The sequence below is a fragment of the Phyllopteryx taeniolatus genome, chromosome 11 (assembly GCF_024500385.1).
Source record: "Phyllopteryx taeniolatus isolate TA_2022b chromosome 11, UOR_Ptae_1.2, whole genome shotgun sequence".
NCBI classification, from domain to species: Eukaryota; Metazoa; Chordata; class Actinopteri; order Syngnathiformes; family Syngnathidae; genus Phyllopteryx; species Phyllopteryx taeniolatus.
Window position 1 is genome coordinate 27,577,880 of NC_084512.1, and position 234,823 is coordinate 27,812,702.

At 43.5% G+C, this 234,823-nt stretch overlaps 16 protein-coding genes and 2 long non-coding RNA genes across 48 annotated transcripts; 11 read left to right on the forward strand and 7 right to left on the reverse strand.

Annotated features, from left to right (window-relative positions):
- The first annotated feature begins 388 nt into the window (after nt 1-388).
- Nucleotides 389-10,482, forward strand: cdc5l (CDC5 cell division cycle 5-like (S. pombe)). Its single transcript, XM_061789341.1, has 19 exons — nt 389-578; nt 1,018-1,121; nt 1,237-1,398; nt 1,479-1,606; nt 2,347-2,446; nt 2,530-2,656; nt 2,994-3,085; nt 3,171-3,315; nt 3,656-3,847; nt 4,380-4,528; nt 4,623-4,794; nt 5,851-6,015; nt 6,204-6,284; nt 7,243-7,494; nt 8,580-8,687; nt 8,770-8,859; nt 9,761-9,892; nt 10,082-10,162; nt 10,240-10,482. Exons 1-19 carry the CDS (start codon nt 534-536, stop codon nt 10,351-10,353), a joined length of 2,439 nt encoding a protein of 812 aa, XP_061645325.1. The 5' UTR covers nt 389-533; the 3' UTR covers nt 10,354-10,482.
- On the reverse strand, nt 10,184-19,239 carry supt3h (SPT3 homolog, SAGA and STAGA complex component). 2 transcript variants are annotated; one of them, XM_061789343.1, is made up of 12 exons: nt 19,032-19,239; nt 15,685-15,800; nt 14,556-14,640; nt 13,624-13,710; nt 12,763-12,859; nt 12,546-12,694; nt 12,388-12,463; nt 11,212-11,324; nt 11,028-11,132; nt 10,845-10,967; nt 10,673-10,762; nt 10,184-10,603 (listed from the first exon to the last, which is right to left on the reverse strand). In XM_061789343.1, exons 2-12 carry the CDS (start codon nt 15,765-15,767, stop codon nt 10,562-10,564), a joined length of 1,050 nt encoding a protein of 349 aa, XP_061645327.1. In that variant the 5' UTR covers nt 15,768-15,800; nt 19,032-19,239; the 3' UTR covers nt 10,184-10,561. The 2 variants fall into 2 exon arrangements, with proteins under 2 accessions (XP_061645327.1, XP_061645326.1); XM_061789342.1 differs by lacking the exon at nt 19,032-19,239 and adding an exon at nt 16,308-16,398.
- LOC133485524 (runt-related transcription factor 3-like) lies at nt 14,685-19,754 on the forward strand. 2 transcript variants are annotated; one of them, XM_061789344.1, is made up of 7 exons: nt 14,685-14,932; nt 15,555-15,615; nt 17,304-17,497; nt 17,685-17,844; nt 18,014-18,118; nt 18,235-18,300; nt 19,099-19,754. In XM_061789344.1, exons 1-7 carry the CDS (start codon nt 14,849-14,851, stop codon nt 19,383-19,385), a joined length of 957 nt encoding a protein of 318 aa, XP_061645328.1. In that variant the 5' UTR covers nt 14,685-14,848; the 3' UTR covers nt 19,386-19,754. The 2 variants fall into 2 exon arrangements, with proteins under 2 accessions (XP_061645328.1, XP_061645329.1); XM_061789345.1 differs by having other exon boundaries at nt 14,688-14,932; nt 17,307-17,497.
- A 3,870-nt stretch (nt 19,755-23,624) lies between these two features.
- On the reverse strand, nt 23,625-38,252 carry LOC133485532 (uncharacterized). The gene is made up of 4 exons (XR_009790717.1): nt 38,130-38,252; nt 35,903-36,982; nt 31,314-31,652; nt 23,625-25,246 (listed from the first exon to the last, which is right to left on the reverse strand). It is a non-coding gene; the product is annotated as an uncharacterized LOC133485532 (long non-coding RNA).
- On the forward strand, nt 25,095-34,116 carry LOC133485529 (gap junction alpha-5 protein-like). Of its 2 annotated transcripts, none has more exons than XM_061789359.1 (7): nt 25,095-25,230; nt 28,287-28,396; nt 28,965-29,129; nt 30,219-30,473; nt 31,340-31,405; nt 31,510-31,658; nt 32,603-34,116. In XM_061789359.1, exons 2-7 carry the CDS (start codon nt 28,328-28,330, stop codon nt 33,003-33,005), a joined length of 1,107 nt encoding a protein of 368 aa, XP_061645343.1. In that variant the 5' UTR covers nt 25,095-25,230; nt 28,287-28,327; the 3' UTR covers nt 33,006-34,116. The 2 variants fall into 2 exon arrangements, with proteins under 2 accessions (XP_061645343.1, XP_061645344.1); XM_061789360.1 differs by having other exon boundaries at nt 25,106-25,237.
- On the forward strand, nt 37,842-43,012 carry setd4 (SET domain containing 4). 4 transcript variants are annotated; one of them, XM_061789356.1, is made up of 14 exons: nt 37,842-37,981; nt 38,728-38,776; nt 39,026-39,102; nt 39,193-39,288; nt 39,382-39,419; nt 39,508-39,596; nt 39,723-39,959; nt 40,030-40,089; nt 40,181-40,310; nt 40,375-40,549; nt 40,934-41,015; nt 41,121-41,201; nt 41,275-41,427; nt 41,861-43,012. In XM_061789356.1, the coding sequence occupies exons 2-14, from the start codon at nt 38,748-38,750 to the stop codon at nt 42,006-42,008; spliced, it is 1,395 nt and encodes a 464-aa protein (XP_061645340.1). In that variant the 5' UTR covers nt 37,842-37,981; nt 38,728-38,747; the 3' UTR covers nt 42,009-43,012. The 4 variants fall into 4 exon arrangements, with proteins under 4 accessions (XP_061645340.1, XP_061645339.1, XP_061645342.1 ...); XM_061789355.1 differs by having other exon boundaries at nt 37,880-38,776; XM_061789358.1 differs by having other exon boundaries at nt 37,881-38,776; nt 41,275-41,398.
- cryzl1 (crystallin, zeta (quinone reductase)-like 1) lies at nt 40,729-47,243 on the reverse strand. 6 transcript variants are annotated; one of them, XR_009790716.1, is made up of 14 exons: nt 47,045-47,242; nt 46,824-46,901; nt 46,616-46,688; nt 45,787-45,831; nt 45,649-45,717; nt 45,135-45,268; nt 44,944-45,055; nt 44,687-44,707; nt 43,728-43,826; nt 43,523-43,653; nt 43,161-43,266; nt 43,009-43,082; nt 42,349-42,477; nt 40,729-41,450 (listed from the first exon to the last, which is right to left on the reverse strand). XR_009790716.1 is itself a non-coding variant. In XM_061789363.1 (14 exons), exons 1-13 carry the CDS (start codon nt 47,102-47,104, stop codon nt 42,381-42,383), a joined length of 1,071 nt encoding a protein of 356 aa, XP_061645347.1. In that variant the 5' UTR covers nt 47,105-47,241; the 3' UTR covers nt 40,729-41,450; nt 42,349-42,380. The 6 variants fall into 6 exon arrangements, 5 of the variants coding, with proteins under 5 accessions (XP_061645347.1, XP_061645350.1, XP_061645345.1 ...); XM_061789363.1 differs by having other exon boundaries at nt 43,037-43,082; nt 47,045-47,241; XM_061789366.1 differs by lacking the exon at nt 40,729-41,450 and having other exon boundaries at nt 42,126-42,477; nt 43,037-43,082; nt 47,209-47,243.
- Nucleotides 47,244-48,457: 1,214 nt separating this feature from the next.
- itsn1 (intersectin 1 (SH3 domain protein)) lies at nt 48,458-87,573 on the forward strand. 6 transcript variants are annotated; one of them, XM_061789349.1, is made up of 47 exons: nt 48,458-48,652; nt 49,167-49,235; nt 49,466-49,520; nt 55,798-55,849; nt 56,026-56,118; nt 56,253-56,316; nt 57,337-57,497; nt 57,575-57,769; nt 58,599-58,674; nt 58,775-58,875; nt 58,964-59,027; nt 59,113-59,250; nt 60,364-60,458; nt 60,948-61,087; nt 61,170-61,292; nt 61,517-61,666; nt 61,800-61,940; nt 62,018-62,105; nt 62,719-62,858; nt 66,869-66,993; nt 67,239-67,513; nt 68,010-68,170; nt 68,472-68,486; nt 69,101-69,345; nt 69,850-70,111; nt 70,279-70,466; nt 71,553-71,632; nt 71,719-71,891; nt 71,995-72,040; nt 72,129-72,250; nt 72,622-72,745; nt 73,767-73,961; nt 79,340-79,461; nt 79,886-79,992; nt 80,121-80,222; nt 80,296-80,377; nt 81,184-81,282; nt 81,359-81,442; nt 82,076-82,159; nt 82,434-82,565; nt 82,650-82,730; nt 83,553-83,674; nt 83,764-83,846; nt 83,921-84,004; nt 84,081-84,145; nt 84,741-84,849; nt 85,644-87,573. In XM_061789349.1, exons 4-47 carry the CDS (start codon nt 55,822-55,824, stop codon nt 85,790-85,792), a joined length of 5,313 nt encoding a protein of 1,770 aa, XP_061645333.1. In that variant the 5' UTR covers nt 48,458-48,652; nt 49,167-49,235; nt 49,466-49,520; nt 55,798-55,821; the 3' UTR covers nt 85,793-87,573. The 6 variants fall into 6 exon arrangements, with proteins under 6 accessions (XP_061645333.1, XP_061645331.1, XP_061645336.1 ...); XM_061789347.1 differs by lacking the exon at nt 49,167-49,235; XM_061789352.1 differs by lacking the exons at nt 49,167-49,235; nt 49,466-49,520 and adding an exon at nt 64,353-64,436.
- A 1,527-nt stretch (nt 87,574-89,100) lies between these two features.
- Nucleotides 89,101-92,707, reverse strand: prmt7 (protein arginine methyltransferase 7). 2 transcript variants are annotated; one of them, XM_061789353.1, is made up of 3 exons: nt 92,094-92,707; nt 91,885-91,999; nt 89,101-91,606 (listed from the first exon to the last, which is right to left on the reverse strand). In XM_061789353.1, exon 3 carries the CDS (start codon nt 91,381-91,383, stop codon nt 89,341-89,343), a length of 2,043 nt encoding a protein of 680 aa, XP_061645337.1. In that variant the 5' UTR covers nt 91,384-91,606; nt 91,885-91,999; nt 92,094-92,707; the 3' UTR covers nt 89,101-89,340. The 2 variants fall into 2 exon arrangements, with proteins under 2 accessions (XP_061645337.1, XP_061645338.1); XM_061789354.1 differs by having other exon boundaries at nt 89,101-91,413; nt 91,502-91,606; nt 91,885-92,707.
- pdxkb (pyridoxal (pyridoxine, vitamin B6) kinase b) lies at nt 91,597-100,476 on the forward strand. Of its 2 annotated transcripts, XM_061789367.1 has the most exons (12): nt 91,598-91,739; nt 92,682-92,801; nt 95,361-95,415; nt 96,941-97,045; nt 97,124-97,207; nt 97,303-97,337; nt 97,414-97,499; nt 97,916-97,961; nt 98,039-98,150; nt 98,216-98,352; nt 98,651-98,717; nt 99,730-100,476. In XM_061789367.1, the coding sequence occupies exons 1-12, from the start codon at nt 91,671-91,673 to the stop codon at nt 99,843-99,845; spliced, it is 1,032 nt and encodes a 343-aa protein (XP_061645351.1). In that variant the 5' UTR covers nt 91,598-91,670; the 3' UTR covers nt 99,846-100,476. The 2 variants fall into 2 exon arrangements, with proteins under 2 accessions (XP_061645352.1, XP_061645351.1); XM_061789368.1 differs by lacking the exon at nt 96,941-97,045 and having other exon boundaries at nt 91,597-91,739.
- Nucleotides 100,477-117,103: 16,627 nt separating this feature from the next.
- Nucleotides 117,104-117,814, reverse strand: LOC133485758 (uncharacterized). The gene is made up of 3 exons (XR_009790797.1): nt 117,637-117,814; nt 117,391-117,555; nt 117,104-117,310 (listed from the first exon to the last, which is right to left on the reverse strand). It is a non-coding gene; the product is annotated as an uncharacterized LOC133485758 (long non-coding RNA).
- Nucleotides 117,815-119,548: 1,734 nt separating this feature from the next.
- LOC133485678 (beta-1,4-galactosyltransferase 3-like) lies at nt 119,549-122,611 on the reverse strand. Of its 2 annotated transcripts, none has more exons than XM_061789787.1 (7): nt 122,379-122,611; nt 121,331-121,532; nt 121,013-121,254; nt 120,578-120,768; nt 120,385-120,507; nt 119,801-119,905; nt 119,549-119,735 (listed from the first exon to the last, which is right to left on the reverse strand). In XM_061789787.1, exons 2-7 carry the CDS (start codon nt 121,524-121,526, stop codon nt 119,603-119,605), a joined length of 990 nt encoding a protein of 329 aa, XP_061645771.1. In that variant the 5' UTR covers nt 121,527-121,532; nt 122,379-122,611; the 3' UTR covers nt 119,549-119,602. The 2 variants fall into 2 exon arrangements, with proteins under 2 accessions (XP_061645771.1, XP_061645770.1); XM_061789786.1 differs by lacking the exon at nt 122,379-122,611 and adding an exon at nt 122,006-122,369.
- A 1,270-nt stretch (nt 122,612-123,881) lies between these two features.
- plekha3 (pleckstrin homology domain containing, family A (phosphoinositide binding specific) member 3) lies at nt 123,882-127,934 on the forward strand. Of its 2 annotated transcripts, none has more exons than XM_061788834.1 (8): nt 123,882-124,380; nt 125,016-125,153; nt 125,221-125,370; nt 125,703-125,824; nt 125,898-126,002; nt 126,093-126,136; nt 126,295-126,401; nt 127,098-127,934. In XM_061788834.1, the coding sequence occupies exons 1-8, from the start codon at nt 124,341-124,343 to the stop codon at nt 127,205-127,207; spliced, it is 816 nt and encodes a 271-aa protein (XP_061644818.1). In that variant the 5' UTR covers nt 123,882-124,340; the 3' UTR covers nt 127,208-127,934. The 2 variants fall into 2 exon arrangements, with proteins under 2 accessions (XP_061644818.1, XP_061644819.1); XM_061788835.1 differs by having other exon boundaries at nt 123,884-124,380; nt 125,037-125,153.
- Nucleotides 127,935-128,024: 90 nt separating this feature from the next.
- On the forward strand, nt 128,025-131,631 carry LOC133485332 (uncharacterized). Of its 3 annotated transcripts, XM_061788833.1 has the most exons (4): nt 128,044-128,413; nt 129,622-129,767; nt 129,847-129,890; nt 130,970-131,613. In XM_061788833.1, exons 1-4 carry the CDS (start codon nt 128,245-128,247, stop codon nt 131,220-131,222), a joined length of 612 nt encoding a protein of 203 aa, XP_061644817.1. In that variant the 5' UTR covers nt 128,044-128,244; the 3' UTR covers nt 131,223-131,613. The 3 variants fall into 3 exon arrangements, with proteins under 3 accessions (XP_061644815.1, XP_061644817.1, XP_061644816.1); XM_061788831.1 differs by having other exon boundaries at nt 128,025-128,413; nt 129,622-129,890; nt 130,970-131,631; XM_061788832.1 differs by lacking the exon at nt 128,044-128,413 and having other exon boundaries at nt 128,420-129,890; nt 130,970-131,630.
- A 660-nt stretch (nt 131,632-132,291) lies between these two features.
- On the forward strand, nt 132,292-141,273 carry LOC133485334 (protein phosphatase 1 regulatory subunit 1B-like). Of its 3 annotated transcripts, XM_061788839.1 has the most exons (6): nt 132,292-133,191; nt 134,441-134,492; nt 135,071-135,108; nt 135,166-135,220; nt 136,812-136,997; nt 139,719-141,273. In XM_061788839.1, exons 1-6 carry the CDS (start codon nt 133,000-133,002, stop codon nt 139,784-139,786), a joined length of 591 nt encoding a protein of 196 aa, XP_061644823.1. In that variant the 5' UTR covers nt 132,292-132,999; the 3' UTR covers nt 139,787-141,273. The 3 variants fall into 3 exon arrangements, with proteins under 3 accessions (XP_061644823.1, XP_061644820.1, XP_061644822.1); XM_061788836.1 differs by having other exon boundaries at nt 135,071-135,220; XM_061788838.1 differs by lacking the exon at nt 139,719-141,273 and adding an exon at nt 138,222-138,466 and having other exon boundaries at nt 135,071-135,220.
- On the reverse strand, nt 141,017-167,898 carry nckap1 (NCK-associated protein 1). 4 transcript variants are annotated; one of them, XM_061788828.1, is made up of 32 exons: nt 167,613-167,898; nt 161,771-161,788; nt 158,306-158,416; nt 157,141-157,227; nt 157,011-157,067; nt 156,790-156,932; nt 156,623-156,713; nt 155,381-155,518; nt 155,228-155,276; nt 154,994-155,150; nt 153,972-154,028; nt 153,477-153,573; nt 153,229-153,335; nt 153,004-153,136; nt 152,129-152,210; nt 151,744-151,802; nt 151,286-151,431; nt 150,796-150,928; nt 150,575-150,694; nt 148,986-149,125; nt 148,763-148,894; nt 148,123-148,341; nt 147,066-147,196; nt 146,885-146,982; nt 146,718-146,811; nt 146,113-146,195; nt 145,489-145,569; nt 145,315-145,408; nt 145,122-145,238; nt 143,467-143,576; nt 142,718-142,807; nt 141,017-142,486 (listed from the first exon to the last, which is right to left on the reverse strand). In XM_061788828.1, the coding sequence occupies exons 1-32, from the start codon at nt 167,718-167,720 to the stop codon at nt 142,370-142,372; spliced, it is 3,399 nt and encodes a 1,132-aa protein (XP_061644812.1). In that variant the 5' UTR covers nt 167,721-167,898; the 3' UTR covers nt 141,017-142,369. The 4 variants fall into 4 exon arrangements, with proteins under 4 accessions (XP_061644812.1, XP_061644810.1, XP_061644814.1 ...); XM_061788826.1 differs by having other exon boundaries at nt 157,141-157,233; XM_061788830.1 differs by lacking the exon at nt 161,771-161,788.
- Nucleotides 167,899-169,138: 1,240 nt separating this feature from the next.
- On the forward strand, nt 169,139-177,539 carry LOC133485335 (dual specificity protein phosphatase 19-like). Its single transcript, XM_061788840.1, has 5 exons — nt 169,139-169,306; nt 169,659-169,897; nt 172,072-172,118; nt 174,503-174,655; nt 176,767-177,539. The coding sequence occupies exons 2-5, from the start codon at nt 169,681-169,683 to the stop codon at nt 176,947-176,949; spliced, it is 600 nt and encodes a 199-aa protein (XP_061644824.1). The 5' UTR covers nt 169,139-169,306; nt 169,659-169,680; the 3' UTR covers nt 176,950-177,539.
- Nucleotides 177,540-183,195: 5,656 nt separating this feature from the next.
- Nucleotides 183,196-230,822, forward strand: LOC133485832 (uncharacterized). Of its 4 annotated transcripts, XM_061790141.1 has the most exons (7): nt 183,196-184,605; nt 187,402-187,475; nt 187,683-187,872; nt 219,817-219,921; nt 221,486-221,655; nt 224,145-224,266; nt 225,613-230,822. In XM_061790141.1, the coding sequence occupies exons 3-7, from the start codon at nt 187,756-187,758 to the stop codon at nt 229,281-229,283; spliced, it is 4,185 nt and encodes a 1,394-aa protein (XP_061646125.1). In that variant the 5' UTR covers nt 183,196-184,605; nt 187,402-187,475; nt 187,683-187,755; the 3' UTR covers nt 229,284-230,822. The 4 variants fall into 4 exon arrangements, with proteins under 4 accessions (XP_061646125.1, XP_061646122.1, XP_061646123.1 ...); XM_061790138.1 differs by lacking the exon at nt 183,196-184,605 and having other exon boundaries at nt 187,157-187,475; XM_061790139.1 differs by lacking the exon at nt 183,196-184,605 and having other exon boundaries at nt 187,157-187,475; nt 187,686-187,872.
- The last annotated feature ends 4,001 nt before the right edge of the window (nt 230,823-234,823 follow it).

Genomic DNA, 234,823 nt, shown 5'->3' on the forward strand with positions numbered 1-234,823 from the left:
TACAATTTTAAAAACACTACAAACATTTCAATATTTATTTTATTAAATTGTTTCATTATAATTATAAATAGTACCATTTAAAATTTTTATTTTTTACACAATTGTAATTATAAATAATCATTGTTTAATTATAATTATAGATAATACCATTTCAATTTCAAAATGTGATTGATTTTACAACAATTAGAAATAGTACAATTTAAAATGAGCGACAATCTGTTTATATTACTAAAGTACATAATTTTATAGTCACATTTTAACCCTTTTTTGTACCCCTTTTTTTTCCAAATCTAATGTGGACTCTTGATTTGTCCACCCCCTGCACTCACCTGTTGTTGTGTCATTTCACATTTGTCCTGCTGGAGGCAGTAGTGAGCGTCGAAGCGTTTTCTCAATCCGCTCTTACAAAACCGAAGAAGAAGCGTCTGCGTGGTTCGTCTTCCAGCTCAGCGTTTTATTTCCTGAGATTTTCTGTTCTTCTTACTTGTTTTGTTTCTCGTGGAAAAAGGGAATAACACAACAAAGTTGCCAAGATGCCGCGAATCATGATTAAAGGAGGCGTTTGGCGCAATACGGAGGTAGGTGTTGACACGGCTAGCGGGGTTAGCACCGTGCTAAACCCGCTAGCTCTAAAAGCACATAACAAATACACATAATAGCTTCATTTAGCTACAAAGTGAATGAAACTAATCCTTTATAAAACGATTGTATTACTTATGCCGGCGGCCTCTATCTTATGTAATATTTCATACTCATTTTAAGATGGTCCAAAAAAAATGGCATGAGCACAAGTTACTGGAGGTGATCCAAGTAACGACAACCTCTATTTAATAGAATGTAAGCTTAATGTTAGCAGGGATGGGCAAAATCTGCTTGTAAAATAGTTTACTTTAAAAAGTTAGTTATGTCAACAAAATAGTACATTGTAATAATTTGACTGAATCGTTCCATTTTTCATTTCATTGTGTAATTAATCAACCAGTTATTTATTAAAATGAAATAATGTGTGTATTCCAGGATGAAATCCTCAAAGCAGCGGTGATGAAATATGGGAAAAATCAGTGGTCTCGTATCGCCTCTTTGCTCCATCGCAAGTCGGCCAAGCAGTGCAAAGCCCGATGGTGAGATTGGCTTTCCTGCCATATTCGGGGGTTCTCCTGGCTCAAACCGAGGCAGAGGCGTTAAACACGCTATCGCTATATAGCTCGATCAAGAGCGTCTCCTGTTCGTCCTCAGGTACGAGTGGCTCGACCCCAGCATCAAGAAAACGGAGTGGTCCCGAGAGGAGGAGGAGAAGCTGCTTCATCTGGCCAAGCTGATGCCCACCCAGTGGAGAACCATCGCGCCCATCATAGGACGCACGGCCGCCCAGTGCCTGGAGCACTACGAATACCTGCTGTCAGTTCGCGCACGTCCACTACGCCGCATGACACCGGCGTGTCTCAAATCGACACTTTGGACTGTTTGTGTCATTTCAGTGACAAGGCGGCGCAGCGAGACAACGAGGAGGAAGTGGGAGAGGACCCCAGGAAGTTGAAGCCGGGAGAGATTGACCCCAACCCCGAGACCAAACCGGCCAGGCCCGACCCCGTGGACATGGATGAGGGTACAGGAGACCACTAGGAACAGTTTTGTCAGTAGTAGTTCCTGCATCCTCCATGTGATAAAACGGAAGTCAGTGCACTCCATGGCTTCTGTTTCACTTCTAAAAGAAAATAAATTCAATTTATACCTTAAACCAATCTTAAGAACCCAATTTTAAACCCTAGCCAAACTTAAAACTCTAGTTTAAAACCCTGACCATGCTTGAAGCCCTACTTTGAAACACTAACCATGGTTTTAAACCCTGACCCTATTTTGAAAACCTAAAACACGAATGTGTAACCCTAGCCCAGACTCGCAGCCATAATCTGAAACACTAACCGTGGCTTGGACCCCAAATTTGAATCCCTAACCCTTGTTTGAAAGCCTAACCTATTCTTAAATCGTGTTTTTGAACCCTCACACTTGTTTGAAACCTTACTTTGAAACGTTAACCCTGGCTTAAAACCCTACCCTGCCTTAAAAGCTGAATTTGAAACCCTAAACCTGTTTGGAATCCTAACTCCGAAACCATAACTGAGCTTTTATTTTCTTACACACACGCACAAAATAAACACACACATCTTATACATGTGTTCACACGTCAAAGATGCGCAAATATATTTTTCTGTGTCCATCCATCTATAATTTACAACGCAGGTACGCAGACCTTTTTTATAGGAGAAGATGAATAGTTGACGCCATTTTCTGAGGGCTGCTGTTTTCTTTGGTTGTCAGTAATGAACTTTTAAAAAATGTGTTCAGATGAGCTGGAGATGCTGTCTGAGGCCAGAGCTCGACTGGCCAACACGCAGGGCAAGAAGGCCAAGAGGAAGGCCCGAGAGAAGCAGCTGGAGGAAGCCAGGTCACATTGGCATCTTATCTATTTATCTTTTCATTTGGCCCGTTGATACTCACCGTGCAGGTTCCGTCCCTCTCCTTTTGCAGGCGTTTGGCGGCGCTGCAGAAGCGCAGAGAGCTGAGAGCCGCGGGCATCCACATTGGGAAGAAGCGGAAGAAGAAGCGAGGAGTGGACTACAATGCCGAAATCCCCTTTGAAAAGAAACCCGCCGCAGTAATTAGTCATCGGCTCAAATCCTGAATACGGCGAACCCTCACTACCACCAATGTAAATGGCAAAACAGGCACAAAGAACAGTCGATGTATCACTTTAACATACATCCTTGACACCGCTTACTACTTTTTGATTAGCCCGGGCTTTGGCACCATCTTGGGGCATTACAGAAATAGGCCAAAAATAGCTGAGGATAGGTTCCATCGGAGGGTGGGGGGGGGGGAACAAAACAAATAGATGAATTTGTGAATAGTGCATTGCAAATAGTTGGGGGTTCACTGTATTATGCGCATTGAAAAGAGCAGAATGTTCGAGCAGCCATTTTGTTTTCTTTCAGGGCTTCTATGACACCAGCATGGAGCTCTACGACCCCCTGGCGCCCAATTTCAAGCGTCTCCGGCAACAGCACTTGGACGGCGAGCTGCGCAAGTGAGTCATGTGGCGTGCTTTGGCACGTGTTAGCACATTAGCAGTCGCGCTAGGCTCACTCCTCACGTTTGCTGTCTTTTCGCAGCGAGCGCGAGGAGAGGGACCGCAAGAAGGACAAGCAGAAGATCAAGAAGAAGAAGGAGAGCGACCTGCCCTCCGCCATCCTGCAGACCAGCGGCGTGGCCGAGTTCACCAAGAAGCGCTCCAAACTGGTCCTGCCCGCACCGCAGGTAACAACGTGATGCTAACGGGTTAATTTTTAGGTTAAACCAGCAGTTTCACATGAAAGAATATTTTGAGGGACTGGAATAGAAGCAAATGAAAACAAAATATTTACAATACAACTCACCATTACACTGAATGTTGTAATCAGTGTGAGTCCTGTGTTTTTGTCTTCCAACGAGCCATCTGCGTACAGTTGGCAACACCTTGACAGGTCATTCATGTACATTGCAAAGAGTAGTGGACCTAAAATTGATCCCTGTGGGACTCCCAAGTCATTCAGACAAAGATTGGACTTCACCCATCATTTACCTTCACAAGTTTACACGTTATCATCTCCCCTGGCAGATCAGCGACGCTGAACTGGAGGAGGTGGTAAAGATGGGCGTGGCCAGCGAGGTTGCCCGTCAGGCGGCCGAGGAGAGCGAAAACGCAAACGGCGCCTCGTCAACGTTGCTGTCGGAGTACAGCATCACCAACACGATGAACACGGGACTGCGCACGCCACGTACGCCTGCGGCTCAGGACAGGATAATGCAGGTAACAACAACACCACCTACAACAATATGTACTTCAACTACAAGTAGGACTTGAAACCCCAACGCAAGCTTGAAGCCCTAACGTGAAACCTTTAGCCTTGTTTGAAACCCTAAATTAAAACTGGCTTGACTCACAAACCCTGGTTTAGAATCCTAAATTAAAACCCAAACACTTGTTTGATACCCTAAGTTAAAAGCCTAACCAATGTTGGAAACTCTAACCCAGGCTTGAAACCATATTTTGGAACTCTAACCCTGGCTTCAGACCCCATTTTGAAACCCTAAGCTAGCTTTGAAACCCTCATTTGAAACCTTAACTCAAATAAAACATGCTTGAAACCCGACTTGAAACCGTAACCCTGTAATTTGAGAAACTAACCCTGACTTACAACCTTAAATTGAAGCCCTAACCCTGGTTTATAACCCTAACCCATGTTTTAAACCCCTAAATTGAAACCCTCATACGTTTGAAAACCTCAACGACTTGAAACCCAAAAGTTGAAATATTTTTCTGTTGTTGCTGTTATTTCTAGGAAGCTCAGAATCTGATGGCGCTGACCAACATCGACACGCCGCTGAAAGGCGGCCTCAACACGCCGCTGCACGAGAGCGACTTCAGCGGCGTGACGCCCCAACGGCAGCAGGTGCAGACCCCCAACACCGTGCTCGGCACCCCCTTCAGGTGAGCGACGGCAAGCGCGCCCACACGGACGGACGCGTCGGCATGCCGCGTAGGGACGCGCTAACAAGAATGTTCGTCGTCTTATCGTCCGCAGAACTCCCGTGCAGGGCCAAGGGTCAGAGGGCATGACCCCGCAAGCGGGCGGAGAGTTGACCCCACGCGGGGCGGCCACGCCTGGGCTGACCCCCGCACGCACGCCACTTAGGGACAAACTGAACATCAACAGCGAGGAGCAGCTGGCAGACCCGTCGTACACCAAACACCAGGTGAGGGGGGGGGGGGGGAACGACATCTTTTCTTTTGTTTAAAAATCATCTTTTTGTGAAAAAAGTAATTTCTTTTACGTCAATTATTTTGTGAAGTCAGATTTATTTAATTGTATTTTCTGTGGGGTAAAAGTCGTTTTCATTTAAGAAGGGTGATATTTTGTATTGAAAAAAAAAAGATTTTAATCAATTTTTCATTTTACTGTTGAGTCAAAACAATAAAAGGTCAGATTCATGCTGTAATTCTGTTCAGATTTCTTTAAAGAAAATTCCCTACTTAGAAAAAGTATTTTTTTAAACTCAGTTTTACTTTTTAAGAGTCATACAAATGCATTTAAGAAGAAAAAAGTTAATTGTTTAAAATAAATCTTTTTATTAAAAAACACGGAATTGTTTTGTTTGTCATATCTTTTTTTAAGAAAGAAAATCAAATAATCTAAACTTTTTTGTTTAGTTTATTTTTGTTCTAAAAATGTGACTTAATCGTCATGTCTTGATTTTTATTTTTTTCCCCCTCCTCTTGAGTCAAATAAGAACTTTGATTGTAGTTTTTTCAGGGGGAAAAACTTTTAGATTTTTTTATTTTATTTTTTTTAAACAAGGGAACAGTTAAATTTTTTGTTGTAGTTCTAGTTTTTTTTTGTTCACTGATGAGGCCAAGGTTTCTTTTGTACAGGCCTTAATCACATAAATTACATTTACAATAACAAGCTCTATCGATTATCTATCAGTAAAATTAAAGTTACAGTTATCAATCAATCTTAAAAACGACTTCTAAAAATATCAAGCAAACAGTCGATAGTTTTTGAACAACTTTCTGTGGTTTAAACACCGCAAAAATAGTTTTTTTGGGCGAAACGTCAACTAACGAAGTCAATTTTTTTTTTAACAGGAATTTTTTTTTTACTTCGCCTTTTTTAGGGAAGGTCATAGTTTTTCAAGAAAAGAATTTACGGCAAAAGTCCTATTTTTAAAAAAAAATAATAATAATTGGTAACGGTTTATGGGCGCCGGTGACCGACTTAAACGTCAGAGACTCGTTGCTTTCGTCCGCAGCAACGAGAGAGCCTGCAGCAGCTCAGGCACGGCCTGATGTCGCTTCCTGTGCCCAAAAACGACTTTGAGATCGTCCTGCCCGAAAACGCCGAGAAGGAACTGGAAGAGACCGAGATGGAGGTCGGCCACGTGGAGGACGCCGCCGACGTGGCGGCGTGCAAGCAGGTAAACGCACGCCCACCGCGCTATTGGTGTAGGTACAGCAACGTAATTGCCTTAATTTGACATTTCGGATGCATCACAATTCACATCATAGACCAGTTTGTTCATGTTCGAAAAGCATCAATGTTTTTATGGCGCTGTCTGAGGCTCGTCACGCGAATGTGCACGTGTGTGCGCTTGTGCTTTTTCAGGCCCAACGTGACGCCGAGAGGGAGAAGGAGCTGAAGCTGCGACACACGGCGGTGCGGAGGGGCCTGCCCAGACCCACCGAGGTGACGCCCGCACAAGCGCGCAGCTCACGTTCAAATCTTACGAAATACCACACTTCATACTTCATTCTGTTTGGAGGAGAAAAGAAAAAAACTAATGCAAATGAAAATGTGTCGTTTCTTATTTTAAATTGTAAAGAAATAAAAAGCGACATGATTTTTAATTGTAACACAAGTCAAGTTACCACACTTTTTTTATTCAAAAAAATAAGTTTAATGAAAACCTTGCACATGATTTTTTTAAAGTTGAAATTAATTCATTAAATTCAAGATCAAACTTTATTTTCAATTTCTTTTACCATAATTTCTCATGTATAATGCGCATTCCCCCCCCAAAGGGTCAATGAAAATTTAACACATTTTTATAGAAAATTGCAAATACATTTGTAAATAAGGTTTTTCCAGTTGTACTTATTTAAAAAAAAACAGGTAAAAAATGCTTTAAATTTGTTTTTAAATAAAATAAATTGAATTTTATAAGATATCTTTTTCATTTTCAATTAATTTTACGTCAAAAAGTTGAATAAAAATCACATTTTTATTTTAAAATTGTAAGTACGTTTCAATGTACAAGTGATCACCGAAATTTTATAAGAAAAAAAAAGACTCCACACTGCTAATATACTATACTAATAACTTTTGCTTTGTCACCACTATCACCAAGCTGTTTTATTTCGTGAAGTATTTTTAACTTCACAGCATATATTGAATTGCAGTGTACTGAACTGTTATTAAATGTTTCATAAACAAAGGTTGATGAAACTTTTTCTTCCTTCTATTGTTCTGTATATTGTCCTCAGTGGAAAAAGTTTGGACATCGCTGTTTTAGGAAAATAGGTGTATTTATTTAAAAAAAAAAAAAAAAAAAAGCTTTACAAACTCAAAACATGCAACAGCATAAACTGAAAAATGCCTGAAATGCCATTTTATACACATCCATCTCATGTGTATGTGTTTGCAGGTGAACGAGTCGGTCCTTCGGCCGTCCTCCATGGAGCCGCTGTCCGACCTTCAGGTGGCCGAGGAGCTGATCAAGCAGGAGATGATCGCCATGATGCATCACGACTGTCTTCACCATCCGACGGCCGGCGCCGGCGGGCAGCCGCAGCGCGCCAAGGGCCGCGGGCCCGCATCCGCCTCCAACAACGCCCTGCACATCGCCTACCTGGACGCGCACGCGTACAACACCGTCAGCACGGACGACATGGACAAGGTCGCGCCGCTCGGCTTCTTAGAACGAAGCACTATGTGGAAAATTAACCATTTAACTTACACTTGATTCATCCCGGGTAGGAAATGAAGGACTGTCTTGTTACGGTTACCAAGACAAAAGTCCAAATGAACTAGTGCCTTCATTTGGCTCAATCAATCGACATCAATGTTCTGGTTTCTGTTTCTTTTAAAATCATGGAGTAAAAGTAAAGCTAATACAAATAAAATGAAGATAGCTGGGATAGGCTCCAGCACGCCCGCGACTCTAGTGAGGATAAGCGCAACGGAAGATGAATGAATGAATGTAAAGCTTAACCTCTAAAATGTATTAGCTTCAAAGTCAAGGTAAAATACATTCAACAGGAAAGCTCACAATAGGCAAAGTGACTTAGAAGTAATATCATGTGTAATGCTTTATTATGGAAAATTTCAAGCTACAGAAATGCTCTAAATTAAAGAAAAACAAGAAATTAAAAACACTAAGCTACTTAAAAGAAGCTAATAAAAGTTTAGAAGCTAGAGTAGCTTGAAAGTAAAGCTGAAAATGAAAAAGCCGTGAATCGGGATGAAGCTCAAAAGTTGAAGAAAACTTAAGTGAAGCTGCAAAAAAATACATTCACGTTAAGATAACAAAGGCAAAGTAACGCAGTCAAAAGCCATTCGAAAACGATTCTAAAGCCAAAAAAAATGAAGCGGAAAATAAATTAAAAAAAAAAAAAAGTCTACTCAAAACTAATGTTTAATGCTTTTTGTAGCTTTCAGAGCTACAAAAAGCAAAAGGTAATTGAAAGAGCACAAAAGCTCAAATGTAAGCTTAAAAAAATGCACCTCAACAGTTAAAACAATTCAAAAATATACCTTCAAAAAACTCCAAGCTAAAAGTAAAAATAATAATAAAGGTAAAAACAAAGCTAATAAGCTCAAATGACCTTTAAAACTAACTTTGAAAAGGCTTAAAAGTAAAGCAAAAGAAATTTTAAATAGCTCAAAAGTACAGCAAAAATGAATAGATGTGCTATAAAAAAATATGCAAAATGCTTACCAAGGTCTTGTCATGGAACCCGTTTGATAACGTGCGCTCCTCAGGCCAAAGCCATCCTGGCGGCCGAGATGGAGGTGGTGAAGGCGGGCATGGGTCACGGAGACCTCAGCATGGAGGCCTACTGCCAAGTGTGGGAGGAATGCTACAGCCAGGTGCCGACCGCGACGCCGCGTTCGCCTTCCGTCCTGTCTGGCTCGAGTTCGTTCAAAAACGTGTCTTTGTGCGCGTTTGCAGGTCTTGTACCTGCCGGGACAGAACAGGTACACCCGAGCCAACCTGGCGTCCAAGAAAGATCGGATCGAGAGCGTCGAGAAGAAACTCGAAGTAAGACCGCGTACGCGCACCCACATGGGCATGCACATTTTCTTGTCTTTTTTTTTGTCGTACTTTTCATTTCTCCTAATAATTTGGGAAAAGAAACATCCATCCATCCATTTTCTGAGCCGCTTCTCCTCACTAGGGTCGCGGGCGTGCTGGAGCCTATCCCAGCTGTCATCGGGCAGGAGGCGGGGTACACCCTGAACTGGTTGCCAGCCAATCGCAGGGCACATAGGAACAAACAACCATTCGCACTCACAGTCATGCCTACGGGCAATTTAGAGTCTCCAATTCATGCATGTTTTTGGGATGTGGGAGGAAACCGGAGTACCCGGAGAAAACCCACGCAGGCACGGGGAGAACATGCAAACTCCACACAGGCGGGGCCGGGGATTGAACCCGGGTCCTCAGAACTGTGAGGCTGACGCTCTAACCAGTCGGCCACCGTGCCGCCGAAAAGAAACATTTTCAAGTAATTTTCTTTTTTTCTTTCAGGCAAAACACGTTTTTCTAGATTTTTTTGTTTTACTTTCGTCACTTAGACGTATAGGTTTTTTTTTCCTTTTTTTGAACAAGAAAAAGTTTGGTTCTTCTGAGCAAAATTATTTTTTTAATGAGTCATATTATTTTCAGGCAAAAAGATTTCCCAATTTTTTTTATCTAGACAATTACTTATTCCAGAAAAGTATTTCTTTTTAAGAGAGTTTCTCTTTTTTAGAAAAAAAAACCATTCCAAAAATTTCTTATTTTTATGGAGAATTGTTTAATTTCTTTTTGTGTGGTGGGGGTATTTTTTCAAGAAAAACAAATGTATTTTTATTTTATGTACTTGTTTTTTTTTAATTTTTTTTTGGTTCTTTAAAAGTGCTGCATTTTTTGCATCTTGTCTTTTCCTGTTTGTGTCTAGGTGAACCGTGGTCACATGACGGCGGAGGCGCGTAAGGCGGCCAAACTGGAGAAGAAGCTGAAGATCCTTCTGGGGGGGTTCCAGTCCAGAGCGCTCGGTCTGCTCAAGCAGCACAATGAACTCTGGGAACAGGTCTCGGTCTTATCGACTACGATATAGTTGACAAAAAAGTCCGCTAAAAAAAAATTCCATTTGAAGCAATCGGGGAGAAAGGAATGAAAGCAACGTCCATTGCGTTCGCAATCATTCACCTCATTCTTTACTCCCTGAATCACTTTTGTGAGCTTTTCTTAAGAGCATTGTATTTAATTTGTGCACCAGGTGGAGCAAGCGGCCACGGAGCTGGAGACCTTCACTCAGCTGAAGAGACAAGAAGACACGGCCATTCCCAGAAGACTCGAGGTCACTCATTCATACGCAGAATCTTTTGGAAAAATATATTTTATTGTCATTTTAAGCACAATTTTGCATGTGTTTAGGCGTTGCGTGAGGACATGGAGCGCCAGATGGATCGAGAGCGGGAACTCCAGCAGCGATACGGAGAACTTGTGACGGAGCGAGAAGCCCTGGTCAACAGCGCTCAAAAATACTGAGCAACGTTGAACGCATCCTTTTTCCAACGTTTGAAATGCGATAAGCACCGTTCAAAGTGAGCGTGTGTCTTGCGCTCTCAGTGTCTGTTTATGTGTTAGTGACCAATAAAGTTTATTTGGGCAACGCCAGCTTTCGTACGAGTGATGTTTACTACACATACAAACAAAAGGTTTCTGACAGAAAAAAAGTGTTTTCCATGTGTTGTGATCAGCAGGCCAGGTATGACATCCCGCTCCTCCTGTAGGCGCTCTGATGGAAACAAAACACTTTTAGCACGAGTGAGGACACTGAAACGTGTGTGTGTGTGTGTATACGTACGGTGTGTCTGTAGTTGTATCTTCTGATGGCCTCTCGGATGTGACAAATCTGGATGGCTCCGCTGGAAGGTTCCACGGTGGCAGGACAGCTCTGAAGTACAACACACAACAAATGACCATGCTTGTTTTATTATTATTATTATTTTTTTTTTTTAATTTCTCTCTGTTGCAACCTTCTTGCGTTTCCTCTGCCGCGCGCGCCCGCCGTCCAAGCTTCCGTTGCCTTGGAGGAGGGGCTTGGAGGAGCCAGGAGTGGAGGGAGGCGTGGCCTCGGGGGAATCCGATTCCTTCTTGACCTGGCGGAGAACAACAAGAGTTTGCTTCTGGAAAACATGACTCGTAACGTGTGCGTGTACCTCAGCGCGCGTGTTGTAGTGGATGTGGCTGGCCGAGACGACGTGCGCGACGGCGTCCGTCTTTGCCACCACTTCCTGCTTCACCAGCAGGGACAAGTCCACGATCTGCAACCGGCCAACGGAAACCGAACAAAACGTGTCAAACGTACGGCTCGATGGACGGATGGATTGATGATGCGGTTACCTGGGCGACGGTCTCGTAGGCCAGGTAGGACAAGATCTCCATGGCGACGCCGTTGGGCTTGAGCTCCAGGCTGCTGCAGTCCAGCCAGTCGCGGAACTTGGACGCTTGCTTGGCTGTACGCGCGCACGTCACAAATGGATTTCATGTATTCATGCACGTAGAATAGTAGTACATGTATTTATGGGTGTCAAATATAATATGTGTTTACGGGAGAAATTTTTTTTTTATAGTTGAAATCATTGAAATATCTAGATGTAGAGAAGTATTTTTCAAGTGAATTTAGGAAAAACTATTTTGACAAGAAACAAGTCTCCGACGAATTTATAATAATATTTATTAATTATTATAATATTAGTATGTATAGTGGCAGCACGGTGACTGACTGGTTAGCGCACCTGCCCCGCACTTCTGAGGACGTGGGTTCAATCCCCGGCCCCGCCTGTGGGGCGTTTGCATGTTCTCCCTGTGCCTGCGTGGCTTTCCTCCGGGCACTCCGCTTTCCTCCCACATCCCAAAAACGACCGGTTCAAGGTGTACCCCGCCTCTCGCCCGAAGATAGCTGGGATAGGCGCGGGCACGCCCGCGACCCGCGTGAGGATCAAGCGGTATAGAAAATGGATGGATGGATAGTATGTATAGTATCTTGTTCAGTCATTGTTTCTACAGAATCTTATATTCTTTACATAAGAGACATTTCTTATATTTATTTTTTTTTTAGAAAGAAAAAAATATATATTTTTCTTTTTCTTACACGTATTAGTACATGTATTCACACAGTATACATGTACGCTATTAATATGTAAATAATTCATAAATTTAAGGATTTTTTTTCTTGTAAAGTCCCATTTTCAAAACAATTTTTTGTGAGAAAAGTATTTTCCTGAAAAACTCACTCCTCAATCATAAAAAAAATATTTAAGAAAAAAAGGCATTTTTTTTCTTTTGCAAGTCATTCCATTACTGAAAAAAAAGTAATATTCTAAGAACGAAGTACATGTATTTAGAACTGTAGAATATTATTACATGTATTTATGCACATATTATTATTAAGTATTAAGAAACTAGATATCAAGTCGTATTTCTAGTCTCAGTATTTTTTTCTATGCTTCTGAAACGTTTTAAGTCAAATTTTATTTGTTCTAATGAATAAAAAAATTTAAAAAAGTTACAAATTACCAAAGCTGAGCTGTCGACTCTCACAGAATTCGGCGTACTGCGTCTGGTCCATGGCTCTGCTGTGGCGCTCCATACGCTGGATTTCCACAAGAAGAAGAAGAAGAAGAATCCCAATCAGAATCCGAATCGCGACGTGCGGTCGTCGCCACGGCAACCACCTCCAGCCTCTCTCGCTTGACGGGGTCCATCTCCTGCCGCTCGGCCAGTGACAGGAGCTCGCCCGTGTGGTCCAACCACAGCAGGTAATCCTGGGCCAGGCGCTGACGCCGCTGGGCGCCCCCGGCGACCGCGCCCGACGGCCCCGCCCCTGCGAACACGCTTTCCTTATGATTATTTGCTTTGCGATTTCGGGGGGGAAAGAGGCGAGAGGCCGACCTTGTTCCTGCTGCGCGTCGTCGTCCTCCAGACTCTTCAGAAGCTTCGACTTGTAATCTCGGAACTGGAGGTACTTCAGCAGCCTCGACACCTTCCGCTGAACGTGTGTACACGCACGCGCACGCACACACACACACACTTGAAAATGGGCTAACGTCTTAATTACTTAATTTCTAAAAAATATTACTTTTCGAGAAAATGTGCAAATCAACTTAGAAAAAAGGTCATTTTGGAGTCTTGTTTTTATATATAAAAAAAAAGGATATCTCAAGAAAAAAAGTATTGTTATTTATTATATTTGTAAATAGTTGTTTTTTTCATGAATATTTTGATTACAGAGAAAGTTTTTTCCTGTAAGAATTATTTTTTTGGAGAGCGTGACAAAATCTTTTCCCTAAGAGAATTTTTTTCTACTGATTAAAAATTGGTTTTCCTGAGAATTTTTTTCCCCAACATTCCTTTTCCATACAAATTCTTTTTTCTGTGAAAATTTTTTCAAGGACTTTTTGCCCCCCGAAAATGTTGTTTTCTCCCAAGATCTTTCTCCTAATATTTGTCTTTGCACATGCAATTTTTGCAGAGATTTACTTTGTCCCCAATAAATATTTGCATCAACATTTTTCCTGTGAGAATTCCGAGAAAAAGAAATTCCCTCAGGAAAAAAAACGTTTTTAAATAAAATAATTCTACATATTTTAAGGAAAACAGATGTATATTCTCAAAATGGTTGTCGATTTATTTTTTTAAAAAGCCTTTTTTAAAAGAAAACTATGTTTTCTTGACCCAAGGGGAAAAAAAATATTTTTCCAAGAAAAGTGTGAATTTCTTTCGCCTTATACGTTGCGTGTTTAATGTGCCGACCTTGTCTCTGCGCATCAAGAACAGGATGTCGTCCACGGCGATGACCCTTGAACCACGAAGTGTGGCGCCCTCGCTGGCCTGATGGAGCTGATCAGGATGTCCAACACACACACACACACACACAACCACAAACACAAACACACACGTGCACACCGATGCTGTTACAGCAACTCATTAGTGTTTCAACATCTATTTCAGAAGGGTCTCGGTAGGTTGATTATTATTTTATTTCATTTTTTTTTTTTTGCTGGAAGACACCCACTTTCGGCGCGTTATGTATGGGCAGCCACCCAAGGCCGCATTCTGTGTGTGTGTGTGTGTTCGCAATCGATAGCCGTCGCACGGGCCGCCATTTGTTCCAGAACCACCTCTGGATGTGTGTGTGCGAAAAGTCAATCTCTTTCAAGAAAATGTTTTCTTGAAAAAGCAGAAAAAAAACTTTGTATTTTTTTTTTTTTTTTTTTTATAACCAAGTTATATTTTTTCAATTCAAACATTTTTTTTTAAAAGACAGGTTTTTTTTGGGGGGAGGGGGTCCGATTTTTCAGAAAAAGCAACATTTTGGGGGAGGGGGGAACATTTATTTATTTATTTTTGGGAGTTTTCAATTGTTTGAAAAAAAATTGTTGCACATGAATAACGTTTTTCATGTCCAAATGTTGCGTTTGAAAAGTGCAAAATCAAATGTTGAGTCGCGTCTCGCAGTAGCAGCCTGTTCGTCCTGGGGCAACACTGAGTCACAATGTCTCAATGCATTCATTTTGAAATCTTGGACTTTCTTTTCGTGATTGCTTTTTTTTTTTGTGGGGGGGGGGGGGGGGGAGAAAAACAAAATTGAAACATTTTAGAAAGAAAAAAAAAAATTAGGGCAAATGTAAGACACGCGATATAACATTTATATATACGTGCATGTGGGTATACCAGTGCGTTACCATGGTGATAAGCTGCGTGTGCACAATGTCCTCCACCAGGGCTGCCGTCTCAGGCGATGGCCTATGAGCGTCTCCCAGGGCAAACCTGCCACACACACGCGCGCGCACGCACGCACGCACACGTGAGTCACACACATTTGTGCAAACCTCGCATTTGCATGTCGAGAAAGCACTTCCAGGACAAGCCACAAATTTAAAAACCACATCCTGATTCCTCGACATCATTTCTCATCTTCTTGCGATTGGCCGCCGGCACCTGTCAACGGTGCGGCCGAGAGGGGCGTGGCTTCGAGATGGAGAGGTTGACGCCGAGGCTCGGCGTTCGGTTTTGGGGTTTACTCGGTCGCGGGCGTCTCCGACCACCGACGACACGCGAGGTGAGTCGCGCGCACGCCGACACGCACACTTTTATACACACGCAACGGCCTCATTTATAAAATGCTAAATCTTTTTTTTTTTTTTATTATCTTTTGCACAGAACAAACGTACATGCATATTTGATATTCACTTCTGTGAATTTAAAGACTTGCCCATGTCTAATTGTACCTTAAAGCAAACTATTCTAAGGAAATTTATCTTATTGTCTGCTAAATGTGTTTTTACATAAAGCAGAAACCCTAAAACCATCTTAGTATATTACGAGTCAAATTGAAATGATATAAAAAATATATTTATTTTTTTTAAATTTGGATCAAACTTATCTTGTATTTTTCTATTTTCCAATTGTTTTATTTTTTTAATTCCTATTTATTTGATGGCTAAACATGCACCTCTCATTTGCCATATGCAAATATACATCCTTAACGTAAACTCCTCTGATGTACGATATTTACATTATGTTTATTTGCTTATTTTTAATTGTCGTATGTGACAATTGAGAGTAAAAAAAAAAAAAAAGGAAGTATGTCATTTGAAGCTTGCTGTGTGAATCTTGGAGTGTGTACTCACTATGTGTGTATTATGTGACCATGTGCTGTGTGTGTGATGTGTTATTGACAGGCTGGCATGGCTTCAAACAGTCTCTTTAGTGCCACTGGCCCCACACTGCAAATGCAAACAGGTGAGTGTCTGTGTGTCTGTGTGCGTCTGTCTGTGTGTGTGTGAGTGTCTGTGTGTGCGTGCGTCTTACATCATGCCCTGAATCTCGGGTACGAAGGTGGTCCTGGACGCAGGAGGACGTTCTCGGCAGCCGGCGACGGCTGGTCCAGCCATGTGACCTCTCGGGACCAATCACAAACTTTGATACTTAAAAGAACCAAAAGATATCGTCACACACTTTTCAGCCTTTAACAACTCATTCTCAGCAACTTGACAGCGTTGAAACACAAAGCGTAGTGGAATTGGCAAGATTATTCCATGTTCCATCAGTACAGTGCATAAAAAAAATGGCCGTACATCACGTTTGTGGCTTGTTTGGTGTAGTTTGCTTTTGTTTTTAGTAAGTCACACTTAATGTTAAGATCAGTCGAAAGCTAAAAACAACAACAGAGCACAACAGTATTGAGGCAGCAGACACGCGCACGCACACACACACACAAACCGGCAGGTGTTTTCACCGCACTGCTTCCCCTGCGGTAGTAAAATCTGAATAATAAAAACGACGCAGTTCCCCTCTATTCAAACACTGCGGTTTGAGTCAACAAAGAGTCAACAACGCGCCATACAAGCAAAGAAAAGACGGACAAAGACAGGGACATGTCGACGGAGGGAGGAAAAAAAAGACATATAGACGAAGACGTCAGTAAAACTCACCAAAAGTTGTCCGGCAATGCGTCGTTATCGTTTGTTTTGTGTTTACGTTTGGGTGAAATCGCGGCGCGCGTTGATGACGTCAAACTGGGAGGCCGGAAGCATGGAATGGTGGTCCATGTATTTTTTTTTTTAATATATTTTACTATTAAAAAGCTTTTTAAGGAATTTTTTTTTTTTTTTTTTTTTTTAGAACAACAAGAAAGAAATGAACAGTAAAATAATAAAGACAAATATAGTTTATTGCTGGCTTATGGTTAAATTAGGAAACAAAAATCTGCAGTGATTAAACAAGAAAGAAATTGTATGATATTATTAATATGAAATAAAGCAACTGTTTTAGCTTTAGTCATCTAGATTAAATTAGAATTCAGCACCTTCATTGATAGCTATGTCCTGTTTATTTTGTCTCATATTCTTTCGGAAAAAAAGTTCATTTTTATAGTGGTTGTATTTTTTTTATTATATTCTCTAGGGGGAAAAAAGTCAATTTTTTTTAGGTATGTCTTATTTTGGAAAAAAGTCTGTTATAGAAATATGTTCATTAAAAAAAGTCCCATTTTTATTTATGAACGAGTTTTTTTAAGGGCTCTTTTTAAAGAATACATTTTAAAGTATTTTTTTCTAGTATTATATTCTTTAGAAAGTGTCATTTTTGAGAGAAGTCTTTTTAGAAAGATCTTACATTCTGAAGGGGAAAAAGAGTATTTTTGAGAACTTTTAATAAAACAAAGTCTTATTCTCAGGAAGTACCATACTGTTCAGAAAAAAGGTCTTAGCTTTTGAGAAACAAGTCTTCTGGGAATTTTTCTTTTTTTTGTAAAATATATTATTTTTGAGAGCAAGGTCTTATTCTTTTAGGGGCAAACCATATTGAAGAAATTCTGAGGGAAATTATTTCTTTAAATGGAAATTAGTAGAATATTATTTGTGAAACCGTGGAAATGCAAACATAATAATAATAATAATAATAATATTTCTGAATGTGTGGCTGTCAAGCAGACGTCGCGACGAAGTGTCGACCTGCTCCGCCGCCATCCCACCTCCACCTGGACGAAGTGGAGGCGTGCTACCGCCTGGAGCGCGCCGCAGCGCCCCCCAGAGGCCTGGTGCCCACGGACAGCCCCAACTTCCTGTGCAGCAGTCTGCCGCATCACTGGAGGAGCAACAAGACCTTGCCGCGACCTTTCACTGTGCGCACTCGCCTGTGACATCAGCGCATATATATCAGCGTTTATATATGTATTATATATATTATTTCATGAATAGGCCAATTCATCGGCTATCAGAGTTGGATTCTGCCAAATATCGGAATCGGCCTAAAAAAGGGCACCTGGCAACTGTTCCAAGGCGCATCCAACATTTTCTCGCATCCGGCAGGTCGTTTCCCTGGGCGACGACGTCCCGGACGGCGCGGTGGTGACGCTGATGGCGGGAAACGACGACAACAGTAGCGCCGAGCTACGCAACGCCACGGCAACCATGACGCGGGGTCACGCGCACTTCAACGACCTCCGCTTCGTAGGCCGCAGCGGCAGAGGTAGAAAGAATACGACGACGCAATCGTGAATTATTTCAGACGCACAGAAAAATGGAGGAGTAGTTTTAGTTTTACAATGCTTTTTGTTGTTGTTGCTTTTTTACACTTGTCTGACAGTTCATGTTTATGTTACGTTTTATGATGCGTTCTTTGATATTTTTCATTTTAGGAAAGAGCTTCACCCTGTCCATCAATGTGCTGACCACGCCCCCGCAGGTGGCCACGCTGCACAGGGCCATCAAGGTGACGGTGGACGGCCCTCGGATGCCCAGACGTCAGTAGACGCCCCCGGGAAAACAAATGAAGATTTAGGAAATAATACTTTTTTTTTTTCCTTTTTTTCTCCGGCCTGGCTGTATTGACGACATCTTTTTTTTCTGCGTCTTCCAGGACAGCGTCAGAAAGAAGTGGAGTCAGCGCTTTTCAGGTCCTTCGGCTGCCGTGTGGGATCTTCAGGTTAGAATTGCACTTTTGAAAACGTCGCCCTTGTGGTTCGCGCTCATGTGTGTTTTGGTATCTGAACTCACGTCTTTGCGTTCATGGCAACGAGATTGGAAAATCACTTTTGTGTATTTACAATATTTTTAAGAGTCACACTTTGGAAAAGTGCTTCGAAAATGTGTTGTTGTTGTTTCCTCATTTGGTAAACACATCTTGGCACCTTGGCCACCTGGGGGCAGTATAGTACAGACAAACCTCTACACTAAGCCGCATGTAATAGTAGTCATTCTTTGCACAGGATAAAGAATATACGCCTGCGAGTATATATATTATCTGTCGACATGTGTCGTTTGAAGTTACAATCCCGCGACACTGATGCCATTTCTTAGCCCGTCTGTGGCATTTCCCATTGTGTGTTACCATTAAGCTAGTGGACGTTAAGGCACACTTACAGTATGTGGTTGCTTTAAATACACCACGTTTGTTTTATGTTTAGTCCAATTTTTCTCACAAGTCAAACAATCGCTCGATAACTAAATAAAAACAATAAAAAATAAATAAATGGACAGCTTGGTTCCATTTCTTGGCGGTGTCGTGCCAAAGTCCTAAAATCCAAAGACTGCTTCCGCCTGGTAGTTTGTCACTTTCAACATGAAAATCAGAATCACTTCCGCCGTCTGCCAATTCCGTGCTATTTGTTTATTTGTTTGTTTCTCAACTAGTTTGTCCAAACGGAGTTGCCATACTTGCGATTTCCCAGCGTGCAGCTGGTGTTCCGCGTGCGTGTCGGGTAACCACGTGCCTCCTCCGCAGACTGCAGGTGGTCGTCGTTGTCGTCGTCGTTGTGGCCCGGCGAGCCGTCGCCGTCGGGTCAGATGGTCGCCCGGACGTCGCCCTTCCCCGCGCCTCCCAGAATGCACCGCCGCCTTCCCGCCACCCTCCTCGGCCCCGCGGCGACCCCTTCGCTCAGCCACGCCGGTCCCTTCTACTACGGGCCCAACCGAGCCGACGGCGGCGCGGCGGCGGCGGGGTCGGGCGCTTACATCGAAGGGGCGTGTTTCACCCTGAGAGGGGAGGAGCCCGTGTGGAGGCCTTATTGACACATGTGTGACAAATGGGCCAATCGCAAACGTTCTTCCTGGGCCTCTCACTAAGCCTTTATTTTACGATATATAAAAAATACATAGAAATTGTATGAACTTTCTTTTACACAATATATTAAAAAATACATACAAATTGTACTAACTTTCTTTTCCTATATAACATTTTCAACAATTTTATCATACTTACTTTATACAATATTAAAATGAGTTCATTATTTTAAAATTCTTGAAATAGTGAAGAATATATAGATCAATTATATACAGTATACACGCACACACATACTACAGTATGCTGACAGTGCACTTTAGAGGATGACTTGAGGACAGTCGGACATTTTGAACTGGTGTAGTTCGGGTATGGAAGACAAACGAGGTGCGCTCATCACGTGACTTCCTATTTGCGCCAACGACCCATCGTGTCGCACCGACGCGGCCCGAGGAGGCCAAAATGGACTTCAGGTCGGCATCCGAGCTTCGAGCGCCGCTTTGGGCAGCCGCGCTGACATTTACGACACAATGCGGCGGCACTCCAAAGTTCGAGCTTTGCTCTTGACCTCCGAGTGACCTTCCCCACATCCTTCTGAAAACACATCGAACCCTGTCAATCAATTTGCCGCATGCGATGTCGATGACGAGCCACGCTGCTGTTCACGCTCGATTCTGTCTTCGATATCGAGTAGCTATTCATTCATACAGAGTTTGCATTTGCACCTGAAGTGCACACGCTGTATACAGACCATTCATTTATGCATGTCGCGTTTGTTTCGCTCCATATGACTTTTCTCGCTGCAGTTTGCATTCAAATGTGTGTATATGATATTGATGACCTCTTAATACAGTTTGTTATTACAAACAGCTTTCAGTGTGACGCGGTACACTTACATATAATTTTCTACATACTCTATTTATGTACAGTCTATAGTTCACGAAGGTAGAATGACTTACCGTGCTAACGTTGTCCAAAATGACACAAAGTGGTTATAATATCCAGAGAGACAGTCAGACGGCTGGTCTCAGGTCAGTTTTGCAGCGTCTCCTGCAAGCTCGTGATCACAATCTGATTTTGGATGAAATCGATGGAAAACGTCGTAAAACCACAATCTTGTGATAGTCTCAGTTGATCATACCGGAAAAGTGTATTTTAGGGATCAAATAAAGCTCAGCAGGCAGGTTTCTCGTGTAGTGTCACGCTATGGCCGGCAGAGGGGGACATTCGCACTCTCGAGGCGCTCTTACAACAAGCAGGCTACTCGGTTTACGACGTTTCCAGGTTACGAACGACGCGCAGTGAACAGCGTGAGAATTCGTGGGGGGGGGGGGGGGGGGGTTTCCACGTGATTCTTTTATATTTATATTTTTTTTCCGTTCAAATATTGACAATAAGTAACTCTGACTTTACAAGTGCATTGGTGTAGTTTAGCGACTACGGCGAGTTTATGTCCTAATCCGCAGAAACAATTCGAAGTCCCAACAATCTTGAGACCATGATCCTTTTTGAATCCCTAGATTTTCAACCTGTCTTGAAACCCTAATCTTCTCTGGAATGCTAATTTGAAACCCTAACCGTAGCTTGAAAGCCTTTCCGGTCTTAAAACTCGCATTTGACACCCTAACACTGGCATCACACTACTGTATAACGTGAAACCCTATCGCTGTCTCGAAACAGTACTTCGAACGCATAACCTTGGCTTGGAGCCCCAATTTAAAACCTTAACCCGAGTGTGAAAGTCTAACCCTGTCTTCAAACCGTAACTTGAAACCCTAACCCTCTAGTTTGAAACCTCAACTCTAGTTTGAAAGCCTAACCTTGCTCGACGCCCCAATTTGAAACCCTAAGTCTAACACTGGCTTGAAGCGCACATTTGAAACCCTAACCTTGTCTTGGAGCCCGACCTTGAAACCATCAATTTAATTTTGAAACACTAACCGAGGTTTTATACAAATATTGACTGCAATTAGGATAACCCGAGTTGACTGGGGCCCAGCTTTTACCAAAAGCATTCACAGAGTTGTACAACAAAATATGAAGGACTTTCGCCGAGAGGCAAAAACGTGCGCGCGCCTGTCAGCCGCGTGTCAGAGGAGGTGCGACCCGTCCAGATAAGGCCCACGCCAGGCCGGTGTGCGATGCGACGCCGATGGAGCGCCTCCTAAAAATAAAAACAAGACGGTGAGGGGAGCCGAGCTGCATTTGCATGCGCGCGTGCTCTTGTATGGCAAAGTTATGCTCGAGTGACATGATAGCGGAGGTGTGAAATATGCACACCCACACAAAAGCGAACAGCAAAGCTGGATCTGTCACACAGAAGAGTGGAAATGTGTTTTGGTGAACACGATTTGGCAGCTGAGAAACATGAGAAAAGCGTTTCTTTTGAATGGGACATCAAACTGTCTGTCATCAGCACAATGAAAGGAAACCTGCAGAATCTCAGGATCGAACCCAGAGGCAGCATAGACGAGGAGAAAAGCAGCGCCCCTAAAATTGAACCCTGTGGAACCCCCAAAAAGCAACAGTGCCAAACAGGACTCAGACATACCAAGGCTTACACACATACTTGTGTCTGCCAGATCTAAACCAGTCCAGACCGCTACCTCTAATTCCCACAAGGTGCTGTAATCCGATTCAGGGATGTTGTGGTCCACCGTATCAAAGGCCGCAATTAGGTCCTGCAGGGCAAGGCACACTCTTAATAAGCCTGTCTCTGTGCTTTGCAGCCTTTTGAAACCAGATCATGTATCATAAATTATTTTTTTGAAGATACTGAGAATTGTTTCCTCATATTTTTTACAGACAGAAGGGTGTAAATGTGTTTTGGTGAACAGATTGGGGCGGCACGGTGGCCGACTGGTTAGAGCGTCAGCCTCACAGTTCTGAGGACCCGGGTTCAATCCCCGGCCCCGCCTGTGTGGAGTTTGCATGTTCTCCCCGTGCCTGCGTGGGTTTTCTCCGGGCACTCCGGTTTCCTCCCACATCCCAAAAACATGCCTGAATTGGAGACTCTAAATTGCCCGTAGGCATGACTGTGAGTGCAAATGGTTGTTTGTTCCTATGTGCCCTGCGATTGGCTGGCAACCAGTTCAGGGTGTACCCCGCCTCCTGCCCGATGACAGCTGGGATAGGCTCCAGCACGCCCGCGACCCTAGTGAGGAGAAGCGGCTCAGAAAATGGATGGATGGATGAACAGATTGGCTTTACAAGTTAAAAAAGGCAAACAAAGTGGCCGCAGGGCAGCTGGGATACCACCAAGTGTTGTTGTTGTTGTTGTTGTTGTTTTTAGCTCTTAAGAGAGAATAAGGATTATTGAGGGTTTAGTTACAAAATGGAGGAAGGACCAAAAGTTGAAACCTTAAACCCAGTTTAAAAATCCCTAACTTGAAACCTTGACACTGTCGTGAAAGCCCAACCCTGACTTAAACCCTAATTTGAAATCCTAACTTTACCTTGAAACCCTAACCCGGTCTTTAAAACCCTACTTTGAAACCCTAACCCAGGCAGGCCCCGGCCCCTAACTTCCCGAAGATTTTCAGTTTCGCAGTTTAGGGTTAGCAGGCAGCCACTTCGGTTTAATGACACCGTGGAGGCGCCGCACGAGTCTTTCAATGTCACTGACTGGTTTTATGGTGTTTTTGAAATTGTATTCGATTTTGGATGAACATACAAAACTGTTTCTGTTTCGGTTGTTTTGTAAAGCGCTGTATAAAACACAGTTGTTGCGTTTTAATAACACCAAGGCTCAACATCTTTTTCCACGTGTATGAAAGGATTGAAAAAAAACATTGTCTGTATCGCTAATAAAGCCTGGAGACATTTTTTACATCGCTTATCTTATTTCCCGCGGGCTTCGATACCGTGGATAAGATTTTTGTCGACTTGGCTTTTTTGGCAGGGTCTCTTAGACTTGATTCTGCTCGGTCGGATCACTGGCTTCCCCGGCCGGGTACAACGCGGGTACTGGTCCTCCAATACAGAAGTGTGCTTTTGTTGCTTTTTGGGTGCGACAGCAGCTGAGGGAGCCAGCGCATATGGAAAACATTCTTTTTTTTGATTTGTATAAAAAATGTGCACAAACCGGTTTCATATTGTTATTACGGGGTGTTGTGTTTGGAGTTGTGAAAAAAACAAAAAATGAATTTCATCCGTTTTGGATTTGGCTCATTACAAAATGTGTAAAAAGTACATGTACTGCACGGGGTTTCGTAATTTAGTTTGAAAAACTTTGAATACCTTTGCAAACATCTCGTCATTTTTGTATTATTATTGGGTGTTGTGTGTGGAATCTTAAGTTAAAAAAATATATATATGAACTGCAGCATTTCAACACGCAGGTCGCTAACAAAAAAACACAATCGAGCTTCTGTCATTGGACAAAAAACACTCGCAGCCATTTTCCCCAACTTACTTTTTGGGCTTTTTCAGTCACATGCCGTAACCGCTGCGTACAATCAATTCGACAGGGACAACACACACACACACACACACACACACACACACACACGCGTGCTCACACATGTTAGCACACACGGCCTCCAGGAAAGCAGCAGGCTTTCAGTGCTATCACAAGTTGTGTGGGGGAATGAAACAAAGAAATGTTCAAGTTGAAATCTCGGTTGTTGTGTGAGATGATCGCGATTCGGCCGGTGCCGTTTGCAGTCACGAAGCGACTCGGGGCTCTTCTCTCGCTTTCCTCGTACGCCACTCGACGAAGACCGCCAAGTACAAGCCCACTTCCGTGTCGCGACATCGATTTGATCTCTGACGTCAAACGTTTGTGTTCAAAACCTTGTTCGGGGTTGCGCTCGTGAAACCATCCCCTCGACGCTAGCACAATAGTTTGCAGATAACCCAGCGAAACGACCTTCAGGTAGCATTCGCGCATGAGAAAAACGGCAGCGGCTTCCTCGCCTGCTTACTCGCCCAATCGCACACACACAATAGTTCAGCATTTGGGGAACCAGCGTCCAGATAAGAAAAGAGTGACAAGGGGGGAATGTTGGGCCTGGACCTGGAGCCATTGTGTCCTAATACAATATAAGACTTCCTTTCCATGCCACACACACACACACACGTACAGAGACAGACCCACACAGGCACACACTCAAATGCGGAACCACTCACGCGCACACATGCATATAGACACTCACTCACTTACATACAGTACACGCGCACTTACATTCAAACTAACTCGCTCACACATCCAGACAGAGATACACACACTCACGCATATACATAAACACACACACAAAAGCATGCAAAAACACAGTCTCACACACATAGACACACTCTCACACGTGCACTCACACACACACACTGAGACACATGCACACACACAATCTCACACACATATGCAGACACACACACATACACACATGCCCCTACGTGAGCGCAGTGAATAGCAGGCAGCGTGGCACCAGGACAACTTCCTTTGGAGACACGGCCCAGGGCGAGTGAGGGAGGGAAAGACCAGTGAGAGGGAGTGAGAGAGAGAGAGAGAGAGAGAGAGAGAGAGAGAAAGAGAGAGAGAGAGAGAGAGAGAGAGGGTCCGCTACAAAAGTCTCCCACCGGCGTCGCCTCACCCGCACAAAAATTGTGTTCTCATCACTTCCAACTGTCTCTACATTCAAACCGCTTGTCGACGTTCTCTCTCTCGTCCGACTTTCTTTTTGCACAAAAGTCATCGGGAACGTCGGAGCGGATCTGCCAGGCGTCCCCGCTTTCCGCAGGTGTAACTCCCCCCGCTTTGCTCCTTCCTGCCTTGCTCGAAGGCGCCTCGACGAACCGGCGACAGCCTGCTGCGGGCTTCCAACCCTAAAGTCGCCTTTACAGCATCGTCGACATCATCAGGTAGTCGGTGTGTTGTCTGCAACACACACACACACACACACACACACACACACGTCAACTTTTTGGGTATTTATACACTGCAAAAACGGGGGGCTTGGAAAATGAGAAGAAAGGAATGAAATGAGGAATGTATTCCATTATGGATGCAAAATAATCTACCAATAGAACAGCACATTTTGATTTTTTAAAGCAATATATATACATGCATTGAATTATTATTAATGGGCGTGGCCTACTAAATGCCGGAGTAGGGTTTGGCCGGTGAGTCTGCGTGTGAAGGTCTGAGCGTGAGTTGTGGCCTGCAGCAGCTCCTTGCGAGTGTTCTCGTTTTGTATTTTTTGGGCGTTTAAGTGTTTGTCTCATTGAACGAACGGTCGAAAGTGCATCGTCACCGTTCGGCTCTCCTCGCCCACACGCCACGCCACGACAGTGTCTTAATTGTTCCATTTGTTTTTTCCCGCTTCTTGATTGTTTCACTTCCAATACATTGTTGGTCACGCAACGATGATGATGATGATGTGTAATAATTACACAGCTGCAGTCAAAAGTGGCTGGAAATGAGAAAAATGACAGGTGGATACGTCACGAAGGCACAAGAGAGGCTACGTGGTTTAGAAAGTTGGAGAAGGTGACGTTATCCGGCAAAAATCACCAGCATCTCTTTCCACTGACCCGCAGTAACTCCAAACAATTCATTCTTTCATTTGTCTTCCGTTCCGCTTATCCTCACAATTATGAATGGTAAATATAGGCAAGAAGTCAAAACATCCCATAATGTCAAAAGCTGCACCAGTTGTTCTAGTGCACCTTTTTATTGTCTTTTTACCTTAAAAGTCATTCTCAGAGAATATACGACAGAAAATATGGTCACATTTTACTATCCCACGCCACATTTCATAAGTAAAATCATAAAAATGAAAAAAAAAAGAGAGCAAAAGCACAATCTGAAGTTAATATGGGTTTCAACTAGTTGATTTTTAAAAACAAAACAAGAATTATAATGCCACAAAATGTGTGAAAATCTTTGGGGTGCGCGCACACACACAAACACACACATCCTACTCATAACTTTGAAATTTTGTATGATTAAGGAAAAGATTTGTTTTTTGGCAATTTTGTTTCAAGTGGTTTAAACATTATTTATTCATCCCTCAAAAATTCATTTCTCATAAATACTAGCTTACGCATACTTAATTTAATTCCGTTCATTGAAAAAAACACCCTGAGGTGCAAGAGAGAGAGCGAGAGAGAGAGAGAGCGTGTGCGTGTGTGTGTCATTGTAGCAGGATGCAGAACAATGCTCAGTGCTGGACACACACGCGCGCGCGCGCGCACGCACACAACACACACACATGCGCACACACACACAAAGGTCAGGCAATAGTTTATACAAGGAAGCAATATTGTTATTAAGTATCCCAAGAGCACTTCTAAAAGACACACACACACACATCCAGAGTCTATAGCTACACGCACACACACAGACGCACAGTTTGTTCAGCGCCTCGGGGTGTCGACAAAAACAGGAAGGGAGGGGCACTGAAGACATAAAGACGCTGTAAGACATTTCTTGGATTCGTTCTGCAATTTGCGCTCGAATGAAATCTGAAATCTCTTTGACTTGAAGGCTGTAAAGACTTTTCAAATAAAGTGCATTTGTGCTCGGAAATAGCAATAAGACTTGAAGCACATGCGATTGGCTGGCCATTTAATTAATTTAATCCAGAGCCAATGACACTTTTGTGTGTGTCATATTTCAGACACACACACACATTGGTGTTTTCCAATTAACGGCGACATTCAACGTTGCTTATGATTGCCTATGAAGTCATGTACACTACAAATCAGATCATCGCAAGCAAATGTTTTCCTTCTCGTTCATTTCACAAAAGCCAACAATCATGAATGACGACAATTGTGTGTTCGAATTAATACGTTTCCATTGGTGAGTGGAATTCCGGTGGGTTGCGTTGGTACACAAATCGCAGCAAGAGGATTTGTTTGTGTGTGTGTGTGTGTGTGTGTGTGTGGGAGTGGATGCTTTCCTTCCCAAGAGAATGACGGGGGCGACTGTGGGAACCGAAAGTGAAGCTATAGTAAGATGGGAAACAAACATGAAATGTATATTTAAAAAAAAAAAAAAAAAAAAAAAAAAAAGGTCAAACTGAGTTTTTCGCAGTCCCGTGCGAACCATGGATTAAGCCCAAATGCGACCAACTCTTTGATAAATTCAATTTAAAGCTTCTAAAAAGAGTTCCAAGATGGCTTAATAACATGTGGGACACGACAAGAATCAGGAATTGCAGCAGACTTCACAACTCAAAGGCTTGTCTTGCTGAAACGAGCCAGCATTGAGAGGGCGGCCGTAGGGCGCGAGCTAGGGTGAGGTGGCGAGCCGAGCAACTTCTTCTCGTGGCAGCAGAGCCCAAAGTGTGTGTGTGAAAACAGCGAGCATCCATAAAGACAATAAAAGCATTTTCACTGGTGAGGACAGCACTTCAAACACTTGTCTGTGACCGCGATGATCTGCGGCGTGCGGCGCATGCCGAGGACACGTCGACAAACCAAAATACCTCTCCACTCGCACAACTTCGCCGAGCAATGGCGTATCTGTTGCTCATCAGAAGCAGAGCTGCATCCAACAGAACTCAATGCAGCTCTGCTTACCTTACGGCTTTGACACAATAGTCTTCCACACCGTTTAGTCTAGCCGTGGATTGAAAGTGGCGCTGGATCGTCACCCAGCCTTCCTGCCAAATCATCGGTGGAAAAACTCGCCGTGTGGACGATGATGTAAATTTGCCCCAGTGTCACATCACAATGGGCAAAACTATTCAAAGGTCACTTTGACATCAGGTGTCCCCTTTAAGACCGACATGTACACCCAAAATGAGCCCGTGCATTCAAAGCAAGGGCACCACAGGCAAAAACCCCTTTCCAGACTCAAACCTGAGGCCCTTTGGTCACAAGCCGCATTCGCAAACCACTCCCCCGCACCTTTCGGGGCTTCCTGCAGGGAAGGTTACTAACCGACATCGGACGCTCTGCTCCTCAAGGTGAGAGCGAGAGTTGCCGCATCCGAACAGCTTGTGAGGAAATGGCAGACTGGAGTCTGCTGGGAAACTTCCTGGAGGAAGTGCAGGAGCACTCCACCTCCATCGGCAAGGTACGCACACACATCAGTCAAGCGCTCTTTGACAATTTGTCACATATTCGAAAGTCGCCTTGTGTCAGTAGAGCTCTTGTTTTGACATGACGACGTGACGCTTGACAAGTTTGGGAAAATCTAGAAAATTCCGAGTTCAATTTGTTCTGTGACTGGAATCACTCGTATCGCAGATCATCTTTGCCCATTGAAATGAACGCAAATGCCATTAATCTGTTCCAGGCCCCTAAACAAAACACAGTGACATTTTTTAACATTTTGTTTTTTAAAACAAGAAAAATAACACTACGGTGTTGTACTGTATACAAATATGCAGAAATAACGCTAGAATGTAAAGAATTAAACAGTTTTTGCACGAATTGATGCTTTAATTGAATGGACATCGCGCTGCTCTGTCTGGTGTTAGTGCCTTGGCCACTAGGTGGCAGTATGTGATGCCGCACTGCTTTGTTTCGTTTGCCCGTCTATGACATTTTGCATCGTGCGTTAGCATTACGCTAGCGGTCCTTCACAAGGCAAAGTCATGTGGTTTCCATGCAAGACTAGAAATCGAGGTTTACGTTTGCAGGTGTGGTTGACCATCCTGTTCATCTTCCGCATCCTGGTGCTCGGGACGGCGGCCGAGTCGTCGTGGGGCGACGAGCAGGAAGACTTCAACTGCGACACGGAACAGCCAGGCTGCGAGAACGTTTGCTACGACAGAGCCTTCCCCATCGCGCACATACGATACTGGGTACGCCGCAGGCTGGGTTGCCAGCGCATTTAGCCCAATATATGTCGCACACGTCCTAGCCACATGTCTACTCTGTAAACAACCACAGCGCAGCTCATCTTCTGGCCAATGATGGTCATGGCGAACAATAAACTTTTGGCACTAATTCAAATTTGTTAACTTGTTTAAAACGGCAGTGAAATTAGTGGAATGCTAAATAAAAGTAGCACGGCGCTAACGAAAGTTCCAACCGTTACTATTGCGCTCGTCTGCATCGTTGAGTTCGGAAAAAGAACACAAAGTAGTGATGAAAAAGAATATTATATTGATCTAATTCAATTGAAAAATAAATGTATACAATTATAAAACATTAAATATTATTAAATGTGTTATTTATTGTATGCTTTGTTTTGTTTATTTGAGAATTTACTATTAACATTGAGCATTTCTTTTTCATATAAATGTTAATGTCTGTATTTATTATGCACATTATAGATTATTATTACTATAGATTATAGAATATTTATAACACACAACCGGAAACATTTCATTCCCTTACTGTGCCCAATGCGAGTCAAACCGTAACATTGAAACGAGGGATAGACGAGTATTGATAGCAGGTATCGGTTTCGGGCCAATACCTGCCGTATTTCAAGGCGTCGGGTACTCGTGAAGGCTACCGATACCAGTCACGGATACTTAAAGGGGGAAAAAAAGATATTTAATAAAAACAAATCTGACTTCAAGTAAGTCCTCCTCACCAGTAGTTGGCGCTACACTTTGACGAATCACCACGTGCGTCAGAAAGAACAAAAGAAAGGTCTTTGTTCACAGTTAACGGTCATTGTGTTAATTGAAATCAAAAGTACTAGTGGTATTGGTGAGAACTCAAGAGCGAATACTCGTATCGAAAATCACAAATTGAAACCAAGATGCGTAACGAAACCGTCAATATTTCATGTCATTACACAACTTTCTCGATATTTTTCACCCCCTTAACATTGAGCACAATCCACAACCCCCACACTATAACAATCGCCACCTGTGTAAAAAAACAACAACAACAACAGCAACCATTGGTGGTCTGCCATCTTTTTAACATGTTCCCAGGTGCTCCAGATCGTGTTCGTGTCCACGCCGAGCCTGGTGTACATGGGCCACGCCATGCACACGGTACGCAGGGAGGAGAAGCGGCGCAACCGAGAGGAGGACCAAAGGGCCGAGGACGACAACGACGACCCGGGAGGGGGCGACGAGGAATCGGTAAAGGCCAAGAAGGCGGGGCCGTCGGCCGGCAGGGTGCGCCTGAAGGGGGCGCTGCTGCAGACCTACGTGCTCAGCATCCTCATCAGGAGCATCATGGAGGTAGACGCCGACTCCGTTTGCAGTTCAGTGTGAAACACGCACATACGGTGGTGTCGACAACGACAAATGAGTTTTTGAGAAAATTTGGAGTTTTGGGCTCTGCCGTAGATGGTGGCAGCCAAAAAAAAGTTTACTGTCAAACGAAACATAAAACAAAATGAATTACATGCTGCGCATTTAACCAAACCACATAAACTTAAAACATTTTCTCAACAAATTATAAACCGATTTGAACACATACAAATTGCAGGCATAAAATGTATGTCACAATTTGAGTACAGATTTAGTACACATTTTCTCAGGTCTCAAGTAGACGCACATGATTTGCTCTAGCGGGCCAGATAAAATGTTGCGGCGGGCCAGATGTGGATCCCCGAGCCTTGAGTTTGACACCTGCATTGTAGGCAGACAATAAAACAATACTCACAGGCATCTATTCTTTGTCCTCTGTGAAGAATGATAATTGGGGCGTTTCGACTCGCTACAGGTACGTTTCTCTATTGTACTGCCCCCTGGTGGGCAAGCCACACACATACCAAAAGGAGCTGCACAATGTCAGTGAGCATTGAACAATAAAATCATGATGAGCGAGCTGTTTAATTATTTACATTACTTTGAATGATGTTATTACTGTATGTGCAATACCGTAGAGTGCTATTTTTATTCCTAAAAAAACTTTTCGTTGGCGTTGACTGTGTGGCTGGAACGGATTGATGGCATTTCCATTCATTTCAATGAAGAATGGTGATTTGAAATGATTTGACAATGGTCCCGAATTCAACTTCTAAGTCAAGGCACCACCGTGTTTACATTTTAAAGCTAATTTAAAAAGTATCTTACTGTAGTTGACGTCATGCTCCATGCAGGTGGTGTTCCTGTGCCTGCAGTACTTCCTGTATGGAATATTTCTCCATCCTCTTTATGTTTGCAAGGTAAAAAAAAACAAATAAAACAACAACTTTATTATTATTTTCAAGGTGTTCTCAAAGCCATAAAATGTCAGAAAGTGTGAGCGCGCGTGTGTGTGTGAGGTTAGGCGTGGCCGTGTCCACACCCGGTCAACTGTTACGTGTCGCGGCCCACGGAGAAGAACGTCTTCATCGTGTTCATGTTGGCCGTGTCGGGCGTGTCGCTGTTGCTCAGCGTGCTGGAGCTGCACCACCTGGCCTGGAGACACTGCTGCAGGTAAACACACACACACACACACACACACACACACACGACACTGAGGACTCATCGAGCAGCGTGGCAATTCATAGTCGTAGCCGGGAAATGAACAAAATCATCCCATTACATTTTTTATTTATTCTTGGCATACTCTTCAAACTTTATTCTAGGAATATTACAACTTTTTCTCGAGGAAATATACATTAAAAAGAAAAACAATGTTCTCCCCCCCAAAAAAATCTGAGGCTTTACGAAAAAAAACAAAAACTTTTTTTTCTTTTGAAAAAATATAACTTTTTCTTGTAATATTCTGGCTTTGTTTTCCCTCTCAAAAGAAAAATCAGGACTTCATCCTGGAAAAACTGTTTTCTGAACAAAAAAATATGACAGTATTCCCCAAGAAACATGTCTTCTATGTTCTCATAATATTAAAATTTTCTCCAATAAAATCCAACTTTATTCTCATAATTTCACTTTTTCACACACAAAAAATAGGACTTCAGTCATTGAAAAAATATATAACTTTTTGTTGTAACATTAGGACTTTTTTCTTGGAGCGGAAAAAAAATGAAATATGACCTTGTTCTTGTGAGATTTTGTTTTCCTTGACTTTTTCTTGTAATACTTTCTAACTTTATTTTTGCACTGCAACTTTTTTCTCTGAAAAGTCGTGTTATTTTCTGAGAAGAAAATTGCAACTTCCTTTCAAAAGAATGACTATTCTCAAAAGATTACGTTTTTTCTTAAAACAATACATACTGTATTCCACCCCCCGCCCCTTTTCTTCTTTGTCATGTGGAATTCTAATATTTCAACTGCTATTACTATACACTCAAAAATAGAATAGAAAATAATTGATGTCTACTGTAATGTTATTTAAATGTACATGTGGCTGCTGTTTTTATAATCAAAAGGCACAAAAATGGCTCCACACATACCAAGTCCGATCTTCCTCTTTGTAGACGCCTTTTGGCGTCAAGGAAGGCCGCCGGCGCTACGGATTCGCCTGAGTCCAAACAAGTACCCCCCCCGCCGCCGCCGCCGCCCACACCGCCGCCCGACTTCAGCCAGTGCGTGATCGGCTCGTCGCACTTCCTGGCGCTGCCCTTCCCCAACCACCGCTTGGCCCACCAGCAGAACTCGGTCAACATGGCGGCCGAGCAGCACAAGATGGCGGCCGGCACGCGCGGCGACGAGGGCCCGCCGGAGATGACCTGCTACTCGGCCGGCTGGCGCGACGCCGCCGGCTGCCTGCAGATCCGCAACGGCGGCTCCGAGCGCCTGCTCTTATGCGCCGACAAGCGGCGACTCAGCAAAACCAGCGGCGCGAGCGGCCGCACGCGAGCAGACGACCTCGCCATCTGACAACGCGAGCCATTCAGCTCCTCGCACGAAACTCAAGATGGCCGAACCAACACTGGAGTCATTCATTGGGAAGCCTGGGAGGAGAATTTCGCTCTTTAGACCTGAGCCGAAACTTAAGCGAGAAGGCGGAGAATCAGGCTACAAGGAGTCAAGACTTTTTTTTCCTTTTTCAAAGACGAACAAGACGGGCTGCATGTAGGTCACCAACAGACACGAATCTATTGCAAAAGGTCAACGAGAAGGCCGCGCACTTGGTACCGTGTCGCAATAATAGAACCAAAACACAATATGACAGCACACAAACATACACCATCCAGCGCACTTCACAATCAATATTTATCTAACAATATGACAAAAATGTCAAAAAATACATCCTCCTGACCAGAGATGCTGATTAATAAAAGTATGAATGTATGCAGATCACTAGGGATGTGTTTTGCTAGTCGAAGTTGAAGTTTGGCTCTGACCGACCCGAAAAAAAAAAAAAGGACGGACGGAAGAATGATCATGTCAAAATGTATTTTTTTTCTGGGAAAAAACATTTTTTGGGACTTTTCCACGAAAATCAACAGTGCCTCAGCTGATCCCAGCCAACGATTGTGCTCCACTTGTATTTGCGGTCAATGCCTTTAGGATGCAATAAATGATCACAGTTGATTATGACGCCCATCCCAACCAGCACAACGCAGACATGGCAGCAGTGAGTTAGTGCCTACAAACAATTAACAAAAAAGTGTCTCGCTCTTTTTTTTTTTTTTTCTTTTTTTGCGTGTTGGAATTTATTGCACTGCGATGCAGCCACTACTGGACAATAAGTCGCAACAACAAAAACTGATGAGATGACATACACGGCCAATGGATGGCGAGTGATGAATTCTGCCAAGGAACCCAACAAATTTGAATGAGTGCTGCATTTTTTCCATTTCTTTTTAACAGAGAACTTTTGTAAAAGTCTGTCGATGCGAGGACAGTTAAGTAGGATAGACTACCATGTATACACGTTTACCATTTGCTTAACAGCTATCACACATTCTCGAAACACGACCATTATTACTTTGCTGAAAAGGCTTGTTTTTCTTGAAATAAAATATTGCTATGTTCTAAAAAATAACTTTTTCTTGAAAGAAATTGAGTTCTTCCTCAGAAAAATAAGCATTTTTCGTAAAGAAAAAAAGGCCTTTGTTCAGGGTATGAAACGTTTCTTTAAAAAAAATGCAAAATTTTGGTGGAAAAGCTTTTCTTGCCAAAAATACTTTGATTTTTGAAAAAGTATTTTCCAGTAACATTGCATTTTATACGCCCAGGGGAAAAAAATTGCAACTTTATTCTTATGTCAATTTTTTAAATGAAAAACTAACCTTATTCTGGCGGCACGGTGGACGACTGGTTAGAGCGTCAGCCTCACAGTTCTGAGGACCGGGGTTCAAATCCCGACCCCGCCTGTGTGGAGTTTGCATGTTCTCCCCGTGCCTGCGTGGCTTTTCTCCGGGCACTCCGGTTTCCTCCCACATCCCCAAATCATGCATGCGCGGTAGGTTAATTGAAGACTCTAAATTGCCCGCAGGTGTGAATGTGAGTGCGAAAGGTTGTTTGTTTCTACGTGCCCTGCGATTGGCTGGCAACCGGTTCCGGGTGTACCCCGCCTCCTGCCCGATGATAGCCGGGATAGGCTCCAGCACGCCCGCGAACGGCGTGAGGAGAAGCGGCTCGGAAAATGGATGGACGGATGGATGACTTTATTCTTGCATGATTACTTTTTGTAAACTTTTATGCAGGTTTGGTTTTGGGGTTTCAGGGCAACAATGACATCAAGTGATGCGCAGCCAACACACTTCAAGCAAGTTAGCAGCCTTTGCCCAAGAACTTTCCCATGATATATACATTTTTTTTTTTTTTACACAGACCTTTTGTAGAAGTCTGTACACTTTTGCATGCGAGGACTGTCAAGTACGAGGGGCTACAATGTTTTATATGCAATTATAACACAATCATAATCTCTCCATTTTACTGAATTAAACAATGGATTACATACGCAATGGATCATTCCAGCTCAGTTGGACTCTGCCTCTCCTTTGAGAACAAATTGGGAGACTGAGCAGCTAAAACGAGCTCGTAAACAAACAATCTTTCTTTTTCTTCTTCTTCCCATGGCAAATGTCCATGGTGGGATGAGAATTCCCAGCAATGAGCTCAAGTGGAAATATGAGGAATGTTTGGGAAGATCACCATTGAGTGCAGCTTGCATCAATCTAAAAGGTCTCTTTTCCCCAAATTATTTGAACTTACAGAAGAAATACATGAAAAGAAATAGGTTCAAAGTGATAGATGTCATGAATAGATGAAACAATTTGTTTTTTAACAACACACTCCCAACACGAATACATACGAACTAACAACTGACTATTTGAAAGACTGATTTGAGACAATCATCCTGGTTAACGAGAGGATAGCCACAGCGTCCGTACATAGGCCATAGAGCGGCTCCAACTTCCGGAGACATTTTTGGACATACTTGGCAAATAAAGATGATTCTGATAGAATAATACAAATGAAATCAGTTCGAAACTAAGTCATCTTGACTGGGGGTTGCTTTCTGGAGAAATTCTAAAAACAGGATCAGCAAAAGACAAATATGGAACAGGATGTGGAGCTGATTGCGCTTAAACCCTTTGGCAATTTAACATGAGCTAAAAATGTTCCAAATCCCCGAGGGTCACCTTTTCCATCCCTGATTTAAGAAAGGCACAATACACCTAACAAAACACAAATCATCTTCTGCGGTTCTTCCGGGCTCTTTTTCACTGGCAACTACGACATCCAGTTCGGTTGCGACACGAATGCCGTCAACACGGTCGCCCTCCGGTGTCGTGGCATCGAGACCTGACCTTATCCCTTACCTTGGAGAATGACTTCCACTGTTTGCGGATCGGCCACCGCATCCAACTCCCGTATCATTTCTTTGACTGTTGTCCTGTTTGGAATGTCGGCGAGAGTCACACCAAAGCGAGTTGCAAACGTGGCCATCAGGTTTGGGATGTTGGCTGTTGGGACCGGGTTTGTGATTGCGTCGTCAACCATCATTCGCATATCTGCACTGCGCATGTTGGAATTGGACTTTGTGGATTTTGTGTCTTTGCAGTTTCCAGCGATGTACTCTTCGCATTGTTCTCTTCGCTCTGCCGACTCCACCTTCGAAAGCCGCATTCTCCCCCTTCTTGAATTTGTGGCAACGCTTCAGGGCAGAGTGTCGCTTTTTCAGATTTCAGACCACCGACATACTCCCCGACTTCTGAAGAATCCAATTTTCCTTTCAACTGATTGATCTGCTCGTTTTTTTCTTGGAACTTTTTGGTTCAAGACTTTCCCCAAAACACTCAACTGCTTTGCACGAATGTTTCTTATTTCAATCATCTTTGCTTTCCGCATAGCAAGGTGTTTCTGCTTCAACTCCCGCAGACTTTTCTGCCAGCGCTTACAGTTGGCACATTTCGCAGTCTGCCTGCTTTCAACCGGAGTATTTGGAGCCGGCGTGGACTGCACCTCCATCTCGTTTTCCGGTTCGGATATTTCCACTGGCACAGGCATGGTAGCCCAATCATCTCGTTTATCATCTATTAACGGAAAAGGGTCCTGACAAACTTGCCTAACTGCATGTAGTTCATTTGGATTTGTTGTTTTTTTTATATTGCTCAAGAGTCTTAGAAAGTACTCGTTTTATTCCAGCGTTAAGGAATCGAAAAGCCTGCCCTGCATCATCCTGTGGCGTAGAAGGAATTCTAGTCAACAGTTCTCTAGTCATTTTTGCAAGACGACGACCACCGCTGGTAACGTAAATAAAGAGAACGTGTCCCTTCAAATATTCCTCGGTAACAGTTGGCAGCGTGGAGTAAGTTTCCAAGATGTGGCTCGTCAGTAACCCTGGCTTTAAAAGTTTGAAAGAACGCCGCTTCTTTGATCTGGTCGGCATGTTGAAAGACCTGAAATACCCCAAAACATCTCACGTCATAATCTTTGAACAAAGTCTGAAAAAAATAAAACCAACAATAACTCGAATCACGCAAAAAGGCAGTCATTCCCAAACTGACATGAAACGCGTACATGCAGCGGAGCCTGTGTACAAGTTCTTGCGGCAAGAGATGGCGGGTGTTATTTGTTTGTAAAAATGGAGAGGGAAAAGCTCAAAAAGGAATATGAGAAAGAAGCAAAGAACGCAAGTTTTGTATTTTATGTGTGGGGAGCGAGTTCCAACTTGGAATCACTGACGGCAGTTGAATTCGCACAGTTGGGGAGTAACAAATGACATCATGCAAGAGTATGTGATCTAATTAGAACATTTGTGTAGAAGTAATCTGTTATATTACTCGGAGAAAAATATGTCACTAAAATACAGTTGCTTTTAGAAATTTGGATGATTACAATTTGCAAATATGGCCACAAAAACTTTTATTCTTCCTTCTTCGCCAATTCTAAAGCAAACATTTAGGTGAATCACATTGGATAAGCGGGACGGGAAAATGGATATGGTGGCTGACCTCGAATCGCCAACATATTTGTTTACCGAAAGTGTCACAAAAATTGTTATTGTGGCATTCAAAACGTTTGAACACATAAAAGAGCATTGACTTTTGAACAGTTTCATCTTTATCCCTTTTTTTCATCTCTGTCAAAACCAAAGAAAACCTCAACCGAATTGAAAAGTTCAGGATTTCCCAACAACGTCTTCGGCCAGTAGAACAAGGATTTCCTTGCGCGAAACAATGACAAAAGCAATTTTGGCGCACCTCCGCTAAATCCAAGTTGGGGAAAACCGACACAGCGAAAAGGAAAGAAAATGGCGGCCTGCCACTTTCCCGTCATGACGCAACATAACTCAGTGCGCATGTCCGGAAAAACAAGCGCAAGCGTGTTCTCGACGAGTCGTACTCGTTACGGCTTTGCTCCATGACGGATTTTGATTAAATGACACTTTCATTGAGGTATAGTTGACGCTTGCCAGAGTTTGACTGCAATTTCATTTGGCAGATATTATCCGGAAGCGTCGTTGTTTTAGCGGCGCGTCTTGGTTTCTCGTGTTACTTTACTTTCAGAAAATCACCAATTTCGTTAGGAATAGAATGAGTTTACCTTGTCGGTTTGGTGTGTCTTCGGCTCATTCCGACGATAAGATATGTGTTCAGTTTAAAAAAATTTCTTCTTTTTTTATTTCTTCTTCTTCTTGTGCTTCTTTGTCTTCGTCGGTTATTTTTTGGGGGGGACGGTTGACGACCAATTGGGGTATTACCGCCACCAACTGCTGTGGAGTGTAGATCTTGATGCATACACAAAACTTTAAAAGTACCACAACAACAAAACCCTAATAATAATTTAACAAATCCAAAATTAACAAACCCCCCGACAAAAAAACGACATCATTCTAATTACGTATATTTCTCTTATATATTGAAATATTAAAAAAACTTTGTCTCAGAATTTCCAAACTACATTTTTCTTTGTTTTTGAAATCAAATGTCTTCTCTCAACCTTATACCTTTCACGACTAAGTAAAACATGCTAACTGTTTCCAATCTCGCACAGTGACAGCTTCCCCATCGTAAATAATGTCTTGTTCAGCCCTGCATGTCCAAATCTCATTCTCAGGATTATTCTTGCTTCTTTTCTGTTTTTAAGATAAACACTGTTAGAAATACTAGAGAATAACTTCTGTTGTACTTTAAAACAAAAGCACCGTGCCGTCGCATCCTGATGACGTCACACACGTTGGAGCTAATCAGGTAGCAGTGATGCTGGTCTCTTCTTCTTACCAAGATAGTCAATTGAAAGTAATTTGTCTGTTCATACTTAGTAATTATTTACAAGGAATAGTTAAAAATACAGTACATTTTTGTAATAAAAGTACATTTGTGATAAGAAAATCTCAAAGTACTACAGGAATTAAAGCAGTAAAACCAGAAACCAACAGTGAGATCCGAAGACTATTAAGTAAATAATCAATATAAAATGATGTAAATTATTGGCCAAAGTCCAGGCGAGGTCATGAATGGTCGAGGGCGAGCGTCAAGAAAGCGGAAGAAGAAACGTGACGGTGTGGCCCAGTCAGGTATAAAACGACAACTTGTAAACATGTGTTGTTGCTGTATTCAGTAGTCACATCTTTTAACGTGTGCGAACTTGTCTTGTTGTCGTCCAGTCCCTCTGAGCCACCAGCCTGAGTACGCGGAGCTGCTCAGGTTTCTCCACCGGCGAGGATTCGCGTCAACGTTGCTGCAACCGGCCCTCTTCTCTGGTAGTAACCGGTTTATATCGATCCAATCTGAAACGTACAGACGGTGCAGTTCATGTACAACATGAAGCATTTGCTGGTTTGTTCTCTCTCAAGACACAGGCCGAGGTCTGCAGGCTGTCAGGAGTGTAAAAGTAAGATGGGGTCACCGTCCATTCAGGTTGCCCAAATATGAGCCCCAGAAAGAAGGAATGAATTGATGAAGCATCTCTGTGTTCCAAGCCCAACCAACTGTTGATTTCTCTGCCCGAGTCTTGTCTGCTGACAACCTCCACCGTGCTGGACAGCTACCTCGGACACTATATCAAGAGGTAAATGCGGTTGTAGTGGTAGAAATAGGAATAATAGTTGTGGTCAAAGTAGTAGTAGTAGTCTTTGTGAGGAAGCTGCGCGTTTCTCCACTTCCTGCGGGCGTCCCAAAACTTTTGTGTGGTCAGCTGGAAGCGGCGTCCGTCGCCTCTGTTGGCTCTCTGCGTCTTCCTGGTGTGCGAGCGGCACAGAGGCCCGGACGCCGAATGGTGGCCGTACATCCGCGTCCTTCCCGCCTCCTACACGTGTCCCGCCTATTTCGCCCACGCCGCCGCCGCGCTCCTGCCCGTCGGACTGCGGCGGCGAGCTCTGGAGCAGGGGGACGCCGTGCGGGAAATGCACTTGTCCAACCGGGACTTTTTTAGGTGAGTGTATTTGAAATGATGAACGGGATCGTGCCTGCTCTTAAAGCTCATGTGCGATGTTCCCATTCAGGACTTTGCAGACAGTCCTTAGGCAGCCTGTGGAGGACGTGTTGACCTTTGACGCACTAAGGTACTGCAAAATTGTACTTGAGTAAAATTACTTTTTTTTTTGTCCACCACTGATGACGTCAAAACAACAGAATTTATTTATTTTTGTCCAGGTGGGCGTGGTGCAGCGTCAACACCCGCTCCGTCTTCATGTGTCAACCGTCCAACGAATTTTTGCGCGGGCCAAATGATTACGCGCTGGCTCCCTTTTTGGATTTGCTCAACCACCGGCCTGACGTGCAGGTACACATCACGTTGTCTAAATTCGCATTTCAAAGTCCTTATTGACTTCCTTGTTGTTGTTCAGGTTAAAGCTGGTTTCAACCACGAGACCCAAAGTTACGAGATCAGGAGCGCGGGCGGGACGCCGCGCTTCCAGCAGGTCTTCATCAACTACGGTTCCCATGACAACCAGCGCCTGCTGCTGGAGTACGGCTTCGTCGCCCCCGGCAACCCGCACAGCGTGGTCTACGTGGATGCGGGTGAGTAGTAGTACTAGTCATCATAGTGGTATAGTAGTTGTAATAGTAGTAGTTGTAGGACTAGCAATAACATTGGTAGTACTATAAAAAGTGTTTGTAATGGAAGTACTAGAATAAATAGTATTTGAGTAATATTATACATTGGTAGTCATACTATAAAAGTAGTAATACTAATAGGATAGTGGTAGTAGAACTTTAGTAATAGCAGTAATCACTTTGGAAGTACTACTAGTATAGTGGTAGCAGCACTGTAGTTGTAGAACAAGTAACAGCATTGGTACTAGTAGTGATATAGTAGTAGCAATAGTAATACTAGTAGCAGCAAAGTATTAGTAATAGCAGCAGTTTAAGAAGTGTTAATGATGTGCAATTGTGATTGTGAAGAAATGCTGCGCGAGGTTGTGAAGGGAGACACAACAAGTCTGGAGCAGAAGATGAAGTTCCTCGCAGACAACAACTTTCTCAAGTCAGACATTTGACCCTTTGCATTCTTCTCACGCAAATCCCTTCCTCGTAATAATAATTATGAATGAGGCCGTGCAGTTATTTTGTTGTCCTCGTCGTCCCTCAGCAACCTGAGCGTGTGCGATGAAGGTCCCAGCTGGAGGCTGATGACCGTCCTCAGACTGATGTCACTGCCTCAAACTCTCTTGTAAGGAAGACCCTCATCCGCCATCTTAAACACGGAGCTTCCAACCAAACCTGAATCCGTGTTGTCGCGACAGTCCCCGGTGGAAGGCGGTGTTGCGCGGCCAGGCGGTGGGCGAGGTGGCCGAGCGCCGGAGCGTCCGGACGGCGGCGGCGTTGTGCCGACGACTCCTGCGAGACACGCTCACGGCTCTCGAGAAGGTTAATGACCACGTTTGGCATTTGCACAGGTGCCAGAAGTACTCACACTTATCTACAGTGGAAAAAAAAACATTGACATTCATTATTTAAGGACAAGTAGATTTGTGTGTAAAAAAATGTTTCTGGTAGAAGTATGAATTCATTTATTTACAAAACCCATTTTTATAACTTTGCACAATGGAAAAATATCTGCACACCACTGAGATAGTTTCTCTCTTTTGAATTTACATAGGAAAAAAAAAAAGTGTATTAGCACTTTCTCCCAAGAAAAGGTGGAGAATTTTTGAATGGTTACATTACAAAGACTTGAAAGTACATATATCCATTTTCAAATGTAGGGAGTGAAAGTAATTTATCTGAAAAATAGCTACTCAAGTACAGCAACAAAGTGCAAATACGTCATCACTGTACTTGAGTAGTATTTTTTTTCGACCACTACTCATTTGTTCTTTCTCTCCGCAGATCTCCAGCCTTCTCCAACAGGGGGAGCCCTCGCTCAGGGAGCAGCTGCGGGTGGTCGAGTCACTGCGGGTGGAGGAGAAATGCATCCTGGGGAAATGCCTTCACTCACTGGGAGGCTCTCAAGCTGAGGCCTGCCAAACGGACGTAAACGATGCGAGCTGACGTGGATTGCACGTCTTGCAGAGAGACGGTCGCGCGTTCGACTCCAAAATATTGCGTCAAGAGAGGAAACTTAGTAGGAACTATGAGGAAAAAGACAATTGCCTCACACTGGATGGAATTTATTGAGGATGTTAACACAGCAACATGGAGACTACGCTCCACTGTATGTGGCAAAATATGATATGTGTATGTGCTTTGCTATTTCAACATAACTGCAGTGGAAGAGGCGACCTTTGCACATTTGTTCATGAATGAACAAGGTAGATTATTGGTCAGACTAGACTCGCACAGTCGAGAAGGTCAGAGTGCATCAAAGAGGTCCTCACACTTAACGAAGCGGTCCAATTAAAGAGCGTTATCACATTTGGACGACGGCCCTTTTCTTGTGCCGGAGCTGCACGTTCTCCATGGCGGCGGCCGCGTCCTGGAGAGGAACCGCCTCCTCAGGCTGAGGTCTACAGAAGAAGAAAACACTTTTTACACCCTGGGACAGGCCATTGGAATAGTTTCAGTGACATCATTTTGACGTAGTTGTTCTAAAGCATCTTCAGGGTATCTCCAAGTCATTTATTTCTTTTTAAAATTTTAACTATTTAACCAAGAATCGTCCCGTTAAGATTCAGAATCTCTCTCTCAAGGGCATTTAAAACTTAACATCCATTACTTTGTTTATTTTTTCCCAATTTATCAGTGAATAGATGAATTTGGTTACCAAGGACAAAATCAGACACACAATCTATAATTAATCTATAAAAGTGAACTATTTGGTACATCTGACATTTTATCTCTTGGTGAAATTGTATGTAAAAACATTGATGCTTTTTTTGGTGGAGGATTTTTGTCATGCTATTTGACTTCCTTGTTTAAAAGACAATTTAGTAGTTTGTCTTTTAAACTGTATACCTATGAGAATGTATTTCTTATAGTCAACTGTCCATCTTTTATGAGTTATGAATTTGAAATAAACAATTGCAAATTCAAATAACCTGATAGGAACTCGTCTGGTTCGTGTACCTGAGTACTCCAGACGACATCTTCTCCACAATGTCCCTGAGAATATCTGCCAGCAGGCTGTTAAAGAAGAGTGTATATGGCTGATGGAGCCCTGGATTCATTGCACGCGGTTAGTCAAGGATACGGAGGTATCGTCCCTGCTGGGAAGACGAAGCCAACCACACTTGAGCGTTGAGGAACGATACGGAGGCTGACTTCAAGAACATTAACCTGCTGTCAGGAGGATCCAGCTGCAAAAAAAAAAAAAAAAAAAAAATGGACAAAAAGTAAATATACAAACTTATGAAAACACACGTTGCAAATGTATTTGATCACCCCAAAAAATTGCAGGCATAAAATGTACACAAAATACAGCTGTACCTGGACTTACTTGAATGTTTTTCTTCCATGTAGCGGGGGCCGCGGTAGGTGAACCGCGCAGCAACACCGTATGTGAATATTCCATCAAATCTGCTGATTGACGATAAAAGCAAAAAATCCACTCACTTGCAGGTCCTTCTGGGACGTCACCCAGTGGCCGCCCACTGCCAACGCACTGATGATGTCGTGCTTGTGCGGGAGGAACGCCGCCTCCTCTTCCTCCTCCTCTTCTGGTTCCCCTTTTTCTTGCAGACTAACTTAAGACGACAAGCACAATTTGTATACTACTGACATAGAAATATTAAAGTGTTTTTGTTTTTTCTTTCTTTACCTCCTTGGTCCACAACTATGTCCACTCCCAGACCCCCCGTCTCCTCCAGAACCGCCGGAATAAGCTCCGACGGGTTTTTGTGGACGGGAATCACCCTCACTGCAGTGACAAATGCACATTTGGTCATTTCAAGAGTTCAAATATAAAATAAATTAGTGATTCCAAATTACGGAGATCTCAGTGGTGTGTGGAACAATTTCACTTAATTTGTGAAATATCATTTATTTACTTCAAATAATGCATCTTTGTTCATTTATGCCAGTGACATGCAGAGCGAATAAAAAGTGGTCCACTAGACAGTAGAAGGTACAATTAAGCTGCTGACAAGAACAGCTGAAATGTATTTGGGATTCAACAGAGGCACTTTAAATGGCAGCAGGTGTTTACCGATAACGTGAGTCTGAAGGTGATTATCCCCAGTTCTAAGAGGGTGTGCACACTTGTGCAACCACATTGTCTCAGTGTATTATTTTTACTTCTCCATTCAAAATGTGTTTTTTTTTTTTTTTTTTCAATTAAGTTGTAGAGGTTACAGGTCACAGTCACGGTGGGAAAAGTTTTGAAATTATTTATCTTGCTGAAATGTTCTTGTATCATAAAAATTTGCCTTTTTAACTGAGCTGTGTAGACCTTTTATATTCACTGTACATCATTTTCCTGATATTTTTGTTTGGTGGTGTGCCGTGAGATTTTGTAAAATGTGTGTCTTGGCTCAATAAAGATTGGGAAACACTAATAAGTGACGTCATTATATTCTCATCCAATCAGTTTTCATATTACCCATCATGTCTACTCAATCAACAGTTACACTCATTAAAAGAATGTTAAACTGAGTCTTACTGTGGAATTGTATGTAGGATGTGTATGGCATAACAAAGCACTGATATGGTTGCAAGTTTAAATAGTAGAAGGGAGAATTTTAGCAGGAAAATAGTCATAAAAGACGGTAAAGATCTCACCCACAAGAGGTTCCTGAACACCTGAGGGGAAACAAGAAAGGGGGAAAAGGAGGAAGGAAAAGAAGAAAAAAAGATTTTAAAAAGAGGAAATTTAAAAGGCTCCTAATGACGATGTGGCAGAGTCGCTGGGAATCCCGGATTTAGTGTAAATATAGAGCTAGACAACACACTCATTGTCCTGAAACACATTCAAAATGGAAACAATTAATTCCTCCACGGTTTTGCAAGTACGACAGACAGCGAGTGTGAATACAGACCGACGCTGGGCCGTAGCTGCTCCAAGAAGGTGTGCTGCTCCTGCGAGTGCGACGTGGTCAGAACCTTCACGCCGTGGTAAGACGCCAGCTGGATGCACATCAGGCCAAAAGACTAAGTGTGGGGGGGAGGGGGGGGAAACACACGTTGGGGTCTTTATCGTTCATAGTTGTGGCAAACAGGATGCACGTACACTGGCGCCGTCCACCACCAGGAGCGTCTGCCCGGCCGCCATGCGAGCGTGAGCGTGGAGGGCGCTGTACGCGCGGAGGCCGTCCTCCAGCGCCGCGGCCACGCTCGTGCAGCTCAACTTCGCCGGCTTCTCAACTGCACGACAAACGCAAACTGCTTCATTACTTCAGTTTTTGACAAAATGATTAAACCACCTGTCAATAAAACCGAGAGAGCATCCGAGATCATAAAGTGCTGCAATGCAGCCTCTATGGAACAGTGAAGAGGAAGGAGAAAAAAAAAAAAAAAAAAAAGATCTTTTATTATTATGTCTCGGAAAACTTCTAAGTCGTAACATAAATTAAGATACCACGGCAATTGGTCAAAAATAAATGATTTACTACAAAGAGTGGCATTATTGTTTGGCCTTGGCAGAGGCCTCCACTTGAACGAGTGCACTTGTATTGGACTGAAACGCGTTCAAAACAACGCTGGCATGTTGTGTGTGCGTGCATATGAAGGAGAGTCCACGTTACCTAGATACTGTTCATTAATGTCGATGACATCACTGAGTCCCGAGCAGACCGAGTCCAGCGGAAGAATGCCTGGCATACATGGACGGGATAAGTCAAGCTGGCGCGTTGCAAGCACGTGAAACTTTGTGGGTAACGTACCTACAACCTCGTCATCGGGTTGGAAGAAGGTGACCTTCGGACCGACTGCAGCCAGGGAGGGAGGGAGGGAGGGAGGGGAAGGAAAGAAAGAAAGAGCGAAAGAAAAAGAAAGAAAAAGGAAGCACATTTTATTTATCTAGCACTTGCAGAAAAAACAGAATCACAAAGCAATCAAGTCTGACTGGAATGCCTGCCAAAACAAATTTACAAATGTTATAGCTGTTTTTTTTTTGTAAATGTCTATATAAGAGGGAGGTCGTAGATCAAACGTAAGTTTTTTTTTTTTCTTAGTATGAGCCTATGAAAGTTAATATAAGATGGAAATTATTTTGGGTGCAGATTTGGTTTTTTGTTGTGCCTCGTTATCAAAACATGGCACAACAAAAAAAACAAAAAACATCAGCACCTAAAATCATCTGCTATTGTGTATAACAGAGTGAAAAAAATATGTTTTACTTTTAAATTCACTGCCAGTTGTTTTCAAAGCAAAGCACCGCGGCGAGCCGAGATTCACCTTCTCATCTTTATCGTCTACTCAAAAGCTGTGCCGATCTCAAATCCCAAGCGATGAAACGATGGCGTGTACGGGAATCGCCACAATGGTTAGCAAACCTGAATTTCAGACAAGCTGGGCGAGGCCCTCTTCCACGCTAACCCATTGAATAACGTACTCGACGACGATATTCGTTAAGAGTCCGGTTGCTGAATTTAAACGTCCACGGCAGCGATGAGTTGATTACACGTTACTGCCCGAAAAGTCTTTTTTGGACCCAGGTTTCTGCGCTTGCCCTTAAGTTCAGTAACTTAAGATCAGTTTTGATGTTCCCACCTCGTTGTACGATGCCGGTCACCTCCCTGCCGAGGGGAATTGCATCTCTCTGCAGTCCCATGTCTTCCAGAAACTGGAGCATGCAACAAACAGAGAGCATCAGGTCTGTAACAAGTACAAGCATAGTAATATCACTGAAAAAACATTTTGGAGAGGGGGTAAAAAAAAAAATGCCCTCTTGATACGTTTTAAAGGAGGATTTTATTACCTTGAGGTCCACCGGGCTCAGGCCACACGCCTTCACGTGGATTCTGACGTCATGGCTACCCAAGACCTCAGGAAGAGTCTAGCGAGGGAATCATCACAAAAGAGAAATGATGCTTGACAGCAGCCTCATACGAAATCGAAAAACTGCTTCCCTTGTTAGAAAGCCTTTTCATTCGGGTCGAATTGCTTTGCTGGCACAAACCTAAATTAAGACAATCTCACCGTTTCCTGCGTGACGAATTTGAGCTCGCTGCCGTTAATTCGGCAAAATAAACCTTTCATGTTGTTTCGCCTCAAATTTGGGTTCGATTAAGCTCCCTAATTATATTCTTATGTCATTTCAAATGATAGCATGCGGCTCTCGCGTTTGTGTGTGATTGACTTGCTTGTGTCAGGTGACTTCCTTCTTCTTCGTTTATTCAAGCGCCAAGTGGTGGATTTGTGTCGTAGCGCCATCTGCTGAAAGCTCCGGCGCACTACAGTTTTATTCTCTGTCACCTGCAGCAAACCTCGCTGTGCACTGCTGATTGCTCTGGACTGTATCGTCTCACTTATTTGTATTTCATTTTATTCATTGCTTATTATTTTTAGATTCAATTAATATTTGTTCCTTTTTGGATTGCTTCTGTTGCATTTTGCATATTTTTATTTGAACATTATTTTTGTGTTTTTCTTCTCTATTTGTCTTTTTTTTTTTTACAATGGAAATAAAGGCTATTCTATTGTATTCTATTCTATTCTCTCCCACATCTCGGGCCATTACAATATTGAAGTAGTTACACATATTAATTGTTGTTATAGCCTCTTTGTTAGTGGAGTTGTCTCTAATCAATGTTAAGTATTTATCAACATCATTCCCCCCAAAAAAACAAAATGTGTGTTTTTTTTAAACTCTGGAACTTAATAGGTATTTTGCCAAAAGTACGAGCAGCTTTATTAGCAAATAACATTTTCCATTTTTTGGCACACACAGAAAGCGTTACAAAAGAATCAATGATAAATTTGCTGAAGTTTGCCCAGAATTATTATATTTTTTTTAGTGCAATGCCCCCAAAAATGTGTAAAACTGTCGTTTCCAGATAAAGTGCAGTATCCTTTGTCTTGATGTCTTTTTAAAATGTTTCCATATAATGATTAGCAGAAATTTCATTAACTTTGTTAGTAATTGAAAATGTTTGTGGAAATTTCCAAAACGTTTTTCCATTTAAGGTTAACAAAACAATTCCAGTGTGCAGTGACGTATAGGGTTGTGACAATGTTTTGTTGGAATAAAGCACAAATTTAATAACAAATTTCATTTTGAGAATTAAAAAACATTTCATTTTGAGAATTATTATGATGGAATTGATTCAATTTTAAAGTGCAACACAATATTTTTCAGTTCCAAATATCTGTGATTTGAAGTATTGTGCCTTAAAATACAATCACTGTGATCAGTTATTATGCAAACATTTTAAATGCCAAACTGAAGCAAAATATTGTCAAGAAAAATGTAATAAAAAAAAAAAGATTTTTTAAAAAATCACGAGGTACGCACAAATCCATCGCGAGATTACATGGCCGCAGTTTTGATCCTTTGTCAAATCTCGCGATACTTTACCGACGTCACCCCCTCCCATTTTCCCAAGAATCCCTGCTCGCCTCGCACTCGGGCGCTCGGTCGGGATTTCGGAAGCAGCACCGGAGGAGAATCACAGGAGGAAGAAAGACTGGGGGGCGGGGGGGGCGGCGTTTGGAACTAAAACAAGGCGATTCGGGGACGCCAACTTCGTCAAGTTGAGGGAAGAAGCGACTTTGTGCAGTATTTCAGCATGGAGGCGGTACGACGAGGTAAGCGGACTTGTTTCGGATGCGATGCGAAAGAATGTCCCCTGGCTGAGCGGGCTGACGTTAGCTCCGCGTTAGCCTCGATGCTAAAGGCTCCGTCCGCGTTGACGTCTCGTCTCATTCGTTCGCTCGCCGCGCCCCGAGGAAGTGCAACGTCGCCGGCGTGTAATTGCGCTCAATGCGATGACAAGATGACAGATGTTCAGCACGGTTTCCCTGCCGAAGTGTTAGCCGCTGCCATGCTAACGTGAAATCACTGCATCTTCTCGCAGCGCCTGTCGTTGACCTCACGCGAACACTCGGCCGGCATTTCTGCTCCAAATCAGCCTCTTTTGCTCACACGCTAGATGATGAATCAGATAATGACGAATGATTTCCCCATTAGCTTCAACCTTAGCTGGATGCTAGTCAAGGCTGCCCATCCCCTGAAATCGTTGCATAAGAAAATACCGGTGTGTGGAAATGTCACATTAAATAAAGATTGAATGTCTGATGTCACTAAACATGTCTGCATTAGGGGAAGAGTCACTTTCAGCCTCCTGGATTGGAAACACGAGCAAAATGTCAGCGTGGAGCGGTTCCTATGGTAACGATTGATGCTTAAAAAAAAGGTTACTGTTTGGAGCTGTGTTTTGGGCTTCCAGGTTATGTATAAGTACATGCATGTAGCTCACAAAGCATATTCAAGGATACATTTGGGAACGTTGACGAACGGTTCCAGTCTTAAAAATAACTTACCGTATTTTCATGACCATAAGACGCACGGTAGCGGAATGTGAATAAATCTCTAAAGTCTTAATGCTTGTTTGTCTACAGTATATGTGGCCCATGATTGACTGGAGAGTGAGACTATCCATGTCAAAGCCAAAAGGTAAGCAGAGCTGCAGCGTTAGTGCAGCTTAAATTCTTAGAATCATGCTCAGCTAAGTTGTCAACATAGGTTGTGGGGGGATATTCGTGTTTGCCGATGCCACGCACCACACCGCTACATTATTTGGCGTGTATTTCGGTGACTTGGTGATGAAATGCTGCATCCCCAAGTGCAATGGAATCTTTATGGGCGTTCGCCAGGGCTGGGCGATTATGGAAAGAGCAATGATCGCGACTATTTTGATTGATATGGAAATCACGGTTCGTAAACCCGATTATTCATTGACTTTCTAAACGTTGTATTTACTTTAAGTGTCAAAACTCAACTTTAAAAATAACTTACCGTATTTTCATGACCATAAGACGCACCGTATTAAAAAGTGCAGTCTCAGTTACGGGGTCTATTTCTGTATTTAACACATACATAAGGTGCACCGTATTATTGGGCGCAGGCAGGGTAAAACACACGCTAGCTTAAAACATGCTAGCGTATGTTTTTAAAAAGTCAGTGGGAGCAAAACTGAGTTCGGTTGTACTTTATTGACGTATTTAACAATGTAAACACGTTATTTTTTGATCAATCCTCATCCACAAATCCACCAAAGTCCTCATCTTCAGTATCTGAAATGAACAGCTGGGCAAGTTCTCCATCAAACACGCCGGGTTCCCCCTCGTCATTGTCGGAGTCAGTCTCGTTGACCGGGGGCTGTTCAGCAATGACGCCGGCTTTCGCGAAAGCTCGGACAACAGTCAAAGCAGATACGTTAGGCCAGGCATCCACAATCCATAAGCGTATCTCTTCGTAGGTGCCATTTTCTGGGGTCTTAGCCAAACCGATGTTGTTTTGCACAATGCACACCCCGGCAGTGTATACCTACTGGGGACGTGCCTTTAGCGTCCTCTTTCACGCGCACCCTTCCTCCTTTAACTTGCGCATGCTGTCCTCAGTCACGTCCGCCTTTGCTGCACATTAATCGTTTTTCTTTGATTATACCGTTTCATGATCCCTAGTATTTTTTTTTTTTTTTTTTTTTTTTTTTTTTTTTTTTACATTGTCTTGCTTACTGTAATGCCCTCGCGTGTGAGAAAGCAGAGGCACAGTCACGATGCAATTTTCAGACGTTTATTGAACGCTGGGAGAACAGTAAAACACAAAGACAATGAGCACACGTATGCATGCAGGAGCTGCTGTCAGCCACAGCTCACGCCCAGACTCTCACATGCCGATGTTATACAGTACCCCACCAGGCCCCGCCTCTTAAAGGCACATGCACGTACACAGACAGTACAATACGTACACTATTTTGTATATATTTTATGCTTGCAATTAGTATTTTTGTGTTCAGATATGTTTACAATGTATTTAAAAGGCCTATTTTAATTGTGATTTCATACATTTAAATGTGCTTAAACAAGCATGTAGAAGGGGTAAATCTTTAAAAGTTTTTTTTTTTATGATCTCTATCCCAGCTTTTCACCTATTGTGGGTGGGTCTGAAACGTATCCCCTGCCATAAAGACACAGTTCACTGTAGGTCTTCTTTCACATAAAATGGTGGCCTGTGGTGAGCAGATAATGCATTAAGGTGGAGGTGGCAAATGGAGGCTGCTCCCATGCATGTATGACAGCAGCACTTAACAGCAGTGTGATAAGAATGTGGTGCCGTGTGTCACCGGGTGGGAGCAAAGTGAGACGCGAGTGTCGGTGTGTGTTCTGAGTGTCATTGTGCTTTGTCAAGAGCTAATATGCTAATGCAGCGGGCGTCATGTCACATTAGTCGGGCCCAGCATGTGCTGTACAGCATCTCCTCTTGTGTGCAGGGTGAGCTCCAAGAACAAACCCGACCCCAAAAGTAGCAAACTTTGGGGTTCAGTCGAACGGCTCAGACCGACACCCGAGACGACCATGTCGAGGAGTAACTGTGTTTTGCTTTTTCTTTGACTTTTTGTGATGCCACCGTAGAGGGGTGGTGGCACAAAGTGTAAGTGTAATGAGGACCGAAGTTGAACTTTCTGCCATAGAAAAGCGTCTGGCAATACATGGAAATGCCTTTAATCTATTCCAGCCTCCCCAAGAATCCCAACAAAAATTTTAGTAATGTGTTTTTAGTGAATGAAAATAGCACTCTTTAATATTGGGAATTATTAAGCGATATAGTAATCATATAATTAAAGAGAATATAAAGAATAAACCGTTCGTGCATCATGGCTAATTCATTTGGGCTCCGTGTGGCATGTTTGACTTGGCCACCAGGGGCCAGTATAATACAGTCATGCAGACACAACCATAGAGGAGTTTCACAACTACTGTAAATGATTTTGGAAGCTGTCGTTATATTAGTGTTTTTTTTGTTTTGTTTTTTGCAGATGATGAAGGATCTATGCCTGTTAGTGTTGTTCTCTGTGTCTGTCTCCATGTGTTGTGCAACATTTGTATTCAAATATCCGTTGCGTAAAGCGCATCGCCACATAGATGCTAGTCGTTTTGGTTAGCCTGTCTAAGCCGTTTCCCATTATGTGTTAGCGTTACGCTAGAAGACCTTAAGGCAAAGTTATGTGGTTGTTTTAAATACACAAAATGTGATTGTTGCACACAAATGGAATAAGTTCCCAACAGAAGTGATGTCATCCCCAAGTGTAAATGTTTTGAAATCCAGGTTAAAAACTTCTTTTTTTCTCATACTTTTTTTGAGCATTTCCACTTTTAAATGATCTTCCTTGCACTGTACGCTGTTTTAATTGTATTTTATTTTGTCTTTGTTTATGTTGGAGCTGTTTTTTGCTTTGTTTTTAAATGCTTTTAATCATGTAAAGCACCCTGAGTTACCTTGTGTAATAAATGCACAATATAAATTAGCTTTGCTTTGTTTTTTTTTGTCTTCAGTTTGACAATCAACTTCAGCTGGGAGTAGTAGCATTAAACAGCTTGAAGCCTCTTTTATGAAGAATTTCTTCTCTATCTGCCAAACTGTTGCTTATTCTAAAGTAAGTTGAGTTGAGTTCAATGCCACCATACAGAACATTATTATTATTATTTTTTTGCTCGCAAGTCAAAGCAAGAAATCAGCCGAAAGGCGGCTCGTTTCTTGAAAAAAAACACAAAATCGGGTCACTGGTATCTGAAGGCACAACTGTATATAGTAAGTAATAAAATAGAGTGTAATTATGCTACAATAATATTTTTACGAGTGAAAAGTGGGGGGTATGATATCAGAATCATCTTTATGTGCAACCGATGTACATGTTCAAATTAAGTTAATTCAAAGGACTTTTTAATTTTTTTTATTATATATATTTTTTTCTCTCTCAGTGCATCCGTTATTCCCTATGGTGAAAAACGCTTTTTGTTTTGAAAGTAGAACAACTTGGATTTGGTGGATATTATTTTTGAGAGCCGACACAGGAACGGCCTCGCCGATTAAACCAAACAACATTGGTGGCTGTGGGAAAACACTCTTTGGTTCCCTTTTGCAAACTACTTGGCCGTTTTAAATCAATGCGGCGTCCTTGTTGATCTTTTAATAACGACAGCTTGCCCGCTGTTTTTCCTGCGACGTGACTTTCCAGGGTATCAGTGTCATTATCAGTTCTTCGACCCATAAATATTTGCATTTAAGAGGGGTCATCAGGGCAAAGAATGAGTCTGAACTTTAATCTGTGTCATGTTCTTCTGTGTGTGTGTGTGTGTGTGTGATTGGTTTAAACAGGCATCTGCCACAAGCCTTGATAACAGCATTCCGGCCTCCATCCCCATGCTCTAATTATCCCGACTAATCCCATCAAAACAACCTCGGCGACTCCACACACACAAAAGAAATATGGCCGACACAAAGCGCTGATGAATATTTTTCAATCATTAGCTCTGACAGGACTATGGCTATATACTAAACACAGTAGGATACACGATTTACACGGCTTCTTTATATGTTGTATGATAAATTGATATAAACCGCACAGGTTTTGTTCAGATATTCTCTTACTCACTGTTGGCGAGTTGATGTTATACAGGTTTTTGGTTTTATCAAGACACGCGACAAAAATGTTCTTGGTGATTCAGATACAAAGAAAAAACAAATTTCATTGGACAGAAAAAAGGTGTGAAATAATGAAAGCAGAAGTAATGGAGTGTAACTTGAGAAGATGATATAAAATCCATTCACTGTTAGGTTTGGAGCTATAGAATATTTTTAAAACAAAAGTATTCTATCAATTATCCCTTCGATTAAGTAAACGGATAAAACATATTTTGCATTATTAGATAACAAACCCAACACATAGTACAATAAGAAAGTGATGTGAGGTGCAGGTATGACTGGTGAGCGACGCAGGCGTCAGCGAATGAGAGTGTCGTTAGTGTTGTTGGCTCAGGCTAGCGGCTGGCTGATAACTGGCTAACCGTTAGCCAGTGTGCGTGTTGAGTGACTGAGCCGTAGAATGTGCTCATTTTTTTATTGTATTTTCTTTGTCCAGTAAAGTGATTGAAGGTGCACCGACTGCTGTGTCTATCCTTGACCACTTGTTGGATGCATTACAATATGTTCTTCTAAGTGGCGGGGGTAGGCTAATAAATTAGCTAATGATGTTTACGTTACCTTGTGTCGGTGATCGTAGACATGTGTAAGACAGTTCTGCTGTGCAGTAGACAGATTGCACTTTATCTCCCTTTTTAGGCATGAAATAATTTCGAACTTTGGATGTTCTTCGGAATGTTTCGTCCTGGGTCGGCGCCATGGCGCCACCTTGTTTCTACAATGAGCGGTGCATACGTCTGCAGTAACATTAGTCCATGTGGAAAAATAATCCCGGGAAAGCAATGAGGTAAAGATTTTGCGTCCACTTTTTTAAAAAAAAATCGAATTATGGGATTTATTCAAATAATCGCCTACTGTAAATATCAGTGAAATGCAGTTTAGCAGCCTGCCAGGGAAATGCACACAGAAAATAATTGCACACATCAAGAACTGAAAATCTAATTTTAGATGAAAAAAGAAAAAGAAAACTAACATAAAAAAATTGTCAAACAAGCCTAATAGATATGATGAATTGGAGTATTTACAGTGTTAAGTGCAATGTGAATAATATGTGCATAATATATACATAATATAATAATAAATATTAGTCTTGTTTCTTAGTGTAAATTACAGTTCAGTCAACTTTTTAATTCAATGCACATGCTGTTATTGTTTTGTATCCACTTTATAGTGCATTGAGTTTTAATTGCCTGTGTAGTAGTTGTGTTGCTATCGAGATTATTGTATTTTATGTTATTGTTGTGTATTTTTAATGTTACATTTTGTACTTCCCACAGCAAACCATGGCAAATTCCTTTTGTTTGTGTTGTATACGAGTCGAAACGAACCTGATTGTAAAATATTTTGTTTCTTTTTATTATTAATTATTATTTGTATATTTAATCTCGTATATCGCTATGTAGTACAAGCTGGATCGTTTTCCCTTGCGCATGTTAGTGTGTTCCAGCCACCGCCGCAATTTGAATATTCACTTGAAAGCCTGAGAACCGAGAAACCTTCTGCTGTAGTCATCCGACTACTTCACTGCTGCTCACTCTCGCAACTGTAATCGTGTGTGTATTTGTGTGCGTGTTGGTGTGCGTGTGTTTTGTCCCTCTGACCCACTTAAGCTGGTTACTTTGTCCTCCAGCTCTGATGATAGACAGTCGCCCAGTAACACACACCTCCATAGGCCTATAATACAGCAGCAGTGTTGATTTTCTTGATATCGTGAGCATTTTAGTGTTAACTGTTTTTTTTTTTTTGTTTTTTTTTTTTTTTTGTTTTGTTTTTTTGGGTAACTGCACTGCACTTGTACAAAGTTGCAGCGGGTTAGGTTCATGTTTTTGCAGCGTTTGCTGGCTTGAGTGGCCTCGTTTTGGGGGGGGGGGGGGGTGCAAAGTGGGCGTTGCCAGTTCTGGATCTGATTAACATACCTAATCGTGCAAGAGTTATGCCACACTCGCGCACACGCTCACGCACAAGGTTGTGTCATTGCCTTACTAGGCGTGTGCGGGAGTTTTAATTAATACGTGGCAGGATTTCTTTTCTATTATGGTGAATGACTAATTGCATCTACTGTATATTCTAGATTTATGCACATAAACGATACCATTCATTTTGGAATAGTCTGTACGGGCCATACTTTGCCTACCTATATGAAGTTCTTATATCTTCATGTGCAATAAACCAAAATTTGTGTGAGTGCGATGATGCGCAATGGCATTCCTCGTACAAAAACAAGCTGCTTTCTTTGGTATTTTTTCAGGTTCTAAAGAAGATTGAGTGAACCATGGCACAGTTCCCCACCACATTCGCGGGTCAGTAAACGAAACACCCTATCGTCTTGCCGTCCCTCCAAACGAATCCTCTCCACGGGAAGTGAAAACCCATGACGAATGCATTCTCCTCATACCTTCCCTTTTTCTTCCCCGTCGCCCTGCGTCCCCTTTTCTCTCCTATATGTGTGTGCGTGTGTGTTTGGGGGGGTTCTCAGGTCCGGACGTGTTCCTGATTTCGGTGGATGAGAGAGCCAAACATGACCAGCAGTTTCACAGCCTCTCTCCCACCGCGGGGGGTTACATCACGGGTAATCGTCGCCCTCTTATGTTCTGAAGCCACATGCATTTAATTCCGCAAAACTTTCAAGGTCGTCCATTGTGCAATGATCACGTGTCCTCCTGTGTACTCACTTCCTCTGTGCGTACGTGTTGACATTTTCAGGGGATCAGGCGAGGAACTTCTTCCTGCAGTCCGGACTGCCACCGCCCATCCTGGCCCAAATCTGGTGAGTCAGCTCACAGAATCAGATGAAATTCTTGAGTCACCAGTCACTATGTTCATAATTGCAACATACGAGTGGTTGACCCACTATTAAAAATACGATTGTATCCTTTCTTGTCCTCCGCAGAGATTTTAATTATTTTTTTATTTTTTTATTTTTTTTGTGTGCAGTTTTTTCTTGATGACATTCAAATATAGTGTTTATAATAATGCTTGAGATGTCATAGGGGGGCCGAAAAACAATATTTATTATTTAACTATTTATGTATTCAAAAAAGACGGCTAAGAGTTTAATTTGAGCTTTGAACTAGGGCTAAAACAATCAATCGAATAACACGAATAACTCAGTTACAAAAAATCGTGTAAGTCAAATCTCACAAAGCTTCACAGTTATGGTTTTAATGCCCCCCACAAGTGGTCAAGGATAGATGTAGCTGCTAATGCACTTTCAGTCGCTTTATTGAACAAACGGTAACAAAATAAACACGTAATAAGCACATTCATACACGAGCTGCTACGGCCACAGCTGACGCCCAGTCACTCAACATGCAGACTACTTGCTAACGGTTAGCCAGTTCACAGCCAGCCGCTAACCTGAGCTCGCAGCAACCAACTCTACACTCCTATTCGCAGACTCCCACGGCACTCACCAGGCCAGGTCCCGCCTTTTAAAGTCGCAGTCACACGCACTTAAAGTCACAGATGCTACAGTGTAGAACATGAGAGTGGCATCCCAAAGTAGACAAAGTTAATACCTGGACCTCACATGCATATTTTGTATTGGTATTATTTAATTTTTAGACTATGGAATAATCGGAAGAATACTCGTCTAAAAATATTCGATTGCTGCAGCTCCAGTTTATAGGACCAGCTGTTAGTCAAAAGCACATACATTTTGTATTCCTGTATTGGAACGCTGTCATTTTAAAACGTGTGTGTGTGTGTGAGTGTTTGTGGACTCGAGCTCAATAAACGCGCCCCTTCCTGCAGAACCGTCGCCAACGTACATTTGTTGTTCTTCCAGGGCTCTGGCCGACATGAACAGTGACGGCCGCATGGACATTCACGAGTTCTCCATCGCCATGAAGCTCATCAAGCTTAAACTCCAGGGTCACCCGCTTCCTCCCGCGTTACCCCCCAGTATGAAACAGCCCCCTCTGTCTTTACCCCCGCAAGCTGCCTTCGGTAAGGCTCACCTGCAGATGGAGATCACGAATCGTCGATCTGTTCGGTTAGCTCTGTGTCTCTTTTCCCATTTCCAGGCATGCCCCCCATGCCCTCCATGGCGCCCATCGGTACTGCTCTGCCGGGCCTGCCCCCGCTCCCGCTCCCTCCTCTACCCGTTGGGGTGTCGCCGCCTCTGGTCTCAGCGGCGCCGCCTCCCCTCCCGCCGCCCATGGCCAACGGAGCCCCTACCACGGGCATGATGCAACCCATCCCAGGCTTCTCCCACCCAGGTAACACATTCACCGGCACCCGCCCTGACGTGATCCCAGTTCTTTAAGCTTGTGTTTACACATAATACACGCGCTGTATTTATATTTTAGACAGTCTGCAGATGTTTTCATCGTGTCTTAAACTTTTCCTTTAATCTAACCAGAGTAAAAATAACACGTAAGGGCTTTTCTCTAGTATCATATACAGTCGATATAAAAAGTCTACACATCCCTGTTCAAATGCCAGGTTTTTGTGATATAAAAAAACAAATGATGCCAAGAAAGAAAACATTACAAAAATATTTCAGCATTAAGTGATTGTATACAAATAGTTGACTCTCTCGAGTTTAGAGCGTCAGCCTCACAGTTCTGAGGACCCGGGTTCAATCCCCGGCCCCGCCTGTGTGGAGTTTGCATGTTCTCCCCGTGCCTGCGTGGGTTTTCTCCGGGTACTCCGGTTTCCTCCCACATCCCAAAAACATGCATGAATTGGAGACTCTAAATTGCCCGTAGGCATGACTGCGAGTGCGAATGGTTGTTTGTTCCTATGTGCCCTGCGATTGGCTGGCAACCAGTTCAGGGTGTACCCCGCCTCCTGCCCGATGACAGCTGGGATAGGCTCCAGCACGCCCGCGACCCTAGTGAGGAGAAGCGGCTCAGAAAATGGATGGATGGACTCTCTCGAGTGTCCGCCCACCCATGAAGTGCAAACTTACACAACCAATGAAATCTTCTGTTAGCTGCCTGTTTTTGGAAACGTGTCAGTGAGTGAGTCGTAGTGAATTTTGCCAGACTGCAAAAAGACTGTAAAACACGATCTAACATAATAAGTCCTTTTTAACACCCACAGCTTCTTCGATCAACACGGCCTCCTTCAACCGTTCCAGCGTCAAATTGCAGAAGGGTCCGTCGTTTGATGTCAGCGGGTAAGTCGCTGCAAATGTCTGACCAGTTTACCTTCCCGTACATTCATGGGATGTAATAAAAACATCGTTAATCTGTCTTGTCATGTCTTTGTCGTCGCAGTGGTCAGCCCCCCGTCGACTGGGCCGTCCCTCAGTCGTCGAGGCTCAAGTACAGGCAGCTGTTTAACTCTCACGACAAGATGATGAGCGGCCACCTGACAGGTAAGCTCAACCACACCTACGAAAATGTCCTTCGTGTGAGCCTCAAGCATTTCCGTTGATTTACATTTCCCCCATTTGTGTCGGTCAGGTCCGCAGGCGCGCACCATCCTCATGCAGTCCAGTCTTCCCCAGGGCCAGCTAGCCTCAATATGGTCAGCACTTCAAAATTCTACTATTCAATCTCAAATCCAACCCGGCCCGCTAATAACTCGAGCGTAAAATGTCTTCCGTTGACAGGAGCCTGTCAGACATCGACCAGGATGGGAAGCTGACGGCAGAGGAGTTCATCTTGGCCATGCACCTCATAGACATGGCCATGTCCGGCCTGCCTCTGCCCCCTGTGCTCCTGCCAGATTATATCCCTCCTACATTCAGGTGCATCTCACAAGTGTTCTCATATTTTCGGGGTCCCAGCACACCTTGCGGGGGAGACATTTTTCCAAGGACCTCCCCTCATGATCCTCACGCCAATTAAACATAACTATGATGCCATAGGAATTAAAAAGTTTCCTATTTAAAATAAAAGTTACAATGACAAATTCATATTTTTGGAGACAAACGTTCTTACAAGAAAAAAGTTATTTTTTTAAGAACAAATTTGTAATCCTATGGTACTAAGTAAGAACAATACCATATTTTGTTGCGATAAAAAGTTGTAATCTCATGAAAGTAAAGTTGTACTTTTCCGAGGACGTCCTCATAATCCTAACGCTAATTAAACTGAAATACCATGTGTACCTGTAAATGCCATAGCAATTAGTTTTTCAGAAAAAAGTCATAAAATTATTATAACAGTCATGTTTTAGAGAAAAAGTTTTTTGGGGGAATAAAGTTGTATTATAAATGAAAAAATACATGAATCTTATATTAGACAAAAACAAATTTTGTCACGATAAAAAGTCGTAATCCTATGAGAATAGCCGTATTTTTCCATGAAAAGATTATGTTAAAAGCAATGGTTATTATTAATTCATAATTTAACAAATGAATACAAAAATGTATAACTTTATTGTAATATTATGCCTTTTATGATATTTAAAAAACAACAACTATTCATGCAGTGGTGTCAGAATTAAATAAAGATATATCAAAATTATATCAGATCTTTTAATTTGTCCAAAGCTAAATTAGGGAGAGGTAATTAGCGTAATTTTTGTTTTATTATACCCCATATGTAGGTTTGCATTTTTAAATTTTTTTTTTTTAATGATACAGCATAATAACTAACTAAAGATTATTTGGTGGACCTCATGCTACTGTTCACAGACCCCTGGAGGTTCCGGAGAAGCCAATTTTTGAACTGCTGAGATATCGCCCTCGTCCTTGGTCTCTTTCAGTCTGTTACCTGTCAAAATCTCAGGACTCTTTGCCTCGATCCTCCCACTTTCTAAAATAGGATTATCTGTTGTTATGTGTACATACATGTGACACAACAACAACAACAACAACAACACTGAGGCGCCTTTTGTGTTGCTATGCGCGTTTCAGGCGTGTGCGAAGCGACAGCATTCAGTCGGACCAGAAGAGCGTCCCCGAGGAGGTGGAGGAGGAGATGGAGAGCAACCAGGACAAGAAACTCCCAGGTGCAGTAATCTCTTCCTCGCCTTCATTTTGTTTTTCAGACGGTGACCTGTTTTTAAACATTACGCCACCTACGGGATTGGAGTGGAACAGTGTTAACCACAATTTATGATGTTTCTTACAAATGGTAAAGTGGAAAGAATAGTTCCCGACTAAGTGATATTACAAAGGGTGGGCCCGGTTTACAACGGAACCGATAAACGCGCTTTTGAGGTTTGGAACGGTGCACAATGAGCACAGTAATTTCCTTCCGTCCTTACTGATTTTCATTTCATTGGTTTATATTTATAAAACTGGGTCACCGTAGTAAAATGCCAATTTGAACAACTTAAGAAGGACCATCACTAAGTGACATTAAATTTAAAGCTGTAGCCTCGCAAACTAGACGTAGCTTGATACGCAACATTTCCTAATGTCTGTAAACATGTGTTTTTGAACTGTAGCCATCACACTAATGTATTTGTATTGACTTTGTTATTGCCGCCCAACAGTCACGTTCGAGGATAAGAAGCGGGAGAATTTTGAGCGAGGGAACTTGGAGCTGGAGAAGCGACGTCAGGCCCTGCAGGAGCAGCAGAGGAAAGAACAGGAGAGGCTAGCGGCACTGGAGAGGGAAGAACAGGAGAGGAAGGTCGGTCACGTGACGGAAGCTTGTAATTAAAGGAGAGGTAGAGGTGGTGGAAGAAATCAAGCCAGTGGCTTTTGTGTGTCAGGAGCGCGAGAGGTTGGAGCAAGAGAGGAGGCGACAGCAGGAGTTGGACAAGCAGTTGGAGAAGCAGAGGGAGCTGGAGAGGCAGAGAGAAGAGGAGAGACGCAAAGAAATTGAGAGGAGAGAGGTCAGATGCAAGAAGACACCTCATGCGTGGGAATTTGTCAATGCTAATGTAGTCTCCGAATGTTCTGTAATTTGAGTTGATTTTGCTTTTGATACTCTTCTAAGTCGTAGAGATGTACCTGGCATGGATACATGACCCAATTAAGTGAAAATGGAGGATTTACAGTGGCACACTAAGAGTAGTTCGGAATCACCGCTTTAATGTATCGTCCGCACGTCGGCCAGGCTGCTAAGCGCGAGCTGGAGCGGCAGAGGCAGCTGGAGTGGGAGCGGCAGCGTCGCCAGGAGCTTCTGACTCAGAGGAACCGAGAGCAGGAGAGCATCGTTCTGCTCAAAGCTCGCAAGAAGACCCTGGAGTTTGAACTGGAGGCTCTGGTAATCCGACGGCACACTTGGCAAATGCAAATTGGTCACCGGGAAGAGCATAGCGGCTAACTGTGTCGCTTTGGCCTAATGGATTTTTAGGCCAGATGAGCAACTCCTGCATGTGCTTGCTTCCACTCCACAGAACGACAAGAAGAGCCAGTTGGAAGGCAAACTGAAGGACGTCCGGTTCCGTCTGTCGGCCCAGCGCAGGGAAGTGGAGCAGACCAACCAGACCAGGGAGACTCGTATCGCTGAGATTACGCTGTTGCAACAGCAGCTGCAAGTACGCTCAAAATCCTCCTCGCAGTTCTTTTGTCTTCATTACGATGCGTCATCTAACACTTGTTTATGTCACTGCAGGACTCCCAGCATTGGCTCGGGAGTCTCATTCCCGACAAGCAGAGTCTCAACGAACAGCTGAAACAGGTTCAACAGAACAGCCTGCACCGTGAGTTGAGTTCTTCTTTCATCGAGAATACCGTATATACGCTTTCAAGGCAAGGCTGCTCTATTTATACACCGCATTTCATACACAAGGTAACTCTCAATGTGCTTTACATTAGTAAAAGTACAACTGTTAAAAGCATTTCAAAACAAAGAGCAAAAGACATTTAAAAACAGTGCAGGAATATATGACAGCATACTAAAGCAACGTAGAGTGGAAGAAAAGATTTTTTTAAAAATGATTTTAAAGTCCTTTAAAAGAGCTCAATCGTAAGCATGAGGAAAAAAAAGAATAATTTTGAACCTTGATTTCAAAACATTAGCACTTGGGGCCTACTTCACTTCTGTTGGAAGCTTATTCCACTTCCGTGCAGTCTAACAGGTATATGCTGCCTCACCGTGATTGGTTGGACCTCTGGGCTCCACTATCTGACCTGAGTCTGCAGATCTCAGAGCCCCACTGGGTTTATATTCCATGAACATGTCTTGAATGCATTCTGGACCTGAACCATTCAGTGATTTCTAACTGTAGTAGTGTAGTGTTAAGTATTTATTTCTTGTTTTTATCTTAGCAGGTGAATATCTGAACCCTGCACTCACTTTGTTTCCGTGTCCAGGCGACAGCCTGTCGTCACTGCAGAAGGCCGTGGACCAGAAGGAGTCCAGCAGACAGCAGCTCAAAGAGCAGCTCGACACGGTGGAGAGGGAAACGAGGGCCAAGCTGCTGGAGATCGATGCTTTCAACACTCAGCTGAAGGTAGACAAAGCATTAAACAACTCTGGATTGATGTTTGTCTATCGATCTGTCTGTCTCTCTCTCTCTCTCTCTCTATTAAAGGAATTATTGACAATACAGTACATTACACAATGTGCATATGTACATACTGTCGTGTTTACCCATTCAGAAAAATCTGCAGCGAAACATGAACACATTGGGCCTCTTGGGGAAAGTCAAATCTCGTAACCTTTATCTCACCTTTCCTCAACCTTTGTGGAAAAGGTCATCTGGTCACAGCGAGAAGAAAAGGTGCAGCTCATTTCCGACATAGGAAAAGACAGCATCGTTTAAAACGAATACGACTCCTTTCTTCCTAACCGACATCATTGCACAACGGCAAGAATTTCTGACGCAAGTCTCCAGTGTGAAACTCGAGCGTCTTCGCGTAGCCGATGGCCCGTTGCTTTAAATGTTGCTGCCGTAAAGGATTATGGCTAGCAAATATCTCCTTTCCTTTCGTAAAAGTTGATCAATGCTAAAGGTGGCTTCAAGATTGCATTGAGACACCCTACCGAAGCATTTTTAGAATTCCAACAACCTTTCCCCCAAGTACATCTGGGTAATCTCGCTTGGATAGGAAAGAAAATGAAAGTTCCAAAGCCAAAACCATAATCCGAAGACGCCCAATTGTTTATCTTGTGGTGAAGGTCAAACCTTTGTTATTGCACTAGTTTTAACATAGCTTGCTTAATCCTTTTACCTAACCTTTGTGTGGGAGTCAAATATTTCATTATCACCAATTTCTATTATTTATTGATTTTTTCCCCCGCATGTTTCTGCCAAATATATACTAATTGAAGCTTGAAAAACACTTAGGCGATTATTGGCCCAATATGTTGATGTACATTCCCCCTCATTTGGCTTATTTAATTCACTGTTACAAGTTTAATCATCGATTTGTCATGCATCTATATTGCTGTGTATGTGTTGGTGTGTAGCATATTAATGCTTGTTGCTGAAGAATCATAGGTGCCTTAATTTCACCAGCTGCGAGAGGAAGATGGAGGATTTGGTGCATTTACTGTCAAATGCTCAGAGAGATGTGGAGTTGACTCAGTTGTGATGAAGGGAGGAAAGCATCACAGTCAATTGTATTTTTATTTGAATGGCGAATCGAACGTGGATATATGTTGACATGTGGATAGATGTTGCCAGTAGACCTTCACAGTAACACGCATGCTGCTGTGACGAAAAGAGGCTGATGTTTGACCTGGCTTCCCTTCATCTTCCTTTTGACTCCCCCTCAAACTCACCGCACTGCTACATTGCTCTTCTTCGGGCTCATAATCCTTCTTCACCACATCCGTGTCCTTCTCTCTGCCCCCTCTGTCAAACTTTTGTGAGATTTGCAAAATGAACCCTTCCTTCTGTTTTCTACTCCTTATTTATTCCCCCTTCCACACTGTCCCCCCCTTTTTTTTAATTTTTTTTTTATTTTTTATTTTTTTATTTTTGCTCCATTGCCCATGCCAGTCTCTGTGTGAGTTCTATGCCAGCCACTGTGCCAGGATAGAAGCCCTGCGACGCCAGCTTGACGACGAGCAGAAAGGGAGACAGGTAGAGCACACTGCCGCTGTTGGACTGGGGTGGTACTGCGACTGGGATGTGGCCTGATTGATGAGTATAATAAAAAAAAAAAAGTCATAGTTTCAAAGACCTTGCCAGAGCGTAAAACAGTTATTTGAAAAAGTTACTACACTGGACAACTAGTCATGAGCATTAACATTTGCAGTGTGAACTTTTTTTTTTTTTTTTAAAGGAGACATATTATGATTTTTTTTCTCGTTAAAACCGTTCCCAGGTGTTTGTGACACACTTTTATCAAAACCAAGGATGAAGAATTGCAGTCCACTTTACACCTCATTAATTAAGCCTCCCAGAACTTCCTATCGCCGAGCCAATGGAAAGTCCGGCTTTCGTTACCATGACGACTGGGTTGGTGCTAGGGCGTTGCCGCTGTGTAAGCCTGTTCCTCTTGCAGAAGAGTAGCCCACAGTGTGAAAAACAAAGCAAGCACCCGTAAAGACAATAAAAGCATTTTCGCTGGTGGCACACTCCAGTGTGCAGATCCGTGCATGCGGCGCATGCAGCATACACATCGTCAAACACAAATACCCCCTCACAATTCCACTGTGTCGACAACTTCACGAAGCAATCAAGTGTATGCTGCTTATCTGTGCATCCGACAAAAATCAATTATTGGCTTTGACACGATGGCTTGAAAATGGCAAATCTTCACCCCACCTAACGACGAAGTCGTGTGAATTTTGATAAATTATTACTAAAATTAGATGAGATAAATTAGAACAAGATTTACTTGTTACCTTAATGGGTGATGGGTGTTTTTTTAAAGAAAAAAAAAAAAAGCAATTTCCCATAATGTGTGTCCTTTAAGTCTTTTTTGAAACAACTATTCACAGGCTCATTGGTGTTTATGTAGCCAGCAAAACACATTTCCAGTGTTTGTATGTCCACATTGGTCATATTATAATTAACGTGGGGAATTTGGTCATCACCGTAGAAAAGGGGAGCGATAGCATCAACATGTAGTTGTTCCAGGTTGCTTTGGTTGTGTTGCCTTTGCTGAGGCTTGACATGCATGCACTGATCCTGGTGTGCTGTGTGTTTGTTTGTTGTGTGTTGGTAACGCTTCAGGTGATGACATCCTCTCATCCAGGGCAAACACGTGGTTTTAAAGTCAAGAAAGTTGTGCTCTGTACTTGGTATTAGTGTAACATCCACCTTTGCCACCATTTCCATTTGAAATCCCTTCGACACCTCTTTGCTTCCCCTTATCGTTTCTGCTTCTTTGCCCATTGATCTCTCCATCTCCTCTAAGATCATTAGTACGCAGTTGTGAGGTGTTAGCTGATTAATCTCAAAGAGGTTCTTGTACTATTAATGCTACATCTGACGGTGTAGGGTCAGAGCAGAGGGAGTTTTAGTGTGCTTCGGTGTGTGTGCTTGTCACGTGTGCAGCGGGCCCCCGTTTTTCGCCGTGGATAAGGACGACCACGATTGCGAACAGCAAATTGTTGCGATTAAATGACGCCCCCTGAAAAGTCATTTTAATGGCCCATGTTTATCGTCTGAACTATAACTATATCACAAGCCGTGATCACAAAACACTTTAATAGCTTTTCAAATGCTTGATGCTGTGTTTAGTGCTAGTTTGGTGAAAGTGTCGTGAGCAGGCAAAGCGGCCCACAACGGCACCACTAACCTAACCGTCCTCTCCCGCCGATTGTCAAGCACAAATCCAACGCGACTGCAATTACATTTGTGACTGGATGAGCGAATGTGTGTGTGTGTGTGTGTGTGTGTGTGTGTGTGTGTGTGTGTAGGCGGAACTTCTGCCTACACAAAAAACAACCTTCTGCTTTCCACCACGGAAGTTTGGTTGAGCGGACAACTAGTTTCGTTGTCTTGATTAAAGCGACGCTACAATATAATAAATATCATGCGTGTACAGTAGACAGTATTTTGCCATCGTGCCGTTGCATTAAAAAAAACAATTTTCAGACTTTTTTTCATGTAAAAAAATAAATGTATTTTTCTCTGAGTGACGTAGTTAGGTTCCCCCCCCCCCCCCCCCCCCCCCCAAAAAAAAAAACAATGTACAACGAGGTGAACTCGCAAATGCCGAACTGCGAATATGCGGGGGTCTACTGTATTCAGAAATGTATGCATGGCACATTGTGTCCATTACTTCCTGTTTCGGGGTGATTTTTAAAACTGTTATCGTCTCACTCAAGTCAAGTTTAGTCTGCTTGAATGAACGATGATTTTATTTTTTTTTTACGGCACAGTTGGTTGTCATAACTGCACATTGATACCCTAACTAATCCATATTGCTGTTGCTGCTGCCGCCGCTGTTGTTGCTGCTGCTGTTGTTGCTGTTGTCAGTGGTAACCCGTAGCAACCAGCCAACCCCATCCCACTCCCTCCTTACCACTCTTGGGTCCTGTATCTCCCGTGTCGCCTCACAGGAGCTGAGGGAGATCCACAGCCGGCAGCAGAGGCAGAAGCAGAAGGAGCTGCAGGGAGACGCACACTCGATGATGCACGCGCACACGCCTATTGACAGGAGGTCTGCTGATCTGCAGGAAAGCAGGTAGGACTCAAATTACCCCCCTTTTTTAGGGGGTAGCCCTGTCCCTTGAATATGAGCGCCAGTTCACCCTGCCCCATATACTGCTGAGCCAATCGTAAGTGCATCTTTCTTACCATGACAACGGGGGACGAAGCTAGGTGTTGCAACTAGGCAAGCCGCTTCTGCTTGTGTGTCGTTTGTATTCAAGCCATTATTAAAAAGTCACTTTTACATCATGGTTGCCTGACTGTCACCTTGTGCTTCAGGCTGTCCTCGGACAAAGCTCCGGCTTGGAGGAACGACGACCCAGGAAGTTCCGCCCCGAAGGCGCCTAGTCCCGCTTCCGCCTCGCACGCCTGGCTCAACCGAGTGACTCAAGAGGAAGAGGAAAGGAAGCGGCGAGGCCTGGAGGAGGATGCGGAAGGTCGGAAGACTGCGGGTCCCGTGGAGGAGAAGGACGAGGAGGCTCGAGGCAAGAAGGAGATGCAGGAGAAACTCAACAAGCTCTTCAGCCAGCAGACCGATCCCTGGGCTTCGACAGGTCTGGTGAAAGCTTCATGCTTCTTTCTCTGTGTAGTTTCTACAGGTGGGAGACCCCAGTCGAGTCCAGTGAGTGACCTGACTCACTTGCTAACAAACAATGCAAACGGCTAACAAAAATTAGCATCAATGTCACTCCAGTTCTAACCCTTTGCGTGAACACAAATGGTGCAGCAGCGCATATAGAAAGACAACGTAACAGTACTCACAATCATATATTCTTTATCCATTGCGAAAAAATGACACTAATATGACTGCAGTTTACTGAGGTGTTGTGATCGTCGTCTTTGTTGCTTTATTATGTATGCATTATACTGCCCCATGGTGACCAAGTCGTGCACACCAGAGAGATTCAACTTGACTTTGACTTGGTATTCATGAACTTCAACTTGATTGCATGACTTAACTCAAGTCATGACTTGACTCAACTTATGACTTGCACATATTATGTGACTTACTTACCTTTGTTAGTTACTCTTATTTTCTTCGAACAATAGGAAAGGCTCCAGCGGTGAGCCTGTTTGAGCAGAAGGCAGCAGTCAGCGGCTTTGAGCAGCAGCAGCACCAGGCGGTGAAGGTGGTCTACTACAGAGCGCTCTACCCGTTTGATGCCCGCAGCCACGATGAGATCAGCATCGCCCCCGGGGACGTCATCATGGTAGGTAGCTTGCGCACAATTTCAACAAAGGGATGAAACAGTTAGAATCGCTTAGTCCAGTAAACTGCCGCTGTTCGCAGGAGATAGGTTTAGCTCATTTTTGATTGATTTTGAAATTTCTTTTCGCAATATCGCGATAATATCATCTCTACCACTGCCCAACTGTAAAAAGGACTGTTGATGCCATCGTGTCAAATTAATGTAGATTATTACAGTGTGGACGAGTGTAAATATGTTACGTTCTCAGATGTGTGTGTGTGTGTGTAACATTTTGCTCTCTTCTCTGCTGTGCAAACTGAAGGTGAAGGGGGAATGGGTAAGTGCACGGCCCGGTCCAGTGTGGCGGACCTTTTGTCAGCTCATCCTCACTCACGTTCATTCACCTGCCATTTGAATGCTTCATAACCATAACGGCTTGATTGATCCTGTAGGAATCTGCTGTAATGAAAAGACATTTCAAAAATACATCACACCAGCTTGTCCATAAATAAACCGTAAGAAGATTGATTGATTTTTTTTTTTAAAGTTGTTGTATGTAAAAACAGCAACCACTTTTACCTGATTCATTTATTTGATTCATTACAGTAGATTACTTTTGTCATTGCACACGTCACATTGCAAGGCAATGAAATGCAAATTACATCTAAATATTTAGACTCAAGCCCAAGCCTGTGCTTTTGTATATTTATATTTGTGTCCATATATTCATATACATTATCATATTTATGCACATATTTTGTTTCGGAAACAAGTATCTCACTATTGAAACTGGTATTACAATACAGAGTTCTGTAATTCTCTTCATTTTCTACATGTAACACCTTTTAAAAAGAAAACATCAATCCACCGTGTCCAGGCTGGTACATTAGCACGTCTCCGGATTGCAGCTCCGTATGTCGTAGCCCGCTAACTGTCCGCTCGCCCCGATAGGTGGACGAGTCTCAGACGGGTGAGCCCGGTTGGCTGGGCGGGGAGCTCAGGGGCCGGACCGGTTGGTTTCCGGCCAATTACGCCGAGCGGATACCTGAGAGCGAAGCGCCCGTTAGCCTGCGAGCGGCCGCCTCTGCCACGCCGACCTCTGCCCAGCAGCCCATCGGTACACCGCCGCCCGCGCCCGGTCAGAGCTCTTCCTCCACGTCGTCAGCCAACAGTAACTGGGCCGACTTCAGCACCACGTGAGGACTAAAGTTTATATTTTTCTTCCACATTTTACCATATTATATATATTGTGGTCAAATGTATTATTATTATTATTATTATTATTAATGTATGCAACATATATGACCAGAATGTCCGTAATAGAAGCCACAATTTGTTTTCTCCAGCTTTAAAAACTGCGACTTAAATGAAAATGTGGCTTACCATAATTAGGACTGAGCCCTGCTCTGTATAGGGAAAAACTGCGAGTAATTGATATTGCCCTAAAAATGTTGAATTACCTATATTAACTCATTCACTGCCGTGGACATTTATATTCTGGAACCCAAACGTGTACCGCAACGGATGTATATATTTGTCAAGTGCATTTTTTTCCCCCAACAAGCCATTGATATTCAACGCGAACCGTGTTGTGATTTAGCTTTGCTCGCGGTGTGTTTCGTAGTTGTATATCTGGAAATCAATGATTTTGCAATTAAGTCCTTTCTCAGTCTTGTTTTGGTTGTCCTGAACATTTGCAGCTGGCCGTCGAACACGAGCAGCCAGATGGACAGCGAGGGGTGGGACGCGTGGCCCACCTCCTCCGCCGCCCAGAATCCGTCCCTCGGCGTCCCGTCCGCTCAGCTGCGGCAGCGCTCGGCCTTTACGCCGGCTACCATGACCACAGGCTCCTCGCCCTCTCCCGTGCTCGGCCAGGGGGAGAAGGTGGAGGGTCTGCAGGCCCAGGCCTTGTACCCCTGGAGAGCCAAGAAGGACAACCACCTCAACTTCAACAAAAACGAGGTCAGCATTATCAGAACTTTTTCTTGTGAGATCCATTTTTTTCACCCACTTTTTTGTCTTTCCACTCCCTTCACCCTTCTTAACCAAATGGTACTGTCATTATTCCGTGACATATACAGAACATATCACATTTCCAAAATGTCCACATTCTCCTCATTGTGACACAGGTAATAACGGTGCTGGAGCAGCAGGACATGTGGTGGTTGGGAGAGCTTCAGACCGGACAGAGAGGATGGTTCCCCAAAAGCTACGTTAAGCTCATCTCTGCCACCATGACGCCCCCACTTGCGCCCCCCGTGGCAGCTCCAATTGCAGCAGCCCCAGTCGTTGCCTCCGCACGTGGCAAAAACGCAAGGTATACTTTTTCTCTCTCCTCAAAGGCGATTGTCTTCAAATTACAGCTGGATTTACAGTACATGGTTTTGCGTCAAGTGACGTGTTTCATGATGGCAGTTAAAGGAGACTGTCCATTTTCTCTAGCGCTTATCCTCATTAGGGTCACGGGTCACGAGCTGGACTTTGGGCCTTTATTATAATTAGTATATGACTTCTAGGTAAGATGTTTCTGTTTATTTACCCTTTTGAATTTCTGTATATCTATTTTTAATGCTATATCATTTTTTATTCTATCATTAAGCTATAAAATTTGTCTTCTTAAGATTGAATGGCAGTCTATGGATATCAAGCCTTTTTTTGTTTTGTTTTTTTCCCCCCCAACTCATTATTTACCATTTGCATTACTTATTTCATCATGAATAAAACAATGTAACATCGGCAAATAAGATCCTCCCAAATAGCTAGGATACATTTAGAATGTTATGAATGTACTATATAAACAGTTTGGGTCCAAGAACAGACCCTTGTGGTACGCCATAATTGACGTCACATATTTACAATTCTGTATGATTTATCTGAACTAATTTTCTCTTAACTAAGTAGCTTTTTACCCTTTAATTTGCAATGCCTCTCATATCAATATAGATTTGGAAGTAGTCTTGTGTGGTCAATAATATCGAAAGCTTAAGGCAATAAAAATACTTGTTTTATACTGCTGTATGTATAGTATTTTCTCTGTTAATTCCTTGATTGCCATTACTGTTGAATGTTTTATCCTGTTTTAAAGTGCACGCCAGGCCCCACAAAGACAACATGGATTGTATTTTCTCTGGTGAAGGCAGCACTTTATCACCAGCCACCGAATTACATTTGTAAATTCATGTGTGGATCCGTGTATGTGTTGCATGCAGCGGACACATGGCTAAACACAAATACCGCTCCCCACCACGTCAACTAGTTCTCAGAACTAACAAAAGATGTACTTGGTTGTTTAGTTTCATATTGATGTGTTGGAAGCCACTCCAGAGACTCAAGTATTCATATACAAGCACTTCAAAAAGTCATTTTTCCATAATCAGGTCCTTTCTCCTTCTTTTCCTTCAAGCGAATGTGTAGTCTCAGAAAGCCCCCCCAATGGAAAACGCCCCTCACCCACCCCATGCAAGACCTCCGAGTCAGGAGAAGGTAACCCACACACAGAACGGATGCCTCCACATTCTGATGTTGTCTACGTGTGCCACTCAGTGCTTTCTGCATTTGTGCTTGAGCAGAGTACGTGGCCATGTACACGTACGAGAGCAGTGAGCAGGGCGACCTCAGTTTCCAGCAAGGAGATGTCGTCACGGTGACCAGGAAGGAGGGCGACTGGTGGACCGGCACGGTGGCGGGCAAGACCGGGGTCTTCCCCTCCAACTACGTCAAACTGCGAGACGCCTCCTCGGAGGTGAGATTTATCAGGAACAGACTGCTGCATGGGATGAGGTGATCATGTCTTGGTGAAGCAGCATGTGGCGCCTTATCCAAGGTAAATTTGTTTCTGTCTCCAGTCTTTAGGACCAGCAGGAAAGACGGGGAGCCTTGGCAAGAAACCAGGTGACTTAATCATGAGCACTTGTCTTTTTCTTTATCACACTATGACCACTTAATGCTCCTCCTGCTTCTTCTTGTGTCTCTTCAACAGAGATCGCCCAGGTGATCGCCCCCTACTGCGCAACGGGAGCGGAGCAGCTGACGTTAGCGCCGGGCCAGCTCATCCTCATAAGGAAGAAGAACCCGGGTGGCTGGTGGGAGGGCGAGCTCCAGGTATAGCGACAATGCACTGAGAGCAAATGTAGCGGCAGTAAAACAGGCCAAAAATTCAGAGGTCAGAGGGTGAGGCAGGGCAAGAGACTAGTTGCATACTAAGTGTAGTTTAACCAAAAGCGAGAGTGTATAACTAAGTCTTAGGTCTTTGCTTGGTTCACCCTGGAGCTCAGGTTAGATTTACTAATATTTTAATATTAATACTTTATATATTTTTTTACTTTTCCATATCCATTGAGCTCTGGTGTGATCCAACTCAGAACAGATGAGGAGATTCGTTAAGGCGCCGGTGCAACTTACGAAGGCTCACTCGCGGGATACACGAAGGCGTTACATTGCATGTCTGGCATTCTGTGCTGTGATTGGTCCAGGCCCGAGGGAAAAAGCGGCAAATCGGCTGGTTTCCGGCCAATTACGTGAAGCTGCTCAGCCCCAGCACCAGCAAGACAACGCCCACCGAGCCCACACCCCCAAAACTGGTCCCTGCCAACACTGGTACGTACACACACACACTTTTCAACTCCTCACACAACTTGACAAAAAGATGCCTTTATCTGAGAAGACAATAAGTAATAGACAATATGGTTACTGATTTTGGATCTATTAAAAAATTATTTGAAAGTGTTAGTAAAGCTAACTAACACAAGTAAATGTACAAGGGGATGCAAAAGTAGGTGTAGCGTTGTAAGGATTATACCGAGTTCTTTATTATTTAACTTCTTTTTTAAATATTTCTTAACCTTGGTAAATAATTGAACCAACATAAGTGGCTAATCAAAATTACTCCTAGACAGAAAATGCTGAAAATTTTCAACAGAAAGAAGAATTATGCAATAAATTTCAACCCATTTCTGTGGAGCCTTTTCAGCATATTCTGTCTTCCATTATTGTTTGATTAGCCACTTCCGTTGTTTGTTTGTTACCTGCGGTGGTTATCTGAATATACATGTAAATAAAAGAAATTCATAATTAAGGTAACTAATGAAGAAATGGTATCAATCTCCCAACTGCATACCTACTTTTGCAGCACCCACTTGTATGTTGTGACGGCGCCAGATTGTAGGACTTGATCCAAGTAATGACTTGACTTACCTGATTCCTTGCCAGAGTCATTTGGAATTTGCTTGGCAACTTGAAAGTGAAGATTTTGGATTAGGGTTGCAACCATTATTCAATGCACTCAAATAATTTGATGATAAAAAAAACGGTCGAAGCAAAATCTCGACCACGAAGCTTTGCAGGGATCATTTTTACTGAAGTCACATTCCCATTCCGTGTAGAAATAAAACGATGGAGGCGAGCCAGGAGGAGCCATTTACAAGGAAGATAATGAAACACTTAGAGTCACAGATACTACAGGAGATATAGTGTTTAATAATGCAAAGTCAAATTTTCTCCGATTAATCAAATTGGTAGAATAGTCGATTCTAAAAATATTCGATAGCGGCGGCCCTACTTTGGATTTCCTTATTTTCTGCACGTGTGACTTACTCCCCCGCTGTGCCGTTGTGCAAAGCCGTGTGCCAGGTGATCGGCATGTACGACTACGTGGCGCAGAATGACGACGAGCTGGCCTTCCAGAAGGGTCAGGTGATCACCGTGCTCAACAAGGACGACTGCGATTGGTGGAAAGGCGAGCTGAACGGTCGCGAGGGTCTCTTCCCCAGCAATTATGTGAAACTCACCACCGACACGGACCCCAGCACGCAGTGTGAGTAAATACACACACAAAATATACTTAGTGACCCAAATGGCCTTGCAGTGTGCCGTCTAACGCGCACGCACACACAGACGCGCACACACACACACACACACACTCACGCACTCTCTCTCCCCCACACACACACCCCAGATTGTGGTGTGGAGACGCTGTCCCTCTCTCTTCACCTTGTGACCTCGTCTTCCTTTGGGCCTCTTTGATAACATCCCGTCAGTCAGTCACACACCACCTCTGGATGGTGTTTGTGTGTGTTCGTGTGCTTTTTGTGTGTGTCCGTGCATGTTTCTATTTGTTAGCATTAGGTGGTTTTTTTTTTCCCCCCCTCTTCCCGCATGTACCCCCCCTACACACACACACACACACACACACACACACACACACACACACGTTCCCAAGCCCATCCCCAGCATGATCCACCATAAATGAAGAGATTCTAGAGCAAACGCGCGGCCTTCGCATGCACATATGCATGATTTATTATTAACAAGTGCGTCTTTTTGACTAATACAAATACGCATTACAGAAATGAATCGTTATGAGTAGTCAAGTGATACTTATGGAAATAGAAATAATTGCCATCATAAAATCTTTATTAGCTGTTTTGACCAGGGTTGTGCAGTCTTGTGTGCTCAAGGATCACGTTTGATTTTTAAAACGGGTGGATGAGCCAAGTAATTTGTACATGGCGGTAAAAAAATGTGTTAACTAGCTTATCTTAAAATACCATGACAGTGGACCCCCGCTATTCACAGGGAATAGGGACGGAGCCTGACCGTGAATAATTGACGCTCCTTATAATTGCATTGAAAAAAATAATAATAATAATAAGTGGGGGCTGGGGTCAAAAAAATTTAATGCAAATAAGCACGCGTTTTCGCGGGTAGGTTCCTCTGGAAACAAAATCTTTAATTCGCTAATGCTGAAACGCAAATATGTGGCGGTCAACTGTATTTGAATCAAAAACATTTCATTTTTAATTTAGAATGAATAATTATAGATAATGAATCAGTTATCTAATGAAATAATACAAAATTGTTTTCAATCTATCTCAAATAGTTGATTTTAATAATAAAGAAAAATTCATTCTCATTTCTTAAATATGAGTGTTTACTAATAATATAACTTTTATGAATTAACCAGTTAGTTAATCCAATTAATAAAAATGTTTGATTGTTTGAATATGTACGTAAAATATTTAAAATTATTAATTTTAATAATTCTCATTTTTAAAATTTGGTCATTTATAAATAATTGATTCATAGTTAATGACCCAATTATTAAAAATAAATACAACATTGTATCAAAAAAATGTAAATGTATGTACAGTATGTAAAACGGTTTATTGTAAAAGTAGAACAATAATCCATTCTCATTTTTTAATTATTCACAATTAAATTATAATTCACCAATTATTCAATAAAATAAACATTGAAACGTTATCTGTACGATTGCTTTTCTACTATTTTTAATTATATTTTATCTATTGAGTTATCAATTTTAGGAGGAAAAAAATGTTCGAAGTGAATGCAACAAATATTACAGTACTCTTGATAATGCAAATGCTCGGCGGGGGCCGCACTCTAGATATTTTACTTCCACGCCGTCTCGCTGCATGCTCCACTCACCTAGCATTCAGTTTGTTGTTGTTGTTGTTATTTTTGTTTTAGTTGTTTTTGTTGATGTTGTTGTTGTCGTCCTCTCTCTAGGATCATATCATTACCCAGAATCCCTCTCTCCTCAAAGCCCTCAAAGAGACCCACTAGGCCACGCCCACTAGGCCACGCAAGCAATGGGACAGCAGCGAGCGGTCACATGACCCGGAAATGGCGACTCTCCTCCACCGATAGAAGCCACACAGATTGAGCGCGACAGACAGTAACGTTAAGCGTCTGCCTGTCCGTGTGTGCGCGGCTCCGCTCGCCCCTCGCCTCGCCGCCATCTTGTGTAAAGCGAGAGGAGAGGCGAGGCTCGGAGGAGAGAGGACATGAGGATGATTGGACTCGTTGACATGTTTGACTGTGACTGTATTTACACGCACACGCACGCACGCACACGCCTCCGTCCTCGCGCGGCGGTCAAGTGGATAGTGGGTCGTTTTGTGGCTTTACGGGAGATTGTGTCATTTTAGAACCACCTCAGCTCGTCCCAATCAAGGAGTTTTAGAGACACACTGAGAAGAAAAAAATGCTAGGAGAATAAAGCTGTATTTTTTTTTAGCTTTTTATTTCTGAAAAAAGAAATCTGAATTTTTTTGGAACGGTCGCGAGGATCTCTTCCCTCCGAAATCAGATTTTTAATTTTTTTTTTCAGGGGGGAAAAAATTGGGGGGAATTTTCTTCCGAGAAGAATTTTTTTTGACGCATTTTTTTATTGGAATTTTTTTTGTTTTGTAAAAACATCATTTGGGTATAGCATGTTTTTCCATTTAAAAAAAAAAAAAAAAGAAAAAACAAATTTCAGGGGAAAAAAACTTTTTGGCGGCCTTTTTGTCAGGTTATACTAAAATTTACTTGTTGAAATGACGCTTCTTGGGGAAAAAAAACAACTTTTGTTTTGTTTGGAAACAATATGAGCGTGTATATATATATAAGTTGTTGTTCATAATATGACTTTTTTTCCCCAAAGATTATTAAGATTTTTTTTCTGGAAAAAAAATATACATTAATCCTTGTAACAATCAAACTTTTTATATTGAATAAATTTGACTTAATGCTCATCATACAATACAAGGAATTTAAAATAAATGCATCTTTTTCAATCTCAAAAATAGGCCTTTATTCTTATGAAAATTACAACTTATTATGAAATGTTCTCTAAATGTACATTTATTTTTTTTTATATGACTTAACTCTAATGATATTTCCATTTTTCAGGAAAAAAAAGTTCTTTTTTTCCCGAAAAAGATTATGTCCAAGAAAAAAAATTGTTCTTGAAAACTATTCCTTTTTTTTCTCGTAAAATTGCGCTTTGGGGAATAAGACCATTCTCATAATAATACGACTTTTTCCTCGAGTTTATTCTCAGTCATTTGACTCTTTTCAGTGTGACCGCAACCCTCCTTTGTACATCCCCGCTTTGCTATTTGATTTTATTGTTTTACTTCCACCCTCAGCAGCTTCCTTCACCTGTCAGTGGCGCCCACCCCCACCCCTTGACTAACCCGTGCCCTCCCCACAACTTCACAGAAAGACCCACTATCTGCTGGAGGACGCGTTCCAATGCGGAACGTAACAGCCAAAGACTACTCCGGCCTCCTCCTCTTCTCGTTGCGTTTCCTCTCAAGAGGAGCCGAAGGAGGGGAGGTTAGGAGGCAGGGGGCTGCACACGCACACACGCACACAACAAGGTACAGAGTTTGGGGGTTTTAAGGACATACACATACCGCATTGTTTTTACCCAAGGTTGTTTTTAACATTTTAACCATGTATTGACTTCATGTTCTGTCCTTTTTGTTTACATCTTTATCACAGGCTCGTCTGTTGCTATGACGATCACACAGTTGACGGTTCGACGCGCACACGCGCGGGGTACAAGCGAATCATTCCATCCGAGATGTTCTGACTTCTTATTGTGTCAAGTTAATCTGTTAAAAACATATATCCAAAAAAAAAAATAAAAAAATGGCTTGTGTGCTGTACAGCAGCATTTCCCAACCTTTATTGAACAAAAGCAAATATTTAAAAAAATACATTTAGTAAATGAATCAGACTGAAGCTCTAAAGATCAAAACATTTATTTTGCATGTTGTGTGTGAGGCTTCGTATTAGACACACGCGGGCAGCACACACAAACGGTAGCTTTTAGCTCAGAAGCACAAAATGGCCGCCAACCTTCTCGCACGACACAACCTTTCATTCGAATTTGCTTAGCTTCGCTGAGCCGCATAGATTTGAGTCTGGATTTTACAAACTGGAAGTGCATTTGAGCCGCCTGCTTTTAATCACCCTGCGCAATTGAATCAAACAAAATGTCATTTTACCGAAACATTTTAAGCTCAAGATCCACATTAGGTTCAATTTGCATCCTTTGTGGGACGCAAATATAGACAAATTCATCCAGTATCACCACAACATGGACATGTACTTTACATACACTAACAAACATGAATGATGAATTGACTCAAACTTTGACAAACTGTGACATAAGTATATAAAACATTTGGATTAACATGGCAACAACACCGCCAACTCCCCCCTGTTTTTGTTCCCATAGCAACAGATTAGTTCATAGTATTTGCCACATTTTTGTTTGTTGTTGTTGTTTATCCAGATGACAGTATTGTGATTTTCAATGTTTACCCTCACAAATGCAATGAACTGCTTTATTACATTTTTTTTTTTTTTTTTTTTTTTAATATAAATATCCAAGAAGCAATATAGTTATTAACCTGCTCGCATCCCACGTGGGCTCGCTCCTCTCTGATTGGTGGCTTAAGGTGAAGCGTTATCTCACTCAGCAGCCATTTTATTTGATGTCTTTTACTCTTCTTGCTGGTTGACCTTTGATGAACTAATGAGCCAACTAGTGGAGGAACGGCCAAAACTCAGTGCACCAGGGAAAATAAGGCGCGAGTGAGCTTTTTGTTTGCGAGAATGATGGCGGTGTACAAGATGAATGTAAGCGCGGCGCTAATTCCTCCTGCTTTGTGCGAGGCGGTGAATCTGACTGCATCCTGGTGATTAAATGCTCTGAGACACACTCATGTGCCCCTTACTCTTACACACACGCACATTATTAGTCCAATATAATACATCCTATTTTTCAAAGATTGAAAAAAGAGACATTCATGTACTTTGCTGTAAACACACACGCACACACAATTTCTATCTGCAACAAAAAGCAAAAATCTTTTTTTCTTTGTTTAAATTACATTTTGATATCTTAATACCGAAGCTTTATTCTCCAAAAGACGACATTTTATGTTCTTTTACAACTTTTAATATATTTTAGATTTCACTGTGAAAAGTGAATTAATTTACTCTTTTTAATTTCCTAACTATTGGAACCTTTTTCTTCTGTTAAAAATACTTATTTAATCTCGCAGTAAGACATTTTTCCCCCGCAAAACATTTTTTCTGGATTTGTTGTTCTTGTAGAACCACAACCATTACTTTTTAGATTTTAAATAATGTCATTATTGTATTATTTTATTTATACCCAAACAACTACGCTTTGAGAAAAAATAATTGGATAAAAGTGAATATTTCTTTGAAAAAGTGTACATTTTGGTTAAAGTTTGAATGAAGCGCCTGTTCTGAGGGCAGGTATGTATCCCACTATTGTTATTCTTTTGATGATTTGACATGGTGGATGTTGCCTGATGTGTGCGTGCGTGTGTGTGTGTGTGTGTGTCCTGTTGTGTTTTTTAGGGTGCGCCGACCTGCACCTGCTGGACATGCTGAGTCCCATGGAGAGAAAACGTCAGGGCTACATCCACGAACTCATTCTCACCGAGGAGAACTACGTCAACGACCTGCAGCTCGTCACTGAGGTGAAAAACACATTTTTTTTTTTTATGCAACATTGTGATGTGGTCTCAATGGAAAGGACATAATGACTGTGGTAAAAGAATAGCTTTTAAACAGACATGCATTCTATTGATGGCCAGCAGGAGGCATCAGAGCTGTTTTGCCCCCTTGGGCCACAACCTAAGAAGAAGTTTTCTCACCCTTTAAACAATGCATGTTTTAGCACAACATGTGTAGCAACTCATATTGTACACAGACAATATAGCAATACTCACAGGAATATACTTTATCCTTTGTGAAAAACAACGAATAATACTGCAGATTACTGAGCAGTGGCGGCACGGTGGACGACTGGTTAGCACATCTGCCTCACAGTTCTGAGGACCGGGATGTGGACTATGGATCATTTCAGTATCACTCTAAAATATTGTGTGTGTGTGTGTGTAGATCTTCCACAAGCCTCTGCTGGAGTGCGAGCTGCTGAGCGAGAAGGAGGTGGCCATGATCTTTGTCAACTGGAAGGAGCTCATCATGTGCAACATCAAGCTGCTCAAGTGAGTCGCGCGCACATCATCATCGTCGTCGTCATCATCATCACGTCTACTGTATGTCAAAGATATAGTCGTACTTTAAAAAAAAAAAAATACGGTCATAAAAATAACTACGATGGGCTCGTCTTCAGAGCGCTGAGGGTGAGGAAGAAAATGTCCGGCGACCGCATGCCCGTCAAGATGATCGGCGACATCCTGACCAATCAGCTGCCGCACATGCAGCCGTACATCAGGTGACCGCGCGCGCGCGCACGCACGCACAGACGTTGCCAGACACAGGTCACATGACATATTTTCTTCCTGCAGGTTCTGCTCGTGTCAGCTGAACGGGGCCACGCTGATTCAGCAGAAAACGGACGACAACCCCGAAATTAAAGATTTCCTCAAGGTTATTGATACTTTTTGTAGATAAAAGTATTCAGCCACCCTTCTGAAGGGATTCATTCATTCATTCATCAATCAGAGGTTGAACAAGTTCATTCTAATCTTAATTGTTCATTTGAGACAAGTGTGGACTTGCAACTTTTGCCTTCCCATTGTAACGCAGTAACATCCTCAAATGGGCGTGTTTGGATGAGTCTGGTGTGGGAGAAGCCCAAAATGCCCGCAGACAACAAAAAAAAATGTACTCCTAAATTCCGTTTTTCTACATGAATATGTTCTATACTGAAAAAAAAAATCTGTCTTTTCTTGGGGGGGAAAAATGCCATTTTTCCTAAAATAAAAATAAAACTTTCCTCTCGAAAAATAATAATATAATATAAGTAAAATTGTAATTATATATTATTACACCATGTATTATACTGTTATATAATATAATAATATAATTAACAAAATAAAAAATCCCTTTTCATATACAAATGACTATGGCCTATGACCTTTTTCCATGGTTATTCTAAAAAATATATATATATTTTTTAAATGTATCTTTCCACTGGATATTATGTTGTTTTTCTTTCTAAAAAAAAAAAAAAATCCGACTTCATTCTGGAAAAAAAAAAAAGTTATGTTCAAGAATGCAAGTAAATAACTATAATTTGACTTCTTAATCAAGCAATACTAATGGACTTTTAATATTTTTTTCTTTTTTTTTGTTTGTAAACCTGTAGAGTTGGAAATGATTTGACCAAGAATTCTTATTGATTTTCCAACATGAGGATGATCCAAGCATGTTTGTTTTTGTGTGTCCATCAGAGGTTGGCCATGGACCCTCGCTGTAAGGGGATGCCGCTCTCCAGCTTCCTGCTCAAGCCCATGCAAAGAGTCACTCGCTACCCGCTCATCATCAAGAACGTACGTTTCGTTCGCACGCACACACACACACACACACACACCGGTATCGCTACAGTCTTCTCCTTGTGGAAAACAGATCTTGGAAAACACTCCCGAGTCGCATCCCGACCACAATCACCTGAAAGCCGCGCTGGAAAAGGCAGAGGAGTTGTGCTCGCAGGTGATTTCTGATTTGGATTTTTCTCTTCACTTTTGAAAGGCAAGCAAGTCCGTTTCTTGAGTGGCAGGCAAAACACAACAAAAATAAATACAACTTGAAAATATATGACCTGAAAAAATGCAACATAATTCTTGAAAGTAATAGGACTTTTTTTCTCAAACTAAATGATGTTATCTTCCTTTAAAAAAAAGAAATAATGCAACTATATTCTAAAACTGTATTTGTGATCAAATTTCACTTTATTCTTAAATAATCATGATTATTTATAAAAACTTGACTTTTAGAAACACGTGAGACTTCTGGTTTTTCTAAAAAAGTAAGACTTTTTGGAAAGAAAATCTGACTATTCTTGAGAAATACAACTTTATTTGTTATCAAATATGACTTTATTTTTAGGACATAAAAAACACTTTATAATAGGAAAAAATGCAACTTTATTCTTGAAACATTTGTTTATTTTTCTGGAAAAATGTGAATCTGAAAATTTTGTACATTTCTTTAATTTGTGATCGAATCTGACTTTATTATTGAAGAAATATGACTTTGAAAAAACACTTTTTAGAAATAAATGCTACTTTATTCTTGAAAGAAAATCAGACTTTTTTAATGATATTTTTTTTTTTGTGTGTGTAGGTAAACGAGGGTGTGAGGGAGAAGGAGAACTCTGATCGTCTGGAGTGGATCCAAGCTCACGTTCAGTGTGAAGGCCTTTCGGAGGTACTCGACATTTTTGTTCAGTATCATCAATCGGAAAAAAAAAAAATAATAATAAAAAAAACTACAATGTCCAGAAAAGCATAATGCCTCTAAAAATTAAGAAATGCTGTAAAGTGCTGGAAATGCACAGGTAAATAACATCCAAAAATAAAAGAATACTATCTGTTAATGTGATCAAATTAAATCGTATTTTGTCAAATGTAAAAATGCTAAGGATATAGAGCCGCGTGAATCCATGCTTAGCGGTCGCTAAGTGTTGTGCCCGATGTTGCAGCAACTGGTGTTCAACTCGGTCACCAACTGTTTGGGGCCGCGCAAGTTCCTCCACAGCGGAAAACTGTTCAAAGCCAAAAGCAGCAAGGAGCTCTACGGCTTCCTCTTCAACGACTTTCTGCTGCTGACGCAGGTGACCCTAACCCCTGTCACCATGGTGACATGAATATATATATATATATATATGTGTGTGATTTATCTCCTGTCCGCACCGCAGGTGACCAAACCTCTGGGCTCGTCCGGATCCGACAAAGTCTTCTCATCCAAAACGCACCTGCAGTATCGCATGTACAAGACGGTGAGAATACGCCTGTATTTTTTGTTTTGTTTTGCTGTTTGTTTTTTTGTTTGTACAAACAACAACTTTTTTTTTATACGTCTTCCCGCTTACAAATGTACCATTGTTTTTCCTGGGGAAAAAAATGTGGTTTTATTCCGAAATAAAATCTAAAACACATTTTAGCACTAAACTATTTCTCCTCATGAGTTCTACTCTTGGTTGTATTGGAATATTCCTCTAAATTCCTTCGATACCACGTCCCCTTATTAAAGTACCACATTATTTGCCTTTTTACCTGAAAAACATAACATCTGAAAAGAAACCAAGAACAATTGTGACTTTATTTTTAGTCTGACTGTATAAAAAAAAAAAAAAAAAAAATCCAAGAATAAAATGACTTTTAATTTTAGGGGAAAAAATATTATTTTGTTTTAAGAAATGATATTTTTGGGGGGATGGCGGGGGGGTGAAAAATTGTGACTGTTCTCGAAAAATAAAAAACAATTTTTCTTAAATATTGTTTTCTTGTCAAAGAAATCTGACTTTTTTTGTTTTCCTTTAAAAAAAAAAAAAAAAATCCCATAGTTTACAATGAGGGCAGTCAATTCGGAGCTAATTTGACTCAAAAATCTGCAGTGTGCGTTTCCATGGTAATGTCCAACCAGGTTTCATCTGGATCAGATCCAGTTTGTATATTTGTCACCCGCGTAAACCTAACGTTTACAATCCCATGTCACATATGTAAACATGACCATACTGTATATAATAAATGCATTGAGCATGAGTACAAAAAGAGTTTGTAATAATGAGGTCAGTGTGCGTGTGCGTGTCGTCCTGCAGCCCATCTTCCTCAACGAAGTTCTGGTGAAACTCCCGACGGACCCGTCGGGAGACGAGCCCCTCTTCCACATCTCTCACATCGACAGAGTTTACACCCTCAGGGCCGAGAGCATCAATGAGCGGTCAACAAAACAAACAAAAATGCTTTTATTCGTCAACAACATAAGTGTGCGTGTACACGCCTCACTTGTGTGTGTGTGTGTACGTGCAGGACGGCGTGGGTCCAGAAGATCAAGGCCGCTTCCGAACTCTTCATCGAAACGGAGAAGAAGAAGAGAGAAAAAGCATATCTGGGTATTGCTTTGATGATGATGATGATGATGAGTTGCATGTACTTGATGTTGATTTTGTGTGGCGTGGGCCCGCAGTGCGTTCCCAGAGGGCGACGGGCATCGGAAGGCTGATGGTCAACATCGTGGAGGGAATCGAACTCAAACCGTGTCGCTCGCACGGTGGGTAACAAAAACAAACCCCCCAAAATGAGTTGCGTGTGTGGCGTTCAGGGCCAAATTTGTGTTTGTGTGGCAGGGAAAAGCAATCCTTACTGTGAGGTCACCATGGGCTCTCAGTGCCATATCACCAAAACTCTGCAGGTAGGACGTCATCGGATTTATTACCTCCACCAAGGCAATTCTTACTTTCCAGTCATGTTTTGAGGAATTTGAGTGTGCCCATGAACATATTTAATTGACGTTTGTTTCATTTGTTTTAATCTCAAGATGATAGTTATTTGGTTTTTTAGTCAACAAAATTACTAAGTGTTTTTATTTTATTTTTATGGTACACATTAATGCTAAACAAAACGTTATCTGCCTATCAAATCTTATATGTTATGCTTTGTCAGAATCTAGGACGTCAAAATAGATTGAATCCATATCAGATCCGGATTTGGGATTTTGGCAACAATGTAAACGTATCATAACACAAATGCATAAAATTACATTTCACGTCTGGAGACGGATCTCCAAGCCGTGACGTCAAAACGAGTTGAATTCGGATCTGGATTACGCATTTGGTAGCAATGTAAATGCAACAAGTAAAATGCCAGATCACGTGTGGGCAGTTGCATTTCTGTCACAGCTCATCAGATCAGATTAGAATCGGGTTCGGGCGAGAGTTAGACGTCACGCTTCGCTCTTTGAGCCTCGGCGGAGGTCGGCTTTCATTGTTTATTTGCGCAACTCGCAGGACACGCTGAATCCCAAGTGGAACTCCAACTGCCAGTTTTTCATCAAGGACCTGGAGCAGGACGTCCTGTGCGTCACCGTGTTTGAACGGGACCAGTTCTCGCCGGACGGTCAGTGTTCAACATATTTCCTATTTGTCGTCGGTACAGTACAGCGAACCTCCGATGTATTGCGCTTCATCGTTCGCAGGCCGGATACATCGCAGCTCTTTGAGCAAACGTCTGTGTCGCTGTATAGGGCACAGGCAAGTAGGTGTGTGTCGTTTGAAGGTTTCGAATGACCGTAACGTCGATGCTCATTTCCGTTAGCAGATCTATGGCATTTCACATGACATTAGCATTCAGCTAGCGGACTTCTCGAGATGAAATTATTTGGTTTGGTTGAACATTTTGCTGTTTAAATATACAATGTTTAATTGTCTTTTGTTGTATGTGTCGGTTTTACTAAACCTCAAGTGGGAGTGACAAATAATCAGGATATCAAAAGTCTGCACACCCCTGTTCAAATGCAGGTTTGGTGATATTAAAAAAAAGATAAACCATTTAAAAACTTTGTGCATGACTATCGTGACCAATGGCAATAAAATAATAAAAAATCTTTTTGAGACAGGAAGTAAAAAAACACGGTTGCACAAGTGTGCACACCCTTATAACTGGGGATGTGACTGTGTTCAGAAGTAAACTCATGCTAAACGGGAGTCGGCCCACAACTTCCATCGTTTAAGTGCCTCGCTTTAAAGTTCAGATGTTCTAGTAGGCTTTTGCTGACGTTTTTGTCGTCACACCTTACAGCACAAGCCCATGGTCTGCAGGGAGCTTCCAGGGTTTGGAACGTAACCCCTGCCATAAACCGGGCTTCACTGTCATGAACTAAAAGTCTCCTCTCCTGTTATTCGCCCCTTCAGACTTCCTCGGCAGGACGGAGATCCGATTGGCCGAGATCAAGAAGGACCAAGGCTCCAAGGGACCAATCACCAAGCGCTTGCTGCTCCACGAAGTTCCCACCGGCGAGATCGTGGTCAGGCTGGACCTCCAGCTCTTCGAGGAGCCCTGAAAGCGCTCCGGGATCGTTATCAGGACGCAACTGTCTTGGAGACTGAAAAGAAACCCAGACGGCTACTTTATTCTTATTCTTGTTATTTATTTACTGAGCAGTAGAAGAAGTTGAATCGTCAGCTGGTAAGTTGGACCACGAGGCAGCTCGCTTGCAAATCTTCACGTGGACCAAGAAGAATTCATTTTGACAGGCAGAACTCAAGCAAAAGCCGCAATGCAAACAACAGGGGGCGACGCAACAACAAAGGTTTTTTTGTTTTGGTCTGGTTTCAGAGGAAAAGCTGTTCTCCAAAAGTGTTAGCTTGTTGCTCACTGCTAATCCAAGGTGACATCCGACTTAACTGTTTGCTCATTCAGACGCGCACTCCAGTGACAATCCCTCACCTGTGTGTGTGTGTCTGTCACCCTCATGACGTTTTCATTACGTGTACACGTTTAATGGCAGAAGCTAACAGTGCTAATTAGTTAAGGGGCAACAGTAGGCGAGTGTTGAGGGTAATCGATTTAGTTTTGTTTTTTTTGTACCTATAAAAATTATTACTTTTGTTCTTTTTTTTACCTCTAAGGATATAGTTTTTACATTTGTGGACAGTAAAAACATTTGTATTTTGACTTATGAGGTTAGTTAATTTAAATTTTGTTTTCATTTTTCCACATTTTTTACCATGAGGATAATTAATTTACTTTTTTTCTTTTTGTCATTTTTTTAACTCAAGGATAGTTATAGTATTTTTTTTTTTTTTACCTGCCAAGATAATTTCCTTTTTTTTTTACCTATGAGGATAATTCATGTCGATAATTAAGTTTTGCTTCTCTATTTTTTACCCATACGGATAATTAATTTACTTCTTTAACCTGACGACAATTTCCTATTTTTCTTTTTTTAAACCCATAAATATAATTTATTTTACCGATAATTTTTTTTAACCCATGACTATAGCGTTATAATGACGATTGTTTTCATTCATATTTTTAAACCCACGAGGATAATTGAATTTTCTTTCCATATTATTTGCCTACAAGGATAATTCTTTTTTTCTCTTTTTTTCACCCATAAGAAGAGTGACAGTAATGAATTTACCTGTTCTCATTTTTGTCAATTTTTCAACCCATGAAGAAAATTGAATTGTGCTTCCATTTTTTTTTTTTTTCACCCATAGGGACAATTCCCTTTTTTTTTACCTATGAGGATCATTACATAACTTTACCAGTATGTATTTATTTTTAACCAATGAAGATAAAACGTAAGGATAAGGAGCAGGGCAAGTCAACAAAGAATAATAATTTTGCAAATTATGGCACATAGTCGCTGTATTTTCTTTTGTTTTCAGGCGTGCGAGGGTGCGTGTTGTTTCATTTGCGACTTCACCCCTGCACGCACACACGGGCTGCAGTCATTTTCAAATGTTGTGTACTGTCCCACGTTTCCCCCACACTGTAAACAATCGACGATTACCTTAGCGACCAGCCACTGTCCAACCAGACGGCAGCGCGCCAGTTGTGTGTCTTGACAATGAGAAAAAAAATGTCTTAAGCGTGTATTTTCCTCCAGGGACCCCCTGGAAACTCCTCCCACTGTAGTCAAAGTCAGCTAATGAACCCGTTCTTACTGTCCGCCTTCCTTCCAGGCTGCTGTATAATAACTACTGAGACAAAGCGAGAGTTAATATATGACCGTATGGACGATAGAAGACGGACGTCGCTCTAGATGAAGATGTACGTACCTTGTTGTCTTTTCAGTGTTAATAAAGTTCCAAATAAACTTCAGTTGGACCAACACGCAGGCTGTTTGCGTTGTATTTCAAGCCACATGCTCACACTGTTGGCATAAAATGAATTCATTTATTTTGGTTTTGTTTTACCCATGTAATGTAATTAACTTACTTTTGTTTCAGTTTAATTTTTTTTTACCAGGGTAAATTAACTTGCTTTTTTTCGATTTATTATGAGGACAATTAACTTACTTTCATTTCATTTACACCCCCTTTTTTTATTTATGGGGTTAATTAAACTTTTTTTTCCCCTCATGAGTATAATTAATTTACTGTTGTTTCATTTTTCCATTCTTTTTTTCTTTTTACTTTGCAGATGAAATAACCTCTCTTGAGGATAATTTTTGTTTTCATTAAAAACATTTTACCCATAACGAGAATTACATTTTTTCCACTTTTATCTATGAGGGCATTTTTTATTTTACCAAAGAAGATGTATATATTTTTCATTTTTACCCATGATGATTATTTTAGTTTATTTATTTTCCTATGACAACATTTTTCTAGTTTTGCCTTTAGTTCGTCACTTTTTAGGTTCAGGGATTAGTTTATTTTTTAAATATAAAGTGAATAAAGAAAAGAGAATTGCTGTTAGTAAATACCTGGAGTCACTCTGTTTAAAAACCAAAGACCAAGTCCGAAACCTTGGTGTTCTGATAGATTCCGACCTGACTTTAGACAGTCCTATCAAATTAACGACTAAAACCGCCTTCTACCATCTGAAGAACATATCCAGAGTGAAGGCTTGCATGTGTCAAGCAGACCAGGAGAAGCTCATCCATGCTTTTAGCTCAAGTAGACTTTGACTATTGTAATGGTCTTCTGACCAGAACAAAGACGTCAGAGCATATTACTCCAATTCTCAAGTCTTTACACTGGCTTCCAGTCAGCTTTAGAATGGATTTTAAAGTTCTGCTACTGGTTTATAAATCACTAAGCGGTTTACGTCCTGAATACATGCATGAAATGCTAATGGGATATGAACCCAGTAGGGCTCTGAGATGGACAGACTCAGGTCAAATAGCGGAGCACAGAGTCCAAAGCTTCTTGCTGTTTTTTTCTTCCCCTGCACTTTTCTACGAAATCCCCTGAGCCACGACTTTGAGTCTCTGAGTCACAATCACAAAGTGTTTTTCTACTTTTAACCTACAATTCTCATCATCAAAATAATATAAAAATGTCAACAAAGGACACGTTAGGACAATGATTCGGAGTGGTTTTATGATGAAATGCAGTTTTTTTTTTTATAAATGGTTTTCATTGGCAAATGTTTGAGTACAGTAGACCGTTTAGCTCGTGAAAAGCAAATCCTGCTTCGCTACGTTCCTCTAACAGTTTCAACAGAGTGGAGGGTCAGCGTAAAGGCTACGTTACTCTTTCCCAACTAATGCGAAACAACACAACATTTTGAAAAGTCTGCGATCCGCAATATGCGGAACGTCACGTGGCCCAACCCGGGAAACACGTCAGCCGACTTCCCGTGTATGGCGCAAAAAAAAAAACAGGTTGATGACACGATTGTTTGAAACCCAAACTTGTTGAAATTTCATTTTATTTATGGACGATGTTTTCAAACGAAAGTTGTCGTGTAAATCGTTTCTTTCTACAAACATATGTAAAGGCGAATGAAGCCTAAACGTCGACCATTGTCATCTTTGGTGACCGTGAAACGAAAGACACGTCTCCCTTTCGCCGATTCCACAAGAGTGGGAAGGAAGCGCCTTGAGCCGTTTTTGCCAAATGCCAAAGTTCCTCGCGCTTCTTTTGCTCCATCTCAACGAGACTCGATATTGAAGTCCATCGTGACGTCTCCTGAAGCGGGTTCAAATTTGACGTCGTAAACCACGGCGGCTCCGCCGTCGCCCGAGCTCTCCCACGCGGATCGGAAGAAGTACACGCCCTGTTTCCTGTGCCGACTCCACTCGCAGTCGCCCCGCTCGCCGACCGGTCGCCTCAAACCCTCGCTGACCGAGATGTCCGGGCTCAGGCTGTACTCCATCCACGCGGCTACGCCGTGGCAGCGGCCGCTCCTCACCAACGGTAGAGAACCGCGGCTGACGATAGGCCGCCGAGGGACGCGGCGTGTGAAGTCGAAGGTCATGACGGCTGCGGACGGAGTCAGAGCGCGACAGGGATACTCCCAGAGCGGGTGGGGCTCGGCCTCACGGGCCTCGCGCAAATCCAGCGATTTCTGGATCATTTCGTCCATCGGCGTGACATCGAATCCCTCGCATGTAACACACGGAGCGCGTATCCTCCACAAATCCCGGAACTCTACGGCCACCATGTGAAGAGTGGCGGAGCGGGGCAAGATGGCGGCATCGGGTCGGAGAAGGCCCGCCAGGGCGCTGCGACAGTACCAAAAGAACAGTGAGTGCCAAGGCAGAAGGCTCGTGCAGAAGTAGGGCTCGCCTATCAGCAGCGAGATCTGCTCTCCTCCCAAATGTTCGCGGGTCAGCTGCTCGGGCGCGATGTCCAGCAGCTCCACTCGTCCTCCCAGCGAGTTGGCCTCCAGCAGCTGCTCCATCACCCGTTTGCTCATGCTGAACTTTTCCAAACTCAACACCTTTTTGGCCCCCAGCAGATGAGCAAACACAGGAAGAAGACTTCCGTCGCTCACTCCGACACAGACGCCGTCCTCCTTCACGACGCCGCGCAGCGCGCTGACGTAGCGCTCTGTGCGAACTTCGTCGTTCAGTTCACCGAATCGCGCTCGCGTCCACGCCAGGTGGGCCCGGCACGTACAAGACGGCCTGGAGAGAACGGCGTCGCGGCCGCGAGACCCGAGGCCGTACCACAGACTGTAGTCGTCGTGGCACACGACCAGACTCAGATCTTGACCTTCGGCCACCTCGCGCTCCTCAGGCAGGAAGTACACGCTCTGCATCCAGTGGTCTCGCCACGGAGCCGTCTTCGGCCGCGGGTACGTCCAGCCGGGCGCCACGGTGCACACGATGCCGCCGCCGGGATCCATGTCCAGGTCCCACCAGGAGAGCACCGCTTGAGCCCGACCGCCGGTCCGAGCCGCAAAGCGCGAGGAGTGGGACCGGGGGCCGCCGCTGACGGGCTTACTGAAGTCCACGGTGAACATGGCGCAGACGGGGCTCAAAGCGGTGAAGCTCCGGGGCGAAATCTGACTGAGCTGAATGTCGCACACCGAATGAGCGCCGCTGCAGTCGCCCACAGCCGGCGGAGGCAGCACCCGGCTGCCCTGCACCTCTACCGGCCGCAGCCGGGCCCAGCTCCAGAACAGCTGCGACTCCACCAGCTGGGCGTAGACGGTGGCCCGGTGAGGGACGGCCTCGCAGCCCTCCCGGACCAGCTTCCGGTGCGCGTGTTCGTAGCTGGGCAGAGCCCCTTCGCCGATCAGCTCCGTGTCGAACAGTTCTGTGATGAGGACGTTGGCCTTCGTTTCCATGTCTTCGCCCGGGCCCACGGTGACGTCCGTGGAGTGTTTGTTGATGACCTTGATCTTGTCCGCGAAGCCGTTTTTCTCCACAATGCACTTGGCGGCGGCCGCCATGGGCTCGAAAACCTCCACGGCGTAGCACAAGTCGGCTCCAGCCGTAACAGCCATCATGGACAGTAGGCCGGTTCCTGTTCCGATGTCCAGGACGATGACTTTCTCACCCCGAGCGCGCACACGGGCCACAGCGGCCCTGATGCCCCGGTAGTACTTGTCGTTCCTGTCGCGGTCGTGCAGCATGTCGGCGTAGCGTGACCTGGCGATCTCCTGGTGGTGGTCGTACTCTTCGCTCTCCTCCGCGCAGTCAAAACCCGCAACGGGCAGGCTGGCTCGTCCGCAGAACGCCTTCATTTCTGCCACAGTTACTTCGACAATTGCCCACTTTGTATACAGCAAACACGACCCGCGGTTACATTCCAAAGTCTTAACTTCACAAATTGTGCATTACCGCCGCGGGAACAGCCATTACCTTCCTTCTCCCTTTCCGTCCTTTCACGTGTTTTGAATGACCGGGACACAGATATGGAGAAATAGAAACGACACGCCCCTTTTTATGTGCGTGTCTCCGACGACGCTAAGCGAGCAGGGTCAAAGTGGCCAGTCCGTGTGTGCAAAGCAAGAAAAAATAGATAAAAGCAATGCGGGTACATTGTGATGCATACGGTTGCATACAACAATGTACAATTGCGACAAGGGAAGTTTCACAGGTAAAATGTATTTTTTTAGGGGGGCCCTTTTTTATAGTCTTTATCGATAGCGCACGCGCTGGCGTTAACAAGACGACAAACCTAAGAACATCGGTTGAGAAATGAGCAAGTTACGACTAAATTTCAATGTACAAGTATTACTTACATGGTTACGTCGACCTTCCCAACATGGCCGTAACGTAGGCACGTCGGTTAGTCGTATGCCTCAGAGCGCTGGCTTATCTAGTCGTCTTATCTATGGTGAGCACGCGGCCCGATGTCTTCCCCATTTTGTAACACCGAAACACACATTAATGATAGCTAATAGTTGCTGTCTTTTAGAATTTCATCGTGCATACTTTTACTAAGCCCTACCCGCGGGAAAACGTTTTTCTTTCACGTTCAATGTTCGGCCATTGATTTGGCAGCGTCACAGATTGGCATCCGAACTTTTTGAGTGCTTTTCACGCCCCGTTGACGATATAACTTATTTCGTAACACCAACCATACATCTAGGTTATTGGCAGCTAATAGTCTTTTCTCATTAAGCGCCCGTCCGTTTTTTTTTTTTTTCACGGTTTCAAGTTTTGCGTCGAGGTTTGGCCACAGCGCATGCGCCATGTCTTCTTCGCCGTTTTACATTGGCGCCTACGCAAAACAGCGCCACACGCAGCATTGGCATACGAACTGCATCCCTTGGAGTGCATGCCAGTGGTTTTGCGGGGGATATTTCTGTATTGAGCTGCGTCGGGTAACGGGTAAACGGGTAACGTTTACAAACGCTGACATAAATAATAGATTTTCGCAAGGACGTGAGCTTCAATCCACATAGGCGGGCGCGCGCGCGCACGCACGCAGGCTCGCCGCCGTCATACGTGCGCGTGACACACGTCGGGATCAGCATGCAGCTAATATTAAGCTAAATCGGAAATTGTGTGTCCCCGGCGTTGTTATGCGCTGAAGCCCGCGTCCGTCGTCGTCGGCCGAGCAGCGGGAGCCGCCATGGAGTGCCGCGTCCTGTCCATCCAGAGCCACGTCGTCCGGGGTTACGTGGGCAACAAGAGCGCCTCGTTCCCGTTGCAGGTAGGCGCCAGCTGCCCTCTCGCTTTTCCTCGCATCCATGATGGCCCCCCCCCCCCCCCCCGGGACACCTTGACTGACATTTCACGTGTGGTGCTCCCCTTTTCCCACCTCCCCCCTTTTCAATACCATCCGCAATTCCCGTCGTGACTAAAAGAACGCAATGGGAAGTTTCTCGTGTTTGCCAACAAACGAGTCGTGACGTGCCTCGTCCTCATGTTTTTTTTTTTCTTTCTTTTTTTTTTTTTTTTTTCCCCCTTCCTTCAGTGTGTTGTCACGTGAACGAAACATCCAAGATGATGTTTCGTCTCCCTTCTTGCTGACCCCTGATGACCTTTATTTGATGTTGTCATTGAGGCAGTGATGGAGACAAAGCTCTCGGTTCTCTGACATTGAAAAAGACATCAGAGAACAAAGTGTCTTCCAATGTGGCACTGGCGATTTGTTTTTGAGGACACGAGTGTGTGTGCTTACCGAGTGGAACGGGGTTCACGGTGGTCCCAGGCGGTAAGGTCAAACAGTCCATTACGGGACACCGTCCGCAGTGCAAATTGATCGGAATCGCTCCGATTTCACGTCCGTAGAACGCTCGTCGGGGTCTCGGGTGAGCTGGAGTCCCGTCACGTTTTTAAATGTGGGAGGAAGCGAGAGTACCCGGAGAAAATCCACATCGGCTCGGGAGGAAAGTGCACACAGGAAGGCCGGTGGGGAGATTCGAACCCCGTACCTCAGAACCGTCAGGCAGACGTGTCGACCGCTCGGGTCCTGCGCTGCCCGCTACGATTTTCCCACGGACTCGGCGTTTGCATTATCAAGAGTACTGACAATTCATTTCCTTGCCTAAAATAGGTTCATTGAAATATATTTTTTGTCAAATGATTGATTAATTTAATATTAATAATAAAATAAATACATTTTTAATGAAACATTTGTATACATGGATTCAACATTTAATTTGATCCAATGATTTATTTATTTTATTTTTTATTTTTTGGTTAGCCTAATAGCATCATTGTCATTTTGAACTTGCTATTACCAAATCAATGCAAAACGTCAAGCGCTTGCTAAAAAAATATATATTTTTTTCTCGGTTTCCAAAACTGTTCCGCTATGACTTCGGCAACTTGTGGAGTCGTACGATAAATGTTGCGTCGATGTCGCAGAAATGGCAAACCGGAAAAATCGGATGAACCGCACGTTGTATTTTTAACCCTTCTCCAGATGGACACCATTTTCGTCTTAGTCGCGTGATAAAGTTCTGCACTTTTCCTAATCATAGGTAATACTGCAGTGCTTCTCAACCTTTATGAAGCCAGCATAAAATATGTCCATATTTTACACGAGAGACACACCGCCAAACAAAAACGTCCCAAAAAGGCGATAGCGTACACCTGTTAGTTATTTACCTTCTGACATTTAATTGTTCTGCCTGTCACTATATGTCGCTCCCATAGTTGAAGAAAGATGCATTATTTTGGAGTCAGCCAGTCCTCCCTTAAACGTCTCCAGTTAGCTCAACCCTTAAGTGGAGCACAGAACTTCAATTGGCTCAGGTCAGCTGACCAAGCGCCAGTGGAGGTTCCCGAGTCCCGGCGGAAGCTGGAGGTTATTGTGTTGGAATATTCCAGAAGCCCCCTCACTGTCCTTTTTAAAACTCCTCTTAAAAGCCTTTTTCTGTTTAAGTAGTACAGTACAGTACGTGGACGAAACAGACGATATTTGCTCAGCGGGCCGTGAAAGTGAGCGTCGTAGCCCGTTAGGATTTCTGCTGTTGACGAAGTGACTGTAACGGGTGGTGGTCGCTTTGCTGGATGATGATGATGATGATGATGATTCTGTCCTCCGCCCCGCTGTGGCCAGAAGTGCTTCCGTCTATTTGGGGCTCTGGCGGCGCCTCGGGACGTTCGGGAAGCTCCGACGACCGCCGGAGCGCGTTCAACTTGTTACGTCCGATTGATTCTCTTTGCGCCCGCTAATGTGCAAATAATGCTCTTTATATGGAAGGACGACAGAAGAAGGTTTTAGGGAGGGGAAGAAGGAAGGAAGGATGCTGGAATCAAAGAGGTGTGATGGATGGACGGCAGAAAAGGAGTTCTAAGCAAAGGGGGAAAGGGTGCAAAAATAAAAAAAGCAGCTCAGAGGGAAGGAAGGCAAAAAGAAAGGTAGGAAATAGAAAAAAGAAAAGAAGGAAGGCAGAAAAGCGGGTTGGAAGGAAGAATGCATGAATTAAAAAAAGAACAGCTGTAGTGGAAGGAAGGAAGGAAGGAAGGAAGGAAGGGATTGTGGCGTGCGTTGGAAAAGTGCAGCAGGGCAGCGCACGACTTCGAAGGCAAACAAAGCGACGAGAAGGTCACGGAGAGCAAACGGGTCGTCCGTTTGACTTTGTTGTTGTTGTTGTTTTCAACCTTCGTCATCGAGCCATCGCCATAACAACCCAGCCAGCGCCACCGAGGTGCCATTTATGTTTCACCTATTCAAATTTGCATCTTTACCTCATAACCAGAAGAGAAAAAAATCATCTGTGCCGCTTGTGACCTTATGCGCATGTTTGTCGCCTTGCAGGTTTTGGGCTTCGAGGTGGACTCCATCAACTCGGTGCAGTTCTCCAACCACACAGGTAACATCGCTTTCGACGTTTTCCTTTGCTGTGCGCGGTACAGGAAAAAACAAAAACCAAAACGCAACAATCACATTCGTACACGAGCCGCCGATAGTCACTCAACGCGCCTAACAGTCAGCCAACGCGACGCTCGCGTTGGCTGACGCCCACGTCACTCGCCGGGCTTTTGCATTTTAAAGCCATACACGCTAAAAGTCACACATGCTACAATAACCGCACCTCTCACCAAACGTTATTGGGTTTAATAATGCAAAAGTCGATTACCCGATGAATCGACGGGATCATCGGCAGAACCCAGATTATTTTGTACATTCCGTGTGGGTCATTTTCCGTCAGATTTTGGCGGGAAGCCGCACACGCGGCCTTCATCGAGCTTCCCGATTGGCTATGGTTCCGGTTCACGTCTCGATGGCCGAGTCCGCGGCGAGGCCCAACTTGGTGTTGACCGCACGCAAGGATTTGCCATCGAAAATATTCGCCATTTACAATTAAGTGTAATTGCTCAGGATCAATGATTTTGAATTGTATATAATAATTAATAGATATTAATAATAATTAGAATCATTTTGACATCCTAATCAAGAAATAATGTGCATTTTTGTGAAATAGTACATTCTGAAATTAACGGATAGCGAATAATAGTCAAATATGGGCATTCAAAATATGGTATGGCTTAAAGAACTTCTACATTCTGGGTTGTTAACCATGACAGCAACATGGGGGAAAAAAAACCGGACTTTGATCATTAGCAGCGCTGTTAATTGAGGCCGGCAGCGGGGGCTTCTCGAATCCACTTCGTGAGCGCTGGGCTTGTGTTGCTGAATGCACTCAGCGGGCAGAGGCCTGAAATGGAGATGAGGAGGCGGGAGGAGCCGGAAGATGACGCCGTCGGTTGCGACAGCAGCGGCCCGATGACGTCATCGCTCACGCACGCACGCACGCACGCACGCTCACGCAAGCACGCGGGAACGGCCCTCCGCCTCCCCCCTGCCGTGTTGCCTAGCGACCGCAACCCCCCCCCCCCCCCGAAACACGTGACCCGCCTGTGACTCACCTGGAGCTGCGACATCAGCCTGCAGCAGACCGACGTGCGCGCACACACGCACGCAGTCAATGCGAGCCCAATTGAAGTCACACATTTATCTCATTTTCCTTTTCAGTGTCTCCTTTGCGTGTGCGTGCTTGTGTTTCTGTGACGTTAGTGTGTGTCCCCGTTTGTGTGTCCATCCATCCGTCCGTGTGTGCCCCTCCGTTTGTGTGTGTGTTCGTCTGTTCACCTGGCCGTGTGTGCATGCGTGTGTGCCTCTCTGTGTGTGTTTCTGTGTATTTGTGTCCATCTGTGTGTGTGCGTGTCCGTGAGTGTGTGTGTGTATATACAAACGTTTGCGTATGCGTGTCCTTCCATGTATATCCGCACGTATCAAATTTGAAACAACAAATCATCGCGTTGCGCATTTGCCGTCTGCCAATGAATGTTTACACGGTGCGTTCAAGGGCCGTGTGTGCGCGCCTTCTTCTTCAGGCTATTCCCACTGGAAGGGCCAAGTGTTGACGGCCGACGAGCTGCACGTTCTCTACGAAGGCATCAAGCTGAACAACGTGCACCAGTACGATTACGTCCTCACAGGTGCGCGCAGGCGGGTGGTCGTCAAGGACGCGTTTGTTGCGCGTTTTGAGGCATATCGTGCGTGCGTGTTGTGTTCAGGGTACACCAGGGACACGTCCTTCCTGGAGATGGTGGTGGATATCGTTCAGGAGCTGAAGAGAGCCAATCCGAACTTGGTGTACGGTGAGCGTTCGCTTCTCTTCTTGGGAATTCTCGGATCGCACAAAAGAGCCGTGTGGATTGGAAGTGGATCCACGTGTGTGTTTTTGTGGTTTCAGTGTGCGACCCGGTGCTCGGTGACCACGGATCCATGGTGGGTTGTGAGTGCTTTGTGTGTGTGTGCGCGCGTGTGTTTTGTGTTCACGCTACGCCTGTAAATGTCTTTCCAGTACGTCCCTCAGAATCTGTATCCGGTGTACAAGAACAAGGTGGTTCCCGTTGCTGACATCATCACGCCCAACCAGTTTGAGGCCGAGTGAGTTCGCGCCACCGAGGAGCTTCAAGTCGCCGTCGTTGCGCTTGTTTGTTTCTTTTTTTCGTGACACTTTCTGTCAACTTTGGTTTGACGCATCGATCGTAATTTTCAACGATCGGTTCCGAAGATGTTTACAATAAACTCCGAGCGGAAGGTGAACACTCGTTGATGGCTGCATACGATAAAAAAAAGAATCAATCCGGTGCTCATAATGGGTGATTATGCACAGCGTTGCACAGCGGGTGGGTGCCGGCTAGATCTGGTTGTAATTTGTGCTCTTATCTGATATTAATGGCTAAGACGAGACGTTTCCTTTTTTGAGTTGAACCACCGAAATGAATTTGGTTATGCACAAATGTATTCCAATTTATTTGGATGCCCCCGCCTGGCACTACTTGTTGCCTCGCTTGTTTCAGACTGTTGACGGGGAAGAACATCAGCACGGAGAAAGATGCCGTCGAGGTGAGAAACGTCTTATTCGTCACGTGACCCCTCTACCGCTGAGCAAAGTGATTTGAACGTTTGCGTTTGGTGCGCAGGTGATGGACCTGCTGCACGCCATGGGCCCGGACACGGTGGTCATCACCTCCTCTGATTTGCCCTCCAGGCTGGGCGATCGCTTCCTGGTGTCGCTGGGCAGCCAGCGTCACGGTGGGTGTCGTGTTTTTTTAAGCTGCGCTCAAGGAAGCAACACTCAATTCTTCTTCTGCGCTCAGTTCGACCCGACGGCAGCAGGACGACGCAGAGGGTCAGAATAGAAGTTCCCAAAGTGGACGCCGTCTTTGTCGGAACCGGCGACTTGTTTGCCGCTATGCTGCTGGCGTGGACGCACCACTACCCGAACGATCTCAAGGTGCATCCGCACGCCCTCGTGACCACAAAAGTATCGGGACGCAGGCGAGCGGAGAAGTGGCAGTAAAACAGGCCGAATTCCAGATGTCGCAGGGTGAGGCAGTGCAAAAGATGTGGTCTCACCAAATGCCAGAGTAGAACATCTTCCCAGAAAAATGAAAAAGATCTTATGGGTGCGGTCTCCACATATCTTCACTTTTCACTCCCGCAAGGTGTCCCGATACTTTTGCGTAGCGTTTTGACAAAATCCTCGCCCCGACTTCAATATGTTTGTCTTCCCTGCTCCACTCGTCAATCAGACGGCTTGTGAGAAAACGTTTTCGGTGATGCATCACGTCATCCAGAGGACCATATCGTACGCTCACGGTAAGCAATACCTTCTCCACCAGTAGCTGGCGCCCACGAGCCCCCTGAGGGTGTTTTGAACGGATCCTTGAATGCGATGTGACGCGGACGTGTACCTCTGCTTCGTAACAAAACGGGGTGGGTTGCCAGCTTCGAGCTGTCATCAGTCTTTGTTTTTTTTTTTTTTTTTAGAAACTGAACCAGGGGTGTCAAAGTCATTGTTTTTCACGGGCCACATCGTAGTGATGACTTTCCTCGGCGGAAATCCATATCAATGAAAGATTACATCATATAATTACATACACTACACACAACACGTTGATGAATAACCAGTTTTGAAATCAGGAGCCGATAAAAACATGTTTATTAACCATTACATTTCTTTTCAAGATTGGTAACACAAAAAATGCTTGCAAATATCTCAATGTTATTACACCAGAACACAATGAGCAATTTTGAGCAACACATGTAGACAGACAATATAACAATATTTGCGGGCGTATATTCTTCTAAATATCTGGCTAAACACAACCAATATTACTGCAGCCTAGAACGGACCCATTTTGTGTATTATAGGGCCCCCTGGTGGTCAAGGCATGCACACCAGAAGGAGCAGCAAAATGTCAATGGTTTCATTCAAGCATGAAACCATGATGCGCAAACTGTTTCTTTCTTCATATTCTATTTAATGATGTCATTCATGTAGATTTGTATGAAGTGCAACATTGTAGAGTGCTATTTTTCCTTTGAAAGCACACGACCCAGAAATGTGTTGGTGTCTTTTGTGGGGCTGGAACGGATGAATTGCATTTGCATTCATTTGGGTGGGGGACGAGCGTGGTCGCGGAGCAAATTTCAGTTTCAAATGTGAACAGGCAAGACTTGTCAAGATGTCCGCCAAGCCAAAGTCAAGCTGAGCCGTTCCTAAGTTTTAGCCGAGCGAGTCCTAAAATAGTCTGACTCGAGTCAAGTCATGTGAGCGAGTCCTGACCGGCTTCTCCTCGTCGCTCTCTCTCTCTCTCTCTCTCATCAGAACTAGCAGGTCCCGGTCGGCGGCCCAGCCCGCCCCAGCTGGAGCTGCGGATGGTCCAGAGCAAAGCGGACATAGAAGACCCCGCCATCGTGACGGAGGCCACCGTCATATCGTAACGGCCGCCAGCCTCCCGTCTCCGTCAAAGGTCATTTTGAAACTCATCAACCCGTTCCGTCCTCTGACCATTTTTAGCGCTCCCGACAAGCCATTAGCCTCCGCGCGCAGCCGCAGATGGACAAGAAGTGTAGACAGCTTTAAGGCGGGGGGGGGGGGGGGGGGGGGGGGGAGGAAACAACAAAAACAAAAAACATGGACGCGAGACGCACTGTGTGTGGTCTGAAATTGGGCATCTGTGGCTCCACTCCCTTCCACACGTGTTTTTTTTTTTCATTTTATTTTTAGCGCTGATGTCATGGTGACCAAGTCCCCCAGAAAATACTACAAAGGAAAAAAAAAACCCCGCACAATGTAAAGTTGATGTATAGATGTTGTACTATAACTGTATTGGCGCATCTGTATGATAGCTCAACTGTCTATTGGACCATCATGTGCTACTCAACGACACGCTCATATCTGATATCAAATATTTTGGGATGCTGCACCGACCTCCATCTGAAGCAGTCTCGCACACACCGATTTTTTTTTTTTTTTTACGTCTTAACTGATTTTTAGTTGGGCCCGACTGATTAATCGATGAATTGGCCTGCTGATATTAGCCCTTTTCAAATCAATAAAAATTGGCCATTTCTTGGCAGATTTTTTTTTTCATTTTATTTTGTACACGTTACAACGTTAAACAAATATAATGATAATGCAAAAAAAAAAAAAAAAAACATCAGCTGAAAACACTGCATATCTGATATTTGTACACTTTCGCCAGATATGATGTTGATTATTTCTTGCTTTCTTGACAAACGTTATCTCATGAAAAACATGAAAGGTTTTGGCTCAAAAGTCCAAAACCTGAAAATCTAATCGGAGGTGATGTGAGGAGAGAGAGAAAAAAAAATCATTCCATCTTGCAATAATGTTAGAAATATATATCTGGAGTTGTACTAGTTATGTAAATGTCTTGATGTCACAATTTGAAAACAGACGCCGCCTCGCGAGCTGGCTTGAAACATTCCAATAATGTCTTCCCCAAAACGGAGGACGTCTTTTAAAGTGACCGCAATGCCATGAAGCACTTTTTGGTCATTGTTGTCGTCTGCCGTCTTTGATATTCTCAAGTTCGTCTCTTCTGTAAATACTTAAATATATCTTAAATATATTTCCTGTGCACTATTGTTTTCATGCGAAACTTAACACCGAGCCTCTTTGGACGATGTTGCTAACCAAAACAGCAGCACCGAGCGACACGCTCAAACTGTTAATTTTTATTATTTTTTTTAATTAATTAAAGCGTGGAGTCCCGGTCCATGTTGTAAACAAAGATTTTCTTGTGCAGTATTAAAGTTACGTGAAGACAATTAGTGTAGGAAAATAGGTATCACTTTCACATACTTCCTTGACACCAATTCCCATTTAGACTGGGCGTTTGCACCATCTTGTGGCAACTTGTTTCAAAAAAAAAAAACGCAAATAGGAGAACTCTTTTTCCTGAATAGCGAGCTAGGTAGGGATCGGTCCAAGAGAAAAAAAACCTGCAAATAAATGTCCATTTGTGAATATGGAACCACAACTAGGCGGGTGATTGCTGTTGACCTGGCCACCACGTCGATGACCCCAAGGGCCACGTGAGTAGCCCGTGGGCCTGTTCTCAAAATTGCTCAGCGGTGATGAGACATTGCGATTTCCTCGGAATGTTGTACAAGTGATCATTCGAAAAACGTGGACACTGGCAGAGATTTATAGGAATCAATATTGTTTGACAGTTTGCTAATTATTGCGAGAAATCATTAGCATGATCAGTGTCTTATCAATCGCTGTTAATGTTAACATATCATAACAACACGCATTATTATGCGAGGCAATTTAAGCAGATGTGTTATTCCAGAAGGGTGTATCAAACTGGTGACCCGGCGCATTAATCAATCCAGTTGCTTCAGTTTCAAAAGGTTGCTGAAACTTGCTGTTGTACCTACTGCCACCTGGCGGCAAAGCATTGAACTGGAACAGATAGATGAACACAGTTGCTGTCCCACCAAGTACAGTGGGATGCCAGTTTCCGCGATTCATCAGTTCCAGAAATTGGGACTAAAACGGAATCATGTGAAAATCCAAGCAATAGTTCCCATCGGAAATAATATAAATCCAACGAATGAATCCCTTCCCGTCTGGCACAAATATTGACCCAAAAATAAATTTGCTGGAGAATAATTACATTTCTACATATTGGAAACACTTTGAAATAAATGTAAATGTCGAATGAAGTGTACAAATGAACTTTGAAACACACCTTTATTAAAGTGGCCAAAAAGCGGTTTCACTGTATGTGAAGTAGGATGATTCGCTGCAGCACACCTGCTGATTTCGATCACTGCTATCGTGGATGTGCCTCCCCCATCTGCAGTTGAGTAAATATCTTGCAGCCACTATTGGAGGCGATACGGTGTTTTTGTTTTTTTTGGTAGGTGCTAACAATTGCGCTGACTGCACTTAGCAACAAGACAATAGACAAATCAAATGTATTCTCGTGTTCATTTTTCAAAAGGTGTGCTAACTTTGTACCGGTAATCGTGCGGTGACTCGTCAAGCTCAGTTTCACGCATATCTAGATCAGCTTGTATGCTCGTCCCCGTCTTTTTGACTGCAGTGTCTTAGCTTCCTGCTCGCCAAGCAGGCGGCCACGTTGATCGGTCCAAATGTCGACCTGTTGTGTCTTTTCGAGGCTGTGTGTGTGTGTGTGTGTGTATTTCTATTCATGAATGGTCACAGGGTTGTGCGTGTGTGTGTGATGCAAAAGACGGAAAAAATATACTACTGCAAATGTGGCCAACTGAGAACAAATTGGTGTGAGCGAGCACTTTGGTGAACAGGAAGAAACTTTGACCGCAACCCGGTCGGGGTGTTTGCGGACATCTGCCTCCACCGCTCGGCTTAGCAGATGATGCATCTCGGAGCAGTTGCGGTGGTGGTGGCGCTGAAGAATTGGAGCTGGGAAAATAGTCAAATGATATTTTAGCACTTATTTTCACATTATCTTGAATAATGTCATTACTATTTGCTTTTTGTAATGAGATTTTTGTAAAAAAAAAAGAAAAAAGAAAAAAGAAAGAGAGATGTTATTGTCCTGTCGTTTGTTGATTGCAGCTTCGGCGTTCCGAAAGTGTATCGTTAGCCTAATAGCGTCATTGCCTAAGTCAGTGGTTCTCAAACTTAAAAGTTCTCAAAGTACCAGCGAAAAAAACAAACAATTTGCTTTCTAAGTCTCCACCATAATGACCAACATTAAAATCCAGTTGCAGTAAAGTGTTCAGCAAAAAGGAGACGTTTTATCCCTAAAAAAAAAAAAAAAAAAAAAAGCCACTGTAACAATATGCACAGTGAGAATATTAAACACAATCAGTTAAATAAAAATTGTACTTAAAAAAAAAAAAAAAAAAAAACTAAAAGATGAATGAAAATATATTGTACTTAAAAGTTAAATACAACTGAACTGCACTATTTTTTTTTTTAAGTAAAAAAACATAAACTGCATGCATAGCTACAAACTTCCTTCTAATTATATTTGGTTCGATTTCCTGTTTTAGTTGCCTCAAATTACACGTTGAAAAAAACGTATCTAGCAAGCATTAGCAGTTGTTATTGATACTGTGTGTAACAGAAAGTTAAAAATGACTGGAGCAATGTTGCGGTTTGGCAAACAGTATGTCGAGTTTTGAGTGGGGGGGGGGGGGGGTATGTTGAAGAGGACAATCGTTGTAGGATGTTACTCGAGTGTTGGGATGCCTCGCGTCCGGCGCTCACGTGGAGTTTCATTAATATGCAGAAGAAGCACAAATGATTGACGAGACAGGTCTTTATATCGATGTTTGTTCTCGGAAAAGATCAACGTATGGCCTCATCTTGAAATGGCGTGGAAAAACAAAACACGGTGCAGAAGGAAGCACTTCTTTTAGTCGATGTCATTTCCTTGCCGTGTGTGATTTTGCTGTGGAACATTTCAAACCAGAAAATGCAAAACCCCAAAAAATGTGATGCACAGAATATAATATGTTAGTTACAGAGAAGTATTAAGCAACTGGTCAATGTTTTTGTCTTAATGTGTAACAACATTTCAATGTGCCCCCGTTTTGACCCGCACACCGTCATCTCTGCCAACTTGTTTGGAAGTTCTTGGTGGCCAAAAACAAGACGACAAATGTATTCATCATTGTTTGGTAACTGTTTTTAGTGCTATGTTTTTGCAGTCTTTTCTACCATGTTACAATACAAGATTGTAGTGTACAAATTCACATTTTGTAAAGTATAAATATATATATATATATATATATATATATGACAAATGTATGTTCTAATGCAATAAAGACAAAACGAAGAATTCTAAACATGACACGTGTATTATGTGGTGTGTCGAACAGCGATCGGTTATCTCGGTAACGTGACGTCGCCGAGCCAGACCCGTAAAAGACGTTCGCTGCCTTTCGGATTCGGTGTGGTCAGGAAGTGAAGAAACGGGTCCAAGCAGGTGGGAACGGGTGGAGGAAGGTGTCAGGTGTGCGGGAGGTTTTGTTTTAAGATTTGGGATGCGGTTGCTCACAGTTTGCGTGTAAGACGGCACGGTGAGTGCACTTGTAAAGAGTTGGGTCAGGAAGAGGTGTTTCCTCATTCCGGCAGACAGACAGAACAACAGCTCGAAATGATTCACAGAAGAATTTGCTTACTTGTGGCAACTGCAGGGTTCATCTAGGGCCTCCAGTTTAGAGGCACACCCCAAACCACTTACGGTATCATTGTTTTCCAACGTTAAGTTGCCTGGCAGAGAGAGGATGGAAACTCGCTCATTAATATTTCGTTCAGTTGTAAAGCGATCGTGGAGTTGCCTCACAGTCAAGGAGGCCGTGCTGTTTGTTTTATTGCATTTCTTTGCAATGGACGGAAAGACTGCATTGAATAAGATGGCGCCTACCAGTGTGGTCGCCTCGGGAACGCGCTCTCTAGTATTGTCTTTGTTTTTGTGTTTTTTGTGTTTTTCGTCCGTCTTTGGAGACCTTACACGACTCACTTACACAAGGGGAGACCTGCTAACCATCAAGGAGTCTACTCCGGACTTTCTGTCACCAACTTTCGAATATCCGCTCAGTTTTTTCCCCCGAGTTACTCACCGGAGCGGCGTCCGCGGTTTTCGGCGCATGGAGACGGAAGCGTCGCCACAGAGGGAAGCGAGCAGGCATTCGGGTGAAACTCCGCAAGAGAGGACACAGATTGGCGTTCCCGTCGATCCACCTCGCGAATGTACGCTCCCTACCCAACAAAATGGACGAGCTTCATCTTCTGTTAAAGACTTCGGACGTTCCGCGGCCATGTGCTTCACGGAGACCTGGCTCGGCGACGCTGTACCCGATGGCACCGTTATGCTTCCCGGTTTCCACATTCATCGAGCGGACCGCCCGATGGAATCATCGGGGAAAACAAAGGGCGGCGGGATATGCCTCTATACCAACGAAAAATGGTGTACGGACGTCACGGTGCTCAGCACACACTGCAGCCCGCATTTGGAGTCGCTATTCTTAAACTGTAAACCATTCTACTCCCCACGTGATGAATTGGCCTGCTGATATTAGCCCTTTTCAAATGAATAAAAATTGTTTTCAAATGAATAAAAATTGGCCATTTCTTGGCACATTTTTTTTTTCATTTTATTTTGTACACGTTACAACGTTAAACAAATATAATGATAATGCAAAAAAAAAAAAAAAAAACATCAGCTGAAAACACTGCATATCTGATATTTGTACACTTTCGCCAGATATGATGTTGATTATTTCTTGCTTTCTTGACAAACGTTATCTCATGAAAAACATGAAAGGTTTTGGCTCAAAAGTCCAAAACCTGAAAATCTAATCGGAGGTGATGTGAGGAGAGGAGAGAAAAAAAATCATTCCATCTTGCAATAATGTTAGAAATATATATCTGGAGTTGTACTAGTTATGTAAATGTCTTGATGTCACAATTTGAAAACAGACGCCGCCTCGCGAGCTGGCTTGAAACATTCCAATAATGTCTTCCCCAAAACGGAGGACGTCTTTTAAAGTGACCGCAATGCCATGAAGCACTTTTTGGTCATTGTTGTCGTCTGCCGTCTTTGATATTCTCAAGTTCGTCTCTTCTGTAAATACTTAAATATATCTTAAATATATTTCCTGTGCACTATTGTTTTCATGCGAAACTTAACACCGAGCCTCTTTGGACGATGTTGCTAACCAAAACAGCAGCACCGAGCGACACGCTCAAACTGTTAATTATTTTTTTTTTAAATTAATTAATTAAAGCGTGGAGTCCCGGTCCATGTTGTAAACAAAGATTTTCTTGTGCAGTATTAAAGTTACGTGAAGACAATTAGTGTAGGAAAATAGGTATCACTTTCACATACTTCCTTGACACCAATTCCCATTTAGACTGGGCGTTTGCACCATCTTGTGGCAACTTGTTTAAAAAAAAAAAAAAACGCAAATAGGAGAACTCTTTTTCCTGAATAGCGAGCTAGGTAGGGATCGGTCCAAGAGAAAAAAAACCCCGCAAATAAATGTCCATTTGTGAATATGGAACCACAACTAGGCGGGTGATTGCTGTTGACCTGGCCACCACGTCGATGACCCCAAGGGCCACGTGAGTAGCCCGTGGGCCTGTTCTCAAAATTGCTCAGCGGTGATGAGACATTGCGATTTCCTCGGAATGTTGTAGAAGTGATCATTCGAAAAACGTGGACACTGGCAGAGATTTATAGGAATCAATATTGTTTGACAGCTTGCTAATTATTGCGAGAAATCATTAGCACGATCAGTGTCTTATCAATCGCTGTTAATGTTAACATATCATAACAACATGCATTATTATGCGAGGCAATTTAAGCAGATGTGTTATTCCAGAAGGGTGTATCAAACTGGTGACCCGTCGCATTAATCAATCCAGTTGCTTCAGTTTCAAAAGGTTGCTGAAACTTGCTGTTGTACCTACTGCCACCTGGCGGCAAAGCATTGAACTGGAACAGATAGATGAACACAGTTGCTGTCCCACCAAGTACAGTGGGATGCCAGTTTCCGCGATTCATCAGTTCCAGAAATTGGGACTAAAACTGAATCATGTGAAAATCCAAGCAATAGTTCCCATCGGAAATAATATAAATCCAACGAATGAATCCCTTCCCGTCTGGCACAAATATTGACCCAAAAATAAATTTGCTGGAGAATAATTACATTTCTACATATTGGAAACACTTTGAAATAAATGTAAATGTCGAATGAAGTGTACAAATGAACTTTGAAACACACCTTTATTAAAGTGGCCAAAAAGCGGTTTCACTGTATGTGAAGTAGGATGATTCGCTGCAGCACACCTGCTGATTTCGATCACTGCTACCGTGGATGTGCCTCCCCCATCTGCAGTTGAGTAAATATCTTGCAGCCACTATTGGAGGCGATACGGTGTTTTTGTTTTTTTTGGTAGGTGCTAACAATTGCGCTGACTGCACTTAGCAACAAGACAATAGACAAATCAAATGTATTCTCGTGTTCATTTTTCAAAAGGTGTGCTAACTTTGTACCGGTAATCGTGCGGTGACTCGTCAAGCTCAGTTTCACGCATATCTAGATCAGCTTGTATGCTCGTCCCCGTCTTTTTGACTGCAGTGTCTTAGCTTCCTGCTCGCCAAGCAGGCGGCCACGTTGATCGGTCCAAATGTCGACCTGTTGTGTCTTTTCGAGGCTGTGTGTGTGTGTGTGTGTGTGTGTATTTCTATTCATGAATGGTCACAGGGTTGTGCGTGTGTGTGTGTGATGCAAAAGACGGAAAAAATATACTACTGCAAATGTGGCCAACTGACAACAAATTGGTGTGAGCGAGCACTTTGGTGAACAGGAAGAAACTTTGACCGCAACCCGGTCGGGGTGTTTGCGGACATCTGCCTCCACCGCTCGGCTTAGCAGATGATGCATCTCGGAGCAGTTGCGGTGGTGGTGGCGCTGAAGAATTGGAGCTGGGAAAATAGTCAAATGATATTTTAGCACTTATTTTCACATTATCTTGAATAATGTCATTACTATTTGCTTTTTGTAATGAGATTTTTGTAAAAAAAAAAGAAAAAAGAAAAAAGAAAGAGAGATGTTATTGTCCTGTCGTTTGTTGATTGCAGCTTCGGCGTTCCGAAAGTGTATCGTTAGCCTAATAGCGTCATTGCCTAAGTCAGTGGTTCTCAAACTTAAAAGTTCTCAAAGTACCAGCGAAAAAAAAAAACAATTTGCTTTCTAAGTCTCCACCATAATGACCAACATTAAAATCCAGTTGCAGTAAAGTGTTCAGCAAAAAGGAGACGTTTTATCCCTAAAAAAAAAAAAAAAAAAAAAGCCACTGTAACAATATGCACAGTGAGAATATTAAACACAATCAGTTAAATAAAAATTGTACTTAAAAAAAAAAAAAAAAAAAAACTAAAAGATGAATGAAAATATATTGTACTTAAAAGTTAAATACAACTGAACTGCACTATTTTTTTTTTTTAAGTAAAAAAACATAAACTGCATGCATAGCTACAAACTTCCTTCTAATTATATTTGGTTCGATTTCCTGTTTTAGTTGCCTCAAATTACACGTTGAAAAAAACGTATCTAGCAAGCATTAGCAGTTGTTATTGATACTGTGTGTAACAGAAAGTTAAAAATGACTGGAGCAATGTTGCGGTTTGGCAAACAGTATGTCGAGTTTTGAGTGGGGGGGGGGGGTATGTTGAAGAGGACAATCGTTGTAGGATGTTACTCGAGTGTTGGGATGCCTCGCGTCCGGCGCTCACGTGGAGTTTCATTAATATGCAGAAGAAGCACAAATGATTGACGAGACAGGTCTTTATATCGATGTTTGTTCTCGGAAAAGATCAACGTATGGCCTCATCTTGAAATGGCGTGGAAAAACAAAACACGGTGCAGAAGGAAGCACTTCTTTTAGTCGATGTCATTTCCTTGCCGTGTGTGATTTTGCTGTGGAACATTTCAAACCAGAAAATGCAAAACCCCAAAAAATGTGATGCACAGAATATAATATGTTAGTTACAGAGAAGTATTAAGCAACTGGTCAATGTTTTTGTCTTAATGTGTAACAACATTTCAATGTGCCCCCGTTTTGACCCGCACACCGTCATCTCTGCCAACTTGTTTGGAAGTTCTTGGTGGCCAAAAACAAGACGACAAATGTATTCATCATTGTTTGGTAACTGTTTTGAGTGCTATGTTTTTGCAGTCTTTTCTACCATGTTACAATACAAGATTGTAGTGTACAAATTCACATTTTGTAAAGTATAAATATATATATATATATATATATATATGACAAATGTATGTTCTAATGCAATAAAGACAAAACGAAGAATTCTAAACATGACACGTGTATTATGTGGTGTGTCGAACAGCGATCGGTTATCTCGGTAACGTGACGTCGCCGAGCCAGACCCGTAAAAGACGTTCGCTGCCTTTCGGATTCGGTGTGGTCAGGAAGTGAAGAAACGGGTCCAAGCAGGTGGGAACGGGTGGAGGAAGGTGTCAGGTGTGCGGGAGGTTTTGTTTTAAGATTTCGGATGCGGTTGCTCACAGTTTGCGTGTAAGACAGCACGGTGAGTGCACTTGTAAAGAGTTGGGTCAGGAAGAGGTGTTTCCTCATTCCGGCAGACAGACAGAACAACAGCTCGAAATGATTCACAGAAGAATTTGCTTAATTGTGGCAACTGCAGGGTTCATCTAGGGCCTCCAGTTTAGAGGCACACCCCAAACCACTTACGGTATCATTGTTTTCCAATGTTATGTTGCCTGGCAGAAAGAGGATGGAAACTCGCTCATTAATATTTCGTTCAGTTGTAAAGCGATCATGGAGTTGCCTCACAGTCAAGGAGGCCGTGCTGTTTGTTTTATTGCATTTCTTTGCAATGGACGGAAAGACTGCATTGAATAAGATGGCGCCTACCAGTGTGGTCGCCTCGGGAACGCGCTCTCTAGTATTGTCTTTGTTTTTGTGTTTTTTGTGTTTTTCGTCCGTCTTTGGAGACCTTACACGACTCACTTACACAAGGGGAGACCTGCTAACCATCAAGGAGTCGACTCCGGACTTTCTGTCACCAACTTTCGAATATCCGCTCAGTTTTTTCCCCCGAGTTACTCACCGGAGCGGCGTCCGCGGTTTTCGGCGCATGGAGACGGAAGCGTCGCCACAGAGGGAAGCGAGCAGGCATTCGGGTGAAACTCCGCAAGAGAGGACACAGATTGGCGTTCCCGTCGATCCACCTCGCGAACGTACGCTCCCTACCCAACAAAATGGACGAGCTTCATCTTCTGTTAAAGACCAGTAAAGACTTCGGACGTTCCGCGGCCATGTGCTTCACGGAGACCTGGCTCGGCGACGCTGTACCCGATGGCACCGTTATGCTTCCCGGTTTCCACATTCATCGAGCGGACCGCGACATGGAATCATCGGGGAAAACAAAGGGCGGCGGGATATGCCTCTATATCAACGAAAAATGGTGTACGGACGTCACGGTGCTCAGCACACACTGCAGCCCGCATTTGGAGTCGCTATTCTTAAACTGTAAACCATTCTACTCCCCACGTGAGTTCGCATCATTCATTCTCGCTGGCGTCTACATTCCGCCTCAAGCTAACACGAACGCCGCATTGCTAACGCTCGCCGATCAAGTCAACGAAATTGGAAAAAAAAAACACCCCGACTCACCCCTCGTTATTCTCGGGGACTTTAACAAAGCTAAACTCAACCACGAACTCCCTAAATACAAGCAGCACATCGACTGTCCTACCAGGGAAAATAATACTTTAGACCACTGCTACACCACGGTAAAAAACGCATACCGTGCTATTCCTCGTGCAGCCTTGGGCTCGTCTGATCACTGCTTAATTCACTTAATACCGACGTACAGGCAAGAACTTAAATGTGCGAAGCCTACAGTGAAAACAGTCAAAAAGTGGACCAATGAAGCCAAGATGGAACTTCAAAGCTGCTTAGACTGCACCGACTGGAGTGTCTTTGAAAATTCAGCTGGCAGCCTGGATGAATATACGGACACTGTCACATCCTATATCAGTTTCTGTGAAGAGGTCTGTGTTCCAACAAAATCATTTCGCACATTCAACAACAATGAGCCGTGGTTCACTGCTAAACTTAAGCAGCTTCGCCAAGCTAAGGAGGACGCATATCAGAGCGGGGACAGGGCCCTGTATAATCGAGCTAGAAACCAGCTGACCAAAGAAATGAACATTGCAAAGAGGATCTATACAGCAAAGTTGGAAAAACAGTTTAGCGCAAACGACTCTAAATCAGTCTGGCATGCATTCCAGTCGCTGACTAATTACAAGCGACGATCCCCCCAAGCTGAGAACAATAGCACACTAGCCAACGACTTGAATAGCTTCTACTGCAGATTTGAAAAGGACAGTTTCACACCACACACCAACCCGGCCGCACCCGCGACCACAATCACACCTCTGACCTCTGCGTTAACCATCCATGAACAGGATGTGAGACGCATCTTCAAACAACAAAAGATTAACAAAGCGGCAGGCCCGGACCACGTGTCTCCATCCTGCCTCAAAGTCTGCGCGGACCAGCTCGCGCCAGTCTTCACTCAGATCTTCAACAGATCACTGGAAATGTGCGAAGTTCCATCCTGCTTCAAACGCTCCACCATCATCCCAGTCCCCAAGAAACCTGCAATCTCGGGTCTGAATGACTACAGGCCTGTCGCTTTGACATCTGTGGTCATGAAGTCCTTTGAACGTCTTGTGCTGGACCACCTCAAGAGTGTCACAGGTCCCCTGCTGGACCCCCTGCAGTTTGCCTACCAAGCGAACAGATCTGCGGATGATGCAGTCAACATGGGACTGCACTTCATCCTAGAACACCTCGACAGTGCAGGGACCTACGCGAGGATCCTGTTCGTGGACTTCAGCTCAGCGTTCAACACCATCATCCCTGAACTCCTTTCATCCAAGCTTCTCCAGCTCAGCGTCTCACCTGCCATCTGCCAGTGGATTTACAGCTTTCTGACGGGCAGGACACAGCAGGTCAGGCTGGGGGAGGCCACCTCATCCACACGCAGCATCAGCACTGGGGCGCCCCAAGGTTGTGTCCTCTCTCCGCTGCTCTTCTCTCTCTACGCAAACGACTGCACCTCAGCGAACCCGACTGTCAAACTCCTGAAGTTTGCAGACGACACCACTGTCATCGGCCTCATCAAGGACGGTGACGAGTCTGCATATCGACAGGAAGCGGAGCGGCCGGAGCTGCGGTGCGGCCGACACAACCTGGAGCTGAACACGCTCAAGACTGTAGAGATGATCGTGGACTTCAGGAGGCATCCTTCGCCACAGCTGCCCCTCACGCTGTCCAGCTGCCTTGTGTCAACCGTCGAGACCTTCAAGTTTCTGGGAATTACAATCTCCCAGGACCTGAAGTGGGCGACCAACATCAACTCCGTCCTCAAAAAGGCCCAGCAGAGGATGTACTTCCTGCGGCTTCTGAGAAAGCATGGCCTGCCACCGGAGCTGCTGAGACAGTTCTACACAGTGGTCATCGAATCAGTCCTGTGTTCTTCCATCACAGTCTGGTTTGGTGCTGCTACAAAAAAGGACAAACTCCGACTGCAACGGACAATCAAAACTGCTGAAAGGATTGTCGGTACCCCCCTACCCACCCTTGAGGACTTGCACGCTGCCAGAACTAAGACAAGGGCGTGCAAAATCCTCTCGGACCCTCCCCACCCCGGTCACCAGCTCTTCCAGCTCCTTCCCTCAGGTAGGCGCTACCGATCAATGCAAACTAGAACTAGTAGACGTTCCAACAGCTTCTTCCCTCTTGCAATCAACTTCTTGAACAGCTAACTTACAATTCCATTACAACAAGCTGGCAATTTTTTGACTTGAGTTCGTTGTCACATTTCTGTATTATGTATTACTCGTGCACTCACTGTAGTTGTCTCGCCGTGCTGCACTATTTGCATATAGTGGCCACTCATGCCAGAGTAGCATCTGCTCCATTTGCACACTGATTGAGGAGTATCTGTAACATTTGCACAACCATTGTCCCAGATTATCGCAGTACTCGTCACTTTAAACCGCATACACTCCTTGAAGTCTCAGTGCCCTTTGCACAATGGTCATTGCACCGGACTATTGCGATATTAGCCATTCGAACTGAGGACTCTGCATCTTTTTGCACAATTGTTGTTGTTTTTTGTCAATGTCTTTATGTCTCCAAAGTGTTCTGTAAATTGACTGTCTGTTGTACTAGAGCGGCTCCAACTACCGGAGACAAATTCCTTGTGTGTTTTGGACATACTTGGCAAATAAAGATGATTCTGATTCTGATTCTGATTCTGATTTACTCAAATGTCACGTTTTTTTTTTACACTTTCACTTTGTTTACTGAGATGTCTGGAAAACATGGAATTTTATATTCCCAAATGTGTAGGGACCCTGTTATTGCTTAGTAACTCGCAATTCCAGTAAATGGTTTTATGGTTTTATTCTCTCTTAATAGTATAGTTTGATTATGTATCCTGTATTATATTGTCTTGTAGATGTATTTTACTGCTTTTTTACATCATGGCCAGGGGACTACAGATGAAAACTAGCCTTCTGGCTAATTCTGGCTTTTTTAACCATGTGTACTTCATGTGTTTTATGAAATTGCATCGTCCCCTTTCAAAAATAAACTGAAAAAAAAAAAATAAACAAAAAAATAGCCATAGATGGCGCTCATTAGTTTTCTAGCGGTGGCCTGCTGACTGGAGGTTTTAGCGAGGGTTAACCTCATTATGGGGCCTCGTTGTTGGCCCCACGTTAGCCGCTCATTCATCAGATGGTTTGCTGACTCCAGGCCCATAAAAGCGTATGCAAGTTTTTTTCGAGGAGTACCTTGGTTGTTGCACAGCTTGTGACCTCGAAACCTTGCGCAGCTGTCAGATGATGTCAGAGGACGACTGCACTTTTCCTTACAAAATGATGCTGATAGGAACATTTGTTTTTCCTGTTTGCAAAAATTTCATTTCAAAACATTCATCGGTCCGTTGAACGCTTCTCAGTAGGGTTGTTTACGTGATACACTATTAGCACACGTACTGTATTTACAGTTCTAGTGGTGAAAAATAATTTCACTGTGGTCTCTTTTGACTAAATGTCGTAGTTGTATACCAAAAACCGACATTAACATTTTCAACCACGCATCAAATCAAACTTTATTTGTAGAGCACTTTTTATAGAACGACATGCATCTCAAAGTGGTTTACATCGTTAAAATCAGTCCCCTCCCACCACTCATCCACACAGATACAAACAAACACACACACACACGAACGCATATATATAATATATATATATATATATATTAGAAGCACCGACTCCTGGATATTTTTAAACCTCTGGGACTGTGCTTTTTTTGTAGATACAGTCAGTTGTTGCTATATTCCAATATTTTCTGACACCCTCTCACCATTACTTGCGCGTGGCCTGCTAATTAGCACAAGCCTGCTATTAGCAACAAGGCCAGCAATCAAGATGCCTCCCTTTTCCACTGAGGACTATCACGGACTGCTGCAGAGGATGTCAATCCTGGAATCAAAAATTCACCGTCTTGAAGTGTATATGGATGTAAATAGACAGTCGGGGAATTAAACCACTCTCCTGATGTCTCAAAATGGTGAGCAGAAGAGTGCTAACAGACAGCCACTTAGCTCAACAAAGAGGACGGATGTGGACTGTGGAAATGGTAATGGACCATCCAGCAGTTCTCCCTGGAATTTACTGGGAGCAAAGCCCAAAGATTTGGGACACCATCTAAAAGGGAGGACACAACACCAGCAGATTACCGGGGAATCTGGTAATCAACCCCGAGTGAGCGGCCGTGGACAGTCGCCACAGCGAAGGGCGAGAAAAAAGGACGCGGGTCAATGCAAGACATTGACATCAGACTTACAAATAGATTTGAGCCACTTTTACAAGACCCTGGCCAAGAATGCTCATCCCCCACCACTGCTGAAAGGTACGAAACCAAGTCATACAAGAAAAAAATGGCACCCCAAACGGTAATAGTTGGTGATGGAGCTGTCAAGGATGTGAAACGTTTTTGCGGTGAGAAGAACACCAAAGTACAGTGTTTTACCAATGACGTGGTGTCTAATATCTCTAAAACAAATCCTGGAGATCACTAATCAGCACCCAACTGTGAAATCTGTCCTCATACACACAGGGGCCCTGGATGTTCTCAAGCAGCAATCAGAGGTACTGAAGCGAGATTTCATTGCTCTCCTCACAAAAGTGCAAAGTGTAGGAAAGCGGAACGTAAGTGGAGAAAAACTCAACTCCAAATTGACTATGACCTCTAAAGACAAAAGTCTTTGTCATTTTAACCAAGAGTTAGTCAGGGCTAGACAGCAGCACTTTTCTGAAATCATCAGTAAGAACTTCAACAATACGTTTGCTGCGGTGGACAAGCTCACAACCGCCCCGAATCAGTTAGCTCAGGAACTCCTAACAGCTGACAAATGTCATGAATTTGCTTATTTTAGTGAAAAAATACAATTTGTTTTTACATTCTACACCCAGTTTTAGTTTAGGATTTGGATTTTTAACACTGAAGCTAGTATCTACCTGTGATTTAAATCAGTCTTTTTTTCATCGTCATCTTTTTTTCTGTTTTGGTAATTACTAAACATTTTGAAAGGGAACGTAGCTATTACCTTTGTTGCAGATGGAAATGTCATCCCTGGTGTTTGAGTTGAACTAATACATTGTCCATCAATCTTGTGTCCTCCAGAAACTACCATGCTGGCAGGAGCGAGCGAAGAAGAGAGAACAGCCTTTCACCTCATGAAACCGGAAGAATACCATTCCCTTAGTCAGGTAGGACTCACTGTTACTATCCTATAAATCATTTCTTTCTAAACATTAGAAGTTGAGGTTCGTTGAATCAATAGATAGAATAGTGTAGTATTGTCTAGGAACGGTATGTTTGTTTTGGTCTTCTTTTTTTACAGTTTAGTTTGCTTGCTTGTATTGTATGTCTTTTGGCATCAACATCTACTGTACACAGTGTATTGGCCACTGTACATCCACACAAATTGAGATTATGTACGAGAGCTAAAAGAACTTTTTTTCTACACCTCTGCTGGCAACAACCAAAAATAATATTATTACATTACTGTAAAAGTCGATAGTGCACATTATACATAGGTACTGTATTTTCCGCACTATAAGGCGCACTAAAAAGCCTTTAATTTTCTAAAAAAAAAAATCGACGGTGCACCTTGTGTGTACTATGTTCCAAAATCTGTAAACATGTTGTGCGATTTTGGTAAGCGCTCCGCTTAATTGACTGTCGGACTATTTCCCGCCGACATAGGGTCGTAATTCGCGCCGGCCCAGTGCGAATGAATCGAACATGAGATTGTGGAGGAACTCTAAGGAGAAAATCCTCTGAGAAGAACAACACGCAAGAGCTTCGGGACGTGGGAACGCGGCACAGTAATGGAGGCGCTGCTGCCCCTTCCACTAGACTTTCCATTGGTATGCTTGGACACGGCACTCTGTGAAGAGCCTGCCTCCTGAGCTATGAGCTTTTGTGGCTTACCCATCCTATGGAGGGTATCAACGATGGTCTTCTGGCCACTTCTCAAGTCTGCAGTCTTCCCCATATTGCACCAAACGAAAGCAATTGAATGACACCTGGGGAAACCTGTGCAGGTGCTTTGAGTTTAGGAGGTGGTTAGTGTGTGACACTTTGTTTAAAACATTTATGGCGTGCACAATCTGGGCTGATTTCTTCACAGTATTCCAATTTTTGGAATTCCTGATTTCGTGGGTTTTATGAGCTGGTACCCCAAATTATGTTGAAATAAACCATTTTGTTTTAAATTATGGAAATAAATACACGTTTCCATGATATTCCAATTTTTTGGAAAGGGTCTGTATGGTTAGCAGCACATCCATGGTGTGCATTCTACATACGTACGTAGATGCATTTTCCTGATTTTATTTTATTTTATTTTTTTTTTAAAGTCAACTTTGGGGGTGCACATTATACTCAAGCGTTTTATACGTGACAAATGACAGTAGTCAAACTTTATTATGGATGTGATTAACCATTTTGGAGCTCATTCGACTACATACGTCTCCTGAATGTTGTGAGCAGTGTGTAGTTCTGCTGTGATGCACACACACACGCAGACACACACTCATGACTCTTGTTCCGATCAATTTGTTTATTCTGTTTATTTTCCTGTGTATCATTGTTGTGTTTTTACATGCATGGTACACCTAGATCCATCTTTGACACACACACACACACACACCCTTATGTTGGCCGCACCACTGACGAACACAAGCCAACAAACGGTAATTGTCCGTTGGCTCATCAGCAAAACAGGTTTCACAAACTGTAACATTGAAAGAAAGATACAATAACGTCACATAAACGGCGCACTGATGGAATCTGTTACGTAAAACTCGCCGCTACCTCAGAGCTTTGACCGCCACGCCATGACTCCTTCCTCCACTCCAGCAGGAAACCAAGTTGGTTGGACCGGGAGACTGGGTCCTAATTCGAAGCATCGAAAAGAAGCACTGGCATTCACCAAAGTGGGAAGGACCGTATCAAGTGTTATTGACAACGCCAACAGCCCTAAAAAAAAATAGCAGAAAGAAACACGTGGGTTCATTTAACACACTGTTAATATTGGTGAAATTAGGGTTTTGTATTTACCCAAAATGTCCATCCAGCTGTCCCACAAGGAGGTGTCTAGCCCAGAGTGGTTCTTCACTCCGTCGACCATCGATGGCTCTGGTGAAGCTGCCGTCCGAAGCAGTATTGTTTGGAATGTATGTACGTACGTTGTTCTCCAAAACATACCGCAAACACCTCCCTCTCTTGCGAGCGTTTATAGAACAGGTTTCACATACTGTAACAATGAAGGGAAGGTACAATAAAGACACGTACACGGCGCACTGATGGAATCTGTTTTGTAAAACTAGTCGCGACCTCAGCCGTCAAGCCATGACTACTTCCTCCCCTCCTATGAAATCTTCACCCCCTACACTGAGAGGAGCAGGGAATTCCCTTCATTCCGCCTCACACTTGGAACTGCACGCACAAACACACATTCTTGCACTCTCTTCATAATCTTCCTGTCTTTTGGATGGCGTTTCATAAAACGAAAGCACCAAGACGGACCTCCATTTCTTCTGCAAGCGTTATTGCCCTCAGTCGAATGGTGACTGTAGAGACGCTTCTCCCGGCTGTTCTTTGCTCATTTATCCATTGCTCGAGTCGGTGTTCCGCGGAAACTCAGCTTCGTCTTCTTGACTTCTTGACTTGGTCAAGCTCGTTTTCCTGCTTCCTCCACTTGCGAACCACGATTCGTTGATCTTGAATTCCCTCGCGGCTGCTCGATTCCCATGTTCCTCCGCGTAACTGACAGCTTGCAGTTTAAACTGTGCTTCGTAAGCCTGTCTCTTCGTAGGTACCATTTTCGGTGGGGGGTCCTTAGCCAAACCGATGTTGTTTTAAACCGTGGCTTTAGCATCCTCCAAAAAAAAAAAAAAAAAAGGTTTAGGAAAATATGGGACCTTTAACTTGCTAACAGATGAACAACCTTCCATAAATCAAATACAGGTGCTGTATAACAATCCAAAAAAGTCCATTAGATGAATCACAACGTACATGAAACCATTCATGAGATACATGCTGTAGCATGGCCTTTTTAAAAATGTTACGGAAAGTATTCGGACCCCCTTACATTTTTCATTCTTTGTTGTAGTGCAGCTATTTGCTAAAATCATTTCTTCCTCAATGTACACACAGCACCCCAGATTGACAGAAAAAAAACAAGAGTTGTTGAAATTTTTGCTGATTTATTAAAGAAAATCTTAAATATCACACAGCCATAAGTCTTTGCTAGGATGAAGGGCAAAGTTTAGAAAACAGCGGTGAGGCCGGCCATGATGGACGGATTAGACACAGCGGCGCTGAAGAGACGACAGGAAGCAGAGCTGGACGTGGCGGAAATGAAGATGTTGAGGTTCGCTCTCGGAGTGACCGGGTTGGATCAAATTAGAAATGAGCTCATCAGAGGGACGGCCAAGGTTCGATGTTTTGGAGACAAAGTTAGAGAGAGCAGACTTCAATGGTTTGGACACGTCCAGAGGAGAGAGAGTGAGTATATTGGTAGAAGGATGATGAGGATGGAGCTGCCAGGCAAGAGAGCGAGAGGAAGACCAAAGAGAAGGTCGATGGATGTCGTGAGGGAAGACATGATGGCACTTGGTGTTCGAGAGGAGGATGCAGGAGATAAGCTCACATGGAAAAGGATGACGCGCTGTGGCGACCCCGAACGGGACGAGCCCAAAGGAAAAGAAGAAGTTGGAGCCGCTCTACTACGACAAGAGACAGCCTTTTGACAAAAAAAAATATACTTTTGAGACATAAAAACACACTAAGAGAGTAGCTGAGCAATGAGCGGTTAGTGCTAATGTGGTAATGCTGATATAATGACAGTTGCACAAATGATTAGAGCAGTTTGAATTGACTAATGCAGTAATAATCTGGAATAGTGACAATTGTGCAAATGGTGCAGATCACATTCCCCCCCCCCCCCCCCCCCCACCCCACACACACCCACACACACACGGCGACCTTTCACATCAGTGTGTCGTTTGTCATTTGGCCAGAATTACGGCTTCTCTCCGATTTCGACCGTGAGGTTCGTGTAGAGAGGTCGGAGGTCTTTGGAGACGAGTTTGTAGGTCAGGGAGTTGAAGCCGTCGGAACGCCAGTCGCGTCCGGTCCTTTCCAGGAGGTGAAACCTGGAACGTTCGCACAGTTTGACGTCAAAGGTCCATTACGAACGCGACTCTGATGACTTCCTTACCTCTGCGGGTTGGGCTCATTCCCTCGGTCTTGTCCGTGCTTGATCATTCTGTAGCGAGCGATGGCCACTGGGGGGCGCACAATCTTCATGCCGGACAGAGCCACTCTGGTTGCGCAGCAGCCAATCGAGAGAGAGAGAGCAGAAATCGGTCAACAAGATTCAAGACCGGCTGCTCTGATCGCTAACGCCGCCGGCGCAATTGCTCAGCGCGCTCTTCTCTCTTCTGACAAATGGCGACATCCTGTCTCTGGTCCAGGCAGATGGCCGACCCCCCCCCCAAAGAGGGCTCCCCCTCTTCGCGACCTTTAGTGAGCCAATTAAGGCACAAATTTGCCATCGGAAAAATCTCACGGCAAGCCAACGAACCAAAATGTCCGTCACGATGCGTCTCTGGCGTAGATGGAGGAACTGATAGATTACGTGTTGGAAATCCATCGTTTTCTAAACAATTACAGCAAGTGAAAACGGAGCAGGCGGCACAGTGGGTGACTGGTTAGCACATCTGCCTCACAGTTCTGAGGAGGAGAGGCGAGCGAAGCCGAAGGGCACCGTTAGGAGCCGAGCGCGGCGCGCCAACTTTGTACCTGTTCCCAAAATCGTCATCCTCTCCGCCCCAGCCCCAAAACTTGTTGGAGAAGCCGTTGGCCTTCCTGAACTGGTCCGGAGTCAGTGCGACGGCCCCGCCAAAAAGCTGAAGGTATGGCAGCCTAGGAACGAGACGCGGCCAACGTGAAGGTCCAAACGTAATTAGTGTTCTCACTTCCCGGGCGCGTCTACCTGTAAGCAAACTTGTCGATGGCAACAGCCAGGTGTGCGGGATGCTCCCGTTGGCAGGTGTACATGTTGCGGTCGTCCTCGGGCAGCAGGTCGACGTCGTGGAGGACGAGGCAGCTCCAGTCTTCGTCTCGGAGAGCTTCCTGTACGCCGACGTTCAGCAGTTTTCCTCGGTTGAAGGTACCGTTCCCCCACTGAAACGCAGAAGAAATCGTAGAGGGACTGTTGTTGTTTAGCTAAACAACAACAGTCGTCCGAGGGCAGCGTCAACTCGAGCTCCTCTTTGAAATGAAGGCTGCGAGAAGATAAGCACGCACGCATTCCTATTTGTCCAACTGAGGCGGGCGCACGCGCCTTCGTCGTCGTGACGTGATTTTTCCGGACGACTCGAGGGCGGCTGATTCGAAATGAATGAATTCCAACACAACTTCTGCTCACCTGCTGCACGACGTAGATTCTGTAGCGGATCTGTTGCCTCTGCAGGAACGGATGCAGGAGGTCCAGGAAAGTATGCAGGTGCTGCAGCCGGTCGCGGTACGGTATCACGACGGCGGTGCTCCACCGGGGTTCGCAGTTCGGCGGCCAGTATAGCCCGCCCGGCGACAGCGCCGACGCCCTTCTCTTGCTGATCTCCTCCAAAGTCAGCAGAAGCGAGGATAGCTGGACGGGCCGAGGCCCAACTGGAAAAGGAAGGTTTTTTTCGGATGGGTCCGACCGCGGCGGCTCAAGGTGCCTTTCCTGGATTTGCTTCCTCACCCAGCAATGGGGACACAACGGGGCAGCTGGGCGGCGGAAAAGGAGCCGGCGCTGCGGCTCCCGGAAGACCGAGGCCGTAGACGGCCAAGTAGAGCGCCGAGGCGGCCGCCGCCAGCAGCAAGACCGCAGAGCACCGGGACTTCGGAAGGCGCCTGTCGCAAGCCATCGGAACTTGGGAAGGAGGACGGCGCTGCATGCGGGGCTGCAGACACGCACCAGGAGCCACATTTTATTCTTCCGTCAATCGCAGACATGAGCAAGCACGCGTTCAAAGAATCATGATTTGGCGCACGGGATTCTTCCGCTTGATTATTCCGATGGAATTGTCAGTACTCGATTACTAATTGCAACACCGGCGGAAGCAACTTTTTCTTTGCAAAAAAATAAAATAAGCCCCCCTGACGATTGGCTTAGAAGGGGCAAATATTTTGATCAGCCTCCTAGTTTTCTAATAAAGGTTCAATGCGCTTGTTTATCAGTTTTTTTGGGATATATTTTCAAATATATTACAAATAAAACGCGGTGTACAATGTATACGTATGAATCAAATATAAATATACATATGACAATCTTTTTATTTTCCGCTTCCTGTCGCCCAAAGTCAGCTGAGACGGACGGACGCCAGCGCGCCCGCGACCCTTCCGAAAACCCCCATTTTCCCCCACTGCTGCTTACCTGCCCGCGCGCTCGTAGCGAGACCGAACAGACAAATCGAGAAGCGAGAGCGACGGGAGACGAGGCGGCTGACGTCATCGAACCCGAGCCGCGGATTGTTGCGTCACAAAGCCACCTCGGAATAAGCTTTTCGTTCGTTTCGATCGACGTGGGCCCCAGCGAGAACATCGAGCGATATTTGGAGAACTACTTTATGATGCTCGGTGGCACAACAGCCTGGGAAGACGATGCGTCATATTTGGCACAAAAAGTGTGCGGCATGAATTTTCGACAAATGAGACTTTGATACTACTTGGCGCATCGTTTTTTTTTGTTTTTGCAAATCCGAATCAAACCACGAGCGTTTCGAAACGTTGAAGGTGGGCAAACGCACAGAGCCCGTCGAGGTGACCTAGGCCGCGACGTCATCCGCAGCAGCACTCAAAGCCAGCAAATCCATGTCCGATGACGTCTTTTGTCGCTCAAGTCAGCACATTGTTCCTCCGTCGCCACGCGCACTTTGTCAAAGTTTGAAAAGCGCTTCAAAAAGTCTCCGATTGACCGACAGGCACGCAGCACCTGATGATGAGCGTGTGCGGGACTCAATTAAACGCAGAGCGAGGCGCTCTTTATTCTGGGCGGGTGACGTCATCAACCCCACCTGTTTGCAGCAGGTGCTTCTGCATCCCTTTTTGAGAACGTTTTTTTTTTTGGGCCTGCATGTCCTTTCGACGCATACAGGACTTGGTTGAAGTCCACACTTCCCTCAAAAAGGATTCCCCCCCCTTTCCTAATCCGCAGGTGTCAAACTGGTGACCGCATCGTTTTATGCGGCCCCCAAACGCAAATCAAAAGTGCTAATAACGTCAACATATCGTGAGCATTTTTTTCTTGACCACTCCGGTTTGAAAATGAATGCAAAGGTTGAGAAACCTGTTTTTATTTGTTATTGCTAAGAAAGCTCTTGAAGTACGGGTAGCGTTTGTTACAACGTATCTTGGCAAGGAGGAGGGAGGTCAACATCAAACGAGGAAGAGACTTTGTTGCGGAAATGATTCTCATGGGGCATTTGCACTTCTGAACTTCCGTCTGTGTTGGCCGGCAACAGTAAAAGTCACTTTGATTTGCAGTAAATAAAAACTGAACGTCTTTATTGTGCGACTGAAGCACGGTTCCTTTTTGCGCACCTTTTTTTGGTACTGATGTTTTGAATCGGATTTTTGTCGTCCCCGAATCCCAAATTGCTCAGCGAAAGCATGTCGGAAGCTCGCGGGCTTTAGCGCCTCCCGACGACATTCTGCCACATTGTCGAACGGCCACGGGGCGCAGGACGAATCCAAAGTGTTTGGGACACCGACTCGCCTCCGAAATGCCCATTTGCGTTCCAAATAGTAAACATACATTCTATCAAACCCCCCCCATTTCATCTCTGCAGCCGGTGAAAAGGATTTTTACATTTACTTTTTAAATGGCGTGGTGACGCGCGGAAAGAACACGATGGGCGATGCAATGATCACTTGAGGTTTTTTGTTTTTGTTTTTAACACCAACCCTACTGTGGCAACAAAAGCGGTTCAATGTTCGCAGCACTACTGGATGCAAATTCTCATTTTATGACCGCGCACAACAAAAGATCAACAAAGCGGCAGGCCCGGCCGGCCCTTGTGTCCCCATCCTGCCTCAAAGTCATCAGCCCTTCGATAGTTTTCTTATAAAGGGTCAATTACTAAATTAGTTTTGACCAACAAACGTGGATTTAAAAATAGACTCAATACATAAATGTTAGCGCTAAGTCTGAATTCGATATCCATCTCGATGTATGAAAGTACATTATGACGTCGTGGTTAAAATGAGCTCATCCAGCACGCGCAATGTGAAGCAAAGTGGCGCCGTGGCGCCCTCTAGTGTCGCTGCAGGGTGACGCACGTGACTCCAATCAACACGTCAGAAGCATTTGGTCACAATTTCGTCGTTGGTGTCCGAGCGCAAACGTTTCAACCTTAACAATGCGCGCATTTCTTTGCGTCGGGGATCAAGTTGCTTGTTGCTGTTACTTTTGTTTTGGAGACACGCACGCGCGCACGCACGCCGTCGCTGAACCCAAGTCATTTTTTTGGGGGGGGGGGGTTTGTATTTTTCGAACTTGTCCTCAAGTGAGCGACAAAGCTCACCCAAAAAGCGACGCCATGCCGCCAACCGCATTCCCAGTCGCTCTCCAAATGTGGACTTCTTCGAGAGGAGCAGTAGCCATTGTTGTTGTCATTAGCTGCTAAGCTCGCTAGTTAGCTTTAGCCTGCTAGCAGCTGTCACAACAAGATCAACTGAACTACAAAAAATACAAAATAACTAATACGGACATGGAGGGCGTTCTGTACAAATGGACCAATTACATGACCGGTGAGTCTGACTTGTATTTTGTGTGCCTGTACAGTATTGTTTATTTGTGTGTTCAGGTCACGCCAATCAACCTCAATTGTTAATTTTTTTTTGGGGGGGGGGGGCGTCAAACTAATGCTGATTGTTACTGTGTAAGAATAACTATGCTAACTAAATGATCAAGCAGAAGCACTACGTACATGAGCGATATTTAGTGTAGTTTAATTCATCAAAATGAGCAGTCATGCTCTTAATGTTCGGTGATTTATTCGTGTAGATCTATACAGTGCAGTAGAGTACACCCAAATGTCAACACGTGACCTTAATATGTAAAGGCATTCCATACAAAGAATTGGCTTCAAAAGAGGAGGTGCTTTAGGGACGGTCCTTATCACCACCAATGTGTGACGGAAGTTAAATAAATGGCATTCCCTATCATAAAGATGAGATAAGATGCAAACAATATGTAGTATGCACTGTACACAATTTATATACAGGTGTATCTGAATGAATTAGTATAGTCGATTTATTTCAGTAGTTCAATTCAAGAAGTGAAATTCACATATTCACACAAGGTCAATGCCTATCTGATTTCTAAAAAAAAAAAAAAAGAACTTTCTGATGTAATTTTCCAATTTTCTGCTGCGGAATTTGAGATGTTCGCGTGTGCGTGTCAGGTTGGCAGCCGCGCTGGTTCGTCCTGGCGAACGGCGTCATTTCGTACTACGACAGCGAGGACGACGTCGGCAAAGGAAGCAAAGGCTCCATCAAGATGTCCGTGTGCGACATTAAAGGTTCGTCCGTCGAAAGAGCGGAAGCGATGTACTGCGGCCGACGCCGCTCACCTTTCCCGCTTTTCAGTTCACCCGACCGACGCCACACGCTTGGAGCTGATCATTCCCGGCGAGCAACATTTTTACGTGAGGGCGGTGAACGCAGCAGAGCGGCAACGCTGGCTGGTGGCGCTCGGCTCGTCCAAAGCGGGAACCTCGGACGCGCACAAACACAGAGGTACGCGATAGAAGGGCAACTCAAAGCTCACTTTATATGGGGTGGCCTGTTTTGTTTCTTTGTTTTTCCTCACAAAATAAAAAAAAATAAAATAAAAAAAAGGCAAATAATGACATTATGTTCCTCTCAGTTTTTTTTGTTTTTGTTTTTTTGGGTCTTCTGGGATTCGATTTATTTCTCTTGATACCACAAAAAAAATGTCCCCCACAGAAATATCGTGAATTTCCACTGTGAAACTTAAGAGCTTTGAAGGAGCAAAGTTTAGCCTGGGTTGTGAGCGGAAGTTTCCTAGATTCTTCGCCACATTGAATGTGTATGTGTGCGTGCTGTAGGTCCGGACTGTCTGAGGACCAAAATGTCTGAGCTTCGTCTCTACTGTGACCTCCTGGTCCAGCAGGTCCAAACCATCCAATCGCAGAGCGGCGCGGACCCCGAGGACGTGCCCACATCTGAGGTTTCCAATAAAATGAAAACAACTTCTTTAAAGTTTGTCAAGGGCGTAATGTCATTTTGTGTGTGATCGTCAGGCGTCGCTCCTTCGCGCCACCTGCGCCACCTTCGTCAGGACGCTGGAGGAGTGTATGAGCTTAGCGCAGCACAAGCTGGCGCCGCACCTGCAACCTCCTGAAAGGGTCAGACGCACACAGTCCCAATGTCCACCGCACCTCGCGTGCAGCAACGGCGTACAAGCGTGACGGATGTCCAAAATGTTTCGTTTCCAGATCAGACGATCGGTCAGTCACCCCGGGACGTCCACTTCGGACAGGTCCGACCATCATTTTGAAACATTTCTGTTGCCTCTTCACGATCACCCTTCATGACCTCCATATTTGTTTCCTCCTTTGTCTGTGTTTCGTCGCCTTTGTGAATGTTTTTGTGCATGGCGTCGTGGATTCATGTGTGCGTTTGTTTGTTGTCGTTCAGGTGCGGCGTGCTCAAAGAAAGCGCCGGCGGAGGTCAGCGATGCAAGCCGCGGCGCGACCGGGCCGGCTCGGACAGTTCCGTTTATGACACTCGGTCGACGTATAAAGGTGCGAACATGTTTGAATTGGCCTTACAATAGAAATAAAAAAAATAAAAAAAAATTAAAAAATCAAGAAAATTCAATTTCAAATTTCTATTGATTTTCTGCCTTTTCCCAAAAAAAGAAAGCAAATGACAATGAAATTATTCAAAACAAAACTTAGCTTTTTTTCACAGAAATAGTAGAAATAGTTTAATAGCCACTCCCCCTAACGTAATATGAAAATAAGTATTTTGCAAAAATGCCAAATGTACATACCTTTGTACGTACACGTAGAAGATTGCAACACCTGCTGATTAAGCTGCAGTAATCCTATTCGTCTTTTGCAGAGGATAAAGAACGTATGCCTGTGAGTTTTCTTAAAGTGTGTGTGTGTTTCTCCATTGCGCACGTTCAAATATCCTTTGCTTTACCGCAACATGGATGCTAGTTTCCTTTGCCTGTCAATGGCGTTTTGCATCGTGTGCTAGCCTTATGCTAACGGACTTTCGTCGGACAGTTACGTGGTTTGCTTGAATACGCGAAATGTAATTCTCCTTGTCGTATGTTTACTTGACAGTCAACTTTATAAAAAAAAAAAAAAAAAAAAAAGTGTTCACTGTCTGCCAAACCCGCCGTGAAATTAGCTGCCGCCGTGGAGCGACGACCCTTGTAAATCGGCCACGTAACTTAGCAAAGATGAAAATGCGCGTGCGTGTTCCAGGTTTGCTGGCGAACCTCAGCGGCGACTCGTCGTGCATCCCCGAGGAGCGAGGGGGCGGGGCGAGTCCGAAGACCACGCCCACGGACACGGACACAGACCTGTCCATCTGAAGGTCACGTGAAGGTCGGAAGGCGTCAGTTGGACGGCGGACGCCGCGAATGTATTTCTCGAACTGTGCGGAACCAACCATTTGCAAACGAGCACTTTGGACGTATTTAGAGTAATTTATTTCTATTTGCCTCTGGAACTCAGAACTTGAATTCCCGTGAAGGCGAGCGGGACCAAAATGGCCGCTTTCTTCGACACCCCCCACCCCTCCGCCCGCACTACAATGTGAACACGAGCCGCCATTTTGTTGCGATGGTCACGGCTTCAATGTTTCTGCTGCCTTCAAAGACAATTGCTGTGTTGGGAATCATTTCAATTTCCTAATGTTGACTGTGTTGCATCGCGTTGAGAGCACTTTATTTCAAATCTACACGTTCCGCCAGCACTGCACAATGGCCAAGCCACGAAATAGCGGCTGGCGAGTGATTCCCAACACGGCCGACGTGAAAGTGGTGCAATGCATGATGGTACTTGTAGGCAGCAGCTTCATTCCTTTCCTGCTGCTTGTGCACTTTAGCGGTAAAAGTCCTTTTTGGAGGGATTGTGTTGCCTCTTGTCGCCACGGCAACCAACTCAGCGTTCAACCCGGTGGTTTTAAAAGACAAATTGCACTGAAGCGCCTAAAAATAATCTGCTTCAAAATCAAAAATTGTTTTTTTTCTTTCCTCCTATGCTATGAGAAGATGACCCGCATAATAAAGTAATGAATAAATTATATTTTATTTCTGATTCCTTTCTTGCAGTTTTCCAAAGTCGTTCATTTACCTTGTCTCCATTCTTATTATTTAAGAGCTTTTTTTTTTTTTTTTTTTGAGTTGTATGCCGTATATAATGCATACAACGCAATTTACAGAGCAGAGGGAAAAATGAATACAAAAATCCTGCGGGGCGTCCCCCAAAATGTACTCGTTGTTTCGACTGTTTTCCTGCACGCCGTTCAATTGTTGCAAATGACTTTCTTCATTTATGTCAAACGCCTAAATTCCAACAAAATCCGGAAAAATCCGAAGGACACATTGCGGCTTTTGTATGAAATGCTATGATGCTGGTTTGTGTGTGTGTTTACAGAAAGAAGGCGTGTGTGTGTGTGGTTTGGATTTTTGTAGGTTTTTGTCTTTTGATGGGGAAGCGCCGCCCACAAAGCTTTCGGTGCCGGATGCGGCGGGAGCTGAACCGGACGCCGACGCGACGCGTCACTCACAAACGAGGTCAGTTCACACTGGCGCACGCTTGGTCAAAAAAAAAAAAAAAAACGTCTTTTAGTTGGGTAGTTCAAAAAGGGCGACTCGGAGAGATGCCCTACACACTGGACGTTCAAATATCTGTATCATATTTTCTTTTTCAATATGTATCATTTTGACAATTTAGTTTACAGCAAACAACCCAACTTCGCCATCGCTCGAATCTAGAATATTTGCTTAACGAGCAATGCAAATCATTTCTAATGATGCAGAATCAATCTATGATGCACGAGTACTGAAATAATGGACTTTTTGATCTTATTCTAATTTATGGAGATGTTACTAATATGGCGCACGCGTCACTTTGAAATGTCGGCATGGCTTGAAGCATTTTTTTGATTGACTTGCGATCACATCAGCGCATTCATATGTCGTGACGGCTTGTGCGTGGGAGTCAAGTATCTGACTGAAGCGAACCGTTTGTTTCAGGGGAGTCGCGACCTCAGGGATTGCAAATGTTGGACATTCAAGTTAGCTTCCGAGAAAGCACATGCATTTGTAACATGTTCAGCTGTTTTGTGTGCGTGTGTGGGGGTTTTCTTTCTTTCTTTCTTTCTTTCTTTCTTTCTTTCTCTCTCTCTGGATAGATCCTGAGTACATGTCGTGAATTGTGGTGGCAGTTTAACAGGTTGTGTCCTCAAGTCACGGGTGTCGAACTGCGTCTTGTCAGGGGCCACATCTTGGGTCAACATCGCGACCGGGTGCCTTTGGGTGTCCTCATCCGGATCTTTCCTCATCACGCTACATACTCCCAATTGGTCTCGCGAGCGAGGACAAAGTTAGGGAAATCATCGGGCTGTGCGCTTTTGCCGTCAAATGAACATGTTCGCTTTATTTGATCAATTCCTGACAAATAGCTCGCAAATACAAAAATGGTCATGTAGAGCATTTATTTTGCAAGAAGAAGAAAAAAAAAGGTCGAAATACAACAAAAGCTACTGTTTTGGCTATTGGCTATATATATATATATATATATATATATATATATATTTGCAGACCTGTGAATATTTAATTGAATTTAAAATCAGATGTGATGGAAACTAGTGACAACCAAATATGACTAACTATTGTCCAATTTGGGGAAAATGTGGCGCTGAGCTTCTGTCAAAAAGTGACGAAAAAGAAATCCCTTGTAAAATAATGTTTCGTTGCCTTCGGCACCCTTGTCGCCGAAGGTTTGTCAAAGACGACGACCACGACGACGATGTTGACATTGCAAGATGACGACGACGCGAAAGCAAACATTGCGGCAGGTGTGTTTGAAAAGCGAGCTCGCGCTCAGAGATGGACGCGGCGGCGAGCGGACGACAAGCGCTCAACGGTCAGTTTTCGACTCCGCATTTGGATGTCTCTTTTTTGTGTGTGTGTTTGTTCTCTCGGTTGTCCAACTTTGCGTGCAGGAGGCGCCGAGGAGCCACTCGCTGCACGTCCGAAGCCGCCCAAGGTAACGTCATCGCAAAACATTTGCCGCGCCACGGCTTCTCCCAACATTCAAATATAGTAGAGTAGTAGGCATACGTGTTCATTGAACACAACGTTGCGCTTAAATATAGGTAATAGGTGTATATATATATATATATAAAATACGTATATGTAGGTAGGTGAAAAACTGCCCATGAAATGTAGTGCGCATAAGTTAAATAGAAATTGTGATTCGCTAAATGTTTTAAAACGGGCTAAAGATGAAATGCAAATATTGTACTGTATTTAAAAGTGAAATACAACTGAACTGTGCGAATGAAATGCGCCGTACTTGAAAAGTTGACGATTGACGGCACTGGATTGCCGCAAGTGTCATTCTGGCAGATGTTAGAAGTCTTGTACATTTGATCTGTGTTGAAGTTTGGGATTGCTTCGCGTACTGTTGTATTTGGAATTCGAGTCAATGCACCTTTTTTGAAGTAACTTTATAAAAAAAAAAAAAATAATAATAATAAATTATTCAAGTAAGTTTGCAATACTAAAAATACAATACAAATATAATACAAATAGAGTAAAATTACTCACACTTTTTTCATAATAAACATGATTTCTTTTTTTATGTACTTTAAAGTAAATTTGATTTCATGACAGGCTTATTAACCATAATGGATAAAAATAGATAAAATGTTAAAATTAGAATACATGTTTTTATTGTTACAAATCAACTATTCTTCACTTCAATGTATTCATTTTATGAAATTAATTAGAAATAAAGCTAAAAATGAGAATACATGATTCAGCTATTTTACATTTTCTAGTCACTTTATTGACTAAAATGGAATAAAAGTATGGATATTACTTGAAAATTTGAATAAATGATTTCTTTATATTAAGTATAAACATAAATACATTGAGCCTATTTGTACTTATTTACCGAAATAACTGCTTAGTTCATTATGATCAAATCGGTCCTCAGTCCGGCTGCAGACGATAAGCACTCGAGCAAAATAGATGGAGGAATATCCAAATGCTCAATAAAAGAAAGAAAATGAGAAATTGCTCGTGTAAAAAGAAGTTAACCGCGCCTTTGTTGCGGCGCAGGCTCCGGAGTCGCTGGGTCTGTCTCGCTGCGCGGGTTGCTTCAAGCGGCAAACACACGCCGTCAGGTCAGCGGGAAGCTCAGAGGACCGCCGACAGTCGTCATCTTCCAGCGAAGACGACGACGACGACGATGACGACGACGCGCCTGCAGGGGGAGCCGGTGAGCACGAGGGGATCCGCGCTCACCGGCAGAACGAGACGGGAGACGCGACGAACGGCCGGCAAGGTGACCGCCGCCCCGCGCCGTGCGTAAGCAAATTGCGCTCGCGATGCGATCGGCACGCGTGGGGGGAAAAAAAAAAAGCACAACAGGAGTTTCAGATTATCGCCTTCGACTTTCCGCACATTGTTCTCGTTATTATTGTTGTCGTTTTTTTTCTACACCTTCCTTTTTTGCGTCTTCAATTTCTACACTTTTGAAAATGGCAAAACCTTTTAGAAATGAAAAATAAATCCCACTCTAAATTCTTCATACTTTCTGTACTCAGAAAACAATGTAACATTAATAAAACAAAACATTATTTTAACAAGGCTTAAAAATAAAACAAAATGCTACTCTAAAAAACTACTCTACTTTTGTCATTTTCCATTTTGACATTTAATTTGTTTTTGCGTTTGAAAAATAAAAATATATTTTAAATCTATTATTTGGATTCTTTTTTATTTCAACTTCACATAATACATTTGCAAAATTATTTTTAAAAATGTCAAGACATATTCAAAATAAAAGCAGTTATTGTTTGCATTTTTCATGTTTTAATGTCAAAAGGCTTTTGAAAAAAAAAAAAAAACATTTACATTAAGAATGTTTGAAAAAATTCAAATTGAAAAAAAGACGAAAAAAATGATAATTTGTTCTCCCAAAAATTAAAAACTGAATATTTTTAAAAAAATGTTTTGTCCTTTTCAATTTTGAATAAAAATTTTTTATGTCAAAATATTTTGAAAATAAAAAGTCTAAAAAACCATGCACACCACTTTTTATATCTTATTAAAAAAAAATAATTTAAAACTTTAAATAAAAATGTCAAAGCATTATCAAATGAAAAACTCGCTTTCATTCTCCATTTTTAAAAAGTCCAAATCATTTCATTTTCATTTGAAATCGAAACAAATGAACAAATTTCATAATGAAAAAGAAAAAACCGCTTCGGGTTTGGAGTTTGCGGCACAGTCAAGCGTTCCCTTTCGCCCTCCTTCAGCTCGCGCTCAAGTCCGTTCTTCCCCGGCGGGGGGCGCCGGCCGAGACGCGGAAGCGTAAGGTGGCGTTACCGCGGCAACAGAGGAGCCCGCATCCCCATCACGTGTCCCATCGATGATCGGAAACCTGACCGTCTGTTTTCTGAAGATGCTCATTAAATGGTAAAAGCGATTCCAAACGACGCTTCTTTGTCACTTTTGCCGACAATTCAACTGGCGAGACCCTCATTGTGTTGTTGCAGTACACCAGAGGGATCTGCGAGCTGCAGTGCGCACAATAGCGGGCAGCAAAATAAATGGCGTTACTTCTGAGATATCAGCGGCCATGTACGAATTTGTGAACGTGTCGGAACTATTACGTGTCTTTACCGTTGTTGCGATTGCGCAAAGACGAGTGTGACGAGTCGAACGACAATTAGGAAGGCGGACACACGTCAATTATGAAAGTCGCACGATTTTGGTTGATGTTACGAATGTGTATTCGTCGGGCGAGCGCCAATTGCTCCGTCGAAGGCTTTTATCGGCTGGGCTGTGGCAAACTTGGAAGTCATTATCATTGATCAGGATTTCCCCCACTCATGTTTTAGAAATCCTGTTTATTCCGATCACATTTGCATGAAATGAGTGTATTTCTTAATTTGCCGTTATGACCTCACATTTTCAATCATCAGTAACTTTGAAAATAGCGCCGTTTGAGCATGGGAGACGTTTACGCGGAGAAAACCAAGGCGGCATAGCAAAAGGTGCTGAAGTAGCGCCTTTGCCGTCACATTTGTGACCAAATAAAAGCCGCATTGACGGCACTTGTGTGAACATTAGTGTGTTCGGAAATGGACCGGGGCCCAGACCACGCCCTCTTCACCACACACACACACACGTGCGCGCGCACACGCTTTCTGTCTCTGTCTGTCTTTGTTTGTTTGCGAGCGCGTCGGACTGCGATGGAGCCGAGCAGTCCCAAGAAGATCCAGTTCGACGTCCCGCCGCTGCAGGGACACTTGGACCCTCAGGCCGCCGAACACGTGAGTGGGCCGCACGTCGCTCTCGACCGGGAATGTGGGTACGTGTGTGTGCGTGTGCTTGGGTGTCACATTTCTCCACCAGCAAACACTGTATATATATATATATATTTAAAAAAAAAACAAAAAAAACCCTTGAACATAGACAAACTTGCAACATGGGCGAGCGGCGTCAATTTCAAAATCGCAGTGGACGTTGTCGAAGGTGGATTTTGCGTGGCTTTTGCAAACTGCTTTCAACTGGTCGCCATTCGGTGGTCAACACCATGAAGATGATGATGATGATGATGATGATGGAAAAATGACATCATCACGTCATGTCTGCATTCATGTGTTGTGTGTTGTGTCCTCCTAAATGTAAACATAAACATTTTGTTTGCCTTTCGAGCGGAAGATTTTGGTTACTGCAAATGTTGTCGAGATTAGTCGTCATACATTTGCAATTTGTTCACTAATTCACCGTTTCTTGTTTTTGGGGGGGTTAAATACTACAAACGATGTCGAGTTTGTTGATGTTTATCTATGACGATATCTGTGTATATATAAAGTGATATATTTATATAATAAACAGGAAGCCATATATACGTATTTAAAATGAAATGATATGACTGTTAAGGTCAGACACAACAAGACAGCTTTAAATACAATTTCTGGCAGTTTAAATGTACATAAATATATAATTTCATATCCTGAATTATATTTCAATATACGTGTACTGAAATATATTTTAATACAGAAGTCTATGATTTAATATGAATTTAATTCACACGTCAAATACAAAAAGACTTTTCCACTATTTCTTATTTTTTATCACAGCAGTTAAATCAAACAACCAATGAGTGACTGTCGTTGTTGCTGTCGTCGGGCAATTTTTTTTTTTATATTTACATAAATAGTTTTCTTCAATCTTTATTTAACAATAAATCAAATGCAGCAATATTGTAATATATGTAAACATGAGCACATTTGCTTGCAAGGTCTTTTTATGTATTTTTTTTCCCACTTCCTGTTGGGCCTCTTTGACTTCCTGTCCACCCATGTTGGCTCTTGCAATGTATTAAATCATTCCAATAAACAAGTACGTAGATGTTTGTCAAGAAATCCTTATAGCTCAGTTATTTTTTGTAAATATTAACACTTAACTCTTACACTACGTCCTGTGTGTTTGTGTGCCAGTTTGAGTCACTGTCGATTGTTTTATTACACAGTTAACATTTGTGTGTGTGTGTGTGTTCTTTATTTTCTTTTCCAGATACGCCGCAGACGCCCGACGCCTGCAACTCTGCAAATATACAGACAACCTGGTAACACACACACACACACACACACACAAATCACCTACGTACAGGTCATTAGCGCTTTGGCAACACTGTTTGTGTCAATAAAGAACCTTTTGACTATGAATGTGTGTGTGTGTGTGTGTGTGCGTGTAGCTCTATAATGGAACCTTTATTAGATTTAAGCTGCAGCATTTGGGAAGTGATGTCAGTCAGTGTGAAGACTAGACTGATGGATGCTGAGCTGGCATGGTGTGTGCGTGCGTGTGTGCGTGCGTGTGTGTGAGACTGATGGAGCGGTGGGCTGCGTTCCATTTAGTGAGCTCAGCTTAGTGAGTTTTCAATGGTGGCAGCTGTGTGCTGACTCCCATCGGGGGGGGTGTGTACACTTGTGCAACCACATTACTGTAGTTTATTTTTGACTTCTCCTTTTGAAAGATGTCTTTTTTTTTTTTTTTTGCAATGGAGTTTTCCAGGTTATAGGGCACATTAGTAACAAAAAAAAAAAAAAAGGTTTGAAATGATCTGTTGCTCTCATTTAAAAAAAAAAAAAAAAACATGTTTTAATTCAAAATCTCTGTGTTGCCGTTTTGTGTCTTGTGCAGAAGTTGGAGATCAGAACAACACTAGCGGAGGCTCTCAGGTTTGTACGCAGACACGCTCACGCAGCAATTTGTGTCGTAACTTGCGTGTTTGTCAGTTTGTAGATGGCGCTCAGAGGAAGAAAAGCACTTTGGCCCCGCCCACTATGAAAGGTAAACCCATTCTTTAATTGACCTGGGACCTTGGGTATCAAATTTTGCGCCATATCATGTGTAAATGTGTCTTGGTGTCACAATTTAGGTGCTTGATCATAATGAATTCACGTGCAACATTTGAGCAACAATTTGGGAACCGCACGGCGCCGCATGTGGCTAGCTCAATTGCCTCACAGTCCGAAGGTTTGGGGTTCGAATCTCGACTTCCTGTGCGGAGTTTGCATGTTTGAAGAAATCAAAAGGACGCAAGTACAACTAAAAACTCGTAACCGCTCACTTCTCTGGGGAATTCTTTGACTTCTAGTACTTAATAACAAAAAAGTGACTTTTGATACTCGAATTGTAACACTTTCAGCGGCTTGTGTGTGTGTACAAGACAGTACACACACACACACACACACGCGTTTTTGCGATGCAGCGCGTCTACGACGACGACGACGACGACAACAACAAACGTTTGCGAGTGCGCGGCTTTCTTACAGCGAGGCAGGAAGCGACCGCCTTAAAAGCTTTTCTTCTATTGATCCACTAAGCGTGTGTGTGTGTGTGCGCGCGTGTGCGCTTGCCAGCTCCTAAGAGCTCCACCAGCAGCGTTGGCGCACCGAAAGCGACGCAAGCAGGATTTGTGCTGTGCAGAACGCCACGAGAATATTGCAGTCGAGAGCAAAGGTTTTGATTGTTTAGTCTTTTCTGCTTTTTTTTTTTGAACAGCATTGCACATAATTAATAATTAAAACAGCTTTTTCAAATCCTATTTGATTTCATGCCATTTTGATGCAAGTTGTATTTTAGCGTTTTTTTATGTAAATGTAATTCTGTTGAATACATTTTCTGATGTACATTTTACATTTATTTCGATGCACATTTTAATTCTATTTAATGTTATTTAATTTGTTCACTGAATTTACTTACACATTATTGTAAGGAAAATTTAATTCAAATGTATTTATTCTGAAGCACATTGAAATTGAATGACATTTTGATGCTAATTGTATTTAATTCATTTTCAATGTAATGTATTTTTGGATGCACATTTAAACTAATTAAATTTAATTCATTTTATGAATTAAACGTTTTGATCTGCTTTTTATGCAAATTGTATTTATTTTTGTTGCAAATCTTGTTAAATTTAATTTATTTAATATAATTTTAAAATCTCTTTATTCTTTAAACAGTTTAAAAACGTAATTAAATAAAAAAACTACAAAGTATTTTATCTGCAAATTTATTTTAATCTACAATATGTAATTCAAGGCAGGTGAACGAATACTTTTGGCAATATATTTTTTTTTTCTGATGGACATTTAAATTTGATTTTATGTTTTAATGTACTTTGGATTATAACAGTTTTTCTATGCATACTTAATTCAATTTGTTCTATTTTCTGACAATTAATTACATGTAATTAAATTGCATTTTAATGCACTTTTGATGGGAATTCACTTGTATCTAATTTTGTTGCATACTGTTATTTAATTTGTGTCTGACGCATAAGCGGTGTGGAAAACGGATGGATGAAACATTTTGAATTGGCTTGAATTTGATTAAATTCGAGAGGCTGATGAGGCACCGTTGTTATCCTCCTCAGATCTTCACGTGAGGGTGGAGCAACACTCCCCAGGGGGGCCGGACTGTCAATTGAGTCCAATCTCAGCGCAGCTCTATGACGGCTCCTGCCCGTGGACCAATCAGAACGGGCTGGACCAAGCCAATGGGAATGAGGCGGGGCTTCTAGCCAATCAGGAGAGAGGCCTGGCACAGAGCCAAAGCTCAGGTGGTAAATTGTATTATTCAATATTTTGATGGCCTTTTCGTGAGCAAAACATATATATATATATATATATATAAACTTCTGATGTTTCCGTGACCTTAAAAAAGCCTTTGTGACAGTGTCTAAATATTGACACAATATTTTCACTGACTGGGCATAATGAGCATCCTTCAATTTGGAGGAAAAAGAGGGAAGCTTGCAAGTGTGAGAACACCATCCCAACTGTGAAATACGGGGGTGGCAGCAGCATGTTGTGGTGCGAGCAAGGCGGCCTACAAACTCGGCTCAGTTACATCGGTTCTGTCAGGAGGAATGGGCCAAAATTTCTGCCAACTCATGTGAGAAGCTTGCGGAAGGAGATCCAAAACGTTTGAGCCAAGTTAGACAGTTTCAAGGCAATGGTACTGAATACTCATGATGCATTATGTCATTATGCAAACTTCTGACTTTGAAGTAAGTCATGAATATATATATATATATTTTTTATATTCTGGCATTTAGCAAATAGAAATAATTTTGTTAATCCGAATTGACTTAAAACAGGAAACAATTAGTCTGGCTTCATGTCAGACAGTGAGGGGGGGAAAAAAATATTTTTTATACAGTGTATGTAAACATCTGGTTTCAACTGTATCGATTAGATATTTCAGTGGAAGTTAACAGTTGGGTTCAAGTCGACGAATATAAACGTCCATGGCAGCGAATGAGTTAAAAAAAAACAACGATTAATTTGCCAGCTTCCCAAATGTAGGGAAAGAAGACATCAGACCGATCAATTATTTTCAATCATCTTCAAAACAGCTTTGCAGACAAGTATTTTGAAAAATAAATGTGAGTCTCATACTTTTCACATTTACACTGACATCATTCCAAAATGTAACCCCAACACCAGAAACACATCTTTTGATTCCGCTTACAGCTTTTTGTACAGTAAATTTACAAGCTGCCTCATGCATCTCGAATGGAAAAGACACGTTGTGCCAAGCCATCTGGATTTTCCATAATTATTTGCATTTCTGTCATTCATCCAAGCTTGACAATGGAACTTGTGCCCACAAAGTTGAAAGCACTCAAAATAGAACATTTTGCTTCCAATTGGTTGAGAGATGTGTTCCAATACTTTTGACTCCATATTTTGATCGTCTTGAGTGTGACATAAAGAAGGCTTGAATGCGACTAACTTCTCGCTTGTCTCCCTGTATCCTCTCCTTTCTTCCTATTCGTCAGATGTGTCATGTGAGTCCCAAAAAGAAGTTTCCAGTCCTGACTCGATCTCTCGGTAGCCGCTGTGGCCGCCGCTCTTCCGCCTCAGCCTCCTCTCCCTCTTCCTCGTGTCCACGCTGCCGCATTAACTCGCTGCTCGGCAACAATGACAAACAAGCGCACTATACAATCTCATGGAAGCTGCCGTGAACGCACGCGACATGGCTGTCAATAAAAATGATCTGTTATTAAATGCCAAGTGGACCTTGTGAGATGTGTTACTTGACTTATTAGTGGCGAAAAGCCATCTTTCCGGATCTCCTTTGATAAAGTCTTTAAATGAGGCACAATTATTATTATTTTTTTTTTAAATCACGCTTTTTCTGTTGTTTTTTTAAAAATATAATTGAGTGATCTTTTTGGCTGTGTTGTAAGCTTGTGGAAAGACATTTCGCAAGACATTTCTGAAATCCAGCGTCTCTTCCACTCTTGACTTGTTTTGCATCATCTACACACCACAACAACAACAACAACGCACCTGTGAAATCATCATACATCGTTTTTTTTTTTTTGCTTCCCCCCCCCCCCCATAAATCACTTGGAACAACTTCAGCACTGCTGTACCAAACATTAAATCAACTTGAGGATTTTAGCCCTTTAAATGTCTGTTTTATGAGTGTGTGCGTTTGTGTGTGGGTGTGTGTCTTTCAGCTTGATTGCACATCATAAACCAGTTTATGTTTTCATATGTCCACGATAAATTTCATTTCTTTAATAGAGCACATGCAACAAAAATATCGCGGGCTTTTTTATTTGTGTGGGGGGGGGGGGGGGGGGGGGGGATTAATGGCAGCTGTGTTCATTTTAATGGGGAAAATTGATTTGCGATATAAGTGATCGGAGTTGCGTCATTAACGAACACGAAAAGCACAACAGGATGCATTCTGTAATGTCAGCCTTTGAGTACAGTGATATTTGACATTTCTTTTGTTTTCGACCAGATTCCAACATTTTATAAAGTTTTTGCCACTTTGTATATAAAAAAAAAATGTGGATAAATTCGATTGTCTTTCCGTTTTGTTGCTCATCTTGGACATGTGCAAGACTAATCACCAAATCACCGATTACGTCTATGATTTTTCTTGTGATTTTATTTTTGAAGAAATGACCAATTGTGGTGACCTCATTCGCCAGGCCCGCCCGGACGGGTGTCGTCAAGGGTGGGGCAGGAGACAAAGGGAGTGGTTGGCTTCAAAGGGAGTGGTTGGCCGTTTGATGTAGAAGCACTCCGTTTGTACATGGATGACTGATCCTCGTCTCGTCATCTTTTTAGAAGTATTGACATACATATTATAATTCCATAGCAGTTTGCGTGTGTACGTTTTTGACACAAGTATGTCCAAAGGGTTACGTCAATTTAAACGAGTTGCATTCAGTGACACAAATGAAGAGCCGGATGCAAAAAGTTTGACCTGGGCAACGATGCTATTAGGCTAAATAACGATACGTTTCTTTTTGCAGGCAGGCTTGAATCTTGTGTGCCCGAAGAGGAAGAAGAGGAAGAGGACATCAAGCAACAGAACGAATAATACATTGTTTTTTTTTTTACTATTTTGAATCAAACATACAAGGGTACTGCAGCACCCTCTAGAGGATTTAAAACCCTAATCCTGTCTTAAAACGCTACTTTGAAACCCTAACCCTGTCTTGAAACACAAACCGGAAACCCTAACCGTTTTGAAACTCTACTTTGAAACCCTAAACCTGTCTTGAAACCTTACTTTGAAACCGTATCCTTGTCTTAATATCCTCATTTGAAACCCTATTCGTTTTAAAACCCTAATGTGAAACCCTAACCCTGTCTTGTTACCCTCATTTAAAACCCTAACCTGTTTTTTTTTTAACACACCCTTTTGAAACCCTACTTTGAAACCGTAACCTTGTTTTAATGCCCTAATTGAAAACCCTAACCGTTTTGAAACTCTACTTAGAAAGCTTAACCCTGTCTTTAAACACTACTTTGAAACCGTAAACATGTTTTAATATACTAATTTAAAACCCTAACCATTTTGAAACCCTAACCCTATTTTGATACACTAACGCTATTAAATAATTTGAAACCCTACTCGTTTTAAAACCCTAACCACGTCTTGATACCCTAGTTTAAAACTCTAACTCCGTCTTAAAACACATTTGAAACCCTAACCGTTTTGAAATCCTCATTTGAAACCCTAACCTGCTTTTGAATCCCTATTTTGACACCCTACCCCTGTTAATCCCCCATGTATTGCGCACAGGACTTTTATTGTGGCAGCAGGCATCGCTTTTGTTGGCGTTTGTTTCTTTGGAAACATCCCATGGTTGCAATCCTGCATGTGTGCTCTCACACACACATTGCAGCTTCTGAGCGCCCAAAAACGGATCGATCTAATTTTTTGCTTTTAGAAATTAGAGCTGTCGTAAGAGTGTTGAAAACATGACTATTTCCCATACGACAGTTTCCATTTTCCAGACCTGTAAATTTATGAATCGTGCTGAGGGCGCCACCTATTGGCACATTTCATGTACTGTAGTGAGGTGAGCTCATTCGGAGGCCGCAAAGCAAAAGGGCAAAAGTGCTGAGAGTCCTCAATCCATCCATCCATCCATTTTCAACAGCGCCTATCCCAGCTGACTTCGGGCGAAAGGCGGACGACGCCCCGAACTGGTCGCCAGTCGGTCGCGGGGCACATACAGACGCGGACGACCATTCGCGCCGTCGCTGAACCCACGCTGCCCGCACCAGAGTCAGTGGCGAGAGTCCACGCAGACAAACGAAGAGATGTTCACTTGTACTTTATTAACCGTCATTGACAGCAGCCGAGGGCTTCCTGGCCTTTTTCCACTGCACTGGGTTACAGAATGCCTTGCTTCCCTTCCCTCGCTCACACAAACATTATGTAGTGTTGTTCACACATTTGGCAAATTTGTAAAAGTAAGAAAACGTAAAAACAGACCAGTTGAGTTCACATCAAAAACTTTTTTTTTTTTTTTTTTCCTTTCTTGTTGTTGTTTTTGTTTGTGAACACACAAAGAGTTCCGGTTATCACTAGCTAGAAAAGAACAAATCACCATGTTACAAGTGTATGCGCATGAGTTTGTGTTTTTGCTTATGAAATGATTCGACTGTCCGCGTCATAAATGGAAAATGTACACAAAGAGCAAGCAAACGTCAGCTGCCCTCCTTCGAGCAAAAAAAGGAAAAAACATCAAGAAAATCATCCAAATCCGTCACCGGCGCTCAAATAGTTTAGTGTCAACGCAATATATATACTGTATATTTATATATACTATTTATTTATAATTTTTTTTGACCTTTCATAACAAACAAATGCTCAAGTTTATTAAGTGTTGCCGTGGTTACGATGCCCTTAGCAACAGCATGACAGCATCATCATAAAAAAACCAAAAAGGAATTAAAACACAAAAAATGTAGACACTGATCCCCAACTTCATCCAGCTCGTGTGTATGTGTCACATGTTGGTCAGCCATCTTATGTATGTATGTGTGTGCGTTTTTGTTGTTTTTTTTAACTTGGTAGTAGTACATACATCGAACCCCCACATCTTCGTGTTTCGGCATTTGCAAATTCATTTATTCGCAAATGTTTTTTTGTTTTTTTTAGATCCGATCCTTTGTTATTTGCTGGAAAAAAAAAAACGCACCCCTTTGCCAAAGCAACAAAAGGAGTGCTTTTCCACCACCTTTGTACCAGAGAACTACGTTGAAGTGAGTTGAGCGTGTGGCGAGCAGATTTTCTTTCGCCATTCATTTTACTGTAATCCCCGAAACGTTGTGTGGGATCGGGAATGAGCCCTGCTGTCAATTGTGAAAATCTGCAAGGTATTGATGCACGCCCAGAAAGGTTCAGAACTTCCTATCAATGCCAAAAGATGGCGCCAAAGCACTACTTTTCCATTAGACAGGGCTTAGTTGTGATATTGTGGCATTTTAAGATGTTTGGAGTTTAGTTTTTCAGCGAATAACAATGGATTGTTTTCCCCAAAAATTTCAAGTAGTGAATCGTGAATGAGCGGAGGAACTCTGTAATGTGTCAAGGCGTGTTTTAGTGTCAGTTGTGCGTCTACACCGGAAGCAGACGGCAGGGTTGTGTGTGTGTGTGCGTGTGTGTTCATGCGTTGGCGCTGATGCTCTGCTTGTAGACAGCGTGGTAGGCGTTACGCAGGAGCACGTATGGGAAGCAGGATTCCAGCAGGTCCATGGTCAGGAAGGGGGACTCCTGCACAATCTGCCCACACAATCACAAATAACCACAATGAATTATCGTTGGTCGCCTTTTTATTGAATTTAGGGCTATTTCCACTTTTCAAAAACATGTCACAACACAAAATTGTGCTGTTTCGTGGGGTCATGGTATTTAAATTCCTTTAAAAAAAAAAAAAAATGAATGTATTATGTTTTATTTTTTCAAGTTTGGTGACCTATCACGTGGTGTCATTGATCACGTAACAAATCTCACCATGTCCAGCAGCAGGTAAACCGACTCTCTGTTACGCGTCGTCATCTTGTCCGTCTCCTGGCCGATCTTTAAGAGGCTGGACGAGGCCAGCTACACACAAACACAAACGAGCGCACACGCACGTTAATGTCGAAAGCGAACGCACGATCACTCCCTGCAAAGTTTCGGTCTGCTGTAAACCACGTGCCATAAAGAGGAAGTCAACCACACGGTATTCTGGTTAACATTGCGTTTTACAACATCCCCCTCTGCTGGCGACCCAAATGAACGACACAACTACCCTCGCGAACGTTGCGGAAAACAGGTTAGCAGGCTCCCTGTGTCTGCTGCCGGCTGATGACACGATCATTTGAACAACATTTCAGTGGGTGGGTGGGACATGCCAACATCATGTGCATCCGAAAAAAAAAACAGATATAAAATGAAGGAAACAGATTCGAAGAGACTCTTCTTTTTACTGGTATGTGTGTAAATGTTTGACCACTTCTGCTACATTTGGAGTGCTAATATGTTTGTTTTTTTTTTCACTGATCGTAACAAGGTCTCTTTACACCCTATAAAAGTTCAACGAACAACAACAGCATATGAACTTAAACGTATTGCACGGAATTCTTCCAACTGGAAAACTAACTGAACAAACGGTACCGTGCACTGACCGCCAGACACAACTGCTGCTAAGATTCTCCCGAGAAGATTATTCAGCAGATGCATGAGGTCACAAAAGGTCTCGAAGAAAGTGTCATCCTTACAGCCAGGAACTCTTTGAGGCGGTCCTCGATGCTTCCTTTGTGGATGGTGAAGAGCGCGGCGGCGATCTGGTTGATGGCTTTGGCCAGGCAGTGGATGTTGTTACAGTGGCCTGCAGGGGGCAGCAAATGCACATTGTTAGCACAGGCTAACTCCTCTTTTATGTTTAGGTAACGGGGCGGTGGGCAAAATATATAGTCAGTAAGTTTTTTTTAAACCTTATCGACAAATGACCTGAGCCGCCTATCCGTTTCCAAACTCAAATGTGGCCGTTGAGTACAAACGCTTTCCCGCCCCCGGTTTAGGATGCAACAACGGAGAGGGCACAAAAAGTGTTCACTTAGACAGCAAACGATGGATGTTGTTCACTTATTCGACACCAAGTTTAAGTGACATTTAACGCACAATATTGAGATGTGCTTCAGACGCGCGACATCCGCATACTAACAAAAGGAGCCTATTACGAGTCATTATCCTCTTCCGATGGCCCTTATTAACAACGGCGCCTTTCATTTCAAGGTTGTTGGCGTCCGTGCGTCTCAATGACTCCATCAAGACGCTCGCCGCGCGACACCCGGGCTGCCTTTGCTACAGTACCAACTTTATTCCGCTCAGCCTTTTTTAGAATAATCACCTTTAATTAGCGCCGCCGAGCGGAGTGACCTTAACGTGGAGGTAAGCGCCAAAGCTGCGTCGTAATGAATCAATCGCGGCCGGTTTGCACGAGGCGGCGCCGCCGCCGCCTCGTGCCACTGGAGCGGTAAATGACATTTCCCGACGCGCTTTCTGCCGCAGCCGCAACACGGGCGAGCGTCGTCGTCAGTCTCGCTCTTCCTTCTCACGTCGACACACGAGAGGGGCGTCCTTAAATGTTCGGAATGCGGCTCTACTCGAGTGCTACTTTGGAATAAACTAGGAATGAGAAAGTATATTTGACATTTCTTTAGGATTTCACAAGACTAGCTGTAGCCTGACGCCACTCAAATCGGAGATAAAATGTCAAACACAAATCAATTTTATGTGGCCCACCAAAGCAAATCAAGTCTATTTCACGCTTAACAGGTTTGCTTCATTTTGACAAAAAAATCTCTTCTAAATGTGTTTATTTTCTTCCATTTCAAAAGTCATTACCTGTATTTTATCCCCCCACCAAATCCCTTCTTAAAATAGATTGAAGAATAAATTAGCTAAGATTTGTGTGTCATTGTTTTCTCGAGTTGCACCGATACCGATACCAGTATCGATACTGGTAGAAATTCTCGGATACTGTGTGCACCGATACCACAGGCTGACATGTACTTTCCAGGTGGGAAGCATGTCAGCATTGCGGTGTGGAGACACCGACGACAACACATTTCCATCGCAATGGCCTTCTCACCTATCGATCCTCGGTATCAAACCCAAGTACTCGGCACGCTAACTCAGTCTGAAAAAATAAAAGTTGAATGGGTGCATACCAACTGTTTTTCATTCCAAATTCCAAATTGTGTCCACAGTATGAAATAATAGCACACATTTCAATGATTTTCTGCGGTGTGAATGTTCTTGTTTGTCGACACGCGCCCTGCGATCGGCTGCCGGGCAGTCCTTAGACGCCGGCCCGGCCCGACGCAACCCTCCCGAGGAAAATAGAACACGGGCGGACGTTTGTGCGTACCCTCGATGGCGGGACTGTACTGCGACATCACGTTGCTGGCCAGCGTCGGCAAGGAAACGGCCACAAACACCATCAATAGACACGCGATCTTGTACTCCTCCTCTGGACTGATGTTCTCTACACACACGAGCGCACACCGTGAGAAACACCGAGGGCATGCCCACATGACCGTCTACATACGCGCGTGTCTTACCGCTCTTTTGCGAGGACAGCGCCACCACCAGCGCCGGGTCGATCTCGCAGGGCAAACCGGCGGCGGAAGACAGCTCGTAGACGTTCATGGCCACCTGGACTCAGACGCAAATGCTTTTCTTCTCAATATTTGGAGGTCAAAAGAGAGAGCAAAATCTTGAAGCGCCGCGCGTACCTTCATGTCCGTCTCCCTGGGAATGTGGTCCTTGAAATCCTCCACCGAACTGACCAGGAAGGGAATGTGGCACGATAACACCTGCGGGCGAGACGACGGATAGTAGCGCAACTCCACGCGGGGGGGGGGGCAGCCGAGCCAGATGTTCGGACCCCGCCCGTGAAAAACCTCGAGTCGCCTCGCTGTATCCCATCGGCGGGATTCAAAACTGGGTTCCTAGCTCGCACTTCTATTTGGATCACGTAATGTACGATACAGCAAAGTGCAGCGTGGGGGAAAACATAAAACAATCTCGTTTCTTTTTCCTGACACTGCATTTTTTTTTTTTTTAATCAAAGGGTTGATGAATTAAAACAAGTTTCTCATCACTCGTTTCAGATGACGATACCCAGTGAGATAACTTGTGGTCCTCTGTCACGAATATATCAAGTCAAAATAGTACAATGTTTAATTGTTCATTCCCACTTGACGTTTTTACAATTTGATTTATGGCATTGCGCGGATATGTCGGGTAAATGTCGCGCGCTATTGCATTTGGAGTCCCTGGAAACAACGATTGAGTTTCGTCTGCTCGAACGACGGCGGTCACGTGACACGGCGCTGGCGCGTGTTTGTGTTTCTTACGTCTCGGAGCGCTTCCTGGGCCAGGGAGCGGAAGGAGAGGATGACGCCGATGATAGTCATCCTCTTGAGGACGCTGTCCACAGCTACAAAACAAAACAAAAAAAAAGTCACATTGACAAACAACCAAACTTGAGGGCTGTCGCAATGAATTCAAGTTTTTTTGTTTCAGTCAAAGACATGCGCTGCTAGCGTTATCAAACATGGCTGCCAGCAGAGTTGAAAACGTTTCCAAAAGCGACCAGTGACTTTTATTCCCACGCAGAAACCGACGACATGAACAACGGAATGATTTTCCCATCGTTTCGCGTAGGACAAGAAAGGAGCCCAGCGGAACGCAACCGCTGAGTCGTTCCCCGTTATACTAAGGTCAATTAACCTTCGACCCCAAGCCGCAAATGTTTTCTCGCCTACATGAGAAACGAGCGTGCGAGAGCCCCAAGGGTGCGCGCTCTCTCTTCAATCCGCGCAGTTTGAGCGCTCATTTTGGGATCGAAATGATTCAAACATTTGAAAATAGGATTTGATTGGTTGGGGCGGCGCATGCTGAACATTGACTTTTCGCAATGGTCACTTTGTGCTAAATGGAAAGGGAAACCGGTGCCTACATGTGAGCTTCTTGAACAGCGCTGCCATGTGGTCGGGTTTGTCAAAGCTGGTTCTCATCTGGGTCAAAACTTCCATGTTCTCCACTACCAATTTCTGCACACACAAAAACACGAGCACATATTCACACTGGGAATTGCGCCTCCCGAGGCTGCACGCCCGCGCGTACCTTGAGCTCGGCCACCTGCGAGGAGATGTGCCACATGAGGCTCTCGCTGAGGAACTTCATGCCGTACGGCCCCAGCAGCTCAGACAGCGAACGCATCTCTGCCAGGGAACGCCGGGACAGTTGCCGAGAGCGCTTTTGATTGGATTACACTTGAGAGGAGAGGACGCGCGGGCGCTCATACCTGAGATGTCCGAGTATTCCTCAGCGTTGAAGGTCAGCTCGTTCTCCGTGGGCAGGTTCACGAAGGCCTTCATGGCCGGAAAGTAAGCGATGTGCCCGTTGCTGACCTGCCGGAGCAACGTCTCCAGGTACCTGCGCGACGGTTCGATCATTGACATCAAGGTTGGTTTCCGGGACGACGGCAAATATCATTGAAGTGGACGCCGCTCGAACTGCCAAAGTTATCTTTCACTCTGGCTTTGTTGTTTGCGTGCAACTTCCCCTCCCGAAAATGTCCCCGTGCAATGTTCTCCATCACGTCCCATCAAAACAGCGTGTGCGCGTGTGTGTGCGTGAATATGTATATTAAATATAGAACATGCTGGACTTTTTTATTTTTTTTTTATTTAACTGAGTTTGAGTTTACAATGTATTTTAAAAAACGCGTTCGACTAAATTTTACTGTGTGATTTAAAAAAAACAAAAAAAACATTACTTATAATAATACGTTTTCTATACATTTTGTGTTTGTGTTCAAATACATTTAGTGTGTTTCAAAACTGTTGTTTAAGTGCTCTAGAAATAAAGTAGAGATGAGTTTTTTGATACGTTTGAATAGGTTTAAAGTGTATAAGAGGGCTAAAATGATTTGATTCGTTTTATTTCATTTTTTCAAAATCTGGTCTCTCTATTGCGTGACAAACGAGGCACCTTTATCATTTCTAGCGTCATTTTCCTGGCCAATCCTATTCCATGATTACAAAACTAGTGCTGCATAAAGCTGTATTTATTGATTGTATTAATAAAGTTTCCAATTGAACATGGAAAATCCAATCTGACACAGTCACGCGCTTTATGGTTGCCGCCTATTACGGTTCAGAACTGTCCTGAAGATAATCTGCTTCCGGATGAAACCTTGTTCAAGCAAAAGTCTTTCCAGAGTGATTTTTGTTGCAGTTTACTGCAGGTTTGCTATCAAAGCGCATGTAAAAAAGGGGCATAAAAAGCTTGTTCAAACAACATCAGAGAGAAAAGTGCAGAAGATCTACTGATGGTTAGCTCCGTGCTTCAAGACCCACCAGTTGGTGTAGAGGCTGGTGATGGTGGGCTCGCCGTGGCTGTCCAGGTGCTGCGTCTGCTGCAGCAGGACGTTGTTGAAGACGCGCGTGATGTCGATGGTGACGTAGTTCTCGATGGACTGCAGCACCGTCATGTAGGCCCGCACGCTGGTCAGCAGCTCGCTGGGCTTGGCGATCTCCTGCGTGGCCTGGTTGTACATGGTCATGCCCACAATGGACCTTGGGTGGGAGAGCGGGCGGATTTCCCGTCAGAAGAAGCGGCATTCCTCTCTTGCGTCACGTCACATTAGTGAGTGTGCATGTACTGTTGTTTGTGTAGATTCCAGAGCTGGGAATAAATCTTTCCATTTATCAAGTGTAGATGTAATATGTATTTAATACAATGACTTTTTTTTTTTTTTACACACGCATAAATGTATTCGCTCCAATATTCTACACATCAAAATACGTTTATGTTTACATCGTTATATACCGTTACCGTGAAGGGATTCGATGTATACCGTGATATCAATTTTCGGCCATATCGCCCAGCCGTAATACCAAGTCAACTTTTAGCCGAGCGAGTCCTAAGTCGCAGTCTTAAGTCTGACTCGAGTCAAGTCATGTGACTCCGGCCCCCCCACCTCTGGTCGCTCCTTACTTGGTAAACCGGATCTCCAGGTGGGAGGTGAGGTACTCCCTCGGCGTGAACGTGTGCTCCCACACCGCCAAGTTGGGAACGTAGTTGATGGAGAAGCAGAGTTCCGATAGCGCTGTGTGCAGTTTGTCCAGACTGGAGGAAGACCAACAGCGCGGCACGAGTTTAGAAGGAACAAAAGCTCCCGTGCGTGCGGGTGCGTGCGTGCGGGCGGGTGCGTGCTTACTTGGTGACCAGTAGTCGGTTCTTCCTCATGCTCTCCACTCCCGGTTTCTCTCTCTCCGGCTCGCCCTTCTTCCCCGTGGCCTTCTTGCTCTTCTTGTTGACGGCCTGGCTGATGGTCTTGGCGCAGTGTTTGGGAAGCAGCTGCCGGCGAAGGGAAACAACACGGGGTCAGTCGGGCAGGTCGGGCCGTAAGCAATCTTTTACGCAGAGATTTGGTTTAAGCGCCGCCGGCGGAGAGTTCACACAGAAACTCAAAAGGCTTTTTAAGTCACGCGCCAACAAAAGAACACCAACATTAATGTGTCAGCGAGCATTATTATACAATGGCCATTAAATCCCATCAGAGAATATGGACTTTTAGTGTCTTCTTTGTGACTTTTGCTTTGCTTTTAAACAATTAGAAAATGAAAGATGCTATTATGGAGGTGGCTTCAGACCCATTAAACATCCATATAGCTATATCTCTTTTAAACAGCCAAACAACGTTGAGCGACAAAAGTATCATCATTTCCCATGTATAATGCGCACCTCCAAAGTTGACCTCAAAATCCTGGAAAACCCTTCTAACGCATTTTTACAATGCATGATTTTGCTTCTACTCATATGATCAAAGTAGATTTTGTATTATTTTTTTCAAATAATGTTTCTGAAGTTAAGCACTTTATTTGAACACAATAGTTTCTTTTTAATTTACGTGCTCTTATTTTGAAAATTCACAGCGCTACTTTTATTTCGTAAATTAGAAAACGAACAGTTGTGTTAATATGTTTGCTTACCCAGGCAGAATTTGTAAGATGGGTACAATTCTTTAAAGAAAACACGAAGGACCAGGAGAAACATTTTTTTTTTATATTTTAATGGGATTCAAATTAAATGCTCAAGCATATCAGGAAAGCATTATCATTAAACAAAATATAATCATAAAGAAATTAAAAAAAACAATATTTCACAAATTCTGCCAGGGTATGCAAACTTATGAGCACAACTGTACATATAAGCAGTCATACGTACGTTCGCCTGTCATATAGGAATGAAAGTGTAGGCTACACCTTTTTCATCACCACTAGGTGCCGGTGCCATATTAGAATTAAAGTGTATACCTTTTTCCTAATCACTAGGTGGCGGTGGCAGTTTGGAATGAAAGTGTACAGCTTTTTCATAACCTCTAGATGGCAGCATACATTTATAAAATGTGACAGTTCCCCCCCCCATTTTCTCCTATACCTATGTATAATGCGCACTATTGACTTTTGAGGGGGAAAAATGCGTTGTACACGAGAAATGACGGTAGTCTTGTCATTTATGTTTAATCTTGCATTAGGTACAGCAGCCCCCTGCAGTCAGATGTCCACGAAAGACTCCAATAAAGTATCATGCTAACATAAATACTGCATCAACACAATATCAATTAGTTCTAATATCCCCCACAGTTGTGAAATTTTCTTCTACTCACGTTTCACCTACAAACAGTTTAAACGTGGGATTAAATATGAAAGCAGCATTATTGTAAAGACCTACCCAAAGGATATTTAATGTTAATAGAAAAACATGAATGAGTCGGGCCATCGGCCTGCCTGCGCAACGGTCTACCTGGTCGCTGAGTGTACATTGTTCAGTGCAGATATCCGTGATGAGGTTTCGGGCTTGTTTGGCCATCTCATCCAGAAACATGTTACACAACGACAAGCTGCGGTCCCCTATGTGGTGACGCTGCAGGGACCAAGCCAAAGAAACAAAATAGCATGATGTAGACAGATGCGACGTACCGCACTGGGCATAGCGGGACTGTCTGTGTGTGTGCGTGCGCTCACCTCCTCAGGACAGAGCTCGTGTGTGCAGGACATGAAGTGTGTGCAAAGCAAAGGGAAGCAGATGGAGTGGCGGCTCTGCGAGGGAAGCTCCAAGCACTGCTGGAACATCTTCTCAAACGCACGGCTGTAGAAACTGTTTTATATTCATGGACAAAACACAATCTGGGTGTAATTGTGTCATATAGAAAATGGCGGTAAAAGGCAGAATCAGTTCCACAACGTGATGGATTGAATCGAGCCCGAGTCTCCGCTGAGTACTTAGCGTGGCTGTTCCTGGCACGTGAGACGCGTGCGGCCCCACAGGGCGGCAGCAATGCTATTATTACGTATGGCGCATTCAACAATTCAACTCCTGCTGTAGCGTTATGGAAGTTGCGGCTAATTCCGTCTTTTACCGTTAATGTTAGTTGTTGTTTGTGTTTGCCTTTGCTGTAACAGCAGTAGGTGACATCCAAGCGACGAACACCACTGAGTACATATTAAAGCTCACCAGAATATGGAGAGGTCTGAAGTCTCCACCAGCATCTCCACCAGCGAGTCCACCATCTTGGTGTGGAAGATGATGGTGTTCATCATTTTGCCGAGCTCCTTGTGGTCGGCGATACCGAGGCTGGCCTTGGACACGCTGGTGTAGGCCTGCACACGGGAACCAGCGTTCAACATGTTGAAGAAAACTCACTTGTTTTTTAACATACTGGATACAAATTGACCAGTTCCCGTGAAGGTATTCAAAGATTTTAGGTTGATCAAATAAAGGCTCGAAAGAATGTACAAACTTTAGAAATACAGAGCTACAGAAACAGTCAAAGCTTTGGATTCACTTTCCCTTGCTACTGAATGAGAAAGCATGTCGACACGTTTCACTGGCACTGTCAGTGAAAAAAACATCAAGAAATGTGAATAAATATCTCTTCATTCATTCGATCCATCTATCTTTCTGGAAAATACCTGCAGTCTGAACCAGTCCAGCCTCATGCCTCTGAAGTCGAACACCTCGCCATCCTCGACTGCAAAACACAATGACTCAACCATGAATGGACATTCAGGGTACGCGTGGAAATTCATTCCGAGCGCTCTGTCTGCACTCCGGAAGGTTCGGAAAACGCAGAGCGTTGTTGGAGTGCGCCGTTCAGTTATTCAGAGCGCCGCTCTGACTGAGGAGGCAAGAGCGGCCGCAGCGTCAGGCAGGACGAGATGTTTACAGGCAGGAGTGACACGGCCAATATGGCGGACGCACTGACGTATCGCTGCCGAAGGCCTACGCGTTCGTTTGGAAAGGCACAGAAAATGGAGAGCACGCTCTCTTTCACGATCACACTTCTCCTGCGTTCACCTTGTTTGACGCTGAGAGAGGTCATCGTGTTGACAAATGAAGACATGATGATGGACTCGTCCTCTGGACACACGGACAGGTTCTGGCAGACACAAAACATAGGGGTCCAGTTACAAACTCGAACGGTGCCATTTTCCCCTGCATGTTTTTGGGACGTGGGAGAAAACCCACGCAGGCACGGCGAGAACATGCAAAGTCCACACAGGCGGGGCCGGGATTCGAACCCCGGTCCTCAGAGCCGTGAGGCGGACGTGCTAACCAGTCGCCCGCCGTGCCGCCTCCTTTCATTTCATTCAGGAAAATTGATGTGACATACGGCAATATTGAGTGAACTGCTCATGGATCACTGTATTTGTGTTGCATACTGTACAAGAGTGTAGTTCAGTGGTTCTCATACTTTTTACACCAACTACCACATAAAAAAAAAAAAAAAAGACTTAGCTCTTCTAGCACAACCATCATGATAACATCCAAATAAATTAGCATCGTAGGACTAAAGGCTCACCAAACGTGAGGTAGAGCCTTTCCCCCCCAAAAAGTATAGTTAATATTATTGTAACACACTCGAATGTTAACACTGTGCTTATATATGGAAAAAATGTAAATATGATTTCAATAATGATTCAATTAAAGTGTATGCCAGAAAGTGGTCAAATAGAAAATTTCCCTCAATTGTTTGCAAACTAATAGTTTTAAAAGATTACATTGGACTGTATTGTACTTGAAAGTTAAATACAACTGAACTGAAAAAAAAAAAAAAAAAAACATTCGCCGCAGTCTGAACATTGAATTCAGTGATTGTTTGCGTACCACAAGAGGGCGGCCGCCTACCACTTCCGCACATTAAGAATCACTGGCGTAGATGTTGCCGTCACCTGCACCAGCTCGTTGAGTACGACGGCGTCGAAGCCCGACAGGTACTGTACGTAGTATCTCTGCATGACGGGGCCGTATTTCCTCACGTGGGCTCGCAGCTCCTCCATGTAGAAGATCAGCTCCGCGATGTGTCTGGCAAAGACGACGCCAAAGGACAAAATGTTGCCCGTGATCACATAACAGTGTGGAGGCGTGTGCTCAAGTCGGACATTTAGAGCGCGCACTTGTCAATGAAGTCGTCCGTGCTTTTCTTCTGGATGTTGTCGGCGTGTCGGAGCAACCAGATGATCTCGTCTCGGGCAAATGACAAAGCCATGAAAACAAATAACGCCTACAAGGACAGAATAGTCATATTTGTTAACATGAAATGTTGTGATGTCTTAAAAATCTGCGACGTAGCAAGTGAGCGAACGAAGAACTGAACGCTGTATTATCTGTAGCTAACGTTCCTACGGTTGTGTCACGGCGCTACCTTCGGACCCAGCAGGCCCGGCTGGTCCGCCAAGACGGTGGCCAGCTCCTTGAGCGCGGACCTGAGGAACTTGCGTCGCTCTCGGTGCATGGAGCCTCTGCGGAGTAGGCGGACAGAAGGAGGAAGTCAGCGCGCAAGATGGCAACAAGCACCAGCCGTCAGTTTACAACCCACTTTGACACTTTGAGGACAATCCTCACCAGATACCAAAGTGACTCAATGACAGCCACGGCGGGACGAATGAGAACAAAGATGAAAGCGGCAGACAGATTAAGTAGGGGATGAAATGTGGGCAAGACAAAGAGGGAACAAAGAGAGAAAACAAAAAAAAAAAGGGCGGCGAGACGTCTGAGTCGAGACTACCCGAGAGATGAGATGAGCAGGTCGCAAACGCACAAAAGGAAACAGAAGTAGGCGACTAAATAAATCTGTTTGGTAAAGTGTGAGGAACAAAAAGAAGATGTGACTGCAGTTGGGAATCGAGTGTGCTCGTACGCGTGAGACAGGGCCTGTTCCTTGCACTCTCGGATGTCATTGATGCGCTTGTTGTACCTGCAAAACACACAAGGACAACTCGCTAAATTCAAATACCCACTTTCATTATTATGAATTACATTTGGATGGACAGAAAAAGGATTGAAAACTTATGCTAAAAAAAACACTACGCGGTAAAACCTGCATGTAGGTCAGATTGATTGATCTTTGTTTTTTTTAATTAACTCACGAGTTTGTCAGGATGATTCATTCACAGCTCATTCTTCAGGACGATTTTTTTTTTTTTTTTAAATAGATTTTAGTGGCTTCCATCGTTCAAAGTGAGTCCCCACTAATGTGCACCGCTTCCAATAACGACATGGCTGCCAACAGAGAGAAGCTCGTTTGAGTTAAGACTTTTTGGACCTCTCGAGTGACTATTTTTCCAAAAAAAAAAGCAATCGGTGACTTCAAGTCCCGCTAAGAGCGGAATCATATTTGCATTGTTTTCTGTATGGCGAGAAAAAAAGTCTGGTGGAAGGCAATCACAGAGTGAAATGCTCGGAACTCTGCCAACAGCACGGTGCATATTGATTTATGCCACCCCACTTTGACGGTTCGTTTTATGACATTCAATTGTTGAATATTTTAAATGTTCATTTAATAAGGATTGTGTTTACGTAAATGTTTTGACTCCTGATTATTTTTACTTTTTTTTTTTGCCCCAAGAGGAAGCACCTATTGTCTTAGTATGTGTATAGGGAAAAAAAATATGTACTTCTATTATTTCTGTGGAAGCTGATGCTGGGGAAAAAAAAATAATTTCAAAGCTGGTTTGGTATCAAGAGGAATCAAGCAAATCCCGAAAAGGGAGGGGGGGAGAGCAAAACTAGTTTTTGTTTTTCTTGTCATACGCTTTTTCCCAAAAATGATGTGGAAAAATGGATTCAAATCTGACATCAAAAGTGTGTGAATAAAAAAAGACTACATTTTCAGGTCAACTCTACCCAGACGTAATTTGTGCTCCTCGTTTCCCCATTTACCCTCGGATGTTGACAAAGAGGTCCTCAGCAGCCTTGTGGATGTGGAAGACTTCATCCCTGAACAGACACAGGCAGGTGGAGCTCTGCAGCGCCAGCTTCCACAGCGACAACGCCGCCGCGTCGCCGGTCAGCACCGCGTGACACAGGATGAAACCGACTGGCGATAAGAGGAGGAAGTGGCTCAGGAAGCTCCGTCACAACCCAAACGTCGCCAAGAGTCTCTTCGCTACTTACAGACTATCCATTTCTCCATCGCGTCCAGAGACAAGTATTCACAGGGCATCTGGAAACACAGAAGAGCGAGAGAAAGACACGCGTGGGAGCTTATCGTCTCATGAATTCATTCCGGAAGAAGGCCAAAGGTGACGGTGATTGGGTCCCGCTCACAGTGTCCGACTGCGCAGGGTTGAGCATGGTGGAGGGAGCCGAGATGAGCGAGAGCAGCTGGGCGTTCCTCCACTGGTCGGCGGACAGATTCCTTCTGGGGTAGACCATCTGAAGGCTGATCAGCGCGTCAGACAGAGACTGCACAAGCACACGTCACGACTCAATGGCCACAAATACATCATCAACCCATTTGAGACCATTTGACATGATTGTATGTTACAGTATATCGTGCTCATAACAGTTTGGGTTAATTGTTAAGCACGCAAACTGTAATCTGCATTGCCTTTCAAGTGGCATTTTGCAGACAATGCACTTTTTGCGCAATGAAATAAATGTAGTTGTGTGTTGTGCAGATGAAACTTTGGTAGGAAACTCCTTGTATCTGTGCCAGTTTCATTCTCTCTTGTTTGTTCCCATGTTAGTTTGTCGTTGTAATTAACGCTGGCTTGCTGTTCATTGCGGCTGTCATTCATGTTTTCATGTTTCTTTCTTTCTCCGCAGTATTATAAAAACATTACGAGGGGAGTCAACATTCGTAGCGGAATACTTTGGTTAACATGCACTTGTACATAACCACACAAGTGCCTGTTAAGTGCATGTTGAAATGATTCATTTCGTTTTGTTATATGAATTAATTCTGCTCATTTAGTGTTGTTATGTCGCAATGACAAGTTGTTGCTCTAAAAAGTGTTCATTTGAGTGAGACATGCCATATACAAGGAAAGCTTGTATTTTCAAATTATATTTGATTAAAAAAAAACAAAAACAAAAACAACACACATTTTCATCAGAATTGCAAGATGCAGTGGTATTACCAAGTACTGCTACTCAGTATTGGTGAGTACTCAAATGTAAGTACTTGTAATGACAAATTATTACTCTAAAAAGTGTTATACTCGAGTGGAACGTGCCATGATCAAGAAAAGGTTTTTTGAACAATACTTGATTCAAATAAAACACACGTGCACCACAATTGCAAGAGGGAATGGCATTATCAAGTATCGTTGTTCGGTACTCGGCGTGGACTCAAAACGTAAGTCTGAAAAAAGTGGAGTCAGTGCATTCCTAATGTAATCAATGAGTCATTCCGCCACAACAAAAGGTGGGTAAAGAATACCTGACTACATTCTCCCCATCGTGTACATCTTCAAAAGGTACAAAAGGATTATACGCGTCTTCATTTATTTCAAGCCCATTGTTCTAGCCTGACTGCTAACATGCTAATTAGCAGCAACGGACTACCTTCCCATGTGGGACAAACTCCTCCATCAACTTCTTCAGAGGGTTTTCGTAATCCACGATCATCTGGCCCAGCCTGGGGTACTCACGGTCACTGAGGCGCACACACGCACGCAAATTAGAAGTCACACCAGTCAACGTGTAACGTTTTGAGTCTGACTTTTTCTCACCTGGCGCCGTGCGTCATCTCGTGAGCGTAGTTGTACAGGCCGATGATGGCTTTCCTCTCCTCGATGCGTGACAATATGATCATGAGTGTAGTGTAAGTCACCACCAGGTCCAGGTAGTTCTTCGTCAGATCAAAGTTCACCGTCTTGACACAAAACAAAAACACTCCCGTCACGTCGTTCACGTGCAGCAAAAGATCAAATGTAGTCATGAACGCACTTACAATGTCAAAGAAGACTTGGCACACGTCAATGGTGTTGAGCAGCTCGCACACGTGGTCCTGTCGACGCATGCAAATAGGTTCGTGAGACAATGATGAAACACCAAATAGCATCGCCGTTGTGACTTCCGACCTTAAATTCCATGACATCTACAAAGGTAAAGTAGTAGAGAGCCAAGTTCTTCAGAATCTCCGACTTCTCCTTCTGCAGCTGAGCCAGCTGTTGCTGCAACATCACATTAGAGAATTTCAATTGAAATCCCTGCGGAACACCTCGCCTTAATGTAGACTGTCAAATAACATCACTGTTTATTTTTGTTGAGACTGAAACGATCGCGTTTTCAGTTTCTAGTAAACACACCTGGTGATTATAAATAGTTCATAATTCACATATTTAAAAAAGTCCTTCCTTTAAAAGTTTAACCAATATCATCCATAATAGTTTTTTTTCAACATATGTAAGACGTGTGGTAGCTGCAAAACGTGCCTCACAGTTCTGAGGTTTGGTGTTCAAATCCGGACTCTGGCCTTCCCGCACGGACTTGACATGTTCTTCCCGTGCTTGTGTGAGATTTTTTCGGGATTAGTGACGTGAGGCTAAATTCAAAACTTGCTAGTGGTTTTAAAACCGCAAACTCTCCCTTTAAGCTGTAACGCTAGACAAGACAGTTTAGCCTTTTAGCACACGCGGCGCAATGCAGCTGCTTAAAGCATCCACAGACACTCGGTAGACGCACTAAACTACAGGATTCGAAAAAATAATAATAATGCTGCCAGCCGAGCAAAGCAAATGGACCAAAAATAGCCTCAAAACGGAGAAAAAAAAGATTACAGTAGTACAAAACTCAAATGAAATACACAAATAAACTTACCAAAAAGCACAAGTCCGGAATAAGCCAGGATTAGCATGCAAAACAAACAGACACAGAAACAGAAAACAACTTAAGAGACCATTTTTGCACATTTATATCGAATAAAGCAGTTAGCCAGACACGCACAGGCTTCACACATAAGCACACACGCCGCAAGCTAAAGAAACATTTGGTACTGCAACGTAATGACTCTGCACACGCACACTCATACATTTTTTTTTGCTACGTTTTTTTCAGAGTCAATTTGGCAGTCTCTCCCAACGCAGGTTTTACTACTGCTTCACACAGAAACAAACGCATAATCATAAAATGTATTGTAAAAACGCGTTGCGGTAAAGCAGCTTCTCCGAAGATCTGGAAGAAACACTTACGCCGAGATAATAACCGTGTGACATAATGGACACGCCAGGCTACAGGCGCACTCACGTTGTTGTTCCGCGTCTCCACAGCTGGGAACTTCCTGACGATGAACTTGACGGCAGACTCCAGGTTCTTGTCCACCAGGTAGGAGGGCTTGGCCTTGGGGTCTCCGCATGCCTGAGTGGGAAGAGACACAGGAGGTGAGGAGCGTACAAGCAACACATTAGCAAAAATGAAAGCTTTTTTGTTCTATTCTGTTTCCTCTCGTAGCCGGCTTCCTCACGACATGTTACTCAAAAAGTGGACACTGGTTCATTCTGGTGGGTTAGTGACCACAGTCTAGGATGACCACATGAAAACAGACAAAAGATTGACGTGCTGCCCTGTGCGTCGAGACATACGATGCACATTCCAACAACATACGCACAGGGTAAATTTCCATTTTGTACTCTGTTTACAAAAATGGAAGTTTTGCATGTCTGTCTGTGGTTTTGATGTTTGGCAAAAGCGGGCTGGGATTATCTTGAATACCGAATTCCCTCAAAAGACGGTCCTGCGTCATCTACTTACGGCAAATAGACGTGTCTTTTCCCATCAGGGAAAAAAAAAAAAGGGTCGCAATTATTATTTCCTCACTTCATATTTTTCAAAAACAGATATTAAAAAGTTAACTGCGGAGCCCACTTGCTAACCAAATCAGCAGCACCTCCCGGGGTATGTACAGTCTCTCAGATGAATTAAAGTGTGAAGTCTTAATACATGTTGTAAATGAGTTCCCTGCCGTGCAGTATTAATGATCTTACATTATGGGAAAACGGCGTCGTTAAAAATGACCAGCGTTAAATTACATGACAGGGGGTCGCTCCACAATGTTATGTGCGCACATAACCTTGGTGTTCCTTCTGCCTCGGTTCTTGCCGTTGATTTTGTTTTAAACTCCACTTTTGTTTAAAATAAATTGCAAAATACTAATAACATTGTTTAATATCCCCCCCCCCCCCCCCATGGGCAGTTGAGTAAATAAAGGCACTCGTCCAATATTTGTGGAAATACGGTATATGAAGCCGCCTTCATGCTACAAATATAACTTTGCAAACGCCTTGCGATTCCCAAAGCTACTCACCATAGAAAAACAAAGTGCATTTTAATGGGAACAATTCTACAGGAAAATGTATTAATCGGGATTTAAAGGTTTAAAGGAGGAAAGTAACTGTTGTCACTGACTTGTCAGACTGGCGGGAAGCGACAGAGCTCACATGCATCATGAGTAGTGTAGTCGTGAATGGGGAGGAAGCTGCGGTTCATGCATGTGCCATAGACGCGGACTGATTGCAAAGTAATAAGCACTTGCTTTGATTTATATAGCGTCTTTCAAGGGACCAAAGGATGATTGGAGTAGTAGTGAGTTATAATTAGCAAAACACCTCCGATAAGTCAAAAAACAACAAAACCGAACCAGAGGAAAAAACACAAACCGCTTCACACATACACATCAGATAGAAAAGAGCTACTAATAACTACAAGCCTACTATTAGTAACTGCCAAGTTCGACGTATTTTTGCTACAATTCAATCCGAGAAGCAAAACGCCACAAAAAAAATTACACAGATAGCATACGAGTTTAGGAGTTGATATCGCTAACGGTTTAGCTTTGGGGCTAATCACCAGTGAAATTTGGCGTTTTAATAAAACACCACAAACGACACTGTACAACGTTTGCTCTTCACATAGAAAAAAAAACAACCCTGAAAATAATAAGTGTTTTCACGTAATTCAGGATACAAACATGTAATACTCATTCACTGTTAAGTAGACAAAAGCACTATTCTCCGCACAGCAAGGCGACGAACGACTGCCTGTTTGCTGGCCAACCAAACAACAGACAAGCCTTTAAGGATGTGACAGTTCAAGTGTACAAGAAGCTAATTGATCTCGAGCCCTCGACACAACTGACATTTTCCCTCTAGGCCACCACACTCATGCTGCTGCTCAGATAACAACCCGAATACTACGCGTCACAATGTTGTTGTATCAAATTACAAGTCAGCAGTGATCCATCCTGGAGGCTGCAAAGTAAAATACTCTCTTTTCTCTGTTCCAATCATTGTGCAACGCTCCGACTGATTTGACTGAAATCAAATTTGACGACATATACGTATTGTGGATGCAAAATGTCATGGCACGGGAGCTTCTCGCATGCACTTAAGAGTCAATGATTTTGACATTCCTCATTCAATGGAAATGCCGAGGCTCGGGATAATGATTGTGCGCAGAGGACGACTCGTGTGCTAAAACATGCAAGAAACATCTTCATGTCCGCAGCGATCAAGTGTAGTTCATTTAGCGTTAATTTGGTTAGACTACTACTGCAGGATGTCACTGACATGGAGCGCGACAGTGCATAAAGCTGTCTGGCTGAATGAAGGGAGGAGCCACGGATGGAGGGAAGGAAGGAGGAAACGGTGCAGCCAATGGAGGGACGGCGTGGGAATAAGTGGGATTGGTGGGGGAGGACTGTGGAAGCTGTTGCCAGGATACCAGAACACACCTTGGACTTGCCTCCACCAGCTGCTGCTGCTGCTGCTGGCCTTCTCGAAAGGGTCCACGTGATGGAAGCTAATTGCTAATAATGGAAGCTAATTGCTAATCATTTGTTTGGGTGTGACATTTTAGGCATGCAATGTTCGTATCAGTAAGGGTAAGTGGACTGGTCTTAAAGCAATGGAGGAATAATGGATTCCATCATTTAAGCCTGATCAGGTTGCTGCAGAGGGTGAAGTCTGTTGTATAAATATATATATAATGTCTACAGCTAAAACTTTTGAAAGGTGAATGGAGTGAGGTTCCCCAGGCTGGCAAAGTTAACATCAAAGTGTCGGCATACCTTCCAGTTGTTTTCTATGTCGAGATGCTGCTTTTATATGCGCACAAGAATCAGGATTGCAGACTTTATTTTAGTACACTTCCCTTTCAGATGCAAAGCACATTATCTCTGATGTTACATTATCGAAAGAGTTATTTGGATAATTTATACATATCATATCATGAGAACAATAGCTTTGGTTGCTAATTTGTGGCCATATTCACATACGTATGAAACATTCAGGCCCTTTGGAAACTATTTAAACCGTGAACACTTTTTCCACAGCTTTTAATCATGAAAGAAAATGTAACAAGCCCGAAGATAAAGGACCCTAAAACTGGACTGGTCATCAACCTGCCCTACATAAGTTTTGACTTTCCTGCTTTTTTTGTTTTTGTTTTGTTTGTTTGTTTGATTTTTGATTTTTTAATCCATAACATCAAACATAAGAGAATTGGGTTGGGACAGTAGACGTGAATGGAGCCCACAGTCATTAATTGAAACATGAAGAAGCACAGAGGAGCAACAGATCAGTACAGGTAGCCAGGAGGGGAGGAGCGGCGAAGGGGGAAGGGTGGGATGACGAGGGAGTCCAAGGGTTGGTGAAGGATGGAGAGAGGGAGGAGGAGAGGGAGGTTCATCAGTGGAAGGTGATAAACTTTGCAAACCTTCCAAACTTGTCCTTGCTGCATAGGAGAGGGGGGGAAGCATTGGAACGGAGAGAAGAAGAGAAGAAATCAAAACCACCCAAACAAACTGCTCAACACACACACACACACACACACACACACATGCATTGTGTTACACACACGTGTTGCTGCATTGCTGCAGTTCTCAACAACAACATTAAAAAGGACACACGCCGCACGAGCATGCGATCGCCACTTAACACCCGATTAACGCACGCTGACTTGCCGCTAACACGTCGAGTAGCATCCCTACCTACGCACTCGCCGGGAAGTAACACATCCATTTTGAGAGCCCACCGCAGTGCCCGAGTAATATGGCCCACACTCGGTGGCGAAGCGTTAGGCCCCTGCGCTTTTTGCTCCACATTTTTGGGGAAGGCTGTTGCCTAGTAACTGGCAGACAGCGAGTGTTCCCTAAGCGTCCGCGTGACAGCCACTTGGCAGCTGCTAATGTCCTCGTACGGCTTTGTAGCCATTCATGACTCCATCAAGTACATGAACAATGACAGTGGAACCTTGGTTCACAAACTTCATTTGTTCAGACTCCATTCTGGGGTTGCAGGTAGCGAATAGTTCTAGAATCTAGTATTCTATCGATTTATCAGATACAAACTGAATTATTAAACACAATAACATGAGAGTGGCGAGTCGGCTGGCTGTTGACTGGCTTTGCGTGTTGAGTGACTCCGAGCGAGTTGTGGCCATCGGCAGCTTGTGTATAAATGTACTTATGATGTTTGTTTTCTTACCGTTTGTTCCATAAAGCGATTGAAAGTGCACTGGCGGCTGTGTCTATCCTAGACAACGTATGAGGGCATTACAATATGTCTCACCGCCAGGGGTAGGCTATATTAAATCAGCTAACACTGATACGTTAGCTTGAGTTGGAGATCGTAGACGACGTTCTGTTGTTGCACGTCATCTTCCCTGTTAAGTGTGAAGTGATCCCAAACTCTGGACACTCTCCGCTTTTAGCGACTCTTTTTCGCCACCATCATGTTCAGAGTTGTGCGTGCAACTGCAGTAACATTAGTCCGTGGAAAAAGGATGCTTCCGAAGCTTCGGGAAAGAGATTTTGCGTTGACATTTTTGTAATCGAATTATTTGAGTTATTCGATTAATTCAAGGTTGCGAAACACTGCATTAAAACAAGAATAATTCCAATTTACTCTTCTATCAAACTAGCAAATGGAAAATTAAAGACGAAATAAAAGAATTACTGGGAGGGGGAAAAATGATGACTGGAACCACACACATCATTTTATATCCCAATACAGAAAACATGTCAAAAAGAAAGCTATGATACATCATAGCTATCCTATTTTATCAGAGGCGCACCACCTCCAGGAGACACATGATCGGTGTGGAAGTATTACCGTTAGGCTATATCTGCATATTTGATGAAAAAAATATCTATAGCTTGATATGATGTATCGATGGTATGATATTTTGTCTCACTCCTAATAATCTGGCCACACACATTATCTATAGCTGGTGTCTTCCAACAACAACAAAAGATATTCACAACTTGACAAGAGTTACCTTCGTCAATATCATTACACGAAAAGAACTGATGAATAATTAGAGATGCTAGCTTTTGGATATCTCCATTAACTACTGCACCTCCATTTAGATGTTTTTTTTCGAGGATAACTCGTGTGTGTGTTTGTGTGTGTGTGTGTGTGAAGGTGTGTGTGATTGTTGCCAGTAACCTCCAACTCCCCCCTGGGCCATCATCACAGCCTGATGCCAGCCTCCATATTCCGGAACATTCTGTGCAGCATGGAAGCACATTTAGTTGGTCCCAGAACAGTTAGAGAGTAACAAAGCACACAACATTGGGGGGGGGGAGTTGTGGCGCCGTGCAACACAATCCATCACTGCAACAACAACACACCAATTCAAATGTGGAAAACTAGATCTGAGGGACGGTGTACTGCAAACTAATCTTTGTGGTGCAAAGTGACTGACACTATTATTCTGTGAATAAACTAGAAAATAAACAGTTGATCGGAAATGCTTCACTCTGTGCTAGTGTTGTCAAGTTACCAAAATTCTGACTTTGATACTATGCCTGTATAAGGAACTTCGATGGCGACACCGAAACGGTACCATGGCAAAACGCGAAGACATCACTTCTTTTTATTACTTATTAGGCAATGGAAGGATATTAAATACAATTGTATATGGCCTTGTGATAAAAGAAAATGAACAAATTGGCAGAGACGTTCAGCTACTGAACAAAAATCAAATGATTCGCTCAGCAGCTGAGATTGTAGCTTTGTTTAAAATATAAAAATTGCTTCACAGAAGAAAGACTTTTGTCACAAAATGTAGACATGAAAAGCAGCACACATTTCTTCATTTGTCCTTTCTTTGTTATGATTTTAGTTTAGAATAGTGAGAAAAACTATACTCAGTAGAGCACAGTGAGTGTGTGTATTGTGTCTACCTGTCCAGGTATTAAATGTACTGTATGTATTAGCGAGTAGGTTAACAGTTTACTTTAGTTTTAGTTTAGTTTGGTTTATTATTTGCATGCCGAGTTATACTGTAGCACTTATAGCCTATATACGCTGTTTTGACACTGAATTAGCACATTCGTAACATTAATCATCTTTTTTTTTTAATTAGATAAATCTCCGTTATTTGAAATATCATTTTAAACACACTCGGGGCTGCTCCGCTTGTGAGGTTTGAAGTTTATGATTACCATAACTGCCATGCTAATTTTTGTTAGCCCATTTATGGCGTTGTGTATTAAGCTACTGGACCTTCATTGTTTAATTCTCTTTGCTTTCTTTACATGAGTTTTACAATAAACTTCAATTTGGAGTGACAAGTAAACAGTTTCAAGCAAGACTTTGCCTCTTATGTGGAGAATTTATTTTTTGTTTTTGTCCCGTCTCCCCACCCCCTTACAAACGATCTCGTATAAATAGCCCCTTTGAAGGCCTTCGTTACCACTCATTCTGGATTATGCATCGAGTAAAATGTCATTTATTTTATGTCATCTAATAACTAAGAAATGGAGAGGGGAAAAAAACACCTTAGCGTGAATACCATTATTTCACCATCATAAATGTCTTTCACAGATGTAATCAACTATATCAGGCAATAATGATACGCCGCCAGATACTTATGTGGGATTTCTTTTTTCTTTTTTAAATATAATTTAAAACTTTGATCTGGTTTGCAACTTGCGACTAATGAATCTATACCCAGCCCCCTAATAGTCCATTTGGTTTCAGTTCTAGCCGAGGAACTCTACGACGTCGCGGAGAAAAAGATAAAAGCACTTGAGGCCGAACGTGCTGAGAGGTCCTATAAGAAAATGAAAATAAATTGACCTTGAAAGGTGGGGTGAAGAGGACTGTTACATCGGAATCAGTCAGAAGCAATGTAGCTAATCCACAATGGACACACAATTAAAAAAAAAAACAAAAAAACAGCTCTTTCCTCATCATTATATGACAATTTATTGCACTGATGAGTGTGAATGGCATAAAGGAGAGGGGAGTGTGGGATTTCAGACTAAATGGCTTCTCTTTTCGACAACTTTGGATGTCTGACTCCTCTCTTCCTTTTCATTCACAAACAATCCAAGCCGTCACAGACTCTTCCTAACGAGAACACAAGACTTCTCTTGCCCTCACTCACAAGGCAGCATTCGAGACCTAACGCCAGCGTTCACTAACAAATCATCATTAGAAATACGACCATATCTACAATCGCAGTACTTTGGAGCGAAAAAGGTCAACACAAAAGTACAACTATGATGACAGCATACCACCTCATTTCTGATAAATACTGAACTCCCATAAAAGCGCAAAACATCATCTATGAGCACAACTTCACTTCTCTCACGAGAAACATTTGATTTAAACTCATGCTTGTTTTTCTTCACCAAACCGTGCAAATATCTACACTGACCACACACTTTTATTTAATCAACTCCAATACAAGGGTTGCATGTGCTTTTACAAAGATAATGGTAGTCACAGTAAGAGAGGTATTTCATGTTTATTAATGTGATTGTATTTTGCATGACTGCACCAAGAGCTGTTTGTAATTCATCCATCCATCCATTTTCTACCGCTTATCAGAGGTCGGGTCGCGGGGGCAGTAGCTTTAGCAGGGACGCCGAGACTTCACTCTCCCCAGCCACTTCATCCAGCTCTTCCGGGGGGGATCCCGAAGCGTTCCCGGGCCAGCCGAGCGACGTAGTCTTTCCAGCGTGTCCTGGGTCGCCCCCGGGGTCTCCTCCCGGTGGGACGTGCCCGGACCACCTCACCGGAGATGCAGGCGGGAGGCAGCCGAATCACATGCCCCAGCCACCTCATCTGGCTCCTCTCGATGTGGAGGAGCAGCGGCTCTACTCTGAGATCCTCCCGGATGACCGAGCTTCTCACCCGTTCTCTAAGGGAGAGCTTTTTAACCACCTCGGTGACCTCAACCCCTGATATAGGAGGAAACTCCTTCTGACGGGGGATTCCGCCAGACGTCCCCAGCAGACCCTCACAATACGTTTGGGCTTGCCACGTCGGACCGGCATCTTCCCCCACCATCGGAGCCAACTCGCCACCTGGTGGTGATCAGTTGACAGCTCCGCCGCTCTCTCCACCCGAGTGTCCGAGACATGCGGCCGCTAGTCCGATGAAACGACCACAAAGTCGATCATCGAACTGTGACCTAGGGTGTCCTGGTGCCAAGTGCACGTGTGGACACCCTTATACTTGAACATGGTGTTCGTTATGGACAAGCCGTGATGAGCACAGAAGTCCAATCACAGAACACCCCCGCTGGGGACTCCATCGTTCTGCTGGGGTACTTCAATGCTCACGTGGGCAATGACAGTGAGACTTGGAAGGGCGTCATTGGGAGGAACGCCCCCCCCCCCCCAGAACCCGAGCTGTTTGTAATCTTGATTTATATCATAAAATGAAAGAATCAATCAAACTGATGATTATTATCTTTATATAAGGCAGACTTTTTGATACAGCTCGAGTCGTATACAATAATGACTTTAATTACAGTATAAAGACTATAATGGCATCTATAGGAGGTACCCTATATATATATATAAAAAAACAAAAACAAAAAAAGCGTAAATATGTAAAAAAATAAAAAAGTAGATATTTTTTTTACTTTACACGAGAAAGAAGCTAAAAAGTTCTGAACACGGTTTCGGTTGTGCTGATAGCGGGTAGCCCACCAGGGCGCGGCCGTGCCTGGGCTCTCCACTTCGGGCTTCTCTTGGTCGTGAGTTAGGCGCAGCCCCGGCTCGTTAGCCTAGCCTAGCCTAGCCGACACCCTCCGCCATTAACTCAAACTCAAGCGACGCTCGCTATGCGGCAGGCCCCGACGCTTGCCCTTAACAGCCCGGGGGTGGGGGGTGTGTGAATGTTTATTCGTCTCCGTCGTCGTTTCTTTTCTGGCTCGTTGAAATATGAGCAATTTAACGTCCGTGCGTAATAAACGCCTCGAATCCATCGTGAATTCCCTTTCGTGCGCAAGGGGCCAGCATTACCGCAAGCTAACCCTGTTAGCTGTAACCGTGCCCACCGTCAGCCTCAAATTAAGGCCAATACTCTCTTTCGTTCCGTTACGAGGGAATCCATAACGCTTAGTATGTGGGGGGGGGAAAGACGAAGAGTGGCTAAATATGTCGAGAGTTTACATATAATGCCAGCTAATCAAGCATTCATACACCGACGTACGTTAATGCAAAGCGACACCGGCTTTCGGGTACAGATGTTCATAATCCATTCAAGCCAGTCCGTGTGCTGAGTGTGTAGATCGCATGTGTGAGCGTGCGAACCTTTTTGATATTGTAAACACGGGTCAGCATCCCGATGCCTCTGTCGTTGAGGATGGTGAGCTTCTCGGCCAGCTTCTGCTGGCTGGGCTGGATCACTCCCCGAGACATCTTGGAGCTCCTCGATCAATCCCTCCCACAAATCAGTCGAGAAAGGAAAGCACGGATATCAAATCAGGAAAGTCCGCAGTCTCGGCTTGTCTGTTTGTGTTGGAATTAGATTTGGGCCATGATCAGATAGCCGAGGACAGCAGCAGCTTCCTGTACTCCACCCACCGTCGCTTCAGCCGTTCGCCGTGTTTTTTTTTTTTTTTTTTTCCCTTTTTCTCGGTCACTAGAATGAGACGAGAGTAGGCGTCCTCGTTTCCACACCGTGATGCGTTCACGGTCAGTGAGCCGCGTTAGCCTGCCAATGTTTCCCCGTGTATGTTATTCTAGATTTCTCTATTGGTGAATTATACAATAAACATTACAAAACTCCCCCCCCCCCCCACGTTTTTACCTTTTAATGTATTTTTTCTCGTTTTCATTAGACCTATTTTTTAATTCGTCCTCAATTCTGCTCTTTGTATTGTTTTCACAATATGGAAAAAACATGGAACTGTGGTAAACCTTGGCAGGAGCGGCTGACCTACCAAAGTTACCCCAAGAGCACAGCAACGACTCATCCAGGAGGTCACAAAGGAACCCAGGACAACATCTACAGAACTGCAGGTCCCCCTTGCCTCACTTAAGGTCAGTGTTCATGAATCAGCAGTAAGGAAGAGACAGGTCAAAAATGGCATCCATGGCAGAGTTCCAAGGCAAAAAAAAAAAAAAACCCATTGCTGACCAAAAACAACATAAAGCTTCATCTTACTTTTGCAAACCAACATCTGAATGACCACCAAGACCAAGGAGAATATTCTATGAACTGACAAGACAAAAGTAACACAGCATTTCAGAAAAGAAGAATATCATTCCAACAGTTAAAAATGGTGGTGGTGGTCTGATGGCCTGGGGCTGATTTTCTCCTTCAGGACATGGATGACTTGCTGTGATAGATTGTGATGAATTCTGCTTTCTACCAGAAACTCCGAAAAGATAATGTTCAGCCATCACAGTTAGTGACCTCAAGCCGAAGTACACTTGGGTTTTTCTCACAGGACAATGATCCACAACACACCAGCAAATCCACTTCTGAATGTCTTGATTAAAACAAAATGAAGGTTTTGGTGTGGCGCGACTTGAATTTGATTGAAATGCAGTGTTGCATGTTGGTATGAGACAAGTAATTAATATAGTCTAATTGCGCTACAGACTACAGTAATATTTGCACAAATGGTACAGTGTGAGAAGTGATCATATATGGGGTAGTCAAGAGTGTCAGTAAGAAAGAAGAACGTTTTGTGATAAGCACCTCATACTTTCAGTTATAGATGAACCGTGTCACACAATGTACACTAGTATTAGAATGGCTTCCCTTTGTGGGATAGTCAGCATTCCTACTTTAGTTTAAGACAGTGAATGTATCAGGCTCTGACGTACTTCCGCCTTTTCTCTCACTCTGCAAACGCTACATGCTGTGGCTAAACGTTTTGAATGTAGCTAGCTAATATTCACGTTCCCGACAGCTGGCGTAATGTAATGTAAAGGCTGGGGATAGCAATTATAGCTTTCTAGTTGCAGGTCGTGTCAATAATCTATATTTTTATGAGGTGAGTACACGAATCATTGTAACAACAATAAAGCTATGTTTTTGGGTGTTACCGTATATTTTGGCTAAATCTATAACTAAATAGAAAAAAAAACCTACCGATTTCGTTCGAGAAATTGAATGTGATTTATACGTTAAATAATCTACCATAAATTGTTTGTTAACACTGTACTTGGAATTAAAGCAAATTACTGAACATATTACATATTTATACTGTCACATAGTTTGCTTACATCACAATTTGTACATACATGCAATTAATCACACCCACACTCCGCCACCCACCCAAAAACAAAACCAAAAACAATCTTATGCCTTCTTTCCTGAACTTCACCTTGGTGCATCTCTTCCAGTCCTACTTGACCCCCTCCGGTGATGCATTCACTGTCCGGGGAGATTGAGGGCTTCTCTAAAAGCCGCCTGAGGAAACAGTGCACCCAGGTTACCACGGTGACGGGTAGAAAGCTGTTGGAGAGGCACACTGATGGAGGAGTTGAGGTGGAGGAGCTGGAGGAGGGAAACGGATGTGGATTTGTGGAGGATAAAAGTCTGGACCTTCAAGTTGGAGTGGTGCGACCCTTCTTACTGCTGGGTAAGAAACAGAATTGTAGCCTACCTGTCTCTACTACTAGATTAACAATGATGACTTTATGTGTAATTTAATATGTATATTTTATTTATATATTATAATTTGTGGAGTTTGCATGCTCTCCCCGTGCCTGCGTGGAGTTTCTCTCGATACTCCGGTTTCCTCCCACATCCCAAAAACATGCACGGTTGGATAATTGAAGACCCTATCTTGTCCGTTGGTAGAATGTGAGAGCGAATGGTTGTTTGTTTAAATGTGCCCTGCGATTGGCTGGCGACCCGTTCCGGCCGGGTGTGTACCCCGCCTCTCGCCCGAAAATAGCTGGGATAGGCTCCAGCACGCCCGCAATCCAGTGACTTACATAAGGACAAATAGGCTTGATTACGTTGCAGAAAAAGAAACCTTACTGAGCAATTTCAACTCACACATGTGGTAAGTTGCCAAGTTGCTCAGTAATGCAGTGAGCATGACAGGCGTGCCACTGGTTAACTTAACACACAAGCCACAGTAGGAGGTGAATGCAATACATTCACAAATACCAACCTAGCCCTATGTACAGTATAGCTAATACACACAAAACAATATGGAACAATATGAAGCTGTTTGGGCCAACAATATGGAACAAATGCAAGTAAAGAGCAATGCTTAGGTTGACTTTCTACAACCTGTAGTTAAAAAGAGCGCCGCGAGAAATTCGGGGAAGCAGCAGCAAGCACCATGATGCTTTTGCGCTGCTTTCAATGCCGAGACTCTCACTGCGAGGCACATTGCCTACCAGCAAATCGCACGTCTTTTGTACGTCAGCATGGGTTGACCTTCATGTCACTCAAGCACAGCACAACTGCCTTTTAAAAGCATATGCATGTTTTAAGCATTGTAAAGTGTGTGGCGAGTGACCTCAAGTGGACAAGTTAATAACTGCACCTGGCTAAAGTGTTGAATTGCATATATGAAACTTTAAAATTAATATCAATATGCAGTAAAGAATTGATTGCCACTTCATAGATTTCCTCTATTTCAGGGGTTTTCTGGAACTTAACTCCCGCGATAAATGAGGGATTACTGCGGATAGCTAAGAACATTAAAAAAAACAAAAACAGCGCCATCTGGTGGGGCCCTAACACTGTTGCACCTTGTGTACGTGTGCTTCCTGCTGGAGTGTCCTTGAGCCCGACATTGAACTCCCTCACAGCTCGTTGTGTTCCGTAGACACACGCGACTCTTGAACCCCGAAGACGAGACAACGCGTCAGCAGGGATCAATATTAATATTGCATCTGTTCGGCTCAATAAAAGTGAACATTTCCTTTACGGCACATTGGTGCGAACGGCATTGAAGTCCGCACATTTGTCCTGCAAGTCAGCCGATCGGCATCGGCACGCACCGCGACGTCCACATGCTTACGACTCAGCTGGGATTTGCTGTGTTAACCTTTTTTTTTTTTTTTCTTTCTTTTGAGCAAACTCTTTTCAAGATGATGCATTTCTCCCATTTACACGTCACACTCGTTCAACCCTCCTCGTCCATTTTTATAAAACACTCACAGGAGAACAATTGACGTTTACGCTTATTTTTCCTGACATGCCTCAGGACAGGATGTACGTACACGCACAACTCATTGTTTTTATGTTTGTTTGTTTGATTTTTCAATTTAAGGAGAGCTGTCTTATCATTACATACAGACGGCATTCCACCTGTTACGGCTCTGGTACTACCTCAGAAGGTTGAAAATTCACCAGTAGATTTTTCTCACATGTTCTCAAATTACTTTCTTTTCTGTCTATATATAAAAGTTACACAAATTCTTTCAATGTTGCGAGCCCCTTTTGGACACCCCTTGTGAATGAGAATCTAACTTTCGATCGAAGTGTTCTGAAAAAGACTCTTCTGGATTAAATTTGCCTTCCTTAAACCTGCATATACAGTAGTGTTTTATTTAATTTGATATACTATCAGCATCAGTGCGTCACAGCCCGCATTCTCAACCACTCCTTCACAGCTGCCCCAAGATTTAGTATTCTTTTTTGTGTCATATTGAGAGATGCAATTTTATTATGCAATAGTTGCAGTTCATGCAAACCTGCAGTCGTCTGCTTTTTGTTCTTTTTTTTTTTTTTTTTTTTTGCTTCAAATGTTGTTTTCTCACATCATTTTTTTTTCCTTTTCTGCTCTTTCAGCCTCTCAGGATGCGGCCCACGACATGGACACCTTGCAGAGATATCAGGTCAGTGTAGAAAGAGTCGAGAGGGGGGTGGGGGGGCTCAATGGTGGGGGGCCGTGCCCTTGCGTGGGATGATCACATGTGTGGAGACATGAGATTAGATGCGGACTCGTGCAGTGTTGCTTCCGCTCAGTAGGGGGAGTAAATGATCCCAGCACGGCTCAAAGGAAATGCTCTCGCTCCAGGGACCGTCGGTTGCAGACCTCAACTCGTTCTGCCTGCAGGGACATGATGAAGACGGTCGTTCCCTGCTGGTTGTCATAGCTCGTGAGATGTGACTGCATTTTGACAGCATTGAATGGCCACATTATTAGGTACACCATCTATTATCATCTGACACATAAAGCTGCAACAAGAATTGCGAATTTACCAATCAATTTTCCCAAACAAATGCCTAATTATCATTAAAAATATGGCACCATCATTGCCCCTTTTTTAGACATTTGAAAGTCCATCACAAAAATAGCAGAGAAAAAAAATGACAATATTGTGAAAAAATATTAAGCCCGAGTTCCCGACTCCGAATGGTCACATTTAGTAAAGGAGAGGTATTCAAATGGATCTGAATGGCCTTAAAAATGCTCAATAAAGTCTTTAATTTGTCTTCCTGAAGATGTCCTGACAAAAATGCCAAATTAAAAACGCTGTTTTTTTGATTGACACTGACAGAGAAGTATTCATGTTGTTTATAATTGTGGTTGCACAGTACTTAGTATTGCTGTTTCTAATACAATGCTACCTTGACTTACGTGTGCCCCAACACACTTTACATTCGATTTCATGATGTTTCTATGTTTTTCTTTCATTTAAAACGTTACAGAATATAGTTTTTCAGCAGCAGGAACAGATGAATGACATTTCTTTTTATTTCAATGATGAAAATGGATTTAATATATTAGTAAACTGAGGTATCAGGAGAACAAATTCAACTCGTGCGTCAAGATACTAGTGTACTTCGGTTATTTTCAGAGGTCACCTGGGAGATTGGGAATGTGGTGTCGCAATCAAATCTCAACAAACCGAGAAAAAAAAAAAATTTGCTGACGTCCTCTTTGCTTTGCGTTCGAGTGCCCCAACGAGGTCGTTTATCACACTAACTGACCGTTGTAATTGAATTCCAACGTGCACCAGTGACATGCTGCGCACTAATTAGCGCCATCGATCACATGCTAACATGCTAATGCGTGCTAACGCACAAGAGGCCATCAGCCGCGTTGTTCCGGGTTGCTGGTTTTTCCCCACATGTACATTGCGGCTGTGTTTCTAAGCAGATGTGGCGGCATGAAGAGGGAGAGAAACGAGTGTGCTCGAGTATAATTTGTTGACCTCCCCGACCCCCTCTTACACGTTCACTGCTGCAGCCGCGCCTCGTTAATGAGCCACAAAAGTGTTATCCACTTTGGACCGCTGCTCTCCATTTGCTGAACATAACAGTCGCGGTGCTCTGTGAGTCCGCCGCAGTCATCATTTTACTCATTCCGCACTCCTGTTTTTATTGCCAGCGTGAGTTCGAATAAACTGAAGTGTGTTGTTTTCTAGGGGGCTCTCTTCAACTGCCCTCACGCCGTATAAACAGTACGGCATAGCAGTGGCGGGCTGTGCATTTGGTTCCTGGGCCTTCAGCTATAAATAGCGATGTGACAAGATTTCCCCAAAATGACAATCTGTCAGAATAATGAGTTTGGTTGGAATGGCCACGTCAACCTGAATGCAATGCAGCAGGAATTTTCCAAATCAGGTGGTGGGTTCTGGAGAAATAGATTCTTTTTTTTTTTTTTTTTGGTGGGAATCACCTTTTTGGGGAATGTTTTTGTGTGATATGGCCTATAGAAAATAGGCCTTCAAATTAGAGTAAAAGAGCGTTTTTTTTTTTTTTTTTTCCTCAACATACGTCCTCGACCCTTTGGTTTCGTCTGCTACTCGCCGATTGGCTGACAAGTTAAATTAAAGTACTGGTACAGGCCGAAATTCTGAGGGGTTCTCCAAGTCAAAGTGTCAAAATTACATTTCAAAGTAAAATCCCTAAAAACTTGACTCAAATAGCAACTTTGTAATGGAGGATTTTGGAGGCTTTTGAAGTGCTCCTACATAAAATTCCACAAAGATGATGGCCACCTGTTACGTTGCTACTATAAAACCGCAACAACAACAAGACTGAGAAAGAGCTTTTGATGGCAAAAGAATAATTTATTTCCAGAGATACAATTAAGAAACACCATCTGTCTCCTAATAAACGCCTCTGCTGTCTCCTCCTCCAATTTTTTCCCCCCCACACACCTGCTTCATTTTCCTTGCTCTCCGTCAGGGCCAGTGTGCCGCCACCGTCTCCCACCTTCACAATTGAGGCTGGTTTGGCCAAGGTGCCTCATTGTGTCTTTGTCTTCCAGGTGTCACACGTGCTAAACGTGGCCTACGGAGTAGCCGACCTGTTCCTCGATCAGTTGGTCTACAAGAGCGTCCAGATCCTGGACCTCCCGGAAACGGACGTCACTTCGTACGTGAAGGAGTGCGGCTCCTTTATAGATCAAGCCCGGGAGCAGGTACTGCAGAATTCGTCCCTATGCGTTCTCCAGCTGCGTCTCAGGGGAGCACTTGCGATTGGATCTCACTGCCCTGCTTTACTGTGCGCTCAATCAATAAACGCACACTGTACATTCATCATGTTGTTTTATTAGAGACGGGAGAAGCCAATGGATGGCTGGCTACAAATTAAAGCAAGAAGCAGAAGGCCGAACATAGCTGTATCAGCAACGTGTTAATGTATAGTTCTGATATCTGAAACAGCGCCTTTTCTTTAGAACAGACCACACCAGATACACTAAACACGCATGCTCAGTTTTTTTTTTTGAATGCACAGTTGAGTGGATTCTTAGTTCGAGTCTGCAGTAATGTTAGTATATGTGGAAAAATGATCACTGCCGAGCTTCGAGGCAATCAAGGTAATCTGATTAATTCGATGAATTGTTTCAGCCCTATTCAAGTGTGTCGTACGATAGCAGATGTACTTCTTGTCGTCTGCTTGTCTGTCCCAGCTTGTGTGAAGGGAGGGTGGTGAATGTGTAGATCAGCTTTGCTCGGTTTCCAATAAAATCTCTAAAAAAAAAAAAGAAAAACAGTTTAAAAACGATCTCATTTCGGTCTCGAGCTTACACGACGGCAGCATTTTCGTGACTTTAGGATTTTGATTACGGTGATTGCAAAGCGGAATAATGCGATTATAATCGCATTACAATCACAATCCACTGCTGCTCAGAACAGTATGGCTAAAGCGACAATGCAAAAACCGGAAAGTGAGTTGCATTTAGTCTTTAGGAGGAAAAGAAAAAGTTAACACCCAGGAAAAGTTAGGGGTGAGTTTGGGCGGTTTACATCCTTACACTTCGTTTGCCAGTTAGGAATGTTGCTAAACCGTTGTCTGTACGACAATTAAAGCTTTTAGGATGACAACAGTATGGCCGTGGATACAGTATTTCCTTTATTTTTTATTCCAAACCCACCCAGTTGTATAACAAGTCCACATTGGCAAAGTATGTTGGCTCCAACTGGCTTAATATCAAAATGTATCTGATTTCAGTTCAACAATCACTAATGCGCAGGCCTGCAACATCCCTGCATTGCGTTTACACTCTCGCCTCTCCAGCAGTGGTTTATCCGCAGCGCAGCACAACTCAAAGACCAAAGCTCAGCACAAAGACCAGGCTGGCATCAAGTCCACATTTGAGTGTCCCTTTCTTTACCTATGACCTCCTTTTATTGGATGGCGTTCCTGGCAGACCCTCGCGGTGGACAATGTGATATGCGCGGCGATATGGAAACACTCAGCCCAGCGCTGTCAAATAAGGACAAAACGAGAGCACTCGGAGCAAAAGCAAATTAAGTTTCCATGTTGCCAGTCATGGATTATCCGGTTTAGGCAATTTTCATTTTGCAGATGTTTCTTATTCTCCTAAAAGTATCAAAACAAGGCCTGCTCTGTGTATCTATGGCAAAGCCTGCACAGATAATGCAATGGGGCGACCTCTCTGACTGATAGTGACTCATAAAAGAGGAATATTCTTAATCTGTGTCTGTTCTACGTTAGCCTGCACGAGCCCTGAGCGGCCGCCAGATTGGGTTATGTTCGGAAGCAAACCGCAGAAAGCTGCAATTAAAAAGCGTATGTAAGATCGTCCATCTGACTTTATGGACATTGATTGACATGTAGAAAGAGACAGATTCGAAGCAGTGACAAGCGACTCCACGTGCAATACAAAACGACACAAATGCGTCAACGTGGCGAGCGTCGGCACTGTCTCAAGATGTGCCTTTTAATTTAATCATTACCAACCCTGACACCGCAGGCACTAAAAATAATTGCATTGGCATTAATATTAATCAAGTTACATCTTCACGCTCCCATACACAGATTACAACTTCACGTATTGTCGATCTATTACTGCTTGTGTGGGATTGTGATACAAATACATAATGATACATAATCATTTCTGCCTTACCTTATTTATACCGTGGAACCTCTATGAACACCCCTGAGGTCGTACAAGTCAGATTTTGACAAAAAAGTTTCAGAATTCAAATATATGATGAAAATGTTCCTGAGAATCACAGGAAGAACTCTTTGGACCAGACCTCAATGCTCTCTCTCTGGCTTCAGGATGGCGTGGTTCTGGTCCACTGCAACGCCGGCGTGTCGCGCTCCGCCGCCATCGTCACGGCGTACTTGATGTGGAGAGAGGGGCTCCCGTTCGACGAGGCGTACCGGCAGGTGAAACTGGCGAGGCCTTCCAGTCGACCCAACCCGGGATTCCGCCGCCAGCTGCAAAGCTACAGACCGTGAACATCACGTTCGAGTTCAATTCCATTCCCGTTTTATTCTGTAGCGCCAGTTCACAACAGAAGTAATCTGAAGGTACTTGACCTTTGGGGGCGGGTCGAGAAGCATGCTCCTCAAACATTGGGGAACCGTGTCAGGCCACGGACGCAAGGAAGAAAGCTCCAACAGACCAAGTCAAGTCAAAGGTGAGACCGGGGATTCTCAAAGCTGTTGGGTCCACGTTTCCAAGGACCCCTTCATAATCCTAACGCCACTTAAACATAACCTTGTGAGCCCCAAAAGGCCATTGGAAGTAGAATTTGCCCATATTCAACAACGTGACAATAACAAATTGAGATTTTTTTGGGGGTGGTAGAAAAAAAAGTTGTCATAACAAGGAATTAAAAGAATAAAGTCACTTTTTTTTCAAGAAAAAAAATGTTGCAGTGTATGTGTGTGGGAGCAAGAGTGAGCTCAAGTGTGTGTGTTTTTGTGTGCGAGTGTGTGAAAGAGAGCGCGTTATAGTGTGTACAAGCGGGTGTGTGCGTATGTGCCGGAAACAGACAAAGCATCTCCCAATGAGAAATGATGGTAACTTGTCATATAAAATATATATATCTGCTCTTGTTAGAAAGTGTGCCTGTCCTCTTTTTCTTTATTATTATTATTATTTTGAAGGCGCAGCTTTTGGAGTTTGCGTTGGCGGCGGGCGCTCGGGGGAGTGCGGGGCGGGGAGGTGTGCGTGTTGGTGGCGTGCCAGCGGCTTAGAAGAGGAGATAAGTTGTGCCAAATGGCTGGCAATTCCTGCCGGTCCCGTAAAGGTCGTAGATTATTTAAGGGGGCCGTAAAGCTTGCCGACTGATTGCGTAGAGCCGGCTTCTGTCAGCGTTCATAACCGCGATGTTTGCACACTACGGCTTCATTGCGCCCGATGTCCAGATGCTCGTGCAGCCTGACCAATTAGACAAATGAAGTGTTCGCCTCGCTATATCGCCGTCCGACGTTTTGTGCTCCCGCTTTGTACCTCGACGTGCGACTTTAATTCATTCAATTTAGTCATGCAATATACATTTTCCTCATTGAAATAAATTGAAATTACAATTCATTCCAGACCCCCCCAAAAACTAAAATTTAGAGGTGCAACAATTATTCTATGAATCGACCACTCATCGCTTATCAAATTAATCTATCTACTATTTTAATAATCATTGTTTAACGTGTGACTTGTCCAAATCCTTGGAATTTCAGCCTCTCAGCAGTAAATGTTCTCGAATTTCTGTAGTCCTTCATGAAAGCACATTTATTAGCTTTGTGTTTAAGCAAAATAAGACATTTGCAAGCATCTTTTACAATACAATGATCGACATTTTTGTGTTGTGTTGCAGCGCACAAGGCGGTCGTTCGCCGTCGTCGCATGACGAATTGAAACATTTTCAGTTTCGGGAGCGGCGTTGCGATGACGTCCGACAGCGCATCCGATAGGAGCGGGTTTGGCGGAGTGCTAACCGCAAAAGATTTTGCCGTACTTGTACAGTAAACGGCGTGCAGAAAATGGAGGAAATAATAATGAATGTGGTGTCCCGAGCTTTGGGACACGACAAATGACATACGATCTACTGAGCGTCTACACTAGTCGGAAAAGCCTCCAGGCTACTTCCTGGTAGGCTGCTAAGCAACCACTTCCAAATATGGAATATTCTGATAAAAATGTATTTTGCATGAAAGTTTATTGCAAAATATCAAAGTTTATCAACCAATTATCGTTTATTTGGTATTTAATGCTTACACAAAACGAAATAAGCAACAATTAAGCAATATCACACGAGAGGGAGTGATGTACTCACCGACCTTTTTGAAACAGAGAGCTACTTCTTGGGTACTGATAATGCCAAGGGCTACTAGTTTGATATACACTCCTGAGGCTGCACAAGGCCTGGTACATACATAAAGACAGTCAGACTTTTTTGTGTGCTGATTTGGCCCCTACCAAACCAAGCACGTCAAACACCAGACAAGACCAGACTATAACATTTTTCGTAGGTCTGATGTGTGTTAAGAGTGGATTCGTCCCAGGTCTGAAACACTTCGGGGGCGACAATCTTAAATAACGACCAAAAGTCTTCATGGGTGTGGGGAGAGTTGACTTTGCCCAAGTTAGGACTCCGTGATTTGTGACGTGGAACAGACTATAGCCAATCAAGAAGCAGCATGACTCAACAAAAGGAAACGACGGTAAATAAAAACAAGCATGTCATCCAATGTCACTTAAAAATTCTTGAATCAGTGCGGATGAACCCCCACTAAACGTTTTTGGGATTGGTTCCTCCCCAACAAAGAAAAAGAAAAAATGTAAACAAAATTGGGTAAATAAAAACAAAACAAAACGGTGGGCGACTGGTTAGCACATCGGCCTCAATCCCGGCCCCCAGAACTGTGTGGAGTTTGCATGTTCTCCCCGCGCCTGGGTGGGTTTTCTCCGGGCACTCCGGTTTCCTCCCACATCCCAAAAACATGCGTGGTAGGTTAATTTAATGACTCTAAATTGCCCGTAGGTGTGAATGTGAGTGCGAATGGTTGTGTTTGTTTCTATGTGCCCTGCGATTGGCTGGCGACCGGTTCAGGGTGTGTACCCCGCCTCCCGCCCGAAGATGGCTGGGATGGGCTCCCTAGTGAGGATAAACGCTAAAAAGAAAATGGATGGGTGGAATAGATCGGAAACTATTGGTCTGGAACACATCCTCCGCGAGCGTGTGAGAACAGGCACCACAAAGTGCGGCGTGACGGGACTGGCTCGGCCTTTCCTCTCCGTGGCTCTTCAATGGCATCTCTGAGGAGCGGCCATCGCCAGGCCAACTGGGTTCCCCCCTGACATTCTTCTGACATTTCACCGTCTGGATGAGAGGGCCCCCAGGATGGCTCCAGCCGTCCCATCTGTAGCATCTCCAGGGGGGGCCCGCAGCCAATTCAGCCCGTTCAGCTGGCCTTGCTCTTGATATGCCAGCGGAGGTATGTCCACTGCAGTCCAATCCAGGCTTAATTCTGCTTTTGTTGACTGCACACGCGTCGCGTTTGAGCATTTATTCGATATCTATGCTCGAGTATTCTTTGTTCTACAGTAAAAAATAATTCAGCACATCAGTAGAACAACTGTGTCTTACTTACGAGTAACAAAGGACGAAGAGCGGACTAGTACATGAACATTAAGATGGCTATCAAGCTATTGAATACATTCTCAAACATATTTTCGACAAATTCATTTGAGCATTTATTCGATATCCTTGATAAGGAGACTACTTAGTGCGCTTAGTAAGATTTAACTGCATACTCGTCGGCCAAAAGTGGCACTCGCAGGGAAAAAACGTTACCATTAAGACACAGTTGTTCTACTCGTGCGCTGAACTGTTGCACCGTAGGACAAAGAGCATACTATTGCGTGTACCCGAAGATGGATTTTAAGGATATCGAACGTAAACGCTCAAACGGCTTTCCAGAGGCACTCGTAGTGGAAAAAGTCTGAACACTCCACTCAGCCATGTGTCCACAAGCATAACAAGATGATCAAATGTCCTGAAGTCGTTCGGCAATTTCACCCCAAGATTACATTTCCGCCCGGCCCCCAATGTCCCTGAATTATTCATTTGGGATCAAAGAACAATCAATACGATTTGAACATGAAGCTACTTAGCAGCCATGCCAGATGTTGCAACTGGCCTGAGGTTGCCCCACGGAGAGGCTAATGTTGCTAACATAGGCATGCTCGTGATCAACAACCTAGCCTTAGCAACATTAGCAACTCGTGACTCCCGCTTTTCTTTAAATTCAAGCAGTATGGAAATGAACACTATAATTCCATAAATCAGTGGCGGGGAACCTGCAGCAAACTTTGACGCCACACTTGGCAATTTAGCGTCACCAGTCTGTATAAGATACATGTTAACGATTGGGCCTCATTTGGGCAAATTCCAGGAGCGCTGGAGTTGGACCAAAATGACAGCTTCAAACCGATATTGCCAACTTCCTGTTCAAGTTCATGGATGGCTTCTTGAGACGTTGTCACGCGCTCTGTTCTACATACTGTATTTGTTTTTCGTCTTGTAGCATATTTGTTTTCAAAACTTCAATGTGGCCCTTTGGATTTATAATCTGAAGTTTCAAAGTTAAAACTATTAGAAATTAAATTGCGCCAAATCCTCGCATTGTAAAAATAACTTTTTCAGGAAATCTTACAAAAAAAAACCACCATCTTGCATTCGTTACCAAACACAGCAGTGTTCAAGTTGGTAATATAGCTTGCTATGCTATACCGTCGCGCACCAATATTAACACAGCACCACTCCAAAATAATCTTCAATCGCTAATTGAACTTGTCTGAAAATGGCTTATTTATTACGCTGTGGTTACGTCAACATCCCAAACTCTTTTTCAAACGTCTTCAAGACACGAGTGATGCAATGAATAAAACGATGAGCGGACTAAGCATTTTAATAGGCCCAAATTCACGCACTTACCTTCGTGGCTGACCAGTTCCTTCTGCACCGAAGAATTACAGCGATCCATTTTTAACAAAACCGGCTTATTCAAATGTATCTAACCTAACAATTTGCTCTCATTGTAGTCTGAAAAACGACAACCTTTAAAGTCTTCAATCTTGAGGCGACGTAACGCCGCACGGCCCCCGCGGAGTTTTTTACGACACTTCTCGGACAGTTCAAGTGTCAAAGAGTGTTAATAGATTTGTTCTCAAGCTATTTTCAACACTTTGAATTGGTTAATAATGCATGAAAATAACGGACGACGTGGGGGCACTTCAGTAGTATCGATTTGGGAAATGTACCATATTTGGATGTACGTGGTTTCTGCCTAACAGTGATAATATGTAACAGGACAGTTTGAATATCTCATCATCTCATGTTTGATGATTCTAAGGAATTCTTAAGTCATTTTCTAAGGAAACTGTGCATACAAATGAAATAACTGCAGTACGTGATCTATATATATATAAATAAATAAATAAATCCAGTGTTGTATTGCAGTAGAACGGTGAAGGATCGTCTATTGAAAACACTTAAAGCTTCTCCAACCACCATGTTGGACCATCTCATGGTCCAGCAGAGCGTGTCAGAGTTCACACACTCTTATCATAAAGCAGCAAAACATCGCGTCCTCTCGCAGGGATAATACATTTTCTTTTTTTCCTCAGGCTTGCTGCTCCTCCGCTGTGAGCTCTCTTATTGCTCCCCGTGTGCCCGTGTGATGTATTATTAAATAAAGCAGGCATTCGTTTATTACGCAGAACACTACTAAAGTGCATATTTGACATTTTCTTTATCTCCCATACAGCCCCCCCCACACACACACACACACATACGCGCGCTCTGCAAACATATGTTTACTGCTTACAATGTGCACATTTCTAGAGAATCAAAGAGTAAATAAATAGAGACCCTAGCGAGGAGTTAAACAGACAACATTTGCATTTGTGTTAAATGAATCTAGCATTGCTTAGGGGAGGTTTTTAAGCTTATTATTACAGCAGTGGATCATGGGAGGGGAATTCATCAGATAAGCTGCTTAGAGTGGCCTTTATTTTCCTCAACGCTCTGCAGCAATATTTGCTCAGTGCACCATAGAAAGAGAGAGATTCTCTGGGGGTGTCCTGACAATCCTTCTGCGGCCCAACTCCCTGCGCAAATGTTGCAATTCAACACTGCAAAATAAAAAGGGGAAAAAAGAAGCCGTGTTCCCAATTATTGGTTTATTTGTCAGCCGGGCTGGATTTTGTGGGCATTTTGGGGATTCCAAAGCAGGTCAACATTCTTCACACGTCTACAATTGTTGTCCAGAATGCTTAAAGAACCTGTAAAGTGAATTCAGATATCCGTTTCTAAATACGTTATACATTTTTGAAGATAATTTCTGATAATGTGCTAGCACTGAGAACTAAGTAGGAGGGAATTGTGGCGATATAGCGTTAAAGTGTTTTTCACTGTTTCAATTATTCAGATTTTTTTGGGGTGTGGTTAAAATGGTGCCCAGCGACGCCTTCGTTTCTGTTTGCGGTTATCTGAGTCAATTGTGACATGCCTACACCATGAAAATGTATCTCCCCTTCAGATAGTCCGCTGGTGTGGCCGCTTTAGAGCGCCTCGTTGTTGGCCGTGAGTGTGCGCACGTCACGGTGAGAAACGCGGAAGCGCAAGGAAAAGAATGGGGGGAGGGGCGGGGGGGGGGCAGCCAGCGTGTGGACCTGAGCTTTGCACTGGCGTGCCTCATTGTTGTTGAGTGCCTCATTGTTTGCCGTGAGTGCATGCACGTCACAGAGTGAAGGAGAAAAATAGAGGTTAAAAAAAAAAAATGTAAAAGACTGACTTGACAGCCAGCGTGTGGACTCCGCGGAGCTTTGCACTGGTGTGACCACTTCAGTGCCTCGCTCTCTGCCACGAGTGTGTGCACGTCACAGAGAAAAGGCAGAAAAGCACCATTTAAACAAACAAGTTGGCTTGGCAGCAAGCGTGTGGACCGGTGTTTCGCGCTGCTGTGGCCGCTTTGCAGCGTCTCGTCACGGCATGAAGAAGCCCAGTGACGACCTGGGAGATTTATTTGTGCCACCGGAGGCTTTTTAAGCTGGCATATTTTTGCTGCTCAAACATTATTACATACTATTTGATTGACATTTGAGCATGGTGTCAGCACATTCAGTTGACACACCCACAGTGTATGAGAGCAGAGAAGCCTTATGTTATATACTTTTTTGAATCATTCAAATTTGGCAGGGTTGTTAACAACATTCTTCTCTGTGGTGTGTCAAATTTCAAACATTCTCACTTTACAGGGACTTGAAAACCAGGGGTGGGAAAAATGCGGCCCGTCGGTCACTTACGGCCCGCTCCGTTCTTTAATCCGACCCGCAGAGCCTTTACAATATATAGAATCTTTTCATATTTGTTGGATTCCTCTAGCTGTTTTTTTCTCTCCTAAAATAGGTTATTTAAAGTGTTTATTCATTTGTACTTTTTTATTTTATCCATTTATCTCATTATTGATTGATTGATTTATTGTAAAAATATATATTTTTTTAAAATAAACCATTACACACACACACACACACACACAAACATATATATATATAAACAACCCCGATTCCAATGAAGTTGGGACGTTGTGTTAAACATAAATAAAAACAGAATCCAATGATTTGCTAATCACGTTCAACCTATATTTAATTGAATACACTTCAAAGACAGGATATTTAATGTTCAAACTGAAAGACTTTTTTGTTTTTAGCAAATAAGCGGTTCAGGGTGTACCCCGCCTCCTGCCTGATGTTTGCTGGGATGGGCTCCAGCAGCCCGCGACCCTGTTGATGACAAGCGCTCAAAGAAAATGAATGGATGGATTGATATATAAACATTTATTTTATTAGATGGTTAATCATTCATAACGTTTTCCTCCCCCTGCTTCATATGCTGCTTTTATATGCCCTTAAATAAAGATACTGATGTTGGATAATACATGGATGCCTAGAAGTTAGAGAAATATACAAAGAAAGACACAGTCGTCTTGAATTGAAATGTTTACGTGCTTTTACTGTACTTTTTTTTTTGTGTCATTGTGGCATCAAGCAGACACGACGAGATGGAGAGGACACCTGCTAACCTTCCGCTTTCTACCATGGAGACGGTGCGTGAAGCATCCACTAACATGTAAAGTCACCACATTCGAAAACCAAGTCACCCAATGACCTGTATTGACGATTAAGCGGAACCTGTCAATCAAACCGATGTCCCATAGGTTTTGAAGTCCACTTTGCTTCCCGGACACTGGATTGTACACATGCATCAAAAAAAAAAAAAAAAAAGATCCCTTTTGTCAGACCATGCAAAGTTAAGCTATTGATATAAACATTTCTCAGTGCGGTGCGTATTGGATTGTATTCGGGCAGCATGGTGTCCTTGTGATTAGCACATCTGCTTCACAGTTCTGAGTTTGCATGCTCTGTTTTTTCCGGGTACTCCCGCTTCATCCCACATTTCGGAAATGAGGATAAGCGCTGTAGGAAATGGATGGCTTGTGTTCCTAATGTTGTGGCCTTTGAGTGCCTATTAATGATGTCCAGTATAAAGGTTAATAAGAATCCAATGACCAAAAGAACAATTTCTGCTTCGATCGTTTGCTTTCAGAAGGTTCCCATTAGGTGGAGAAGATTTGCGTGGTTTTGAACTCTTAGCCGCGGCTACGAAGTCGTTGCACTCGTGGTTATGGAGAGGAAGCAAATGGTCTCCCGCTGCCCATCAGTCAGTCATTTCCCATAATACACTTTAGCAATGCCAACCGCAAACCAAACCACCAGACTGCGGTTTAATGTATGGGAAGGACTCGCTGTCCATCTGCCTCAGAGATGTTTTGTCCGTTTCGTAAGGACCGTGTTCGTCGTATTTTGTGTGTTAAGCAGGTTACATTTTAACCAATGACTAAAATATGACCCAGATAATCGGTACGTGTAAACTCCGCTTTGCCATGCTTGCCAAGAAAGCGAGCCCACCATTTAACGCTGTGGCTGAGTTGTAGCTTCAAGTAGTCATTCTTGACTGCGACTTGGAGATAGACTATTTACGGAATTTAACTCTAACAAATAGCGATGAAACGATATAAAAATTTCACATCACAATTACTGGTATTTTGACAATATTACTCGAAGAAAAACACAGATACACTCTTGGAAAACATTTTAATTTTTTTTCAAAACAAAAAATGATTAAATCAGCAACCCACTGTACTTTTTGACATGAGAAATTGTAAATGGCAACAACCGAAGTGTACTGTACATTGTGCTCACGTACCAACATGCATTTGTTGTTATTTGTTGTATCTCAACGGGGGGATGTTACGGATTCATAGTCATCCGCTGTAGGATGTTCAGTTTCATAAACAGATGGAGGATGCCTTGTGGTCATCTGTGACCGCACATTTCGATTAAAACAAATTTGGCGAGGGAGGGCTCAAGCCTTGATGTTATCAAATGGATGTTATTGCATTTATTCTTTATCCTCGATATCCAGCTCAAGGTCCGTGTACTAATGGACTCTTTGTCCTCGCTAATAGGACAACTGTGGTATACGACAGTGGTTCTCTGAGATCCGAGTTTAATTTGTTCCGTGTCCACACTCTTAAAACTCAAAACATCTGTATCCCAAAACATCTTTCCCCATTGAAATGAATGGAAATGCTATTAATCCGTTCCTGCGTTCCCAAAAATCCCAACAAAATCATTTGTGTTTTTTATAAGAAAATGGATAGCTGGATGGCTGTATATATTCATAACATTGTTAAATAGAATGTGGAAAAATGAAACAATTTGTGCATCATGATTAATTCATTGTGCTGCTTCTTCAGGAGTGCATGCCTTGGCCACCTGGGGGCAGTGTAATGGTCACAATTCCTCAGTAAGCTGCAGTAATATTAGTCGTTTTTCGCAGAGGAAAAATATTATATCCCTGTGAGTATTGTTATACACTGTTTGTGTTCATATATCCATTGCATAAAGGAACATTGCAGTGCTAGTTTTGTTAGCTCGTCTATGGCGTTTCCCATTCTATGTTACCGTTAAGCTAGCGAAAGGCAAAGTTGTGTGGTTGTTTTAAATACACACTGTGAAGTTGTTGTTGTTTTCTGTTTAGTTTGACAGTGAACTTTAACTGCGAGTGACAATAAACAACATTTTTGATGAATGGTTCAATGTTTGCCGCCACCACACAGCAAGTGTTTTTCTCACCAGTCAAAGCAAAAAATCGATTGCTCGTGTCTCGAAAAGCTCAAAAGTCGGATTAGTCATATCTGAAGGTACCACTCGGGTAGCACACAGATGTCAACTAGTGCAGAGTTTTGCCACACTAGTCACATGTAGTTATCCAACTAGTATTCTAAAGTTGTCGTACTAGCGTGCAGGACAATGTGCGTGCTAGTTCATGGACCTTAAAATGCATTCTGAATATTATGGAATAAATACTCAAAATTGATTTCCATAGGGTTGGAATGAAAGGAGAATGTCCCCACACCGCTTTCCTGCTCACCGGTAGGTGGAGCTTGGCTTCTTCTTCTGGAAAGGAAGAAGAGGAGGAGGAGGTGGAGGAGGAGGAGGAGGAGGGGGAGGAGGAGGGAGGGCTGGAGCTGGAGATGATTAAGGTGGTGAGAGAGAGGAGAGGAGAGAAAGGGATGGCGGGGGGGATCAACAGAGAGAGAGAGAGAGAGAGAGAGAGCAAGCGTCAGCACTCCATGCGTTAAAAGGGCAGATGGTAACGGCGGGTAACTGAGGAGCAAAGCACTCTGCTCGCCGCGCTGCCAAAGATCAGCGCAGAGCGAGCCAGCCTCTCAACACATGCAGCCGGAGCATCTCGCAGGAAGCTGGAGAAAACACAAGACCACCAGCATGCTCACAATCCCTCTTCTTCTTCTTCTTCTATGATGCCACGCTGACAGGACACAGCAGCAGTAGGTGAGGAAAAGTGTCCAAGGAGGAGGAGAGGGAGCTGAGATTGCAGCAGGCGAACGGGGTGAGTCGGTGACAACATTTGGGAGAGACCGATGAATGAAAGATGGGGCGCAAAGTCGGCGGGAAGAAGAGAAGGTGGCGCATTTAGGACAAGAAACGAGTGAAATATTTCAAGGAGAAACTTGCGGAAAGAGAATTCATCGGCAGAAGCAGCGGCAGTAAGAGGGGGAACTCTCGTCTTCTTTGTTTGTGTTTGATGGCACTCAAGTAGGACGAGGTCGAGCAGGAGGACGCGTTCCGCTCTCAGTACAAGTCCGGGAAAAGTGTGCGAGGAGCTTCCGATGGCGTGCTACTACATCGTGATCAGCTCCACCCACCTGCGCGACGGACAGCTGAGGAGCATCAAAGGGGTGTTCCGAGGACCAATCGGAGCCGACGGACACAAAAACAATAAAACGGTGAGGCTTCTCAAACTTTCTGGGTCCAGGGGAGACATTTTTCCAAAGACCCTTTCACGATCGAAACGCCATTTAACCACAACTACCACGTGCACCCCTAAACGCCATAAGAGTTATTTTTTGAATGTTTCAACCTAAATATGCATGAAATGAATCTAACCAAAGTAAATGTAATGAAGTCATATTTATTCATGTAATATTTACATTACTCAGGGCTTTTAATTGGCCCAAAGTAGTTTATTGCAATGGTACCTTGAGCACAATGAGCACTCAATATACTGTTGTATGTTTATAGTTTTCCACTGAATTGTACTGTAATGCCATTAATCCATTACAGTTGGCAAAAACGGCAATTTTTTTTTTTGTATATATGTTTTTTTTTTAACAATAAAAAACAGATACCGTTACCGGCCTTATTCCAAGGTATAGGGTAATTGTGATGGTTGAGGCAAAAAAAAAACAACTTGACATCAATTAAGTCCTCCTCACCAGTAGTTGGCGCTACACTGCGGCGGTTTGATATAATGGCAAATTATAATGTAATGGTCACAATTATGTGTCATTGTGTTATAGAAGTTTTTATGTATCAAAAGTACTAGTGGTACTGTTACTCTGTATGAGTGAAAAAAAAAAAGTGGTATTGAACATTACTAATAAAAACGTAATAAAAGAGAATTTAAAGAAATAAACTAGTTTTATAAAGTATAATAAGTGTACTGTTTCAAGTGTTGGATGTGTGCCTGTGCCTTAGCCATTGACGTCAGGACCTGGAATCGGGTTAGTCTGGGTTTTTGTATTCGGGTGTTTGACTGTGCGTCCCGTTCATTAAACGGCTGAAAGGTCATAGGTGAGCGTGGCGCAAGGCAAAGCAGGGATGCCAAATTACGAATAATATAAAAAAATTGTTAGCCTAATAGCACAGTTGCCGAAGTTGTTTTCAAAGTCAACAAACAAGAAGAGAGCAGTCGCCTCGATTCAACATTTGTAGATTACCATGATCTGGATGACTGACGATCTACACAAACATAAAGAGAAACACTTTTTTTTTTTTTTTTTTAGCAAGCACAAAGTGTGTGTGTTTTTAATTGATATTGTGACACTACCTTAAAAATGACTCAGGTAATTATGTTATTATCATCGTATCTGTACAAATCTTTTGATAAAGAAATAGAAAAAGAATTGATTCTGTTCATAACTTTTATGGACAGAATTTCTAGGCGCAGCCGAGGCGTAGAGGGGGTCCGGTTTGGTGGCCTCAGAATTGCGTCTCTGCTTTTTGCAGATGATGTGGTTCTGTTGGCTTCATCAAGCCGTGACCTAAAAAACTCTCACCGGAGCGGTTCGCAGCCGAGAGCGAAGCGGCTGTCGGAAAAGGGTGGCGTGGCCTCTCCGGGTCGGGGATGAGATCCTGCCCCAAGTGGAGGAGTTTGAGTATTTCGGGGTGTTGTTCACAAGTGAGGGAAACACGAACGGGAGATCGACAGGCGGATCGGTGCGGCGTCTGCAGTGATGCGGATTTTGGAGCGGTCCGTTGTGGTGAAGAAGGAGCTAAGCCGAAAGGCGAAGCTCTCAATTTAGCGGTCGATTTACGTTCCCACCCTCACTAATGGTGACGAGCTGTGGGTCGTGACCGAAAGAACACGATCGTGGATACAAGCGCCCGAAATGAGTTTCCTCCACAGGGACAGAATGGGTGAAGGGCTCAGAGTGTGGGACCAGATGAAGTGGCTCGGGTATCTGACGCCTCCTGGACGCCTCCCACCGTGAGGAGAACCCATGGGATGACCCAGGACACGCTGGAGAGACTATGTCTTCCGGCTGGCCTGGGAATGCCACGGGGTCCGCCCGCAAGAGCTGACGAAGTGGCTGGGGAGAGGGAAGTCCGGTCCTCCCTGCTAAAGCTCTACTGGCCCCGCGACCCGACCTCGGATATGCGGAAGAAATGGATGGAAATAGAAAAAGAGTCTAAAAAGTACCGAAATACCTTTTTGGAACAAAATGCTTGAAGCAAGTGAAAATGCTCCGACACAAAAACTGCTTGCTAAGAAGAAATACAGTATCTTGGCAGACAAACAGCAAGTGATATTTTGCCTTGATTAAAGATATTTAATCTTGGTTAGAATTTGGTGGTTGTAGCGTAGGGAAGGACTTTTTGAAATTATACGACAATAATTCATTGCAAGTCATTTTGCGGACCCCCGAGTTCCGGTTCGCATACTCCCGGCATTTTATTTGCTCAAGTCACATCTATTCCCGTGTGACGACCGTGGAGTCATTAGGTCCACATCGCCGTCACTTGGCCCCGCCCCCCCCCCCCCCGGCTTGATTGTCAGCTCCTAATCAAAGCGTTTGCACAGTTAATGAATTGCCACTTCCATTTGCTTAATTGACTTGAGGCAGATGGGACGAGGGCGGGGAGGCAGCGCTAAGAGCTCTGCTGGCTCGCCAGCAGCGGCGGCACGCTCGTTCGCTCGCTCGGAATCCTGGTCCGCGGCCCAGCCCGGCGCTTTCGCAGGTCACGGACGGCCCGGCGCCGGGGTTTGTTTGATGAGCTGCCAGGTCTAATCATCGTAAGTTCGGAAAATTGAAATCAGCGATGGTCAGCTCACACCTAAAGACAATCCAGAGCAGTGGCGTCCAAACATTTTCCTCCCAGGGCCACATACAGAAAAATGAAACCATGCTTCAGGTCAGCGCGAGGAGCACATATGCCAACAAGTGATTTTTAATTGCCAACGCCCACTTTTTGGGGTATCGTTCTCACTTCACATCAAAGCTTGACGAGTGGCCCCATTGGCATTTCTGTTCGTTCGTCGTCTTCCCATGAATGAAAAGCCTTTTTTGGCAGCCACAACATGCGCGGTTACTCGCTAATTTTCACAAACACATTGATGTGTGTATCGTAAGAGTCCCAAACATGACGCTCCCAAACTCACTCGCTAGCGCGCCCGTGGAACGTTTTGAAAAAAATGAGTCCCCGACACCAGTCTCACCCATTAACACAATATTTCCTGGACTTGTCTACGATAATAAGGACGCGTGTAAAAGTCTGAAGGGCTCATGCCACACATTGTACAGGAAGTTGGCCATTTTGGTTTGAAGCAGACATTTTGTGAACATTTTCCGTACCTGGACGAACCTACATTAAGGAATTGGCCCAAATGAGCCGCCATCCAAAGCAGCTGTCATAGGCAGCTCGGCCACGCTGAATTCCGATGCTATTGTGCTAATTAGTCGATTTGTTCATCATGGTCATTTGTATAATTAACAGATTGCTTCATAATGTGGACAAATCAAAGACCACGTGGGGACAGACCAATGGTATCGATTTATGACCAAATATTTCTCGACAGTGATGATATGTATAATATTTATTTATATATGTATTTTCCTCACATCCAGTGGAGGGTTTTTCTATAAACGAATAGTGAACGGTATTAATAACTTGTGTCATTGTTTTCAGTAGGAAAAGTGGCGAACTTCTTTTTCACGCTTCTGTCACGAGAGTTATTCAACATTAGGTTGAGGATTCATGATCGTGACTCTTTGACCCTGGATTGGATTATTTCCAGTTTTTAATCCTATGTGAAAAATTGTCTCCAAATCCGAATGGATTAATAATATTACTTATTCACGTTTATACAAACATGCATTCATTGAAAACTCCAAATTGCCCGTAGGTGTGAATGTGAGTGTGAATGGTTGTTTATATGCGAGTGGCTGGCGACCAGTTCAGGGTGTACGCTGCCTCTCGCCCCAAGCTAGCTGGGATAAGCTTCAGCATGCCTGTGAGGATAAGCGCTACGGAAAATGAATGAATCATATTTGTCGTTCAAAAAGTCCGTTTTTTGGGGGTGAAAATGTCAATACGTTGAATTTGGCAAACAAATGCATAAGTTGTATTCAGTCAAGCTAAAAGTCATCAAGCAGCCTAACAGTCATGTAATGATTCCACTCTTGTAGCGTGTATGTCATCATGCAGATGTGGCGTTCCCGCCGTCCGAACGGCAGCAGATGTTTCCGCGTCACATGTGCTAACGAGGCTTTAAACAGCCAATTAGGCGCTCCCAACAAGCGCTGCGGTTGCCGTTGATCTGGTCACATGTTTTCCTCCGGCTCTATTTCCTCCTCCCGCCCGATGCGAGATGGTGTTGATGACGATGCCTCCCCATTTTATTTTACAATGGAATAAAATCTCACGGCACGCCACCAAACAAAACGTGGATACACGGGTTAATGCTGCCCCCCCCCCCCCATCTAGTGGAAGAGCATGCAATTATTCTGCCTGTCACTCTATGTCGCTGGCATAGATAGAGGAACAAAAAATACATTATTCGGGCTAAATACAAATTTTCTTACCAATTAAGTGAAATTGGATAATTTCCCACAGCACACCTGGTTGAGAATCAATGATCTAATGAGATCCAGTTCAAGAGCTAAAATGAAAATTATATATCATTAATATATATTTTTTATTTATTGTAAAATAGTGTTTTAGTAATTATAAATACAGTAATTAAGAAAAAGTCTTATTTTTCAAGAAATATATATTTTGTCAAGAAATGTTTTATTTTTTGTGAAATAAATTGATTTTGCCATTTACTAAAGGGTGTGTAGACCTCGTCCTCTTTAACAATTGGAAACAAACTAGTTTCAATCCATTTCTTGGGGCTGAATTTGTTATTAATTATTTTGTCGAGCTTTTATTTCGAATTTATTTTATGAAGATTTTATTTATTATTGTTTTAGATGAAGTGATATTGTTGTGCAATATGTGAATTTGCCCACTCGTGTTTTATTTATTTTTCTTATTTGACCCTCATGCTCTGACTTGAAACTGCAAACGTTCCCTTTAAAATGCTTGAATCTAACATTTCCTCATTAATCAATGTTAATCAAAAAAAAAAAAAAAAAAAAAAAAAAAAATTCTCCAGTCCAACAACATCAAAGCAGTCAAAGTAAAAACGCAAACAAGTTGGAGAAGAAAAGTGAAGCAATAAGGCGACTTTTCCAACGCCGCCCGCGTCCGTCACCTCTTCCCGGAATAGTGCGGCGCTCGCTATATGCGGCCGAGAGTTAATTGGCAAACAACCGCACACGACGGCCGCCAGTCACCCCGGATCCTCGTGCGCACGATGACTAATCTTATCTCCGTCGGCGCGGGCGGCCTCTGATGTAATGGCGTGAAAGCGGCACGCCTCCAAATAAGCCGCAGAGATCCGACATGTGTTTGCGCAGCACAAAAAAAAAAAAAAAAAAAAAAAATCATAAATCAGAAGAGCCTTTTAACTGGGAGCTGACTCCAGATCATCTTAAATATACATTAAGTCGGTGATTCCCAAACACTGTCGAGAGAGATTATTAAGCTCGCGCACGGGAAATGATCCAATTTCACTTCATTGGTCCGAAAAGGATTATTTATTCATGTACTTACAAACATTGTATCTTTTTTTCATATATCCATGCCAGTGACATACTTAGCAAAATCCAAAAATACAAAATTGAAGTGATTTATATTTAGATTTTAATTCCTTGGCGTTGGACAGTCTCTGCCCGTTTTCGTCGTCATTGTTTTAATGATGTAGTGTTCAGTGATCCTATGTTTTACGTTTGATTTGTATGACGTGTACTTTGTTTCAGCTACTGTATGGTTGTTTTTAAAGTGCTCTACAAATTAAAGTCGAGTTGAGTATTGCGACAAGCAGAACAATTGAAAATCCTGTCACGTGACTTTAAAATGAGTTTCTAAATACATTTGACATCTCTGAAGATAATTGGATTTTGCCCCCCCCCCCCCCCCCCCCCCCCGCTAAATACAAGTTTCCATCCAATTGAAGATGTTCCAAGCTCCTTCACGATGACCACTCAACACTTTTTTAAAGAACCCAAAATGAGGCGGAGGACGAGAGAGCGAGAGAGAAAAAGCACTTGACCTTGAGACAATATTCTTCGGAATAATCTGAGGATTACTGTAGTGACTGATTGCACGTTGTCAGCAATGGCAAAATTTCAGCATTTATTTGAATCTGCAACATTTATTGTCCTCATTAACGCTACATTTCATCCGTTTTAAGTGAATTCACAGATTTGTTTGAAGGTAATTGCTGGAAACTGTGTTGCACTGAATTGTGGCGAGCGAGGAGAGAAAAAGATTTAAAAAGTCAGACTTGACAGCCAGCGAGTTAAATGGGAGTTTGCTCTGCTGTGGCCGCTTCAGAGCGCCTCGTTGTCGCGGCGTGGAAAAGCCACACGCCGACCCGTGTGGATATATTCCAGCCACCGGAGGCTTTGAGCAGATATAATTCCGCGGCTACGCACATGAGTACTTTTGTGTAGGTGGTCGAAGTGGAATTTGATTGTCAGTTGACAGACGAGCGGGGCGCGGTTTCAGCGCATTCAGAATTTGAGGCTTGATTTGTCAAGATTTTCAAGCATCATTTTATGCGCTGGCCGATTTTGTTAATTGCTCAAATTTGACAGCGGTGTTCGCAACACTGTTCTGCAGTGTGTCAAATTTACAAGACGTTCATTTTCACTTAACGAGGACTCGAAGGCATCAAAGCTACATTTACTCTGCTTCGATGTGACAATTGGCTTTCTCATTTAGATTCAAATCCGAGTTAGCAAGCGTGGACGCTTTTAGAATGGCAGCTTTTCACTTAATTATCTGCTCTTAATTAATGTGTCATCCTCAGTGAAAGTGTTGATGAGTTTTCTCAGCTTGAAAAGCGCCTGCAGTGTCAAGCTGACTCATGAGCCAAAACTTTTAGCGGGAAAATTACACGCAAATGGTGTTTGTGCGCAGGCATGGGAATATTTCACACCTTTTCCCCAACCTGGGTGTGGCTGCAGGCTACATGTTACCGCGGCAACGTCCGCCGTCCCGGCCAAGTCAAAGACCGCAGCGCCGCTTTCTCTGCATCACAAGTCGAGCTCGCAAAAATCGGATTTGAATGGATTTTTTTTGCCTATAGAAAAAAACAAATGACCATGACATTTTTTTCCCTCTTCTGTGATTTGCTTTATTTCTCTGCATACCAAACGAGCTTTAAAACTCTTTTTTTTTTTTTTTTTTTTTTTTTGCAGAAAGTAGAAACCGCACAAAATCAAAAGCATTCACACCCGTGGCACCTGGTCAATCGTGGGCACCTTGAATAAGAAGAAATGTAATCATCAAAATGAAATATTCAATCTATCTTGGCTTTCTGCTCACCATGCATACCACCACCCGCACTCTCCATTTTTTTTTTTTTAAACAAATGACAATCTGTTGTCAATTGTCTTACCTGGACAGATATGGGATACATTCAAGAAATACTGTAGATATGTACTGCATGAATTTGTTATTAGTCTAGATGTGTGGATGTAATAGTTGCGAGTGTACTTTTTGTTATTGCTGTGGATGTGTGTAGTACGTGTGAGTAGTTAGTGCTATTGCAGATGTGTGTGTAGTTGTTTATGCTGTCGATGTGTGTTTAGTTGTTGTTATTGCTGTAGATGTGTATAGTTGTTGTTAATGGTGTAGATGTGTGTGTAGTTGTTGTTATTGACATAGATGTGCGTAGCTGTTTTATTTGCCGTAGATTTTGTTGTGTAGTTGTTGTTATTGCCATAAATGTGTATGTAGCGTGTGTGTGCACTTTGAACTTACCCAAACAACTTGGCTCCACGCCCCATAAATTAGATGTGGGCTAATTCCTTTCCAGCGTGTGTGTGTGTGTGTGTGTGTGTGTGTGTGTGTGTGTGTGTGTGCACACGTGGCAGGAACTCTGTGGATGTGTGAAACATCAGCCATGACTGAGGAGCCATCTGCTGCCCACAGCCGTGTGTGTGTGTTTGTGTGTGTTTGTGTGTGTGTGTGTGCGCACGTGCGTGTGTATGTGTGTGTTTGTGTGCGTGTACCATGACAAGCGTGCACGTGGCAGGAACTCTGTGGATGTGTGAAACATCAGCCATGACTGAGGAGCCATCTGCTGCCCACAGCCGTGTGTGTGTGTGTGCGTGTGCGCGTGCGTGCGTGCGTGTGTGTGTGCGAGACAGGGCGAGTGCTCGGCCGAACCATCCAGCTTATTTATTATGTTGTCAAATGCAACACGAAGAGTTTTGCAAGCGCGTTACGATGGCCCTCAGGTGTAAAAATCTTCTTTTTTCAGACATCAACTTCTTGGAAGTTTCCACGGTGACGGCAGCTCGCCGGCGTGATATCAGTCTCAGCCGAGCACCGCACGGGCCGACGCCGCCTAAGAGCTTTTCGTGTAGCGCCCGCACAAATTCCAAGTCTCTTTCGGCTTTATTAGTGCTATAAGTCGTCTCGAGCCGGGGAGTGTAAATCCTGTAGCGACACAGTTTGAAAGCTCATTTATTCGCTACGTAAAGCGATTTGTAATATCGTAACCGATTTTTCAAATGTGAGGGAACCCACACACCAGGAGGAAAAACGGGCAAGTGAGTTGTTAGTCGAACTGACGATGACAGGCGATGAAGTCAAGTTGACTTCGATTCATCGTTAATGTTACTGTTTTGCTCCGATGAATCATTCACGTGATTGTTTTGCACGTGTAAACCCGGCCCAGTGTGTTTTGAATGCTATCGCTGTTGCTGTGTCACGGTCTCGCTTGTAAAGAAAAAAAAAAACAAAACTGGAGCCTGCGTGGGCATTTTAGCGCCGAGCAGAGGTGCCAAATGGAAGGAGCTCAGCAGGAGGCAGCGATACGACCTGTTTGTTTACGAGGAATTCTTCCTGGATTTGCTGAGAGGACAATGACACTCAGAGAAGCGCTTTGGAATCGCATCAAGTTGAGTCTTAGTTTCTTGAGTAGGTGGTTGTGTTGAAATTCCAAATCTGAAAGTTTTTGGCTTTTTATTTAGCTCAAAGTGAAACACAAATTGTTTGAATTCTGTTTATAAAATAGAAAGATAAACTGTAGCTGCTCAGTTTAGAGCGAGGATCTTCAATTAAAGTGAAGGGTTTTTTTTCGGGAACGGTCGACCGTTTCGATTCGCAGAGCCCACCTGTCAAACCAAATCAAAACGGCGCATTTCATTTTCCTTTCCAGGTGCATTTGTGGCTTTGCAAGTATGAAGCTTTGTTTTCCTTCGAGTCATGGCTCGGCAGCCGCACCGAAGCATTCTTTTACGACGGAAACGTCGCTAAACGCCCCAAAGCGCTCCACGCTATCTGGAGCCAACATCGGTTTGCTTTTTTTGCTGCCTGGGCTCTCGGTTCACTTTTCTCGCTGGTTCTGGCCTCCGAGTTCACGGGCTGTGTTTGGCAGAAGGATCTGTTTTCCGTTCGGGTGTGCCGCTTTTTAATAAAGCCTCGCAGCGTACGGTTTTGCGCTAGTTTCCGAAAGAAGAGACAAGCACCTTTCCGTCGTTTTCTTTTCAAAAACTATCTGACGAGTTAACTTTCCGAACAAGCCATACCGCGTCATCAATGCCACAAATCTGTTTCAGTCAACCAACGCTTTGATTGGCTTATAATGGTCACGTGATCACAACTTTGATTGCGAAGGTGGAAAAATGCTGAAATTAGGCCCAATTATACATATTGGTACGCCGCTTCAAAGTAAGCCACCAATATATTGTTTGCGAGCAATTGTACTGTTTTATGGTGTTTGTTTGCAGTCATCAAATATGCATGACGACTTAAAATAAAGCCTAAATGTAAAATATTGCGCTCGCACAAATACAATTAGAGCCGGAGACGCATTTGCTGAGCATGTCTGCCGTTAGCGGGCAAACATCTGAAAGCCGGCGCTCGTTACAGCGCAGGCGGATTTAATTATATTCCAATCAAGCGGCCATTTTCTTCGTCTGTCGCCGCCGCCGCCGCTGGGAGTCGCCGGGTAGATCGCACACGAGATGGAAAACGCCCGGGATGGCCGTAGAGACGGAAAAAGCGTCACGACATGAGTGCGAGCGCTCGCTAAGATGTCACGTGAACACGCTTTAGAGCAGGGTGGGAAAAGTACGGACCGCGGGCCACATACGGACTGCTCCGTTTTTCTTTTTTTTTAATCCAGCCCACCGAGCATTTGCATTATTAAGAAATAACTCTTGCTTTCATTGAGCCATTTATTTCCTAAAATCAGTTAGTTGAAGTGTATTTATTCATTTTTATTTTTTTTGTATTAATTTCTTAAAAATTGATTGTAAATTTTACATTTAAGATCTTTCATTCATTTTATCATTTAATTGCTTATGTAATATTAGTAGATTAATTATTAACAATAATTGAAAAATGAGCATTATTTTATAAACAAAACATATTTTACAATATTTTGCATACATTTACATTTAGCATTGTTTATTTATTTATTTATTTTATTCAATAAATGGTGAATAATAATAATATACTAAAAATAATATAATTAACTTAAATAAATTATAAGATGAATAGATTTTCTTAAACTGTTTTACATATACATTTAACATGTTTTATTTATTTGATCAAATTGGTGATTTATTAAAGTAACTAAAAATATTTTTTTTAAATGCTAATTACTAATATTATTATAATGCAGGATTTTCTGTATACATTTAACTCATTTATTTCTTTAACTAATTGGTGATTGAAATATAATGACCAATAACTAATAACCTTTTAAAATGTAACACTTGATACCTTTATAAATTAAAATGTTTCTTGAACTCATTTTATTCGATAATTGTAGGATTAATTACAATGAAATTAGAAATGAATACAATATGAATTAATGATTTTAGTATAAAGAAATGACATAAATGTAACATTGTGTTACATTTGTCCCTTCGAAAACTCTCGGGTGGCTCTTGAGCTCAAACGTTTGCTTTTGGAGCTTCTCCTCCTCCAATCCAAAGCTTTGTTCTGAATTCCTCGTGAGAAAGTGTTTCCCTCGGAAGCCTCCCTCGGGTCATATTTACGTTCCAAACACACAAAAAGACACAAATGCAACTTGCAAGCTCCCTCGGAGGGTCGTCGTGGCCCTTTAAGAAGAACAAACCCCCCCCCCTCGCCCTCGCCCTCCAATAATTTGTCCTCCTAAGATGTTCTTAATGAGTTGCGGAGCGCTGCATGCTAAAGTATACATTTATGTGGCTACTCCATCGCCATGGCAACTGGGGTAGCGAGCCGGCGGAGTTGAGGGGGCGTCAACGCGACGCGGGTGAACCCTGCCAACGAGGTGGGCGGCACGGAGGGGACGGGGGCTGGAGCGTCGCCAAGCGGGATGGCGACACAGGAAGTGGAAGCAGATGGACGACACGCACAGTGAGGAAGTTTACCCACGCTAATGCTTGTTGCCCGCTGCCTCGCTACAACCTTTTTTTTTTTTTTTTTTCCATTATTATTATTATTTTTTTCCCTCTTCAACAGAGCCAATTTTCTTCGTGATTCCCAACCGCTGTGCTGCGGGAAATGAGACAATTTCACTTAATTGGTCGAGCAATGATAGTTAATATGGAGAGATACAAGCCGTCATTCGGCTGATTTGTTGTTGTTGTTGTTGTTTTTTTGTTGTTGCTTTGACTGAGCTCAATTCAACTCCACATTTAAGCAGCAGTTTGGCAAATAGGGAAGATTTCATCCAACCCCAAAACGGAAGCGCTTTCAAGCTGTTGAATGCCACACGCGCTTGAAGTTTGCTGTCAAACTGAACCTGAATCAAAGAGAATTACACACCCATTATGAGAGTCCGGTTAGCTTGATGCTAACAAACAATGCAAAACGCAGTTGACGTGTTGATGGTTGGCATTTGAACACACGTTGAACACGGTCTTGTTTTTGCTGTTTCATAGTTTTAGGTGCCACAAAAGCAAAGGATATTAGCGTCAAAGTTGAAAAAGCTCCTTTTCTGCTCTTTTTGGTTTTTAGTGGAACCGACTCATGTTCTACTGCCGATTACTCAAGAACAGAAAAGGCTCAAAGAAACTTTTTTTTTCTGGTGAAAGAAGAGAGTCGACTCTTTTTTAAAAAAATATTATGTTGGTCAAAATGCTCTAAAATGGCTAACAGATTTGTATTTGCCTATATTTAAGTGTAGTTTCAATGTTGAAACTGTGCGTAAAGTTATAGTGGCTTACATTAATATTAAATCTCCTTTTTTTTATGAATGAAACCTCTCCCTCGTTGGGCCTATTAATGTTTGTTATGATGGTGGTGCTTGGAGCAGCTAAGTATTTGTTTTCAGTTTTTGGTAGTTGGTGTAAAAGGTTTGAGAACCACGGCCATAGAAGATAGATGGACGTCGTACAAAGCGACTTTTTTCACCACAGCACCATCTGCTGGACATGTCTGTCCGCTCCGCCGCAAAAATTGGAGGACCCGCTTGGGGGGGTGGGGGGGGGGAACCTGTTTTCATCTCCACTCGGGACTTTTACTGCTTTGCCTTTCTAGTCATCATTTGGTTTCATTCCCTTCCTGTCTTTTTTCCCTCCGCAATCATCGGGCCGACTTTCTTCTCCATCGCCTGCTCTTCTCCTTCAATCGCCTTCTCATTCTTCTCCCCTTTGATTGCTTCCATGCTATTCTACCTCCCCGCGTTTCATTCTCCCATCCCCCTTTCCTCACCTCCTCCTCCTCCCCGTCATCCCCCCCCGCTCCCCCTTCAGTCTCACTTTAGTGAGCAGTAAAAACAAGCATCGAATAATAATCATAAAAACAACAACTGTCCTGCCATTAGGAAGCCATCTCCATCTGGATCACACACACACACACACACACACACACACACACACACACAGACTCCCCCTGTGCTGTGTGTGTTGCCCGCATGTGGAGAGCCAGTGAGTTGAAGAGGAAGTGAAACAGAAGGCCAACGAGTCGCGCTCCGCCTCCGGCCCGTTGGCTCTCGCCGCCGTGCGAAGATCACGCCGTCCTCGCTCGCCGAAAGACGATACGCCGTCCTCGCGGGACGGATTTGCGCCGCACGCGCAAGTGCGCCACACAAATACACTCGTATCGCCCATATCTCATTTCCGTCTTCATTTCGAGTGACGCGCAGGACTTGCGAATACGAATAGCGCGTGCATAACGCCACAGAGGTTACACAGAAAAGAATAGAAATATTCAACGTTACATTGCGTTTACTTGGCCTGGGCAGGATTTAAATGAGGGAGCTGACACGTACTGTACTGGCTACCGTCAAGAACTATTTTCCTTATTTAAAGATGGACACACCTCTATTTGACCACATGCACATCCTATTTAATACATGTACTCTATGTGTATATATGGCGCGCACCATCACATTGGCACATATTACGTTGGATTTGTATCCACGTTTAGAAAAGGCCTGATTGTAATTGTGTGTGCGTGTGTTTTCTTGAGCATAACACAACTGTGCCGCTTGGGAGCAAAATGTGCAATTGTGTCGAAGCGAGCAGTGTGAATCGGGCCAATCACCTTTGCCCGCTCGTAAGACACGGACGGATCAAGCCGTAAAGAAGAACACCTGAATGCACTCAGTCCCATCGAAGACGTTGTCGCTTCTCTTCTGATAGAATACAATAGGCCTTTATTTCACCATTAATTGAATGGCAAAATTCCTGTTTTATAGCAGCAAAGTGGATAAAAGGAGCACGCCCTCCCTCCATTTTCTTCCGCTTAGCCGAGGTCGGGTCGCGGGGGCAGCAGAAGGATTAAAAAAAAAAAAAAAAAAGCCATCGAGGAATCCAACGTGCCGTGGCCCATAATATTTACAACATTAGGCAAAGAAATTAAGCAGAAGGAGCGCAGCGGTGTGTTGACGATAGTCACAACATTAGGTACACCAGCTAATGACATTCAGTACAAGTGTGCAGTTTGAAGTGGGTTTTTTTTTTTCATGACTTTAAAAAAAAATAAAAATAAAAAATAAAAACCTCTCGAGGCAAATTTATGAAAGGTTCCGTCAATATTGGACAAAAGCAATCGTGGTACTCTCTGCATGTGTTGTTGGTCATCTGTGTGATTTTTTATTTTTTTATTATTTTTTTTTTTTCCATTCATTTAATCCTCGAATGGAAAAAAAAAAAAAAAAAGCCATTTTATTTAAGCCGCAACAGCTGAAGTGAGCACATGTTCATGTTTGGCAGCGGGTCAGCGCTATAATATTCTCATTTACTCGCACGACAAGGACGCCCTTGCGCGTTTAAATTCACTTAAAGGTGCAACTACTCATCACCTCTGTGATTAATGACGATTGATTCCACAAAATGGCCTCAGTGCATCCCGAGCAACACGTATAAAATGGAATCTTTGTAAATGTAGCTGAGGATGTGACAGATATACACTGGAAGTGTCTCAACATGTTCAATGGGATTTTGTGCATTCAATTTAAATCCGGTTAAGATCTGGATTCATTGTCGTTCAAAAGATTTTTCTAGAATAAAAAGGATTGGGTTTTTTTTTGTACATTTGCTTTTAAAATATTTTTGGGAGAGAACTATTGCGAGAAAAATATTTATTTTCTACAAAAATGGCAGACTACTACGAGATTGAAGATTAAATTTAGAGAAAGAAAATCATAAAAAATATGGTTTAAATGTTTACATTTTGCAAATATTTTTTGGGGGGTGTTTTTTCCTAGAAAAAAATACATAGTACGAGATTTAAGTTGTAATTTTAAAAGAAACGAAATTTTTTTTTTTTTGATGTTTGGTTTGAAATTCACAAACAAATTTAAAATGTTTTTTTTTAAAGAAAAAAGCTGTAATCTTATAGGAATAATGTAGTTATTTTTTTCCATTTAAAAAAGCCACAATAAAATTCAATGAAATAGCAAAAGTGAAAAAAAATTCAATTTCTAATGCAACAAATTCATAAAATTCTTTTGTAATCTTACGAAAATAATGTATTTTCGTATTAATGTATTATAATGTATTAATGTATGAAAAAAAGGTGATATTGAAGTTGAAAATTAACTGGAAAAAAATAAAGTTATTTGTTTTGAAATTAAAAATAAATGTATGAAAGAAATGAAAATGTAATGAATGCAGTAAAAGTTAATTAGTTAATTTGGAACTTCTTTTTTGAGGAAATGTTTTGCAATCTACAGGATTAATGTTCCCCCCCCCTTTTTTTTTTTTCAAATATTACAAGATTGAAGTCAAAATTTAATCGAAAAATTTGAAGTGATTTGATTTGGATTTGGTTTTAACAAAAATGTCTTAGTCTTATGAGAACAATATATTTTTCTAAAAAAAAATATGTATATAATATTACGGGGATGAAGTTAAAATGTAAGGGGAAAAAAAGTCAATTTGGTGAAACTGTTCTGGAAAAATTGTTGTAATCTTTATTGAGTTCGTTTGTTAAATTTTGTTTGTTTGTTCATTCGATTGCTCGTTCGTTAGATGATTAGTTGCATGGAGCAGTCCTAAAAAATACAAATCTTAAGAGTGCAGACTGTACACAAAGCCTTGGTGGAGGTATCAAACATGATTGGTTTTGAGGCTGAATGAATGTGTGTGCGCACGCGCGTGTGAGTGCGTCTGCGTTTGCCTTGTTATCTTTGTGTAATCGTGGCGTTTGTGCTGTCAAAGAAAACGTAGATAAAAGACGTAGAACACAACTAGAAGTGGTGTTTGCGGGCACAAAAAGGTCACGGCGGTTATCTAAGCTTGTGTTAAACACACACACACACACACACACACCGGTGTGCGCGGGATTGTGTGTTTGCGTAGTGTGGCGTCAGCGCGTCCAATGAGAGCGGCGCAGCAGATCGTATCGATCGGCCTGACCCTCTCAGACCATCAGTACCGGTGACCCCGTCCAGATAAGCTTACACGTGATCAATAACACTCTCTTTGTCTCATTCTGTGCGTGTGTGTGTGTGTGTGCGCGCGTGTGTGTGTCACTATGACCTAACCTGTCTCGCACGGGAGACATCGTGTGTGTTTGTGCGCGTGTGCATGTGTGTCTATGTTTGCTTGACTTTGCTATAACTTGACATGTGGCTGACTCTGACCTCGGGTGTGTGTGTTACTATATGTGCGTGAATGTGTGTCTGTTGGTGTGTAACCTGACGTGTGTCAGACTCTGACCTAGGGTACGTGTGTTAATCAACGTTTATGTGTTTGTGTGTGTTTGACTTTGATGTGACCTGACGTGTATGACCTAGGGTGTGTGTGTGCGTGCGTGTCTGTGTGTGTGCGTGCGTGCGTGCGTGTGTGTGCATGTGTATGATTGACTTTCATATGACCTAATGTGTATCTGGCCCAGGATGTGGGTGTGTACATCTGTGTGTGTGTGTGTGTGTGAGATACAGGTATATACTGGTGTTTTGTTTTTTATCGAAATAGACTCGCTTTTTCTACTAAAAGTATGTACATTGTACGTGTGTGCGTGCTTGTACGTGTGTGTTTATGTGTGCAGCCTTTTTTAGAGTGAGCCCCTTTGATTGATCTTTCTGATTCTAACAATTCCAATGAAGTTGGGACGTTGTGTTAAACATAAATAAAAACAGAATACAATGATTTTCAAATCATGCTCAACCTATATTTCATTGAATACGCTACAAAGATATTTAATGTTCAGACTGATAAGCGTGATTATTTTAGCAAATAATCATGAACTTAGAATTTGATGGCTGCAACGCGTTCCAAAAAAAGACTGAGAAAGTTGAGGAATGCTCATCAAACACGTGTTTGGAACATCCCGCAGGTGAACAGGATCATTGGGTGCCATGATTGGGTAGAAAAGGAGCTTCCCTGAATTGCTCAGTCATTCACGAGCAAAGATGGGGCGAGGTTCACCTCTTTGTGAACAAGTGTGTGATAAAATTGTCCAACAGTTTAAAGGACAATGTTCCTCAACGTACAATTGCAAGGAATTGAGGGATTTCATCATCTACGGTCCATAATATCTTCAAAAGGTTCAGAGAATCTGGAGAAATCACTGCATGTAAGCGGCGAGGCCGAAAACCGACATTGAATGCCCGTGACCTTCGATCCCTCGGGCGGCACTGCATCAAAAAACGACATCGATGTGTAAAGGATATCACCACGTGGGCTCAGGAACACTTCAGAAAACCAATGTCAGTAAATGCAGTTCAGCGCTACATCCGTAAGTGCAACTTGAAACTCTACTATGCAAAGCTAAAGCCATTTATCAACAACACCCAGAAACGCCACCGGCTTCTCTGGGCCCGAGCTCATCTAAGATGGACTGACGCAAAGTGGAAAAGTGTTCTGTGGTGCGACAAGTTCACATTTCAAATTGTTTTTGGAAATTGTGGACGTCGTGTCCTCCGGGCCAAAGACACAACGCCCTAGAACCATCTGGACTGTTATGGACACAAAGTTCAAAAGCCACAATCTACGATGGTATGGGGCTGTGTTAGTGCCAATGGCATGGGCAACGTACACATCTGCGAAGGCACCATTAATGCTGAAAGGTACATACAGGTTTTGGAGGAACATACGCTGCCATCCAAGCGACGTCTTTTCCATGGACGCCCCTGCTTATTTCATCAAGACAATGCCAAACCACATTCTGCACGTGTTACAAGAGTGCGGGTACTAGACTGGCCTGCCTGCAGTCCAGACCTGTCTCCCATTGAAAACGTGTGGCGCATTATGAAGCGTAAAATACGACGAGGGAGACCCCGGACTGTTGAACAGCTGAAGCTGTAAATCGAGCAAAGAACGGGAAAAAATTCCTCCGACAAAGCTTCAACAATTAGTGTCCTCAGTTCCCAAACGTTTATTGAATGTTGTTCAAAGAAAAGGTGATGTAACACAGTGGTAAACATGAAACGTGTTGCAGTCATCAAATTCTAAGTTCATGATTGTTTGCTAAAAACAATCAAGTTGATCAGTTTGAACAGTCAATATCTTGTCTTTGTAGCGTATTCAATGAAATATAGGTTGAGCATGATTTGCAAATCATTGTATTCTGTTTTTATTTATGTTGAACACAACGTCCCAACTTCATTGGAATTGCGGTTGTATTATGCGCCGATGTGCGTGTGTGCATGTCAGGGGTGCTTTGGGGCCCCTTAAGGTCGGTCAAGGTGAAGTGTAATGGAACTCTGACCAGATCCAATCGGGCACCACTTGTGGCAAAATGAATTGGCCTCGCATGCGGAAGCCGAGCGTGTGTGTGCGCGTGTGTGTGCGTGTAAAGGCCATGGAAGCTGTGAAAAACTAATCTAATTGTGACAGCTTTCGCACAGACAAAAGGGCACGTTTATTTAAGAGAAAAAACAAGTTTTACGCACTGAATGCGTCTCAACAAGTCAGACTCTTCACACAACAGTTGCCACTCTATGTGTCTATGTACTCGTTTATATTATTATTATGATTGATTAGTTTGTTTTGTGATGCATGTGTCAACTTTCATTCCGTCCAGGGGTCACAGTTCACATTGCGCCGCTAAACTGGCTTGGGAGAGTTTTCTTTAGCTCAAGAGTCATCACTTAATACTTTGTGAGGGCATCATGACGGGAGTAAATAGTTTGAGTTCAAAATAATATTTACAATATTTGATGCTAATAAAGTCGGAATCTGGCGTGAAACAAAAAATTCCCGCCGACCTGAATTCAACTTTATACTCCAGTTTTATCCTATTTCTAAATTGATTTTTTTTCACTGACGCAAAAATTCATGTTTTCTGCAATAAATGCAACTTTTCCCTAAAAAAAAAAAAGCATCTGTTTTCACCAAAACAATGTAATATATATATATATATATATATTCACTAAGGTATCAGACTTTGCAGTATTATGACTTTTTTCAATGATCCCAAAATATTTTTTCTAAAAAAAATATATATAATAAAAAAATATATACAGCTGTATTATATTAATTCTCAGGATATATTTTTTCACCCTAAAAAAACATTTCTTCATTTTTTTTTTTTTTAAGATATCTCACAATAATATATGTATCCAATTTTCCAAATGTCACCTCTTGAGGGGGAAAAAAAAACACTTGAAACTAAAATAATTCCTTCTTGGAAAACATTTTTTTGCAACCTAAAATGGGCATAAAAATACATCAAATATTCCAATGTATAAAAGGTAAACAATATTAATGACAATATTAGCATCTTGTCATTCAGCCCACGGAATAATGATGACGTCTTTCTTCTATTCTTCTCCAGCCACAAGCTTCACCTTCATCATCACACGTCTTTCATTATGTCTCACTTACGCGCGCACCCACCTCCACACACGCGCACACATGCGCCTGCACACACACGTGGCAAGACTCCATTTGTCTGGAAAGCACAAATGAATGAAGTTAGTCATCGTCCACACTGATTTTTCTTAAAACATGTCAGTCATGTTCTCTCAACATCTCCATCATCTTCACCTCCTCTTTCTTTTTCGCCATTCGCTATTTATTTTCACACATGTACACAAACACTCGCACAAAGAGCTGTGTGTGTGTTTGCTGCATGAAGTCTTGCGTGTTGCTCAAATTTGTGTACGTCTTCTCTGTGTGTGTGTGTGTGTAACTGTGTTTACTTCACTGTGTGATTTTTGTCTTGTTCAGTGTCTCCCTTTTGAATGTGTGTGCGTGTCTATTGAGTACGCTGTAACATACAGGTGTGTGTGTGTCAGTGATTTCTCCCGCGTGTGAATGTGTTTTTACGCGTGTGTGCGCACGTGTGAGTGTCTGTGTGTGTATTGCGAGATAACATTGTTGTCACAGAAATCTATCAGCTCCAACAGGATTGCTTTTCGCCAGCTTTGCTCGGTCCCGTGTTTCATTCTTGTTTCTTGCTGCTCAACCTTGAACACCCCCCCCCCCCCCCCACCGCCGCCTCCAAATACAGACAACTCCACCCCACCCCACCTGCCCACCTGTCCCTCTTTTGCCCCCCCCCCCCCCCGCTCCCCCTCCGCCATCATTCTCTTAAGGTTTTCGCTCCCAAAGCAACAACACCAGTTGCACTTAATAGAGTTTAGCAGCTACTCGGTGTGTGTGTGTGTGTGTGTGTCTTCTCTAAATGATCCCCCCTGCAGAGAGCGAAATAGATACGAGGAAGGCAGCGGGACGGGAGCACAGAGGCGTGCGGAGAAGTCGGCGACAGATGACAAGTCGGGAGGGACGGAGGGCGGGATGGCGGGAACACGGAGGGGAAATGAGCGATGCAAAGATGTACGAGGAGGTCGGGCGGGCGGGCGGGCGGCTGAGTGGGAGCGCGAAATTAGTTAGGGAGCGAGCAGACGCGAGAGACATGAGGGATGGAGGTCAGGTTGCACGTTACATTTGTCACTTGGAATATGCGAACGGATGTCGGGAATGCGCTCGTCGGGCCCCGTGCTCGTTGGCTCGTTCGTTCGCTTGATAAACAGCGAGTCGTCACTTTTTAAAGATGCATGCAGTCACAATGAATCAAGGTGAGGTTGCGACTCATCAAGATCGTGACGATTTACTCACTACGATGTACTCGCGCTAACACATAGCAAGAATGCTGCACTTAATATTGATGGGGAACAAATGCAAGTAAAGAGCAACGTATAGCTTGATTTTCCACAACCACAGCACTGTAGTGAAAAACATCACCGCAATGAATTCTGGGTACCCATAATGCTTTTTGCCATCTACAATGCCAGGACGGTCAGTGTGAGGAATGGCGCAAATTGATGTGAATTTCTTACCTTTTATTATTACCTTTAAAAGCCCTTTTCAATAAAAGTCAGTTTTTTTGTTTTTTTTTATTTTCTTTTTAATTGCATAATATCCATCCAATTTCTGCACCGCTTATCCTCACTAGGGCCGAGGGCGAGCTGGAGCCTATCCCAGCTATCTTCAGGCGTAATTGCATAATACATAACTTACAATACCCTAAATAAAAATGACTAGCTCTTTACTTTTGCCCAGTGTGCCTCATTTTTTTCAACCAACCTTTTTTCTTTTTTTAATTCACTTTCAAATTCTACTTCCACATGACATAATTCTGTTTGTTTTAAATAGATGCCTCCCCCATCTGCAGTTGCGTAAATAATGCCCCCCGGCCACAGTTTTGGGAATTATGGCCGAATTTGAGACAGAGCTCTCATTAGCCTGCACATATGTTCAAGTACTTACACTGAAGTGGTTCATGAAGATTGGGAGGATTCTCAAATCAGTTTGTGTGTTTTGTTTATCAGGTCGGCCGAATGACGACGGCGTGGTAATTTAGTTTGGCCTCCACCAACTAGCGCACGCTAACGATGTTTACGCCATTAAAAAAAAATGAGGTCACTAAAGCCCAACACTGTTGGCGCTGGATTTACCTTCTTCAACCAGCAACAAACACTTTTTGGGTGCCATTTCACCTATGTTTGTATAATTGGTGTGTTCAAGGAGACAGGGTATGTATTTTTCTGGTCTTTGTTACCATGACAACTGTGGCGGAGCTAGGGCGTTGCGACAAAGCGACCAGCTACTGAGTGTCGACGACTTTTCTGAACGCTCTAGCAATAATTTTGGGGGAAAAAGCTGTTGCCACTTTTTTGTTTTGTGTTGGTTATTGTAATTGGAGATTTGGAGATGTCCACGTGTACACCCCATAATTATTATGTAAATTTGCCCTACTGTTACATCTGATTGGGGCGGCGGTAAACAAGGTCTCACTCACAAACACATTTTCAGAAATAGCCAGAAAACTGTGTCAGATCTGTTATGTTTACATTGGCATTCCTTATCTAACGCTGCACTGTGGCAATCTCGTCCGAACTCAGAAATCGCTAAGCAAAATTAAATTCAAACTAAAGATATGCAAATAAACACGATACGGCCCTAATATGCATGTCAGAACTGCCAACTTACAACCAAAGCCATTTCCACGGCTAGAACAGAGAAAGAATTCAGCTCGAAAATGCACAATGCCTTCCGGCTAATACTTGCTGTTTACACTTGTCATGTGACCAAGCACGGTTGCATGTACATGCACATCTGGCAGAGACTCTCCGTAAGTCCCACTAACAAGCCAGGCTAAACTTAGTTAGCCCCTCGGTCGACTTGTATCACTTCAACGTACTGTACTTCCTTGTCAGCAGTGAATACTTTCAGGGCTTTGGCGGCACCTCGTGGCATCTTAGAGCGTGAAAAACGTCATCCAATCCACCAAATTGTGTCACCGCCGCGGTGTCTCCTGGCTAAAGTTGGACGCATTAGCTTGCTCACCCTTGGCTGCAAAGCTTTAAGCAGGCGTCGCGGGAGCCCCAAATGCACCGGTAGGGCGTTAATTAGAAGCGAGCCATGCCTGCTCGTAATAATACGACGATTACGGTCGGGAGATTTGTGGCTGCCAAACCTCCCTGGACCGTTGAGCGCAGAGGAGCAGCACCGGCTTGTTTTCTTGTTGAATTAATCCAGCGGCGGCCTGTGCGTTTGGTACCAGGGCCTTCGGTGGGGATTTACCCGACTTAATCCATGATTAATAGCACCGCTGTCGTGTCGCAATTATGGAAATCGGCAATACTAGACAAAAAGGCAATTTAACAGCACGCAACTGTCCCACGGACATCTGGAGCATTTTACAATCAATATTTACTAAGTATCTTCTCACATGACAAAACAGAACTAAAATATATCTTACCAGACACGCATATCGCTACAAATGTGTTTTGCTAGTCAAACATGGCTGTTGCAAGGTTTGCTCTGACAACCAATCAGTGGACGGCAAACTTATGACATCATCAAGGACCAGTTTGCGAATTTGAAATTTGATTGGTTAAAGAAACAATCTTATTTCTAATAGTTGGAAGTTCCACGGGCCAGCACTACTGACTGTGAAGGCCCTGGGCAGATGACACGGACACGGCAACACAAAGATGCTGAAATCTGATTGGACAAAAAAAATGTAACATCAACAAACACGTAGTGCAAGCAGTGCAGCCAAAACAAACATTATGACAATTGTACATGACTACCATTTGCACCCCTAAAAGCTATAACTAGCAGTTCTACTTATGTTGAAATGTAAAAAAAAAAAAAAAAAACTAGCAGCCCCCCCGATCAGAACCCGAGCGGTGTTCTGTTATTGGACTTCTGTGCTCATCACGGCTTGTCCATAACGAACAACATGTTCAAGCATAAGGGTGTCCACACCTGCACTTGACACCAGGACACCTTTGGTCGCAGTTCCATGATCGACTTTGTGGTCGTGTTATCGGATTTGCGGCCGCATGTGTCGGACACTCGGGTGGAGAGAGGGGCGGAGCTGTCAAGTGATCACCACCTGGTGGCGAGTTGGCTCCGATGGTGGGGGAAGATGCCGGTCCGACGTGGCAGGCCCAAACGTATTGTGAGGGTCTGCTTGGAACGTCTGGCGGAATCCCCCCGTCAGAAGGAGTTTCAACTCCCAGCTCCGACTGAACTTTGCTCGTTCCGAGGGAGGCGGGGGACATCGAGTCCGAGTGGACCATGTTCCGTGGCTCCATTGCTGAGTCCGTCGACCGGAGCTGTGGCCGTAAGGTGCTCGGTTCCTCTCGTCCTATCGAGACCTTTTTGGCCTGTGGGACTCCTGAGGCAGCTGATGGGTACCAAGCGGAATGCAGCTTTGGTGGTCGCTGAAGCATAAACTCGGGCATGGGAGGAGTTCGGTGAGGCCATGGAGAAAGACTTCCGGACGGGTTCAAGGAAATTCTGGTCCACCATCCGGCGTCTCGGGAGGGGGAAGCAGTGGACCATCAACACTGTGTATAGTGGGGATGGGGCGGTGCTGACCTCAACTCGGGACGTTGCGAGTCGGTGGGGAGAATACTTCGAAGACCTCCGCAATTCCACCGACACGCCTTCCCATGAGGAAGCAGAGTCTGGGTTCTCTGAGACGGGCTCTCCTATCTCAGGGGTTGAGGTCACTGAGGTGGTTAAAAAGCTCTTCGGTGGCAAGGCCCCGGGGGTGGATGAGATTCGCCCGGAGTTCCTCAAGGCTCTGGATGTTGTGGGGCTGTCCTGGTTGACACGCCTCTGCAACATCGCGTGGACATCGGGGACAGTGCCTCTGGATTGGCAGACTGGGGTGGTGGTCCCCCTTTTTAAGAAGGGGAGCCGGAGGGTGTGTTCTAGCTACATCACACATCACATTCCTCAGCCTCCCTGGTAAGGTCTATTCAGGGGTGCTGAAGAGGAGGGTCCGTCGGTAAGTTGAATCTCAGATTCAGGAGGAGCAGTATGGTTTTCGTCCTGGCCGTGGAACAGTGGACCAGCCCTACACCCTCGGCAGGGTCCTCGAGGGTGCGTGGGACTTCACCCAACCAGTCTACATGTGTTTTGTGGACTTGGAGAAGGCGTTCGACCGTGTCCCTCTGGGGGTCATGTGGTGGGTGCTTCGGTGGGTGCTTTGGGAGTATGATGCGGGCTGTTCGGTCCCGAACGACCGGAGTCAGAGTTTGGTCCACATTGCCGGAAGTATGTCGGACTCGTTTCCGGTGAGGGTTGGACTCCGCCAAGGCTGCCCTTTGTCACTGATTCTGTTCATAACTTTTATGAGCAGAATTTCAAGCCGCAGCCGAGGCGTAGAGGGGGTCCGGTTTGGTGGCCTCAGAATTGCATCTCTGCTTTTTGCAGATGATGTGGTTCTGTTGGCTTCACAAGTCGTGACCTCCAACTCTCACTGGAGTGTGACGCGGCTGGGATGAGAATCAGCACCTCCAAATCTGAGACCATGGTCCTCAGTCGGAAAAGGGTGGCGTGCCCTCCCCGGGTCGGGGATGAGATCCTGCCCCAAGTGGAGGAATTCAAGTATCTTGGGGTCTTGTTCACGAGTGAGGGAAGAATGGAACGGGAGATCGACAGGCGGATCGGTGCGGCGTCTGCAGTGATACGGACTTTGTATCGGTCCGTTGTGGTGAAGAAGGAGCTAAGCCGAAAGGCGAAGCTCTCGATTTACCGGTCGATCGACGTTCCTACCCTCACCTATGGTCACGAGCTGTGGGTCGAAAATGAGTTTCCTCCGCAGGGTGTCCGGGCTCTCCCTTAGAGAACGGGTGAGAAGCTCCGTCATCCGGGAGGATCTCAGAGTTGAGCCGTTGCGCTTCCACATCGAGAGGAGCCAGATGTGGTGGCTGAGCGCATCTGATTCGGATGCCTCCCGTACGCCTCCCCGGTGAGGTGTTCCGAGCACGTCCCACCGGGAGGAGACCTCGGGGGCGACCCAGGACACGCCGGAGAGACTACGTCCTTCGGCTGGCCCGGGAACGCCTCGGGATCCCCCCGGAAGAGCTGGATGAAGTGGCTGGGGAGAGTGAAGTCTGGGCGTCCCTGCTAAAGCTACTGCCCCCGCGACCTGACCTCGGATAAGCGGTACAAAACGGATGAATGGATGGATATAACATTGCTTTGAATGTGACATCACTTCCTGTGTGTCTTCTTCTCTAAAACAGCCTTTGTTAACGTATAAGCTCATCCTCTCTGTTTGCCGAACTAAATTCATTTTATGATGGCAAATTGTGGAAAACTTCCAAGGCACATTTTTGGTCTTCCCTGTAACTACAAATTCAGTGGTGTTGGACCACTTCCTGTTGGGCAGGTGGTCTATTTACTGATTGATGGAGTGAGAGGCAATAGAGAGGAAAGACCGGGAGAGAGGGAGGAGAGATTTAACTGAAAGAGAGAGGCAGAGGAGAGAAAAAGTGAAAAATCTCTGAGCCATAATCTTCACGCAGCCTGGAGAGGCTTTGCCAAGCTGACCACGCACACACACACACACACACACACACACACACACACAGCTGCGTGGGCTACATTTAAGACAGAGTGAGAATCAATGCGAGCACTGCCACTATGCATGATAATGAGAAGGGCCTTCTGCGTGTGTGCGTGTATGTGTCTGCGCGTGTTCGCAAGCGACACTGTGTATGCGTGTGTGTGTGTTCGTACTATGTTTGTGTGCGCGTGCAACTTCAGTGTTTGGGTTTGTGTGTGTGTGTGTGTGTGTGTGAGGTCTAATCCCAGCTAAGTCTATTAATGTGTGTCTGACTGTGATAGCCAGTCGACGCTTGATTGTCATGTCCGTCCTCGTGGTGGACCCGCGTATGCGCGTGCGTGTAAGGAAAAAGTCCAGAATTCCACCAGGGAGCGTCAAGCTTGAACAAAAGTCGCTCCATTGAATGTGCCCACACACGGTGGACTTGTGTGTGTGTGTGTGTGTGTGTGGTGAACTAGAAAACAATAGCGACGAAACCATGGCTAGGAAAAATGGCATCGACAAAACGAGAGCGATGGAAATTACAGCAAGGAAAAGATAGCGAAAAAAACGATAGCTGGCGAAACGAGAGCGAGGAAGCGATCGTAAACAAATAGCGACGAAAACAACAGTGTGAAAACGATCGCGACGGAACCGACGTGAGAAAACGATGGCAACGGAATGATTACGATGAAGTCATAACGATGGAGTGAGTGCGACAAAATGGTAGCGGCGGAGCGATCGCAATAAAACGTTAGTGGCAAAACAAAAGCTATTAAACGAGAGAAAGAGTAGATGTGAGAAAGCGATCGTAACGAAACGTTACGCGTGTGTTAATTCGAGGGCCGTTGTGTCGCACACTCCTCTATTTGTCTCCATCTGGCTGCGCACACACAAACACGCTTGCATACGCACACACGCGTTCGCGTGAGCTCGTCACCCACGTGGACGAGTGGCTGACAGCTGTCAATCATTCACGTCTTCCGTCATGTGATTTAATTCATTCGTTGAGGGATCATCGCAGCAGTCGTAGTAAAGTACGTTTCGGACAAAGTGTTTGTGTGTGTGTGTGTGTGTGTGCGCGCGCGCGTGTGTGTCGCAACACATGCAGGCCACTCAGGACGGTGATGCAATATTCATATCAATATGGCTGCTGTCTCGTCATCTTTTTGTGGCGGCAGGGCTCATTAAAGGGCCGAATCGATTACTGAATCGATAGCGGAGCATTTAAATCAGAATCAAAATGAAATGGAATTGCAACCTAAAGAAATCCCCAAAAAATCAAACTGAATCGTGAGGTTGTTAACAATGCGCGGGCCTTCTAATCGCTGATTTAAAGGGACAGTATCTGTTTGTGCAGTAAGCTTTAAAGGTCATTTGAAGAGACAGTAGCTACACCAGATGTTACCTTAAAATGTGATTGAAAGGAACAGTAGTTGCAGATGACCTTATGAAGTGATTTAATAATGTGATGTATATCACTGTACTCTGAAAGATGACTTTATGGAACGTTAGACGGGTGCCACCTTAAAAGGTGCTTTCAAGGGACAGTATCTGTGCGCTCAGTTACTTTAAAAGCGAATGGAAAGAGACAGCAACTGTGTGTTACCGTAAAAGTTGATTTAAAGGGACAGTAGATGTGTGCTATCTTAAAAGGTGATTTTATAGGCAAAGTACCCGTACTGATTTGTTTTAAAGAGACAGTAGCTGCATGTTAGCTGCATTTACAATGCATGCAAATCAAATCAGCTAAGCGTCACTTTGTCAGGTCGGAACTGACGTCTCGAGTGGCTGTTTGGGCCGTCGTCATAGCGACGGTGAGTCAGACTAAAAGGACTGTGACAGAAAAGTGCATCTGCAGATATGGGTTAGCAAAGGGTTGTCTGTTTAGAGATTTATTTCCGCCACTCGGGGGCGCTGTGGTTGCCAGTCTAAGGACCGGCTGGAGATTTACCTTGCATTCAAGTGACCTCAACGACGTGAGATGTGGCGGGTCAGGGTACGAGACCATGCTGACGAAGCATCAGCGCTTCTCCTCGCGCACTTTTCTTTTCTTTTCTTTCACTACCTCTCATCTCGTCGCTGTCGTTACTTTTGATCGTTTTTAAAGTAATGTTTCCTCTCTGTCGTGAAATGGAAGACAATCGTATGACATCACTTGGAGGAAACGAAATGAAGACTCGCTTGCACCGTTGTCCAAGGAAGAGTTTATTTGTCACTCGCAGTTGAAGTTTACTGTAAAACCGACACATAAAACTAAAAACAATCTAACGTTGTGTATTTAATGTTCAACCAAACCATGCATTAACAAAAGTCTGTTAGCTTGCCGCTAGGCGGGCTTACGGAAATTAGCACAGAGGGCCCGGCAATTATAAACCTTCGCACAACTTCAACGGGAGCAGAACACGCAAACTCCATACAGGCGGGGCCGGGATTTGAACCCCGGTCCTCAGAACTGTGAGGCAGATGTGCTAACCTGTCGCCCACCGTGCCGCCTTATTGTAAGGAATAAAATAAAAAATTGTAAATTACTAATAAATACTTTTTTTTTTTTTTGAGCACATAAATAATACAATTAAAAGGATTGATTTTCCATTATGTTTCCCTTGAGCACAAAATTTTGCACACCCTCGGGCTAAAGTCTCTCTCTGCGAACGGTTGAGTGTCTTGGACGCGACAGACGGAAGACAAACCACAAAATTCTCCGCCGTCCTGCGTCCATTATGGCGGGAAAGTCCCGCCTGGATCGTTACGGGAGCCGCTGTAATTCCATTAAGTCACGACTTATGTGGCATTATTCCATTAGATCAAGCAACATTAAGTCAGGACTTATGTGGCATTATTCTATTAAATAAGCAACATTAAGTCAGGAATTATGTGGCGCTATTCAATTAGAATCAGAAGCATCCCATTTGCAGGATTCCGTGAAAGGCAGCGGCGCTTAGCGTCATGTCGTTCAAAAGGCCGCGAGGCCGCTTTAGCCGCTCGCCAGGATTTGTCCGCGTCCATTATAGTCCCCGCCTAAATTAAAACACACTTGGGGTTCAACTGTATGGATTGTTTTGTTTGCTCTTTTTAAAGACCTCAAGGAGATTTGATTAAAGAAGACAATCACATTTCAAGGGGAAAAAAACCAAAAACAACCTTAACGTTTTAGTCCAGTGGAAACTAATTTTACCTCCACCAGGCATTAAAACACAAGGCAGGTCAAATGTTGTATGCTTTTGTTAATATGAACTGTGTATTTGTTTGCGACATGATTATTGTTTCTCACGCTGGTGCCTTGAGACACGAGCAGTTTGTCAGCCATTCAAATAAAATGGCTTCAAACTGATTAATGCCACACCCAGTTAAAGTCAGACAAAATAAAACAAAGAGAGTTAAACCGTGTGTATTGGAAACAACCACATAGTTTTTCCTGAGGAAAGTCTCCTTAGCTTAATGCTAACAAACAGTTAAAAACGCCATAGGTGGGCTAACCAAACTAGCGTTGATGGACACAATTAGTGAATCCAGCACATACAGAAAAATACTCACAGGCATATACCCATGATAAGTAATATTACCGCAAATTACTGACTCACTTACAGTAGATGTGAAATTCGTCTTTGTTTGTTGCTGCATGACTGTATTATACTGCCCCCAGGTGGCAATGAATTATGATGTAGAAACTGTTGAATCTTTACATTTGATTGAATTAGGCTCGTACTATATGTTTTTATCAAGTAAAATTGACACTGTGCTGTTTGCCTTATAAAGCACATTACAAAACATTGTGTTGCTTTTTTGTGAGGCTGCAACGCATTAATGGCACTTCCATTCATTTGAATGGGGAAAGATGATTTGAGGACACTGTATTATTATTATTACTCGTAGTAGTAGTAGTAGACCTCAGAAACTACTCGAATAATTACCGCAAAACCATCCATCAACTAACCAACCATCATGGTTGACCGCTTTAATTCACAGCAGACATTAGCGCCACCTACAGGACGCACATAACTACTGAGTGCTGTCACGTCATTTCTTTCCAGATGCTGATCGTTTGAAAGGATCTGACGGTTATAGCGCCACCTGGCGCTTTGGCATGTGACTGACAGCCAAAATAACACAAATATCACTGTGTTATATTAAAACATAATTAAAAGAGAATAATAAGATAAACTGGTTTTATGAAGCGTAATTACTGTATGTCTGTGTGTTGGATGTGAGCCTTTAAGAGGCGTGGCCTAATATTTGACATTAGGAACGGGAGTCGGGCTGGCTGGTTCGTCTGCGTGTGAGCATCCGAGTGTGAATGGTGGCTTACAGCAGCTCCTTGCGAGTCTTTTCATTTTTGTCCCACTGTCGTTTCAAAGTGGCAAATAAGTCAAGTTGTAATCTACCCGGCAACAAAATGTGACATCTTTTTACGTCTGTTTTGCGCACGAGCGGCTCGCGGTTCAACTCCTGTTCGGAACTTGTTCTCTTTTGTTGTGCGTGCAATTGTAACCATGGCAACCAAACGTCTCCCTAAGTGACTGCAGCCAACCAGGAAGCTGAAACGAGCGCTAAACTTGTCATTGATGTGTTTTAATGAGCGTCGTTCGCAATGTTAGAGGAGAAAAATGCATTTAATAATTCATTTGAACGGCGTTTCTAGAACGGTTCCGATAAAAAGTGACCTGGAACTTGACTCCAAACGTTCCCTCCGCATCTGATGTCTCAACCTCGTCTAATAACTCGCTCGCGTTTCATTGTTTTGCGCTTTGATGCTGCGTGTTGCCGCTTAGCGCTCGCCGGGCTCGTCTGTTGCTGCCGGAAAAAAACAAAAACAGAGATCGGCATGAATGAGCGCTAATGTTTTTCTAGCCAATTAGCTACTTTTTGGAACCTACTTCAAACCGAGACGTCTCGCCGCTCTCGTCTAACGGAACAAAGCTGACGGCGGCGCCTCATTGCGGATTCGACGCTGTGAGACTCCAAAGTGTGCGACTGCTTTGTGAGCTGAAAATGAACTTGACGACTGACACGTCTTAACAGGGGACCCTCCGGCGAGCACACGGCCGGCGAAGCTGTTCGCCCCCCCCCCCCCCCCCCCTCGGGGAATATGCGTGCGTGAGCCGTAGCACGAAACGGGATTACAGTTTGAACTCCGCTGCCTCTTAATCTAATAGACGGAACTATACCGCACAAATGAGCTCGTTTCCATCCGGAATCAATGAATTTGACAATTTGGAGGACAGATTTCAAACAGATCTGTTTGTGTGTGTGTGTGTGCGCGTGTGTGTAATTGTCCGGTCAGCCGCTCAGATTGCGGATCAATAGATGCGATTAAAGGGTCCGTTAGCAATCGGAAGGCATCGAGACGCCATCGCTGGCACGCACGCAAATGAAAAGCTCCAGTGTGATAAATATCGATATCGATCGAGCGTGAGCATGGAATACAGTTCACGTTAGTTACGATGATCGTTCGCAAGCCCCGCCCGACTTAAGTTTTCCGACGCACGCGCGTTGAGCAGATGGCGCACGCGGTCACGCCACGCGAGGCTGCAACACCGACAGCAACATTTGTTGTCATGGTAACTGACATGTCTGAAATGAACTCATTATGGAGTGAACTTAGTCAAAGTTGATGGATATTTATGAAGAGATTCTTTATGCAAAAAAAGGCTGTCAAAAAATTCTCTGACCAGGTAATAAATGTCGCGTTTTACAGTAAAACGATTTTGAACTTCCTGTTTAAACTTCCGCTGCTACTGCAGGTAACGAGTGGGAGGAGAGACGAGCCTCTAAAAGAAGAAGTTGCAGCTCTGTGAGAGGCAGCGGCCTTGCTTGTTTGGCGGTGACCAAGTCCTCAATTCCTGAAAAATCAAACTACGATTTTATGGATTTGCTTTTCTTCTCATTTTGCCTCTCATAGGTGGGTGAGGTACATCTATGATGAACAATTTAAAGTGTGCATATAATAATAATATAGATTTTTTTTTTTTTTTTAAAACTCCTTTATCAAAAATAAATCAACAAATACAAATTCTATATCCAAATTATCAGTGTTACAGGAACAATGAAAATCATGAAGCCAATTATTCGCAGTTATTCCAATTTGCATGAACAACATTTGCACACGCAATAAGATGGTGTCCATCCCAAGACTTTTCTCGAGTCAAGCTCGTGTCGGTTGACTCTCAGCTTTGTGTTATTTTCATTTCTTTCTTTATTTATCAGTACGAACCGTGTGTGAGTCACCGTCCTTGCTCCGTGACTTTTTCCATTATTTTTCTTCCCTTTCCACCGCCAGGACGCGTCCCCGTTTCTCTCATAGCCACACTCCGTAAGAAGTCACTTGGTGTGTGTTTGTCACGTTGTGTGCGCAGGATGAGGGCGCCACCCGTCTGTACTGCGAGCTGTGCGACAAACAATACGTGCGACACCAGCAGTTTGACAACCACATCAACTCCTACGACCACCACCACAAGCAGGTGAGCGGGCCGGGCTCACACTCGCAATAGTAATGCTAACTACGGCATCTTATTGTTTTTGTATTTTAGTTTCTTTATACCAAGTGTTAACCTTTCCCGCTACGGTCACCTGACCGTGGTCGGGAGACGCAGGGGTCAACTCCCTTCTCTGAGCCGGGCGGCGGCAACGATAAAGGCACGAAGCGGCCATTTGCCGCTTGAACGGTTTACCCGTAACGGAAGTATTTCCACGTAAATTCCGAGTTTCACGGTGGAATCCGACTCACGCGGAAACTCGTGCTACGTCGCCAGCGTGGGAACGGAACTCGTTCGTAAATCGAGGACTTCCTGTGTCGGAATATATTTGTATTGAGTATCACAGCTTGACCACTTGACTTCTCCGCTACGAGATGGACTTTTTCGACTTGAAAGTGTTCGACCGCAGACAATTTAAGGATTTTATGGCATTGCATGTAAAATAAATAAATAGATAATACTGCAATACTTTTATTTTTTATTTTTTTTTTATTATTTAATATGGGGATTAAAATGTATCTGACAAACTCGTGTGTAATGTATGGAATACAACATAGCAATAAATGCAATTCAAAAAGATATATTCTGCTATATTTGCTATTTGTTTTTATTTTTCGAATTGAATTTATGGAAAAAACAAATGAGCAAATCATTTATAAAAATCCTGTGGCAGAACTTTTGGACCATTTAAAGAATAAAATGAATAAATATACTTTTTAATGTAATAACAAAAAATTCTTGCTTTTTGGTTGGGGTTTTTAAAAAATAAAACAGAGAGTAAAATGAATACAAATTTTAAAAAACAAATACTGTGCAAAATTCTTGAACTTGACATTGAATGTATGATTTTGATATAAATTCATAATTCAAAACACATTTTAAGTAATGCAAAAATTCCGTGGCAAACTTGATAGTATATTTGTACAAAATAAATCAAGTAAACGTGTGATGTGTTTTGACAATCAAAATGAGAATCTTTAATGTCAATAATATTTGCCAATGTCATCTGTAGTGCGGCTCTATTTTGTAACACACACACACACATTACTCAACCCTCTTTAAGTACTTAAAAGTTTGTCTGTGGTTGGGTTTGTCTGCGATATAAAACTCCACTACTTTTATTATTATTATTATTATGATATACAGAATTTTATTGTCGTTATGATTATTATTTGCGATGCGTGTGTCACTATCTGTGCGGCGCAGACCGCTCGGAATTAAGCCGGACGCCACTAAAGCTGACACTTGAGCGCACTCACACATTTACACAGTAGGGGAAAGCTTTACCACTGACTCACACACGCACACACACACACACACACACACACATTGCACTACACACACACTAATGCCCACGTATATACACACACTGCAACGCACACACACACAAGCTAACACGTTTGTTCTCCACTGATGACGTTACTGCGACGACCGTTACGGCGATGTCGTCGTAACCATAACGATGACGATTGTCGCCGCGTCGCGATCGCGTGGGTCGACGACCGTTGCGCCGATGTCGTCGTAATAATTTCGATGAATGCGATTTCAGCGTCTGAAGGAGCTGAAGCATCGCGAGTTCTACCGAGTGTTGGCCTGCAGGAGGCAGCGGAGGCGAAGGGAGGAGCGCAGGGAGGAGCGCTTGCTGAGGAAGAGGCTCCAGCATCATCATCATCCTCCTCATCCTCATCACCATGAGGAGGAGAAAACACAAGCGCGCTGGTGAGGAAGACAAACACAAATGTATAAAATATCCCAAAACACTCGAATATCATTTCCAACTCATCTTACAACATTACCCTTCAAAAGAAATAATGCCTTCCACATGATTGGATTTCACAAAATGCAGCAGAAGTGCACGTGTACATTCACGTGCGGCAAAGACTCTCCGTGACTTCCACTAACAACCCAGACTAAATTAGCTCCTCCCCAATTTACCGAGCTTGTCTCTGATGTATCGCTTCGACGTCCTTCCTTGACGCGAAACTGTACTACTTTCCAATTTGGCTGCAGCTTTGGTGACACCTTGTGGCACCTTAGGGCGTTTTCAAAAAGTTCAAAAAAACCCTTTTTTTTCTTCAGCGAATAGCGAGGGTTAGTTTCACGGAAAAAAAGGTTCATCTTTAAATCGCAAAAGTGCGCAGGTTACTCAATAAACGTTCAACATTTTGTATTTATTTTATTAAATTATTAGTGTATTAATCATTCTTAAATTATTACAATGCAATTTCAAAATGAATTATATTTATAAAATGTCCCAATTGGCTGGAAATAATATAATTAAAATATGTATAAACAATTATAAATACATTGAGCATATTTATAAATTGTATTAAATAATTGGTTAATTGATTATATTTAAATTATTTTTTTAAGCAAAAAATAAAATGAGAATGAATTATTATATATTGTATGCATGTATTGTATTATATATATAATATATATTTTAATTCATTTTATGAAATAATAGGTTCATTCATTGTTTAATTATTTAAACAAAAAATCAATTGAATTATGATTCCATTAAAGTTAAAATAATAATAAAATACATATACCTTTGGAAAAATTGTTTTAACTTGAGCACAAAAGTTTGCCAACCCTACTCTTTTTCTACGCTGCTCCGCGATTGGCCGAGGCGTGGCTTAGCGACCTATCCGTTAGCAGTCCAACACAGGGGAAGCCGAAGACTTGACGTGCAAAACGTGCAACGCCGTGCTAGAAATGAGAGGCCGCTGACAAACAGACGAGCGGAGCGCCGAGTTTTCCGAGCGCACGTGAACGCAACCCTCCCCCTCGGAGCAGCGAGTCGCAACCGGAGCGCGCCCACGCAAGAAGAACTCCAGCCTCTGCCAGAAAGTAGTCCCCCAGGAGCACATCACACTCTTGAAATCCAAGAATGAAGGCAAGAATTTCAAAGTAGCTCGGCGGAATACGCCGTAAACGCTTCATGTGCCGGGAAAGAAGATCATTGAGGGGGCGCTCGCCAGAAAGCATGAAAATCAAAATAAACTACAGTCCAGAGGTGTCAGATTAATTTTTGCGGTGGGCCACATTGTAGTTGCGTTTTCCCTCAGAGGGCCGTTATAAATGTGAACAAATATAAATGTGAAAACGCCTCATCATTTTATTACGTCTAACTAACAAATTGATGGATAACTACATTTTGAAAAGCAGACGTCAACGATGATAGTAACTAAGAAGGGCTTTGTAACAAAAAAAAATGCTCGCAATATCGCAACATCAATATTTAATACATATGACAATTTGAAATTTTGAACAGATTTTAGCAACAATCGTGGAAGTTGACACAAGATTTGCTGTCACGGGCCACATAAAACGATGCGGTGGGCCGGATCTGGCCCCCAGGACCTCGAGTTTGACACCGGCGGACTACGCTGTAACATTAGGCGTATTTAATTCAGTAATTCCTTCATGTGCCACTAGAGGGAGGCCACAAGTTGAGAATTGCCGATGGAGGTGAACGTAATGACTTTCAGAAATCCAAGGGAAAGCTTGCACACTTTTTGGTTTCGTCGACTAAATTGACTGGAGTTTATGTCGGCTATAATTTTACGTTCTTTTTCGTCAACTGAAACTAGAAATTGTGAAATTGTGGCTAAAACTAAGTTACATTTCAGTCAAAAGGCTTTGACTAAAACGAAATCAAAATGGTTCGCCGTTACAAGCACAAAGACGCAATTGATCACAGTCCCAATCATGTTTACAAACATCCAATTGTTTATCGTCTCAACTGCAAGCACACAGTTGTTCACAGTCACAACCCCACACGTACAATCGAGGACTCACAATCCGCAACATACAATTTTGTTTACGGTCACAACCGCAAATATGCAATTGGCGCCCATCGCGGCTCACGTTCCCGCCGATGCGCAATTTGCAGTCTGCAATGAAGCTAATGTGCATATTTTGGGAATGCGGGAGGAGTACCCCCCCCTCGCAATTCGAATCCCGAACGTTTAGCACGTCTGCGAGGCAGACGTGCTAACTGTCAGAAAGTCGGGTTTGATTAAAAGAACGAGAAAGTCGTGTTTCAGCACGGCTGTGCGAGGACGCCGCGCTGCCGCAGAGCGAGCGAGCGAAGAGCCGAGCGTGACCAAATTGATTTCCAGCTTTCGCTCTCTTCCTCATCCCCACCCCCTCATCTATGCCCCCCCCCCCCCCCCCCCCCCACCCCCCCACCCCCACCGCAGCGCTCCGGGTTCGGGCCCCATGTTCCGCTCCACCACCGTGGCGGTGGAGCCGGCGAGCGCGATGGAGAAGTGGAGCGACGTGCACGCCGACAGCAGCGACGCCGTCGGGGCTCTGGGGAGAGGTAAGAGCTCTTCATCCGCTGAAATCGCTGAAATACTTGATGAGGGGATTTGCTCCATCACCGTATCAATGCGTCACATCATCAAACGCATCGACACACAAACACGCACACTCGTCAGTCCGATTGTGTCAACATCGGCCGTTTTCCCGACAGTGCCGTGGAACAAAGGAGAAAGTAATTGCCACCTTGTCAAATGTTTCTGTTTTGGAATCGTTTCCCCACTTTAATGTTTAAGATCAAGTCAAGGATGCAGGTGTACTCCACGGATGTGCGACCCCCAAAAGTACTTCATCTAATGCGGAGCACGGTGTCAAGGTTGGTCATATTGAGGATTTGCCGTGAAAAAGCCCCTCTTGGCTGCTGGCGGCGTGAATTCTTACCCCAGTTGAAGGTTGAGGCAGGAAGCAGCCAGAAATCAATTCAGGAAACTTCCTGTCACACTTTCGCTGAAGTTTGCGCCGGAACCTCGACGCCCAGCAGAGCCTCCGGGCGATTGAAGCGCTTCAGCTCGCTTCAATACTATTCCTATTTTGAAATCGTCGCAAAACAAGCAAAAGTAAAACAATGACTCTTTTCCTGAGTATTGAGCATTGAATATCATTCAATTGTGTCGGGTGAACAGGGACTTTGTTTGGTTAGAATTGAAGACGGAATTCTTTGGGAAAAACAATAATGAAGTGTATCATCAGTGGGAGTTTTAAAGAAATGACGAATGTTCTCAAAACATTGTCACCGGCGCATAAATATTCATCAATGTTCGCCAAGGTTTGTCCTTTTTCTCAGCAGATGGAAACATTTGTTTTAAACATCCGCAATAACGAGGAGGTCGAGGAGGAGGAGGAGGAGGTTTAGATGGAGGAGGAGGTGGTTAGGGAAGAAGAGAAAGTTTAAGAGGAGAACCAAGTTTAGGAGTGTGCGGAGGTTTAGGGTGGTGAGAAGGAGTTGTCGGAGGAGGAAGCGGTGCACGAGGAAGTCGCCCATTTAACATTTGCGTCCTCGTCCCTAAACGACTGCCCTATTCGAAGCGCACCCCTCCGCGGGTGCATAAATCCTGCGCTGGGCAGATGAACGCCTGGCAGCTCGCTGGAGGCGCCCCGAAACCGCTCTCCAGAAATGGATATTACATATGAAAGAAAAGTAAGCCTCACATTCACCAGCGCGCTTATTTCTTCTCAAGTGCGTCCCACGCTCGTAAATCACATTGCGATGTGTGATGAGCAACAAAAGTGACGCCCAGCAGCCAGATTGCTGAAAATCATCTTCTCCTCATCTTTGTCTATTTTCACATGTAAATGTAAACTGTCTTGTAATCCTCCATTTTCTTTTCTTTTTCCCCCTTCCTCCAGATCCTCAAAGCTCACTGCTCCTTCCTCTGGACGCCGCACTGGGAAGCCGACTCCTGAGCGACATCACGAGCAAAAACGCCGATAGCGGCCAAAGCGCCGCCTTTAACAAGCTCCCTTGGGCCCCCAGTTTCTTAAGCGACACCATTCGAGCCAATAACATCCCCCCGAAAGCCTCCCTCGCCAGCAGGGGGCGCCCCGTTTGCTTCTCTCTGCCTAAAAGGAGCTGCGTTCTGCTGCACCAATCGGCCGCCGTCTTTATCCAAGCTGGGCGGAGTTCGCGAGACGGCCAAAAGACGACCCAAGAAGTGGACAGAAAGGTCGCACCGCAGCGGATCTCGCCTGCGCCGTGGGGCCACGCTTTGACCAGAGAACTGGATGACAAGATGAACGCCGCCTCGTCTTTATGTAACCGCCACCACGGGACCGGAGTCCAAGTCCGCGTGGGAGGTGGGACGGGTGCCCGAGACACCGGTGGAAGTATGATTAGAGCTGCAGTCGTTGGTAGACGTGTGGCAGAAGCCCAAGACGGAGGTGGAAGCGGGCTTGGAGCCAAAGTTAGTATCGGATATGGAACCGAAGATGGAGCCCGAGTAGCCGGCCAAAGTGGGACAGGAAACCAAACCAATGTAGAAGGTAGGACAAGAGCCCTGAATAATGGTCGAAGTCGAACTGGGGCCCAAGTTGCTGGAACACAAACAACCGGTAGAAGTGGGACTGGAGCTGAAGATGGGCGTGGAAGTAGAACTGTTGCCCAAGACATTGGTGACTGTGCAGCTGGAGCCCAAATCAATGCAGAAGGTAGTACCAGAGCCCAGGGCTGTGGTCAATCTGTGACTAGAACTGGAGTCACTCAAGATAGTGGCGGAAGTAAGACTGGAGACCAAATAATAGGTCAAAGTGTCATGGGAGCCCAAATCAAGGTGGGAGGTAGTACCAGCGCCCAGCACAATGGTAGGTGTGGAACTGGAGCTGGAGTTAGTCCTGGACTTGAGACTCGAGCCATCCAAGATAGTAGTGGAATCAGGAATGAAGGCCAAGTTACTTGTCAAAGTGGGCTAGGAGCCCAATTCTTTCTAAGCTGTAGCACTCGAGCCCAAGATCAAGGTGGAGCCCAAGTCATCGTTGGTTGTGTCGCTGGCGCTGAAGACCGGGATGGATGTGGGGCTGGAACTGTCAAAGATAGTGATGATAGTGGGATTGGGACCCAACCAGCTAATGAAGGTGGGACTGGATCGGATCATCACGTGACCAGCAAGGTTCCAGTACTACTACCACCCACTTTGGCGTGTCCAAGTTCTGGCTTTGAAACCTCCGCCAAAGCTGATTTTGTTCAAAAGCTACATTGTCCCACTCCCGCTGAGATCCAACAAGCAGGATTTGTGAACCGAGCCAAAGACGTGGGTCAAAAACAATCACCTAGTTCTCCTTCAGGTCGGCCCAAGGAGCCTTTTTGTCCTGTCCTGAGCCGCGACGGCAGCCGCGTCCTGCTGTGGCCCTCGGAGATGGTCCGCTACACCAAGATGTCGCCCTCGCTCTCCTACAGCGTCAACCCGCTGCTGTACGACTTCCGAGCGCACGCGGGCGCCCGTAGGGAAGTGGGGAGCAGAATAAAGCCATTAGTGATCAAACACGACGGCTGCCGACAGAAGTGGGAACGCGGCGGGGGAGAGTCAGATGAAAGCCAGGATGAGAATGAAGGAGGACAGGCGGGAAATCCTCTGGCAGTCGCGGGCCGAGGCGAAGGTGGCAAAGAAGTCGGCAAAGAATTTCCACATGCCGACGCGTTCAAAGCCACCCGTGTTGGACCGGGGAAAAGGAGGAGGAGGAGGAAAAGGGGAGGGCTGAGGAAGAGGGGGAGAAGGAAAAGAGGAGAGGAGATGAAGAGGAAAGAGCAAGGGAGGAGGGAGATAATAACTAGTTTCTGTGAGATGGCGAGGCTGGAAAGAGAGGACGGCGGAACAGAAAAACGGCTATTAAGTCATCTGGCGGCGCGGCGGATGCTCGCAGGCCTCGGAAAAACGCCGAAGCGGGAGGAGGAGAGATTGATAGCGGAGAACGACGCGCTATTAAGTCGTCTTCCCGCGAATCGGTGTAATCGCTGCATGCGGGTGAACGTGGGGGCCGGCCGGCCATCATCCTCCGAGCGACGTCTTTGCGGGGGTGCGGCATGTAATGCGGCGATTAGCCCCGCTATCCGGACGCCACGCTGTCTCGCATCTACGGTCGACCCCGCTGGCGCGGACACGAGGCCGCGACGCAAACATCAAGATGGAGACGAGCGAGGGCGGGAAGCTAAGAAGTGCGGGAATCCGAGTGAGATTAGAGCTCAGGAGGCGAGAGTGTGCGAGGCGGCGATTAGCGGTGTCTCGCCCCCCCGCAGAGACGCAGCGTGCGAACGCCAAATCCATCTCTCGCCATCTCGACACGCGGAAGCAGCATGCGATGCAGCGATTAGCCCTGACCCCCTTTCTTTTAGACGCCCAGCGTGTGCTCGCAGACAAACGGCGGCGGGACGTAATCGCCCTATTGAGGCACAAAAGATCGAAAGCGACCCGAGCGTCCCATCGGGATGCACAAACACTACACTCACCTGCGAGGATCTTTCACAGGAAGTGAGGTGCGGCGGCAAGAGGAAGTGGACAGAGTGTCTGGAAACCAACGCCTGGAAGAAACGCAAACGAGGACGACGACAAACCAGAAGAGTTGTCGGCTTTGGTTTCAGGAGAACTTTGGACTCAACGGAAACCAGCGACGGAAGCAGCAAAGAGGCAAAACCAAGAGACGTCTCACCTGACACGACAGATAAAGTAGGCCAGGATGCTAACGACGAGCTGTGCCAAGATACCGACAACGCCGTCAGCGATAATGGAATACTCAACGACACGCGTCCCGAGGACGCCGCTCATGAAGACGACATCATCGAACCGGAACGCCCACACGGCAGCAAGGAGGCGAATCCCAACGACTTCTCACCTGACAGGACGGGCAAAGTGTGTCGGGACGCGAACGACACGAGCCAATCGTCTCGCCTTGATGACATCCCGGGACGATTTAGTCCCACCTGTGTCGTGCCTGATGGCCGTCGTGAGAACGTCCGAGGAGTTGGCATCGACTCCGTCGATGCGCCTCCTGAGGACGAAACTCATGATAACGTCGTCCCTGACGCCCCCATTTCAGAAGCCAAACCCCCTCAAAGCGAGGGTGACAATGAGGGTCGGCATTGCGAGAAGGACAGGTCGCCGGATGTCTCCTCGCCGAAGGACGAGCGTCCAACCGGCAGGCGTCAGGAGGGCAGGACTGTGGAACTTTTCTACCCAGAGAAAGGGCCTCGTTTCCCCCGTGGCCTCCCTCCAGGGTGTGTCCCCCTCCGGGGGCCTCTCCTCCTACCGGCGCCTTCCTCCTTCTCCTTCCATCACACAGTCATCCAGCACCACCTATCCCTCGTGCCCCCGCCCCTACCGCTCCCCTCGTACCCCCACCTGCTGCCACCCTTCGCCCCCCACCCCCTCGCTCTAAATCCACCACCGCCGCCGCCATCTTTCTTCGCCTCGCCACCCATCCATCTCCTGGACGCTCCGTATCCCCTGGGGACGGAGTTTCACCCGATGCTGAGTCGCCACCTCCTGGCGCCCCCCCACCCGGCCGCCCTGCCCTTGCAGGTGTTGTTCTAGTTGCCATTTTGGAAAGGCTTTCAAGACGCGCAGAGTAAAAATGCCAACGTCATTGGGTGGACTCCTTCACTCATTACCTGCTCCCTAATCACGTTACAGTGAAGCCCCGCCCCTTTACGGCAGCGGATACTTTCTGGAATCATCCGTGATAGGTGGAAATCTGCAGTAGCGAACCCATAGAAAATATGTACAATTAATATAACAATACTCACAGGCATATATTCTTTATCCTCTGCAAAGAACGACGAATGCAACCCCAATTCCAGTGAAGTTGGGACGTTGAGTTCAACAGAAATAAAAACAGAATCCAATGATTGGCAAATCATGTTCAACCTATATTTCATTGAATACATAGCTCCAGCCATAAAATTCCAAGTTCATGATTATTTGCTAAAAATAATCAAGTTTATCAGTTTGAACATGAAATATCTTGTCTGTGTAGTGTATTCAGTGAAATATAGGTTGAAGGTGATTGGGCAACTTCATTGGAATTGGGGTTGTATTCGTCGTTCTTTGCAGAGGATAAAGAATATATGCCTGTGAGTATGATGATTTGCAAATCATTGTATTCTCTTTTTATTTATGTTTAACACAACGTCCCAACTTCGAACTGCGTTCGGATTCATTCACTCGTTCCAAACTCCCGAATCCCCCATATAGATATTAAAAAAAATTATTATTTTTTTTTTTTAAATAGTGGCCCGAGATAGTTCCCCAAAATGTCCACTGAAAAGGAATGAGTGAATGATTCTGAACGCGGCCAATTTCTTCTTCACGCCTTCTCCAAATGAGCCGCAGGTGTGCGGGCGGCGACGTAGTGCGACACACAGCTGTGCTCCTTTCCCGCCCACGTTTTGCATTTCAAAGCAGCCACCTGATTGCAACAACGGTGGGGGTGGGGGGGGGGGGGGGAATGGAAATAAAACTGCTTAGAAGAGGTGAGAGCACCATTTGTACAAAAGTATTGGGACACCCAGCACGTGGAGAAAAAGTGAAGAAAACAACGCGGAGGCGTTTTGCGAGCTTTGGCAGCTTGAGCTCTTTCCGCAAGATTTCCGGGCGTGTTCTTCCACACCAAACTCATCCCAGCATGCCTTTTATGGATCCCGCTGATCTTCTCCAAACTGCTCCCACATAACCGGAAGCATACAAAGCATGTTTGGAAGCATGTTTCTGAGAGAAACAGAATTCGTACCAAAACCAAAGCAATGTTTCCCATGGGAAATAATGTAAATCCAATTCATTGTTTCCAGATAGCCAAAAATATTGACAAATAATACCTTTTATGGAGATTAATTCTAGTTTTGCATACAGAAAACCAAATGATTCATAACATTAATCTTTATCGAAAATTTGGATGGTGCACACAGCGAGGAGACGAGAGAGGGGAGACATTTTCCAAACTATTTCCCAAATTTCATTTCCTTCTCGCTTTATTTAGCAAATGACTGGCACCTGGAATTTTCTGTCGAATTATTTGAAAAAAAAAAAGGGTTGAACAGACGGCAAGATATTCCACATTGCAAACTTTTATTAACTCATTGACTGCCAGCCGTCGGTCAAAGCAGTTCCGCATATCGCCAGCCATTGCGCAACATTAAACTGATCGTTCAAGACCCTCGGGATGTTTCCTTCTGTCAAAATAGAAGCGCTGAACCTACCAAAAAGAAAAGTAGAATCAACAAAAACGAGTTTCTTTCGAGCTTTTCCTGTTCTTTGCTTTGAGCAAAAACACACAACGAGCTTTTTGTGAGAAGAAGCATGCCGAACGGTCCGAGAATTAGGGCGTACGAAAAGCGAGGTTCCACCGCGATGACTTTCTAGGGTGGGTGGGATCATCATCATGGATCATTCGGTAGCGTTATTAAATGTGGTGGACTCCGAACAGTCGATGACATGGAAAACTTCACCTTGTGCGACCTTCTTGAAAACTTCCCGTTGTGTGACTTTTTGCACAAACTTCACCTTGTGTGACTTTCTTGAGAACTTCCCGTTGTGTCACTTTGGCCCAAACGCACACTGTTGACTTTTGTGCGGGGGACGACGCAGACGGGGAACGCGCCTTGGTGCGCCGCTCTTGTCGCACTTTTACGTTGTCACTCCTGCAACGCAACAACAACGACAACAACAACAGCTAGTCCCTTTTTAATTTATTCGCAAACGTTTTTGCTCAAGAGACACATTTGATTTTTAAAATGGACAGATGGACCTGGTCGTTGATGGATTAGGTAAAAAAAAAAAAAAAAAGTGAAATTTGTAAGTAATTTTAATCATAAAACAATATTTCAATGAATTGTATTATTTTGAATTAATTTAATTATAGCTAATTAACCAATTATTAACTGTTTATTTGGCTGTTTATGCTACTATTTTAAAGTTTACAATAACAAAGGTATTATTGTGAATTATTCAATGAGATAAATGAGTGAGAAAATAAGATGCGCATGTCAAATATGTAAAATAGTTCATTTTAATATTGAAATATGAATTCATGCTCATTTTTGACAGTATTTAAAATGAATTTATTTATACTTGATTAACCAATTAATGAAACAAATGTGCATGTAGATTTTTTTTATTTTGCAGATGTTTTAGTATTTTATAATTTACCAAAAATTAAGCATTTCTTTAATTTACTTGTTGTTAATTCTACTAATATTTTTTACTGTATTACAATGACTAAATTCACATGATTTAATTAGATAAACGAAGTCCTGTAATATGATTTGTTAATTTTGCCATTTTGTTCTCTAAAATCGGTTGAATAAATTGTATCTATTCATTTGTGTTTATTCATTCATATAATTGGTTAATTTATTTATTGTAACTAATTTTAAAAAAAAAACATGAATAAAATAAGCAATTTGACATGTACGTTTAACATCCTAATCAATCATAATTAAGTTAAGTGTACTTATTACAATTTAAAATGAAATAAAATAAACTATTCTTCAGCCACTTTTTAAGTTTGAACTCAAAGTTTTGTACAGTCTCTCATGAGGTGGTGTGCCGAACAAAACGTCTGCTGACAGAGATAGTCAATTGCAAATTGGACGTCCCACTCTGTCGCTTTCCTGCACATCTGACCATGTGAAAATGTTTGAAGACTCAAAGTTGCACCACCAACGCTGCTTCCGTCATTAGCCCCGGAAGCAGGACCGTTGTTTGAGTCCCCTGTCGTCATGGTGACGCTGAGAGACTTTCTGACATATGTTGCTAACAAGTGTGACGTTGTCGATTGCTACTATCACCTGTGATTAAAAAAAAAAAAAAGTGTCAACGAGAAGATAGAAAGTCTACCTGGATGTATTTTTGTAGAGCAGAGCCTCAGTTGAATGAGGCTCACGTTTTATATTTTGTGCTCATGCTACTAATTATTACTACTTAGTATTCAAACTACTGCTTTCCTTCTTCTTCTGTTCCACTAATAAAAGGAGGAAAAATTGTTTAGAAATCTTCGGAGCAAAGTAAACATTATTGCTGCGCTTGTCTAGATACGTGGAAATGGAAAATGAATAATAAATCATTAGACTTGATACCAAAGTGTCTTATTTGCTTGTTTGCAAGAAAAAAAAAGAGAACACCTCCGAAAAAAGAAATTGAAGAAAGAAAGAAAGAAATTTGCTTCCCTGAAAAAATGTACTTGAGAATATGCTGAAATAAGAACAATAACAACAACAATCACTTTTTGTCATTTGACCAGAAAAAGAAAAACCACTTGGGAGATGTTTCTTTAGTTGCTTCTAAGCTCAAAAGAATGCAAGTACACAAAATCCACACAGTAAAAAAAAAAAAAAAAAATCTTTTATATCGTTTGAAAACGGTCTTTTCTTTGGTCAGCACACAACGATGTTATTACATTTGTTGAATTCAAAGTCATTATCGACACACGCGCACACTTCAGCAACAACAACAAGAAATGTGTCGACAAACCACGGCAACGTCATGGTTACAGGCTTTACATCACACACATCAGAATGACGCATCGTCATCCTTGACCCGTGCAGTTTTGTGTTTGTGCGAATCGATGCTTGTGAGCCGTTTTGCCGGCGTGACCTTTGGACGGCGCAATTGTGCGCCGCGTGTGACATTCAAGCGAGAATGTTTGGAATCGGCCTCCCGGCGGAGACGCGAAATTTCTTATTTGTTTGTTTCTTCTTTGATTCATTCAGCAAGAAAAGGTGACATTTGTGTGTGCTGCTGGACAAAGACTCCAGTGTGGCAACGTGTTTTCTACAAGAGGGAGACGAAGACAAGAAAGAACAGCAGGAAAACCAAAAGAAGTGAGTCGTGCTTTTCGTCTCTGCGGTCTGGTGACCAGGGAAAAAAAAAAAAAACCTCTTCAAAGTTTAATGACGTTTTTTGCAAAGATTAGAGACGCTTCAAACTCGAGTAGACTAACTCCCATTTTGCTCATTTTGAAGTTCAGGGTTAGGGTTTCAAATTAGGATTTAAAACAGGATTGGGGTTTCAAATTAAGTGTTTCAAAATTGGATTAGGGTTTTCAAATGGGACTGGGGTTTTGAATTAGGGTATCCAAATTGGATTAGGGTTTCAAAACAGGGTTAGGGTTTCAAGACAGGGTTAAGGTTTCAAATTAGGGTTTGAAGACAGGGGTAGGGTTTCAAATTAGGGTTTGAAGTCAGGGCTAGGGTTTCAAATTCGGGTTTCAAGACAGGGTTGGGGTTTCAAGGTCGGTAGGGTTTCAAAACAGTCGTAGTGTTTTATATTAGGGTTTCAAAAATGGGCTAGTGTTTCAAATTAGGGTTTCAAGATGGGTATGGTTTCAAATTAGCCTTTGAAGACTGGGTAGGGTTTTAAAGTGGGGTTTCAAAACAGGGTTTCAAAATAGGGTTAGGGTTTCAAATTAGGCTTTGAAAATTAGATTGGGGTTTCAAAACTGGATTAGGGATTCAATTAAGGGTTTCAAAACAGGGTTAGGTTTTCAAATTAGGGTATCAAAACAGGGTTAGGGTTTCAAATTAGGGTTTCAAAACAGGGTTAGGGTTTCAAGACAGGGTTAAGGTTTCAAATTAGGGTTTGAAGATAGGGGCAGGGTTTCAAATTAGGGTTTGAAGTCGGGGGTAGGGTTTCAAAACAAGGTTAGGGTTTCAAATTCGGGTTTCAAGACAGGGTTGGGGTTTCAAGGTGGGTAGGGTTTCAAGATGGGTATGGTTTCAAATTAGCCTTTGAAGACAGGGGTAGGGTTTCAAAGTGGGGTTTCAAAACAGGGTTTCAAAATAGGGTTAGGGTTTCAAATTAGGCTTTGAAAATTGGATTGGGGTTTCAAAACTGGATTAGGGATTCAATTTAGGGTTTCAAAACAGGGTTAAATTTTCAAATTAGGGTATCAAAACAGGGTTAGGGTTTCAAATTAGGTTTTCAAAATTGGATTAGGGTTTGAAAATCGGATTAGGGTTTCAAAAGAGGGTTACTTTTTGAAATGAGGGTTTCAAGCTATTGAAAGCGAACGCCTTCCCTCCAATAATGACAAGAGCAACCGAGGAGGCAGGAAGCAAGAAGGAAATGAAGGACAAGGA

Coding starts and splice junctions, on each gene's coding strand:
- cdc5l (XM_061789341.1), top strand. CDS start 534: ATGCCGCGAATCATGATTAAAGGAGGCGTTTGGCGCAATACGGAG. Junction 579..1,017: donor GCGTTTGGCGCAATACGGAG/GTAGGTGTTGAC, acceptor TGTGTATTCCAG/GATGAAATCCTCAAAGCAGC. Junction 9,893..10,081: donor ACAATGAACTCTGGGAACAG/GTCTCGGTCTTA, acceptor TTTGTGCACCAG/GTGGAGCAAGCGGCCACGGA.
- nckap1 (XM_061788826.1), bottom strand. CDS start 167,720: ATGTCTCGGGGAGTGATCCAGCCCAGCCAGCAGAAGCTGGCCGAGAAG. Junction 153,336..153,476: donor CGGGCCTGCTGGGTCCGAAG/GTAGCGCCGTGA, acceptor CTGTCCTTGTAG/GCGTTATTTGTTTTCATGGC. Junction 146,196..146,717: donor GCTGTTCAAGAAGCTCACAT/GTAGGCACCGGT, acceptor TTTGTTTTGTAG/CTGTGGACAGCGTCCTCAAG.
- prmt7 (XM_061789353.1), bottom strand. CDS start 91,383: ATGAAGGCGTTCTGCGGACGAGCCAGCCTGCCCGTTGCGGGTTTTGAC.
- LOC133485678 (XM_061789786.1), bottom strand. CDS start 122,173: ATGTTCTCGCTGGGGCCCACGTCGATCGAAACGAACGAAAAGCTTATT. Junction 120,769..121,012: donor GAATCTACGTCGTGCAGCAG/GTGAGCAGAAGT, acceptor TCTGCGTTTCAG/TGGGGGAACGGTACCTTCAA. Junction 119,906..120,384: donor GATGACGATTTTGGGAACAG/GTACAAAGTTGG, acceptor CTGCGCAACCAG/AGTGGCTCTGTCCGGCATGA.
- LOC133485529 (XM_061789359.1), top strand. CDS start 28,328: ATGGCAGACTGGAGTCTGCTGGGAAACTTCCTGGAGGAAGTGCAGGAG. Junction 29,130..30,218: donor TCGCGCACATACGATACTGG/GTACGCCGCAGG, acceptor ACATGTTCCCAG/GTGCTCCAGATCGTGTTCGT. Junction 31,659..32,602: donor GCCTGGAGACACTGCTGCAG/GTAAACACACAC, acceptor TCCTCTTTGTAG/ACGCCTTTTGGCGTCAAGGA.
- LOC133485335 (XM_061788840.1), top strand. CDS start 169,681: ATGCATTCACTGTCCGGGGAGATTGAGGGCTTCTCTAAAAGCCGCCTG. Junction 172,119..174,502: donor ACACCTTGCAGAGATATCAG/GTCAGTGTAGAA, acceptor TTTGTCTTCCAG/GTGTCACACGTGCTAAACGT. Junction 174,656..176,766: donor TAGATCAAGCCCGGGAGCAG/GTACTGCAGAAT, acceptor CTCTGGCTTCAG/GATGGCGTGGTTCTGGTCCA.
- setd4 (XM_061789356.1), top strand. CDS start 38,748: ATGACGTCACACACGTTGGAGCTAATCAG. Junction 38,777..39,025: donor CACACGTTGGAGCTAATCAG/GTAGCAGTGATG, acceptor TATTGGCCAAAG/TCCAGGCGAGGTCATGAATG. Junction 41,428..41,860: donor CACGTTTGGCATTTGCACAG/GTGCCAGAAGTA, acceptor TTCTCTCCGCAG/ATCTCCAGCCTTCTCCAACA.
- supt3h (XM_061789343.1), bottom strand. CDS start 15,767: ATGGCTGGACCAGCCGTCGCCGGCTGCCGAGAACGTCCTCCTGCGTCC. Junction 13,711..14,555: donor ACACGCAGCTTATCACCATG/GTAACGCACTGG, acceptor CATCCTGATCAG/CTCCATCAGGCCAGCGAGGG. Junction 11,133..11,211: donor CCTACGAGACCGTCGCCCAG/GTAACCGCATCA, acceptor GGCCGGTTGCAG/ATCGTGGACTTGTCCCTGCT.
- cryzl1 (XM_061789363.1), bottom strand. CDS start 47,104: ATGAAAGGTTTATTTTGCCGAATTAACGGCAGCGAGCTCAAATTCGTC. Junction 45,056..45,134: donor TGGTGGTGGACGGCGCCAGT/GTACGTGCATCC, acceptor CCCCACACTTAG/TCTTTTGGCCTGATGTGCAT. Junction 43,267..43,522: donor CGTCCCAGAAGGACCTGCAA/GTGAGTGGATTT, acceptor TTTTTTTTGCAG/CTGGATCCTCCTGACAGCAG.
- pdxkb (XM_061789367.1), top strand. CDS start 91,671: ATGCGGGTACATTGTGATGCATACGGTTGCATACAACAATGTACAATT. Junction 97,208..97,302: donor CAATCCGAACTTGGTGTACG/GTGAGCGTTCGC, acceptor TTGTGGTTTCAG/TGTGCGACCCGGTGCTCGGT. Junction 97,962..98,038: donor CGGAGAAAGATGCCGTCGAG/GTGAGAAACGTC, acceptor TTTGGTGCGCAG/GTGATGGACCTGCTGCACGC.
- LOC133485332 (XM_061788831.1), top strand. CDS start 128,245: ATGATGCTGGTTTGTGTGTGTGTTTACAGAAAGAAGGCGTGTGTGTGT. Junction 128,414..129,621: donor ACGCGTCACTCACAAACGAG/GTCAGTTCACAC, acceptor TTGTCGCCGAAG/GTTTGTCAAAGACGACGACC. Junction 129,891..130,969: donor CACGTCCGAAGCCGCCCAAG/GTAACGTCATCG, acceptor GTTGCGGCGCAG/GCTCCGGAGTCGCTGGGTCT.
- LOC133485832 (XM_061790141.1), top strand. CDS start 187,756: ATGGCGTGCTACTACATCGTGATCAGCTCCACCCACCTGCGCGACGGA. Junction 187,873..219,816: donor GACACAAAAACAATAAAACG/GTGAGGCTTCTC, acceptor TTGTGTGCGCAG/GATGAGGGCGCCACCCGTCT. Junction 219,922..221,485: donor ACGACCACCACCACAAGCAG/GTGAGCGGGCCG, acceptor ATGCGATTTCAG/CGTCTGAAGGAGCTGAAGCA.
- LOC133485524 (XM_061789344.1), top strand. CDS start 14,849: ATGGAGAGGTTGACGCCGAGGCTCGGCGTTCGGTTTTGGGGTTTACTC. Junction 15,616..17,303: donor CACACTGCAAATGCAAACAG/GTGAGTGTCTGT, acceptor GTGGCTGTCAAG/CAGACGTCGCGACGAAGTGT. Junction 17,498..17,684: donor CCTTGCCGCGACCTTTCACT/GTGCGCACTCGC, acceptor CGCATCCGGCAG/GTCGTTTCCCTGGGCGACGA.
- itsn1 (XM_061789352.1), top strand. CDS start 55,822: ATGGCACAGTTCCCCACCACATTCGCGG. Junction 71,892..71,994: donor TGCGAGACGCCTCCTCGGAG/GTGAGATTTATC, acceptor TTCTGTCTCCAG/TCTTTAGGACCAGCAGGAAA. Junction 72,746..73,766: donor ACTGGTCCCTGCCAACACTG/GTACGTACACAC, acceptor CGTTGTGCAAAG/CCGTGTGCCAGGTGATCGGC.
- LOC133485334 (XM_061788836.1), top strand. CDS start 133,000: ATGGACCGGGGCCCAGACCACGCCCTCTTCACCACACACACACACACG. Junction 135,221..136,811: donor GGCCCCGCCCACTATGAAAG/GTAAACCCATTC, acceptor TATCCTCCTCAG/ATCTTCACGTGAGGGTGGAG. Junction 136,998..139,718: donor GGCACAGAGCCAAAGCTCAG/GTGGTAAATTGT, acceptor TTCTTTTTGCAG/GCAGGCTTGAATCTTGTGTG.
- plekha3 (XM_061788834.1), top strand. CDS start 124,341: ATGGAGGGCGTTCTGTACAAATGGACCAATTACATGACCG. Junction 125,825..125,897: donor AGGACGTGCCCACATCTGAG/GTTTCCAATAAA, acceptor TGTGATCGTCAG/GCGTCGCTCCTTCGCGCCAC. Junction 126,003..126,092: donor ACCTGCAACCTCCTGAAAGG/GTCAGACGCACA, acceptor TTTCGTTTCCAG/ATCAGACGATCGGTCAGTCA.